The 249,523-nt window shown below is 40.0% G+C and overlaps 2 protein-coding genes, 4 long non-coding RNA genes and 1 pseudogene across 9 annotated transcripts; 3 read left to right on the plus strand and 4 right to left on the minus strand.

Moving 5' to 3' along the window:
* Positions 1 to 86,833: 86,833 nt before the first annotated feature.
* GCFC2 (GC-rich sequence DNA-binding factor 2) lies at positions 86,834 to 142,768 on the plus strand. Of its 2 annotated transcripts, XM_086700745.1 has the most exons (18): positions 86,834 to 87,187; positions 90,294 to 90,419; positions 94,689 to 94,913; positions 96,296 to 96,393; positions 99,435 to 99,550; positions 106,914 to 106,955; positions 112,078 to 112,264; positions 114,186 to 114,309; positions 115,271 to 115,352; positions 115,865 to 115,977; positions 117,238 to 117,437; positions 120,150 to 120,300; positions 125,506 to 125,627; positions 132,270 to 132,346; positions 134,122 to 134,188; positions 136,641 to 136,787; positions 139,622 to 139,746; positions 141,102 to 142,768. In XM_086700745.1, the coding sequence occupies exons 1-18, from the start codon at positions 86,917 to 86,919 to the stop codon at positions 141,217 to 141,219; spliced, it is 2,391 nt and encodes a 796-aa protein (XP_086556871.1). In that variant the 5' UTR covers positions 86,834 to 86,916; the 3' UTR covers positions 141,220 to 142,768. The 2 variants fall into 2 exon arrangements, with proteins under 2 accessions (XP_086556871.1, XP_025787827.1); XM_025932042.2 differs by lacking the exon at positions 106,914 to 106,955 and having other exon boundaries at positions 86,835 to 87,187.
* LOC147582424 (ragulator complex protein LAMTOR1 pseudogene) lies at positions 103,430 to 106,906 on the plus strand (annotated as a pseudogene).
* LOC147582425 (uncharacterized) lies at positions 125,737 to 136,709 on the minus strand. Its single transcript, XR_015249089.1, has 2 exons — positions 136,624 to 136,709; positions 125,737 to 126,008 (listed from the first exon to the last, which is right to left on the minus strand). It is a non-coding gene; the product is annotated as an uncharacterized LOC147582425 (long non-coding RNA).
* Positions 140,755 to 158,060, minus strand: LOC147582426 (uncharacterized). Its single transcript, XR_015249088.1, has 2 exons — positions 152,345 to 158,060; positions 140,755 to 141,532 (listed from the first exon to the last, which is right to left on the minus strand). It is a non-coding gene; the product is annotated as an uncharacterized LOC147582426 (long non-coding RNA).
* Positions 158,061 to 162,554: 4,494 nt separating this feature from the next.
* Positions 162,555 to 173,483, minus strand: MRPL19 (mitochondrial ribosomal protein L19). The gene is made up of 6 exons (XM_025932491.2): positions 173,331 to 173,483; positions 173,040 to 173,157; positions 167,897 to 168,015; positions 167,548 to 167,682; positions 163,100 to 163,281; positions 162,555 to 162,943 (listed from the first exon to the last, which is right to left on the minus strand). Exons 1-6 carry the CDS (start codon positions 173,431 to 173,433, stop codon positions 162,722 to 162,724), a joined length of 879 nt encoding a protein of 292 aa, XP_025788276.1. The 5' UTR covers positions 173,434 to 173,483; the 3' UTR covers positions 162,555 to 162,721.
* Positions 173,484 to 180,448: 6,965 nt separating this feature from the next.
* Positions 180,449 to 214,760, minus strand: LOC147582427 (uncharacterized). Of its 3 annotated transcripts, none has more exons than XR_015249090.1 (6): positions 214,087 to 214,760; positions 211,840 to 212,303; positions 210,794 to 210,935; positions 208,619 to 208,843; positions 206,292 to 206,414; positions 180,449 to 182,905 (listed from the first exon to the last, which is right to left on the minus strand). It is a non-coding gene; the product is annotated as an uncharacterized LOC147582427 (long non-coding RNA). The 3 variants fall into 3 exon arrangements; XR_015249091.1 differs by having other exon boundaries at positions 180,450 to 182,905; positions 212,092 to 212,303; positions 214,087 to 214,746; XR_015249092.1 differs by lacking the exon at positions 211,840 to 212,303 and having other exon boundaries at positions 214,087 to 214,745.
* A 24,870-nt stretch (positions 214,761 to 239,630) lies between these two features.
* LOC147582428 (uncharacterized) lies at positions 239,631 to 246,641 on the plus strand. The gene is made up of 3 exons (XR_015249095.1): positions 239,631 to 240,012; positions 246,279 to 246,381; positions 246,552 to 246,641. It is a non-coding gene; the product is annotated as an uncharacterized LOC147582428 (long non-coding RNA).
* Positions 246,642 to 249,523: the final 2,882 nt, after the last annotated feature.

A 249,523-nucleotide genomic window follows, 5' to 3' on the forward strand; every position in this document is an offset into this window, starting at 1 on the left:
TCTGGGCACCTCTGGGGAACCACCACTCAGGGTGACTTGAGGCCCTTTTGCAAATATTTCACTGATCAAAAAATTTCTGCTGCATTCTGCCTCAGCCGGCCTCTGCCTCTAGCCCCAGCTCTTGCTTCTCTAAGCTAGAGCCTACTGGAGAGCTTGGATAAGACAGTAGATCCCCATCCTGACTGTACCTCACAATCACCTGAGGAGCACTGAACATTGCAAACTCCAATGGCTGGGCCTCCCCCAGACCAACTGCAATCAGCCAACTGGGGAGCGAGGCTCAGAAATCTAGGCTTACATTGCTCTCCAGGCAATTCTAATGTGCAGGGCAACTCACAGGCTATTCCATTTTTTGCTCAATTCAGTCTCATCTTGCAGAAATTCCTCATAGCCTTTGGCATGTGGGTGACAATGTTTCCTATTTTTCAGTGCTGACACGGGTTTTTCTCATATTATTATATTGAGATCAATTCAGATTTGTCTGCAATACAAGGGAAACTCTCCTAACTGTCAGAGTTAGGAAATAACTGTGTAACATAAGGAAAATATGAAATCTTCCTCCACAGAGCTTGTAAAAACAAGCCAGAGTCATCTTGTTTTCTGCAGCTCTTTGGGTGAACAGTTACCAGGCTCGGGTCCTTTCTTGTGCTGTGGATTTACACTGTAATCTTAATCAATCATAGTAAGAGTCCCTCCATCATGAAAAATTCTTCATGGGCAATCCTTTCTTAGTGAAGGGGCATAAATGAAGGGTTGTCCCTGTGCACAATACGCAAACAAATCTGGACACCTCTGCAGTACAAATTCCTCATCTCTCCATAATTGCAATATTTTATTGATGCTTGATTTTGAAAAACACATTGTTTACTCTAAAGGTAAATGCAAGACTGCCAGAAAATGTAGACCTTCCCTCCGAGGGATAAAATTGATCATTATGTCTATTCCATGCAAATTTAAATATTAAAATGTAACGATCACAAAATGCATTGGATTATATTCAGCCTCTAACTTGTCTTTGTCCATTACCCTGAGCATCCGCAATTATTGTCACTCGTGCCTTAATAAGCTCTCACTTTTGTCCACTCTTTGGGCAACAGAGCATGCATTTCCTCTAAGACTTTGCTCATTTACCTGCAGAGCATGCAATGGAAACTGCACTGTTTCAGATATCTGGCTTCTTCATGTAGGCCTTCTCTACCCCAAGTATAGCAAGCAGATTGCTCTGCTCCTTTACTATCCTGAGCACTATCCAGGTGCTGAACACAAGAGGCCGTGAATAAATGATGAAACCAAGTTTTAGCTTAGAGCTTGCTGTGCTTCATTTGCATAACTATAATGTCAGATTCATTATTCATGAGCATATGCTACAATGGCCCTCCCCTTATAGCTCAATCCTCCACTGCTTCTGAGTCTCAGATGTGTAAGATGAACCATCTCTCTTGCAGCTTGGAGCAATTTCTCCTTTCTGAGTGCACAGTGGAGTGATGGCCCTATTTTTTATGCAAGTGTGGATCCTTGGATGCATAACATTTACAACCTAACATAAAATAAAACTGAAGGTTTTGATACTGAAAGTCGTAAGCATATTGGGTCAACAAAAAAAATAAAACTCAGGGACTCCCTGTAGAATTCTGGTGAAGGGAAGCGTTGGTCTATTTGTCAACAGAAGTAAATTATGATGGTGTATTGTAGGAGGCATGCTGGGAAGGCTTTCCTAACCAAAAATCTCTCCCCCGCATGGGTGTCTCTCCTGCCTGAGATTCTACCATTTAAAAATTTCAGGAAACAGTGTCTCTTGGAAGGAAAATATCCTTGGGAAGAATAGCATCCTGGGCACTATGATTTACTTAAGCAGATCTTTATCCTTTCTGTGAATAAGACCAGCCCACTCTTACATGGTGCTTCCTATGTGTCGAGCACTCTTCTAAGTACCTTCCACATACTAATTCATGTGATCCTTAAGATAGCTCTGGGATTGTAGACCATATCATTATCATCATCACCATTATCACCATCATCATGATCTCCATTTTTCAGATGAGAAAAGTGAAACATGGAAAGGTTGGATAACTTGCCTAATTCACATGCAAGAGTCGAGATTTGAACCCTCAGAGCTTAATTACAGAATCTGAAGGGAAGCACAGCACTACATGGCCTCTGGAGGATGACACATGTGTGAGGGATCTCTCTGGATGTGTGGAAATAACAGAAACAGTGGGAAATATTCTGAAAATAAGAAATGTGGAGGTGTGCTGGGTGTGGCAGGGGACAAAGCCCTACTGTTGCCTAGGATCTGTCCACCAACCCTATGACATTCATTCTCGTCTCCTTGCTGCCTTTCCTTTCTCTCCTGTACTCTCAGGCCTCCCTGCAGCGACTTGATACACCATGAATGCTCCTTCAAAGCCTTCACACTCACTGTTCTCTCTTCCTGGAATACTCAGAGATCCACATGATTCTCTGATTTACCTCTTTCAACTCTCACCTCATCAGAGAAGTCTTGTCTTGCCATCCAGTGTAACACAGCGCGACATCATCTATCCCTCCAACCTCTCCAATTATCTGTCTCCTTTCCCTGCTTCATTTCTTTCCACAGCACTTACCACCAGACACGTTATACAATTCCGCATTTATTTAGTAGCTGCCCCTACTACTTACCTGCCACTGGGATGTGAGTTCCATGAGAGAAAGAGCTTTGCCTTTTGGTTCACTGCTATATTATCAACACCTAGAACCGTACCTTCCACATTAAAAGCTCAATAGGCATTTGTTAAATGAATGGATGGGTGACCATGAACTACTTACTTTACAGTTCTTCCCAAGACAACCTCCAACTAGAAGATAAAACTTGAGACATCTTATAGGTCTGTCGTTTTATAGTTTGTTATATGTGTCTAGGGCTATAATTTAATAAGGCTCATTAAATCACTGATCTTCTTAGCCTTGACAAGTTTAGACCAGGTGTATTTTTAGATGGAGACCAATATAAATATAGTGACTGCATAACTGCATAAGTTTTTTGGTAGAGATGCTGATGTGTTGTTCCTAGCACAGATCCTGGAAGCATTAGGCATACAACCTAGGGGAGACAAAGTGAAAGACAGATTTGGTGTTGCAAAAATGACCAAAGTCTTGAGGTTTGATCTGGGTTCAAGTCCTGGATCTGCTGTTGCTTGTTATATGACCTTGGGCAAATTAATGAACCTCATTTTTCTTATCTACAAAATAGGAAGATGTAGCAATATGGCAGCACTAACCTTACAGGGCTATTGGGAAGATCAAGTCAGACAATATAGGTGAAACTGTTTAGCACATGATAGGTTTCTTTTTTTATCCTGAATCTTCATGCAAAGATGGCATGATTTAGTGAGAAGTAGGAAGTACAGCATAATCAACACGACTCTTTGTTTAAATAGGAAAAAAGGGGAAAGAAAACATAAAATTCACAAGCTCTCCAACCAAGTCTAACTGATCCTCTTTTTTGTTTCCAACTGTTCCCATAGTTCTACTCTATTGCTTTATTTAACAGATCATTAATGAAATTAATTTATTTACTGGGCTCTCACTAAATGCCAGGTGTCACCACTTAGTGATTGTGTCCATTAGCTCTCTTTTATGGTTAATACTTCACTGGTGAAGGATACCTTTGCAGTTCTTTCCTCATCCAGGGAATACAAACGTAGAATGAGAAAGCATTGGTAGTATGCAACCAGAGATGCTCTGGGTTGTATAAGGAGAACAAGGATACTTTATGTTATTCCTGATATAAACAACCAAAAATATCTTCAGAAGTACTTTGTGTTTTCCGTATTAGAATAAATCTACGGGTAGCAAAGGGTGGATGATGCATCTGCAGCAGAGAGTAGAAATGAAATGATTGGTTTGGGCCCAGAGTCATTTGTTCTTTTAGTTTATGTATAATCACTGTCTACTTCCCTCATGGGACCATTAACTTCTACATGCATGGCCTCAAGTCTAAGAAAAGAAGAAACATTGCATGAAGTAAAGTCTTATTTTATTATTAATTAGTTCTCTCCAGGCTCAGGGGATGCTCTATGTCTTTCTGTTTCTGTCGTGGAACAGACTGTCTCAGGACTGTTATCTGACAGCCCTTCTTTTGGGCAGAACTGCATGCACAAAGAACTCCCATTCAATTCAAGGAGAGAGCTGCTTCTGCCAACACCAGGAAGAGATCACTGAAAATCACTGCAGAGGGAATAGGGGATGTGACACCTGCATTACACAGCACTCATTCACCTCCTAACGTCTGTGGATAATATCTCACCCGGGGTGGGCAAATCAGAGTTCCCTCTTCCTTCTGACCAACTCTAAGTTCAGGAGGTATTCTGGATGGTGTATAAAGTCAAATCCTTGTCTCAGGGCTTCTAAGTAGTGACAGAATTGCAACTAGATCTGAACCTTTTAAATCCTTGTCAATTTCTCTTTTTCACACTATCTTCCCTTTCACCCACACTCTGTGGTCCACATGTTGAGCTTTTGTGATTGTTTTTTTTCTGTGAAATGCAGCCCATAATTTGATAGGCCACCTTTCTTTGAGTGATACTTCTTTGAGGATGGTATAACTGTGAAGAGCACATAGCAAAATTGTTCTTAAGAAAAGTCCTGACGTAGATAGGATTTGTTCATTCTCATAATTCTTACAGTCCCCACATGTATAATGGGAAAAGTGGAACAGTCTTAAGGAACTGGTGAAATGTGTTTCATAAACTAAGTGGAGAGTCAATTGATTATCGCAAAAGATTATCCATTTGTTCTAGCCAAAAAGCAATATTACTCCTTGATTGTAAACATTTATTTCATAAAAATTTTGGAACTTATATTGTTAATAGAATAGCAAGAACCCAGAGAATAGTTGCTTTGATGGTAATAAATCTCATGAAAACCAAAAGAAGAAAGGGAAAAAAAATAATGCCCTAAGATTCCTTGGGGATTTTAATTTTATTGAATGAGCATTTTAGTGGCTCTTTTCAGAAAATGTAGACAACACATCTGCATTCCCATCAAGTTTATAACCTTTATCCCTGTCCAAACGGAATGTGAACTATCTCAGAGACGTGGCTGTGATTTATAATTACAAAAAGAAAAAAAAATCATTTAGGGGAAATGGGTCTGAATTATCAAGATATCTAAATACAAAATAGTTTTAACCATGATATTATTTCAAATACATTACAAATAGGACTACCATCCATATCTATCTACATGGTTGGTTTAATGAATGAATTAACTTACAATGAGCAGCACTCCTTGGCATTAAAAACAATTTTGTTTAAAATTTTAAAGTTTATTTTCTTAGTAAATAGACCCCATGAGCACCATCCCTCGTATCACTATGAAAAACGAAAACATGTTACTGTTGGTCCGCAGAGCTGGGAGATATAAAGGTATGAATATAGAAAGGATATGGGTGAGAAAAAACATGTTGATACTTTATATTTTCTTAGCAGTCCTTTGTTTCACAAGTACTTCAGTATCAATTTTCTTCCATCCCCTATAGAATTATCTCTGAATCTTATTGTTGGTGCTTATGTCAAGGAGATTTAATAGTATACAAATTTAATTTGTATATTTGTATATTTGTTAATTTAACACTTAAATAAATGTTTATTTAAGTTCTCAGAAAGTAAAATTCCTAAGAAAGCATCAATTTTCATTCACAAGGGCCCAAACCCGCTCTAGTCTCTTGGAATACTTGCTCTTGGGATGCTTCCTCTGAGACTTAGCTACCATACTGAGGGAAGTCATGGAGAGGTACTCCAGTCTACAGCTACTCCAGACTCCAGGCTACAGCTGGGTGCTCAGCGACAGTCAGCATCAACTGCCAGCCATGTAAGTGAGCCATGTCGGATGTCCAGCACAGACAAGCCGCCGGAAGACCACGGTCTCAGACAATATCCGACAGCACCTGTGTGAGAGACCCTATGCAAGAACTGTCCAGATGAAACTTGTCAAGCCACAGAACTGTGATAGATAATAAGAAATCATTGACTGAAGCCACTACATTTTGGAGTGTTTTTTTGTGCAGAAATAAGTCACTAGAAGAATCCCTATGATTAGGATTTGGTCCTGATTTATCCCTTTTAGTTCTTTGCTGCTGGATCTAGAGTAAGTCTCTGAAACTGCTTGTTTAATGTCTAGAAATTTTCTGATTTGTAACTAGTCCCATCTACTTCCCTGTCCCACACTCTTCCTCCCCCCACAGCTGAAACCACTGGACATACACTATAGCTCAACCTACTGTATGTTCTGAAACCAAATCATCTTTCTGGACCTCTTAAATCTGAACTCCTAGTCTTGTTGGCTCTCTATCAACAAAGCTTCCCCCAGTGGTTCTCAACCCTGACTGCACATTGGGATACTTTGGGAAGTATTAAAAAATACATGGTTTCTGGCTCCCACCCCCAGAGACCCTCATCTAGTTGGTCTAGCACATGGCTTCTCTACACTGGTACTCTTGACATTTGGGGCCAGATAATTCTTTGTTTTGAGGGGCTGTCGCCATATTGCAGGATGCTTAGCAGTATCCTGGCCTCTACCCATTGGATATCAGGAGCATTCTTACAGTACTGATGACCAGAAACATCTCCAAATGTTGCTAAATGTTTTCTGGGGGGCAGAGTCAGCCCTGGTTGAGAATCGCACCCCTGGATGTATACTGTTAAATCTCCTTGACATTCCCCTGGTTGAGAATCGCTAGTATGGGGTTCAGCCTGGGCATCAGGACATTACCAAATTCCACAGATGATTCTAACCCACAAAGTTGAGCAGTACTGATCTAGAATAGTGCTGCTTTTCACACTTAAATATGTATATGAATCACCTGGGGATCTTGTTAAAATGCAGAACCTGATCCAGTAGGTCTAGGGTGGGTCCAGGAGTCTGCATCTAACAAGCTCCTACTTGATTGAGATGTGGCTCTCAACCCATTCATTGCATAACAGAAAGTAGATTTGCCTGAGGGCTCTACTTACACTTAGCACCTTCACCTGAATACCCCAGGGCCCTTATCCTAACTGCTCCCAGAGAAAACTGGTTGATTGTAAACAAGGCACCTGTACACTCCACAGTAGGCAAAGATGCCTGAAAACATGGTAGCAGAGAAATTACTCCAAGTGAATTATTCACTTCTTAAGGATCAGTGTGCAGACTACATATTGCATTTCACCAGGGTAGAAGGTGCCAGTAGATGAGGGGAAAACTTCCCTACAGTTTGCTGCTTGCTGTTGCCAAGGAAGAAAGCCAAACAATGCCTTGAGCTGCCAGCCTTTTTCAATAATACACTTCACATTGCCAGCAGGGAGAAAGGCTGTGTGTGGGATGGAGATTCCCCCCGCTGCCCGAGCCCACCCTCAGCTCTCCTTTGGCAAGTCTGCCGCTTTAATGTTATATCACAGGGGTTAAACAAATGAGGCAAGAGGGCAGATTTTTAGTTTGAAAAGGGATTTCAAGAAGTCAATTCTAGTCCCTACAGGACAGAGGTCAAGCTACAATCGAGTCAAGACAGACTGGCCTTCTGGAATTTACACAGAACTGTGGAAAGGTTACGTCTCCCTCCACTCAGGATACAGGTACGCAGGCGTTTGTACGACTCTGTTCTGCTTTGGCTTTTGTCCAAGAGAAATGCTCTCATTTCATCTTGGTGGTATTTATTTGCACTAAAATTACTTCAGAAGTATATACACTCTCACCTGTAAATTTAGCTAGGAGCCTGACAATACTAGCGGGTAAAGAGTCTTCTGGGCATATTATTTAAATCCTACTGGCTCCAAAGGCGGAAAAAGCATCACTCTGTTTGGGAACCTACAGTGAAGTGCCAGCCTACCTATAGACTCTCTCTCAGTGTCTAATGTGTAAAACCACTGTACTTGGCACCTAGGAAAGCTGGGGGGAAGGGGGGTGAGTTGACTGCTCAAGGAAACAATTCTAATTTTAGAGCATGCTTTGAGTGTAGAAACTGTAAGAGAGAGTTCTTCTCTTCTACTTTTCTTCATGTCCCTAAGAGGCAATTCTAAACAAACTTCAAGTACACGAACACTACTTAATTCTGAATAGATCATGGCCTCTATAACCCATATTTGCTTCCAGGGGGTTGACAGTGAAAGCAAGCTCAAGGTCCTGTTTACCTCTGTTTCTGGAAACCTTATACCCAATCAGGCTCATTGGCTCATGGCTGCATCTCCCCTTGACTGTATCCTAGTTCCTCTTAGATTAGGGAATAATAAGCTGTAGACAGAGGGATTAAAGTCTTCAGGGACATCTGGCAATGTGTGGAGACATTATTGGTTATCACAGTCATGACTAACGGTTGTTCCTGGAAGCTCATGGATAGAGGCCCCAGATACTGCTACATGTGTGACATACACAGGACAATCCCCCACAACAAAGAAGGATTGGAACCTCAAATATCAATTTGCTGCTGTTCAAAAACCCTGTCTTAGATATTTGGAAGCTCAAAAGACTCCCAGGTAAAGTCTGCTGGAGACCGCAGACCTCATCTCACCACCTAAGGAAGTGGAGAAGTTGAGAAAGGACTCCTATAAGGAATTCCTGTCCTTCCCCACAAGGATGGAGACCTTCCCACCCTGCTCCTCTCTCTGCTACCCCCAGAAGGGAACAGTGCCTGACACGTGGTAGGTGCTTAAAATAAAGATTTGCCAAAGAAAGAAATCACTCCCACCCCTAAGTTTAAGGATGTCCTCATAACGGAGAGGAAGAAAAGAAGTCATAGTGGGGACTTTTTCAGGCAGTGCATAGAGGACTGGGGTGCTCCTTAAGCTTTAATGTGTAGGTGAATCACCTGGAGATCTTGTTAAAAATGCTGCCGCTGATTCACCAGGTCCAGGATGCAGCCTGAGAATCTGCATTGTCTGCTGGATTCCAAGTGGAGCTGGTACTCCTCAGGTCACACTTCCAGCAACAAGGGTAGACTTTCTCAGCCCCATGTCCTGTTGCAGAAAACATTGAGGATAATAAAATCTCTGCAGTGCCCACTTGGAACACTTGTTGTGATGACTAAGTTAAAAGAATATATCTGTCCTGACATGATCTAGAAACTTGAGAGGCTCTTCGGAAATTCCAGAAACTAAACTCTCCCACTTTTCAGTGAGGAAACAGAGGCCCCAATTCACCTTAACTTGCGCAAGGTCACAGCGGTGATTGGCTGCAAAGTCTGAGCCAATCCCCCACTGGGACTACCCAGGCAGCCATCTTTCCCCTCTCTGTGAGCCGGGCTGTACACACTGCCTGGGGCCTAGCACTGGCCGTTGTTTACTTGTCTCTGCTTTTCCCCTCACGGTGCTGTACAACGCCTTGGCTGAAAATGAACCCAGGGCCACTCCTCCAAGTCCACCTGCCACTCCCTCTGTATCCGATTGCCACAAGCAGTGAGATTGGCCGGCTGTTGCCACATCCCCAAAATCAATGGTTCTACTCCCCTGCTCCTTTTCGTGCATCACAATGTCCTTATACTGGGTGCTCCTCCCCTGATGTATGAGGAAAGCACAAACCAAATTAACCACAGGCAAAGAGAGCAGTTAGCCTGGTGCCAAACAACAGAGCAGGCACTGAGCTGGGACTAAAATCGCATTTCAATTCCCCGTGCGTTCTCCACACCTCCTTCAGGAGGAGCACGGAGCTCACTGTTTACACCAAGCCCTCATTAGTCCAACAGCCTGTTGTCTTAATACTAAAAACCTACTCATCAATAGCAATTTAGGTGAGGGGAAATTATATTTAAAGAGAAACATTCTATCATTTATATGTTCGCTTTAAGAATCTTACCCTCCAATTGTCTCGAAATAATCTTGACTCTGCTTTTCTTCTCCTGCAAAAGTAGATAATGCTGTCCTGAGAAACCGAAGTTGTATTCCTGTCCTGTCTTTTCTTGCCACCCAGTGGAAGCATCACTCTGAGTCTCATGGATTTTAAGTGCCATCTAGTGGTAAGTCTTCAGATGTTAAAAATAATGCAATGAACTGTAATGTGGCAAGCATAGTCAGGTCTCAAGATGATGGTGGCATCATCTCTTTACCTGAGAATCATAAGATCTGCCATATATGAATTACCAATATTCAACAATTTTGAATATTTTTTTCAAATAATTCTGCATATCAGTTTGAGCATCACTTTTTAAGAACTCTAACTTCTCAGTGAAAAAGCTTTCAAAAGATCCTTATAATTTGTTTTTCTATTGTATGTTAGGCACAAATTGGAGGATTCTGCATACATTTTTAATTTGGAAGGCAGGGGTTTTTTTTTTAACCAAAAAATAAAAATAGCAGCTTAGCCCTTCTGAGTACCTTTCACTGGTATTTTCTATTTGCTTTGACAATTCTATCCACTTTTTCCATCTTAGAGAAGAGCAACACAAGTCAGGATTTCATTCTACAGAGAGACAAAAAAAAGTCTCTAGTCCCTCTTCTTTGGAGAAGAGGGAAACTGGAAAGACCGAATGTCCCTTCTCTTCATCCACCCACATGAGCCCTCAGTATCTGCTCCTCCCTAGCTTTCTGAGCCTGCTGACCACCATCTGCACTTAGGTGAATCTGGCTTAGTGCTATGTGATTTTGGCTCCTTTGTCCATTTTCTGTACAATGGCAGACAAACCCATGGGGATCAGACTTTAAGGAATGTGTCTACAGCTTACCACTAGATCATAAAAGGGTTAAAGTTATGACTTAGATTTCCAGCTCCTGGTCTAATGCTTCCTCTTCAAGATCAAAAGAAGTTGTGGCAGACATGCACTTACAAGAGTAAACCCCAGGTCCTCAGAGTAAATATGTACAGATGAAATACAGCCAGAGAGATATGAAAACAGATGGCCCTCCAATAGCACAAATGGCAAGTTCAAAAGGAGTTTTTATTAAAAATTAGTAGATATCTTTGAACAGCAACTACTATTAAATGCTAGCTCACTACAATTTACTTCACTTTGTTTCTGATAACATTTGTTTTTCTGAATCAAAATGTTAACTATAGAAGATAAAAAGCATAAAGTAAAATATAAGCTATCCTTTGTACATCCTGTAGATGTGGCCCCATTAAATTCCCTTGTGTTGTTTTCCTGTAGATGTCTAGGTATAGAGATTGGGAATATGTGTATGTATATAGATAGATAGATAGATAGATAGATAGATAGATAGATAGATAGATAGATTCTCAGGCCACACCCTAGACCTGGTGAATCAGAGACAGCATTTTTAACAAGATCTCTAGGTGATTCACCTATGCATTAAAGCTTGAGGAGCACCCTGGTGCTCTATGCACTACCTGAAAAAAATCCCCACTATGACTTCTTTTCTTTCTTTCCATTATGAGGTCACCCTTGAACTTAGGGGTAAGGTTGATTTCTTTCTTTGGTAAATCTTTATACATATAAAGAGAGAGAGAGAGATTAGGATCATATATATATATATATATATATATATATATATATATATAGGTTTTGTCAGGTGGATTGTTTTCATTTAATGATATATTATGAGCATCTTCCCATGTCATTAAATATATTCACAACATCAAAATATATTTTATGAATGCATGATATTTACTTTAACCAATACCTATTGATAGACATTAGATTGTTTCTAAATTCTTGCTCAAATAGCTAAATAATTCTGAGATGAACCACCCTGTATACAAATAAGACAACTGGAAATATTTATTAGAAATTGACTTCTAGAGGGGCATCTGGGTGGCTCAGTTGGATAAGCATCTGAGTTCGGCTCAGGTCATGATCTCATGGTTCGTGGGTCCAAGCCCCATGTGGAGCTCTGTGCTGACAGCTCAGAGCCTGGAGCCTGCTTCAGATTCTGTGTCTCCCTCTCTCTCTGCCCCTCTCCCACTTGCAAAAAGTAAATAAACATTAAAATAAAATTAAAAAAGAAATTAGCTTCTAGAGCTTGAATCACTGGGTCAAAGGATGTGAATGTGTTTAAGTCTTGTGATACACAACAACTATTCTCTACAAATGCCACCATCAATTAATACTCTAACTAGGACCTTGTAAGTGTACATCAATGACATTTTCTTGGAGGAGGAAATCCCTTACCTCATCAGGGTGTCTCCTTAAGCATACAATAGGCCTATTAAACATTTCAACCTTTTGGGGCACCTGGGTGGCTCGATTGGTTGAGCATCCGACTTCGGCTCAAGTCACGATCTCAGGGTTCATGAGTTTGGGCCCAGTATTGAGCTAGCTGCTGTCAGTGTGGAAGCTGTCAGCCCAGAGCTTGCTTGAGATCCTCTGTCCCCCTCTGTCTCTGCCCCTCCACTGCTCACACTCTCTCAAAAAAAAAGAAAAGTTTCAACCTTTTAACATCAAGGTGTATGTTTTCAGGTCTTCTGATCTTGAAACTGTAAGCACCTCCATAATTCAGGTCTCTCACAAAGTATATGTAAGATAATCACAAGTGCATCCCCAGTCTCTCAAAGAAATAAGAGAAATTTTTGTGGTTCTCTCTTCTATTTATCTACGTAAATCTGTGTAAAATTCTGTCCAGACTTTGTAGTCACTTCTTTTCATGTAATGCTACCTTACATGCATGTAAGTCTGATAAGTATTAAACGTATGTTCTCTCTCTCTCTCTGTCTTGTCCATATTGGTACAAAGGGGTCTTTAGTTCATGAGATTGTTCTGTTTTCCTAACAACCTTGTGAGAAGATCTATGTCCCACAAATCAGAGATTCTGTGGACGTGGCTTCCTGGTAACAATAGTAATGGCAGAAACAGACAATGTCAGACAGGAATATTCCATCTGAATTTACTTAGTAGAATGTTTTACCAAAAAAGAGAATAGTTAACAATTGACAAATTCTAAAAACTGTGATCAGGTTTCCCTGACTTCTTATACATTATTATTTTCTAGATAACTGGTGGCATTCCTTGATTCTTTTTCATGAAGAAAACCTAGAAATATTTTTAAAATATGTACCAAAGCCATTATTCATATTGGTAAATTCTACTGCAAATTTAAAAAAAAAACTCTCTAAAAAGCAGGAAACAAACCAAAACAAAACCTATCACTGCAAGTTTGCCTTCTCATTCCTGTTTAAGTTTCCTTCAGTAATCAGGGGAAGCTCATCAGTTTTGGCTGAATATTAAATTAGGGCAGTAGTCAGGACTTCGGCTCAAAACTTCCATTTTCTCTCTTCTCCAAAACTGTCAGGGAGGGTTTTCAATTCTGAATGCAAACAAAATAATAAAATGTATTATTCTGATTGAAAATGACTAAATTCACATTGTAATTAGGCTTAACATTATAAAAGTGGCAATATTTGACTATTTGATTTAGGAAGAGATGGCAATTTCATATGGCACAAACTAATAGAACAATTTATAATTACCAAATCATAAGTAGTAGATCACTAGAACCAAATATTCAGAGGTATCACTACAGCGGGTTCTGGTGGTTGCTGCCAGACCCTCATTGAAGATACGTTGCTGACCGTGAACCAAGAATGGCTGGAGGAATGGTGTCTCCAAGACCATGGACTCAGCCTTCTTTATCTGGCATCATCTTCCAATCTGATCCTGTGTCTGTTAGCAAATGACTAGGCTAGGATCAAAAAAAAATCATCAGAGTTGGGAGCAGAAACTTCAGATTTTCCTCTTGGTCCCACTGAATGGAAGAGGAAGATTTCCCCAGTTCCAAGGTAACAAAGGAGGCACCAGAGACTCATTCACTGAGATGCAGGAGCCTGCAGGAAGGGAGACACACCCCTTCATGAAGTTGGATTTTGAAACAGACTTTTGCTGATACACTCCCTGTGCCAATTTCAGCTAGAAATGAGAATCAGTGAGGGGGTAGCAGGACAAGGTGGGGGCCATAGGAGGAAAACCTATCAGTCTCATCTTCTGTCATGGCAAAGATAGGTCAGTTCCACTGGGTCAGGTGGACACATAGGCAAGTTGGCTTGACCTGAACTTCCTTATTCTTTAAGTAGAATCCTGGAACAAGAGACCCAGGGGTGGGAAGGGAGACAACTGGGAGGCAGGAACAGAGAAGTGGGATAGAAAAGCAGAAGCCAAAGTCACATCTCCTACAGAGGCAGCTGTGCGGTTTGCAGGCCTTCCTCCCAGGGCCTCAGAAGAACCTATATATATAGGTCCCAAGAGAGAACAGCACCTCCGTCCTTACACAGAGAGGCCTTACACCCTCCATCATTGTTTACTGGAGAAGCTGCAGTGTGCAAAAAGGGATTACAATTGCAAGCCAGTAAGTGTAAGGGCCTCTGCCTTTTACCCTCTTCCCTCCCCATTGTCCCAACCCAGAGAAGCTGGGAGAACTACAGGAACTGCCACACACCTTCCCACTACAAATCCAGCCAGCCATAGATCAGGCATCCGCTGAGAATTAGATGAGATTGGAGTTGGACTGGTTTGGGTTTTAATATCTACAAGTACCTGAGAGGTAGTTAAGAGGCAAAAAGGGGAAATGCAACAGAGCATGATTAAAAGTAATGAGTGGAGAAACATCTTTTCGTGCTTGTATGTCACCAAGTTCAGATTATCCAATAGCCAGTTATTCAACAGTATCTGGACTGATGAATTAATTGAAATTTCTGGGTCTCTGTGGATTCATTTGATAGAAGTTCAGCTTTTACAGGATAATTAAGTTCAAAGACAAGGAATCACTGGTATCAAATATGAAAGAGATGAAAATGAACTTTCATTTAGAAGGAAACTCCATCAAATTAAGCTAAATATAATTTGTAGTTTTATGTTATCTCACTCCTGTCACATGCAATGCCTAAGAAGCAGAAATAATCAAATCCAACAGTATTACCAATGACTCAAAAATAATAATAAATGAATTTGATTTATTTAATTGGTGGGGTAGTAAGAGAATAAAGCTAGTTGGTTCTTGTATTCAAAAAATATGTTAAATGAACTTTTCACTTTTCAGTTCTCTCAAAAATTCTGATTTACAATCCATAGATTATAGGGATACATTTATTCTAACATGGCTGCCTTTTAGAATTTGAGTCCATGAAGTTTAAGAAATTGAAGCCAGATATAATGAGGCTACTTCCCACAGTGCTTTTCCAAGGTTATAAAATGTGTTAACTACTTTACTTTTCACCATAGGCCAGCCCACCACAAGGTAAAAATCAAATGGACATTATTTACTCATTATTAGAGACATGTCTTTTGTGAGAATCATTAAACCCAAATATTATTCTCTCTAGGTCATTAATTTGGAAATTTTCTTATGAATGATAATAATCTACTTAGCTTCCTATGAGACCTTGTAACTGTATTAGTTATTTTACTTTCTTTGCCTTGGGCATTTAGGATCTTAGAGTTTAATATCTCTGGAAATTTACGAAGCTTGTCTAAAGATATGGCCACAGTGGTTTAACTTATATGTTAAATAGCAACTAGATTATGGTTAATTCCTCATCTGTCCAGAACTTCTTGAACTTCAAATTGTCGCATTTCTACCAATTTTCTTAAGACAAATCTCTGTTCTTCAGACACTTGAGACAAGTGTGTTTCTTCAAAGCACTTTTAAAGTTCAAATATAGCACATTTATAACCATCTGCTTCTAGAAAACTTCAATGGATATTTCAAACATGAGCAAGTTTTCTGTCTCGTGTAGCTAGAAGCAATGTCTACGTGTCCTTTCAATAAGAAACAGGTAAAGCTTCTATTTATTCAGCAACATATAATTAATGGATAGGTGAGACAGGCATGGAATTGACAAACTATACTGTTTATGGGATTACATTTGTAATTCTTTTCTTCACTTCCTCAAGGTTATCATTGTATTTTATAATTTTCTAACACTCTATTTTACTTTCAAGGAGCAGAAAACATTGACGTAACTATCCTTTGGATATGACCAGCTCTCCAATGCTGTTCCTGAACAGTAAAAGCCCAACATTTTGAGTTCTTTACAGCATTCTGCCTAAAAATGGCACAGACTGTGTACTGATTTTGCCATTCATTATGCAAGCCTCAAATTAATAAGATGATGTTTTCTATAAATTGTCTATAATTATAGTCTTTCACTAATCTAATTCAAATTGGGTTTATCCTATAGAAAGTATAAAATAGCTGCATTTTACTTTTCATGACAAACAAAGCAAGGTCCGATCTCTTTCCCAGATAAGCTAGAGCCCAGGTTGTTTAAGACTAAACTGAGTGTTTAAGAGTGTTTAAGAGTGTACTTCAATGGCCTCAGGTCTCAGGGCAAGAAACTTAGGGCTATATTCAGGGCAAATTTAAAAGCCAAGCAGGGAGTCTTTTTGAGAGATCGATGCAAAAAAATTAGTGGGCAAAGAACTAAAATCCAGCAACAAGGCGAGAGGGACACCAAACAAAAATAAGGAAGTACCCAGGGGGTTGTTGAAGGAGGAGCCTAGATAAATCTCCAGGTACTGCACAGATCTACGGGCACTTTTATACAGCATCTACAGCCTTAATAAAAAATTGAGAGGCCTCACCAAAATATATCAGCATTCTTTTTTAAAGACAAGGCTCAAAAGTTCAAGGTAAATCTCAGCCTGGATTCTCTGGAGATGGCTCTACCCTAAAATCTTTGGAGTTAACTTTTCTCACGTGGAGTTTCTCTGCTCTTATGCACTGAATTATTGTCTCCCCAAATTCGTAGATTAACCCCCAATGTGACTGCATTTGTAGAAAGAGCCTTTGAAAAGATAAGTAAGGTTAAGTAAAGTCATAAAGGTAGGGCCCTACTTCAATATGTCTGGTGTCCTTATCAGAAGAGGAAGCGATGGCAGGGATGCATGCCCACAGACAAAAGGCTATGTGAGGACCCAGTGAGAAGGTAGCCACTACAAGCCAAAAAGAGAGGACTCAGGAGAAACCAAATCTACCAACACCTTGATCTTGAATTTCCATCCTTCAGAACTCTGAGAAAATAAATTTCTGTTTTTAAGCCACCCAGTCTGTGATATTTCTGAAACATCTGAGATTACCATATAGATATTAAATCTGTTTTCATATATTCTAAGAGAGACACTCCTCAAAATATGAGAGTATTTTTATTGACGATGGTGACATTTATTTTTTTTCATTTATTATTGAAGTATAGTTGACATACAATGTTATATTAGTATCAGGTATACAACATAGTGATTCAACATTTCTGTACGTTATCAGTCCATTTACAAGGGACTAGCATTCTTATAAATTCTTTTTAAAAAAGTAAAAAAAACCAAAACTATACAAGCAAAGAGTACCATGATTAGTTAGTTGTTTCCACATCCTGTACAACAACTGATACTGATACAAGATTTAGTGATTCTGGCTGTTAACATAATTTTTAGTCATATGCAAACTAAGAAGTAGGACGTCTTCACCTCCAGAGCTTATACCTAACTACTCAAGCTTCTACTCTTGACTCTGATGGGTGATAGCTATTGTCTTTGTATGGTTATTTGTTTGTTTGTTTGTTTGTTTGTTTGTTAATGAATTATAATTGACATAGAATGCTATATTAGTTTCAGGTGTACAACATATTGACTTGACAATTCTATACATTAATCAGTGCTCACCATAAGTGTAGTCACCACCTGTCACCAAATAATGTTATTAAATATTATTGACTATATTCCTGATGCTATACTTTTCATCTCTATAACTTATTTATTTTATTACTGGAAGTTTGTATCTCCTAGTCCCCTTCATCTATTCCACCCATCCCCCACCCACTTCCTTTCTAGCAACCACCGGTTTGTTCTCTGCATTTAAGAATCTGGGCTTTGGGGAGCAGGGGTGGGGGTGGGGGCACCGGGGTGGCTTAGTTAAGCCTCCAACTTCAGCTCAGGTCACGATCTCATGGTTCATGGGTTTAAGCCCCGTGTTGGACTCTGTGCTGACAGCTCAGAGACTGGAGCCTGTTTCAGATTCTGTGTCTCCCTCTCTCTCTCTTCCCCTCTCCCATTCTTTTCTGTCTCTCTCTCTTTCTCTCTCAAAAATGAATAAAATTAAATAAGAAACAATCTGGGTTTTTTTATTTGTTTGATTCTTTAGATTCCACATATAAGTGAAATCATATGGTATTTCTCTTACTCTGATTTATTTCACTTAGGTCCACCCATGTTGTCACAAATGGCAAGATTTCACTCTTTCTATGGCTATGTATCATTCAATTATATATATACATATTATATATATAAATTATATATAATATATATAAATAAATTATATATAAATAAATATATATTATATGGAATTATATATATGTATAAATGGAATTATACACATTATATAATTCCATTTATACATATATATAATTCCATATAATATATATTTATTTACATATATATTTATATGTAATTCCATATAATATAATTCCATTATATATATTTATTTATATATATATTTATATGTAATTCCATATAATATAATTCCATTATATATGTTTAATTATATTCCATTCCATTATATATATATATGTATATATATATATATATATGTATATATATATATATATATATATGTGTGTGTGTGTGTGTATATATATCACACACATGTACATACCACCTCTTCTTCATCCATTCACCTGTCAATGGATACTTGGGTTGCTTCCATATCTTGGTTATTATAAATAATGCTGCAATGAACATGGGGGTGCATATATATTTTCAACTTAGTGTTTTCATTTTCTTTGGATAAATATCTAGTAGTAGAATTACTATATCATATGGGATTTCTACTTTTAATTTTGTGAAGAATCTCCATACTGTTCTCCGTGGTTGCACCAATTTTCAGTCCCACCAATAGTGTATGAGGGTTCCCTTTTATCCACATCTTCATCATCACTTGTTATTTTTTGGTTTTTTGATTCTAGCCATTCTGACTGTTAGGTAATGTCTCATTGTGGCTTTGATTTGAATTTCCCTGATGATTAGTGATGCTGAACATCTTTCCATGTATCTGCAGGTCATGTGTATGTCTTCTTTGGAAAAATGTCTATTCAGGTCATCTGCCCATTTTTTGAATCAGATTATTTGATTTTTTTGGTGTTGAGTTGTAGAATTTCTTTTTAATTATTATTTAAGAGAGAGAGCATGTGTGCAAGCAGGGGAGAGGGCCAGAGGAAGAAAGAGATAAACTTAAGCAGGCTCCATACTCAGCACAGAGCCTGATGCGAGGCTCAATCCCATGACTGTGGGATGATGACCTGAGTCAAAATCAAGAATCAGATGCTCAACTGACTGAGCCACCTAGGTGTCCCAAAGTTGTATAAGTGCTTTATATATTTTGAGTATTAACCTTTTATTGGAAATATCATTTGCAAAAATCTTCTCCCACCACTAGGTTGCATTATTGTTTTGTTGATGGTTTCCTCTACTGTGCAAAAAGCTTTTTATTTTGGCATAGGCCCAATAGTTTATTTTTGTTTTTTTTTCCTTATCTGAGGAGGCATATTCATAAATGTGTTGCTAAGGCCAATGTCTAAGAGATTACTGCCTGTGTTTTCTTTTAGGAGTTTTATGGTTTCAGGACTCACATTTAGGTCTTTAATCCATTTTGAGTTTATTTTTATGTATGGTAAAGAAAGTTGTCCAGTTTCATTTTTTTGCATGTAGCTGTCCAGTTTTCCCAATACCATTTATTGAAAAAAAGCTGTCTTTTCCCCGTTGTATATTCTTGCCTCCTTTGTCATAGATTAATTGATGATATAAATGTGGGTTTAATTCTGGGCTCTTTATCCTGTTTCATTGATCTATGTGTCTCCTTTTGTGCCAGTACTATACTGTTTTGATTACTATTGCTTTGTAGTATATACTTAAATCTAGGATTGTGATATTTCCAACTTTGTTCTTCTTTCTGAAGATTTCTTTGGTGGTTCAAGGTCTTTTGTGGTTCCACACAAATTTTAAGATTATTTGTTCTACTTCTATGACAAATGCTGTTGGTGTGTTGATAGGGATTATATTAAATCTGTAGATTGCTTTGAGTAGTATGAACCTTTTAACAATATCAATTCTTCCTATCCATGAGCATAATATATCTTTCCATTTTTTGTGTCTTCTTCAATTTCTTCATCAATATCTTATAGGTTTCAACTTGGCAATGAGAAAGAATGAAATATGGCCTTTTGTAGCAACATGGATAGAACTGGAGAGTGTTATGCTAAGTGAAATAAGTCACACAGAGAGAGACAGATACCATATGTTTTCACTCTTATGTGGATCCTGAGAAACTTGACAGAAGACCATGGGGGAGGGGAAGGAAAAAAAAAAGTTAGAGAGGGAGGGAGCCAAACCATAAGAGACTCTTAAAAACTGAGAATAAACTGAGGGTTGATGGGGGGTAGGAGGGAGGGGAAAGTCAGTGATGGGCATTGAGGAGGGTACCTGTTGGGATGAGCACTTGGTGTTGCATGGAAACCAAATTGACAATAAATTTCATATTAAAAAACTAATAATAAGGACAAAAAAGGAAATTCTTCACAAAACTTTTCCAACTTCACAAAACTTTTAAGTAAGCAGATGAAGAGTATAAGATAGACAAATCATTTGAAAAATCTCTGGGATCATTAATTAAAGGAGAAGTTAAGTTACACACACACACAAAAATACCTTATAGGTTTCAGAGTATAGATCTTTTACCTCTTTGGTTAAATTTATTCCTAGGTATTTTATTCTTTTTGGTGCTTTTGTAAATGGGATTTTCTTAATTTCTCTTTCTGCGACTTCATTATTACTGTATAGAAACATAAGTTTCTGTATATTAATTTTGTACTCTGAAACTTTAATGAATTCATTTACCAGTTCTAACAGTTTTTTGGTGGAGCCTTTAGAGTTTTCTATACATGGTATCATATCATATGCACATAGTGAGAGTTTTACTTCTTCCTTACCAATTTTGATGGGTATTATTTCTTTTTCTTATCTGATTGCTGCAACTAAGGACTTCCAAGTACTATGCTGAATAAAAGTGGTAAAAGTGGACATCTTTGTTTTGTTCTTGATCTTAGAGGAAGAACTTTCCCCTTTTTTACCTTTTTATTTGGAAGTTTTCCTTCCTCTTCTTTTTTTTGGGGGGGGGGGGCGGATAATTTGAGAAGAATAGGTATTAACTCTTCTTTAAGTATTTGGTCAAATGTACCTATAAAGCCTACTGGTCCTGGACTTTTGTTTGTTGGAAGCTTTTTGATTGCCAGTTCAATTTTGTTATGATATTCAGTCTGTTTAAGTTTTCTATTTCTTCCTGATTCAGTTTTGGAAGATTGTATGTTTCTGGGAATTTATCCATTATTCTAGGTTGTCTGATTTGCTAGCATAAAATTTTTAATAATATTCTCTTATAATTCTTTGTATTTCTGTGGTATTGTTATTTCTCCTTCATTTATAATTTTATTTGAGCGCTCTCTCTCTCTTTTTTTTTATTGGTTAAAGGTTTATCAATTTTGTTTAATTTTGTTTATCTTTTTGAAGAACCAGCTCTTGGTTTCACTGAATTTTTTTTTTTTTTAGCCTTTCATTTATTTACATTCTAATCTCTGTTATTTCTTTACTTTTACTAGCTTTGGGCTTTGTATGTTCATTTACTAGCTTCTTTAGGTTGTTTGAGATTTTTCTCATTTCTTAAGATAAACCTATATTTCTATAAACTTCCCTCTTTAAAACAACTTTTGCTTCATCCCAAAGATTTTGGACTATTGTGTTTTTGTTTTCATTTGTCTCCATGTAGTTTTGATAATAACTTTGATTTCCTGGTTGATCCATTCATTATTTAGGAGCATATTATTTAACCTCCATGTGTTTGTGTTCTTTCCAGATTTTGTACTTGTGGTTGATTTCTAGTTTCATGGTGTTGTGGTTGGAAAGATGCATGGTATGACTTCAATCTTTTTGAATTTGTTGAAACTTGTTTTGTGGTCTCACATACAATCTATTCTGGAGAATGCTGCATGTGCACTTGAAAGAATTGTATTCTGCTGTTTTAGGGTGGTATGTTCTGAATATAGATGTTAGATCCATCTCATCCAATGTGTCATTCAAAGCCACTATTTCCTTGTTGATTTTCTGTTTAGATGATCTATCCATTGATGTAAGTTGTGTGTTAAAGTCCCCTTCTATTATTGTATTACTATCAATTTTTCCTTTTATATCTGTTAATATTTGCTTTATATTTAGGTGCTCCTGTGTTGGGTGAATAGATATTTTAAATGGTTTCATCCTCTTGTTGGATTCGTCCCTTTATCATTGTATAATGCCCTTCTTTGTCTCTTGCTACATTCTGTTTTAAAGTATATTTTGTCTGATATAAGTACTGCTACCCCAGCTTTTTTTCACTTCCATTTGTGTGAAATATCTTTTTTCTATCCCTTCACCTTTAGTCTGTGTCTTCAGGTCTGAAGTGAGTCTCTTATAGGCAATAGGTAACTTTGTCTTGTTTTTTTCCATTCAGTCACCCTACATCTTTTGACTGGAGCATTTAATCTATTTACATTTAAAGTAATTATTGATATGTATGTACTTATTACCATTGTCTTAGTTGTTTCCTGGTTGTTTTTGTAGTTCTTCTTTGTTCCTTTCTTCTTTTCTTGCTTTCTTCCCTTGTGGTTTGATGGCTTCTTTAGTGTTTTGCTTTAATTCCTTTCTCTTTATTTTTTGTACATCATCTACAGGTTTTTATCTGTGGTTACCACTGGATTCATATATAACATCCTATATTTATAACAGTCTGTATTAAGTTAATGTGTTAAGTTAATTAAGTTGATGGTTGCTTAAGTTTGAACACATTCTAAAAGCACAAAGTTTTTACTCCCTCCTCCATGTTTTATGTATATGATATCATATTTTACATCTTTTTATTTTGTGTATCCCTTGACTATTTTTGTACATATAATTGATTTTACTACTTTCGTGTTTTAACCTCCACACTGACTTTATAAGTAATTAATCTACTTTTAATATATATTTGCTTTTACTTATGTAATTTTTTCCTTTCATGATTTTCTTACCTCTAATTATGGACTTTTCTTTCCACGTAAGGAATTCCCTTTAACATTTCTTATAAGGCTGATTTAATAGTAAGAGCTCCTTTATATTTTGTTTGTCTAGGAAATTCTTTATCTTTCCTTTCATTCTAGATAATAACCTTGCTGGGTAGATGCAGGGTTTTCTTTTTTCCTTTTACCGCTTTGAATATTTCATGCCACTCTCTTCTAGCCTGCAAAGTTTCTGCTGAAAAATAATCTGATAGACTCATGGGATTTCTCTTGTATGTCATTGTTTTCTCTCACTGCTTTAAAAATTCTCTATCATTTTTTTTTAATTTTTTTTTCAACGTTTATTTATTTTTGGGACAGAGAGAGACAGAGCATGAACGGGGGAGGGGCAGAGAGAGAGGGAGACACAGAATCGGAAACAGGCTCCAGGCTCTGAGCCATCAGCCCAGAGCCTGACGCGGGGCTCGAACTCACGGACCGCGAGATCGTGACCTGGCTGAAGTCGGACGCTTAACCGACTGCGCCACCCTGGCGCCCCTCTATCATTTTTTTTGTAATTTTAATTATTATGTGTCTTGGTATGCACCTCCTTGGGTTCATTTTGGTAGCAGATCTCTGTGATTCCTAGACATGGATGTCTGTTTTCTTCTACAGATTAGAAAAGTTTTTAGTTATTATTTCTTTATGTAAGTTTTCTGCCCTTTTCTTTCTCTTCTCCTTCGGGGATCCCTATAATATGAATGCTATTATGCTTGATGATGTCTCAGAGTTCCCTTAACTATTCATTCATTCATTCATTCATTCATTCATTTATCGCTGTTTGCTTGGGTGCTTTCCATTACCCTATCTTCCAGATCACTGATCCATTCTTCTGCATCCTCTAATCTGCTGTTGATTCCCTCTAGTGTATCTTTCATTTCAGTTATTGAATTGTTCAGCTCTGACTGCTTCTTTTTTTAATAGGTTCTGTCTCTGTTGAATTTATCACTGAGTTCATCCATTTTTTTTCCTCAAGTCCAGTGAGTGTCTTCATGACCATTGCTTTGAACTCTTTATGAGGCATATTGCTATCTCCATTTCATTTAGCTCTTTCACTGTGATTTTGTCTTTTCTTTCATTTGGGACACCTCTCTCTGTCTCTTCATTTTGTCTACCTCTCTGTGTTTGTTTATATGTATTAGATAGGCTGGCTACATCTCCTGGCCTTGAAAGTAGTGACCTTGTATAGGAGAGGTTTGTGGTGCAATCCCCTCTTGGTCACTAGAACCAGGCATTACCAGGGTTTCCCCTGTATAGGTTGAGTGCACCCTCCTGTTGTGACTGAGCCATGACTGCTTTCAGCCCAGGTGGCTGCTTTGAGCTTGGCCTGCTATGAGCACACTGGGAGCATTTGTTCCCTGTGCTGTTGAGAGGCCTGGCTGCTGGCTACTGTAGTCTGTTGGGCAGAATTGGCAGTCAGCCTAACTGCCTGTAAGTAGCCTCTCTGCCACTGCTGCAGGTGTACCAAAGGGCTTACTCCCTCGACAGCCAGCTAAGAGGTCCAGCGACAGGAACTGTAGACACATTGGTATGTGGCAGTTATCTGCCTCACTCTCCAAGGCAGGAGTCACTTTGGAGGAATGCCTGCTAAGGAGGGAATGTTAATAGAGCAGTCTGCCAGGGGAATTCCGGGGGGTGGGGGGGGGCATGTGATGCACAAAGCAGACAGACAGGGTTAGCCCTGGCCCCTGCAAGCATTGGCTATCTAGGCTGGAGTAGGGGAAGAAAAGTGGCACCCATCCCCACTTTTGTTCCCTGTGAAATCTCCTGCAGTTCCATGCCCCTCCAGCAAATATTCTAAGATTGATTAGTCAATAGATCTCGTTCACGTGTGCTCCAGGTGCTTTTCAAACTGCTTCTTCTGTGTCATGTCTCAGGCTGGGTTATTTAGTATGCTATCTCATTAATGGCAGGGACTCCATTTCCTATTACCTTCTGGCTCTCCTAGAGTTATGCCCACTGATTTTTAATGCTCCAGATTAAACTCCACTGATTTTCAAAGCCAGATGTCATGGGGACTCATCATCCTACTGTGAGTCCCCAGTTCTGGGGGTGCTGTGCTCAGTGTGGGATCTGATTCTCTTGCTTCTGCATGCTTGTGATGTCCCTGCTGTTTGTAGTTAGTTGTGTAGTTGCCAGCCACATCCCTGCCCCTTTTACCATTCATTTTCAATGTGGCCTTCTCTCTATGACTAGCTGTAGAAGGTCTGTTCTGCTAGCCTTCAGACTGTTTGCAGAGTTGTGTAGATGTAGTTGTTCCATCAGTGTGGCCATGAGGCCAAGTGAGCTCAGGATCCTCCTTTCCACCATCTTCCCTAGAGGAGCACCTCTTTGTACCTTTTTTAAAGCTTTACCACTTTACCACTACTTTCACCTTTTCTTCTGTCATGTATCAATTCATTCCACTGACACTTATTGAGTGCCTATTAATGTTCCAAGTACTATGTTAGACACTGGATATACATACTTTTCCTGCCTACATGAAATATATAACCTTGTGGGGAAACAGAAGAGAAGAATTAACATAAACAAATATATAAGTACAATTTGTCATATGTGTTGTAAAGAAAATGTGTAAAATGCAGTGATCAAAAATAACAAAAACCTCTTTGGGAAAGCCTCTGGTCTGGTTTACGGTAATACTAGCAACTGCTTTTAACAGATAAACTACAAAATTTCAATGACTTAACACAATAGATTTTTTTAAGTTTATTTATTTATTTTGAGGGAGAGAGAGAGCATGGCAGGGGCAGAGAGAGAGAAAGAATCCAAAGCATGCTGTCAGCGTGAAGCTGGACATGGGGCTCAAACTCACAAACCATGAGATCATGACCTGAGCTGAAATCAAGACTTGGATGCTTAACCAACTGAGCCATCCAGGCACCCTTAACACAATAGATTTTTATTTCTCACTCACATATAATCCAATCAGTTGTTCACTAGGTAGCCTTCCATATAGTAATTCAGAGACCCAGGCTCCTTTCATCCCCTGTCTCTGTCGTCTCCTCGAACCTCAGAATCCTTTTTTTTTTTTTAATCCAATGGATGGAAACAGAGAGGATAGAAAAGCCAAGGGTACTTTTTAAGCCCTTGAGCACAAAAATGGCCACATCACTTCTGTATACAACCCATCAATGAAAAGTGTTCACATGACCCCATCCCAATGCAAGGGAAACTTGGAAATGTAGTTCATAACTGATCAGTCTACTTCCCTGAGACAACTACACACTTTGTAAAGGAACACAGATGTTGGCATCTCTGCCCTCACTGCCCTCTGAGGAAAACATACTAGAGAAAAGATCTAAGGGATAGCAAGAAGTCAGACTTGTGAAAAGCTGTGGGAGGGTGGGTCCAGCCAGAAGGAACTGAATATGGGAGATCCAACCTCCAGACAGAAAGAGCATTTTGTATTCAAAGGTCAGAAAGAAGAGACTGAAGTGAGGTGGGTAAGGAAAACAGAGGAATTTACTGATGTTAAGGCAGAAAAGGAGACAGATTTTGTGGGGTAGTATAGACCACACTAAGAACTTTGGATATTTTTATCATCAAGATATGAAAATATTTTTAGCAACCTGATAATCTTATCCAAGATATTTTCTAAAATTATTTATCTATAAGTCATGAGAAGATTGGCAAGGGGTGAGAGGTGAGGTTGAGACACTAGAAATGAGACTCTTTTATTGTCTAAGCCAAAAGCTGTTGTGGATTGAGCAAGTGTAGTGATCATGAAGATGGAAAGAACCGAATCTGGCAACCCCAAGAAGTAGTATTATCTGCTTGACCAAAAGTGCACATCTCACTCATCTCATATGAGGCATAGGACATACGGGTAGCTGCCAGACCTTGCATTTTGGCGATAGTCAGACATGCCTTAGTGGTCCTGGGACTCAGATGCCTAGAAAGTGAGGCCCCAGGAAGATACACATACATGATGAAAGAGACATCAGCATCCTAGTACTCACGTTCAGAAAGAAATTCTAGATGATACTGAGTTTAGCACATAAATATTGACAAACTAGAGTGACAAAATAGATTTGACTCCTCTTGTGACCACGGACATGAACAAAAGCAAATAATAATTTGTGTTTCCAGAGCAGTCATGTTTATTTGGTATTCATCAGGCTTAGGCAGTAGAATGCTTTCCCTTCATCTAGACTTTCAGTATATTGCTGTAGCTGAGAATTTAAAATGTTAAGGGATGTGCAGCCTTTATTTGATCTAAGACTTTGGTTTTGAAAAGTGAAAATGTTAGGGTTCCTTTCACACATCAAAATACCACGTTAGACAAATCTGAGTATCAAAGGATCTGGGAAAAGAAGGTGAACGTAATTCCAAGTTTGAGGGATCAGTAGAGGATGCTCGTTTCACAGAATTCCGTGTGTAGTTCTCCCACTTACCTGGAGGATTATCTACAAGCTTAGCTGCCTCTGATGAATTTTCTAAAAGAAATCAACCCCTAGCCTGTTTCAGAAACCCATGATTAAGGGGTTGGTTTGTGCTCCAATATATTTCTGGTGTGTTTTAAATAACTCAAGATTCTACATGCTGTGTACATGGTGTTTTGCAAGAACACAGAAGATTCATTTCTGCCTTAAAGGGCGAAGATACAGGTGATTTGTCAAAAGAGCTGCTTACTTGAGACAGGGTTAGTATAAATGGTATGAATGAAAATAAGGAGATTGGAGGGCTTTACACAAGGCAGGCGGCCCATTGTCTGACATAGAAGCAATTCCATTCACAGAATTGGGTATAATGACAGAAAAAGGGGCCCAAGATGAAATAATACTGATACGGAAAGAAAAATCATTGTAATTTCTGAAAACCAGCTTGCTGCGAAGGAGGATTGGTAAGCCCTTTTGTGGAAATTCCGGATGATTCTACCCGGCTTCCTCACTTAAATAGTATTAATGATATGAATACTTAAAGGAATACTTTGACAATTTTCATTAAAACTCTCGAAGAGGATCAAAGCCACCAGTGGGTGGACATGGGCAGATTCTGATTAAAAGGAATGTTTAATCAGTTTTTATCCAGCTTCTTGGCTACACGGACCTCAGTCGTTTTGCAAGAACCTTTGTTGAGCTGTTTTGGGAACAGACTGACTTGCCAAGTACAATTAACAACTGCGAAGGGTTGTAAAACATAGGCATTCCTCTCTGCAGGTTCCAAACTGCAAGCACAAAGAAAAGGTGTTTTTAAAAATAAAGGAAAGGACAACCTCGTTGCTTTCATTTGCCAAGCAGTTTTGTGTACTAGTACTTTTCCCAGGAACTAGATGATCTCGATTGTCACACCAGCACTGCCACTTCCCGGTGGGATGACTCCGGCAGGGTGTTTGACCCCCTCCGAGCCACACCTTCCATTTCTACAAAATGAAGGAGTTGGAGTAAATGACCTCTAAATTGGCTCTCTTCTGTTCTAACGTGGAGCCTCTCAGACACAGTAATGGATTGGAAGCTTCCCGTTGAGTGGGCAAAGACAACAGAAAGCACCATGGAGGAAGGTCATTGAAGACACTGACAGATTTGGAGGCTTTGCCTGTGTCTCTCTGGATGGGGGAGCCACGTGCCAAGGGTCAGTGTAGCTGTGCTGACCTTCCACCTACAGATCTAAGCTTGTTCCACACTCGGAGCTCCAACCAACATTAATGGGACCTGTGTGCACACATTAATGCTGGGAGCAGTGGCTGTGCTGCAGAAATCCCCAGAATGGAGCCAAAAGGAAAACTATGGCTGTAATTTAAAGCTTGTCTTTTGAGCAGACTGAATTTGATTTTCAAAGGAATACAATGTCTCGATTTTATGGCCTCCCTGAGAACACTCAACGCTTCACCGTATGGGGGGAAAACAGAATTAGAAACCTTGGTTTTAGTGAAATTACTCTTTCAAAATGATGGTCTCAAACAACAAAAGAATCTCCCATGCTCTCCCAGTGTTTCTGTTTTCACTTTTCGGCTTGTCTCATCACATGATAATAATCTGGGATGCACAGCAGAAGAGAATGCAGAACCATTTTAAATAATCAGTTTTGTTTGTTTTCAGTAAGTAGCATTTACAGAACTAGTAGCACCCTGGCACAGAGCTTTGCAAATCTGTCAAGAAATCACTTCATTTGCCTTTACATTTTTTGATAAAAATTAATTTGATTATCAGCCGGAATCATCAGCACACAAGATGCTCAGTATATAGAATATGATACAAGAAGTTGAGGCAGAACATTAACAGCATTTCAGAGCGTGCTGGGGTGGAATATAGTTTTTAAATGGATAATGGGGAAGAGAGAATACATATCCTGTAGAATAAAGTTATGTTAAAAGGTGTTCCTGGGGTGCCTGGGTGGCTCAGTCAGTTAAGCATCGAACTTTGGCTCGGTCAAAGTTTGTGGGTTCAAGCCCCATGTTGGGCTCTGTGCTGACAGCTTGGAACCTGGAGCCTGCTTCAGATTCTGTGTTTCCCTCTCTCTCTTGGCCCCGCCCTACACCTGCTTGCACTCTGTCTCTCTCTCTCTCAAAAATAAATAAACGTTAAAAAAAAATGTTCCTGATGAGGGATCAGAAGGCAAGCTAAGGGCCAAGCACAGGCTAGCACACACACCATCTCCCCTTCAAGCTGGGATATGTGTAATTTTTCTCAGGAGCTCCTGGCTGCCCCAGAACAAAGGAAAGGACAGAAAACAGATGGTTAAACTGTTAAGAGTCTCCATCAGTTTACAAATATCTTAGTACAATTATGAAAAAAGGGCCATTTATCAGTAGCTTAAAGTCCAGGGACTCCCTACTGTCTTAGTGCTTTGCTAGAGGGAAAAACAACCTTAGCTTGACAATAGCTAGGCCTCCAGTAATCTGTGAGTCCTTAGCATATGGAAAATCCCTTTAAGAAACTTCCTTCGGCAATCCCCATCAAAACAACACCAGCATTCTTCACAGAGCTAGAACTAACAATCCTAAAATTTACACGGAACCAGAAAATACCCCCAAATAACCAAAGCAATCTTGAAAAAAAAAAAAAAAAAAAAAAAACAACAACAAAGCTTGAAGCATCACAATCCCGGACTTCAAGCTGTATTACAAAGCTGTAATCATCAGTATGGTACTGGTACAAAAACATACACTCAGATCAGTGGAACAGAATACAGAACCCAGAAATGGACCCACAAATGTATGGCCAACTAATCTTTGACAAAGCAGGAAAGAATATCCCATGGAATAAAGACAGTCTCTTCAGCAAATGGTGCTGGGAAAACTGGACAGCGACATGCAGAAAAATGAATCTGAACCATTTTCTCATACCACACACAAAAATAAACTCAAAATGGATGAAAGACCTAAATGTAAGATCAGAAGCCATCAAAATCCCAGAGGAGAAAACAGGCAAAAACCTCTTTGACCTCGGCCACAGAAACTTCTTACTCAACACATTTCCAGAGGCAAGGGAAACAAAAGCAAAAATGAACTACTGGGACCTCATCAAAATACAAAACTTCTGCACAGCGAAGGAAACAATCAGGAAAACTAAAAGGCAACTGATGAAATGGGAGGAGATATTTGCAAATGACATCCCAGATAAAGGGTTAGTATCCAAAACCTATTTGAACTTATCAAAATCAACACCCAAAAAACAAATAATCTAGTGAAAAAATGGGTAAAAGACATGAATAGACACTTCTCCAAAGAAGACATCCAGATGGCCAACTGACACATGAAAAAAATGCTCAACCTCACTCATCATCAGGGAAATACAAATCAAAACCACAATGAGATACCACCTCACACTTGTCAGAATGGCTAACATTAACAACTCAGGCAACAACAGATGCTGGCGAGGATGCAGAGAAGAGGATCTCTTTTGCACTGCTGGTAGGAATGCAAACTGGTGCAGCCATTCTGGAAAACAGTATGGAGGTTCCTCAAAAAAACTAAAAATAGAATTACCCTACAACCGAACAATTGCACTACTAGACATTTATCCAAGGGATACATGTGTGCTGTTTTGAAGGGGTACATGAACCCCTATGTTTATAGCAGTGCTATCAACAATAGCCGAAGTATGGAGAAAGCCCAAATGTCCATCGATGGGTGAATGGATAAAGAAGATGTGGTATATATATATACAATGGAGTATTACTCAGCAATCAAAAAGAATGAAATCTTGTCATTTGCAGCTATGTGGATGGAACTAGAAGGTATTATGCTAAGCGAAATTAGAGAAAGACAAAAGCAAATGACTTCACTGGTATGAGGAATTTAAGATACAAAACAGATGAACATAAAGGAAGGGAAGCAAAGATAATATAAAAACAGGGAGGGGTATAAAACATAAGAGACTCTTAAATATACAGAGCAAAGAGGGTTACTGGAGGAGTTATGGGACGGGGGATGGGCTAAATGGGTAAGGGGCATTAAGGAATCTACTCCCGAAATCATTGTTGCACTATATTCTAACTAAATTGGATATAAATTTAAAAAAAGAAAAGAAACTTCCTCTTGACTTACCTCCCTCAATTTCATAGTATATAACCAGTCACTCTTCACAACCCCAGTACAGCTCTTTCTGCCCATGGGTCCTGTCCCTATGCTTTAATAAAATCACCTTTTTGCACCAAAGACGTCTTCAAGAATTCTTTCCTGGCCATCAGCTCTGAACCCCACCAGCACCCCCCAAAAACCCATCATTCCTAGTTTACTTGAATATCCAAAATAGACCATTTTCAATCTATTGCTTTTTAAATGCCCTGAATTTCTTTCTTTGAATGCAGCAACAATGCCAACTAGCATTATTTATTAAGTGCTTCTGTTTAGGGGTACTGTTTTAAATATTTCATTTGTTCATTCAACAAATGGTCACTGAACACTGACTCATCACCTGGCACAGTATGAGGTGCTAGGCATAGAGTGGTAGAATCCTACCCCACCTACACCCTCACAGACCATACACCCTATCAGGGGAGGCAGAAATTGAATAAACACACTCATCCATACATGATTACAAACCGTGAACAATGTGATTAAAAAAAAAAAAATTAAGATGCTCAAGGAGAATATAATTGAAAGAGAGAGAAGGGAAACCCTCACTGAGAAAATGTCCTTTGAGTCCTCACCTGAAAGGCATCCATCTGGCAGCTGGTGGGAGGACAAGCACTGTAGAGAGATCGAGATCTTGGGCAGAAGCTTTGGGAGTAAATACTATCCCTATCCCCATTTAACAAAGGGGTCAACTAATGCACAGAGAGATTAACCAACTTTGCCTAAGGCAATGCAGCTAGTAAGCTGCAAGCTAGGAGTCAAATACAAGTGTAATACCAGAACTCCAAAAATGAAGGTGCCCATAGAAATTAACAACAATTCAATCTCAATTATTACAAGGGTGAATTCATCACACTTCATGCTTCAGATCAAATGCCTCTTCTCTTAAAGTATTGGAAACAAAACTTCTTACTTCCTGTACAGCATCTTACAATGCCTGGGCAAATCATTATTGTCATTATTATTATTTGGTTCCCTCAGAAACTCCCGGCATTGGAGCACTGCCAATGACAGGAGATAAGAGGCTCACTGAACCAGAAGAATCATACCATAAATCCTGATGCCATTTTGAGAACAGTAAAAAGCAAACAACCCATAACATTATAGAGCAAGAAGATGAACAAATATCACCTTCCCCCTGAATATAAGAATAAAGTACATTAGATAAATAAAAGGCTGACCATCCAATACAAAGGACACAGGGAACTACTGATGGAAAACAGATGAACAAAATGAATCCCACTCCCTTGACTGAATAAACCAGGTTACACAGTGGTTATCTGTGGTTCTGTCAGAGGTATCTGGCCAGGTTCTACTCCCAATCAGTGTCCATTTCTACTATTTTTTCCTAAGTAGCATCTAAAAAGTAAGTCATAAACTCAAGGGTTTCTCCAAAGTCATACAGCCAAGGTTAGAGCAGAGAATGGAACTCAGGAAGGCTGATATGACTGGATCTGTGCCAGGTACCCTTTAGGGTACTTTTCAAAAACAGTAAACTCCTGACTTTCATACAGATATAAAACAAACATATACTAAACATTCTATTTAACTTATTACTCATTGCAGGAACCTAGCCAGATGGAAAACTGTTCAAATAAGAAGTGGTATCTATAGATCAGAAATATTAAAATTAGGGGCACCTGGGTAGCTCAATCAGTTAAGCATCCGAATCTTCTTTTCAGCTCAGATCATGATCTCTCGGTTCGTGAGTTGGAGCCCTGCATTGGGCTTTGTGCTGACAGTGTGGAGCCTGCTTGGGATTCTCTCTCTCCCTCTTTCTCTTCCCCTCCCCTGCTTGCTTTCTCTCTCTCTCTCTCAAAATAAATAAAAAACTTTAAAAAATATTACAAAATAAATATTAAAATTAATGTGCAAATGGAGGCAAAACTGTTCCTTGCCACAGTAGAGAACGGTCAGTTGAACTTCTACTGGATAGAACAGAATTTGCATGTCTCTATGTTGCCGGGTGAACTAGGGAGACCTCCGCCCTGGAGACCTCCTTCCAGCCTATCCTCTGGATGTCACCAGAGGGTCTTAGTCTTGTTGTGAGAAGAGAATAACAGGCCAGACCAGACAGCGGTTGAGAGGTGCAAGAGAGAGCTCACTCTTGAGATGTGAGAACACGTGAGATCAAGGGGTAGCTGCAGGCTCCAGGGTTTGGGTCTCTATATTTATTGACAGTTGTTAACTAGAGGGAGGAATATTTATTATACGGGGAGGGGATGTTTTGGGGAGCTGGGTTTTTTGCCTTGTCTCCCTTACTTGGTCAGTGTCTCCAGCCTTCTGGGTCTTAGGCCTATCTGGTTTGATCTGGCTCTCTTGTGGCTTGGTTGTGGAGTGCTACCAGGATAGGTATCTGACTTTCCCACTAGCTGACCCTAACTCCCCCTTTGTTGGCCTCCAGGCATCTTGTTAAAACCTAACTAGCTGCTTACTCTAACATACACACAGGAATTATTTTGCATTGCCGTCCATTATCTATTTAGAGTGGCAAAATAGCACAAAGATATCAGAAGTGGAACTGAATAACCCTGAAGTCTTGCTCTAGAAAGTGCATGGCTTTCCATTGAAGCACAGAGTCTTCCCCATACAGATGAAATAACCATCATGGCAGAACTGGTCCTTTCAGTTGGATCCCTGCATAACATAAGGAAAACTTTAAAATAAGATACTCCTCTCCCTGTGGAAACTAAAAGAGAGTCCCCTCTCCTTTTCTTAGGGCATTGCATTGACTTTCGAAAACTTAAAACTGTAAGTACTTTCTTCTCTCTTTGAGATCTATATAAATCTTTTTGAAAACTAGATAGAGCTTTTGCCAGCTTTATGACCCAGGAATGTCTTTCTTAAGGACCTAGGAACCATCTTTTTGAACTGGAGACATCAAGAGAGACAGCACTGCTATTTCTGTGAGAGGCTAGGAACTCAGCTGTGGTGGGTGCCTTGCTCCAAGTTGCAAAAACTACCTCTTGTCATAAAGATATTCATTTTTCCTCTGGATAAAGCCAGTTTAGCTAACACGAGTGATTACCCCAATTACAAAATAAAGTTAAGATGAACTGTGTGTGATCAAGGGAACTGTGTGTGATCAAGTCCTTTTACTTGAGGACTAGTTATTATTTACCTCGAGAACATGTGTGGAATAGGTTGTGCCTGCTTGGCTATATTAGGGAGTGAGCTTCCTTTCTGTCTTTGCAATCTCTTAGCAGATTGCCTGGGATGCACATCACATTCTGGTTTAATACTTACTCAATAAGTCCATTTTCTTTCTCTACTGCTTTTGTGGAGAGGTTTTCTAGGTTGGAAAAAGACTCTGTTTTTAGTTATATTTCCCCAGCAGTACTCAACCTATCCAGGTGTACCATGAAGTCCAGAAGCATCTGGCCAGATAAGAATCCTATGAACCAAATCACTTGCTTCTGCTGGTCATTGCCTCCTTGCCTCTAGACACAACATGAATCTTTTGCAATCAACAAAGGAATACTGAACAAATTGCACCCATGCCAAGCATCCAGTAGGCCATCCGTAATGTGTGTGGGTTAATGTATGCAATCAGGATGCCTGAGGACACAAGGAGGCCCAGGAAAAGGGGAAATTTTGGGAACAAGACAGCATCCCTTAATTGTTACTGTCATCTCCGAGCATGGAAAGTTGGCTCCCCAAATATCACCAACACAACCTGTTAATAGACAAAGCTGAGTTCACTGCTTATCAAAACTAAGGAAGAAAACCATCTAGCAGTGCTTTGGCAGCAGCCAAGAAAGGATGAGGTAAGGTCAGAATGTATTAAGAATTGGAAGTTTGATTTTTTTCAAGGGGGGATTGAGGAGAAAACTTGGTGGTTGGATTACGATTGTGCAAGATTACAATTCAATAGTCTAGGACTGGTGGAAACAGTAAAGTGAGGATTTCAGGGAGAGGGATTTTAAAAACTCAAGGCTTAAACTGTCTGTTGATGTTTTCCATTGAAGAGTTGATGGGTCTTTGGGGAAGTTCCTATAATGAACAATCAAACCATTTGCCCAAATAGTAAAGTTCTGGTAATGAAGACAGAGGAATAGCATAAAGTCATATTAATGTAGACAATAAGGCATGGCTTTAATTCTCAATGTCCAGGCTGAATGTGGGGGTAGATGCTTTTAATTATTAGGATCTCAGGCCAAAATTCAGATGTGCAGGAAATATTCTTTTTATTTTTCTCTAATTCAGCCTGTTTTCTATTTGGGATCCTGTTAAGTTTTTAATATCCGTATTCATTAATATTATCCTGAATACACATGTGAGGTTTCTGGAGCAGAGCAGATTATCCATGAACAATGAAAAATACAGGAAGATTTATTTTCCCACAGGTCCTGATTATACTAGAAATTAATCTCAGCCTATTAGGGTCCATCATGCCTCTTATTTCAGGACTGTATCTAGGTTTCAGGGGCTCTCGAAGTACAAGGCAAGGGGAGGGAGTCCTTTCTGGTTCTCTATGCCATCTGTTCTCCAAGGAGCCCTCCCATCTGGCTATTGGTCATCAATTCATCATTTATCCCTGAGATATCCCTTCCCCCGCCCCCATCACCTGGTATGATCACGTTGCAGCAACTCTCTCTCTCACCTCCATGCTTTGGGCTAAGGGACAACTGTAGCTTTGGATGGTCATCTCTGAAGCTGTCCAGCAGTCCCTCTTGATCTGGATTCAACTCGCAGCCCTCCCTGCTATGTCTTTTGTCTCCCTATCCAGGGAACATTGGTACAAGGCCCCTGTATATGGGGAGATAGCCCACATATGGCTCTGCTCTCATCTCTCTTCCTCTGTCCAGCTCCTGCAATCCAGGAAACCTTAAAAGATGGGGGAAGCCCTTGCTGCTCTCAAACACTCCATCTATGACTCTCTACTCTTCCATATTAGGGTTTCTCATCCTTCCCCCGACATTAACATGATACTTCTTTGTATCCTCTAGATTGTAGTATGTTTAGCAGCATCCTACACATACCCACTAGATAACCCCTAGCTGTGACAACCAGAAAGGCAAAATATTTCCTGCAAGGAGAAAAAGAGCCCCATGTCAAAAATCACTACCTTGAAACCTTTAACTTTTGTGAAACAAAAACCAGAAGGAAAGTCCCTGAGTATTTCCTTCCTGCCTGCCTCTTTTCTCCCCTGAGAACCTGAACTCAGAACAGCCTCCCCGTGTAATGGGGCAAGGCACAAGGAAAGGAAATTTGGTGGAAGGAGAACATAGATTAATATTTCATAAAAGTATCACTTCACCTAAACATTCCATCTCAGTGCTACTCAAAGTCATCTGGTGGCTCATTAAAAATGCAGAAAGAGGGGCGCCTGGGTGGCTCAGTCGGTTAAGCCTCCGACTTCAGCTCAGGTCACGATCTCGCGGTCCGTGGGTTCGAGCCCCGCGTCGGGCTCTGGGCTGATGGCTCAGAGCCTGGAGCCTGCTTCCAATTCTGTGTCTCCCTCTCTCTCTGCCCCTCCCCCGTTCATGCTCTGTCTCTCTCTGTCTCAAAAATAAATAAACGTTAAAAAAAAAAATAAAAAAAAATGCAGAAAGAATCTCAGGCCCCACCATACTTACTAAATTAGGGTCTTGGTTGTATTTTAACAACTTCTTCAGATGATTCTTTTTTGAGAGAGAGAGGGAGAGTGTGTGTGTGTGTGTGTGTGTGTGTGTGTGTGTGTGTGTGTGAGTGGGGGAGTGAGGGGTGAAAGAGAGAGAGAGAGAGAGAGAGAGAGAATATGAAGCCAGCAGCATGCTCAGCACAGTGGCCAATATGGGGCTGCATATCACAACCCTCGGATCATGACCCGAGCCAAAATCAACAGTTGGAGAGTCAACTGACAGAGCTACCCAGGTGTCCCTCTCTGGGTGATTCTTGTGCCACGTAGAAGATCATCCAAATGAGCACAAGCAGAGACTTACTTTTCAGAGCTTGCTATAGCAAAAGAACCAGCCACCAATTGGCAGAAACTCAAAGGTAGGCAGAGGTGTGGGAAAGCCTTATAGTGGAAGAAAGGAAAGATTTCAGGTGTGCCCTGATTGGAGGCTCTTGATGTAAGAAAGCTGAAGGAGGCTAACTAGAAGTGGGACATCCTATGGGATTGGTTTGGAAACATATTTCACATTCTCTGGTTGGTCCTGAGTTGAAAGTGGGAACAAAAATTAGCAAAGCTGGCAGTTGTCAACCAAGATCTAACCGCTCTGGGAAAATGGCTATAAAGGTTGTGGTTTGGCTTCCCAGGCTGCTTGTGATGCTGGTTGTAGGTCAGGTTCTATTGTCATAGATAGTCTGACAATTGTCTGTTTGTATATTCCACCTTTCAGCCACTAAAGCTTGAGAATCATTGCTCCCTCCAGAATACCTGGCTGAGTCCAGTGCTAAAGATTTGAAAAAGGTGCCTTTAGTAGCTGACAGTGCAGCAGAAGAGAATAACATGAAAACTACCTCCCATGCAAACTGCACTGAGGCAGAGGGCTATTAGGGTGATCAAAACAAGGTGCCCTAAGAACAGAGAGAAGGGAGTATTTCTGTCTGACAGAGAGCTCAGGGAAGGCTCCCAGATGGTGCAGCATGTGTAGTAAACCTTGAAGGATCAGTGGGATTTCAAAACAAAAAGGCAAACTAAGATGAACCTACTACTTCTGAAAAAAATTAAAAAATTTTAGTCAAGGGAAAGAGTCTACGGGGCTCAAAAATAAAACCTGGTCTCTTTAGGCTAGAGGGAAGGGATTGTTCATATAATTCTCCTAACAGCCCACCTATTATACTTTGCTGTATCTGTTTCTTTGTACCAGAAAAGACATAAAGACCAGGGCCAGCTACATAATGATATGTGTCCAGAAGCAAATGGTCTTGTCTTCTGGCAGGGAGCATCTCTGCCCCTGGTCAGCCCTTAAAGGCTGAAGATACTCAAATAGCAGCACAGGTATAGCAGGAGGAAGCCTGAAAAGTGCCAGATCCTAGAAGAGGAGAGAAGGTAGGCTGTCATATAAATAACTTGTGCAGAGAGTGGAGAAGGGACAAAGAGAAGGGGTCAGAATGAAAAATTGAGCCAACACAGGAACAAAAAGAAGATGCAAAATGTTTAAGAAGATGTAAAATGTGTTGAATGAGGAAGGAAGGGCCAGAGAGGAGGAGCCTTTCTGGGGAGTCCATTGTGAGCCCAGAAGGGAGAGAAGGGGGCAAAGTCTCCATGGGGAAATGAAGGGGCAATGGACTACTTTGTACTTTGGGATTACAGAAAAAGTGGAAGAGCAATCAGAAGAGCCAAGTGATCATGTCTCCAGTGTTATATTTGCTCATGTGTAGAAAGTCCGAATGCCCAGAACCTGTTAACCACCCATCCCCACCCATACAGCCCAGAGAGGGGGACCTACTAACTGGAGCTACCCAGTGAGTCCCACAGCAGGAGAGGAGAGGGAGGAGCACAGGGCCATCAGCCCAGGGATGTGCTCAGGCCTTCCTTCCCAGGGAGCAAAGAGAATACAGCAGCCTGTCTCTGCTCATCTCCCCTCCAGAGCTGATATTTCCTCTACCTTTCCCCTTTTCATTCCTGGTGCTCAACTCTTCTCTTTATGATATGAGGGAAGCAAGTGGGGATACAGCTAATCCTGTCCTCCTGTCCTCCAAGACATAGGTTAAAGACACAACCTTCTGGATTTTTTTTTGAAACGTTTATTTGTTTATTTTGAGAGAGAGAGAGAGAGAGAGAGCAGGGGAGGGGCAGAGAGAGAATCCCAAGCAGGATCAGCTCAGTCAGCACAGAGCCCAATGCGGGGCTCAGTCTCATGACCGTGAGATCATGATCTGAGCTGAAATCAAGAGTCCAACACCTAACCAACTGAGTTTCCCAGGTGCCCCAAATCCTCCTAGATTTGAATCAAAGTCCTAATATGGAAATTCCCTCCAAACCACAACATTTCCCCTAATTCTTTTCTCAACAGAAAGTTTCTATTTCCAGTTAATTTTCCCAATAACTATCCTAAAGCAAAGAGCCATTGCACATTGGTCAGGCAGGCACACTTTGTCACTGAGAAAACCAGCCCTCAGCTAAAGGGTAAATAAGTGCAGTTAGTTCTTCTATGAGGGAAAACTAAGAAAGGAAATTAATATTTGATGGCAGCTGTTATGTGCCAGACACTGGAATAAGTACCTTTATGTAAATTCATACTTAATTTGAATCATAACCCTGGGAAGCCTGCACTGTGATCCATGATTGACGGCTAAAATGCTAAGGCTAAGGGGTTAGCAAACCAAGCCACTCCTTCAGAAAGCAGAGAAACTGAGGCCTGAACTCTATGCTGAACCTCCTTTGCCTTTATGACAACTTATCTCTGCCCAACTAGGGGCTTTACCTTCACAGTGTCTTTTCAATTCCCATAGAACCTTGTTTTGGGGGAAGAATTTGTTGTCAATCATTTAAAACTGGTCTATTTTCCCAAATGTGTTCTAGAGAACATCGGTACTATGAATTATGGGTTCCATAGGCAAATAAATTTGGAAAGCACTGGACTAAACACATGTAAACATGTATGTTTACTGCAGAACTTCTCAGAGGCTTGGTTGTGGTTATGCACACCGAAACAAGAAGCGGATATGGCAATAGGGTGGAGTGGGGTATTGAGAAGGTGCATTGTGATTCTCCAAAAGGGGATATTGTGAGACAATATGATGCAGTGGTTAAGCTCACCGTGTCTGGGGCCAGAGTGGTTAGGCTCCAATTCCAGATCTGTCAGTAGGGTCTTGGGAAAGCTACCAGCCTTCCTATGCCTTATGAAATGGAGACAATAATAGAATTTATCTTTTTCATGAGTTTGTTATAAAGCTCAAGTGAAATGATACATATCAAGTACTTTTAGAATAAAACCTGTGTGACAGCCATGAAAATATGCCTCTCAGACCTCCTGCCGCAGAAAGAAAAGTTGACTGATGGCTCCAGCTGCCAGCCCTCTGGATCCACCACTGCATTTGTGCAGATGCCATGTTTTCCCTCTGGGAGGGCACAGTGTGGGTTCCAGTGCAAGCCCATTCCTGTGGGACATGGGACTCCTCCAACAGGTAATTTCCATTCTAGAGCTCCATCCTCACTGAAGCTTTCCTAGCACTGCACTGTAACCTGAGATTCTTCCTACCTGTCCTCCTCCTTTCCCCCCTCTCCTTTTCTGCTGGTGCCTGCTTCTTTTTATATTCTTCAGGCACTGTCCAAATACATCTCTTATGTCTAATCCCATTTTGGCACCTGCTTCCTGGAAGACCTGAACTGACACAGGCTGGTATGGTCAGGCATAGTCCCCAAAGTTAGTTCATCCATGGAGTCCCTTACACAAGAAACTACTTATGGGACACGTTCCATGTAACGCATTTTGGAAAATGCATTGAATATATCTATCTATCTGTTACATTTGCCTGTAAATAGACATTTTAGGCATTTGTTACCAGAGAAGGGAGACAAGGGCAGAAGGATCTTCAAACTAATCTGAAATCAAATCGCATACCAACTAACTACCCAACTCAGCCCTGTCATTCAGCGGTTTTCTCTCTCATGTTTTTAAATGTTTGTTTATTTTTGAGAGAGAGAGAGAGAGAGACAAAGTATGAGCAGGGGAAGGGCAGAGAAAGGCAGACAGAGAATCCTAAGCAGGCTCCAGGCTCTGAGCTGTCAGCACAGAGCCCAACATGGGGCTTGAACTCACAGACCACAAGATCATGACCTGAGCTGAAGCTGGCCGCTTAACCAACTGAGCCACCCAGCAGCCCCTGTTTTTTTTGTTTTTTTTTTTGTTTGTTTGTTTGTTTGTTTTTACTCATTTAACAAAGACATACCGGGTTCCCAGTATGTACTGCTTCCATTCCCAGATGCCAAGGATAAAGTGACACAAAAGTCAGATGTGGAAACAACTTCAGCAAATGTGATAAAGGCTGTAAGGGAGTGTTAAATGCCGCAAGAAGAGAGGAGAAAGAACTTGACTTTGCCTAATGCTGAGAAGGAGTCTTTCTGGATGACAAGGAGTAAAGGGCATTCCAGGCGGGGAGCACCTCCTTTCTTGTGAAAGAAAGAGCTCAGTTTGCCCAGAAAGTGGACTCTAATCTTAGCATCTAGAATTAGAGTCTGGGTGGGAGGAGACTGTAAAGACGGGCAGACATCAGACCCCAGTGGGCATCCCCCAGCACACTAAGGAATGCAATCTCCTGGGGTCCCAGCGAGCTAGCTTGGCAGAGAGAAACGTATCAAGGAATCTGAGATGATGTCAGTGAGGATGTGAATATACCCCCATTGCAGGAATTCGTTGGGAAAAAATTGTAAAAAACGGTTGCCAGTATTTCTTAAATCTGTACCTATGCATGGCCTGTAACACAACAGCAATGCATTCCTCTGGGTATCAAAATAAAAGTAAAGCTTTCTCATACAAAAACAAACCAAAGATTGTGCTCTTGCCCATGTAGAAGAGACAAAGAGCCATGTAGCCTGGCTTGGAATACAGCTGCAGACACTCAATATAGGAGCACTGGAAACCTCCCTTGAAGAAATTGGGTCCAAACAGGTACTTTTAAGGCCCTATCAGTTCACAATATGGGTGTGATAAAGCAGGAATAGAGCATGTGAGAATTTGCACGGGAACACACGTGCACTATTGCTTTGTCCCCAGAAGAAAGTAAGCCCATTCTGTTGAAAATCATCAATATAGAATTGACTTGAAGCACTTACAAGTAATAGAAATGCCCATGTTTTCTATCATAACAACAAAATAAATACCAATAAAATATGACTTGGGAAGAATTGAGATTTCAGAAAAGCCTGTGCATTTTTCCAACAGCAGCAGGGTAAACTGTAGTTAACCAAAAGAACAGAAAAGTTCTAAATTTGAAAAAATAAGAGTTCCAGGGTCTTGGTATCATGTGACTGTTCTTTGTTTCCTCATCTTATTCTGTGCTCCCAATTTTTTTAATCCCCATTTTAAAAACCCATGCATATTTTATGAACTGAGCTTACATGTCCCATCATCACAAATTTCCTAGGACTCTTTCCGTTCAAGAACTGATCATTAGCAAATTCATTTTGTATTCTAGTGGTTGTCAAAGGCAGTTCTGAAGGTGTTACATTGAGTTTTGACATTAATTGATGAACACTTAAACTCATCATAACTCTGCTGGGATTCAGAACAGCAGAAATTAGAAAGATGAATTTCAGGAGATGAATCCATTGAAAAGAAATGTGACTTCGGAATCATTACTGTTGAACGCTCAGAGTTCTGTGACATCCACACAGAATGCAATAAGGGCTCTGGCTGCAGTCAAGCCCTGGGCTCTGGTGGGAAAAAGGGATTGTCTGCGTCTGTCAAGCAAAGCTGGACCCAATCGCAGTTCTCTGTTTAGAGCACACATGAGAACTAGGCTTGCCTTAATCTGTTAACTAGTTAAAGATGAGCATCTCCACAAGGTGAGGAAGAAACTCTTGCTGTAGAAATCGTAAAGAGTTCTTATTTCTATTACTACCAAAAGATTTGGAGAAATAGAAAATGACAGTCTTGGGTGAACATACAGGAATCAGGGCCATGGAACCCCATCAGCTTTGACAAGCAAGTATTAAATAAAGTCATGAAGCTGAGAGGGAAATAGAGCAGCTTTCCTTGGCAACATTGGGCACCTGCCTAGTAATGCTATTTGAATGGCTTGTTGGGAGCTCAGTATGTTGCTTGATATTACAAAGCTTTCTGAAAACAGGAAACGATGAGATGATTATTATATAGGATAAAAATCAGAAAATATTCAAAATCCATGAATGGTCTAATCCATTTAGACCAGAGAGTCTAAACACTCTGGGGTCACATTCTAGGAATCCAAAATCCTATCAGTACAAATGACTTTCTTTCTATTTGCTTTACTCCAAAACTCCACAAGGGAGTTTGTTTTGTTTTGTTTTGTTTACTTGTACTCTAACCTACAGGCTTTCAACTAGTCATGAGAAAAACCATGTGCCAAAAGGTATGGAGGAATATGGAGGAATGCAGAAGGCTATATGAAGACCCTATCTCAGCGAAGGCAGGAAAGTAATTAGCTAAGCTTTTAGGAAATAGTGAATTCATTCAGATAATTAATAACTGCACCTCCATTGGCCCTGGCATAGTGACAGCCTCCATGTACTTTTAGTTCTCATGCATGAGGAAACGGATACAACCATACGTAATTTACCAATGAATAAGCTCAGGCATGAAAAGGGCCACTGAATTTTCAGAGTCATACAGCTGGTAAATTTTGTACCTAGATTTCATTCCCAGGCACCTTAACCTCAGAATCCAATATACCATTTTATCTCCCAACTCCTGGCTGAGTTGACTTATTCTTCATGGATGTAGAGTGAGCCATGCCAGCTGAAGGCAGTAAGAACTGTTCTCACTAGGACCAGTGTTCCATGCAGCCAACCAACTAACTGAGGACCTGCATTTGATTACACATAGATTTCAATGGTGTTACTAGTGAGCATAGTAATGTAGATCATAGAATTGTCAAAGAGCCTCCTTGTGAGTATTTCATTTAATCTTGTGCTTCCAAACTGTTTATAGTTTTGGAAGCCAAGTAATAAGTAATCCCAGTGATTCTATTTTCTTGAATCTAGCATGTACCTTATGTTCCTGTGAGTTTGTTACTTGTTTTATGTTCTTTAAGCATTTTTTTCTGGTAGTGAATATCCTATGAGCTAACACAAAGGATTCATATTATCAAATTAGATTCACAAGAACCAGAGATTTTATTCAGTTTTGCATCTTAATAATAACTTTAAAATTCACATACTTATGGGACACCTGGGTGGCTCAGTCATTTAAGCATCTGACCCTTGATCTCAGCTCAGGTCATGATCTCACAGTTTCTTGAGATTGAGCCCTGCATCAGACTCTGAGCTGATCGTGCTGAGCCTGCTTGGGATTCTTCCTCTCTCTCTGCCCCTATCCTGCTCATGCTCTCTCTGTCGCTCTCAAAATAAATAAACTTAAAAAAAAAAACAGGAATTCACATAATCACAAATCATGGAAACGTCCAAAACTACCAACACCTTGGCCAAAGTTCTTTCTTGTTCTGGCCCAGATTTAACATACAGAGTCTTTATGTGATGGGTACAGGTACCATTTATACTTAATGATGTAGTCAGGAAACATCTCTATTTTATACTTTGGTAAGTACATAGCTTTTGTGACATCTTCCAGTGACTCACGCTCCAGAAACCCATAGATTCCAGGTTTATTTAGTATAAACAATTCTAGACAGACCAGGTACCTCTTGCTAAAAGTGTGTCAGAGATGCCCCTGTGTTAAATACTAATGATATGTTTGCTAGTAGGGCTGTCATTAGCACATTCACAAAGGGACTTAACCAAGCCCTCTTTTTCTTTTTCCCAAGTCTTCCCTCCATAAAGTAAAAGAGTAAATGTAGGGCCCCTGCTAATCCTTTCCTTCTCAAGTAATTGGTGACATCTTTAAAAATATAGAAAAATTCCAGATTAAAGTACAAATCAGCTGCAATTACTAAACATCACTAATTGGGAAATATTTACTATTAAAAACACTTTGTTGTGCAGTGCCTGGGTGGCTCAGTCAGTTGAGTGTCCGACTCTTGATTTCAGCTCAGGTAATGATCCTAGGGTTGTGGGATCAAGACCTGTGTTGGACTCCACGTTGAGCATTGAGCCTGTTTAATATTCTCTCTCCCTCTGCCCCTCTCTCCCACTCTTGCTCTCTGTCTCTAAAAATAAAGATAAATAAATAATAAAAATAATAAAATAAAAATACTTTGTTGTGTTTCACTCTAATCATTTTTCTATACAGATTGTATTTCTATGCAAATTGATTACTGAGAATCATATACTCTGTATCTGATACGTTACAAACCACTTATTACTCTAGAGAATACATTGAGTCCTCATTTCCATGTTTCTACATACTCTTCTGAAATATTATTTTTAGTGATTGTATATTATTATGGAATTTGGATTCATTATTCATATTTAATAAATAACCATTATTGTGTATTTATATTGTTGTGTGCGGTGGAGTTCCCCCCCCATAAAATTTGCAATTTAATACTACACTCCCAATGAGGCATTCAGATAGCAGAACTAAGCTATTTCCCAATGCTAGATTTTAATATATGTTTTTAAATTGTATTAGTTACATAATAAACTACACCAGCCTGGATCTCTGAGTGGCTAAACCTGGTAGAACCCTCGAATTGCTCCACACTGGCGTATTACATGAACAAAAAGTAAACTGTTGTGTTAGGTTCTTGATACTTGGGGGCTGCTTGTTTCTTCAGCATAACCTAGTCTATTCCTACTGATACATTTATAAACCTTTTTCCAATACTTTTCCTCTAATTTAAATTTAGTTTGGAATTTTTTGACTTTATAAACATTTTTATAATGGAGATATCTCCAGTTTTGAAAATTGTAGGTTCTTTCTTTGCTTTTCCTCACTGAAAGCTCTTTGCTAATGATGAAATAAATATTCATCTATATCTCTTTCTGGTTCTCTTTTGATTTGGTTTTCACATTTAGTTTTTCTTTTCTAAATAGCATTCATTATATATTTTTCTAACTATGGGATTAACACATACTTAAAGCAAAAAAATCCTTAAAAATGTAACAACAAATGACATAAAGACAAAAATCTTGTATCACCACCCAAAGATAAGCAGTGCTAAATATTAAATTATATATGTTGTCAATAAGTGTTTTTCCTATGCAGAGACATACATTTAGGTGAATAAATGGAATAATACTTTGTGTAAGATTTTGAAACCCATTTTTCAATTCCAGAAAACAGCATAAATATTTTCTTAAATGCTTTTAAAAATCCTACTTAGTATTTTGCCATGTGCAGATACCAAATGTAATCTTTTGAATTCATTCATTTGGGGGCTTAAAATGGTTTCCAATTGTTCACTTTTATAAATAATAGCATGAAGACTATCCTTGTACCATGCAACAGACAGCAATAAGAAAAAAACAACTGGGTACCCACTTGATCCTGGTGTTAGCAAAGAATGATTGCTCCTTTGAAGGCTCACTGAAATCCCCAGATCTTATGGTCTCTTGTCTCTGTATCCCTCCCCATTTCCTTTTCCCTACCTGTGGCGTCTTTTCCCTACTACGCATGTAGGAAAAGTAGGATTTCTGTCTACCTGATTGATTTCATTCTCTCTTTGGTCTTGTTTTCGCTTTATTCCAGAAACATTATTATGACTTGTGTTCATCATTTCAGAAGGCCTCATTTGTGTAAATTTTCAGTCTCCCAATCTTGTTCCAGTAACATATCTCATGTCTAATTAGTTCCATATATTTCAATAGCAGCTGATAGTCTGGCTCAGACTAATTACAGCTATTAATGCAAGATAATGATATAGTGGTAATAAAAAGACCACATCTCTTTTCATATTTTGGAATTTACTATAAGCTCCTCTGTAGCTCAAAGAGGATCATGTTTTCATCACTCAGCTCTGAGACTAAAAGAGATGTCAGAAATCACATTTCAGTACATCATTAATATTTCTTTGCCCAGCTGGCTGTGTGGGCTTTCAGATTGCAATCTAATCTGTTTTGCAAGCTTTGTACCTAATTCTTGGCTTTATCTCCAGATTAGATATTGAACACTGTTTTAGTTGCTAATTTCCTTGGACAGGCCATCAGTACTACAAAATAGAGGCAACATTTGCAGTCATTTCTCAAGTCACAGAGATAACCGGTATAGTTTGCTGTAGAGCAGCTAGGGAAATGTATCAATTAATATCCCACCATTCATAGATCTCTGAAAGGTCCAGGGACAGGTAAAATGAATAATAAAGAGGTTGACAACTGCCTTATAAGAAGACTGGGAATTCTTTTATGTTTGTTTTTAACTTAACGCAAAGTCAGACAAGATAATGTAATTAAAATCTCTAGCATCATAAACTCCATGAATACAAATGACAAGGAATTGTTCTAGAAATTCCAAAATTCAGTAACATCTGTATCAAAAAAAAAAAAAGGTGAATGAAGAGGAATAGAGGTCACTGATAATCCCAGATTAAAACTCGTCAAAGCACAGTACAAAATGGACTTGACATGCACTTAATCATTCTATAGATGATATGCAAATGTGTTTTTTTAAGATACAAAAGATTAAAATAGTCTGTTGTTATGGTTTCTTATGAGAATGAAAGACTGAGAAATGAGATCTGAACTTAGAACACTAAACATAGAAATTTACCAAGATGATTTTAAAAAGCAATGCCTACCCCCATTGCCACATACTTCTCTGGAAGAAAAAAAGCTAAAACTCTAAAAGTTCTAGTGACCAACCTACTTGAAAACCCCATTCTATGCCCCTGAAACAATTGAAAGTGACTGCAACCAGCCTATGTCACCTAATCCCAAATTGTTAAATTATATCCTCAAGTCACCCAAGCTTTAAACCCAATTCCAATCCTAGGCTGATAAAAACCATTCTGTAAATTCTCTTTTTTTTTAATTTATTTTTTAATGTTTGTTTATTTTTGAGAGAGAGATAGAGCACAAATTGGGAGGGGCAGAGAGAGACACACACACAGAATCCAAAGCAGGCTCCAGGCTCTAAGCTGTCAGCATAGAGCCTGACACGGGCCTGAACCCATGAACTGTGAGATCATGACTTGAGCTGAAGTCAGATGCTTAACTGACTAAGCCACCCAGGCCCTGTAAATTCTCTTTCAAAACAGCATTGAGCCTTTGTTCTCAGAACATGAGTAAACTAGCATGTATGGTTGACATGGGTTTCCCCAATAATGTTGGAGAGGTCTATAACACATGTTAGCCGAGGTTTCTTTTTCTTTTTTGATGAGAGACAGGGAGAATGGGTTTGTTTACCCTCCTCTATTTGCTTGTTGGGATTTTTATTTTTTTTTATTTTGATAACAACACAACCTGAGATTTATCCCCTTAACAAATTTTAAGTGCAAAATACCATATTGTTAAGCCTGGGTGCAAAGTTGTACAGATCTCTAGAATTTTTTCATCTTGCAGAATTGAAACCCTGTACCAACTGATCAACTCCCCAGTTTCCCCCTATCTCCAGCCCCTGGCCATCACTACTCTACTCTCTGTTTTATGAGTTTGACTACTTTAGACATCTCATACAAATGGAAGCATGCAGTATTTGTCTTTCTGTGACTGGCTTATTTCACTTAGCATGATGTCTTCAAGGTTCATCTGCATTATCATATGTGGATATCACGTAGGATTTCCTTTTCTCTTAAGGCTGCATAATATTTATTGTATGTGTATACCTTGTATTCTTTATCCATTCATTGGTGGATAAATGTTTAGATTGTTTCCACATCCTGGCTATTGTGAATAGTGTTTCAATGAACATGGGAGTGTATGTATGTCCTTGAGATCCTGACTTTAATACCTTTGGATAAATATCCAGAAGTAGGATTACTGCATCATATGACAGTTCTACTTTGAATATTGTAAGGAAACACTGTACTGTCTTCCATAATGGCTACACCTCTTTACATTCCCATCAACAGTGTGCAAGGGTTAAAATATCTCTAGATTCTCACCAACACTTGTCTTTTTTTTATATACACGTAACAGTGATTCTGAGAGGTACGAGATGATTTATCCTTATATGCATTTATTTGCATTTCTCTGACAATTAGTGACATTGAGCATCTTCTCATATACCTGGTGACCATTTGTATGCCTTCTTCAGAGAAATGTGTGTTTAAGTCCTTTGTTCACTTTTTTAAAAATTTTTTTAAGTTTATTTATTTTTGAGAGAGAGAGGCAGAGGGAAGGAACATAAGCATGAGCAGGCGAGGAGCAGAGAAAGAAAGGGGGAGAGAGAGAATCCCAAGCAGACTCTGCAATGTCAGCATAGAGCCGGATGCAGGGCTCGAACTTATAAACCATGAATTCATGACCTGAGCTGAAATCAAGAGTCAGATGCTAAACCAACTGAGCCACCCAGGTGCTCCTCCTTTGCTCATTTTTAATCAGGATTTTTTTTTTTTTTTTTTTTTGCTCTTGAGTTGTAAGAGTTCCTTACATATTTCGCATATTAACCCCTTATCAGTGAATTTACAAATATTTTCCCCCATTTTATAGGTTGCCATTTGACTCTCAATTATTTCCTTTGCTGTGCAGAAGCTTCTTAATTTGATGTTGTCCCACTAATCAATTTTTGCTTTTGTTGCTTGTGCTTCTCTTGTCATAGCCAAAAAATGATTGCTAAACCAATATCATGAAGCTTTTCCCCTGTTTTCTTCTAGGATTTAACAGTTTCAAATCTTATGTTTAAGAGTTTAATACATTTTGAGTTGATTTTAGTGTATGGTATGATGATCCAATTTTATTCTTTTTTGTGTAAATATCGAGTTTTTCAACACCATTTGCTGAAGCGACTATCCTTTCCCCCACTGCCATTCAAGGTACTCATAAAATAAATTTACACATATACGATCCACTGATCCTTCACAGGGGTGCCAAGATCATACAGTGAAGTTTTTTAATTGAGGATTTAAATAAAATCAATGCACCATTAGCTTTCCATTGTGCAAAATGTTCTCCTCACCTCCTAAACACTGCAACTACTGTCTTAGTAAGCAACTGAATGTTCACACAGCGTATCTTGCTCACCCTTCACGCTGCGCCCCCTGAAGCATCTGCCTCGTGCTGTGAAACCATGGTTCATCTGCAACATGCTTAAGACACTCATTCAAAAGTTCCATCACCCCCCTCCTCAATGTCAGAGCCTTGCAGTTTTTCTTTTCTTCCTCACATTGTCTTCCGAGCCTAGAAATATTGTGTAAGTGTGGTGAAAAAATATTGGATCAAAGTTTAAAAGACAAGTTCTAGCCTACATTCTTCTTCTTTCTTAAAATATGTACTTATTCTGGGGAGAGCACAAGCAGGAGAGGAGCAAAGAAGGAGGGGGACAGAGGATCACAAGCGGGCTGACAGGCTGGCAGCAGCAAGCCCGATGTGGGTCTCAAACTCACAAACCATAAGATCAGGACCTGAGCCAAAGTTGGACGCTCAACCAACTGAGCCACCCAGGTGCTCCTGGCCTCTATTCTAACTGCTGTCCAGACCTTGTTACTCAATACCACCATTTTCCCATTTGGGCAGTTTTACTTGTGGAGTAGAGAATGAACAGATATATGCCTATAGATCTCATAAATTCAGTCACATGTACTCAGAAAAGTGCTACTAAACACACACACACTCACACACAACAACAACAACTACAACAACAACAACCACAATTTCAGAATGGCTCAAATCTTTACTTGGGTGTCTTGAAAACCAGAAAGAGATCTTAGTACCTAATGCACAGAAATTCTAAATTAAATCTTTACCTCCTTCATATACCACAGCTGCTCCTGGGCCTCTCTCTGAAGCTCCTTTTCCACCGCCGGCCCACTGGATTTATCTGTCTTCTCTCTCTTTTCCTATCTCACTAGTTTGTTATATAATGTGTTTAATGTGCATCAGGATCCCTTGGAGAGCTTGTTAAAACACAGATTACTCAGGGGCGCCTGGGTGGCGCAGTCGGTTAAGCGTCCGACTTCAGCCAGGTCACGATCTCGCGGTCCGTGAGTTCGAGCCCCGCGTCAGGCTCTGGGCTGATGGCTCGGAGCCTGGAGCCTGTTTCTGATTCTGTGTCTCCCTCTCTCTCTGCCCCTCCCCCGTTCATGCTCTGTCTCTCTCTGTCCCAAAAATAAATAAAAAACGTTGAAAAAAAAAATTTAAAAAAAAAAAAAAAAAAAAAAAAACACAGATTACTCAACTCAGAGTTTCTGATTCAAGAGGTCTAGGATGGAACCCAAGAGTCTGCATTCTTAGCAAGTTCCCTAGTGATGCTGGGTGTTCCAGAGATCCCTCTTTGAGAATCTCTGATGTACATCATTCTAGTTTCTCTGGCTGTGTCCTCTTTTCCTCCACCTCTATAATCTCATCTCCCACGTTCCATTCTCCCAATTCTCTGCCACAAAAATACCAAAAACACAAGCTTGAGAGATACTTCACTCTTTTGAGATGACAGGGCTGAATTCTTCTGGGCGGGCAGATTAATAGGAGAAAATGAAGTGGTCTCATTAATAAAGATTGTGCCATGATTTACATAAAATAAGCCATACCATGGATGAATCTCAAAAACATCACGCTAAGAGAAAGACACCAAACACCCATTACATGCTGTATGATTCTCTGCACAGAAAATCCTAGAAATAACAAAAGTACAGTGACAGAAAACAGATTAATGGTTGCCTCAGCCTGGGGACGTGGGGAAAGGATTGACTCTAAAGGGGCACAAGGGGGGCGCCTGGGTGGCGCAGTCGGTTAAGCGTCCGACTTCAGCCAGGTCACGATCTCACGGTCAGTGAGTTCGAGCCCCGTGTCGGGCTCTGGGCTGATGGCTCGGAGCCTGGAGCCTGTTTCCGATTCTGTGTCTCCCTCTCTCTCTGCCCCTCCCCCGTTCATGCTCTGTCTCTCTCTGTCCCAAAAAAAAATAAATAAACGTTGAAAAAAAAAAAATTTAAAGGGGCACAAGGGAACTTTTCGGAATAATGGAAATGTTCTAAATATTGATTGTGCCGGTGGTTTCATAGATGTATACAACTGTCAAAACTCACTAAACTGTGCACTTGAAAATGAGTGCATTTACCACATATAAATTATGAATCATTAAATCAGGGGAAATATATGTGTATATATAAAATGAAATGTCTCCAAAAATAAGAAGATTCCATTTAATTCAACCTGTGGCTTCTGCCCACTTTTCCTCTGACTTTAAAAGAGTTTTCTTATTTTTATTTGTTTCTCTTCTGCCACATCAGGTGGAAGGACACCTACGCAAGCCCCATTACACAAAATCCATGTCTGAATTCATGAAAGTGGGTGAGACTCCTCCCCCTCTCCCCGGCTTGGGTTCAAAGGGGACTATGGAACTGCATTTGTGAATCAGGAAATACTGACTACAGTAGCCTCAGATCGAACATGGTTTACCCTATGGAGAAAATGTAAACAAAATTCAACAAAAGAAACCGTGTGGTTTAGGGCAGATCTTCCCAAATCTTTCTCTGTGGCAATGCTTGATGTGGTTCCTTCTCTTCCATCTCCCAGAGGAATAATTACACAAGTTCTGCTTTCTGCTCACCTGCCTCCTCATGTCAGATTTGGCATCTCTATTGCAAGATAATTGCTGCCTAGAATATTCAATTAGCTTTTAATTAAATATTGCTCATTAATATAACTGCAAGACAATAAAACATATGTCATTTGATTAGCCAAAAATTCAAATATAAATTACACTCATTTTTATGCCAACATGCACTTTACCTAATGAGACATTTGTCACCCTGCTATGAAAAGATTGTATGTGATCTTATTTTCTGTTAGAGATTTTTTAAGTGCCTGCAAGCAAGGTTTTTAAATTGCACACAACTCCTATTCTTTTCCTTATCTTTACATTAACTATCTAGAACAGAAAGTTATACACAGTTACATACAATGAAATTTCATTAACAGCAGGTGTTTGGGTATTAGCTTAACCTCCAATTTTTGACTCTGCTACTTTATATATCAAAATGTATCATCTGTTAAGGGACAGATGTCTTTTAATTTAACCATGTATTTTTATGATTGTAAAAGTAATATATATTTATATAAGAAATTTTTGAAAATATAGAAGAGAAACGTATTAATACATTGAATATTTTCTCCCAGTTCTTTTTTTCTAAGAATGTTTTCTACATTTCTTATTCTGCTTTTAAAATTTTAAATTATAGTACATATTGTAACATTTAACTATGCTTTTTTCCATTTAGTATTATACTGTGACCATGTGCCATGCCACTAACTATCCTGAGAATAAAAGTTATATGATGTTCTATCATATAAATGAACTGTAAGTTTTGGACATTAAGGGTTTTCTCCTTAATTTTTTTACTATTATAGGTAAAAGTTAAGGCAAACATTTATGCATAAATCTTGACCACATCTCTGATTATTTCCTTAGGATTGATTTCCAGAAATAGAATTATTGGATTAGAAGTGTTAAGAGAATACTCTATTTTCAGCTCCCCATGTCTTTACAGTGCATGGATAGGCCAGGTACAAACACTTCCAGACCCTGCATAGACCCTGAACTTGGCCCCTCCATAGGAAGGAAGAGTACTAATATGGTTGGAGAATTAGAGAAAGTGAGCCTCTGGTATAGGTTTGGAGGTTTGGTTACTGTGAAGTACATCCCATCCCTTGACATCTTCTCACTTAGCTCCTGAAATAAGATCACCAGGCTGGGACCCCACCACAACCACCACCGCAGGAAGGAGTGACTACGTTTTTTGTTTTGGGTTTTTTTTTTTTTTTAAGTTTATTTATTTTGAGAGAGAGACAGAGAGAGCAGAGGGGCAGGGGCAGAGAGAGAGGGAGAGAGAATCCCAAGCAGGCTCACACTGTCAACACAGAGCCCAATGTGGGGCTCGAACTCACAAACCATGAGATCATGATTTAAGCCAGTTAAGTCTGATGCTTAACTGACTGAGTCACCCAGGCGCGCCGGAGTGACTGCATTTTTAAGCCTCACGACCTATAAGTGAGATGGGTGGGGGTGGGCAGTAGGAAGTCAGAATTAGCAGATCCCAAGGTCTAGGATTGGAAGGAGAGGTGCCACCAGTTCTTCAATCCACTTTACTCAACAGGCTTATACTTCAGGGGCGCTTGCAAGGCTCAGTTGGTTAAGTGTCTGACTCTTACTTTCAACTCAGGTTATGATCTCACAGTTCATGAAATTGAGCCCTGCATCAGGCTCTGCACTGACAGCCTGCAGCCTGCTTGGATCTCCTTTCTTCCTCCCTCTCTGCCCATCTCCCACTAGCGCTCTCTCTCTCTCTCTCTCTCTCTCTCAAAATTAATTAATTAATTAAAAAAAAAAAACAGGCCTATACTTTAGAATGCTTTGAACTCCTTGACTCAGTTTGGGACTCTACTTCATCTACAAAAACCTAAATAGGGAATAGGGGCAATTAGCAGGATTCGAACAATAAACTTCACTAAACCTCTAACAAAAAGATATAAAGCAAGAGCTCAGGGAAGGGAGAGCAGTAAATTCACACTTTGAAACATTCTTTCTGCTGCAAATACATAGCAGTAATAATTAAAAAAATGAAAATGACAAAACAAGCAAAAAGTGTTCAAAAACAAAAGATAAATACCTTCATAGGCCATACATGGAAAAGAAATGCAAAATGGGAGCTGAGCTCTGGATCAAGAAGCAGAACAGGAGCTATTAGAAAGTCAGTTCCAGGGTGCCTGGGTGGCTCAGTGGGTTAAACGTCCGACTTTGGCTCAGGTCATGATATCACAGTTTGTGAGTTCAAGCCCCGCATGGGGCTCTGTGCTGACAGCTCCAAGCCTGGAGCCTGCTTTGGATTCTGTGTCTCCCCTTCTCTCTGCCCCTCCCCTACTCATGCTCTGTCTCTCTGTCTCTCAATAATAAAAAAATAAACATTTAAAAAAAAAAGAAAGAAATTCAGTTCCTAGGAAGTAATGGGGAATAAAAATGATTCACTAAACCAGGCAGTGAATCAGAGCACACCCACTGCCTAAGACAAGGTTCAGTAAAGGATCTGCACTTCACGAAAGCAGGCTAAAGAAAACTATCAGCTCTGGCTGGACTGCAGATAAAAGCCATGGGGAGGCCAAAGACACAGATAAAACAGAATTCCAAATAACAAGATGATACCTAACGCTAAGAAAGACATTTAACAAACTGAATATGAGCTTGAATTCATTCCAAGTGAGATTAATTTTATAGAACAGTCTGAATAAGTCTTAAATAAACATTTTAGGCCTTTCAATTATGTAAATAAAGGATATACAGCCTTAAAAAAGAAAAGGAAACTATAGAATAAAAGCAAGCAGAAGTTTTTTAAAGTATAGGTGGATATAGAAAAGATACTTGGAAAAATTAAAATATGAAAATATCAAAAAACTTTAAATCAATGAATGAGACAAACTGTAGAAAGGATATAGCTGAAGAGAGAATTGATTAAGCAGAAAATAGCCTGAGATTCACCACAAGTACAACAGTGAGGACAGGAAAAAATTATACATACATACATTTATACATGTGCATATATGCACATACATACACACACACATGCATGCATAGAGAGAGACAGCAGTAAGAGATCTTGAGGAAAAATTGAGAGCTGTCAACGTATGTCTCATCGGAATCCCACAGACTAGAGGGAGGAGTGGAAGAACAATTTTTGAGAAATTAGTGGCTGAAATTTTTCCAGCATCAAAAGCATACGTCCTCACATTAAACACTTACTCCAACTACTGAGTAAGATACATAAAAATAAACCCAGACTTAACTAGAGAGAGGAATTATAGAACATTTAAAAAAAAAGAAAAAAATCTTAAAAGCTACCAGAAAGAAAAGATATTATTTAAAAAAACACTGAGATTGGGGTGCCTGAGTGGCTCAGCTGAGCGTCCGACTTCGGCTCAGGTCATGATCTCACTGTTAGTGGATTCGAGCTCTACATCAGGCTCTATGCTAATAGCTCAGAGCCTGGAGCCTGCTTTGGATTCTGTGTCTCCCTCTCTCTCAGCCCCTCCTGCATTCACACTGTGTCTCTCTCTGTCTCTCAGAAATGGATAAATGTTAAAAAAAATTTTTTTAAGGGGTGCCTGGGTGTCTCAGTCAGTTGAGCATCTGACTTCAGCTCAGGTCATGATCTCGTGGTTCCTGAGTTCCAACCCCGTATCCGGCTCTGTGCTGACAGCTCAGAACCTGAAGCCTGCTTCAGATTCTGTGTCTCCGGCTCTCTCTCCGCCCCAATCCTGCTTGTGCTCTCTCTCTCTGTCTTTCAAAAATGAATAAACATAAAATTTTTTTTAATTTTTTTAAATAATAATAATAGAATAAAAAATACTGAGATTGACAGCAGATTTATCTCTTCCAGAAAGGCATTTCAGAAGACAACAGAATAAAATCTTAAAAGCATTGAGAGATACTGTCTGTCTTGCATTTATACATGTAGGTATGTATGTATGTATGTTCTTCATGATCTGTCCAACATGTAAATGGTGGAACAGTCCAGGGTTCAATCTTTGGATCTCTTCCTTCCTTTATCTCTTCTTCCTTATGAGCTCCTCTGGCCTCATAGCCTTATGCCATCTATCTAAGAATTCTGTTTCAGTTATCTACTGTTGCACAACAAACTTCTCTAAAACTTAATGGCTTAAAATAGCAATTTACTATTATCTCTCACTGTTCTGGGGTTGACAGACTCAGCTGGGCAGTCTGAAGGAGGAGGCACATAAAGTTTATTTATTTACCAATTTGGTGCCTAGGTTAGGATAACTCTACAGTTGAAGGCCAGTTAGGCATCTCTATCACCATGAAGTGTTCTAACTTCCTCACAGCATGGTAGTCTCAGAGTAATAGATCTTTCTTACATGGTGCCTGATGCCCAAAGTAAATATTTAAGAGACCCAGGCAGAAGTGCAAGGGTTCTTATCACTCAGCCTTGAAAGTCCTAGAAAAGCACTTTTACCACATACCATTGGTTAAGAAACATCACTAAGGTTTAGAGTGTGTTTCCAACACAGTTACTAGAGTGGTTCTTTTTTTTTTCTTTTAAAATTTTTATTTAAATTCTAGTTGGTTAACATACAGTGCAATATTTGTTTCAGGAGTAGAATTCAGTGATTCACCAACACTTACATACAACAGCCAGTGCTCATCACAACAAGTGCTCTCCTCAATGCCCATCACCCATCTAGCCCATTCCCCACCCACTCCCCATCAACCCTTAGTTTGTAGAGTGGTTGTTTCTTTTTTTTTTAATTTTTTTTAACATTTATTTATTTTTGAGAGACAGAGAGAGACAGAGCATGAGCAGGGGAGAAGGAGAGAGAGAGAAGGAGACACAGAATCCAGAGGCTCCAGGCTCTGAGCTGTTTGTTAGCACAGAGCCTGACATGGGGCCCAAACCCATGAACTGCGAGACCATGACCTGAGCCGAAGTCGGACACTCAACCGACTGAGCCACACAGGCACCCCAGAGTAGTTATTTTCAATCTATGATCATGTTACTTCTTTGACCAAAACCCCTCAATGGCTTCCCATTATCATTCAGAATGAAAAGCAAAGCCCTCATACTGAATGACATTACCTTATCTAATCTGATTTTTTGTTCTACTTAGACTTCATCTCAAAGTGTTCTTGTTCCACCACCTCCCAGCCTTTATCTCACTCAGAAGCTCAATAGACAACTTGATGTTCTTTGAACACAGCAGACGTCACGCCTTCCCGCATCAGGGCTTTGCAGTTGTTTTCTCTACTCAGACCACTCATCCATCAGATACCTGCAGTCCTCACTCCCTCACCTCCTCTGAGCTTTGCAAGAGTGAATCTTCCCTTGCAAATCCACCCACTTACCCAACACTCCTTATCCCCTCCCCCACTTTATATTTTCACCACGGCAGTTATGATCATTAGAAATACTATTTATGTATCAATTTATTTAATCAATTCTTGCTATCTCTGTCCACTAGAGTGTTAAGTTCCCCAAGGTCAGGATGTTTATCCATTTTGATTCCTGATGGATCATACAACTAAAACAGGGCCTGGCATACTATAGGTGCTCCATATATAGTACTGTGCTGATAAATGTTTAGTGACCAGCTCTCAGAAACAAAAAACAAAAACAAAACTCAGATTTGTAGCATTTGCCAATTTCAACGGGGAATATACTCCCACCATCCAATTTCAAGCTACGTGACACTAAATATGGTATTAAGGAACAATAGGGACAATTGGTTCTCATGAGCCAACATAAGTTGGCTTCAGCACACCACTGTTATTTGTTAAAAGAATAGAAAAGAAAAAAAAAGGAAGGAAGGAAGAAAAAATATATCTATACTATAATTCCAAGATGGAAGGAAATAAAGACGTTTTCAGATAAACAAACATTATGGAAGTTTGTCAAGAACAAACCCTCACTGAAGGAACTACTAAAAAATCCTTTATTAGAAGAAGGGCAAAACCAGAGAGATTTCAGGGAACACAAAAAAATAATGGCGGTGCAGCAAGTGCTTAAATGTGCTGATAAATGTAATTAGCTATCAACTGTAAAAATGTTTTGAATAGGAACTAATTTTGTATGTTTAAAAATATGCCCACTCTGGGCGCCTGGGTGGCTCAGTCAGTTAAGCTTCGACTTCGGCTCAGGTCATGATCTCGTAGTTTGTGAATTCGAGCCCCGCGTTGGGCTCTGTGCTGACAGCTCAGAGCCTGGAGCCTGCTTCAGGTTCTGTGTCTCCCTCTCTCTCTGCCCCTCCGCCATTCGCGCTCTCTCTTTTTGCCTTTCAAAAATGAATAAATGTTAAAAAAAAAATTTAATAAATAAATAAAAACATTTAAAAAATTTAAAAAAAAACCAATATGCCCACTAAAACTCTAGACAAAAAAGGAGGGTTCAATGATAAACAGATGATTGATATGGCCCTTGTCCTGTTTAGGAGTTGATTAGAGATATTGAACAACTTTATATTAAATATGTAAGGAAAACCAACAAAAGTCTAAAAAATACAGTCTATAGTTTCCAAACCTCCTTGGGAAAAAAATAGGGAGAAAATATGGAAACCTTCACCTTCCAGTATATGGGGGGAAATAAAGCAAAGGAAAAGGATAATAAAGAGAAAACATAAAATAAAATGGTAGAAATAATTCACGATACATATAAACAGATTAAATGCCTCTCTTAACTGACAGAAGTATTTTTTGATTCTAATTTTATATCTAAGACATGCACCTAAATGAAAACAATACGGGAAGGTTGAGAATGAATGGATAAAAAGCTATACCAGACTTGCAGGTAAAAAAAAATGACAGATGAAACACATGAATTTATTTGTGATCCAGTCTGAAATTCCACTAAAAATAACAGTAAATGCTTTTAAGGCCTACACCTACAAAAACAAAGACGAAGACAAAAGAGACATTAGCCATAAAATTTTGGAAGCTGTAAAGCAAGTGGGTTCTTGGTAACTGACTTAGCTGGTAGTGAAAAAAAACAAGAAAGCAACGTGATTTACACTGCAGACACAAATGCTTAGGATTCGGTAGCACCAGGGATCTCTGGAATGGGGAGAAATAATGAAAGTTATACTGCAAATAGAACACTGGCTGAGAGTGTTTAAGAAGCAGTTCCCCAGATCCCCTCATAGGGCTATTGAGGGTTATATGAGTCATGTATGTAAAACACGTAAGAGTAGTGTCTGCCACAAAGCAAGTCTTCTATATATGTTTGCTGTTATTACTCCATAGTGAGAAGCCAACAGATATATTTACAAAAAAAAAAAGTGGAGAAGGAGCAATATTAGCATACTACGGAGGGAGAGATAAATACTAAGAGACTCATCTAAAAGAACTTAAAGGTATTTCATCTAGAAGGAGAGAAATAGGGTGTGCTAGTTTTTTTACAACAAGCCTCACAGGATATTTGACTCTATAATTGTGTTTACCAAAAGAAGAAGAAGAAGAAGAAGAAGAAGAAGAAGAAGAAGAAAATGAGGAATAAAAAGTCAGGGAAGCTGGCAAGCACACTGACAAATACTAACCAGAAGAAAGCTGGTGTAACAATATTCATACCAGATAAAATGGAATTGAATTATTTAAAAGGGATAAAGAGGGGCATTACATAATTACAAAAGAGTAATACTTTTGAACTTGCGTGTAGTAGCAGCAAAGTTTTACAGTAGATAAAGCAAAACTTGACAGGATTAGATGAAGAAATGTTTTTAAAAACAAAACAATTATGTTACCACAGTCAGAAGTTAGTATATTAAGCAAAGGAAAAAAATAGTATATGGATTATTTGAGCAAAAAAACTTATAAACTAAAAAGTCGCAACCAATAAAGTAAAATTTGGGGTGCCTTGGTGTCTCGGTTAAGCATCTGACTCTTGGTTTTGGCTCAGGTCACAATCTCATGGTTCATGAGATCAAGCCCCATGTCAAGCTCTGTACTGACAACACTGAGCCTGCTTGGGATTCTCTCTCTCCCTCTTTCTGCACCCCCCCCCACTCATGTGAGCATTTATACACACACACACACTCTCTCTCTCTCTCAGAATAAATAAACATTTTTAAAAATAAAGTAAAATTTAAAAATCCATATCATACAGACCTCTTTCTATGACCACAATGAAGTTGAATTACATATCAATAGTAAAAAGAACATTTTTTCAAAGATAGCCATATGTTTGAAAACCTAGATAAAATGGTTTCTTAACTCATAGGTTAAAACAAAATAATAATATGGGGCGCCTGGGTGGCTCAGTCGGTTAAGCCGCCGACTTCGGCTCAGGTCATGATCTCGCGGTCCGTGAGTTCAAGCCCCGCGTCGGGCTCTGTGCTGACAGCTCAGAGCCTGGAGCCTGTTTCAGATTCTGTGTCTCCCTCTCTCTGACCCTCCCCCATTCATGCTCTGTCTCTCTCTGTCTCAAAAATAAATAAATGTTAAAAAAAAAAATTTTTAAAACAAAATAATAATAGAAATTCCTAAATAAATAAAAGGATAATGATGAAAGTTCTATGTATTGAAACAAGTGAATGTTGACAAGGCACCTGACTGGCTCAGTCGATGGAGCATGAGACTCTTATCTCAGTGTTGTAAGTTCAAACCCCACGTTGGGTGTAGAGATTCCTTTAAAAGAAAAAAAACAACTAGGGGCGCCTGGGTGGCTCACTCAGTTAAGCATCAGACTTTGGCTCAGGTCATGATCTCATGGTTCATGAATTCAAGCCCTGCATCGGGGCTCTGTGCTGACAGCTTAGAGCCTGGAGCCTGCTTCAGATTCTGTGTCTCCCTCTCTCTCTCTCTGCCCCTCCTCTCTCTCTCTGTCTCTCAAAAATAAATACATGTTAAAAAAAAACAACTAATGGATATAACTAAAGCAGTGTTTAGTGTTACAGTTATGTCTTTAAATGCATATATAAAAAACCAAAGAGATAAAAATTAAATGAGTTAACTATACATCTCAAAAATCAAAAAAGTTGACAGAAAATAAAAACTAAGGAAGACTCAGAATTAATTCATTAATTAGAAAAAAAAAGCAATAGAGACTATCAACAAAATAAAAAGCAGTTTATTTGAAAATATGAATAAGATTTAAAATCTCTGGCAAAAATGACCAAGAAAAAAAAGTAAGTATTAGGAACAAAAAAAATACACATAGAATTGAGATTTTTATATAATAGAATAGTATTAAAAAATACCTTGTCACCCCAAGTTTACTCATAAGCTTGAGTAAAATGGAAAATTTCCTAGAGAAATATAAATTAGCAAAATTGACTCAACATGAAATAAAAACCAAAGTGAACCAATAACTATTAAATAAATGGGATGGGCTAACCCAAAGCAATCTACACATTCAATACAATCCCAATCGAAATTGCATAGGCATTCTTCTCAAAGCTAGAACAAACAATCCTGAAATTTGTATGGAACCACAAAAGACCCCGAATAGCCAAACTTATGTTGAAAAAGAAAACCAAAGCGGGAGGCATCACAATCCCAGACTTTAGCCTCTACTGCAAAGCTGTAATCATCAAGACAGCATGGTATTGACACAAAAACAGACACATAGACCAATGGAATAGAATAGATACTCCAGAATTGGACCCACAAATGTATGGCCAACTAATCTTTGACAAGCAGGAAGGGATATCCAATGGAAAAAAGACAGTCTCTTTAACAAATGGTGCTGGGAGAGCTGGACAGCAACATGCAGAAGAATGAAACTGGACCACTTTCTTACACCATACACAAAAATAAATTCAAAATATATGAGAGATCTAAATGTGAGATAGGAAGCCATCAAAACCCTAGAGGAGAAAACAGCCAACAACCTCTTTGACTTCAGCCACAGCAATTTCTTACTCAACACGTCTCCAAAGGCAAGGGAAATAAAAGCAAAATTGAACTGGGACCTCATCAAGATAAAAAGCTTCTGCACAGCAAAGGAAACAATCAACAAAACTAAAAGGCAACCGATGGAATGAAGAAAGATACTTGCAAAAGACATATCAGATAAAGGGTTAGTATCCAAAATCTATAAAGAACTTACCAAACTCAACACTGGAAAAGCAAATAATCCACTGAAGAAATGGGCAGAAGACATGAATAGACACTTTTCCGAAGAAAACATCCAGATGGCCAACAGACACACAAAAAGATGCTCAATGCTGGAAATACAAATCAAAACCACTTTGAGATATTACCTCACACCAATCAGAGTGGCTAAAATTAACAAACCAGGAAACAACAGATGCTGGCCAGGATGTGGAGAGACGGGAACCCTCTTGCACTGATGGTGGGAATGCAAACTGGTGCAGCCGCTCTGGAAAACATGAGGAGGTTCCTCAAAAAATTAAAAATAGAAATACCCTATGACACAGCAATAGCACTACTAGGAATTTACCTAAAGGATACAGGAGTGCTGATGCATGGGGGCACTTGTACCCCAATGTTTATAACAGTGCTTTCAACAATAGCCAAATTATGGAAAGAAACTAAATGTCCATCAACTGACAAATGGATAAAAAAGATATGGTATATATATACAATGGAATGCTACTTGGCAATGAGAAAGAATGAAATCCTGCCATTTGCAGCAATATGGATGGAACTGGAGGGTATGATGCTAAGTGAAATAAGTCAGTGAGAGACAGACAGATATCAAACGTTTTCACTCATATGTGGAACTGAACAGAAGACCATGGGGGAAGGGAAGGGGAAAAAATAGTTACAGAGAGGGAGGGAGGCAAATGATAAGAGACTCTTCAATACAGAGAACAAACTGAGGGTTGATTGGGGGGAGGGGGGAGGAGGAGAGGGGAAAATGGGTGATGGGCATTGAGGAGGGCACTTGTTGGGATGAGCACTGGGTGTTGTATGTAAGTGATGAATCACAGGAACCTACCCCCCAAAACCAGGAGCACACTGTATACACAGTAGATTAGCCAAGTTGACAGTAAATCATATAAATAAATAAATAAATAAGTAAATAAATAAATAAATGGGATGGGCTAAATGGGTGATGGGCATTAACGAGGGCACCTGTTAGGATGAGACTGGGTGTTACATGCAAGTGATGGATTACTAAATTCTACTCCTGAAACTAATATTACTCTATATGCTAACTAAATGGAATTTAAATAAAAACTTGAAACTAAATAAATGAATAAACAATCAAAAATATCCTCTCTCTCCCAACAAGTGACAACAGGCCTAGATAGTTTCATAAATGAGTTTTACTAAACCTTAAAGGAACATCTAATCTAGTGTTTTTCCATAGAAATATTATGTGAACGCCTGTGTGATTTTATTTTTTCTGGTGGCCACACTATAAAGGTGACATTCATTTTAATAATATTTTTATTTACAATAATGAAAATATTTCATTTTGATAATGATTGTAGAAAGTTTATTTTCAAAGCATTAGTGAGAGGAGTGCCTGGGTGGCTCGTCAGTTGAGCATCTGACTCTTGACTTGGACTCAGGTCATGATCCCCAGGTCGTGGGATCAAACAATGCATCGATCTCCGTGCTGAGCACGGAGCCTGCTTGAAATTCTCTCTCTCTCCCTCTGCCTTCTCCCCAGTTTGTGCACTCTCTCTTTCACACATAAAAAAAAAAGTATTAGTGAGACAATTTACATACTTTTTTTCCACACTAAGCCTTTGAAATCCACTGAGAATTTATATTCAGTTCCTAGTAGCCACATTTCAAGTGCTCACGAGCCACATATAGCCACTGATTACTATAATATATGGCATAAGTGTAATTCCTATATTAGATACACCATTTCATATAATAGAAGAGGAAGAGCTGTCCAACTTATTTTTTAATTTTTTTAATGTTTATTTAATTTTGAGAGAGACAGACAGACAGAGCACAAGCCGGGGAGGAGCAAAGAGAAAGGGAGACACAGAATCCGAAGCAGGCTCCAGGCTCTGAGCTGTCAGCACAGACCTGACGCAGGGCTTGAACTCACGAACTGCAAGATCATAACCTGAGCTGAAGCCAGATGCTTAACTGACTGAGCCACCCAGGTGCTCCTGTCTGATATTTAATGAGGCATAGAAAACCCTGATGCCAAAACCAGACAGGAACAGTATAAGAAAAAATACGTAGCCCAATCTCACTTAAAACATAGTAAATAAATTCTTTAAATATATACATATAATTCATACGAAAAAATTAAGGCCAAGAATATTCAAGATGATTTGGAAACAAACAACAGAGTACAATTTGCCCCACCAGATATTAAACTCATTTTAAACTCATGGTAATAAGATTGCATGATACTGGTACAGGACCAGACAAATAGTCCAAAGGAACAATATAGAGAACATGGTATGTGACAGAAATAACATTGAAAAGCAGAATGTCCTGTTCAGTCAATGACATTAGGACAGTTTATCCACAATTAAAAGAGAAGGGAAGGGAAGGGAAGGGAAGGGAAGGGAAGGGAAGGGAAGGGAAGGGAAGGGAAGGGAAGGGAAGGGAAGGGAAAGAAAACAAAAGAAAACAAAAGAAAAGAAAATAAAGGAAAGGAAAAAAAAGAAAACAAAAGAAAAGAAAAAGAAAACTGAATTACATTCCTACTTTCCATCCTATACAAAAATATGTGCTAAGTGATTTAAAGACCTAAACATAAGAAAGAAAACTTTAGGGGCACCTGGGTGGCTCAGTTGGTTAAGTGCCTGACTCTGGATTTTGGCTTAGGTCATGATCTCATGGTTTGGGAGATGGGGATCCCCGCTGACAGTGTGGAGCCTGCTTGTGATTCTCTCTCTCTCCCTTCTCTCTCTCTCTCTCTCTCTCTCTCTCTCAAAGTAAGTAAATAAACTTTAAAAAAAAACTGAAATTTTGGGGCGCCTGGGTGGCGCAGTCGGTTAAGCGTCCGACTTCAGCCAGGTCACGATCTCGCGGTCCGCGAGTTCGAGCCCCGCGTCAGGCTCTGGGCTGATGGCTCGGAGCCTGGAGCCTGTTTCCGATTCTGTGTCTCCCTCTCTCTCTGCCCCTCCCCCGTTCATGCTCTGTCTCTGTCTGTCCCATAAATAAATAAAAAAAAAAAAAGTTGGAAAAAAAAAAACAAAAAAAAACAAAAAAAACCCTGAAATTTTAAAAGAAAATGCAACTTTGTACTCGGGTATCTTAAACAAGATTTCTTAAACAACATCCCCCAAAGCGCAACTTATTTAGGTAAATATTGATAAATTTTACTACCCTAAATTTTAAAAATTCTGTTTCTGTTTCACAGAAAGAATGTTTAAAAACTATGTCCAGTCCAGGCTGGGAGAATATATTTATAATGATAAAACTAACAAAGGAATAGATCTGGAATGCATAAGGTATACTTAAATATTAGTGAGCAAAAGATGAAAAATCCAAAAGAAAAATGGACAAAGATTATGAAAAGAAGAATGTTCACACCAAAAAATGAAAAACAAATGGCCATTAAGCATATGAGGAAATGTTCAACCTCAGCAGTGACCGGGTCAATGCAAATTAAAACAATAATGAGAAAACATGCACACTCATGAGATTGGTAAAGTTTAGTTTGACAATTCCAGAGATCAGTGAGAATACGGAGCAACAGGAACTCTTCTGTAACTGCAGATGCAAGTATGAATTTGAACAAGCACTATGGAAGGTAATTTAATAATACCTAGTAGAGAATGTGAGACTGCATAACCCAGCTAATTACACTTCTAAATAAACACCCTTGAGAAAACTTTCTTATCTATTATGCAAAACAATTTAATTTTCTTTTTTTATCCTACCTTTACCCCCTCCAGACTAGGTCAGAGGAGGCTCCAATCCCTCAACCCCAAAACACATCAAGCTATATTACGATGGTCTCTTTTAATAATTTCTTTTAGTACATTTGACATACAGTGTTACATTAGTGTCAGGTGTACTGCATAGTGATTCAACTTCTCTATATGTTATGCTACTCTAACCACAAGTATAGCGACCATCTATCATCATGCAACACTATTGCAATATCATTAACTATATTCCTCATGCTGTGCCTTTCATTCCTGTGACTTGTTAATTCTTTAACTGGAAGCCTGTGCCTTCCACTCCTGTTCACCCATTTTGCCCATCTCTCCAACTTCCTCCCCTCTGTCAACCATCAGTTTGTTCTTTGAATTTATAGGTCTGATTCCACTTTTTATTTATTCATTTGTCACGGGGCGGGGGGGAGCTGATTCCACATGTGAGTGAAATTATATGGCATTTGTTTTTCTTAGTCTGACTTATTTCACTTATCATTATACCCTGCAGATCCTTTCATGTTGTCCCAAATGGCACAATCTCATCCTTTTTTATGACTGTGTAATATTCCAGTGACTGAGAGAGAGAGAGAGAGAGAGAGAGAGAGAGAGAGTGTATGTGTGTGTGTGTCCATTCATCTATCAGTGGACATTTGGGTTTCTTCCACATATTGGCTATTTTAAACAATGCTGCAATAAATATAGGGGTGACTGTATCTTTTCAAATTAGTGTTTTCATTTTCATTGGGTATATGCCCGGTAGTAGAATTATTAGATCATATAGTATTTATATTTTTAATTTTTTGAGGAATATCCATGCTATTGCCACAGTGGTTGTACCAATTTACATTCTCATGAACAGTGCAAGAGACTTCCTTTTTTTCTACATCCTCATCAAAAGGCTCTTGTTATTTCTTGTCTTTTTTATTTTAGCCATTCTAACAGGTATAAGGTGATATCTCATTGTGATTTTATTTGCATTTCCCTAATGATTAAGGATGTTGAGCATCTTTTCATTTGACTGTTGGCTAGCTATGTCTTCTTTGGAAAAAAATGTCTATTTGAGCCCTCTGCCCAGTTTTTAACCAATTATTTTTTGATAATTGTGTAACTTCTTTATATTTTTTGGATACTAACCTTTTATTAGATATATTATTTATAAAATCTTCTCCCATTCACAAAGTTGTCTTTTTGTTTTCTTGATAGTTTCCTTCACTGTGCAAAAGCTTTTTATTTAGATATAGTACCAATAGTTTATTTTTACTTTTGTTTTTCTTGCCTTAAGAGTCCTATCTAGAAAAAATGTTGCTCTGGCCAATGTCAGACAAATTACTGCCTTTGCTCTCTTCTAGGATTTTTATGTTTTCAGGTCTCACATTTAGGTCTTTAATCCATTTTGAGTTTATTTTTGTGGATGGTGTAAGAAAGCGGTCCAGTTTCATTGTTTTTCATGTAGCTGTCCAGTTTTCCCAACACCATATTAAAGAGACTGTCATTGGGGCGCCTGGGTGGCGCAGTCGGTTAAGCGTCCGACTTCAGCCAGGTCACGATCTTGCGGTCCGTGAGTTCGAGCCCCGCGTCAGGCTCTGGGCTGATGGCTCAGAGCCTGGAGCCTGTTTCCGATTCTGTGTCTCCCTCTCTCTCTGCCCCTCCCCCGTTCATGCTCTGTCTCTCTCTGTCCCAAAAATAAATAAACGTTGAAAAAAAAATTTAAAAAAAAAAAGAGACTGTCATTTCCCCACTGTGTATTCTTGCCTCCTGTGTCATAGATAATTTGACCGTATAAGTGTGGGTTTATTTCTGGGCTCTCTATTCTGTTCTGTTCACCTATGTGTCTATTTTTGTGCCAGTGTCATAATGTTTTAATTATTACAGCTTTGTAGTATATCTTGAAATCTGGGATTGTAATACCTCTAGCTTTGTTTTTTTTTTTTTTCTCAAGATTGCTTTGGCTATCTTTGTGTTTCCATGCAAATTTTAGTATTATTTGTTCTAGTTCTGTGAAAAATATGGTTGGTATTTTGATAGGGATTTCATTGAATCTGTAGATTGTTTGGGGGAGTGTGGACATTTTAACAATTTCAATTCTTCCAATCCATGAGCATGGAATATTTTTCCATTTGTTTGTGCCATCCTTTTTTAAAAATTTTTTTAATGTTTATCTTCAAGAGAGAGAGAGAGTGAGGCAGAGCACAAGCAGGGGAAAGGCAGAGAGAGAGAGAGAGAGAGAGAGAGAGAGAGAGAGAGAGTCCTAAGCAGGCTCCAGGCTCTGAGATGTCTGCACAGAGACCGACGCAGGGCCCGAACCCACAAACCATGAAATCATGACCTGAGCCAAAGTCAGGTGTCTAGATGACTGAGCCCCCCAGGCACCCCCGTTTGTGTCATCTTTAATTTCTTTTGTCAGTGTTTTATGTTTGCAGAGTATAGGTCTTTCGCTTCCTTAGTTAAGTTTATTCCTAGGTATTTTATTCTTTTTGGTACGATTATAAATGGAATTGCTCTCTTAATTTCTCTTTCTGCTACTTTGTCATTAGTATATAGAAACACTATCAATTTCTGCATATTAATTTTGTATCCTTCAACTTTACTGAATTCATTTATCACTACAAGTAGTTGTTTGATAGAGTCTTCAGGGTTTTCTATGTATAGTGTCATGTCATCTGTAAATAGTGACAGTTTTCTTCTTGACAAATATGGATATCTCTTGTTTCTTTTTCTTGTCTGATTTCTGAGACTTAGACTTCCAGTGTAAAGTGGATGGACACTTTGAATAAAAGTGTAAAGATAGACATCTTTGTCTTCTTCCTGATCTTAGAGTTAAAGCTCTGTTTTTCACCATGGAGTATGGGGTTACCTGTGGGATTTTCATCGATGAGCTTTATTATGTTGAGGTGTGTTTATTATGGTGTTTTCTTACAACAAATCCAAAAAAACACAAAAAACCAAAACCAGCTTCCCTGAGATTATACCACTGCCCGATAACATAAAAGTTGCTACAGTCAATTTTGCTTAAAATAGTAGTTTTCCTTCTCATCACAGATATAAATCCCATTATAGTTAGAAAGCATTGCCAGAAGGAGAAATAAAAATGCAAGTTATCTTTGAGTCGTGCTGCATTTAGAATAAAGCCCCAAATGCTTAGCAGGGTCAGTAAAATTATGGATGTCTTTCACTGGCCTGCCTTTCCAGCACCATGTAGCCCCACTCCCTAGCTCTTCCCCACTCCAACACAATGAGCATCACCTTGCTCCTTGAACTCACCATGCCTCTCCCATCAAAAGGCTCTTGTTTTCCCTTCTGCCTGAAAGCTGCCTTCTCTACCTCTTTGTCTTACTAATACTCAATTTACAGGTAGCACTTCTTGGCAAACAATAAACGCTCACTCAGTAAATATTTTGATAGCCAACATGGATTGGCTAAGCACTCAAATTATTTGTCCTGTTTGACCATGTGTCTTCAGGAATTGAGTCTGATATAACACCCTTCAAATCAGGCTACAAACTAAGAGTTGTGTCCAATCCCAAGGGGATTAGCAGCCTGAAAAGGCAGACAGCAGGATGATATCAAGACGCCAGTGGGACGAGATGCATGCAGGATCATGCCTGGTATGGCATCTTAGAGAAAACGTCCGTCACTCCCAAAGCATGACATGAATGGAAACATGAAAAGGAATGTCCTGTAAAGCAAGACCATCTCAAGGGGACACAGCAGCTCTTTTAGGTACAGGGGTCTTTTCATGGTCCTGTCAAAACTATCAGAAGTGATGATGTTGTGCCTTTGATCCAACAAAAGCCCATTTGGATCATCTTTTGTGATTCAGCTAGCCAGATGGTATCATGGCATAGTCAAAGTGCCTGGGTAAGGTATCCAGAAGGGATACACAGTCTCCCACATTCGAGACTAGCTCCCCTACCTATTTGGCCCCGGCCAGTCTGGCAGCTGTGAGCAACTGGTTCTCAGAGCAGCACTCTTGTGTGTAGTTATCTGCCTGCTGCTCTTGCCAAGCTGCAAAAGCTCAGGTGACAGGGTTGCTGAGGGTGCAAGTGTCTGCTCGAACCCATAGCACCCTAGATTCCAGGATAGAACATGCCTTGGCTGTTCGGGCTGACAGTTACAGGATGATAAGAGATTCAGATAATACACCTCTGGAGCACTGTGAATGCCCAGTCTCCCTCAGCTGCCCCGACCTTAGGTCGTCTGCGTGTCTTGTTCTGGCATGCCGTGCCCTCTTGGGGCGGACTTCATGCAGCCTAGTGTCAGTGGCAGCTGTCTCCTCATGAGATAACTGGCCTTAGATGTGCCCAGCTTCCTGGGCCTTGGGTCAAAACACTGGGTCCATCATTATTTAAATGCAAAGGCAAGAACAAATCACCCAGAATTCCATGAAGCATCAGTTCCTGTAGCCAGAACCTAGGATGTGGTACAAAGTTCGGGAGCGTTCAGTCTTGTATTCGAATGAACGTCCACCCATAGACCCAGCACCCTTGGAGGAGTGTGTGCTTGCCAGTGGGATTTGTAGTAATTAGGAGAATAGATGGGCCAGCACTCCCGGGACAATAGCCAGTAAGTTGTAGACATGGTACCAAATGTACTCCACTATTTGCAGTGAATATATCTATTCAGAAATCCTCAGGGCCTCAGAAACCTTATCGAATACCTCACCCAGCAAGCCTTGAAGCTGACCCATAGATATTGCCAGTCACCCAAGTTCTGCCAGGGTCTGTGGATGGCATTGGTGACCATCTATGTCGGGCCAGGCCACCAAACAGATTGCTTGGCTCAGGCTGGAGGACCACATTGTTTTCAAACAACAGACAAGAGCTTTTGGAGAAGTACTACCCACTTTTCCTTTCCTATAAGGCAAGGACCCGCCATGCTCAACTCCCACGTAAAACTGCAGCCTGACCGTTATAGATGCGGTAGAGTTAAGCAGATCTAGAAGGGGTGCTACGACAGCAATGGGCAAAATGGGAAATGTGTCCTCAGAGAACTGCCAAAGCCAAAGTAGACAGTGCCCTCATGTGGAAAAAATATATATATAATTTTTAAAGAAAAACACTCCTGTGGGTGACCTATTGCTATTGAGTATTTTTCAGAAATATGCAGGAAGCTAATTATACTCTACAAACCAAGAGTAGCCAGCTAACAGTCCTCCACAGATCAAGATGGCTAAAATCCTGAAGCCAAATACTACACGACAAAATACTATGTGCAAAGAACAAATGATTAATGTTATCCTATAAAATTTAAGAAGTTGTATGGGGCTCAACAAAACCAGGTAAATTATTTTTACTATAAAGAAGTAAATATAGCATCTAGTTAATAGAAAATCCACTTTTCCTGTCCCCAGTAAATAAAGGTGAATTTTTATTTATTTATTTTTACTTTTTTGATATCATATTTTCTTTTTTAAATATTTTTATTTATTTCTGAGAGAGAGAGAGAGAGAGAAACAGGGCATGAGCAAGGGAGGGGCAGAGAGAGAAAAAGAGAGACACAGAATCCAAAGCAGGCTTCAGGCTCTGAGCTGTCAGCACAGAGCCCGACCTGGGACTTGAACTCATGAACCGTGAGATCATGACCTGAGCCGAAGTCCAAGGCTCAACAGCCTGAGCCACCCAGGTGCCCCTATATCATATTTTCTATTGCAGAGAAGTACACACCATATGAATTTTTATTTATATATTTATTTATTTATTTAATTTTTTTTAACATTTATTCATTTTTGAGAGACAGAGAAAGACAGAGCATGAGTGGGGGAGGGGCAGAGAGAGAGGGAGACACAGAATCCAAAACAGGCTCCAGGCTCTGAGCTGTCAGCACAAAGCCCCACGTGGGGCTCAAACTCCAGGACTGGAAGATCATGACCTCAGCTGAAGCAGACACTTAACCGACTCAGCCACCCAGGTGCCCCTAAAGGTGAATTATTTTTTAAAGGCAGGTTGAATGGGTATCCAATTATTTATCTTTTCTAGGGACACACTTATTGGTACTGGACCATAAGGCATGGTCACTGGCAAGGGAAGAGCAGCAGAGTTTCACAAGTGATTTTCTTTCTGGGAGAGGCAGGAGCAGTGTTTGAGTGCAGTCCAGTGTTTGAGTGCACTGGACACAGAGACGGATCTTTGCTCACTGAACACAGAGCACCTGCAACAGAGGGAAGAGGTGCTCTCTGGAAGGGGAGTCAGAGTTAGAAGAAGAGAGAGGAGGATCTGAACTTTCAGGGAACTGAAGTCTTGCATGCGTCTTCAGCAGCAGCTGAAGGGGCCAGCTAGGTAAGTGTGACAGTATCTAAACCAGTACCGTGGAAAGCAGCAAAACCCTACAAATTAGGGCTTTTCTCCTGAAGAGCTGGCTGTTTACCAAAACACCACTATTCTTATTACTTAGTCTTCCATTCCTTAAGCTCTCTTACACTTTGATTCCTGCTGCCTTAACTCTTCATTGGCTATAGACTTTTATCCCTTTCACCTGTCCTGTCTGCTTTGTCCAGGTACCTTCCCTGGGCCTCTCTTCCTTCTGTAATCAGTCTGGACTCAATCAATGCCCCATCAGACTTCTCTGTTGTTTGCCCTTAACTACGTAGCCCTACCCTGTCTCAATGTCCCCAATTATGAATTCATGGAATCTATGACTTTCCCCCACTCCATTTCATGGCATCCAATGGCACCCGAGCATTGCTGGAGAAAACGCCATAGTCCTGAGCGTTGGTGTCATTTAAATCTGTGGTATACAGCCTCACAGTCTCCTCAGTGTGTCTGGGAATTCTACTTGTACTTGACCAGCTTAGGTGTTCTGCAACTTACAGCTAATAAGGTTTCAGTTCATCCCTTTTCCCTTCTGACATAGGATGAGTTGTTGAGTCATCTCACAGGACAATGGTCATGCTGTAACATTTAAGATTCTGGATGACATACATTGGCCAACTGCAAAAATAGAGAGAAGAAAGAAAGAAAGAAAGAAAGAAAGAAAGAAAGAAAGAAAGAAAGAAAGAAAGAAAGAAAGAAAGAAAGGAAGGAAGGAAGGAAGGAAGGAAGGAAGGAAGGAAGGAAGGAAGGAAGGAAGGAAGGAAAGGGCAATTACCTGAAACAAAATGATTATTTATTCACCTTTGTAATAAGTCTCAGAGCCAGGGGCCTACAATATAAATCCTAGGCAATGAAAATATGTCCCAGAATCTACCTGAGTCTATTTTAGAAAGCCAGGTAGCTTTTTCCTTAGCTTAGTCATGCACTGTTTTACTTGCTTTCTAGTACATAAACACAAAAAAATAATTGCTATAGCGTATGTTTTTCCTTCACTAGTTAAAAATAATTCTAAGGCTATGTGACTTTCTACAATAACTCTAGCTAATGAACTTAAATTTAAACTGGTTTATCGGTTTATAAGAGGCAAAGGTGTATAATTTGTGAGTTTTACTAATTTTTTACATTGTTTTTCAGTAGTGCTTTTTTTTTTTTAACTGTGGGAATTGTAGCCTATGTATAGAGGGAGTTAGTTTTCCTTTATGCTTTCCAAGCATAAAGAGGGAATTCGTTTTCCTTACCCGAAATTTTTCCAAATAGCCTGTGCTTGCTTCTTTTTATATATTCTGGACATTGTTTTCAGGGAAACATGATTTCCCAATACTTTTAATTTTCTGGAAATCTTTAACCATTATTCTGAATGCACAGATTACATTAGTGCGTGGAAAGCAGGTATATTTCATGTAAGTAGTACTCTAACAGAGACAGTATATGAAGAGTGTAAGTATACATTAATACAATAGGAACAGGCAAAATTTTTGTTCCTCAAATTGGGCAGATTCCCTGAGTGGAGTTAAAGGAGGTGCAAAGTAGGTGTATCTCTGAAGAGAACAAACTCATTGCTATAGGAAGAATGTCCTTAATATTAGTTCTTATTTTTGAAAGGCTAGGTTTTGCTGATATACTTGTAATGATTTTAGCAAAAGCATTTTTCTAACATGAAATCAAGGTTTCACTTCTGCAAGACTAAATAAAGTTTGAGATTAATGTTGTGAGGAAAATTTAAGTTATGAAAGGTCCTATAAAAGATAATCTACCTTTTGAAGGGTTTGAGGGAACAGTTATTAAATTTGTCAGCAGACAGTTAAATTCACAGCCTAGCTGTGATCTGAGAAAAACACATCAGGAAGTTTCATTTTTTTCTTAAGTGGCAAACACCATACAGAGTCCAAAATAATAGAATAAAGATAAGGGATATTGCATTGAGAAGTCTTTTACTTAGTTCAGAGAGGGTATCAAAAATACAATAATAAATAAGATTGACGGTACAGTAAAGGAAAAGCAAACGAGTGATAAAAAAATAGAAAATAAATCTTTTCTTGGGTGGAAGCTACTTTTTCTGGAATTAGCAATGTGTTCTGTCATCTTGGGTAAAAGATTTCTGTAGTCAGAGCCTTCTGGACAATTCCTAAAAATTATAAATTTAAGGTCTCTGAATGGAATGGACATCAAATAGTCAGAGGAAAGTAATATATGTCTTTTAAGTTGAGATCAAAATCTTGGAGTGTTACCAAGATGTCAGTTGTTAGCATCACCAGGTAATGTCTATTCCATTGAGGCTTCAGGAAATTTTTTTCTCTAATGTTTCCTTTACAAGACTAAATATCCAGATTTCAGATCATGCAGAGTCTACCTAGGTGGGTAGGTTTTAGAAATGCAGCTTGTTGATAATTAAGTTGGAAGCTCCGTATTAGTCTCCAGTAGCATTCAGTCTTAATCGGCTTATAACAGGCTAGAATTTAGGATTGAGAACAATGCCTAAATTCTCGAAGCAGCCTCTTTTTTAACTCACAAGGAGATAACTTTGGGTTCCGAGAAGGAGAATCATTATTGCTATCATAGCTAATGGCAAGAATTCAGCCTTGAAAATGTGAAGTTTCTTGAGACTTTAATAGTTATAGTTTTATTTTATTTTTTTTAACGTTTTATTTATTTTTGAGACAGAGAGAGACAGAGCATGAACGGGGGAGGGGCAGAGAGAGAGGTAGGCACAGAATCAGAAGCAGGCTCCAGGCTCTGAGCCATCAGCCCAGAGGCTGACGCGGGGCTCGAACTCACGGACCGTGAGATCGTGACCTGAGCTGAAGTCGGACGCTTAACCGACTGAGCCACCCAGGCGCCCCGATAGTTATAGTTTTAGAGTTCCCTATGTTCTCTTCATTTTTCCCTGAGGCTTCTCAATGATAAGAATAGTGGAGGTTCTGAGTAAAAGATAAAGCTAGAATGGAGTAAAACTCAGAAGGATTTCTACCCACTATGAAAATTAAGAAGTTGAGAGAATGTGTTGATTCATTCCTCATGAGAGATAAGGAAGCAGACATGCCAACAAAAGATATGGAAAGAGTCCAATTTCTACTTTCCAGGTCTGTACAAGAACTACCTATATTGCCATTCATAAAACACCCTGTATTTTGATAATATTTTCCCTTCCTCCTCCTCCTCCTCCTCCTCCTCCTCTTCCTCTTCCTTCTTCCTCTTTGCCTAAGTAACATTGGTATACGTTTTTTGTTTCCCTTGGCTAAAGTGGCGATAATTTGACTATCAATTAGAAGAACAACTAGTGATCTGAAACACATCCTCTGTGTTCAAACTGTGAGCACATATAAAACCTGAAAAATACTAATTGGTCATTATAGGGGGATGTTATGAAGCAACTTTTTTTTTGAAAATGTTTAAATAAAGAGAAAGGAATAAGCATTTAGACTTTTTTTTTTGCATGAATGATACTATTCAATACCCAATATTAGATGAGAAGTTTCTCTTTTTTATTTTTATTTTTTTATTTTTTAGTGTTTATTTATTTTTGAGACAGAGAGAGACAGAGCATGAGCGGGGAAGGGGCAGAGAGAGAGACACACACACACAGAATCCGAAGCAGGCTCCAGGCTCTGAGCTGTCAGCACAGAGCCCGACGTGGGGCTTCAATTCACAAACCTGTGAGATCAAGACCTGAGCTGAAGTCAGACACTTAACCGACTAAGCCAACGAGGCACCCTTATTTTTTTTAAAAAATTTGGAAGTGTATTTATTTATTTTTGAGAGAGAGAGAGAGAGAGAGAACACACACACAAGCAGGGGAGGGACAAAGAGAAGGAAAGAGAGAATCCCAAGCAGACTCCGCACTGTCAGTGCAGAACCTGAAGCACGGCTCAAACTCATGAACCATGAGATCATGACCTGAGCTGAAATCAAGAGTCAGACATTTAACTGATTGAGCTACCCAGGTGTCCCAAAGTTTCTTTTTTAAAAAACCTTCCAGCTAATAAGTTTTTTTTTTAATGAATGATAGAATATCACCATTTTCAAACCCTCTTGAATTATCAGACCTAGATATTAAGCTTTGATGGCAGTTGTTATCACACACACACACACACACACACACACACACACACACACACAGACAACTAAACACTATATGCCTTTTGATGGCAGAAAATAACCCTATCTATGAGATATCCTTGCTATAAAAGTTGAACCTGAATCTGAGTAAACCTCTACTTATAGGAAATACAACAGACAAAGAAGCATGTTAAACATGACAACATGTACATAGCAATCAGCAAAAAAACAACCAGACTCTGGAAAACAAATCTGCAGTGTTTTAAACAGATGAATTATAAGAATGCAAGGGAGGGAAGCAAGACCAAGAGTGAGAGAAAGAGAGGTTATCACAGATTAAAATAAACTTAAAAGATATAAATTAATCACTATCTTGACCCTCATTTAGATCCTGATTCAAATTTAAAGTAAATATATACATATATATGTGTGTATATATATATATATGTTTATGAATATTTGTCATTTGAATATTAATTGACATTTTATGATGTTAAAAAGTATTAGTTATTTTTAATTGAGATAATTGTATTATAATTATGGTTTTTAATAGTATAGTCCTTACATTTTAGAGATACCTGAAATATTATGGATGAAAAATCACATATGAGGAGAAAAGTGAACTGGAGTAGAGATGAAACAAGTTACCAATAAGTTGAAAATTATCAAAGCTGAGAGATAAGAGTATATTAAATTGTTCTGTGTACTTACTATATATGTTTGGAAGTTTTCCATGATTTTTAATTAATTGGATCAATTGGATAGTCATAGAAAAACATTTAAAAAAACTAAAATTTATATGGAACCATAAAGCAGGCCAAATAGCTAAACAACCTTAAGAAAGAAGAACAAAGTTGGAGACTTCATATTTCCTGATTTCAAAACATATTACAAAGCCACCATAATTAAAAGCAGTATGGTGCTGCCATAAGGACAGACAAATAGAACAATACAGAATAGGGGGCCCAGGGGTTGCCTGGGTGGCTCAGTCAGTTGACTGTCTGAGTTGGTTTCTGCTCAGGTCATGATCCTAGGATCATGGGATCAAGCCCTACATCAAGCTCCATGCTGAGTGTGGAGCCTGCTTGGGATTTTCTCTCTCTCCCTCTGTCCCTCTCCCCCACCCACACTTGCACTGTCTCTCTCTCTCAAAAAAAAAAAAAAAAAAAAAAAAAAAGATGGAACTTAATTCTACACCACACACACAAACTAATCAATTCAAAATATATTAATGCAATCAGTTCTAACCTTAAACTACAAAGCCTTAAACTATAAAACTCATAAAAGAAAATGTTAGGGATCTTCATGACATTGGTCTTGGCAATGATTTTTTTTTCAATAAAACACCAAAAGCACAGGCAACAAAATAAAAAATAGATAAGTGGAATGACATCAAACTAAAAAGTTTCTGTACAGCAAAGGAAATATGCAACATAGAGAAAAGATCACCTATGAAAAGGAAGAAAAATATTTGCGAATTGTACATATGATAAGAGACTAATACCCAAAATATATGAGGTACTCCTATGACTCATTTGCAAACAAATAAACAAATAATCCCATTTTAAAATGGGCAAAGTTTTGAATAGTTTCTCCAAAGTGGTCAATAGGTATGTAAAAGATACTCACCATCACTAATCATCAGGGAAATCCAAATCAAAACTACAATGAGATATCACTACTCACCTGTTAGGACAACTAGTATTTAAAACAAAAAACAGTAAGTGTTGACAAAGTTGTGGAGGAATTGGAACTCTTGCACACTATTGGTGGGAATGTAGAATGGCAGAGTCAATGTGGACAACAGTATGGAGGTTCCTCAAAAATTTCAAATAGGGGCACCTGGGTGGCTCAGTCAGTTAAGCATCCAACTGCTGACTTCGACTCAGGTCATGATCTCTTGGTTCATGAGTTTGAGCCCCGCATTGGGTTCTGTCCTGACAGTGAGGAGCCGGCTTGGGATTCTCTCTCCCTCCCTCTCTCTGCCCCTCCCCTACACACACACACACACACACACTCTTTCTCTCTCTCTCTCTCTCTCTCTCTCAAAATATATCAATAAACATTTTTTTTTAATTAAAAATAAAACTACCATGTGATCCAGCAATCCCACTTCTGGGTATTTATCCACAAGAATTGAAATCAAGATCTCAAATAAATATATGCACTCCTATGTTCATTGCAGCACTATTCACAATAGTTAAGATTTGGAAACCACCTAAATGTCCTTCATCCAATAACTGGATAAAAATGTGGTATACATGTATAATGAAATGTTCAGCATTAAAGAAGAAAATCCTGCCATGTGCAACAATATGGATGAACTTTGAGGATGTTATGCTACGTCACAGAAAGACAAATACTATATAATTCCACTTATATAAGGTATCTAAAATAGCCAAACTCTTAGAAGCAGAAAGGAGAAGGGTGGTTGCCAGAATCTTGGAGGAGAAAGAATGGGTAGTTGATGTTCAACAGGTATAAAGTTTCAGTTACACAAAATGAAAAGGTTCTAGAGATCTGCTGTACAATATTGTACAGTACACTTATAGTCTCGTTAAAAGGTGTGTGCTTGGCTAGCTCAGTTGGTAGAGCATGTGACGCTTGGTCTCAGGGATTATGAGTTCAGGCCCCATGTTGGAATTACTTAAAAATATAAAATCTTTAGGGGCGCCTGGGTGGCGCAGTCGGTTAAGCGTCCGACTTCAGCCAGGTCACGATCTTGCGGTCCGTGAGTTCGAGCCCCGCGTCAGGCTCTGGGCTGATGGCTCAGAGCCTGGAGCCTGTTTCCGATTCTGTGTCTCCCTCTCTCTCTGCCCCTCCCCCGTTCATGCTCTGTCTCTCTCTGTCCCAAAAATAAATAAACGTTGAAAAAAAATTAAAAAAAAAATATATAAAATCTTTAAACAAATTTTAGTGGGGCACCTGGCTGGCTCAGTTGGTCAAACATCTGACTTTTGAAAACGGCTCAGGTCATGATCTTAGTTTAGTTCATGAGATCAAGCCCCACATTGAGCTCTGAGCTAACGGCCACAGAGCCTGCTTGGGATTTTCACTCTCCCTCTCTCTCTTTCCCCACACTCTCTCTCTAAAAATAAATAAATAAACTTTACATAAATAAATTTTTGTTAAAAGGGTAGAACTCATTTTAAGTGTTCTTACCACAATTTTTTATTATTGAAATATAATTGAATATAGTATTATATTAGTTTCAGGTATATAACATATTGATTCAACAATTCTATAAATTACTAATACTCGCCACAAAAAGTGTAGTCACCATTTCTCACCATACAATGTTCTTAAAATATTATTGACTATGTTCTCTATGCTGTAGTTTTCATATCCATGACTTGTGTATTTTATAACTGGAAGTTTATACCCAAAATTGTTTTAACCCCCTTCATCTATTTTACCCATCCCCTTACCCACCTCCTCTCTGGCAACCACCAATTTGTCTTCTGTATTTGCATCTGTTCATTTTTTGTTTGTTCATTTGCTTGTTTTTTAGATTATAAGTATAAGTGAAATCACATGGTATTTGTCTTTCTCTGTCTGACTTATTTCACTTAGCATAAGGCCCTTTAGCTCCAGCCATCTTGTCACAAATGGCAAGATTTCATTCATTTCTATGGTTGTGTAATAATCCATTGTATATATATACACCACATTGTCTTTATCCATTTATCTATCTATAGACACTTGGGTTGTTTCCATATCTTGGCTATTGTAAATAACACTGCAGTGAATATGGAGGTGCACATATCTTTTCAAATTACTATTTTCATTGGTTTTGAGAGTAAATATCCAACAGTGAACTTACTGGATAATATGGCATAACTATTTTTAATTTTTTGAACAACCTTCATACTATTTTCTAGACTGGTTGTACCAATTTACATTCCTACCAACAGTACATGAAGATTTCTTTTTCTCCACATCCTTGCCAACACGTGTTATTTCTTATCTTTTGATACTAGTCATTTTTACTGGTGTGAGGTAATATCTCACTGTGACTTTGATTTTCATTTCCCTGATGGTTAGTGATATTGAGCATCTTTTCATATGTCTCTTGACCATCTGAAAAATGTCTATTCAGGTCCTCTGGCCATATTTTTTTATTGGATTCTTTAGAGTTTTTTAGTGTTGAGTTGTATACGTCCTCTACATATTTTGGATATTAACACCTTATCAAACATATCACTGGCAAAAATCTCCCATTCACTAGGTTGCCTTTTTGTTTTGTTGATGGTTTCCTTTACTGTGTAAAAGCTTTTTATTTCAATGTAATCCCAATAGTTTATTTTTGCTTTTGTTTCCCTTGCCTGAGGAGACACATCCATAAATATGTTGTTAAGGCCAATGTCCAAGAGATTACTGCCTATGTTTGCTTTTAGGAGTTTTATGGTTTTGAGTCTCACATTTAGGTCTTTAATCCATTTTGAGTTTATTTTTATGTATGGTATAAGAAAGTGGTCCAGTTTGATTGTTTTGCAAGTAGCTATCCAGTTTTCCCTACATGATTTATTGAAAAGACTGTCTTTTCCCCATTCTTGCTTCCTTTGCCCTTTAAAAAAAAAAAAAAAAGCATTTCCAGTAAAGTCAACCTCTAGGGCTAATTTGGCTAATAGCACTTGACCATCAGAAGCAGGATCTCACCTATGTTGTGACTCTCTCGTCCCAGCACAAGTTTTCTATCATAGTAAGTGCTCAAAAATTAGATACCGAAAAGTGAAAGTACAATTAGGTCCATATTTTATGGATGCATTTCCACAATAACTTCTTTTTTTTCAATTTTCAGGGGAGAGAGTGATACTTTACTCATAAACATGACTGTGCAAAATTTTGTCATGTGAGAAATTTTGACATAGTTTGGCTTAAAAAGTGAATATATACCCATTACTTGTAACAAGAGTGAAAAAATAGCTCTATAATAAAAAGGAAGCAATTTCCAAATGATTATTTGACACAATTCTTCTGTAAGTAGCCTGTGTCTCACTAGAGGGAGCTCAGAACCCACAGATCAAGGGCAAGAGAAGCCAAACAAAATGTCATTTCATTTCAGGGGAAAAAGTCTGAGTAAATATGACACTGATTTCCAGAAGCTGATATTTTTCATATGCCAATTACTAACTTGGAGTTTTTAATTATATAACAGGTAAATAATACAAAGCCTCCTAATAATCAGTGGATTAATTTAACAACCTATTATTGTAAATAGAGTGTAGGGCGAAAAAGAGATCGGCATTATCCTTGCCCTCTTTGGAGAAAAACTCCTAGGGGCACCTGGGTGGCGCAGTCGGTTAAGCGTCCGACTTCAGCCAGGTCACGATCTCGCGGTCCGTGAGTTCGAGCCCCGCGTCAGGCTCTGGGCTGATGGCTCAGAGCCTGGAGCCTGTTTCCGATTCTGTGTCTCCCTCTCTCTCTGCCCCTCCCCCGTTCAAGCTCTGTCTCTCTCTGTCCCCAAAAAAATAAATAAACGTTAAAACTCCTAGCATTCATGAAAAAGAGCAGTTCTTGCTCTCTGGCTACTCCTTTCCTATCTCCATGTATAAACACGTGGGGCATCTTCCCCTTTAAAGTTGCAACTTCTTGGGTACACTTGGGGAAGGGGTCTTTCTCACAGCTGCACCAAAGTTAGTATGCTCAGCAACCTGTTTCTCCCCTGTCACCCACTACATCTCCTCTGACACTCTCACCTGAGAAACTAAAGAGCCACCAACCTTCCTCATGTCAAATGTGTTGCCACTACCCTGGCCTCAGCTGTCAAGTTCTTCATTCCCAGCAGCAGTGTTAACTCAAGACTGTGTGGAGACAATAAATTGTGGTTCATTCTCAAAGCTAATATCCTAGTGAAAGATTCTGATTTGGGAAAGGGGGTGGATTTCTAGAGAATTGGCTTACTGATAGGATATACCCTTAAAATGCACTGCAATGTCTATTTTAACCATAGCTCTACCCTCCAATCAATTTTAAAAATACAATCCTTATTATGACACTTTCCAGGCAAGAAGTGTTCTTTCTGTCTTTTGAGCAACTGGGGTTTCCATAGTCAGTAGAAAGAAGCTAGAGGTGCTATAGTCATCTGTGATGGTGAACTCCACACTTTTTTTTCCTTTAATACTCGTTCAGAAGTTTTAAAATTCCATTATCTCAGGGGCGCCTGGGTGGCTCAGTCAGTTAAGCGTCTGACTCTTGATTTCAGCTCAGACCATGATCTCACCATTGTGGGACCAAGCCCTGCATTGGGACTCTGCAATGACAGCACGGAGCCTGCTTGGGATTCAATCTCTCTCTCTCTCTCTCTCTCTCTCTCTCTCTCTCTTTCTCTCTCTCTCTCTCTCCCCCTTTCTCTCTGTCCCTCCCCACCCTCTGTCAATAAATAAATAATAAATCCATTATCTCATCACATTTTCAGGTATACATTTATAAGTTCTCATCACGAATTTTGACAGTTGCCAAGGATGTAATTTCTGGTGTATTGTACATTTTGGCACTTTTATTTTAAATGGATGCGTTCTATCATTCATTTAAATGTACCTAATGTAATCTAGGGGCGCCTGGATGGCTCAGTCAGTTAAGCATCTGACTTCGGCCCAGGTCATGATTCCCACAGCTAATGAGTTCGAGCCCCGAGTGGGGCTCTGTGCTGACAGCTCAGAGCCTGGAGCCTGCTTAGGATTCTGTCTCCCTCTCTTTATGCCCCTCCCCGACTGGTGCTCAATCTCTCTCTGTCTCTCAAAAATAAATAAATGTTAAAAAAATAAAATAAAATAAAAAATGCAAGCCCTTTACACCATTGTTTTTCTCCTCCTATTCATATTCTTATGCCCTACAAAATTTTATCTAATAAAATATCATTTATGCTTAATTTTTTTAATTTTTAATTTTTTACTGTTTTCTTTAATGTTTATCCATCTTAGAGAGAAAGCCCACGCGTAATAGAGAGCAAGGGGCAGGGGCAGAGAGAGAGGGAAACAAAATCTGAAGCAGGGTCCAGGCTCAGAGCTGTAGCACAGAGCCGGATGCAGGGCTCAAACTCACCAACTGCAAGATCATGACCTGAGCCGATGTCAGATGTTTAACCAACTGAGTCACCCCAGGTGCCCCATATTTTTTAAATTTTATTTATTTTGTGTATGTATGTATGTGTGTGTGTATGTGAGAGAGAGAGAGAGAGAGAGAGAGAGAGAGAAGCAGAGAGAGGAGAGAGGGAGTCCCAACCAGGCTTCGTGCTATCAGTGCAGAGCCCAATGCAGTGCTCAGTCTCAGGAACCGTGAGATCATGACCTGGGCCGAAATCAAGAGTTGGATGTTTAACTGACCAAGCCACCCAGGTGCCCTTTGAAAGTCTCTTATTTATCAATGTATATTTCCCTATAAAAGTGTGTGTGGTGTGTATGTATACATTTTATATATGTATCTGTGTGGTGTGTATATTTTACATATATATATATAATTTTTTGTAATGCAAAGCTCTAATTTTTTATCCTGGATTGAGTCATCATTCTAATTTTAATAATAAGAAAGTGAAAATCAACTCAACTGGAAGTCAAGACCATACTGTAACTGCAAATTTTCTTCTGAGTGACTGCCGCTTTCTTGCTAATGACACTCCAACCCCAGATTCTTGTTCTGTTCCTCCCATTTCTTGAAAAAAGTTACTAAAGCACCCAGGTGCTGAACTCTCCCAGCTTTTTGACATTATGCAATCAAAATCTGACCCTGCTTCCCCGAGCTCTCAAAAATCTCCTAGCAGAAAGTCAGGCTCTGTGCTGACAGCTCAGAGCCTGGAGCTTGCTTCAGATTCTGTGTCTCCCTCTCTCTCTGCTCCTCCCTCACTCTCTCTCTCTCTCAAAAATAAATAAGACATTAAAAAAAAAAACTCCCAGCAGAAAGGGAAATAATTCAGACAGAGAAAGACAAATGTATAATTTCACTCATAAGTGGAATTTAAGAAACAAAATAAAGGAACATGGGGGCAAAAAGGGAGGAAACCCAGGAAACAGCCTCTTCACTATAGAGAACAAATTGATGGTTGCCAGAGGGGAGAGGGTAGGGGAATGGGTTAAATAGGGGGATGGGGATTAAAGATGGTGCTTTTGATGAGCACTGGGTGTAAGTGATGAATCACTAAATTCTACACCTAAAACAAATAATACATTGTATGCTAAATAATTAGAATTTAAAAACTTGAAAAAAGAAGTTCCTACCACAAACTTAAATCTTTTAATAAGCCACACTCTACTCCCTCTTACAAAGAAATGCATGGTTTCTTTGGTCTGTATGTTCTTTTTCTGAGACAAGGTAAATAAACTTTATTTGACTTAGTGTCCTCCTGGTAGCTTTTGGCCAGTGGACTTCAACACGCTTGAAAAACACTATAAATACATCAAAACACATTACATTTTTTTGACAAAAGAACATTCTTGTTGGGAATGCATCCCATAATGACAAAGATGGTCTGCCCACACACATTAGTGCATGCATCCACAGACTTCTGTAACTTATTGCTACAATGGTGTAGGGTTAATTGTTACATTATTATATTTTGATTTTATATTATACAGGCACTGAGAAAACCCTCCACATATGAAAGGGTACGTTTTCTCAATGCCTATCTATTCTTAGAACTCTGTCTGAACTCCACGCAAAAATCAGTGATTCATAATTAAACATTATTTTGAGTAGTTGACAGCTCAAGTTGGCCCTCCACTTTTTAAAAAGTTTGTTTGTTTGTTTTGTTTTGTTTTGTTTTTGAGAGCCAGAGTACGTGTGCATGCACTCAAGCAGGGAAGGGGCAGAGAGAGGGAGACTGAATCCCAGACGGGCTCCATGCTATCAAGGCAGAGGCTGACACAGGGATTGATTCCACAAACCCTGAGATCATGACCTGAGCCAAAATCAAGAGTCTTCAGGCTACTTAACCAACTCAGCAATGCTGACGCTACTGGTCCTCCATTTTTGTTGAAAGTAAGCCATTGGAAACCTCTGGCTTCCAGAATTGTTATGATGACTTCAGAGGTATTTTTTTTCTTGTCCTACAATAAAATTTTACATGCTGCAAAGGCTTTTACATGTGGGGGTATGTACTGTAGTACATTTGGAATGGACAAAGAATCGTGTCTCTTCATAAGAAGGGGAGGAAAGGCTACATTGGCAGAAGCTGCATGAATGTAGGGGTTCTCAGGCAGCTACGTATGGAGGGAGGTGAGCACCTGGAAATTTATCTCTTAAAACAATCTTTTCCACGAGCCTCTTGGAAAGACTTCCTGAACTCTAAAGCATGGACTGAAAAGCCCAGCAAGAGAATTTAAATGAACTGAATGGTTATTTGCTTCAGATGGCATGATCAGAGGCATCCAATAAGAATGGGCTTTACCAAGGAGACCAACAACGCAGAGTCCCTGGTAAAGGCTTCCTCTCTCTCTGAAGAGCTAATGAATACAGTCCAAGTTTCCCACGGTTTTTGCCATCCTTCTTACAGCTGTGCATCTTTGTCAACATCACTCTCTGTTCTCAGATATTCTTTTTTCTTAAGGACCAAGGCATTTAACCAGGTTCTGTTGAAACCTTGCCACCTGAGAGCATTTGTTTGATATTTGCTCATTCGTGCACCTATCATTTATGTGTAGATTTTACTGTTTAGCTTTCAGAAGCAATCTCCCCACCACCCTCCCCACCCCACCCCCACCCCCACACACTTCAGGTGTTTTGTTTAATTCTTGGTTGGAGAGAGAAGAGCAGATGCAGTTCCAGTCTAGGATGTGGGTATAGTGCCTGATTCCTAGATAGGGTTTGCACAAGGAGAGCCTGTGAGTGCTGCCCATCGTGGCGCTCACCGCGAGGAGGCTACGGGACTCTTTCAACCACATAACACTACAGCACAGCCAAGCCTTGCAAAGAGAGCGTTTTGCAAGGCCAGCCCAGGGAACCAGGGCGGCCCTGGGAACCGAACTCGATAGAAAGAGCAAAAGAGGCAGAACACGCATGCGCAGGGCGAAGGCGGCGCGGACGGCGCGCGAAACGGGCGCGCGCACGCGGCGGCCAGGCCTTATAACCGGGAGCGCGCACCAGCGTGGACGCCAGAGATCCCGCAGGCGGGTACCGGAAGAGACCGCGCGCTTGGCGCCCGGGCCTCAGCTATGGCTCACAGGCCGAAGAGGACTTTCCGGCAGCGCCGAGCCCACTCCAGTGATAGCGATGACGCCGAGGAGCGGTCTGCTGAACCCGAGGCTCCGGGGGAGCAGGCGGCCCCGGGCCCTACAGAGGAAGGGCCGCCCAGTGGCGGGGGCCGCGCGGAGGTGACGGACTGGCGTGCTCGGGCCCGGGGCCCTCGCGGTCGTGGCCGAGTGTGGGCAAGTTCCCGGCGCGCCGCGGGGGCGGCTCAGCGAGCTGAAGGCTCCGACGTCCCAGGTGAGGCTGGGCTGCTGGGGAGCCGACGTGACACGGGGCGAGGGGCGGGGCTGCGGGAAGAGGCCTTCGGGCTTCTCCGGTGGTTCCCGTGACCGCTCTAACTTCCAGCAGTGCTGAATTCCGGAGACCTGGAGCCAGACTGCACGCTTCCCAGCACTCACTCGCCCGCCGCCCGCATCTCCACGTCGGGCTCCTTGGGGCGACCACAAAGAGTCCTTTGGGGTTTGTGGCTCTTGTGTGTTCGCACCGTCGGGTGAACTCTCCCCAGTTATAGGTTTAGTGCGGTACTTGCTGTTTACGAAGAACCTAATCGTCATAGAATTAAAAAAAAAAAAGCTTTCTGGTACTGTTAGGGGGAAGTTTCATGTACTTTTGGAAACGTCCCCAGTTAGCTTTCTAGAAAACACTTAACCAGAATAGTACATCAGAAGAATCTAGGTGACAGACTTGGCACGTTTCCTTTGCTTGTTGTGTTTTTCAGCAGTTATTTGCAGGAACGCAGATTACAACGACGGTGGATGTCACCAGGTAGCACAATGAATTGAAGACGCCGTAGACTGTACCAATAATGGCGGGAACTACAGTGCAGTCGTTTTGAAGTACCTTTGCGTTTTTAAATCTAGAATTTAAGCAGCATGAAGATGTTTACATAAAATGTGTTCCAGTTAGAATTGGAGCTTAATAAGAATGCAGTTTTCAGTTAGTTTTGAGGTTAAAAAAAAATTCTCTCCCACGTAACTATTTTACAAAAAACTAGTGAGTGACATTGTTTTCCATTTCCAAATCTTGATACTTCTGCATTCAGTCTTGTGATAGGTTGTTTCATTTGAAATATGAAAAGAAAACCGCAGGTACAGGGTGTAATAGGAATACTTAATAGCCTTTTAGATGATTGAGGGTGTTCTGCTTTGGTGTTACAACAAAGGTCAACAAACAGTACTTTCTTAAAGGTCAGTTTGCAACAAGCAGCTGAAACAGTTATCTGTCAGGTTTTTTTGCCCAGTCTGTTACATTAAAATCCACTGGTCGGTTTTGCACTTGAATGGAACTTTTGCCCATGCATGATTGGTTACATCATGCACGGACTATGGAAAGCATTGGTTCACAGAGTTTGCAAACGTTGGTACATTTTATGATAACAGTATCTCCCCCCAAATCTGTTACTGTTAGTGTGTTACTGCTAATCATCAGTCTTTAAGTATTGCAAAGATGCTCACGGTGCAGGATATGTTTTCCAAAATTCCAGTTTTCACTTGAAATCTCTAATTCTGGAAGTGATAGGCACAGCTTTACTCATTTCTGAGACAATTTGTCAGGTGTACATGTAGAAATAACTAGAATTTGTCATTCTTTCAAGTAAAATAGTGTTGCTCCTTGAAGACCGTGGCTAGTTCACCTTGCATCTGCTCACAGAAGTGCTTTTCAGTGAGGCAACCATTGTGTTTCAGTGTGACCCGGAAGTGCTTTATACACACTTCCATTTTGTTCCACAGAATATTTAAAAGATGTGGACTCAAAGGTCACGATTTAATAAAGTTAGTGACTTTTAACTGCTGCACTGAGGATGGTAAGTGCAACTGGATTTTTTTTTTTTTCTGGCAATGCATGGTGGTGAAGAATACAATGGCTGCTACTACACATTGTTGTCACTGTCTTGATATATACTAAGAAGCCAAGAGTTTTACCCGCCTCTGCTATTGCTTCATTATATAAATAGCATCAGATTAAAATGGGCAAATAACATGCTAATATTGTGATGAGAGTAGTTTTGAACTCGCAGACCCTCTGAAAGGGTCCTAGGGACTTCCAGAGGTTGATGGACCATGCTCCAAGAACCACTGCTCTGGTGTTCATCCACTTTGGGAACAGGTCGGGGTTGTCATAAATAGTAGCAAAGAAAGAGGGAATCTGTACTTGTATTCCTTTGTCTTCTAAGTTTTGATCTTACTCCAGATTTTTTTTTTTTTTTTTTTTTAACTCTACATAGATCTGTTAATTGTGGGACATTTTTAAGATAAAGAGTACTGGGGCGCCTGGGTGGCTCAGTTGGTTGAGCGTCCGACTTGGGCTCGGGTCATGATCTCACAGTTCGTGGGTTCGAGCCCCGCATCCTGCTCTGTACTGACAGCTCAGAGCCCAGAGCCTGCTTCCGATTCTGTGTCTCCCTCTCTCTCTGCCCCTCCCCCACTCACATTCTGTCTCTCTCTCTCCTTCAAAAATAAACATTAAAAAAAATTTTTTTTTAAAAAGATAAAGAGTACTATGTATGTAGTCTTTAAGTTTTAAAATCATAAAAAAATGCAAAATAATTGTAAACTGACAAGCCCTTTCTTGTCAATAATACCATGAATTCCTTCACATTTTGTTCATTCAGTTCTCACAACACCCTTATGGGTGTTATCTCTTAATGTTATCTTTGTTTAATAGACTGTTTGGCAGACTGTCCTTCCCAAAATCACAGAGTAGAAGCAAAGAGATTCGTGATTTGAGACCACAGTGCTCATTACAGGACTGGTTGCCACCAGCCATTGAAGTATGGTATAAAGAGAGTCTAAATTCCAGAGTTGAGTGAAATTAGATTGAAAGCCCTCTTCTCCACTTAGTAACTTTGTGACACTGGACATGTTACTTAGCCTCTCTAGTCCCCAATGTCCTCATCAATAATAGCAGGCATTTACTTTATGGAATTGTGAAATTCTACAATTGTGTGAAATAGACCTTGTAAAGCAGATTTCAGTGCCTACCATATAGTAAGTGTACATTAGGTTTTTTTCAACTTCACCACCATTATTTTTCTTTCTTGTTTTAAATGTGCCTTCACTTTTTGTTGTCTTTTTTTTCCTGTATGGTTTCCTTTTCTCACTGCATCTTTTAAGAGAATATTTTATTAGATAAGTACATTGTATAAATAGGGTAAGTCTGTACATGTATTAGATCATCCATTGGTTTCAGAAACAATGGAAATGGAGAAAGATCTGTACATTGCTTCAAATACATGGAGGAAAATTAAAACACTGTACTGTATATATGCTATATGTTGTGTAGAATTTAGGTTATTGATTACACTATCTTGACTCTTTGTTATATTCAAAAAATGTCCTTTTAGAATCCAGAATGGTTGATCTTTCAACGGATGAAGAGAGTGAAACACATCATTCCCCAGAAAGTAAAGATGATCACAGTTCATCATCCAACAGCTCTAGCTCTCTGGAAGAGGAATTTTCGTCAATAGGTTGGTAAATATTGTGATTTTGGTTAACTTTATTTCTAATAGTATTTTCTATATCAGTGGTTCTTATTATTGGTAACACAACTAACTCTAGTGAAGTATGAGGCAAGTACATCATTACTAATGATTGTCTAAGTGCCAGATTTGACTGCTCTTTTCCATTACATGACACGCCCAAGGTCAGACTGCTTGTAAGAGGCAGAGCCAGGATTCAGACCCAGGCAATCTGCCCCAGAACCTGTGTTCTTAACCAGTGTGCTACACTTGGTGATTAATGCCAATATCTGAAGGGTGGTAAGAATTTGTTAGGATGTTTGGGGTACTGGACATAGCAAATGTAAAACTCTAGGGAAGACAACATAGCATATGCAGAGAACTAAAAATAGTTGTTGGAATGAAAATATTTGGTTGGAGCGTAAGATAGAGGAACAACAAAAAATGCAGAGAGACAAATTGGAGTCAGATAATACAGGATTTGGAGAACTACTGAAAATTTTATGCAAATAAATGGCATGACCATCTTTGTCTTTTAGAAAGGTCAGTCCAGTTCAGGGCTTGGTAAATTACCACTTGTGAACCAAATATGATCCATCACCTGCTTTTGCAAATAAGTGTCTGTGGCTGCTTTTGCTCTACAGCAACAGAGTTTAGAAGCTGTACCAGAGAATTGATGGCTCACAGAGCTGAAAATATTTTTCTGGCTTATTACTCAAGCTTAAGGATTTGTAACTTGTTTTGTGCTGTGGACTCTTGTCAGTCTCATAAAGTCTGGGACCCCTTCTGAGAAAATAAAATTATGTAGTTTTATAAAAGAAATAAATTAAAATTGTTTAAATACATTTTTTTTATTTTACACATTTTTTTTAACATTTATTTATTTTTGAGAGACAGAGACAGAGCATGAGCTGGGGAGGGGCAGAGAGAGAGGGAGACACAGAATGCAAAACAGGCTCCAGGCTCTGAGCCATCAGATCGTGACCTGAGCCGAAGTCGGACGCTCAAACGGACTGAGCCACCCAGGCGCCCCTAAATGCGTTTTTAAACACTTGCAACGTAGTAATAACTGCTTTATCAACATTAAATAACAAACAGTGGCTCTTGTAATTTTTTTTTTCTTATACAAGTTCACAAGGTACAAAAGTGCTTAATGATGAAACCAGTATTAAGAATTGAAACCTAGGAGATAGGTGAGGCCTTGTCTAGATTCTAGATAGAGGGCTGTCCAATAAAACTTTCTTTGATGATGAAAACGGTCTGTATCTTCATTGTCCAGTACATTAGCTGCTAGCCACATAGAGCTGTGGAGCTCTTGAAATGTGGCTGATGCAACTAAGGAACTGGATTTTGAATTTGGATAAATTTAAATGGTCACAGTACTGCTATAGAAGATGGCACATTAGGCCTTTTAAGCCAGTAGTTATAAAGTGTTGGTAGCAATGTCCACCTAAGGACAGAAGACAGTGTTTGCAAATGTGTGGGATAGTTTTTAATCATCATTGTGACTGAGGTATTGTTGGCCTGTAGTGCCCTAGAGACAAGAAATGATAAGTGTCTCTCAGAGTACAGGACAGTACAGCACAGAGAAGAATTTTCCATTCTGAAATGTGCGTTTCCGAAGCACTGAGAGTTGAAAACTTGTTCTGTGAGGGATACATTTTTTTTTCTTCTGGAGAAAATATGAAGGCATGGGAGAAGTTTGGAGATTGGTACATGGACCAAGGAGTGCATTTATTTTTTTGTTCAGACAGTGGAATTATTAGAATGATCCAGTAGTGAAATTCTGCCTTGATATTGTTGCAGATACAGTGTGTTACTCATGGAGCATGATCTCAATCTCTACTCCTTAGATAAGATGATATATGTGAAAATTATTTAACTTATAAATCTGCATGTTGTTATTATACAGCATAATGCTAACTTTGTTAATTCATTCCATGTCTGGGCAGCATCTGCTCTGTGGGAACCTTTGAGCTAGATGTTGGTGCCTAGACAAGAGAGGATAATACTCTTGAAATTTTACTTCTTTATTGTAGCTTGAGAGAGGATTAGCTTTATGTACAACTAGTATCTCACTGCTGAGTCCATTCTTGTGACTTATTAAACCCCGCCAAGTCATTTGCAAACATCATTTCCACTTCAAGTATTTCTGTTTTTGTATTCATACACTTGAGTATTTGAACCTGAGTATATCATCTTAACCCTGATTTTACAATAAGTTTCCCAGAGGGCTGTAAAAATACACTGTTGCTCAGCTCCACCTCAGATCAACTGAATCTGAATCTCTGGGATGGGGAGCTTCGGTGCCAGTAAATTATCAAGATCCCCAGGTGATACTAATGTGTAACCAGCATCAAGAAATGCTATATAGCCTGTTGTGAAGGTTTTGAGTCTTAATTCTGTTTTAGGTTATATTAGCTGTCCCTCCAAGCTTTAAAGACATGTCTTTTTATCTTCATATCACATTAAGATCATTAAAACAGGGGCAGTGCAGACAAGACAAAATACAGAGGCCCTGTAGCTGATGACTACAGTGCTTCATGATCAACTTTTTTTTTTTTTTTTTTTAGTAATTATTCAGCCACTTAAGAATCCAGTGCAATATGTAATTTTCCCCACGTATTTTAACATTATCCACAAGGAAACTATTAAATGCTTTGGGAGGATGGAGAAACATCTGACCTGCATCATTTCCCTGATCTTAATCTATAAATTAGTACTAGTCTATAAAAAGTAAATCACTTGATTTGATATTCCTTGTTCTTAATGAACATACTGATTTTTAGTGATCACCACTTATCATTTCATAATTCAAGTACTTTTTGTTTTCCTTAGGACCGGTGTCAAGCATTTTGGTCAGTAATTTCTGAATTGTCTCTTTTTTTCTGTTTCAAAAGTTGGAACATTTTCACGTCTCCAGGCACATGACCTTTTCTGTTTCTCAAAGAATTTGGATCATGGGTGCCTCGGTGGCTCAGTCAATTAAACATCTGACTTCAGCTCAGGTCATGCATGAACTTGCAGTTCGTGGGTTCAAGCCCTACATCAGGCTCTGTGCTGACAGCTCAAAGCCTGGAGCCTGCTTTGGACTCTGTGTCTCGCTCGCTCTCTGCCCCTTCCCCGCTCATGCTCTGGGTCTCTTTCCCTTTCTCTCAAAAGTAAACATTAAGAAAAAAAAACTTAAAAAAAAAAAAGAATCTGGATCAGTTTGTGGTAAAGTTTAGAACATTTTACTTGAGCCTTGGTGGCTTGAAATCCCTAATTAACATTTTGAAGTGCTTCAAGTAGTGAAAATTTCTTTTCCCATTTTGTTTACCTTAGTATTTTGCTTAAGAAACTGTTCTTTTTCCAGAAAGTTAAGATAAATTTCAGCTTAGATCATGCATGAAGAAACTTGTTTTGAGTTGGAAGAGTCCACATTAATGTGGTTTATACTCTATAAAATAACTAAAACTAGGGGCGCGTGGGTGGCTCAGTTGGTTGAGCATCGGACTTCGGCTCAGGTCATGATCTCACAGTTCGTGAGTTTGAGTCCCACATCTGTGCTGTCAACACAGAGCTTGCTTTGGATCCTCTGTCTCGCTCTCTCTACTCCACCCATGCTCTCATTCTCTCAAAAGTAAACATGAAAACAAAAAACTAATGAACTAAAGCAAGGCTCTATTAAAAGTTGTCACTTAAATATTCTTCAATGAACCTGATTATTTTCTTTACACTTTTTCACTTATTCATGTGGAAATCACCACAGGACCTTAGAGACCGAGTTGGCTGTGTGGTTTTAGTCTCTTTCTCACTCCCTATATGCTTGGATGGTCTGGGGTAGGGCAGGGCATAATACAGCGTCCGTCTTTGTGAGTCTTAACTGGCCTCTCCCCCATCATTCTCACGTCTACAGTTCTCATTGACTCAGCAACTCCATGTTCAGCTCTCCACATCCCTACTCCCCTCACAATCTCAGAGCTTCTGGAAGTGAGAAATACCCCTCAACAAAAAGTCAGCAACAACATCCGATGAATAAGAGAGCTCAAAGATAAAATGAAGTGGTATCAGTATATTTTCTGAAACTTCTAGACTTGGTTAATTTTCTGATTTACATTTAATCTCTATAAAAATAATTTTCTTTCATAATGGATGTAAGTTTTGAGCTGTGTAGTTACATTCTATCAGAATAGTGAAAAAATTAGAAAAATGTGCCTTCTTATTTTATTTAAATACAGGGAATATGTATTTCTGTTGGTGCTTGGTTTTCAGTGTCTCCTTCTTTGTTTCTTTCAGTAAATATCCCTGATGCAGCTTTTATTCAGGCAGCCCGCAGGAAACGTGAATTGGCCAGGACCCAAGATGACTATATTTCTTTGGATGTAAAACATACCTCTGTCATCACTGGGATGAAGAAAAGCAGTGATGAAGATCCTGAGAGTGAGCCTGATGACCATGAAAAGAGAATACCGTTTACCCCAAAGCCTCAAACACTTAGACAAAGGATGGCTGATGAAACAAGTACATACTTAACTTATTTACAATATGTGAACATTAAGGGATTTTTTGCTGGAATATACTATCATGATCAAATCTCCATAAAAACTTAATGTAATGTCTCATATTTTATTTATTTATTTTTTTTTTAAATTTTTTTTTTTTTTTTTCAACGTTTATTTATTTTTGGGACAGAGAGAGACAGAGCATGAACGGGGGAGGGGCAGAGAGAGAGGGAGACACAGAATCGGAAACAGACTCCAGGCTCTGAGCCATCAGCCCAGAGCCCGACGCGGGGCTCGAACTCACGGACCGCGAGATCGTGACCTGGCTGAAGTCGGACGCTTAACCGACTGCGCCACCCAGGCGCCCCTAATGTCTCATATTTTAAAAGGTGTTAGAAGTTGGTTTTTATTTAATACCAATTTGGTCAATGACATCCTAGTCTGTAAAAGATAAATCTATTAAAATACTATTACCAAACATAACGTGTAATAATATTTAATATTGTCTGACCTCCACTTGATCTTTTTTGACAGATTAAAAAATTGTGCAGTCTTATTTTTGACATTGAAAACTTTCATTATAACCTTTGTAAAGATTTTTTTTTTTTTAACATGGAAGCATATACAGAGATTTTAGGCTTCATTTATTAAAATCTCCCCTGCTCTAATAAAAAATTTCCTAACCCAATAGTCTTTGGGTCTCAAAGGACTATTCTCACATTTCTCATTTATAAACAATAATATGTTTTACCAAAATTTTTGTCACTTCAAATAATATTTTTTCGGAATGAGACTTTTGGTTCTTTATAACCCAGAAATTATTTTTCAATATTTAGATTCTCAGGTAGAATTTATAATCTCTGGGAGCACCTGGGTGGCTCAGTAGGTTAAGCATCTGATTCTTGATTTCCGCTCAGGTCATGATCTCATGGTTCATGAGATCGAGCGCAGAGCCTGCTTGGGATTCTCTGCTTCTCTTTCTGCCCCTCCCCTGCTCGTCTGTGGGCTCTTGCTGTTTCTCAAGATAAATAAGCATTTTAAAAAAAAGAATTTATAATCTCTGTTAAGGAATACCAAATGTTTCATTTTTTTTCAAGTTTTTTTCTCCATATGTGAAACTATGGAAGTGTTTTTAGTGGGACAGTTTGGTGATGAGTACAGATTCCCAGATTCAGGTCTCCTCTTCAGCACATTTCTCAGACAAGTTATTATTAAATTCCTGATAGGAGTGTCCTCATTATAAAATAAGGATGATAATAGTGCTTTCTTCCCTGAATTGTGAAGGATAAGTTAACATATGTAAAGCTGCTAAGCCAGCAGCACATTATAAGCCCCCCAAAAATGTTAGCTGATGCTATTAGAAGGGATAAATACCATTCATGATTTTTTTTTTCCCCCTAGCACCTAGAAATGAAGAAACAAGTGAAGAAAGTCAGGAAGATGAAACTCAAGATATTTGGGAACGGCAGCAGATGAGGAAAGCAGTTAAAATCACAAAGGTAATAATTTTTTTATACCATGTGTATTTTCTGTGGCTGCTATAACAAATTATCACAAATTTGATGGCTTAAAATAGACATTGATTTTTCTCACAGTTGTGGAGGCTAGAAATCTGAAAGCAAGGTGTTAGTGGGACTGTGCACCCTTTGAATACCTAGGGGCAAGAATCTTCTCTTGTCTTTCAAATTCTGGTCGCTCTAGGTGTTCCTTGCTTTGTGACTGCATAACCCCTTGCTGTCTCCTTCACATGGCCTTCTTCTCTGTGCTTCTATGTGTCTTTTACAAGAACACTTAACATTGGATTTAGGGCCCACTTAGATAATGCAGGATGTTCCCATCTTGAGATACTTTGCTTAATTACAAACACAGAGACTCTTTTTCCAAGTACGTCATATTCACATGTTCTAGGGGTTAGGACATAGACGTATCTTTTGGTCACTGTTCAACTCACTACAACTTACATACCATGTTCTTTTCCCACTAGATTATAAACACCTTCCACATATTATTAGGCCACTTAAGGGGACCATGTTTTTTTTATCTTTAGTTTTATGGTGACTGCAACGTACGGTAGGTGTGTAAATGTAAAGTTTAAACAAATATGTTTAGAGCAAAACTAATAAAAAAAAATAATTGTTCTTGAGCTCAAAAGTCCTGGATTTGGGTTCTGGCTACACCACTGAAATATATGCTCCGTGAGGTCGACAATTATGAACTATTCAGTGTTTTATCCTTCTGTGCCTAATGTTGTGAGTGGTCAATAAATATTTGTGAAACTTTGAGCAAATTATTTAATTTTCTTTTCTTTTCTTTTCTTTTCTTTTCTTTGTGTGTGTGTGTGTGTGTGTGTGTGTGTGTGTGTGTGTGTGTGTGTGTGTTTATTTTTGAGAAAGAGACAGAGTGTGAGCGGGGAAGAGCAGAGAGAAAGGGAGACACAGAATCTGAAGCAGGCTCCAGGCTCTGAGCTATAAGCACAGAGCTCGATGCAGGGCTTGAACCCAGGAGCCATGAGATCATGACCTGAGCCGAAGTCAGATGCCTAATGGACTGAGCTACCGAGGCTCCCCAAAGTTTCTAAATCTGTTTTTTCATCAATAAAATGGGAAGATAATGTTACCTACATGAGTAGGTGGCTATAAGTCTCAAAATCATAATGATTTAAAATAAAGTGCTGATACATTACATAAAGTTATTATTTTTTAATCTGTTTAACAGTAATGCTTTGAGGGGCACCCGAGTGGCTCAGTTGGTTAAGTGTCCGACTTTTGATTTCAGCCCCAGTCATGGTCTCATAGTCATGAGATCTCATGTTGGGTTTCACACTGGACATGGAGCCTGCTTAAGAATTTCTCCCTCTGCCCCTCCCCTGCTTGCACACACACAAGAAACAAAGCAAAAAACAGTGCTTTGAAAGATTATTTGCTCTTCTAAATAAAGTATTGTTAAGATCTCCGTGTTATTAAAACTAAGAAGCTAAGTAAAGGTAAGTCTTTGGTTGTAACAATATTTAGAAATCTCTGACCAGAGAAATGATTTAGAGGGCTATTTTTATAACTATAATAGATTTAGGTTCCCCCGCCCCTTTTTAGTAAAATCAGTGTAGCAACAGCATGAAAAAAAAATACTTGGAGAAAAAAACATGTCACAGTCCTTACTCTGCTCAGGTTTGCATAATTCCTTTTTAAGTATTTGTTTAATTATAGGCATAGTGTATATCAGAAATTCCCAGACTTCCCATTCATGGAACCCACAGTGTCTTTAACTTTATTCTGATGCCCTTAGGCCAAAAGAAGTACTAAAGCAATTCCATTTATTGAGTACTTAGGGCAATAGAATTTAATACTATTTATGTCCTAATAACTCAGTAGTCTTTGGAAAAAATAACACTGATAAATTGAAGAAAAAAAATCTTTTAATTTCATTTTTAAATAACCACATTTACTAATGAAATGTGTGCACCTCTTGGGCACTGCATGACACCTCAAGATTAGACACTGCCATTCTCCTTTCTAAATTGATTTTCAGTAGGTACTTGCTTTTTATTACATCCACCAAAAACCCACCTTCACTAATAAAACTTCATCAAAGGACTGTAGCACAATCTAATGTTGGAGCTATGAACTAGTTAAAACTAGTAGTTCAATAAATGATGAATATGTATTCCCTGAAAATATTTAAAACGTTCATATTTAAAATGTATATTTAAGGGCACCTGGGTAGCTCAGTTGGTTAAGCGTCCGACTTCAGCTCAGGTCATGATCTCACAGTTCGTGGGTTCAAGCCCCGTGTCAGGCTCTGTGCTGACAGCTCAGAGCCTGGAGCCTGCTTTGGATTCTGTGTCTCCTCTCTCTGTTCCTCCCCTGCTCATGCTCTGTCTCTCTCTCCCTCTCTTTCTCAAAAATAAAGATTAAAACAATTTTTTTTCAAATAAATAAAATGTATATTTAAAATATTTCATAGCATCCCTTTGAGTTCACGTGGATGCCTTGGCATGTAGTTTGGGAACCACAATAGCATACAATTTCAAATTCTGGTTTGTTTGCTTGACATGTTATAAATGTTTTCCCCTGTTTCTATTACATAGTTATAACTAATTTTAAAATTGCATAATATGGGGGGCATCCAGGTGGCTCATTTGGTCGAGGGTCTAACTTTTGATTTCGGCTCAGGTCGTGATCCCGGGGTCATGGCATTGAGCCCCACGTCAGGCTCCTCACTGAGCATGGAACCTGCTTAAGATTCCCTCTGTCTCTCCCTCTGCCCTTCTCCCCACTTGTGCACTCTCTCTAAAATAAATAATAACCAAAAAGCAAGCTTTTGTGAAAAGTAAGATTTTGTAATTTGCCTCTTGCATGCATATTTAAAGTTCCATATTTTAAAACTGTGAGAATTATAAAAACGTTTTATTGTAACTATGAAAAATGTCAAAGGCATGGAATTTTGAGCTGGTGAGACATTGGATACCCAGTCTTCTCTCATGCTGTTGATATTTGTAAGATTAACGAGTTTTTTAAAACAATACAAATTTTCATATTTTTAGGGACGAGACCTAGATCTTTCCTACAACAGTGAATCTCAGACAGTGAAGAAGTTTGATACTTCCACTTCATTTCCACCAGTAAATTTAGAAATTATAAAGAAGCAATTAAATACTAGGTAAGTAGTATTGATTTTAAAATAATTTGTCCCAGACATTTAATAGTGAAAAAAGCACTATGTTCTTTTTAATTATTAAGTACAAACACTAATATTAAACATATTTGTAGGAAAAAATAGCATCACCTGTGTTACCCCACTAGTACAATTGATTTCCTTTCTATATAGGTCATTTTAATCTTTATAATAGGTACCACATGGTTAAAATTCATAAGTATTAAATTCTTATTTTAATATTTTTGTAAGCTTGTATCTGCATTGTTAAATAACCTTTAATTTTTAAAAATAATAAGTTGGGAGTGATGGCAAGATGCCATAGTAGGAAACTCCATACCTCATTTCTTCCTAGAATACCAACTTAGCAATATACAGTCCAAAAAGCCTTTATGAGAACTCCAGAAACCAGTTAGAAAGTTGCACTACCCCAAACAAGCTCAAAGCCAAGAGCCACATGGTAATGGGTAAGAAAAGCCATTTCATTTCAGTGGCATCAGCCACTCTTGCAAGCCCACACTGCTTGTGAGAGAACAAAAAAGCCCAGCTCACAGCCTCTCCATTGAGAGGGAAAAAAGAAGAGTGAAACATACATCTAATGTTTGGGCTTTTGGAGGAACTGCCTAAGGGACTGTTTCCTGCCTTGGCTATGTCAGCATCCTGAATGTCATACCTTGGATATCTGGGGGCCACAGAGAACAAAAGAGAGCTCAGTTGCTGCACACCCAGAAAGCCTAGAGGACTTCAGACAAACACCAAAGGGAGCAAGAGACTACAAACACCTAAAAAACCCACAAATTCATATAGGGAAGTTTCATATAGAAACCCAGAGGAGATGTATTCCTTGTAAAAAATTTGAGAAGACCTCTCCCTGCCCTCCAAATCTCTAGCCAGGCTGATTGGTGATGTTCTTCCACTATATGAAGCTATTTCCCTTAAGTGCATTTTCAAATGTACAAGACAACAACAAAAAATAACAAGAGACGGAGAAATCGGGAAACCTGGCACAACCAAAGGAGCAAAATAAATCTCTAGAACCAATTCTAAAGAAACAGAGATCTATGAATTACTTGACAAACAATTCAGAATAATCTACTTCTAGAAGCTGAATGTGCTATAAGAGAACACACACAACAATATCAGGGAAACAATACATGAACAAGGTGAGAATATCAACAAAACAAAACTATTAAAAAAAAAAATTCTGTAGGCAAACAATACAGTAAGCGAATTGAAAAATTCACTAGAGGGGGTCAACAACCTACTTGATCCAGCAGAAGAAAGAAGCAGTAACATCAAAGGCCATTGGTTTGAAATTACAAGTCAGAGGAACAGAAAGAAAAAAGAATGAAGAAGAGTGAAGAAAACATAAGGTACTTACAGGACACATCAAGCAGAACAATGTACACATTATGGAAGTCCACATAGGAGAAGAGAGTGGAGCAGGAACTTGTCTGAAGATCTAATGGCCAAAAACTTACCAATCTGAGAAAGGAAGTAGACATCCAGGTTCAAGCTCAAAAGATTAGAAGGATAAACCAGAGAAGCTCACACTGAGACAATCAAATTTTCAAAGGCAGAAAAAAATTTGAAAGCAGCAAGACAAAAGCACCTTTTCACGTAATAGGGATCCCCCTAAGATTATCAGTAGATTTCTCAACAGAAGCTTTATAAGCTGGAAGGACTGGGATGATGTGTACAAAGTGCTGAAAGAAACTCCCAGCCGAGATAATTATAACCAGTAAAAATGTCCTTCAACAATGAAGGAAAAATAAAGACCTCAGATAAGTAAAAACCAAGGGAGTCCATCACCATTAGAATTGCCTTACAAAAAATTGTTATTACAAGTCCTTCAAGGACCGCCTGGGTGGCTCATTCAGTTAAACACTGACTTCAGCTCAGGTCATGAACTTGCAGTTCATGGGTTCAAGCCCCACGTCAGGCTCTGTGCTGACAACTCAGAGCCTGGACCCTGCTTCGGATTCTGTATCTCCCTCTCTCTTTGCCCCTCCCCTGCTTGCTCGCTCTCTCATTCTCTCTCATTCTCTCTCTTTCTCAAAAATAAATAAACATTGGCACAAAAACAGACACTCAGATCAACAGAACAGAGAACCCAGAAATAGACCCACAAGTATATGGCCAACTAATCTTTGACAAAGCAGGAAAGAATATCCAATGGAATAAAGACAGTCTCTTCAGCAAATGGTGCTGGGAAAACTGGACAGCGACATGCAGAAAAAAGAACCTGGGCCACTTTCTTACACCACACACAAAAAATAAACTCAAAATGGATGAAAGACCTCAACGTAAGACAGAAAGCCCAAAATCCTTGAGGAGAAAGCAGGCAAAAACCTCTTTGACCTTGGCCACAGCAACTTCTTACACAACACGTCTCCAGAGGTAAGGGAAACAAAAGCAAAAATGAACTGTTGGGACCTCATCAAAATAAAAAGCTTCTGCACTGTGAAGGAAACACTCAGCAGAACTAAAAGGCAACTGATGGAGTGGGAGAAGATATTTGTAAACGACATATCAGATAAAGGGTTAGTATCCAAAATCTATAAAGAACTCAAACTCGACACCAAAAACAAATAATCCGGTGAAGAAATGGGCAAAAGACATGAATAGACACTTCTCCAAAGAAGACATCCAGGTGGCCAACCAACACATGAAAAAATGCTCAACATCACTCATCATCAGGGAAATACAAATCAAAACCACAATGACATACCACCTCACACCTGTCAGAATGGCTAACATTAACGATTCAGACAACAACAGATGTTGGCAAGGATGCGGAGAGAGAGGATCTCTTTTGCACTGCTGGTGAGAATGCAAACTGGTGCAGCCACTCTGGAAAACAGTATGGAGCATCCTCAAAAAATTAAAAATATAACTACCCTACAACCCAGCAATTGCACTACTAGGTTTTTATCCAAGAGATACAGGTATGCAGTTTTGAAGGGGCACATGCATCCCAGTGTTTATAGCAGCAGTATCAACAATAACCAAGAATGGAAAGAGCCCTAATGTCCATCGATGGATGAATGGATAAAGAAGATGTGGTGTATGTATATACAATGGAGAATTACTCAGCAATCAAAAAGAATGAAATCTTGCCATTTGCAACTACATGGATGGAACTGGAGGATATTATGCTAAGTGAAATTAGAGGAAGACGAATATCATGACTTCACTCATATGAGGACTTTAAGAGATAAAACAGATGAACATAAGGGAAGGGAAACAAAAATAATATAAAAACATGGAGGGGGGCAAAACCTAAGAGACTGTTAAATATGAACAAACAGAGGGTTACTGGCGGGGTTGTGGGAGGGGGGATGGGCTAAGTGAGTAAGGGGCACTAAGGAACCTACTCCTGAAATCATTGTTGCACTATATGCTAACTACCTTGGATGTAAATTAAAAAAAAAAAAAAGTTGAACAAGAATTAAATAACAGAAAGCTTATATTTGAGTTCTATGTCTTTGACTCAATAAGTAACCTTAACCAGATAATTTTTCCTTTTTATGTTTTAGTTTCTGTTAAAAGAAGGATATAATCTGTATATGACTTAGGTCATAGATGGGATCATGATGTGAAATCGTTTATTACAACCATAAGAGACTCTTAAATATAGAGAACAAACTGAGGGTTTATAGGGGGGAGGCAGAAAGGTTGATGGGAGGGGAGAGGGGAAAATGGGTGATGAGCATTGAGGAGGGCACTGCGATGAGCACTGGGTGTTGTATGTAAGCAATGAGTCATGGGCATCTACCCCCGAAACCAAGAGCACACTGTATACAGTGTATATTAGCCAACTTGACAATAAATTACATTAAAAATATAATAAAATAATAATAAAAAACAGACAAATATTAGAATTTTTTTTAAAAAGAGAGTCCTTCAAGATGTGACTAAAAGGGCTGCCATTGGACATGTCCCTCCTCGGCGCAACTTGAACACTTGAACCCAGCCATGGGTCACTGCTAGAGCAGTGAGAATAAGGACTGAGATAAAGATCAAGAGGAGCAGTTGCTACTGCTTGACCCTAGAAGCCCGCCTACCAAAGCCTTCAATGGAGCTGAGCCCAACTACCAGCCTGCCTTCCACTCACATAGATGAGCAGGCCCTGCTCTCCCCATGCTTGCTAAGGGAGCCAGCAATATCATTGACGTGTCTGCTACAGACTCCCAGGGCATGAAGCAGCACAAGTACACGGGCCAGGCAAGGGAGTACGGCACCCACTTGGCTGTGCTGAGCAGCCTAACCCACTGGAAGAAGCTGCTGCCGCTGCCATGTCTTACCAGCCAGTCCCAAGTGCTGGCCAGCAAGCCCATCTCCTTTTCTGACTTGCAGTGGGTCTCCAGGATAGCTGCTTATGCCTACAGTGCACTTGCTCAAATCCAAGCAGACGCGAAAGAGGAGCTGATTGTATAGTTTGGGATCCCATGAAGAGGGAGATTCTTGGACTGCTCTTTTTTTCACCTGTCTCTACCCTGCTTCACTGTAGTTCAAGTAGTACCTAACTTCTCTACCCTAGTTTCACTGTAGTTCATATAGTACCCTAATCTGGTACTAATCACAGAGAAGAGTATGGAGAAGGAGAAGAGTGAGGCTGGAAGTCTGAGCAAGTGAGGATGGGGCAAAAGAGGGTAAAACCATTTGGGACTGGCATTCAAAGCCCTGGCTAGGGATGGGTGGGGGTTAAAAGGTTAGGACTTAGCGTTCACTGTCACTGGGAAGGTAGAGGTGCCACTGTGAAGTGATCCCTAGGGGGACTATGGAAGCCCCTTTCTACCCTTTCTCTTGGCCTCACTCCTGTCCCCCTCTCCATGACTTAGTATTCACATGCACCTCACTAGGGTTTGTGGCCAGGGTCTGGACAAGCTTGAATGTGAATTAATTTTGTATTTCTAGCACCTTGGGTTTTTACATGTTTGGGATTCTGGTTTGGTTTATCACCCTGAATAAAGGAAGTGTACTTAAAAAAAAAAAAAAAAAAAAAAAGTCCTTCGAGTTCAAATGGAAGGAGGCCAGCCAGTAGCATGAAGCATATGAAAATCTAAGGCTGTCTGGGGTGCCTCACTAGCTTAGTCAGTAGGCGAGCATGCAACTCTTGATTTCAGGGTTGTGAGTTCAAGTCCCATGTCTGGTGTAGAGTTTACTTAAAGAAAATAATAATTTGACACAGCTTTGGTTTAAAATACATATATATAAAGCTGGTAAAGATTAAGTATGTAGACAAATAGAGAATCATGTAGTATTCTAAGGGTGATGTAAAAATCAGTTCAGGTATAAAATTTAAAAGATAAACACAAAAAACTATAACATTGTTAATGAATAAAAATTGTTTAAATATGATTTGGGACATCAGTAACAAGTGGAGGAAATAAGGAATAAGAATTTTTGTATGTGATTGAAGTTGTTATCAGCTTAAAATAGATTATTAGAACTATAAGATGTTTTTTGTAATCCCCATGGTGTGTGCACACACACAAATGTATAGAAGCACAAAAGAAAATGAGAAAAGACTGAGGGCATGTCACTACAAATTCAAAACACTAAGGTAGCAAGAGAGGAAAAGGCACAAAATAACTACAAGCTAGAGAACAATTTACAGGGGTACCTGGGTGCCTCATTGAGCATCCGAATCTTGATTTTGGCTCAGGTCATAATCTTACAGGTTCATGAGATTGAGCCTCACATTAGGCTCAGCATCAACAGCAGGGAGCTTGCTTGGGATTCTCTCTCTCCCTCTCTCTGCCCCTCCCCCAGTAGTGTGCATGGGTGCTTTCGCTCTCAAAATAAACTTTAAAAAAAAAAAAGCAGTTTATAAAATGGCAATAGCAGGTCCTTCTGTATTAATATTACTTTACAGTCAAAAAGCAGAATGGCTGACTGGATTAAAAAAATCAAAATCCAATTATATCCTGTCTGTAAGAGACTGACGTAGATTTAAGAATACATAGAGAGTGAGATTGAAAGGATTGAGAAATATATCACATGCAAATTGTACACTAAAGAACAGTAGTGACATAAAAACGATTTGAGAGACAGAGTGCAGGATGGGGAGGGGCAGAGAGAGGGAGACACAGAATTTGAAGCAGGCTCCAGGCTCTGAGCTGTCAGCACAGAGCCCAACGTGGGGCTTGAACTCACGAACCGTGAGATCGTGACCTGAGCCAAAGTTGGATGCTCAACTGTCTGAGCTACCCAGGCTCCCCGTTAAAAACTATTTTAAAAGACAGAATGATATAGGATATAAAGGGATCAGTTTATCAGGAATTATAGTAAACAGTTATATATGCCTCTAACATTACAGCACCTGTGTAAAGCAAATACAGAGCTGAAGAGAGAAATAGTAATACAGTAATAATATTAGATTTCAATATCCCACTTTCTATAATGGATAGAAAATCCAGGCAGAAAATCAATGAGGAAACTGCGATCTTGAACAAAATGGACCTAACCAGACATACAGAACATTTCTACCCAACAGCAGCAGAATATACATTCTTTTCAAGCACACATGGAATACTCTTCAAGGTAGATATAATGTGAGGTAACAGACAAGTCTTAACAAGTTTAATATTGAAGTCTTTCCAAGTATCTTTTCCAAACACAATGGAATGAAACTGTAAGTCAGGAAGAAAAGCAAAAATTCATAAATATGTAGAAATTAAACCACATTTGAACAGCTAGTGGATCAAAGAAGAAATCAAATTAGAAATTTTAAAATCTCTTGAGAAAAATGAAAGCAAATGCTCAATATACCAAAACAGGGAACACAGCTAAAGCATTACTGAGAGGGAAATTTATAGCAATAAACACTTATATTAGAAAGAAAGAAAGATCTCAAATCAACAACGTACCTTTACACCTTAGTGAACTAGAAAAAGAACTAAGTGCAAAATTAACAGAAGGAAGGAAATGATAAAGATAAAAGCAGAGGTAACAGAAAATACACAACAAAAGAATCAACAAAGTTGGGTTTGTTTTTTTGTGTGAAAGATTAGTAAAATTGACAAAAATTGACCTTTAGCTCTATTCTAAGTAAAAAACGGAGTGGGCTCAAATCAAAAAATTAAAACGTCACAGAAATTAAAAGGATCATGAGAGAGAGACTAATATGGACAATTATATACCAACAAATTTGATAACCAAGAAGAAATTGTTAAATTTCTAGAGATGTACAACCTACCAAGACTGATTCATGAGGAAATTAAAAATCTAATCAAACCTATTACTGGTAAGGTGATTGAATCAAAACCTTACTAGCAAAAGCCCAGGATAACATGGTCTCACTGGAGAATTCTACCAAGCATTTAAAGATGAATTAACACTATTCCTTCTCAAACCCTTCCAGAAAACTGAAGAAGAGAGAACACTTCCAAACCCATTTTATGAGGTCAGTGTTACCTTAATCCCAAAGCCCAGACAAAAATATTAACAAGAAAATTATAGGCCACTAACCCTGATTAATACTGATACAAAAGTCCTCAACAAAACACTAGCAAACCTAATTCAACAACATATTAAAGGGATTCTACATCATGACCAAGTGAGATCTACTTAATACAAGGATGATTGGTAGCAAAAATCAGTTCGTGTGATACACTACATTAACAGGATGAAGGACAGAAACCACATGATCATCTCAGTTGATGGCAGAAAAAGCACCTGACAAAATTCAATACCCTTTCATGATAAAAACAACCAACTAGGGATAGAAGGAAATTTATGAACATAATAAAGTCCATATAGGAAGAGCCCACAGCTAACATAATCCATGGTGAAAAACCAAAAGCTTTTCCTGTAAGATTAGGAACAAGGCATGGACCCCTATTCTTGCCACTTCTGTGCAAGAAAGAATTAGAAGTCCTAGCCAGAGAATTCAGGCAAGTAAAAGAAATAAAGGGCAGCCAAATAAGAAAGGAAGAAGTAAAATTAACTCTATATAGATATGATCTTATATGTCATAAACTCTAAATAGACTCCACACACACACAACTCTGTTAGAACTAATTCAGCAAATTTGCAGGATACAAAATCAACACAAAAAGTTATGGTTCTATGGACTAACCATAAAAAATCCAAAGAGTGTGTTTAAAAAAAGTCATTTACAATAGCTTCAGAAAGAATAAAATTCAGGAATAAACTTAATGAAGGAGGTAAAAGATTTGTACAATGAAAACTATAAAACATTGCTGGAAGAAATTGAAGAAGACATAAATAGACATTTCATGTTCATGGATTAGAAGACTTAATATTGTTAAAATACCCAGTTTTACCCAAAGCAGTCAACAGATACAGTACATTCCCTATCAAATTTTCAGTGGCAATTTTTGCAGAAATAGGAAAAAAATTCTAAAATTCATATGGAATCTGGAAGGACCCAAGACTGTTTTGATTATTCAAACCAATAATCAAAACAGTCTTGAGAAAGAAAAGCATAGGCAATACAAGCAAAAATAAACTAGTGGGACTACATCAAACTAAAACTAAAGAGCCTCTGCTCAGCAAAGGAAATAATGAACAGTGAAAAGGCACACTGTGGAGTAAGAAGAGTTGCAAACTATCTGATCCAAAGTATCGGAACTCATAAAACTCAGCAACAACAAAAATCCAACTGAAAAATAGACATTTCTTAAAGTAGACATACTAGTGGCCAAAAAACATATGAAAAAAATGGTCATCACTAAACATCAGGAAATTATAAATCAAAGCCACAATGATTAGGATGGCCACTGTGAAAACAATAAGCGTTCTCATGGATGCAAAGGAAAGGGAGCCCTTATACGCTATTGATGAGACTGTAAAATGGTGCCACAGCTGTGAAAAGCAGTATGGAGATTCCTCAAGAGATTAAAAATAGAAATACCATATGATCCAGCAATTCCACTTTTGTGTGTGTGTGTGTGCACAAAATAACACAAGACAGAAAACAATTTACAGGGGCGCCTGGGTGCCTCATCAGTTGAGCATCCAACTCTTAGTTTCAGCTCAGGTCATAATCTTACGGGTTCATGGGATTGAGCCCCGCGTAGGGCTCAGCGCTAACAACGTGGAGCCTGCTTGGGATTCTCCCTCTCCTCTCTACCCCTCCCCTGTGCACAAGCATGTGCTTATCTCTCTGAGAATAAATAAACCTTTAAAAAAAAAAAAAAAAGAAAATATCTTTGCATACAGTGGAGTATTATCAATCTTAAAAAAGGAAATCTCTTGGGGCGCCTGGGTGGCACAGTCGGTTAAGCGTCCGAGTTCAGCCAGGTCGCGATCTCGCGGTCCGTGAGTTCGAGCCCCGCGTCAGGCTCTGGGCTGATGGCTCAGAGCCTGGAGCCTGTTTCCGATTCTGTGTCTCCCTCTCTCTCTGCCCCTCCCCCGTTCATGCTCTGTCTCTCTCTGTCCCAAAAATAAATAAACGTTAAAAAAAAAAAAGTTAAAAAAAAAAAAAAGGAAATCTCAGTATATGCTACAACAAGAACCTTGAGGACTAAATGAAATAAGACATTCACAAAAGGTAAATACTACATTGACTCTATTTACATGATCTTTCTAAAGTGTCAAACTTTTAGAAACTGAAAATAGAATGGTGGTTGCCATGGTTAGGAGGAGGAGAGGAAGGAGGAATTGTTGATCAGTGGGTATAAAGTTTCAGTTTTACAAGATGAAAAGTTCTAGAGTTCTGTTCACAACAGTGTGCATAAAGTTAATACTGTACTGCACACTTAAAAATAAGATTATAAATTTTGTTACATGTTTTTTGACTGCAGTAAAATAAGCATATTTTGTTAATATACTTGATTTATAATAATTTACTTAAATATTTCTCTGTTGGACATTCTGACTTCTAAGTTTTCTCTCATAAATAATGCTAAAGATAATGAATGTTCTTGTAAGTTATTTAATCTGTTACATTATTTCTTAAATGTCTGAGGAAAGGTGACCTGCGTAAAATTATGCATATTTTTATGGCTCTTGAAATAGATTGCCAGTCTGGACACATCTTTTATTCTCCTACTATTAAAACTTATCTCTTAAGTGGAGAGTATTAATATAAATAGTATGTTTTGCTAAAGATAAGGCAAACCCATCATGATAGGTTGTTTTGTCTTAAATATTTTTCTGTTTTACTACTCAGAATCTACTGTGCTTCTTTAGATATTTGAAAGAATGAGTATGATAGGAAAAGTTTCAATAGTTCTATGTAACATGTGATACAAAGAGAGAACTTGGTTCTCCTGCCCAAGTTAGTATTCATAAAGAACGTTTTCTTTGCCTTTTTTTTTTTTTTTTAATACTTAGGAACTTTTCTTCTAATACTTGGTAATAGGTTCAGAATTCTTACCCTGTGTCTTTTATATAAATCAGCTTTAAAGTAGCTTCACTTCTTAATTATATTGCAGCTAAAATATATTGGTCATAGTTGTTCATTTATATGGTTTGACAAAGAAAAGGACATTCAATAGCATTGTATAGTGAAATAAACATAAAAGTCTTTAGATGATACCAGTTTTTAGATATTAGGCTACCTCTGTATTACAGTGAGTTGGCAAACTCCCCACCCACTCCCTGTTTTGTAAGTAAAGTTTTATTGGGACACAGCCATACTTGTGCATTTACATATTGTCTGTGGCTGCTTTAGCTACATCACAGAATTGAGTAGTTGCAACAGCAACCATATTTCCTACCTGGACCTTTACAGAAAAAGTTTGCCAACCTCTATTCTAGATGATTGGTTTTCAGTAGTGATGTTAAATGATGAAAATTGCCTTGATTCAGTATAATTTTTGTAATAACTTCCCTAATTACTGTCCTTCTGATAGTCCTTCGTTAACTGAAAGAAAAGAGCTAGAATTACAGCTGTTGCATCTAGAATTGCATATAATTCGGGACTTAGCGGTTTTTGGTTTTTTTGCCTTTTTTGGAATTGTGTTTGAGAGAGTTGTCTTGCGTGCATTATAGGGAAAAAAAGGTAGCAGATCACTGATAGTAGCATTTCATTTTATCTGGATAGGTTTTAATTTTAAATTTAGTGTATTTTATTTTTTCATTAACTGAGTTTATTTGAAAAAGAAAATACATTTTTATTGTCTAGACAAAATCAAATGGTACAAAAGGATATACAGAGAAAAGGAAGTCACCTTCCCCAAAGAACCACTCCTCCCGGTTTCCTGTTTCATTCCAGAAGTAGTCTGTATGTATGTCTATACAAGTACATATATACTTATATATTGCCCCATTTTTTATACAAAATTAAAGCACATCATATCCCCTGTTCTCTACCTTGCTTTTTTCATTTAATATGTATTTATGATCTTACTGCTATAACCAATAATATTCCACTTAATTAAAGCAGTTTTTTAATGCTTTCTGTACATTATTGTCTTATTTCTTAACTGTCTCTATTCTTTACATAATGCAAGGAAAAACTTGGAAAGACAAATGCATTAGTCATCGTTCCAGGGAAACTTAGAAGACATTTTTGGTCTTTAAGAAAAAAAAAGATGACATTTGGTCTAAGCAAGTGTTTACTAATGATTTTTCATTATACACAGCAAGTTAGCTGAAGGAGTTGAATTTTTTTAAGAAAGTTCAAGTCTACATACTATGAATTTGTTACTTCATTTGTAGTTAATTCTCAAATTGTAATGTACTCACAGTGTCGAATATTAGTGGAAAACACATTCCAGATATTTTTAAAGAAATAGTGTTTCTTATTCCTCTGCTGGCAAATATACAGAGAGATAACTGACTTCTAAAAAATAAGCAGACATTGAATTATATTTGACATTTGTTTCTTGCTACGTTAGTTGATAAATGTGATACTAATAAGAGTTAAAAAAAAAAAAAAAAGTAGGCTGTTGGGTAAGGGGCACTAAGGAATCTACTCCTGAAATCATTGTTGCACTATATGCTAACTAATTTGGATGTAAATTTTTAAAAATAAAAAAATAAAAGTAGGCTGTGTTATCAATAAAGCAGTGTATGGGGGACTACAGCAAAAACAGGAAATATGCCTGAAAGAACATCAAATTCTAATGACAGATAAAACCATCGAGTCATAAAACATTAAATTATACCAAATCATAACATGTTCAAATGGTTTTAATACCAGCTTATTCAGTAATACCCATATTCGAAGAAAGACCACAAACTGATTTAACAGTAACTCCACATGGATTCCCGTATTCAAATATAAGACCTTGGATTGTCTAGCAACTCACCTAGTTTACAAATTCTGATCAATCCACACTTACTAACTTTCACTGTAAAATTATCCTCTGATTAGCTCAAGCACCTGAAACCTGTAAGTGTCCTTTCCTCCCTTTTCCTTTGAGACCTTTTTCATTGTGGTGTCCTTTGCTCAGCAAGTCTCATAAACACAGGTTTATAGGCTTGTCCGTTTCCTTGGTGGGCTCTGTAAGATAGCTTGAAAAAAAAATTTCATTAGATTGATAGTTATCGTGGTAGAAATCAAAGTTGGAGAAACAAGGCAGTTTTCATTTATTTTTATTTTGTTTATTTAGGTTAACACTGCTACAGGATACTCACCGCTCACACCTGAGGGAATATGAAAAATACATACAAGATGTCAAGAGTTCGAAGAGTACCATCCAGAAACTAGAGAATTCATCAAATCAAGCTCTAAATTTTAAATTCTATAAAAGCATGAAAATTTATGTGGAAAATTTAATTGACTGTCTTAATGAAAAGGTACATGGTCATAAATACAATATTTCCTTTTTATAAAAAAATCCCCTTACCATGAGATTTTTTTTTTTAAGTCTAATATCCCACAACTAATTTCCTTCAGGGTTTTCCTACACATTTTTGACATGCTGTGATATTAAGTATCCCCTTAATATTGGACAGTTGGGATTTTTTTGCAATTATTTTGGTATTATAAATAACAAAGTTTTGTATATAAATTTTTGTGTTAAAATTCCATGTGTTTAAAAAAATTCCTAGAAAGTGAATTATTAAGTCAAAGTTTCTAAATATCTTTTAAAGCTTATGAAACATTGCTAAATTATTTGAATACCAGAAAGATTGCATCAGTTTTACTTTTAGCTTACTTCATTTAAAAAATGATTTTTGCAGGGGTACCTGGGTGGCTCAGTCAGTTAAGTATCCGACTTTGGCTCAGGTAATGGTTTCATGGTTCATGAGTTGGAACCCCACATTGGGCTCTCTGCTGTCAGCACAGAGCCTGCTTAGGATCTTCTGTCTGTCTGTCTCTCTCTCTCTCTCTCTCCCCTCCACTTACACTCTCTCTCAAAAATAACATTAAAAATTTTTTTTAATAAATAATGTTTTTTGCTTGTACGTACTTATTTTGATCTCAAACAAAACCTTTTTTTTATTAACACATGCAGTCTCTTTTTGTGAGTTGTCTTTGCCTTGTTATCTTTTTTCATATTGGCAATTTTTCTTTTTTTTTCCTTTTTTTTCCTTATATGGTGAAAATTGTTTACTGCTTAAAATTTTTAATGCCACTTGATATAGGTAAACTTTCCAGTTTGTCTTTTGATTTCGTTTGCAGTGTTTTTTTTGACATCCTGATCATTTGACATTTTTGTGTTAATCAGATTTATGAATCATTCTCTCCCTTTATAAGTCTGCTTTTGTTTTATACATACTAAGTCCTTACATTTGGGTCTTGAGTTGACTTTTTTTTTTAAGTAGACAAACCATTTAAAAAATACACTCTACTTTATTCATTGCTTTTTATTTACATTTAACATATTACCAAATAATTGGATTTTTTTCTCTCCAGTTGTTTCAAGTTGACTACCTTTTACCGTCACTTGGTAGTTACTTTCTGAAGTATTTATTGCAATACAACTTAATTCATTGATCCTTGAAGAATTAAAGTTTCATTGGCCTACACATTGATGTACCCAGGGCAGCTGCTATGGGAACATCATTGGAGTGGGGAGAATTGTTGCTCAAGAAATGTAAGAAACTAATCATTCATTTTTGCTTCACAGCTTTCTTACCTGTCTGGTTAGGTCTCTTCCATTCTCCCCTTTTTTCAGATTTAACAGTTTCCTCAAGTGCTCTCCTACAGTCTGCCCCCTCAGCTTATGAAAAATATCTGCACCTTTATTTTCTCCTCCTAATATCTCAAATAAAAAAGAATCCTATTTGGGGGTGCCTGGGTGGCTCAGTTGAGCGTCCGACTCTTGATTTCAGCTCAGTCATGATCTCACAGTTCGTGAGTTAAGGCCCCACATCAGGCTCCACACTGACAGTGCAGAGCCTACTTTGGATTCTCTCCCCACCCCACCCCCCACCCACCCCTCTCTCACGCACGTGTGCTTTCTCTCTCAAAATTAAAAAAAAAAAAATCCTGTTTCTTATCTATTCACTCCTATCCATGTTCCAGACTTGAACCCATTTGCTTTCATTTTTTATGATATTTATAGCTGTTTCAGTGCAGTAAGTTGATTATCAATATTAAAGTATTGGCAGCCAGGTCTCTATCTCACAATCTTTTTTTAATTAAAATGTGGTAGTATTGGAAATGTTTCTTTTATATGAGTATTGAGCACATATATATGCTTATCTGAGTATTACTTTTTATAATTGATTATTGATGACCTACAAAATGTTACTTATATGTGTATTTCAGATTATCAGCATCCAAGAAATAGAGTCATCCATGCATGCACTCCTTTTAAAACAAGCCATGACCTTTATGAAACGCAGGCAAGATGAATTAAAACATGAATCAACGTACTTACAACAGTTATCACGTTAGTGTTTTTCATATTCAATATCATTTATGATTTATCAGCTAGAGAATAAAAATATTTTTATTTCTGTATAAAAAAAGTGCCTTTTTGTGTATTTTCCCACTAACCTTTCACCTATTTCTTTGCAAAAACCCCAAAATATTTAGAACTAGGGCTTCAAAATATCTTGAATTAAGCCTAAGACAAAAAAAAATAAAAATTACAACTTCTAATCATTTGGTATTTGAGACAGTATATGGCTATATAATGACTTTGTTGAGATGAGTTGACCTAAGTCCGTAGGCTGTGTCAGAAATCTAACTTAAAGATTTCATGGCTGATCCACGGATTAGGTGTGGAGGTTAAAGACATTTTGGTGGGTTTTAGTAGAGAATCATCTGTAAGATCTCAAATAAGATTTGGATGCTGCCTTTTAGTTCTCACACTGGTTTTGTATTTTCAGAGATGCCTTCCTTTGATTAGGTTCTGTTGGGGAATAGTGAAGGAGATGAGATCGTAACCAAGTAGCTGATTAAAGCAAAATGACTTTCAAACACATGACTTGTAGTTAGTTATAAATTATGGTACATACCAAAGTAACAAATAATATGAATAACTTACTGGTAATGCAAATATTTCTAGTAATTCAGGGATGAGAAAAAAAAAAAGAACTGGTGAAAACACCTGAAAAATAATACAAGAAAAAGAAACACGGTAGAATTTTATTACTGTTCTCAAGTGCTGAACTATATTCACCAGCCAGGGTATCTTAGGCTAGCAGGCTCAATGCCTATCAATATTGTGATAGGGAGTTAACATTATAATTTCGTTATATGATGAAGTATGCGATTTAAGCAAAGTAAGTGTGTTTATATATATACCTACATGTATATACACCCAAAATACAACTTTTGTTTTCAGAATGTTTTGTTTTATTTCTCTTAAGAATTTGCAGCATGAAATTAATTTTATTTGTTAACAGGCAAAGCTGAGACATCAACAAATGGAAGTTTGGCTGTAGGTGAAAAAACTCCATGGATTTTGGAAGAGATTGAATCTCGAAGGTAGCTATATATAAAGTGAAGACTTGAGCAAGTATTTTTAACCACTTAACCATAGTTATCCCCATAACCGTAACTGAACATTAATTTGTGAGAATGACATAAAACCAAAATTTAGTTAAACAGTCCTTAGCCCCAGGGTTTAAAGACACATTGGTATATTGGATCAGTCAAAAGGAATGGGTAAGATGGCATTTATCGGTCTGGGACTTGCTTATAACTAGAAGCTGGTTATTATATTGTTACCCCCTCTTTAAAATCTGGGTAGCCCATGGGAATGTACTTTAAGAAAGAGGGAGAACCACCAATTCAGATTAACGAAGCTAAAATGCCAAAAATAATAACAAAATTGTGTGCTAATAATAATAATATGGTATATATTCTAGACATTGTAAATAAATGATGACTCCTAGTTTTTGTTTTAAAGTATTTCTTTTCAGCAGGAACTGTTTTTTGTTTTGTTTTTGTTTTTAGGAACTGTTTTAAATTTGTTTTCGGTTTATTGCAAAACATAGGTCACAAAGAAGACAAGCAAGGGCACTTTCTGGGAATTGTGATCATCAGGAAGGGACATCTAGTGATGATGAACTGTCTTCAGCAGACATGATTGACTTCCAAAAAACCCAAGGTCAGTTACCAGGTTTCTAATATGTCTTAATTTGAAGTATCGAAATGGTAGGAAATGCTTGGAAATGCTTTGCTGTGATTGCTCTTAAATATCGTTGGGGAAATTCAAGGAAAAAGGAACACATTTTTTTCCCCTTTAAGACTTCCTGGGGTGCCTGGCTGGCTCAGTCCATAGAGCATATGACTTGTGATCTTGGGGTCATGAGTTCGAGTTGCACACGGGGGGTAGAGTTTACTTAAAAAAAAAAAAAAAAAAAAAAAAAAAGATTTTTCCTACCTTTGAAAAAATGGCATAAAATGGAGGAACATTGTGAGTTTTCTGCATCCTTATAGTTTTTTCCCTCAGCTTTTCTCATTTTTTATAAAGGAGCCATGAACAATTTGGTTTCATTTCTCTATTGTATACCTTCTATATTATCATTTTTAATTGAAAACAATTAAATTTAGGGGTGTCTGGTTGGCTCAGTTGGTAGAGCATGCGACTCTTGATCTCAGGGTTAGGAGTTAGAGCCCATGTTTAGGGTAAAGATTACTTAAAAAGAAAATCTTTTGAAAATAAATAAAACATTTAAATTTAATAACTATTTTAGTGATTCATAGATAAATGTCGCATATTTGAAAGAATGTGGGCTTTACAGGGCCACCTGGGTGGTGTAGTCGGTTAAGTGTCCAACTTTGGCTCAGATTGGTCATGATCTCACAGCTCATGGTCTCGAGCCCTGCGTCAGGCTCTGTGCTGACAGCTCAGAGCCTGGAGCCTGTTTCAGATTCATTCATTCTGTCTCTCTCTCTCTCTCTCTCTCTCTCTTTCTCTCTTTCTCTTTCTCTCTGCCCCTTCCAATCCCCCACTCTGTCTCTCAAATAATAAATAAAAGTTAAAAAAAATTTTTTTTAATGTGGGTCTTACAGTCAAAACAGATGGTTTCAAACCCATCTGTCTCTATTTTGTGTGATCTTAGATCCATTGACCTCCCTGAGTCTCATGTTGTTTGCTCATTTGTCTATAAATAGTCACACCTACCTTGTAGAGAAGATAGTTATGATGCTGAAATAGCAGGGAATCAATAAGTGGTGGATTTTGTTAGTGTCAGTATTGCTATTAAAGTGATTTTTTAAAAATAAAAGGTAATTTATCTGTTAATATCAAAGGAAAGTTTTCAGCTCTGTTGAGTACATACGTCATTACACGTGATGATGTTTATAGGAAGCAAAGCTCACAAACTTAAAATGCAAAATATACAGAGACTCCTTTTGTTTACAGGTGAAATTTTACGGGATCACAAGAAGATTTTTGAAGATGTACATGATGATTTTTGTAATATCCAAAATATTTTGTTGAAATTTCAACAATGGCGAGAAAAGTTTCCTGATTCTTATTATGAAGCTTTCATTAGTTTATGCATACCGAAGCTTTTAAATCCCCTAATCCGACTTCAGTTGATTGATTGGAATCCTCTTAAGGTATTTAAGCTTAACATGTGAAAGAAATAATTCTGTCCTGTTCATTACTGAAGTGCCCTTGTTATTAGGTTAGCTTTAAAATACACAGAGTTGGAATTGATAATTAGTGCTTTGGGGTAGTAGTCTGCATTCATGTTTTCTTGGTTCTTCTCTTATATTTAAGGCTGAATAGCACTAAACATCTGTCAAGGAAACACTTTTTTGTTGTCTTTCAGCTTCTTCTATGGTAAGTTAAGGTCATTTTTAAATCATTGAAAAATGTGAAGGTAGTATTAGCTTTTAAGAATTTTAGTCTGTGTGATATAGGTACCAAGAGTTTTGAAGTTGGAGATGCTATATTGGGACTATTTGGTTTGGAAAGCTACACTGAGGAGGAGGGATTTAAATGAGGATTTGAAGGTTATATAAGATTTAAAACAGGAGAAAAAAAGGAAAACTTTTTTTGTAAAGGTACGTAAGGAGAAATCCTAGTTCAGGAGCTAGAGGTTGCATAGAGGTTCAGATCCTAAATTAAGAGATAGGAACTTATTTTGATAAATAATGGGAAGAGTAGAATTATGAAAGTAGTGTTTTAGGAAGTCCTAGCAGCTGGCTAACTTGGAGGGAAGAAACAGGTGAGATAATACTGGAAGGCTATTGCTGTAGCCCAAGTCCAAGGTAGTGAATCCCTTACATACAGTGATAGTGATAAAGGGAAGAGAAATAAAGGGTTGATTATAGGAGGTTTTGTGAATTAAGAATCAGTAAAAAGCTTCTGCACAGTGAAGGAAACAACAAAACTAAAAGGCAGCCTATTGAACAGGAGAAGATATTTGCAAATGACATATCTAATAAATTAGGGTTAGCATCTAAAATGTATGAAGAACTTATACAGTTCAACACCCTCAAAAATCCAAACAATGCAATTAACAATTGGGCAGAAGACACGAATAGACATTTCTCCAAAGAAGACATCCACACAGCCAACAGACACATGAAAAGATGCTCAACATAATTGATCATTAGGGAAATACAAATCAAAACCACAGTGAGACATCACTTTAAACCTGTCAGAATGGCTAAAATAAAAAACACAAGAAACAAGTGATGGCGAGGATGTGCAGAAAAAAGGAATCTTCATGCACTGTTGGTGGGAATGCAGACTGGTGCAGCCACTATGGAAAATGGTATGGAAGTTCCTCAAAAAGTTAAAAAATATAACTACCCTCTGATCCAGTAATCACACTACTGGGTATTTACCCCCAAAATACAAAAACATTAATTCATACACGCACCCCTATGTTTGTAGTAGCGTTATTTACAGTAGCCACAGTATGGAAGCAGCCTAAGTGTCCATCGACTGATGAAAGGATAAAGAAGATGTGGGGTATGTGTGTGTGTCTCTATATACACAATGGAATATTAGCCATAAAAAAGAATGAAAGCTTGCCATATGCAACAACATGGATGGAGCTAGAGAGTATAATGCCAAGTGAAATAAGTCAGAGGAAGACAAATACTATATGACTTCACTCAAATGTGGAATTTAAGAAACAAATGAGCAAAGGAAAGAGACAAATCAAGAAATACACTCATAACTGTGGAGAACAAACTGATGGTTACCAGAAGGGAGAGGGTTAAGGGAATGGGTGAAGTAGGCAATGAGGATTAAGGAGTGCACTTGTGATGGGCATTGAGTGATGTATGGAATTATGGAATCACTATATTGTATACCTGAAACTAATATAACTATTTTAACTATATTGGAATTAAAATTAAAGAATTAGTAAAATACCAAGAATAACCTTAACACACAACATTGAAAGGTGACCCCAGTGTTTTGATTCTGGGTTATTAGAACAGCGGTAGTTCCATTAATAGAAACGGGAACTTTCCAGAGGGAAAAAGATTTTGAAGGAAGTTTTACTTTGTACATGGATGCTGAAATGATAGTGGAACATCCATGTGGATGTGCCTAGTAAGAAAATGGAAATGAGAAAACAAAGTTGTAAGAATAGAGGAAAACTGAAGATAAAAATTTAACGAAGTGAAGGCGACAGAACCATGTCCTTTTATCTTTCTCTGCCCCAGTCATGCATGTCTGTTGCTCACTGTGTTGGGTTCAGGGCCAGGCAGTCTTCATAATATAGAAACTAAGCTTATCCCTAAGAAAATGGTAAGCAGTTTGTTGCACAGGAGCCTCGTTGTTAAGCACTCAGGCCAAATTGAGTACTCTGTTACACCTAGTGGAGATCTGTTCATTCATTCATTCATTCAACAGATCATAATTGGCCATCTGCTACTTGCCTCATAAGCTAAACCACCTATAAAATACACACTTGTGCCTATGAGAATTGAGGGAACCAAAAGTGAATTTTGTATGATGTAAATTGAATTTTTGTAAACAAAATCTGTATTTATTTTAAGTGATATTCTTACAAATGTATATATTTTTTTCAGTAGTAAAGTGTGGTAGGTTCTGAATATGGCATTTTTGGCATATTTGTCATATGAGTGATGCATGGAATGTAGTTTTCTGTCATATTTTTGAGACATCTTGTCCTAGTCATGCCATCCTGCCTACCCTTGGTCTAGTGTTTTATACAGGGGGTTAAAATATGGAATTACTCCTTTTTTTCCTCAGAAAAGCTCTAGTGATTACTGAAAAAACTAACTTTTTAAAAATAAACTGTGTAAGAATTTATTGATAACTTTAATAATTTTATTTATAAGTTTGATGCTGTAGGCTTAAAACAGATGCCATGGTTCACATCTATAGAAGAATATATGGCTAGCAGTATGGAAGATTCAAAGAAGGAAGATGGTTCTGATAAGAAAATCTTGTCTGCTATCATCAATAAAACAGTTATTCCTCGACTTACAGGTACTGCTTTGTAAACTTGATAAAATTAAATTGTTCTCTGGCAGATCGAAGATCACTAATTTCTGTTACAGTCACAGATTCTTTTATCAGAAGTTTTCAAATACAAGTAATATGCGTTAAAAATCAAGAGATGTCATAATTGAAGGTGGTTAAAAGAGCTTGTTTGCACAAGGGATTGGCTACCAGACTAGCTAGTATTCTTCAGCCTTTAGCATTTGTGACATTAGTGTTGCTTTTATAACCCCTAAGTCATTTATTTGATTCCTACTGCATGTATTTCTTCCTTTCCCTTGACTTCTTCCCCTTTCTTGTTATTTTCTTTTTTAACATTTGTTTATTTTTGAGAGAGCAAGACAGAGCATGAGCAGGGGAGGGGCAGAGAGAGAGGGAGACACAGAATCCAAAGCAGGCTCCAGACTCTGAGCTGTCAGCACAGAGCATGACGAGGGACTTGAACTCAACCAACTGCAAGATTGTGACCCCAGCCAAAGCCAGACACTTAACTGACTGAGCCGCCCAGGCATCCCTTGTTATTTTTTCTTTAAAAAAACATTACTACATCTTCATATCTGCATTTAGCATTGATGCTTGTGCTTCAGTCTGAAGGCTTATTTAAACTGAAATTGTACTTGATAAAGATCTGTTTCACCATGGCCCTGAGAATGGATTTTGATAGCAAAGTCTATAGAACTGTCTTAAATGATGAAGCAACTACTTTCTATTGCTTCTTAGCCAATTTGGCTAAAACTTTAAGATTTTTCTCAGCATATCTTGCAGTGCAGTCATGGTTGTATTAAGTTACTACTTTTACCTAGTTGTCTTAATGATAGCACAGGATATATATGACTGATTTAAATACTCTTCTGAAAACTCCAAATACTTCACTTAAAATTAAACCTCAAGTAAGTAGAATTATGAGAAATTAATACTGTGTATTTATTCTTAAGTTCTTTCCTGGATGCCCTTGTACTCTTCATGAACCCCTAGGCTATTTCATACTCTGTTTTAGTGTTATCTATATTTTTGTTCATTGTGGTAACCAGTAACTAAATGTGGTTATTAAAATACACATTTCAAGGAAATAAAAATTAAAATTCAGTCCCTCAGTCACACTAATGACACTAAATTCTTAGTAGTCATATGTAGGTCGTGTCCATCAAATAGTGCAGATATAATGTGTTTTTTCCATCATTTAGAAAGTTACTTTGGATGGTACTCCTCTACACAATTTTAAGTCCAAAGGAACCGGAAAAAATCCGGATCTTTCTTATCAAAGTACCTTCCGAATACATCCACTTGGATGTTCAACAGGCACCTCACAGTCCACATGTCAGATCATACTTAAATCCTTTGCTGTAGATCTGTTCTTCTTATATTCCTTGTCTAGAAAGTGACATCTCCATCTATCTACCCGTGTATTCAAACCAGGACTTTCAAGTCATTCGCTCCTCCATCTTCCTTCCTTCTTTCCTTCCTTCCTTCCTTCCATAAGCAATTGCCACATCTGGTTTTTTTCCATTTTCTAACCTATTTTCTATACAACAACCAAAGTAATCTGTCTAAAATGTGAATCTGCTTCTGTCATACCTCACTTAAAACACTTTATTATTCTTAACTGCCCTTGGGATGAAGTCTAAACTCTTTAACATGACTTTCTTAGTCTTTCAGAATCACCTCTCTGCTTAGTAATTCTCCAACCCCATTTCTTGCTGAGCTCCACTCCTCTTTTCCCTCATCCCCACTTGTGTATTTCAGCTGTATTCTTCTTGTATCTTCTATGTTTCATCGTTTTGACAAACCTCCCAGCCCACTTCTTCTATCTTGCTAACTCCTCTTTATCTGTCAGGACTCAGTATGGACATCACTTCTAGGAACTGGTTTAGGCACACCTTTCTGGGTTCCTGTAGCACTCTGAACTTGTAGTGATACTTACACATTGAATTGTAATTGCTGATATAAATGTATTTGCCATTAGAGTTCTTCAAAGGCAGCTACCTACCTAATAATCTTGTTTATGCTGTCTCTTGTACTGAACATTAGGTACATAGTAGGCTCTCAGTATTAGTTGACCAGTTATCTCTAAAGTTATTAGAAGCCTAACTTTCCAGATGCTTGAGAAATCACTGTTTTGTTTTTTGCTTTTTTTTTTTTTAACCTATTTCATTTTTTCTGTTATTTAACTTGTGTTTTACAAGGGTCTGTCCTATGTCAGACCCTGTTGTTGCTTCAGCATATATAGTGAATAATAATCCCTTCCCTCCAGGAGCTTATATTCTGTAAAAAAAAAATAATAAACAAGATAAAATCTAGAACATATTAGTTATGAGGGCTAAGATGAAAAGGTAAGGGAAAGGGATACAAATTATTGAAGAGGAGTGCAATGTAAAATAGATTGGCTGGGGTGCCTCGGTGGCTCAGTCAGTTGAGCGTCCAACTCTTGATTTCAGCTCGGGTCATGATCCCAGGGACATGGCATAGAGTACCACGTTGGGCTCTGCCCTAGACTAGAGCCAGCTTAAGATTTCCCTTAAGATTCTTTCTCCCTCTCCCTCTCTTCCCCACTCATGTATGCTTTCCCTCTAAAATAAAAAATAAATAAATAAAATAGATTGGCCAATTCCGAAAGGAAGAAGTGGGCCATATGAATATCTGAGGAAACAGAATCCAAGGCAGTGGAAACAGCAAACACAAAGGCCCTGAGGCAGGAGCTGGCCTAATTTGATTGAAAAACAGCACATAGGCCAGCCAGTGTAGCTATACTAGAGTGAGGAAGGGTGGAAAGCAGGTAGAAGTTAACAAAATGACATGAGCTACATTATGTGAGTCCTTATAATCATTTGTAAGGACTTCATTTTTTTTAGTGTAAGTGAAAAAGTGAGAAGTAATTGAAGAGTTATTTTTTTTTAAGTATACTTACTTTAGGAGAACAAGTAGGAGAGGGGCAGAGAGAGAGGTGGACAAAGAATCCTAAGTGGGCTCTGTGCTGACAGCCGAGAGCTTGATGCAGGGCTTGAACTCATAAACCACGAGATCATGACTTGAGCTGAAGTTGGTTGCTTAACTGACTGAGCCACCCAGGTGCCCAGAGAGTTTTGAACAGAGGAATGATACTATCTGCCTAACATTTTAACAGAATCGCTGTAGTTACTGTGTTGAGAATGAACAGTGGGCAGACTACTTAAGCTTTTGCAGTAATTAAGCAACAGGTGATACTGGCTTGGACTAGAGTGTTAAAAGTGGAGGTGCTGAAAAGTGGTCGAATTAAGCATACATTGCAAAGACAGCACTAACAGTTTGAGAATGGATTGGTTGTGTGAGTAAGAGAGGAATCAAGAGTGACCGCATGGGATTGGGCCTGAGCATTTGGAAGGACAGATTCGCCATTTCCTGAAATGGAAAAGACTGAGAGGAGCTTTAGGGTAAGGAGGTGTTATCAGGAGCTCAGTTTGACAAATGTTGAGTTTCTGATGCCTACCATCCAGGTAGAAATATCAGCTAGGTTGTTGAATATATCAGCATAAAGGAGAGGTCCAAGTAGCAGACATAAATTTGGAATTTATCAGCACGTGGATGACATTTAAAGCTGCAAAACTGACCTTAAATACTAAGGGATAAACATGAATAGGAAAGAGAAGGTAAGTGAGCTGAGTCCTGAGGTACTCCAGAGTTTTTAAAGTCAAAAGAGATGAAAAGCAGCCAGCAGAGGAGACCAGAGAGGTAGGTGCAAAACTCGGAGTGGTTTCCCAGACGCCAAGAAAAAAAATGTTTGATGATGCCTGGGTGGCTCAGGTCATGATCTCGTGGCTCGTGGATTCGAGCCCTATATGGGGCTCTGCACTGATAGGGCAGAGCCTTTTTGGGATTCTCTCTCTCTACCCCTCCTGCATTTGTTCTCTCTCTCCCTCTCTCTTTCTCTCTCAAAAATAAATAAAAATTTTTAAAAATGTTTGTGAAGGAAATGATCAACTGTTGCAGATAAATCAGATGGGGACTAGAATCAACCATTAGGTTTTGCAATGTGAAGGTCACCTGTGATGGTAAAAGTAGTTGTTTAGGTAGAATGGTTGGAGATCAGGCCTCATTGAAGTGTATTCAAGAGTTAATAGGAGGAGATAAATTGGAAATAGACAGTTCAGAGAGTTTTTTGAAGAATTATTATAAAATGAAGGAAAGAAATAAGGCCGTACTAGAGGGGAAAGAAGGGTCAAGGGAGGCATTATTTTTAATATAAGAGAATAACTGGAGACTGATGGGGAAGATCCAGTAGAAGCAATGGCAATACCGGAGTTAAGAGGGCAGGATTCTGGGGGTGCCTGAGTGGCTCAGTCAGTTAAACACCTGACTTCAGCTCAGGTTGTGATCTCACAGTTTGTGAATTCAAGCCCCACATTGAGCTCTATGCTGGCAGCACAGAGCCTGCAGCCTGCTTCGAGTTCTGTGTCTCCCTCTCTGCCTGCTCCCCCCCTGCCACTGTCTCTCAAAAATAAATAAATATTTTAAAAATATTTAAATGAAGAGGGTAGAATTCTGGGAACAGAATCTTCCAGTAAGCCAAAGGTGTTGATACCTTTTGCACAAATGAAAGATTGGCCTTAGCGAGGAGTGTGGTGCTTTATCAATGAGAATGGAAGACAAGAATATGTGGGTATAGATGCAGGTAGGTGTGTAGATTCTGTGGTAGTCCTTTGTAGAACATCTCTTCTGATCTATTTTCTCATCGTTGAGGAAGTAATCAGCTGAAGATGAGAGCAAGGGAAGAGAAGAAAAAAATAAATAGTCATCTAGAAGAGTCAAGTCCATTAACAGAGTGAAGAGGAAGGAAAGCACAGGAAATAATCATCTGCATGGGAGGGAGGGGGAATGGGCCAGGGAAACAATGATTACTAGACAGCTTGAAGAGTTCACTGGGGTTTCACAGTGATAAATTTAAAGTGTATTTTTTTCTAGCCATGTTTTAGCCACATAGTTGGAGCCACAGACTCAATGACCAGTGGATTTAACTAGGGCTGTGATTGAGTGAGACAAGTTCAGCAGAGCCCAAAAAGGACAAGGAAATTGAAGATGTATGCAAATACATAATGGTAATGAATGGCATGGATTTTAATACGAAGGAGGGAAGTCTTTTCTGAAGACCTGACTTATTTACACGTGACAGGCAAAGCAATCTAGGAAATAAATTGTACACTACTGAAACTTTTGTTTCAGACTTTGTAGAATTCATTTGGGATCCCTTGTCGACCTCACAGACAACAAGTTTAATAACACACTGCACAGTGATTCTTGAAGAACTTTCCACTTGTGGAAATGAAGTTAGTAAAGGCAAACAGGTAATAATTTCTAGAGTTACAAACTTCTTGATTTATTTATAACTTAATGTAATTTTGTTATAAATGTTTGTTTATAGAAGATGCAGAAGAAATAATTACCAGAACGCAATTTGGTGAAAGATAGATTTACTTTTGATTTATAAAAACTAGGATTGACCATTTCTTGCTCTTTGTAATAATTAGATGAAAGACTATACCTTGATATTTATGAACACTGTAACAGGGATGGCAATCGTTATTAATTATAAAATACACATACATGTAATAAGACCCATATTATTGCTTTTATTCTAATTAGTTTATTCTTCTCTGTTCAGTGGTCTGATTTTTGTTCTCATGGTCCAGCCAGCCATCTTTTAGGTTTGTGAATATACATTGGCACTGCAGAGATGAGCAGGCATAAATGAATTAGTGCAAATTTGTTCCTTCTAAAAGAAAAAAATTCTTTACCTTTGTTCTTTTGGCAAAAATCTAGTAGTATTTTGGCTTTGCTTTAATGGTTATTTTAAAATTGGGTTAACATTCATGATATTAACTGTATATTTGTAGTCTGCCAAAGTTAAGAACAGTAATCCCTTTAAGATTCAAAGTTCAATAGGATATGGGGCACCTGGTAGGCTCCAGTTGGTAGAGCATGTTAGTCTTGTTGATCTTAGGATTGTGAATTCAAGCCCCACATTGGGGTGTAGTTGTACTTAAAATTTAAAAAAAAATCCTTAAAAAAAGTTCAGAGTATAGGTTTTCATCTTACCATGATTTAGAATTGAGTTTTACTTAACATATAAGGAGGGACCTTATAGAGGCCTTGATGAGAATCCAGTAAATCTTATACTTTTATTGTGGTACTCTGTTTTTTAATCATTCTGTTGATGAGAATGTCATATATTCATGCAGTTAATTCAATAAACCAATTATATGTTGAACTTTAAAGAAATTGAGAGAGATTGACTATCTAGAGAGTATCTGGAGTAGAATAACCAAGGTGGTTGAGAAGCAAGGAGACATGTCACATTCATATTCTGAACACCATTAAATTTTAGCACTTGGAGTTATTATGAAGGAGGGAAGCTGTAAGAAGTAGGGAGAAGAGGGAAGTTGGCATGATTCTGCCTTCAAGAAGCATGTAATCTTAAAGGAAATAAGATTTACATAAATTGTTACTTAAAATAGGAAGTGAGGAGCGTCCAGATGGCTCCTGGTTAAGCAACCAACTCTTGATTTTAGCTCAGGTCATGATCTCATGGTTTGTGAGTTCAAGTCCCACATTGGGCTCTACTCTGACAGTGTGGAGCCTGCTGGGGATTCTCTCTCTCCCTCTCTCTCTACCCTTCCCATCTACTTTCTCTCTCTCTCTCCCTCAAAATAAATGAACTTTAAAAATAAATAGGAAGTGAGAGGTGGAGGAGGACAAGGAACACCTATTTAATTCCCACTGTGTTCTTGGCACTCTGTTAGGTCTTATACCTGTGACATCTCACTTGGTTTTAGCAGCTCTATTAAAAATTGGATGATAGCTTCATTTTACAGATGAAGAAACTGAATGTCAGAAATTTGTTCATAGTAATATCTTGAGTCAGGAGCCAGGATTTGAACCTTAATTAATCTTATTTTAAAGCCTAAGCCCATGTCACTGACCACGTGGCCTTCCCTGAGCAGCCCAGATAAAATGCTATGAAACTTCAAAAGAGAAACAGGAGAAAGAAGTTATGTTTCACAGTGGAAGACTTTATGTTCATGGTGCATTTGAACTGGGACCTAATGGAAAGTAAAGGATTTAAACATAGCAACTGATGGGAAAGAGGGCATTTTTCACCTTTCTCCAAAAGGATAAAGACAGATAACGTATGAAAATCATTGCAGAAAGTAGAGATATTTAACTTAGAAGAAGATATGCGTGAAGATTCTGTATTTGAAGAAGGAATAGACTTATTCTGTGTTGTTACAGAGCATGGAACCAGGATTAGTAGAGAAGATCTATAAGGAAGTAGATATGGAATCCTATGTTTGCTCCTTGTATGAGACTATGTAATTATAACCTAAATATAAATAGTGCTTTACCATTTTTTTTTTAATGTTTATTTATTTTTGAGTGAGAGAGCACAAGCAGGGCAGGGACAGAGAGCAGGGGCGAACAGAGGATCCGAAGCGAGCTCTGTGCTGACACCAGGGAGCCCTATGTGGGGCTTGAACTGACAAACTGTGAGATCACAACCTGAGCTAAAGTCAGACACTAACCGACTGAGCCACCAGGTAACCCCAGTGCTTTACCATTTATTAAACACTTTCACATTATCTCACTTGATGTTCACAACCTTGTAAAATGTGTTGACTTTAACTGCATTTTACAGATGGAAGAAGGTGGGGCCCAGAGGGCCATGTCACTTGTAAAAGGTTACTTGGGTATTAAGCAATAGGTCTGACACTTTGCAACTTATAATAACTAGAGTCTTTCAAAAGTGTTACAGATAGACTCATGAAGTTTTTAGACCAGTAATTTTTTATTCTGGAAGCCCTCCTACTATGAATATTGAAAATGGGTTCCTTGTGTGATTAGTAAGACACTTAACTATATCAGGATTTTTCAGTTTCAGCAGCCTTGGCACTTGGAGCAGACAATTATTTGTTGTGGGAAGTTGTCCTGTGCATTGTAACATGCTAGCAGCTTTCCTGGCCTCTACCCACTAGATGACAGTAGTGCTCCCCAGTCTTGACAACCAAAAATATCTCCAGACATCGTAAGATATTCCCTGGGCATGGCACAGTCACTCCTAGTTAAGAATCACTGAACTACATAATGTTTCTGGCTACTAAGACGGTTGGCCTTGCCAGTGAGATCACTGTATTTTTTTCAGTGATGTGTAAGAAATTGAAGAGATGAAAAAGGTTCCAGAAGAGTGGAATCATACAGCATAGTTCCTGTTTTCGAAGTAAGAACCAGATGATTCTGTAAGCTAATCCCTGGTGAGAATAGTTTTGATTCTTGTTAAGTTCTAAAATAGATTACAGAGGTGGATTATGAAGACTTTTTTAAAAAAAAGTAGTGATTACTGTAATCTGTCATTGATAGAGTGCCTAAATACAGGTGATTGCTTATAAACTCAAATTCTCTCATACTGTCTCAGTTACTTTCATGGTAAATAAGGTACTGTGCAGTTAGAACAGGTAATATATTTAAGTATGCTATGATCGTTCTTATGGATCAAATGGAGAATGATAAGCTTAACAGTGGTATGGTGAGATACAAGAAACTGGTAGTGTATACCTAAAGAATACTGACCAAGAGGGATGTGGCTACCTATGGAGGTAGTCTTTTAGTATGAGATATCTTCTCAGTATTTGTCCTGTTCAATATTTTTTTTTGAACTAGATGAAGATGTAAAATTCATGGTAATAAAGTTTGTCAATGGCACAAAGCTAGGAATTCTATCACAGACTTCTGGATAGTAGAATAGTATCCAAAAAGATTTCAAATACTGAGAAAATGGACTCTCAAAATATGCGATGTGAAAGGAATATACATTATGTACTACCCTTGCATTCAAAAATTCAGCTGCATAAATAAAAGGAAAGAAATAGCTTTGAAACAATATAGGTAAACCAGAGAGAGATCTGTAATCAACAGTAAACCCAATATGAGTCAGCAGTGTCACTTGAGTAACAGAAAGATTAAGGGGAATTCTTTTTACTGGGTGTATGCTGTTTTGAGTAAAAATGTTATATGTGCTATACTCATGGATAAGATTTTCCTGGGTGTGTTGCATTTAATTCTGGGTATAAGTATATTAATGGAGAGTATCTAAGATGGTATGGGAAAGAGAAAATGTAGAAAAGTGAGGTATTAATCTTAGAATCTAAAGAGTTGTCATGTGGAAGGGAAATTAGATTTGTTTGTTCTGTATAATCCTAAGAAGTAAATCAGGACCAGCGAGTGGAAGAACAGGAGAGAAGTTTGTTTCTCATTGTTAACTGAAATCTAATAGTTAATAGCTGCCCAAAGATATGGGTGGCCTCACGAGATAGTGATTACCTATCATTAAATGTTTTTAGGCATAGGTTAGTTGACTAGTTAGTTTAAATGTGAAAATAATATCAGTTATGTATTTAGATTGCTAACTTTCAAAATTTTTTTTTCATCAACAGACCTTTTATCAAATTAGTTCTTACATACCCCTATACACAAACACACAAAAGCACAGCTGCTCGTGCTGTAGTGAGTGCCTGCCCACACTCTCCCTTGAGGACCTCAACATCTGCCCAAGCCACCCAGGATTATCTGTGAATATAAAGAGCAGTGTAAAATCCAGCTAGCTAAAGCTTATGAGTCTTTTCAAAGCTAGTTTAAAGCATATATAGAGGTGTGTGTGTGTGGTTGTGTGGTTACTGTTTGGAGAACTTTTTTTTCCCCACAAAATAATGTATTTTGAATACTCAAAGTTAATAAGCTCAGAATTTTAAAATATACTAATTTGTTTTAAACAGTCTTTTTAGAAAAAATGTCAAACTTAGAGAAAATTCTCATGAGTAAAAATAGCATGCTCATGGGCCCTTTACCCAGATTCACTTAATATTTTGCCCCATTTGCTTTACTATTTGCTGTCCCATTGCATATATACACATGATGATTTGTTTCTCCTGAACAAATTTGAGAGTAAATTGCCTAATTGCTAAGAATGAAGATAGTCTGTTACATAACCATGGGATACTTAATCATTTTCAGTAAACTTCACTATATTTAATCTACCATCCATGTTCCACTTCCATTGTTTGACTCAATAATGTCCTTTATAGCATTGTTTGAGAGAACTATTTTTAAGAAACAGAAGTTCAAACAATATGGAGGGGTGCATGGGTGGCTCAGCCGGTTAAGCATCCAACTCTCAATCTCAGCTCAAGTCTTGATCTCAGAGTTGTGAGTTTCAAGCCCAGATAGAGCCTGCTTAAAAAAGAAAAAAACTGTTTGTCCAGGCCAGCATTCAAAAACATTTAAATTAAATGGAAGAAAAAAAAAGAGCATAACTTTTCTAGTACAAACACTAACTCAGTAATTTATATATATATATATAAGTCCAAATACTACTCCATGGAGACAATGCCTAGAAAAATGATCTTTATTCTTTTAAAATATCAGAATGTTTAAGAACTGGAGCATAAAAAATTGAATTTTTGTTTTTAATATTAATTAAACATTGATATGTGGCCATGGAGGAATATGTCATAGATATCTGGAAAAAGAAACAGGACTTCAGTTAGAAATACTTTTTGTGAAAAAAAATATATTTGGTTGAATTCTACATTTATGAGTAATTTGGTCAGTATAGAGTTTTTTGACAGCTTAATTTGTACTAACACACATTGTCACTGACTTGAAAAATAGCCTGTTGTGTGGAATTTTTATTTTTCAAATATGGATTTCTTTTTAAGAAGGAAGGTAATATAGAAATTTTGGTAATACATGAAGAAAAATGCAAACTCCCTTTATATTTTCATCCTAGTACATGGACTAGACACCATTGTAGGATGTTTTCATCCAGCCTTTTACTTCAAAGTTATAATCTTAGTGACTGTGTACATTTGTATCCTACTTCTTTCCCTTATCTCATTAAATATTTAATTTTGTATGTTACTACAGTAGTCTTTATAAACTTTAATATTTTCTTGCAATGGATGGATATATCATGATGACTAAAAAGTCTCTATGATTGAATATTTTGGTTGTTCCCAATTTTTAATACACAAACAATAAAATGCATGTGCCAAAGTGAATTTACTACATCAAAGTGCATTGATAAACCAACAGAGGACCCATAGCTAGAATATATAAAAGGCTTCTACAAATCAGTAAGAAAGAATCTAATTTTTAAAAAAGAAGACAAGCAGCTTTTAATCAGGTACTTAGCAAAATGGCATGTCCAAATGCCAAATAAGAATGAGTGGACGCTCATCATGACATTACTCAGAAGGAAAATAAAAATTAAACCATAACAGAGGCACCTGAGTGGCTCAGTCAGTTGAGGGACTGACTCTTGATTTCAATTCACGTTGTGATCCCCAGGTTGTGGAATCGAGCCCCATACTGGGTCCAGGCTGAGTATGGACCCTGCTTGGGATTCTCTCTCCCCGCTCTTGACCCTTTCCCCCCAACCTCTCTCTTTCTCTCTCAAAGTAAAAAAAATATTTAAAAAACATAATAAAGTATGACTGCATATCCCAGGAATTGCAAACATTAAAAAACAAAAGGATACCACCTATTAGTAAAGATGTAGGGAGGCAGGATTTCTTGTACGTAGCTGGTGGAAATGTAAATGGAATATCACTGCTTCAGAAAACATTTTGGCATTGTGTACAAAGTTGAATGTAGAGACATAAACTAAATTCCATTAGAAATTTATACCTATGTAAAAAGACACGTACAAGAACTTTTATGCAGTATTGTGTATAATAGCCCCCAAACTCACAACCACCTAAATGTCCCATTATTAGTATTCATGCAACAGAATATACTATACAGCAATGAAAATGCACCAACATGGTGAATAAAGTTCTCTTGTACCTAATTGATATTTGTACCATACTGTTAAAATTACTTCTTTTGGTAAATAGACCTATGACTATCACTGATGCTTTTAAATTTTTATATAATAGGACTTACTTAAATCCATTGTTTTGAGAGTGAAGAAGGCAATAGAAGATGATGTTTTTATTCCTCTATATCCAAAGAGGTAAGAGCTGTTAATATCTAGATTATATGAAATAGCTAATCATGTAATACAGATTTAAGAAAGTAATGCAAAAGGAACTATATTAAGTGTTCTCAAATATAAATACACATATTAAGATGCAAGTTGAGATTTCAAAAAAATATTAGTCACATTTTGTATGCCATGTATGATGCCTGACACCTGGACATAGGTTTTTTTATGTTAAGAACATGACAGGTAGCATCACAGCGTAGCTAAGTCCACAGATTCTGGGAGCCCAGAGTTAGCATTACTAGATATTTGACTTTGGGCCTTTGTGTGCATCAGTATCTTTGTATGTAAATTCATGCCTACTTTACAGGACTTGTGAAGATAAAGAGAGCGCTCAGAACAGTGCCTGGCACAGAAAGCCAGAAAGTACCTGTGAATTGTGGATTTACTTTATGAAACAAGTAGGGTATTTTTGGTTTTTAGTTTTCCTTGCCTGAGAAGACGGATCTAGAAAAATGTTGCTAAGGTCGATGTCAAAAAATTATTGCCTATGCTCTCTTCTAGGATTTTTGTGGTTTTAGGTCTCACATTTAGGTCTTTTATCCATTTTTGTGTATGTGTGGTGTAAGTTTATTTTTGTGTGTGTTGTAAGAAAGTGGTCCAGTTTCATTGTTTTGCATGTTGCTGTCCAGTTTCCCAGCAGCATTTGTTGAAGAGACTGTCTTTTTCACTTTGTATATCTTGCCCTTTTGATTGTACATCAATTGACCATATGAGCTTGGGTTTAATTCTGGCTCTGTATTTTGTTCCATTGATCTATGTATCTGTTTTTGTGCCAGTACCATACTGTTGACTACTACAGCTTTGTAATATATCTTGAAATCTGGAATTGTGATACCTCCAGCTTTGTTCTTCTTCCTCACGGTTGCTTTGACTTTTTGTGGAGTTTCTGTGGTTGCATACAAATTTTAGTATTATTTGTTCTAGTTCTGTGAAAAATGCCATTGGTATTTTGATGGAGATTGTATTAAATCTATATAGATTGTTTTGGGTAATACAGACATTTTAACAGTATTGGATCTTCCAGTCCCTGAGCATGGAATTAACTTTCCGTGTGTTTTTGTCGTCTTCAGTTTCTTTCTTTAATCCATAGTTTATAATTTGCAGAGTATAGGTCTTTGACCTCCTCGGTTAAGTTTATTCGTAGCTATTTTATTCTTTTTGGTACAGTTATAAATGGGACTGTTTTCTTAATTTCTCTTTCTGCTACTTCATCATTAGTGTACAGAAATGCAACAAATTTCTCTATATTAATTTTGTATCTTGTGACTACAGAATGCATTTATCAGTTCTAGTAGTTTTGGTGGAGTCTTTATTTCCCCCCCTTTTCTATAGGAAAGGAGTACAGTTGTAACCATTGTCTTGTACCTTACTTTTTTTTGACTTAGTACATCTTTGACGTCATTTCACGTCATCACAAGAGTAGTTTCTTAATTCTTTAAGCTGCATAATATACCTTCATATAACGTACTGTAACTGGTGGGCATGTGAGTGATAAACCATTAGAAACAATGCTAGGAATAATTTTATAGACCTACCATTCTGTATACGTATAGAAGGCATTCTCAGAAATAGGGTTGTTGGATCAAAGTGTACTTGTAATTTCGATGTCATCAGAGCATTCCATGTACATTCTGTTAATGTGTTAAGGCTTAGTTTGGTTAAAAAAAAAAACTGAGTTTTTTTAAACTCTGGTTCTGGAAGGTTAACAGTTTGCATTTTGTTCTTTCTCTGTTTCAAATTAGCACTATAGAAAACAAAACTTCACCACATTCAAAGTTCCAAGAAAGACAGTTCTGGTCGAGTGTAAAGGTAAGCAAAAACTACAAAAATAAATTTTTAAAATTTTTAAATCCAGAGTACTATAGAGCAGAGATCATCAAACTTCTGTAAAGGACCAGATAGTAAATATTTTAGGCTTTGAATGCTATACATTCTCTGTTGAACCATTTAGCTCTGCCTTTGTAGTGCAAAAACAGTTATAAACAATTTGTAAACAAATGAGCATGGCTGTATTTCAGTAAAACTTCACTTCTGGGCACTGAAATCTCAACATCATAATCTTCACGTTACCCTTTTACTTTTTTTTTTAATCATTTCAAAATATGAAAACCATTTTTAGTTTATCGGCTCTACAAAACCAGGCAGTCAGCTAGATTTAACCCATAATCCCTCATTGTCCTATCCTGGTCTAAAAGATAAAGGAAGGCGAGCACCTGGTTGGCTCAGTCAGTTAAGCATCTGACTTTTGATTTCGGCTCACATCATGATCTCACAGTTTGTGAGTTCGAGCCCCACGTCAGGCTCTGCAATGACAGCACAGAGCCTGCTTGGGATTCTGTCTCTGCTCCGCCCCTGCTCAGGCGCATTCTTGCTTTCTCTCTCTCAACATAAATAAACATTTAGAAAAATAAGATAAAGGATGAAGCCATGGCTAAGTTAGTGGTAATAGGGAGGGATGGTAAGAAGTTGGGTTCAGAAGATACTTAGGATGAAGCACTGAAAGTATTTAATGACTAATTAATTACATATGAAGACTAGGGTGCCAGCCAAGTTTCTGACTTTGGCAACTTGGTAACTTATAATGACATTCTTTGAGGGCATTGGAGGGGATACAGTAGGAATAGGTTTGGAGAAAGATAAAGGTCTGTTTCAGATATAGTGAATTGAAGATACCCATGAGACAAATACAGGAATAGATACAGGTGTCTGAATTGCAGGGGACAGATCTGAGCTGGAAATTTGGGAGTCAGCCACATCTAGGCAGTGTTTGGAGCCATGGTCAGAAATGACAGCCTCTGAGGAGAGGTTCATGAGGTGAAGTACGAGAAGAAGGCTCAGAACATTGGGAAACACTGACGTAAGAGGCAGGCAGAGAAATGAAGTCTTAAAAGAAACCTTAGAATTTATTGTGAAGCTTAGAGTGGTCACAAGAGGGTGGCATCATGAGAACTAATCAAGGGGTTTTTAAGAATGAAGGCAGGGTATTAAATGCCACCGAGGAGAATTGGGAGAAAGACTGAAAATGTTTACTGGGTTTGACAATTGGAAGGTTGTAAGTGACCTCAGCAAGTCTAGATTTTAATAGGGTGAATCCATTATTTACCACATGGTTGAGTCAGGGAAAAGACTTCCCAGGAAGAGGGAGCAGCATCAACAATGACACAAAGTGTGGAAAGACACTGCAGTAAATATAGCACAAAGTGTGGAAAGAAAATGGAAAACACCATAAAATGTACTGAAAGAGATGGATTTGGAGGAAAAAAGGCAACCAGTGTTAATTTTGTTAGAATTTCTTATGAGTGTTTTACCCAATTTATCTCCAGACTCACAGATTATTAATCTTATATATCAGAGCAATAAGATTGTCAGCTTTGATGGTATATCAGGATCATCCATTGGTAACAGTGGCACTGTCTTTGTTTTTTTGAGGAGTTGTCTTTTTCATTCTTTTTCTTTTTTTAAGTGTTTATGTTTGAGAGAGTGAGTGGGGGAGGGGTAAGACAGAGGGAGACAGAGGACCCAAAGCGGGCTGTGTGCTGACAGCAGAGAGCCCAGTGCCAAAGAACCTGATGCAAGGCTTGAACTCACCAAGTGTGAGATCATGACCTGAGCCAAAACCAAGAGTTACAAGCTTAGCTGACTGAACCACTCAAGTGCCCCAGTACCACTGGCTTAACAGTAGTCCTTTATGAATCCTTCCTGGAGTCCTGTGGTCTTCCCCATGGCCCCAGGTTCTGGGCATGTAAATTGAGGAGGAAAATTTTTGATCTGGAAAGGAAGGCTCCAGTGAACTTATCTGAGATGGATTTGGGGTGATAGTCCTAAAAATTGAGATAGGATGAGCAAATATATAGAGTTTGGAAAGAATTAGGCAATTGATAAAAAATCTTTTCTGCTGTTTCTAAAATTGACACGTCTCGGGTGCCTGGGTGGCTCAGTCAGGCATCTGACTCTTGATTTTGGCTTAGGTCACCATCGCACAGTTCCTGAGATCAAGCCCCATGTTGGGCTCTGCACTGACAACATGGGAGTCTGCTTGGGATTCTCTCTCTGCCTCTCCCCTGCTTGCTTGTTCATGATCACTCACTCTCACTCTCTCTCAAAATAAATAAACTTTAAAAAATAAATAAAACTGACACTTCTACCAGTACTAATAAGGAGAGTTTAAAAGAATTTGACCAGTGTTTTATGTTTGCTGGAAACTATTACGGTTTTTCTTTAGAGAAACAGCTACACATACTCACCTGATACTGTACTTTAGCTTTTCCGCAATATTCTTCTTTGGAATGGACTCCTCCCAGATGACACGTTGCAAGAACTAGGACTCGGGAAGCTGCTGAATCGCTACCTTATGACAGCTCTTCTTACTGCCAGTCCTGGGCCAGATGTTGTTAAAAAGTGCAGCCAGGTAAGTATGTAGGAATGGACTCTTAAAATCTGTTTTGTGAGGTACCTGGCCAGCTCAGTCAGTAGAACATGTGACTCTCGATCTCAGGGTCATGAGGTCAAGTCCCATTTTAGGTGTAGAGATTACTTTTTTCCTTTAAAGTTTAAAATCTATTTTGTAACAGAATAATTAAAATTGTGGTACTCACATAATAACAAATCAATTTAAATAGACTAGAAACCCAAAAGCAACCAACACCTCAGTAAGAATTAGTATACTGGTTTGAATTATCACCAGCAGGGAGAAGAAAAAGTAGTACGTAGTGGTAAACCAACTAAAATAGTATTAAATCCTCACTTCTCAGTAAATACCAATATAAATTTCAGATGAAATAAAGTATAAAAATGAAACTATAAAATATTGTACCAAGAAGATAAATATAGCTGATGGTAAGGGAATCCTTTTGAACTTAAAAGAAGAAATGAGCGAAAAAATGTAAGTGATTTGATGATGAATGTGTAAAACTTCAGTGAATCAAAAAGCATTAAATATCAGGATTATTTATTTGATTATTGTTAAAACTGGAGGATAGGTTCGTTGGGGTTACCATACCTATTCCTTCTCCTGTTTGAAATTTTCTACAATGAAAAGTTTAAAAGAAAGGGAGCTGAAAAACTGATAAAAGTTGTAAACCATAACAAGGATTAATATCTACATTTTTAAAAAGATCTTTAAAATTAGGAATAATTCAGGTATTCCAATTAAAAATGTCCAAAAGACATGTAACAGGAAATTCACCCAAAAAAGAATATATAAAAATAATTTCTAATAATTCCTAAACACATAGAAAAGATTAAGAATACTAATAATCAGAGAAATGCAAAATAATACAGTGAGGATATTATTTTACCTGTTATGCTGGCTGGGTTTTGTTTTGCTTTGTTTTTTTTGCTGTTATTTCCTAATTGCTTGTATTGTCAAAAGCATGAGGAAACCACAGTCACATCATGTCAGGGGCACCTCCAACGTGTGGTGCAGAGGTTCTGAGAAACAGTCCGCTGCTGCAATAGGGGATAGAACTCTGGAGACTTCTGGCATGATGGCTACAAAATCTTTAAAGTTCTTACCTTTGACTTAGTAATTTTACCTCAAGGAATTTATCCTAAGTTAAAAATCCAAGATGCACATAAAAATTTGTTAAAACAGAAAATTCAGCGGAGTAAATTTGAGATCTAATGAATTGGGCAGCATTCCACATAGCAAGCAGAGACATCTCTCAGGAGTTGTACAAAATGGAAGATTTCATAAGAAAGGAAGATTTTCATAAGAAAGAGGGTGGAGCAAAAAAGCTATTAGCAAAAGAAAAGGATTGTTTCAGGCCAGGAGTTTGTCTTGTACTGGGGAGGAGAAGGCCACCTTTTTAATCATGATGACAACCTCATTAGTGCCTCTCCAGAAATTTCAGGATTGAAGGTTAAGAAGTGGCATTCCTGGGCTGACTTGAAACTACAGTGAAGTCTTGGGCTTGCTGTTGTAAAGAGCTGTTTCTACTGGAATTTAAGTACAAAGAATATTATTGTAGTATTACTTATAATAGTCAGAAACAACTTAGATATCCAAAAACATTGTTCATCAGATAAGTCATTTTTAAGAATTTCAGAATATGGAAAAATGTTTATAATACAAACTTTAAAACAACATAAAACATTGGATAGCAATTCCTACCCCACTCTGATTTCTTGGGCTATGGTTTTTATATCACATAGTTTTAAACTACATTATCTCCCCAAAATTGAATTCAATGCCCATGCTCTGTATTTCACGTTCAGTTTAGTCCTCTTTGACCAGAAGAGTCTACTATCAGAAGTAGAGAAGACGACACAGGACATTCTCTCCACAGCTTGTGGCTAGATAACCATGCTAAGACAGTGTGGCTTTAAGTCCTGGGATCATTTATGGAAAAGTGAAGGAGTTCTGTGGAAATCTTATTGAGATTGGTGATACAAACAAGTGAAAAGCGTGTGCAAATAACTTTAAATTTCAGTCCAGTAAGGGCTAGTATTTAAACCTTGGAAAAGACCTAAATATTTCTACCCCTCGGCAGTCCATGTTTCCCCATTTTTCTGGATAATTGAAAAAGGTGATTAAAGAATAGGCTAAATCTTTGCCTCAACTGTGTTTTGAAAAGCATACATTCCAGAACTTCCACTTAACATTTTGTAATGTGTACAGGGTATATATTCCCCCCCCAACTTTACATTTGTAAGTACTGATCTTGATATTACCAACTATAGCATAACCTGTTTGTCAAAGAGTTTCTTTGTATATGATCTCAGGTTTTTTCTTTCTCTCATTCTCTCTTTCCTTCTAGTCTTCTGCTCTGAGGAAATTTTCCTTTTTTACTTAAACATTTTTCTGTTTTTACCAAACTTTCCCCCAATCATGCATTACCTATAGCATAATGGTAAAGTGGTATTTTCCCCAAAAAAGAAAAATTGAATGTAATTGACTCTTTATGCTGCCATGAACTTTTAAAGCAGTGTATTAAATTAGAAGATCAGAGCCATAATTCTTTTATTCTGTACCACTAAATTTATTCTGTACCACAAATACCACTAATGATTAGTCATAAAGAATAGCCTATTTAAAGCTCTTAGCATTAAAATATAGGATTTTTTTGAAAGTATAACCCTTGACCGAGAAAACTTCTCAAAATATAATCAACCATAAGCCATAAAATGGGAAAATCTACAACCTGCATGATCACTATAAGGATTAAATGAGATGATTGATGTTAGCAAAAGGCCTTAGATAACTGTTGTTACTAAAAAATGACTGTGTATTTTGATTAACAGATAGCAGCATATTTACCAGCAAAATGGTTCCAAAGCTCTGCCATGAGAACGTCTATTCCCCAGCTAGAAAACTTCATTCAGTTCTTGTTGCAGTCTGCACAGAAATTATCCAGAAGTGAATTCAGGTAATTGTGCACATTTGTATGTCCATAAGCATAGTTCAAGGTTTCTTTTTTACACTCAGCAATTTTTAGGAAAATTTGTACTTTCACTCTACATCTGGAAAAACTCTGTGGAGGGGCCCCTGGCTGGCTCGGCTGGAGATGCAACTCTTGATCTTGGGGTTGCAAGTTCAAACCCCACATAGAAATAACTTAAAAACAAAATCTTTAAATCAATAAATAATAAGTCCTTAGAGACTATCACTGTAGAATTAGTAGATATTTTCATGTGCAATCTTAGGAATCACTATTTTATACTCACACCTCACGCATAATAGTTCATGTCTTTTTTAACATTTACATATTTATTTTGAGCAGAGAAGGGCAGAGAAAGAGGAAAAGGAGAGAATCCCAAGCAGCCTCTGCACTGTCAGTGCAACACAGCCTGACACGGGGCTCGATCTCACAGTTCCTGGGATCATGACCTGAGCCAAAATCAAGAGTCAGACGCCTAACTGACTGAGCCACCCAGGCGCCCCAGTAGTTCGTATTTTTAAATGTAAATCTTTTCCAAAGTAAGCATTTCCAGAAAACTATTGCACAGGGGATTTGGGAAACTATAAATCAAAAACCTCTTATAGCATGTTTTCAAAGTATTTTTCATTTTCCTAGCCATTTTAAAACCTCAGTAATTGTTAAGTGCAGGTCTGCAGCCTGATGTTTACCCAGGAGTAGCTAGATCTGTTTTGGGTGTCTCATTCACCTCACTAGATGTTTAGGGGTTTAAGTACAGTTGCGTTCTGATTAAGCACTTCTCCAAAATCAAACTAAAGCATTTTTGAAAATAAAAAACCAAGGGGCGTCTGGGCGGCTCAGTCAGTTAAGCAACTGCGGTTCGGGTCATGATCTCGCGGTTTGTGGGTTCGAGCCCCGCTTCAGGCTCTGTGCTGACCGCTCAGAGCCTGGAGCCTGCTTTGGATTCTGTGTCTCCTTCACTCTCTGTTCCTCCCCTGCTCGTTCTCAGTCTCTGTCTCTCAAAAAATAAATAAACGTTTTAAAAAAAATTCTTTTTAATAAAAAAAACCTAGATTTGTAGCATTTCTGTGGGTAAACATTCCCACTGAGACTCCCACCATAATAGCCCATACAAGCTGATAGCCCCCATGCTGCAACTCAGCTTTCTGATGATAGCTTTAACTTTTTTACAGCCATTCACATTAAAATTTGCCAGCATACACATCTAATAAGAGTCTCTAGTGGAATGCTTATTTGGAAAAGGTAAAGTCTGGAATATGAGATACTGGCTTAAACTTTTTTTCAGATTAACAATTAATGGTTCCCTGTCTCATGCACTTCATTTTCCTTTTTTTGTTTCCCAGGGATGAAGTCAAAGAAATAATTCTTATTCTGGTGAAAATAAAAGCTTTGAATCAAGCAGAATCCTTCATAGAAGAATGTCACCTAGACCATCTTAAATCAGTAATTAAAGAAGTTTGAGCAAACTGTGGGAAGTACTAACGTGAGATTTTAATATAATCACTCATGGCTCATTTGCTCGGGGCAGCGGTGCCCGCAGGATTCCCTCCATTCCTTCGCCTTATTTTACCTTCTGGTATCGCGAAAGGCTGCCCCTCTGTGGTGTTCGCAGGAAGTAAGCCCACAGGAGCAGTAAGAGTTAACATACTTCCCTTTGATTCTTTGGACCTCTTTTCCACTGTAAGAGAAGAGTTGGGGAAACCTTGCTGCTTTGGCTTTGGTGAGTCTTCTGAACTGACCATAGCAACATCTGTTACTTCTCTTCATCCCGTCTCTATTCACAAAAAATTAAAATGGAAATCTTAATTGGAATGAATCATTTGCTAAGGGTTAACTGATTAAGATATTTTAAGGCTTTTGATAACTATTGATTGTCAGATTGTCCTTCAGAAATCTGTACCAATGTATTGGGCCAAAACAAGTGTAATAAGCCAGCAAACCACCCCCCGCCATAGGTTTTTTGTTGTTTTTTTTTAACTCAGTACAAATTCAGTAGATATAAAAAATTTTAATTATTCTTTTGGCTGTTAGTACTTTTTTGGCCATTTGTAATTCTTTTTGAAATCCACTCATGTTAATGGCTTTGTAAGAACTTTGTTTTAAAGATACCAATGTTTTGTCTATCCTATGTTACTGTTTTCCATATTGTCATTTTTTCTCTTAATGTATGATGTTTTTAGTGTGCTAACATTACTTGTTAGGTACTTAGATTTCTCTTCTGTTAGGGTTTTTGTCATTGGTGATAGGCTTAGGATACACGTATTTTGAATATTCAGAACATGTAATAAACTTTCCGATAAAATATTTGTGTAATTGAAAAGAGACTGAAAATTTCTCAAAATGAGTTTACTAATAATTTTTTCTTAAATCTGTTCATTAAATAACTCCAGGGTGACCCTGAATATATATTTTGTAAATTATTGCCCCAAAGAATATCAGGAAAAAAATACTATATTATAGGACTTCAGCATGTGGCTTCTGACATTTTCACCTCTAGTTTTGAAGCCGTGTATTTTTTTTTTTAACATTTATTTATTTTGAGAGAGACAGAGCATGAGCAGGAGAGGGGCAGAGAGAGAGGGAGATAGAATGCTAGCAGGCTTTGCATGGTCAGCATACACAGCCCGACGTGGGGCTCGAACTCACGAAACCATGAGATCATGACCTGAGCCAAAATCAAGTTCAGATGCTTAACCGACCGAGCCACCCAGGTGTCCCTGAAGCTGTGTATATTTTAACAGATTGATGTGTTATTTCTATTTGTGATTCACTAGTATGAACAGTTTGAATGCTCTTTTAGTTACACAAATTATATAAGAATAGGGTCTCTTCTAGAAAGCATTTAGCATTCCTGCACCAATTACTGTCCCAGAGGTAACTGTTTTCATTTTAATGTTACCATTTCAGACTTTTTCTCTTACACAAACGTACATGTGTGTGTTAACACAAAAGGCAGATCTTTATTGCATATGAAATTTTAGTTTTAATAAAGTGTACATTTGGAAATTTCCCTGACTTTTGTATTTTTTTTAATTTTTTAAGTTTATTTGAGAAAGAGAGCACAAGCAGGGGAGGGGCAGAGAAGAGAGACAATCCCACAAGGCTCCCCACCATCAGCACAGAACCCAACGTGGGGCTCAAATTCATGAGCTGAGATCAAGAATCGGACATTTAACCAACTGTGCCACCCAGGTGCCCCTGCATTTTTAATTAAAGCTGTGTTGGACATGTTTACATTTTTAATTTGGTTAGAGAGATTTTTCTTTTTGTGGAATGGGAAATATTAGAACTTCTTTCAAAACTACAAATTGCTTTAAATTCCCAATTTAACTAAATTTCATTATAGTAGGCTTCATTATACTTGGAGTTTGAACCTCAAGATTTTTATCCGTCATATATTATAATGGAGGATAATCAAAAACATTTGTGAAACTTCCTTAATCCCCAGTGCAGATTTTTTCTCTTCTTCCTGTTAACAATTCATCTCACATCTCAATTCTCTCCCTGGATTTTTTTCAGCTTTTCGTTCATATAAAGAATATGAAATTTTAAAAAGTCATCTTTCTTATTCTGTAAGAAAAACTTATATTGACTCTTAGGAACCCAAAAATGGACACTAAAAACACCTCAAAACAATTGATTTTTGCATTTCTTAGGCCTGTGACAAAATATTTAACAGACCAATATCCCTCATGAACACAAGAATAAAAGTCCTTCAAACATTAGCAGATTGAACCTAGCAATGTATTAAAAGGATAATACATCTTGACCAAATAGGTTTTATTCCAGGAGAGCAAGGTCTATTTAACATTAGAAAGTCAATCAATATGATTTACCTGTGAACAGAGGAAAATATCCTATCAATGATTATAGAAAATGCACTGGACAAAATTCAACATCCTCTCACAATACAAACCCTAGGAGTTAAATTCCTCAGTCTTACAAAGAGCATCTGCAAAAGAACATCTACACTTAACATCATACTTCATGGTGAAATACTAAGCAAACCAAGGATGTCTGCTCTCACCATTTCTGTTCAACACTGTTCTGTAAGTCAGAGCCATACAATCAGTCAAGAAAAAGTCATAAAGATTGGAACACAAGAGCTTAGAATAGTCATTCACAAATGATATGGCTGTTTACACAGAAAATCTTACTCTGCAAGAAAAAGAACCAGCCAGAACTGATAAGTGAATTTAGCAAGATCTTAGAAAAATCAAGGCCTGGGGCATGCTGGTGATCTGATTAGAAACTTAAAGTTTAAAAACAGTAACATTCTAGTAGAAAAAAACATCAAATACCTAGGAACAAATGTATAGATCTATGAGACCTCTGCAGTAAAGAGCAAAACTTTGCTGAGAAGATGAAAACTTGGACTTGAGAGACATCATGTTCGTGAATTGGAAAACAGTTTTCGGTTAAGGGGTCTATTCTCCATAAATTGATTTATACTTCGCAATCCCTATCAAAATTCCATTAGACTTAAAAAAAAAAAAGACCGGTTTAATATATTAAAAATTACGTAGAAGTGCGAAGACCTTACAAGAGCCAAACAACCTTAAGTTGGAAGACATGTTTATCTGCTATCAAAATTTAAAGGAGGCATCTGGCTGGCTCAGTTGAAAGAGCTATGACTCCTGAACTTGCAGGTGTGAGTTCAAGCCCCACACTGGGTGTAGAGATTACTAAACTAACAAAAAACTTACATGAAGTTTAAGTAATCAAGACTGTGGTATTAGAATCAGTCAAGAGTCCAGAAACAGACGTACACAAATTTTAACCAAGATGGCAAGTTAATTCAGTGGGAAAAGGAAAGTATAACAATATTGGTGAAACAATTGAATGTACGAAATAAAAAGCCTTGACTCTTATTCTCTACTCAGACACACACATACACACACAAAATCATGGATTTAAATGTAGAACCCAAAAACAAAAGTATGTAGGAAAAAAATTTTTGAGATTTCTTGGACACAAAGTACTAAACGAAAAAAAAAGGACAAGTTGGATTTAAAATTCAAAATTTACGCAACATCTTAGGTCCTCTGGGAAGTACAAATTAAAACCACCATGATACACCATTTCACATACACTAGAATGGGGAAAAAAAAAAAAACATCCACAAATGCCAAGAATGTGAAGCCACCAGAACACTCCTGTGTTGCTGCTGGAAGTATAAAATGAACAACCTCTTTGGAGAACTATTCATCAGTTTCCTAGTAAAGTTAAACATTCACTTGCCATACAATTCAGCAAAACCATTCCTGAGCATTTATGCAAGAAAAAATATGCCGGGGCGCCCAGGTAGCTTGGTTCAGCATCCGACTTTGGCTCAGGTCGTGATCACACAGTTTGTGGGTTTGAGCCCTGTGTCAGGCACTGTGCTGACCTCTCGGCCTGGAGCCTACTTCGAATTCTGTGTCTCCCTCCCTCTCTGCCTCTACCCTGCTCCCCCTCTGTCTCTCTCTCCCTCTCTCTCAAAAATAAACATTAAAAAAATATATATGTTCACAAAAACATGAGTATACATAACTGTTGATAAGAGCCTTAATAGCCCAAAACAGAAGGTATAACTGGTGTATTCATAAAATGGAAAACTACTCAGCATTAGAAATGGGCTAATGCATATAACTTAATCTCAAAAACATCATTAAATGAAAGAAGTTAGAAAAGAATACATACTTTATGATTCAACGTAAGAACAGACCTAAAACGATGGAGGAATGAAAATAGACGAGGAATCTGGTAGTGATGGAAATGCTCTGTAACATGATTTGCATGATGGGTACAGGAGTGTATTCAAAGTTAATTCACTGAATGGAAAACCTAAGATCTGTGTGTTTTATTGAATGTTATAGTGGTGCATCAATTTTTTAAAATACTTTATAGATCAGACAAGTGTCTGGAATAGTGAACTATCTCACTGTTACCCATGGGCTGAGTACCGTTGAATACCATACTAATTGTTCTTCGTGATACTTTCTAAAGTCATTAGATGTTAACCGAGGAAAACTGGTAGGGATATCCAGAGATACTTTTGTTTTTAACATACCTAGTCCATTAGACCAGTGTTGGATTTGTTTATTATTATAATTGAGAGAGACAGACGGAGTTAGAGTGAGTGGGGGAGGGGCAGAGAGAGGGGAGAGAGAGAGTCCCAATCTGCACTGTCAGCGCAAAGCCCAAACTCACAAACCAGGAGATTATGACCTGAGTCAAAATCAAGAGTCAGATGTTTAACCGACTGAGCCACCCAGGTGCCACTAGACCAGTGGTTTTCAACCCCTTTTCCACCCAAACGAACCTAAACCTAACACATTTCCGTCAAGAATAGTACCTTAGAATCACTGCCCTGAAGGATTTCACATAAGGGATTCAGTGTGATCTGCTAACCAGAAATGCCCCCAGGAAAATTCTGTAAGAGAATCAAGGACTAATTTATGTTGACAATATTCTCTTAGTCAAGTCACATGGAGTTAGTCCAGAGAAATGTGAATTAATGTCAATAAAGATTTGACATTTAATAAAAAGCCTGTAAAAAGAAGATTCAGGTTGACGATTCAATTGAGTATTTTCATGTAGATGGTTTCAAGACAGAAGTATCTATAGACCCAACAGTTCCCAAACTGAGCTGAGATGCCCTGGGCACTGTCGTAACCCACAGGACATTGTGGGACATTTTAAATTCTAAAGGGAGACAGCAGTACTCAACACCACTCACAAACCACTGGAGCTTCTAGCTCAAGGCTGTTCAGTGTCAGCGTTAGATCATGTTACAGTACTTTAGAAGACAACACTTATTTGTGAAGCTGGGTTTCCAGAGGCCGCTGTTAAAAGCAAATGGAGACCAGCCTTGAAAATTCCCTAAGCAGGCAAAACCAGTTTAGTCCTACAAGCAAAGCTTAATTTAGCTTATTTTGCCAGACTGACGACCTGGGTCATTTCTTGTTTACACCTCTAAAAATCATAAATAAAACTTAAACTGTTTCCCAAGGTTGGTATGAGGTAACCACTGACCAATTCACTATCATTTAAGAAAATTCTAATATAACCAATGAATTTAGAATAAACTGTCACTGCTTTCTCACTATATAAACTGCTCACACCAACATACAACTGAGGGGCATCCACCTGCTCAGTCAGAAGAACGTGAGACTCTTGATTTCGGGGTCATGAGTTCGAGCCCCACATTGAGTAAGGAGATTACTGAAATAAATAAAACTTAAAGACACACACACACACACACACCCCTGAGCTTTATTCCATGTTTTGGTTTAAGTGCTCCCAGTTTACAAACTATTTTTAATTACTACTTTGGTGATTCACTGGTTTTATTTGTTATTTCTGAACTTCTGACACTGTGATAAAAGCAAGTACCTCATGAAATTCCATGTGGAACAGAAAATGAGTAGTAATGTCCAATTTGATTCCAAGGTTTGATAAGTTGCTTAGGGGCAGATACACAAAACCCAATTAGTAATTATAATTTAAGGATGCAATATTTTAAATGTGTATTATTTTTAAATATTTCGACCTAACTGGTTAATAAATGGTGCTAAGCATGGGGCACCTGGGTGGCTCAGTCGGTTAAAGCATCAGACTTCAACTCAGGTCATGATCTCACGGTTTGTGAGTTCGAGCCCCGCATTGGGCTCTGTGCTGACAGCTCAGAGCCTGGAGCTTGCTTCAGATTCTGGGTCTTCCTCTCTCTCTGCCCATCCCCTGCTCACACTCTGTCTTTAATAATGATTAAAATTTTTTTAATAAAGTAATAAATGGTGCTAAGCATTTCTTGTGGTCTAGGGGGCCCCATTAAAAATTCCTTAAAAAACAGGGGCATCTGCAGGGTATAAAATCAATGCACAGAATTCAGTTGCATTTATATACACCAATAATTAATCAGCAGAAAGAGAAATGAAGAAATTGATCCCATTTACAACTGCACCAAAAACCATAAAATACCTTGGAATAAGCCTAACCAAAGAGGTGAAATATCTACACGCTGAAAACTATAGAAAGCTTATGAAAAAAATTGAAGACACAAAAAAATGGAAAAATACTCCATGCTCATGGATTGGAAGAACAAATATTGTTAAAAATGCAATAGCATTTCTACCGAAAGCAATCTATGTATTCAATGCAATACCTATCAAAATAACACCAACACTCTTCACAGAGCTAGAACAAACAACCCTAAAATTTGCATGGAACCAGAAAAGACCCCCGTAGCCAAAGCAATCTTGAAAAGGAAAACCAAAGCAGGAGGCATCACAATCCCAGACTTAAAGCTGTACTGCAAAGCTGTAATCATCAAGACAGTATGATACTGGCACAAGAACAGACATTCAGATCAATGGAACAGAATAGAGAGCCCAGAAATGGACCCACAAACATATGGCCAACTAACCTTTGACAAAGCAGGAAAGAATATCCAATGGAATAAAGACAGTCTTTCAGCAAGTGGTGCTGGGAAAACTGGACAGTGACATGCAGAAGAATAAACCTGGACCACTTTCTTACACCATACACAAAAATAAACTCAAAATGGATGAAAGACCTAAATGTAAGACAGGAAGCCATCAAAACCCTCGAGGAGAAAGCAGGCAAAAACCTCTTTGAGGGGCGGCTGGGTGGCTCAGTCAGTTAAGCGTCCGACTTCAGCTCAGGTCACGATCTCGTAGTCCATGAGTTCGAGCCCCGCGTCGGGCTCTGGGCTGATGGCTCAGAGCCTGCCTGGAGCCTGCTCCCGATTCTGTGTCTCCCTCTCTCTCTGCCCCTCCCCCGCTCATGCTCTGTCTCAAAAATAAATAAACGTTAAAAAAAAAAATTTTTTTTTAAAAACCTCTTTGATGTTGGCCACAGAAACTTCTTACTAAACACATCTCTGGAGGCAAGGGAAACAAAAGCAAAAATGAACTACTGGGACCTCATCAAAATAAAAAGCTTCTGCACAACAAAGGAAACAATCAGCAAACCTAAAAGACAAGTAACGGAATGGGAGAAGATATTTGCAAATGACATATCAGATAGAGGGTTAGTATCCAAAATCTGTAAATAACTTATCATACTCAACACACAAAAAAATAATCCAGAGAACAAGGGCAAAAGGCATGAATAGACACTTTCCCAAAGAAGATATCCAGGTGGCTAACAGACACATGAAAAAATGCTCAACATCACTCATCATCAAGGAAATACAAATCAAAACCACAATGAGATGCCCCCTCACCCCTGTCAGAATGGCTAGCATTAACAACTCAGGCAACAACATGTTGGAGAGGATACGGAGAGAGAGGATCTCTTTTGCACTGCTGGTGGGAATGCAAACTGGTGCAGCCACTCTGGAAAACAGTATGGAGGTTCCTCAAAAAACTAAAAATAGAACTACCCTACAACCCAGCAATTGCACTACTAGGTATTTACCCAAGGGATACAGGTGTGCTGTTTCAGAAGGGCACGTGCACCCCAAAGTTTATAGCAGTGCTATCGACAATAGCCAAAGTATGGAAAGAGCCCAAATGTCCGTCGACAGATGAATGGATAAAGATGTGGTATATACATACAATGGAGTATTACTCAGCAATCAAAAAGAATGAAATCTTGCCATTTGCAACTACGTGGATGGAACTAGAGGATATTATGCTAAGCGAAATTAGAGAAAGATAAATATGACTTCACCCATATGTGGAATTTAAGATACAAAACAGATGAGCATAAGGGAAAGGAAGCAAAAATAATATAAAAATAGCGAGGGTCGGGGCGCCTGGGTGGCGCAGTCGGTTAAGCGTCCGACTTCAACCAGGTCACGATCTCACAGTCCGTGAGTTCGAGCCCCGCGTCGGGCTCTGGGCTGATGGCTCAGAGCCTGGAGCCTGTTTCCGATTCTGTGTCTCCCTCTCTCTCTGCCCCTCGCCCGTTCATGCTCTGTCTCTCTCTGTCCCAAAAATAAATAAACTTTGAAAAAAAAAAATTTTAATAAAAATAGCGAGGGGACAAAACATAAAAGACTCTTAAATATAGAGAACAAACTGAGGGTAGCTGGAGTTGTGGGTGGGGGGCATGGGCTAAATGGGCAAGGGGCCCATCCCACTTGTTGGGATGATCACTGGGTGCTATATGTAGGGGATGAATCACTGGATTCTACTCCTGAAATCATTGTTGCACTATATGCTCACTTGCATGTAAATTAAAAAAAAAACAACAAAAACAAACGAACAAAACAGGAGCACCTGGGTGGTTCAGTTGGTTAAGCATCTGACTCTCAGTTTTGGCTCAGGTCATGATCTCACAGGTTCATGACTTCAAGTCTCAAGTCAGGTTCCATGCTGTCAGTGAGGAGCATGCTTGGGATTCTCTCTCTTTTCCCCCAACCCCTTCTCTCTCTCTCAAAATAAGTAAACTTTAAAAAAAAAAAGATTAAAAATGTCTTAAAAACTAAATGTTCTATAAAGTGAGAAAGCACCACTGATAGCTTTTTCACTGAAAAACACAGAATGTTCCTAGACACATTTGGACTTATTTTTGTATAAGATTTTATTTTTAAGTAATCTCTACACCCAATGTGGGGCACAAACTTACAACGCCAAGGACAAGAGTTGCACGCTCTATCCACTTAGTCAGCCAGGTGCCCCATTTGGATTTCTTAAAGCTAGAGAGGGAAAAACATAGGGAAACGACTTCCCTATTGTGCTCAAATTTTTAGGAACACCTCTAGGATTTTTAAATCATAAACGACTATTATAGACCATTAAATTTCATAAATATCTGCCTGGTAGGGTGGCCAGCCTTCCCAGTCTGCCAGGACTAAGGTGTTTTTAAGATGCAGGGCTTCTGGTGCTAAAATCGGAGAAGTCCCCTGCAAACCAGGACAATTTGGTCACTCTACTGCCTTCACTGAAAACGCCCCAAGCATTTTAGTTAGAGGCCTAATTTAAAGCAAAATGACCTGCCTTGAATTTCACCTCCATTCTGCTGTTTCTATAGGAGGCAAAATGTTAAATGCAGTGATTCTCAGAACTAGTTGTACATTAGAATCACATCAGGAGCTTTTTAAAACACTAAAATCCATCACTGTCCTTGGTATTTTGATAAAGTCTGGAGACTTTTTACATTTTTTTTAAAAAGCTTTTATTTTCAAGTAATCTCTACACCCAACATGGGGCTCAAACTCACAACCCCAATATCAAGGGTTGCAGGGACCACTGATTAAGCAGCCCAGGCGCCCCTGGAGACTTTTTTAAAAACCGATTTTAAAAGAATTCTCAGGGGGCGCCTGGATGGCTCAGTCAGTTAAGCATCCGACTCTTGGTTTCAGCTCAGGTCCTAATATTGCAGTTTGTGGGTTCCCGCCCCACATCAGGCTCTGTGCTGACTGTACAGAGCCTGCTTGGGATTCTGTCTCCCTCTCTCTCTGCCCCTCTCCTGCTCACGTGCTCTAAAATAAACATTTATAGATAGATAGATAGATAGATAGATAGATAGATAGATAGATAGTTAGTTCTGGGGTGGGGCTCTGTCAGTTGAGCGTCTGACTCTTGATTTTGGCTCAGGTCATGATCTCACTGTTCATGGGTTCGAGCCCCATGTCAGGCTCTGCCCTGACAGCACAAAGCCTGCTTGGGATTTCTCTCTCTCTCCCTCTGTTTGCTCCTCCCCACCCCCTCTTTCTCAAAATGAATAAATAAACTTTAAAAAGAAAACCAAAGAGATCTGACTCAGGCATTTGTGAGGTTCAACATTAGCCCCACCAGCCACCATCTGTGCCACTTCAGAACAGCTGCTTACCTCTCTAAAGCGATCTCATTTGTAAAATGGAGTAGAAGCACCTGTCTCATAAGGTTTGATGAACAATAAGAGACATGAGATGCCTTGCACAGTGTCTGGAACAGAGGAGCCCTTCTAATGGGTTAAAGACTAGCTTATCCCTGAAAACTGAAAAGTTAAGTACATCATTCTTTTTCTAATAGGAAAAACCTAACAGTTTGAATGCTGTGCATTATACAAAAGACTCAGGGAGTTATTTCTTTTAAACCATTAATTGCCCTACTGCAACGCTAAATGGAGGTTTAAACACAACACACTCTTGAGCAACATGATGGAATATGCAGATTCAAGGTCTTGTCCTCCCACAGAAACATTGAAAGACAAGCAGGAATGGTCACAACCAACTTTTGCAGAACTGTGGGAAGCAGTCATGTTTATATTAACCAAGCGAACACAGGATCAAATAAAAGGCAACTTATAAAAAGGCAGGAAGTCACCAAGATACCAACATAGGTTGTTCCAGACTTCGCGCCTCCTCACGAGAATTGACAAGTATGCATGGACACCACTGAAAAAACCTGGAACACAGAAGTGAGGCTGAAGCACCCTACACACACACACCACAGGGACCAAGACAGACTGCATTAAAAAAGAGAAGCATCTACATGCTCACCACATTGCCCCTCTTTAGGCTGAGGCAGCACCACAACAAGAGGCCTTCCCTGAGCCTGTGGTTCCCCCAGGGGGAAAAGAGAACACAGGATGGACGTCCGGCATGCCCCCGCACATCTGGTCACTTACTGGGACTCCCACCCAGTCTTACCTCCAGGAAAAGCCTGGTCAGGACACTGGACACTGTGCTCGAGCAGAGAGAGCAGCAGGGCAGAGTTGACCATCCTCCGAGCAAAGCCAGTGGCACCATTCAGCGGGAGAACCTGGGGGGCAAGTCAGCTTTGGTCAAGACCACAAACAGCCTACTTATCCAGATTTCAAGCTAGGCCCCCTGCTCCACCCAGGGTGGAGAAGAAAAATTTGTAACACTGCCGAGTGTAGCTCCTGGTCCCTCCTAACCGGGAAGCCTGACTACGAACACCTAAGAGGATGCTGAGAGCAGGCTTTCCTGCTTTTTCTGGGCGGGAAGCTACATCATAGGCCCAATCACTGCTGAGTAGCTCTTGGCCCCATCTGAGTGGGAAAACTAACCAGGAACATCTGAGAGGCTGCTTGGAGCTCACTCTCCTGCTCTATTTAGGTAGGGAAGCTAGTTGACAGCCCTTCCCACTGCTGAGGGTGGCTCCTGAATCCCGCTGGCTCAGAAAGCTTGGCTGGAACACCAGGAAAGCTCCATAAGCCTAGCAACACTTAAGTGGAGACTCTAGCAGGGTCAGCTGGCTCCATCGGGCCGGAGACTTCAGTGCACAGTCTTGTCCCATGTACGTCCCCAAACAAGTTGCGGTGCAGGACCTGGGACCTGTTCTGCTGCCCTGCTAGCACAGGGGGGCTAATTCATAATCCTACCTGCTGCTGAATATAGCACCTCATCCTGCCTAGTAAGCCTGACCAGAGAACCCAGGCAACCACAGAGCCCAATCTACAGCCTTGCTAGATCAGGGAAATAAGCCAGCAGTCCTATCCAATGTTCTCAGCCAGCAGCATCCCACGCCCACCTCAGAGCTCCAGCAGTGGCCTCACCCCAAAATAGACCCTGATAGCAAGTCCTGCCTGCCCAAGGATGCTACCAGCTGACAAGTCTAAACATTCAAACTGAGAAGATGGTGAAGAGCTTTCCCTGCCAAAGCAATCCTAAAAAGTCTAGAAGAGAGACAGCTTACTCAAATGTGTAGATACCAACATAAGGAGTCAAGGGTTGCAAAAAAAACAGATAAACATGACACCATAAGGAAACTAGTAAAACGCTAACAACTGACCCTAAAGAAATGGAGATCTGTGCACTGTCAGAAAAAGAATAATCCTCTTAAAGAAATTTAGTGAACTGCAAGAACACACACACGACTAAAGGAAGTTAGGAAAACATTGCATAAACACAATAAGAAGTCCAACAAAGAAAGAAAAGCCAAACAAACAGGAATCCTAGGGTTGAAAAATACAATGACTGAAGAATTCAATAGACAGCTTCAAAAGCAGACTCAACCACGCAAAAGAAAGAATCAGTGACCTTGAAGATGGGACATTTGAAATTATCCAGAGGGGAAAAAGAAAAAAAGAATGAAAAAGAGTGAAGAAAGTCTATGGAGCTTATGGAACACCATCAAAAGAAACAATATCATTATGGGAATTCCAGAAAGAAAACGGGATAGAAAGTACAGTTGACCCTTCAAAAATGCAGGGGTTAGGGGTGCCAACCCCTACACACTTGCAAATCTACATAAAACTTTTGACTCCCCCAAAACTTAACTAATAGCCTATGACTTAACTAATAGCCTATGAGTGTTGGAAGCATTACTGATAACACAATTAACACATATTCTGCATATGGATTTAACATATAATACATATACTGTAATCTTACAGTTAAGCTAGAGAAGATAAGATATTAAGAGTATCACAAGGAAGAGAAAATATATTTACAGTACCACAGTGTCGAAAAAAAACCCCACGCACAAATGAACCCACACAGTTCAAACCTGTGTTGTTCAAGATCAATTGTATATTTAAAGCAATAATCCTTAAAAATTTCCAAAACCTTGAGAGAAAAATGAACATCCAGATCAATGAAGACCAAAAGACCCCAAATAGGTTGAATTTGAATAGACCTACACTGAGACACATTAGAAATTGTCAAAAGACCATTTATGGCAAGTCAACAGCTAACATATTCAATGGTTAAAGGTTCAAAGCTTTCCCTCTACTAAGATCAGGAACAAGACAAATGCACCCCCTCTCAACAGCTCCTATTCAACGTAGTACTGGAAATCCTAGCCAGAGCAATCAGGCAAGAGGAAGAAACAAAGGCATCAGATTGGAAAGGAGGTAAAATTGACTTTACTCGCACATGACATGATATTATATGTACAAACTCCTAACAATTCTACCAAAAAACGTTTAGATCTAACCAAAGAATTCTGTGAAGTTCCAGGAAACAAAATTAACATACAAAAATCAGTAGTGTTTCTATAAACTAACAATGATTCTTGGAAAATCAGTGAAGTAAACAATCCCACTTACAATAGCATCAAAAATAATATAAATACTTAATAAATTTAAACAGGAAGTGAAAACTCTATACACTGAAAACTATACAATGCTGATGAAAGGAATCAAAGAAGACACAAATAAAGGGAACTGTATCTCATGTTCATGTATTGGAGGGATTAATATTGTTAAAATGCCCATACTACCCCAAACCATCTATAGATTACATGGAATTCCCATTAAGATTCCAATGGCATTTTTTACAGAAAAGAAAAAAAAAATCCTGAATTTACACGGAAAACAAATAGCCCAAGCAATCCTGAGAAAGGAGAACAAAGTAGAGGCATCAAACTTGCTGATTTCAAGCTATATTTTAAAGCTATAGCAATCAAAACAGTGTGGTCCTGGCTTAAAAACAGACATATAGACCAGTGGAATAGAATTGAGAACCCAGAAATAAACCCATGCCTACACAAGCAACTAATACATGACAAAACAGACAGTACTCAATATAGTCTTTCAATAGATGGTGGTGGAAAATTTGCATATTCACATCCAAAAGAATGAAACTAGACCCCTGTCTTTCACCATTCACAAAAATTAACTCAAAATGAATTAAAGACTTAAATGAAAGACTGGAAACCATAAAACTCCTAGAAGAAAACATAGGAAAAGAGATTCTTCACATAGGTCTTGGCAATGATTTTTTGGATATGCCACCTACATAAAGCTCAAGGAACAAAGTAAAAATGATTGGGACTACATGAAATTAAAAAAGCTTTTTGCACAGCAAAAGAGAAGACAACCTGCAGAATGGGAAAACACACACAGGAATCTTATTCAGCCATAAAAAAGGAATTCCTGCCATTTGTGACGATACGGATGGAACTTTTCCCATGTTTTTTTTGTTGTTGTTGTTTTGTTATATGTATGATTATTAATAAACTTTTTGTGGTAATTATTTCACCATACATGAAAGTCATATCATTATGCTGTATACCTTAAACTTACACAGTGCTATAGGTCAACTATATTTCAATAAAACTGGAAAAAATAATAAACATAATGATAGGAAATCTTTGTGACATTTTTATTTGCCCTTTTGATGTGGCAGCAGTCTTGAAAATGGCAGTGGTAGTTTCTGTGTTGGACCTTGGTCCCCATTGCTGGAAGGAACAGAACAGACCACTGACAAATTATGGTTTATATCTACACTAGCCTATCCATGGGTGGAAGGACTGAAGCGGAGCACTCATCTCTGCTCTCACCTTAAACTCAGTCCAGAAAGCAACAGGTATTGCTCAAATATGGGTGTAAGGCAAACCAACAATCCACAAAGGCCTGGGTGAAAAGATATCATTGAGATACACAACAGATCACCTAAAGACTGGGAGAAAAAGCTTGGGGGGGGGAGGGGGAACGGGGGGGGAGTTCCTTTGGGAAATTAAGATACTCAAAAGCATATATTCAAAAGAAATTTAGAAAGCCACACGTACGCCAAGGGCAAGAAGCATGGTAAGAAAAGATCCGAGAGGATCCTATGTTTTCCACTCGGGCTGTCAGGCTTAGTGCGAGCCTGGGTCAGTGTTGAGGGAATAACCCAGAAGGGACAATTGGCAAAGACTGGGAGAGGTATTTGTTTTAGCTCCTGGCTTTCAAGGAAATACTATCTAAGTACAAGTTAAGAAACAGACTCAGTGATCACACACAATAAGGAATCAAATCTCTGCAAAAATAGCTTGGAAACATCAGTAAACAAATGGACTGCAGTCCCATAATCGTAATAAAGGAAACTCTGGGGAAGGAGGGGAAATCTGATATCCAGAATCATACCATAATATTTAAATGTCCAGTTTTCAACAAAAAAGTCAAAAGACATTCAAAGACACTGGAAAGTATGGCCACTCAAAGGAACAAAATAGTAGAAAACATCCCTGGAGAACCACAGACATCGGAATTAATAGACAAAGCCTTCAAAGCAACTGTCTTAAATATACTCAAAGAACTAAAGGGAACCAGGGACAAGGAATTAAAGAAAATCAGAAAAGGGATAGGTGAACAAAATGAGAATATCCATAAATACACAGAAATTATCAAAAGGAACCAAACAAATTCTGAAGCTAGAAAGTAAAATAATTGAAATTAAAAGTTCACTAGTAGAGTTTAACAGCTAATTGTACCAAAATAGAAAATAGAATCAGCAAACTTGAAAACAGGACAATTACAGTGACCAAGTCTGAGGACTAGAAAGAAAATAGAAAGAAGAAAAGTGAATAGAGACTGAGGAACTGGAGGGACACCAGCAAACAGACCAGCATATGTATTATCAATGTCCCAGAAGAAAGAAGCAGAAAGAATATTTGAAGAAATAATGGCCAAATACATCCAAAATTTGAGCAAAGACATGAATTTGCAAATCCTGAATCTCTGTGAACTCCAAGTGGGATAAATGTAGAGGCCTACACCAAGACAGTAGAATGAAACTGTCGAAAAACAAAGGCAGGGAGAATCTTGAGAGCAGCAAAAAAGAAAGGCTCTTCCTCAAGATCAAAAGATCCTCAATAAAAGTAACAGCCAATTCTCAGCAGAAACCATAGAGGCCAGAATGCTATGGGGTGACTATTTAAAGTGCTCAAATAATAATACCGCCAACCAATAATTCTGTATCTGACAAAACCATCCTTCAAAAATAAGGGAGAAATGAAGATGTTCCCAGATAAACAAAACCCGAGGGAGTTCCTTGCAATCAGAGCTGCTCTACAGGAAATGCTAAAGGGAGTACTGTGGGCAGAAAAAAAAGAACATCAGACAGTAACCTGAATCTGTATGATGAAATAAAGATCTCCAGTAAAGGTAAGTACAGACAAATGCATACAAAACAATTATAAATCCGTTATGGAGCACACACTCTATAAGATAAAATCTGTGACATCAATAATATAAAGGCAGAACAGAACTTTGTAGTAGAGATTTTGTATGCTATGGAAGTTATGTTAGTATCAGTTCAAACTAGATTATTATAAATTTCGGATGTTAAATGTAATCTTCATGGTAACCACAAAGGAAACATTTAACAAATATACCTGTAAAGGAATGGAGAAGACAATCAGTTCACTACAAAAAAATCAACAACACAGAAGAAAGCAGTAATGGAGAAAACGAGAAACAAAAGGGGTATAAAATATAAAGAAAACAAATAACAAAATAGTAAGTCCATTCTTTTTACTGACTTAAATGCAAATGTATTAAACTCTCCAAACAAAAGACAGAGATTGTCAAACAGATAAAAAAAACAAAACACAAGATCTAGCTCTAAGCTGTCTATAAGAAACTCACTTTAGTGCCAGACACAAAAGATATGTGTGTGTGTGTGTGTGTATATGTGTGTGTGTGTGTGTGTGTGTGTGTGTGTGTGTGTGTGTGTGTATATATATATATATATATATATATATATTTTTTTTTTTTTTTTTTTTTAAAGTAAAGTCTACCCCCAACATGGGGCTTGAACTCACACCTTGAGATTAATAGTCCCATGCTTTACTGGGGAGCCAGCCAAGCTCCCTGAAAAAGATACTCTCTGTAAACAGTAACCAAGAGAGCAGAGGTGGCTGTAGCAATATCGGGCAAAATAGACTATAAGCAAAAAACTGTTACAAGAAACAAAGTATATTACATATTGATAAGTCAATTCATCAAAAAGATAGAATAATTTATGTAGTGAACAATATGCCCCCAAAATACATGAAGCATACACTGACAGAATTAAAGGGAAAACTAGAGAGTTCTATAATAATTGTTGGAAAATTCAACATTCTCCTGTCAAAATGGATAAAACACTTACAAGGTCAATAAGAAAACAGAAGACTTGGACATTATAAATTAACTAGACCTAACAGATGTTTACAAAACACTCCACCCAGCAACACAATCTAGTTTTCTCAAGTGCACGTGTAACACTCTGCAGGACAGACCACATGTTAAGCTACAAAACAACTTTCCATAAAGTTTAAAATGATACTTTGAAATCATACAAAGTATCCTCTCTGACAAAAGGGAAAGTGGAAAATTCATAAATAGGTGGGAATTAAACAGCCCCAATGCAAATCCAGAAAAGGGGTTAAAGAAATGGAAAGGAATATTTAAATATATATGTACCAGCAATTACATTCCAGGGTATAAACCTGGAATATGTTTAAAAAGAATATAAAAATAGCAACTCAAAGAGATACCTGCATGTCAGTCTTCATTGCAGCATTATTCACAATAACCAAAAGGTGAAAATAACCCAAGTGTGCATCAAGAAATGAATAAACAAAATATAGTAATTATACAGTAGAATATTTTTTGGCCATAAAAAGAAATGAAATTCTGATAACATGGATGAATCTTGAAAACATATTCGTGAAATAAGCCAAATGCAAAGTACAAATATTTTGTGATTCCACTTAAAAGAAGTATCTAGAATAGGTAAATTAATAAAGAGTAAAAAATAAATAAGGAGTAGAATGGGATTTACCAGGAGCTTGGAAGAGAGGGGATAGGAATAGAGAGTTACTTAATGAGTTTGTTTGTGGTAAGGAAAAAGTTCTAGTGGTGATGGCCACACAGCATTGTGAATGTAATTAATGCCACCCGAATCATACACTTAAAAATGGTTAAAGGGCAAATTTTGCTATATATCTTACAATACAAATTTTTATCCTATACACATTAATATATTAAGATTTACTTTGTTTCTGGAGGAAAACTCACAAGAATTTTAAAGATAATTTTAGAGTGAAAACAGTATTCATTGTGTTACGAACACATGTACTTATGAGCTGATCATATTTACCCAGCTTTAGATCTTGAAATGTATCATTCATCTGCTCCTCTGCCAAGGTTGAATGAAGTATGTTTACCAAGGTAAAAAATGAACAGGCTTTAATGATTATCTTTTGACAAGTTAAAGGGAAAAAAAGTATCGGGCACCTCGGTGTGGCTGTCGGTCAAGCATGCCTCTTGATTTCAGCTTCAGGTCACAATCTCATGGTGATGAGATTGAGCCCAGCATCGTGGAGCCTGCTTGAGATTCTTGATTCTCTTTCTCTCTCTCTCCTTCTGCCCCTCCCCCACTCATTCTCTCTCTCTCTCTCTCTCTCTCTCTCTCTCTCTCTCTCAAAAAAAAAAAAAAACAAAAGAGGAGAAAAATATCACTCTTGTTAAAATTTTTGAGCTTTCTCAGCAAGTAATACATATAAGTGGTAAATTCCACTGCTTCCTAAGTGTAATCAGAATGTTGTGTAACAACTATTAGTAAAAAAGATCAAGGATGCACTGAATGTTGAGAACCCCAAGGTTAATATATAAAAATTTATTTTGAAGAAATCTATTATTGAAGAAATGGCTACATAGGCTAATTTGTCAGATGAATTATTCAAATTATCATTAAAATACACCATAGGGAAAAAACAAATCCACAAGGACAGAGAAAACAGGACAAGAGGCAAGCAGTACAAACCACGGAAAGCCTATGAATGAGACACAAAACCAGAGGAGAGAACAGGACAAGAAACAATCAGAACACAATTCTGACAAAGCAAACGGATGGATTAGCAGACTCAAGAAAGGCAAATCAAGCCAGCAGTGGAGAAAGGTGAGAATCAACCTAATTCGCCCTCATAATTGTCCAGTCAGCAGATTCAATACCCCGGCAGCTGGGGGTTAAGGACAGTGGCTAATAGAAGAACCTAATGAGAAGTATTTGGAGGTTATATGCCTAATATCCCTTCCTCTTTTCCTCACCATTGCTTGTCTAGCCCTTCCCCACGCCAGGAAAAGGCCAGAAGTTTATTCTCTAGACATCTGAAAGACGGTTTTTCTGGACTTCCGGTACTGAGGGTAGCAAGCCAGTAGCGTGTCGGTGGGGAGGGGAAAGTTGGACAAGCTAGCACATACACATATAGTGACTGAAACCCCATGCTTCTTCCCCCATCAGGTTCTCACAACACCGGCAGACAGATCCTTGCCATCCAGGAGGGAGACTGGAAGCCTCTACTCTGGAGAATGTGACCAATCCAAGACATTCACATACATGGAGGACAGAACTCCCAAAACAAGTCCACCCCAATAACCCTAAAAACAACCCTTCTCACAAGTCCAAGGCTCCTAATCAGCTTTTTAGTCCACTATTTGACCAGAAATAGACAGCCAAGGATTGTCAGATGTCCTGGAAAAGCCTAAAACAGGAAAAGAAAAAAAAAAAAAAAATGTGTGTACACACACACACACACACACACACACAAAGAAGAAATTTGAAGAAAACAGATCCTACAGAAAAACAACTTTATAAAAAAACCCCAACAAAACAACAACACACAAACACTATCATGAATGTACTGAATGGTAACAGAAGACATCCATAGGCAAAAATATAAAATAAGAACAAAGTACCATGTAAGAAAAGGAGCATCCAGAAATCAAAAAGGGATCTTCAGATTTAAAATTATGAGAGCAAAGAAGAGTTAGAAGACTGAATTAAAGACAGATGAGGTTGGGGAAGGGGGGAAAGAGATCCAGTCCTGGAGAACCAACATCAAATTAACTTCTCCCAAAAGAGAAAAGCAGAGGGGAGGAAATCATCAATGAACAAGAAGTTTCCCAGAAACAAAAGACACAAGTTAGCATACTGAGAGGGTTCATCAAATACCGGACATAATGGATACAGACCCACACCAAAGCACATCACTGTGAAATTTCATTACCTTGAGGAGCAAGATAGTCTACAAGCTTTCAGGTCACAAAGAACTGAAATCGAAATAGTTTTGGATTTCTCAACACAACTGGAAACAAGACGGTGTAGCAGTATCTTCAAGATTTGGAAGGAAAACTACTTCACACCTAGAATTCTATAAAATTACCAATCAAATAGGACAGACATGCAAGGACTCCAAAGATTTACCTCCATACATACTTCCTCTGAAAGCTACCAAAAGATGTGCTCCACCAAAATAAATTAGTAACCAATAAAATAAAAAACAAAACATCCAGAAAAAAATCAGCACAGGAGAGAAGTCAATGCAAATCCCAAATTAGCCAGGCACCAGAGGGTAGATCTGAGCAGCATAATTCAAAACAGGTTGAGGGTTGCCCTCAATACCATATGCCATTATATGCCAGATTTCCATTCCACTCTCAGCTACATGGATCAGCAAGGATACACACATTGTCCTACTGAAGCATAGTTCTGACCTATCCTGTGAGCTGGAGCTTGATTCTTCATGAGCTGAAAACCAGAAAATATAGAAGTCTACTCCCTCCAACCCCATTTCTGCCAGACATCAATTATCAGATGCCCTGTGGTAAGCCTTCTTGTTAAGCAGGACTCACTCATGACCTTGGCCACGAACTACCTCAAAGTGACTTTTGCAAACAATCAGAGAAAATGCAGCCAGACTATGAGCAAAAGACTGTTACCTTCTCCATGAAGCCTTCATGTAATAATGATAATTTTGTCCTTTTTTATCTGCCAACAGGTTTTCCAAAACTAGCTATGTTGTTTTAGAATGTATATGTATACAATAAAATCAAACGAGACACAAGGGAATGATTAACACAAAGTCAGGATAGTGCTTGTATCTGGGAGGGGAGAAGGATGCAATTGCAGACACATAAGAAGTTTCTCAACCCCTAGTAAATGTTCTATTTCTTAACCTTCCTGGATCTTACTACATGTTTCACCTCTTAACCCTGAGGTGGCTACATCAATACTCACTCTATTATTACTCTTTATATCATACACTTTTTATAATTTATTCCACAAACTGAAAGAAATCCCATCACTTCCGTGTTCAGATTCCAGGCTCAATGAAAAGAATTTTGGTAATGATTTGACTCTGAAGTAATAAACTGACATGCTAATTTTATTTTTTTGCAACAGTACTCATAAACTAATGAATGTTTAATTGATTTGATGACTATGTCCTTATATATAAAATTAAATTGGTCTTTAAGTAAATCCTCTGGGAGTCAGCACATCCTCTGCAAATAACCAAACTGAGTCTCAGAATCAGGATTTTCTCGATGCTTCAATTTCATGCCATATTGCAGCTTCAATTTTTGAAGTGTCATATTCCCTCATCATATCAAACTCAAGCCACGGCTGACTCCACTTCTGAGCTTCTTTCATTTGCTCTTCAGTCAAACAAAGATCAAATCTGATTCCTTTAATATTAAATTTTGGACGTTCCCAGCGTTTGGACCAGGGCTTAGGCTTCATTTTTACTTTCAGCTGCAGATGATATTAAAAAAAAAAAAAAAAAAGAAAAGAAAGAGAAAGAAAGAAAGAATTTGTTTAGTAGCAAGCAAAATTCTTCTAAAAGTTTTCATTAAGGTGACTCTTTCTTACTCTATATAGAACTTTCAGTTCTACAAATACAACTCATACCTGATTAACAGGAACATCGTGGCTAGTTTCTTGTACGACTGGCTTCATATTCATATCAAAAGTGCTATATTCAGGAAGGGCATCTCGTAAGTATAGCAAACTATCGTCCAGCCGTTTCTCTAATTTGACCACTTGGATCTCTTGGATTCGAGGATTATAAAGTTCAAAGCAAATCTCAACACCTAAACAGAGAAAACATATTCTTACAATCTGAACCCAGACGCCTGTATACGCCTTATACAACAGTAAAAACTATTTTATAATGGAACTAGCACAGGGTTTTGCACATAGGACATGTGACATAAATTTGTAATTTTTAAGATAAAGATTACCGAAAGAAAAAGAAATAAATTAAAGTCCATGTAGATTAAAAAGTGAAAAAAATCTGAGTTAGAATGATAGTCTAAAGAAAAATGTCTTCTATAAATACAGTCACACATCTCTTCACTTCTGGTACTATTTTTTTTTTTTTCAAATCCTTTTTTATTTATTGGTCTGGCCCAAAAAGATCTTAAGAGACCACGATAACAGTGTTAAAATTGTTTAGGGTCTAGTATCAGAAGAGGGATTAGATCCTGAGAATGTTTTCTTCATCTCCTTTTCTTTTTAGTTTTTAAATATACATCCAAGTTAGTTAGCATATAGTGCAATAATGATTTCAGAAGTAGATTCCAGTGACTCATCCCCTATGTGTAACACCCAGTGCTCACCCCAACAAGTGTCTTCCTTAATGCCTCTTACCCATTTAGCCCATCCCCACACTCTTCACTTCTGATACTATTAACCTGGAGAAAATTTGAGTAAATTCTTCACTGTCACATTTTTGTTTGTTTCCCAACTACTTATAAAACTTGATCTCCTACATTAAGGGCAACAGGAGTAATGACGCAAAGAGTTAATACGTTTTTAAGTTCTAACTTTGGTTTAGAATTCCCTCCTAAGGATGGCCTAAGTTTTATTTATTTATTTTTTAATCCAGATCAGTTCCTTTTAAAATTTTTTTTTTTATATTAGAGAGAGAGAAAGTGCACAAGTGAGGGAGAGAGGCAGAGGGAGAATCTTAAGCAGGCTCCACACTCAGTGCAAAGCCCAATGCAGGGCTCAGTCCCATGACCCTGGGATCATGACCTGAGCCAAAATCAAGAGTCGGACACTCAAACGACTGAGCCACCCAGGCATCCCAGGATGGCCTAGGTTTTAAAACACGCTGGGGCTCAGGGCACCTGGGTGGCTTAGTTGGTTAAGCGTCCGACTTCAGCTCAGGTCATCATCTCACAGTTCATGGGTTTGAGCCCTGTGTCGGGCCCTGTGCTGACAGCTCAGAGCCTAGAGCCTGCTTCAGATTCTGTGTCTCCCTCTCTCTCTGCCTCCCCTCCACTCACACTCTCTCTCTCAAAAATAAATAATAAAACACTAAAAAAAAAAAACATACTGGGGCTCTCCATATGAAGCAAGCTAGGAACAGCATTGTTGTTTCAAGATGCTACAAGTAATAGTTTAAGATACATCCTCCGTTAGCACCAAACACTTAAGGGAAAGAGTATATTCTGAGGTTTCCTGAAATAATCCCAAGAGAAATACAAATATGTATGAACAACATTAACATCCACTATTTAATACCAGGATTTAATCCATTATTTCCTATATACCTATTGTGTTCCAAGTACTGATCTAGGGACTGTGCCTATAGTGAACTCAAAATAGATCAAATCCTTCTCCTCTCATAGAGCTTATATTCTAGTGGATGACAATAAATAGACACACCAAAATTTCATTTACAATTCATAATTTAAGGTAATTTCGTATAGTCAATATAAACAGAGTAATAATACTGTGGCTGGGGAATAAATAGTATATGAATAGTATAGCAAGGGAAAGCCTCTCTAAAAACACAATTTTTTTTTTTTTCACGTTTATTCATTTTTGGGATAGAGAGAGACAGAGCATGAACAGGGGAGGGGCAGAGAGAGAGGGAGACACAGAATCGGAAACAGGCTCCAGGCTCTGAGCCGTCAGCCCAGAGCCTGACGCGGGGCTCGAACTCACGGACCGCGAGATCGTGACCTGGCTGAAGTCGGACGCTTAACCGACTACGCCACCCAGGCGCCCCTCTAAAAACACAATTTAGACTGACACTACAAATAGCCAAGAGTGCTCAAGGCAGAAAGAACAGCAAATGCAAAGTCCCTGGGGTCTTAACAAACTTGCTATATTGGGGGGAAAAACAAAACAAAACAGAAAAAGGTCTTTTTGGCTGGAGCACAGTAAGTCAGTGGGCCAGGAAAGTTAACCAGGGATACAGCATAGCTGCAGGCAGGAAGGAGGCAGGGCGGCATGGACGCGAGTGGTGGCCATGGAGACGGAGAACCAAACAGAACTGGAATATATTTTTTGGAGATTAAGCCAAGAAAACTTGACTGACTGGATATATGAAGAGAATAATTAAAAATAGCTCCTGAATTTTTGATTAAGTAAGTACGTACGCAGTGGTGCCACTTATGGACATAGAAAAAACCAAGAGGAACACACTGTGAGGAAAACAATCCTATTCTGAGCTTGTCGTATGCTTAAAAGATATCCACCCGGGGGCGCCTGGGTGGCGCAGTGGGTTGAGCGTCCGACTTCAGCCAGGTCACGATCTCGCGGTCCGTGAGTTCGAGCCCCGCGTCGGGCTCTGGGCTGATGGCTCAGAGCCTGGAGCCTGTTTCCGATTCTGTGTCTCCCTCTCTCTCTGCCCCTCCCCCGTTCATGCTCTGTCTCTCTCTGTCCCAAAAATAAATAAACATTGAAAAAAAAAATTAAAAAAAAAAAAAAAAAAAAGATATCCACCCGGAAATGTCAAAGAGGTAGTTGTATGTACAAATCCGGAACCTGGACAGGGTCAGTCCTTGAGATCTAAATTTGGGAGTTCTCGGGGTGCCTGGGTGGCTCAGTCGGTTAAGCGTCTGACTTCAGCTCAGGTCATGATCTCACGCTTGTGGGTTCAAGCCCCACGTCGAGCTCTGTGCTGACAGTGCAGAGCCTGGAGCCTGCTTCAGATCTGTGTCTCCCTCTCTCTGCCCCTCCCCTGCTCATGCTCTGTCTCTCTCTCTCAAAAATAAACATTAAAAAAAAAAATTCTTTTTTTTAATTTGGAAATTCTCATCATATGGATGGTATTTAAAGCCACTGGACTAGAAAAAACACCAAAGAAAGGAGTATCGATGGGGAAGGTTGAAACAGGTTGTAACAGTCAAAAGTACCTTAGAGGAGGGCAACAGGGAGTGAACATTTTTGGAGTATTCAGTGTTCAGTACTTCATGTAGAATATCACCCACAACGGACCACAACACTAAGGCAGAAACTATTATATCTCAGTTTTAAGAAAGAATATCAGGGGCGCCTGGGTGGCTCGGTTGTTTAAGCGGCCGACTTCAGCTCAGGTCATGATCTCGCGGTCTGTGAGTTCGAGCCCCGGGTCGGGCTCTGTGCTGACCGCTCAGAGCCTGGAGCCTGTTTCAGATTCTGTGTCTCCCTCTCTCTGACCCTCCCCTGTTCATGCTCTGTCTCTCTCTGTCTCAAAAATAAATAAACGTTAAAAAAAAAAAAATTTTTTAAAAGAAAGAATATCAAACCAAGGTCCATCTCACACACCTATGATCATGGTTTTCTACTGCAAGGCTTCTCCAAACACATGATCTGATCGAAGGCACACATTTCTGCAACTTGTAAGCCCTGCTAAGCTCCGACATGCACGGCACCACAGGTCATTACAAGATGAGTCCCGCATCGGGCTCTCTGCTATCAGTGCACAGCCCACTTCAGATCCTCTGTCCCCCGATCTCTCTGCCTCTCCCCTGTTCAGGTACTTGCTCTCTCTCTCTCAAAAATAAATACACATTTTTAAAAAAAAAGAAAAAAAGAAAATTTTACTGTTCTGCCATGTCGATTCATAATGTTTCTAGAATTTTGCCGCTTGGGCCTCTGTCTTATTTATTAGGCATAACAAACAAGTTTTGCCTTTTTAAAAATTCCTCTAATTCTTATCAAACAACGATTATTGTGGTGACTATCATAATATAAAGCAAAATGGGGGCATTCATTTTAGGGAAAAGTGACTCATACAGACATCATTATGTTTGTCTTAATGTTCTCATGGGTTATTGCCCCCTACACTGAATGTTCCCCACACTGTTAATAGTCACTTGTCTCCTCCTGTGATGCTGGCAGAGGTCGGAAAATCTGACAGTGGTCGTCCTGTGGTGAAAGAAGCCCTCAAGGGAAAGCACAGCACTGACTGCTTACTCCGCAGCCTCCAGTCTCATCCCATTCTTAGGCCACGGGCCCAGGTCAGGCCTCGGAATCCCTTTCACTTTCAAGTTCCAGACGTTTTCTCCCAGCATGCAGAACACAAAATAGAACCTGAGATACCATTTTCCAGAAAATTAAACTAATGAAATGGAAGCTACCTTGTCCTTCGATAGTATTCCTAAGGATAAAAGTAGCTCCAAGGCCTGCTCCTGATCTCTGGATACAGATCCCTAGAAACCGGCTGGTTTTTCCGCTGGCATATGGGTCAGCTGTAGTAACACGAAGTATGCTTCCTACAAATTCAAAAGAGAAGTGAACTTTTACAAGACTTGCAGAAACACACAAACAGCATTTCTAGGTAACCTCCTAACTTCCTAAATATTTTAATATATTAGGAATAAGTATCTCATCTGGGCAAAACCCAGATCTGTGAAAAACACTCTTCCCTATGTGAAAAAAACTAAGCCTGCCCACCACCAATAATGAAAGCGTGCAGCTCTTACTGACCAACGTAGAACTCTGGAATGTGGAGTATTTTTCTCCTCTCTAACATATCTTTTCTTTCCATCTGAAATTTCAGAGGATTTGTTCTTCCCCTTGGAGGAATAAATTCAGGACTCAAGAACCTGTGAAGAATATAAATAAAAAAAAAATTAAAGGCAAACTTAAAAATTAAAGATTATGATGTTGACGTGTTTTATTCTTTCTTCCTAAGAAAAGTTGATTATTTATTTCTAAAACTGTTGTCGACGCTCAAGAAAATAGCTAACAATTCCTGAGTACTCACCTCGCATCCTGTTAAAGATTTACAACACACCGAGAGCATAAATTAGTCCTCACGACAATTAGGCGAGCAGGCTGTCATCATCTCCTTTCACAGATGAAAATGAAGCTTGCAGAAGGTAAACTGACGTACTGTTATATTAGCTATGAACTAATCAAGTCAAGATTTAAACACAGGCATGTCTGTCAGATAACAAAGCCTATGGCCATAAACCACAAGCCTCACATCGAGTTGTGCGTGTTAAAATAAATTACACTGGATGGGCACTTGGGTGGCTCAGTCGGTTGAGTGTCCAACTTCGGCTCAGGTCGTGATCTCACGGTTTGTGAGTTGGAGCCCCGCGTCGGGCTCTGTGCTGACAGCTCAGAGCCTGGAGCCTGCTTCTGATTCTGTGTTTCCCTCTCTCTCTGCTCCTCCCCCGTTCATGCTCTATCTTTCTCTCCTTCAAAAATAAATAAACACTAAAACAAAAATTTTTTTTGAATAAATTTAGTCTGGAAAAATACAAATATAAATCATTAACTATGACCTTAAAAATAATCTCCCTCTTCTCCTCTTTAACTTCTCTAACTTCTTCCTTCCTCTCTCCTTCCTTTCCTTCTTTTCTCTCTTTTTAAATAGGCTTCACAACAATCACACAGCCCAAGGCAGGGTTTGAACTCACGACCCTGAGATCGAGACCTGAGCTGAGATCAAGAGTCAGACATTTAACTGACTGAGCCACCCAGGTACCCCTAAGCTAACCTCTTTAAAAGCATAAATGACATTACAGTGAAAAATCATGTCCCTATCACCCATCCTAAGAAATAAATGATCAATACAGTTGAAGCCCCAGTGCACCCTTCCCTCCCCCACAGTTAATTACTATGTGGTAATTCATTAAATTTGGTGATGATTCTTCCCATGAAGTTTCTTCCTTTTTCTGGTTCACCCCTTTCTCAGGAGCTTCCCAGGTATACTCTGAAACTGGGCCCCATACTCTAAGGACAAGGAGATACTGAAGAAAGAGGCAGGCCACTCAGAGTGGGTAGGTTACAGTTTTAGTAACAGCAAAGGGAATTCACATACAGGCTTGTCCTGGGTGGCAGCAAGACACCAAATCTTAAAAATTTACAAAGAGTGGCACAAAAACAGACACTCAGATCAATGGAACAGAATAGAGAACCCAGAAATGGACCACAAACGTATGGCCACCTAATCTTTGACAAACCAGGAAAGAATATCCAACAGAATAAAGACAGTCTCTTCAGCAAATGGTGCTGGGAAAACTGGACAGCGACATGCAGAAGAATGAACCTGGACCACTTTCTTACATCATACACAAAAATAAACTCAAAATGGATGAAAGACCTAAATGTAAGACAGGAAGCCATCAAAATCCTAGAGGAGAAAGCAGGCAAAAACTCTTTGACCTCTGCTGCAGCAACTTCTTACTCAACATGTCTCTGGAGGCAAGGGAAACAAAAGCAAAAATGAACTATTGGGACCTCATCAAAATAAAAAGCTTCTGCACAGTGAAGGAAACAATCAACAAAACTAAAAGGCAACCGACAGAATGGGAGAAGATATTTGCAAACGACATATAAGATAAAGGGTTAGTATCCAAAATCTGTAAAGAACTTACCAAACTCAACACCCAAAAAACAAATAATCCAGTGAAGAAATGGGCAAAAGACATGAAGAGACAGTTCTCCAAAGAAGACATCCAGATGGCCAAGAAACACATGAAAAAATGCTCAACATCACTCATCATCAGGGAAATACAAATCAAAACCACAATGAGATACCACCTCACACTTGTTAGAATGGCTAACATTAACAACTCAGGCAACAACAGATGTTGATGAGGATGCGGAGAAAGAGGATCTCTTTTGCACTGCTGGTGGGAATGCAAACTGGTGCAACTACTCTGGAAAACAGTATGGAGGTTCCTTCAAATAGTTAAAAATAGAACCACCCTACGACCCAGCAATTGCACTACTAGGCATTTATTCACGGGATACAGGTGTGCTGTTTCGAAGGGACACATGCACCCCCATGTTTATAGCAGCACTATCAATAATAGCCCAAATGTCCATCGATTGATGAATGGATAAAGAAGATGTGGTATATATATATGGAGTATTACCCTGCATCAAAAAGAATGAAATCTTACCATCTGCAACTATGTGGATGGAACTAGAGAGTATTATGCTAAGCAAAATCAGTCAGAGAAAGACAAATATCATGACTTCACTCATATGAGGACTTTAAGATAGAAAACACATGAACATAAGGGAAGGGAAGCAAAAATAATATAAAAACAGGGAGGGGGACAAAACTAAGAGACTCTTAAATATGGAGAACAAACAGAGGGTTACTGGAGGGGTTGTGGGAGGGGGGATGGGCTAAATGGGTAAGGGGAACTAAGGAATCTACTCCTGAAATCATTGTTGCACTATATGCTAATTTGGATGTAAATTTAAAAAAATAAAATGAGATAATTAAAAAAAAATTTACAAAGAGGCCCTAAGTGGTCTCAGTCACATACACTATGTAGGTATTTTCAATACCACATCATCATCTCGAGGCTATGTCTTTGGAGCAGCCTCTAGGAGCAGAAAAGGCAAGCAGAACCCACATTCCAAAGACAAGGGAAGGGGTGAGGAGCCGGGGTTCAGCCCATGGGTCAATCAGCAGTCATGTCTTTTTGATGATGACCCCCAACACTCATTTCCTACTTTGAAACTTTTTAAGCCCACCAAAAAGTTGAAATAGTAATACAATGAATACCCATATACACACCATCTCGTTTCATCAACTGCCAACATTTTGACATATTTGCTTTATATATACATATAATTTTTTTCCTGAACTATTTGAAATGTCAAATAGCAAGGTATTTCATCTCAGAATACTTTAGAAAGCTTCTAAGAATAGGGATTTTCTGCTACATTTATCACAATACTTTTATGACACCTAAGAACTTCTGCAATAATTCAACAACAAAATCTAACATGTAGTTTGTATTTAAACATATCTGAACTAACAGTATCTAATTGTCCTGGAAAAGGCCTTTTGTTGCCCAATCCAAGCCACCATCAAGCTTCACACATTGTATCTGGGTATTACTCGCTTTAGTTTCTTAAACTGCTACTATTCCCCATCTTTGTATTTTTAGAACACTGACTTTTCTGAAGAGTCCAAAAACCTACTGTCTTATACACCATCCCTGGATTCTGGAAATGTTTATTGTTTCCACATGCCTAGACCAAGGTTAAATATTTTGGGTAAAAATATTATAGAGGTGATCATCTTATCCTATCACATCACGAGGTATGTAATGTCAGCTTGTATGGCTATTGGGAAAGCCATAGGTCTGATTTCTCTGTGAAGAATTTCCCTTGTACATTTTATACTTTACATATGCATGTATGCATGTAAAATGTACATACGCATTTTATACTTTACATTTGCATGTCTGAGCAATATAAAAATGCTATCATACTTTATCAATTCTTCTGCAGGTTGTTTTTTCTCCACACATATTTATGAAGTTTATCCATGTCAGCTCCAGTTCATTTATTTTTCACTGCCGTATAATACTCCATTGTATAAATGCATTTGCCTATTCACCTACTGATGGCTATCGAGGCTACTTCTACATTTTTGTTTGTTATAAATACCTTTTGTGTTCATTTCTGTACATATTTCCTTGTACATATTACTTTAAGTTGTGTACCGACTGGGTGGAAAGGTATACACAACCTCAAAATTACTAAATTTTGTTCAACTGTTTCCCAAAGTAATTATACAATTTACATTCCCATTTAACTGAATTATAATAACTGTTGCCATTTACGAGAGATATTCCTTTCTCAACTTAAAAAAAAAAAGTTGTGTAAGGAAATGTTTTCTGAATCTCTACCTTCCATAAATTCAATGTTCAACTTAGAACAGGATATTTGCAATGTTAAACACACACACATAGGCATGCAGAGATAATCCAACCAACAAGGAATAGCCAAATCACACCAACTTTTTCCTGCTAAAATTGTCTTTTTAATAAGGTTGTTATACAACTAGGTTACCTAAACTTACAGATACCTCCAAAGTTGCCACCATTCATTTAAGTGAACCAGGCTTTTAAACACACTGGGTTTTATTTATTTATTTATTTTTAAGTTTATTTATTTTTGAGAGAGAGAGGGAGAGAGAATACGAATGAATATGCCCGCAAGCAGGGGAGAGGCAGAGACAGGGAGAGAGTGAATCCCAAGCAGGCTCTGAGCTATCAGCTCAGAACCCAATGCTAGGCTGGATCTCACCAACCTTTAGATCATAACCTGGGTGGAACTCAAGAGTCCGCCGCTCAACGGACTGAGCCACCCAGAAGTCACTTAAGCACACTGTTTTTAAAAGCAAATTTAAGACACCAATTACCGGAAAATTTTATCACTGTATAGCATTTTCAGGAAACTAAAACACGTGTGTAGAGAAAGGAAAACAGGGTGAGCTCTGGCCAATCCATTTCTACCGAGGCAAGGAATGATCAGTTTCTCAAACAAGTAAAATACTATGTACTTGAGAGGAAAATTCTTGATACAATCTGAATGCTGAAGCAAAGAGCTTCAAATAGGGAGAATCCTTGCTTTTAGTTCTGATTTAATAAGGCTGCAGAGAAAGTTCAACGCTAGAAAAGGGGAAAAGGGGGGGGAAGACAAACCTGAGGTGGTTGAGCTTTGCACACGAGCTCATGAATCCTGCACACAAGCTCGTGCAGTGGGGGTTCCACCTCTGCTTTAAAGGCTAGATCTCCAAAGTAAAGGCAGGTTCGCAAGCGCACAGACCCAAAAAGCGGGAACCGAGCGCCGGCCTGGGCCTCACCTCCTTTCCTGAAGAGGGGGACCGCGCTTGTCCACAATGACCGGTTTCGGCGGCGGCTTGAACGCGCCCGGCTCCGAAGGTCCGGTGCTCTGCTGTCGGCCCGGCCCCACGCGGGCCCCTGCAGTAGCGGACGACAGAGGTCAACAGAACTCGCCCTGAACTCCCGCGGAGCCCTGCAATCTCCCCCAACTCGCGTCCCACGAGGGTTGCTCCAGACTTCTAGGCTTGCCTCCTTCGAGCCTCGCCCCGAGCTCCCTCTTCCCTCCGGTGTGCAAGCCCCGCTCCACTTACGCCAGGTGACGGAGGCTAGCGCAGGAAGCAGCCCCCTGGCGGCTCGAAAACTTCGAGACAGGTCCCTTGCGGCCCCGCAAGCCCCTGCAACGGAGGCCGCCATGTCTGCTCGCTAAGGTCAAGACTACAACTCCCAATAACCAGTGCGACGAGGTCGGGACTACTTGAGATAGGACGGCGGCTGCTATGGGACAAAGCAGCCAAAGGCTTTTTTGTTTTGGTTTGGTTTTTCCTCTGTTCCTTTTCCTCTCCACTCCCCCCAATAACCCCCAACCCTGGCCTAAGTATTTTAGAGAAAGTATATATTTCTCTAGTTCCCCCACAGTGTGCCAAGTTTTACCCCTCCATAGGAACACTTTCCTCCCTCTGTGAATCAATTCTATCTTCACTTTCTCAGGCTTCGCTACATCAAAACCCCGGTATAGGCTCTTATCCTTACTAGGTACTTTCCATTAGCACCTCTGATACTATTTGCAATTCTATTTTTAATTTAATTTAATTTAGTTTAATTTAATTTAATTTAATTTAATTTAGAATTACTTGTGTAATTATTGGATAATTGTCTAGCGCGGAAAGTGCATGGACGAGGTCATGTTTGCTCACCATTTTATCCCAGCACCTACCAGTTATCTGGCCCTCACTCTTCGTTGAATGCAAGAAAAAGAAAAGAAAATAGTTCCTGATGCAGTTGGCACAGGGTCCCTGAGACTCCAGAGAGCATGCTAAAATTGACTTTGGGCTGGGCAATGTGGCTGGGATAGGTGGCAGAAATGAAACTCAAAAGGGTAGGTTATAAGTCTTGCTGAGAAATTTGGAATTTGTACCCTTGACAATGGTGAGCCACTGGAAGGATTTCACACTCAGAGTAATGTGATTATTAATTACTTATTGGTCATTCCAGTTGCATTAATGTCCCAAAGCATCTCAGACTCACCATGTTCATGTTGAATGCATTACGTTTACTTCCAAACCATCTCCCCAGTGTTGGCTATCTCAAGTGATGGCTTCAACATACAATCTGTTGCTTAACGCCAAATATCTTAGTGCCATCCTTGGTGTCTCCCTGTCTCTCAGGTGAAGTTCCTTAAACTACATGTAGTACCATAAATTATCTCAAGAATCCTTATACTTTCTCATCCTGTCACCCGTATCACTAATCCAGATCACCATCCTGCCTCCTCAGGATCACTGCAAACCACTGTACCTGCCTTCTCATTGGTCTTCCTGCCTCCAGGTCCCTCCAGTTCTTCTCCACATAGCAACCCAAAAGGTGGCTCAGACATACATACCTCATCCATTGCCTTGCCCCAGTTTAAAGTCTTCCATAGTTTTTTGTTGACCCTGGGATGAAAATCAAATGCCCAAAAAGAAAACAACCTCCTCCAAAAAAATTTTAATTTAATTTAATTTAAAAATTAAAAAAAAACAAAACAAAACACTACAGCCTGCCCCCATGACTCTATTTTGCCATCTTAAAGATACATGAACTATTACATCAGCCTGAGAAAGAAGGCCATGTTTTGAGGACAGAATTAAAAATGCCATGAGGAGAGACAGGGTTTTCTAATTTAATTCCAACGTCCTTGATTAGAATGGAATTTATTCTATAATAACAAGGAATTACACAACCAAAATTTCAGATTAGCTAAATTTTAGACTTTTTCTACCCACCCAAAAAGGAGACTTCAAACGTTTAAGAGAAGAGGAAGAAGGGAGGAGAGACAAACATAATTGTGACTGGTACTGGTGACAAATTTTCTGGGCCAACTAAGCCCCAAACAGCTTGATCATCACTCTTGCTGGGACAGGGCCTCTGGATAGGGGCAGAGAAATGACAGACAGACTTTCACAGGAAGAGGGCAGGACTTTGTGAACATTTCTCAGTCATTCCTGATGTCCCACCCTTCTGAGGATGAAAAAAATTATTTTGTAGAGCCTTACAAAACGAGAAGAATGAGCTTGAAGAATCTTATCTTTTCCCATATTCCTGCTTACCTCAAATCCATCAGTTCACTCTGACATTATCGTAAAGAACAAGCTGTAGTTTTAATTTTTCCACCAAACAACTGCAAAGAGCAAAATCGAAGAGCACAGAGATACTTTAACTATTTTGTGGGCTGCTTATAGAACTTTAGATATATTACTTCTATATTTTACACTCACAGAAAGGAGAGCATGAACAACATTACATGGTGTGCAGCCAAGGAAAGAAAGTGCTCCAGGAAAATGCCCCACTTCAAGTTATTGCTCCTTATTTCATCCTCTGTGCCTAGCACAGTGCCTGATACTCAATAAATATTTCCAAATAAAATTAGAAAGATCAGTGTAGGTGCACCTTAGAAATGAATAGGAGGCAGGAAACTACTCCAAAAGAGAGATCTTGCTAACCTAACCAAAGCAAACACAAAACAAGTTTTCAACGTGTGGTCCTTGGATCAGCAGCAGCAGCAGCACCTGGGAACAGGTTAAAAATGCAGACTCTCAAGCCCCACCCTAAACCTACTGAGTCGTAAACTCTGGGGGTGGAGCCCAGCAATCTGTGCTTTAAGGAATCTTCCACGTGAGCCTGATGATTCTTCAAGTATGAGAACCATCAGTGTAGAGGCAGGGGAGATAGGAAAAGGTGGTTAGGAAAGCAAATTCAGGCCAAACAAGGTTCCGACGTGTATTAGCTGTGAGACTTTAAGCATCTTCTCTCTGCCCTCATTTCCTTCTTGGTACTAGGATATAAGTATACCTACCTCACCTGGTTGCTATATGGAGTTAATTCAGATAATCCATAAATAAAGTTCTTAGGTAGATGTCTGGATCACAATACGTTCTTAATTAGCGTTAAACTTACTTTAAAGATGCAAAACAGCTCCTAGACCAACAAGAAGAGACTATAAGCTAATCCATGTATTAATCCATGTATTAACTCACCCAAAGAAAAAAATCTTTTCATCCAAAGAGGGGTTGGTCATCATGGTTGCCTAGAAAACCAGAGTCATAACGCAAGATGTTGGCCAGTCACTGCCCACAAAAGGAAGGAGCTTTCGCCAAGTGATTTGGGGAAATTCCAGGTCCATTGATGAGTTCATCTGGGAGTAAAGATAGACTCATGGGGCTGTAACCAACATTTGTGGAGTTGTTTGGCTCCACTGATGAAATTATTCCTAGTATGAGGTGATCCCTTAGACTATTGCCATGAAACATTGCAAACCTATGCTTAACTACCTTTGCTCTGATTCTATGTTTATCAAGCAAGTCTCTCATTCTTATCTGATATGAAACTATGCCTTCAGAGAGAGAAAGTGCTTGTCATAGAGATGTAAGTATTCTGGTATGCTGGCCAGCATAATTTTTTGTCTCATTATAATTTAATAACTAGCATTCGGTGTTGTCATAGAAGTCTCATAGATCTAGTTCATGTGAGTCTGACTAAAGATGAATCTGTTATGCTGAGCTGACGAATCTATTTCTGGTCTTCCAAGGCAGAGGGCAGACCCAGGGCCATGACAAATTCTCCAAAGCAAGCATATTACATATAAAGTCTTGTGGCATTTTTCTGCCTGGATAAAATACCTTGATATTACCTCAAAATCACACACACACACACACACACACAGACACACACACACAGACACAGACACACACACACACACACACACACACACACACACACACACACACCTTTATTAGCTATCTATTTCTGGGTGAGAAATTACTCAAAAATTAGCAGCTTGCAACAACAAACATTTATTGTCTCACAGTTCTGTGGGTCAGGAATCCAGGGGTGGCTGAGCTGGGTGATTCTGACTCAGGGTCTCTCTTCAGGCTGTGATCAAGTTGTGGGCTGGGGCCACAGTCATCTCAAAGCTCACCTAAGACGAGATCCACTTTCAAGCTCTCTCACGTGTCTGGTGGCAGGTCTTGGTGGCTGTTGGCTGGAGACATCAGTTGCCTACCACAAGGGCCTTTCCACAGGGCATAATCTGATGGCAGCTTCCCCGAGAGTGAGCTAGCAAGAGACAGAAAGCGAGTGGGGCAGAAGTCACAGTCCTTTTGTTATCTAATTTAGAAGTGACATCCCTTCATTATTGCCGTGTTCTACTCATTAGAAACAAGTCATTAGGTCCAGCTCACACTCAGGGAGAGAGGACCACAAGATCATAAATACTAGGAAGCAGGGATTATTGGAGGCCACCTTAGAAGTTACCCGCCAGAGAGCCATTTTTGTATTCAAACGTGCATAAGTTTAATATTTGTCTTCTATAAGCAGCTCAGTATTGCCTCTCAACAGAGCCTGCTCCACTGGGTCATGGAATAGTAAATGTGGAGAAAGAATACCACCTTGTCTTCTGTACATGTCCCGCAATTGTCCTTCCTTGTTGCCTCCTCTAACGTCTTCCCTTCATAGATATAATCACGCGTGGTAGTCAAATATTTAACAGTCTTACGGCAGGGGCATCACCCAGTCAGAATGGACCTGCCAATTCTTTCACATACCTGCTGCCCCTCTCAGCCTATTAGCAATCACTCTATAACAAAAGCTATGTAAACATATGACCTTGAAAAAATGTTTGGAAAAAGGATATACTCAGGCAGAGTGTCTTCTGCTTTCCAAATCTGAATTAGCTTTTCAGATTGTGCTGGGGCCAGGGGTAGCATGGGCAGCAGATTCTGGGCTATCTCAGCTCAACCAAAGAAAGCAATTCCATGGTTTATCTGTTCTGTGAACTAGACTTCCACAGTAAGATTATGTTTCCAAAAAAGGTAGCAAGGCTAAGCATGTTTGAATCCACTGAGTTGTACACATTAATTGATGCTGAGAGCTGAGACCTCCTGCATCAACAGAAACTGAACAGAAGAAAAGACTGCAAACTAACAACTTTACTGTGTGCTTCAGAAAACTGTTGTTCATGGAGTTACCTGGGTGGTTTGCTCTCTGGTCAAACAGCTGTCTTATCAAGAAGGCAGTTTGTTCACTGACCCAGTAAGTCACTTCTCAGGAGGATATTTTGCTCATAAAAGCGTGCCTTCAGACCCTCACCTTGCCATGTCCACTAATCCTAAACTACTATGCCAGCTAGTTTCCTGCCCTGGAAAACCCACCTTAAATCATGAGAGCTTAGACTCCAAAATTCTGTAAGTACCTTCGACCTACTTTCCCCTTTGACTCTATCAGGGTGGTTTTTCCCCTTGCTGCAATAAGTAATAATCAGCTTTGCTTGGTCAAGAGGTTTTTATGTTGGTCTCTGTGCAGAGTCAACAGTTGACCATCCATTCGTTCAGCAAATATTTAGTAAGCCCTACTAGGTGCCAGGCACTATTCTAGGTACTTATCACATATCAATTAGCCAAACAGGTAAGAAACTCCCTACCTCGTGGAACTTACACTCTAATGGGAATAAAGACAATAAACCAAACCTAAGTGTGGAAATATAACTCTATTATGCACTAGATTCTGATCAGTTCTCTGAAAGGAAACAAAGCAGGAAGGAACAGACACAGTGGCACCTGCAGTGGTTCAATTAAAAAAAAAAAAAAAACCTTTCTTTACGTTTCTTTATTTTTGAGAGACAGAGTGTGAGTGGGGAGGGGCAGAGAGAGAGGGAGGCAGAGAATCCGAAGCAGGCTCCAGGCTCTGAGCTGTCAGCACAGAGCTTGATGTGGGGCTCAAACCCACGAACCGTGAGATCATGACCTGAGCTGAAGTCGGATGCTTAACCAGCTGAGACACCCAGGTGCCCCTGCAGTGGTTCACCAAGAAGGTAAACATTGAACAAAGACCTGAAGGAGTTGAGGGAATGAGCCATGTGGCTATGTGGGTGTCTAGAAGAGGAGTTTCCCAGTGTTAGAAAACAGCAAACACAAGGGCCCTGAGTTGAGAGGGTCCCTGCTCTGGACAGTGCAGAGGGGAACAGCAAAGAGGCCAGCGTGCCTGAGTGGATAGAGTTCAGGAGACGAGGTCCGAGAGAGAATGGGAAACCAAATTCTGTCAGACCCTATAAACTTCTGTGAGGACTTTGGTTTTACTCTGCATGAAAAGGGCAGCTGCAGAGGCATCTGAGCAGAGGGACCTGTGTCTCACATTAGCAGGATCGGTCTGGCTGCAGCATAGAGAGACGGAGGCAGAGACAGACAGAGGATGGATGCAGGAAGGATGCAGGGTGGACGCAAGGGGACCAGTTAGGAAGCTACTGAAATAACTCAGATTCTGTGTCTCCCTCTCTCTGCTCCTGACCCACTCTCCCTCTGTCTCTTTCTCAAACTTAATCTATGCGAACATGGGGAGGGAAGTATGTTCTGAGGAGGAGGGGTTGCCTCCCCAGCAGATGAAAGCTGCTCCCCAGGTCTGCTGTCTTGTTTCCCAGGCAGGCAGAGAAGAGCGAGAGGTGCTCTGGAGAGAGTTCTGCAGAGAGGAAACAACCAAAGGAAGGTGTGGTGGCTTGGTGGCCCTGGGCCTCCTTGTCTCGTTGTCCCTAAGTCCCCCGATTTCAGCGTATGGAGTCCATTTTAAACTGTGGGTAAAGTAAATCAATAGAAATTAAATACAGACATTTGGAAGCTAGTGGAATCAGGTTTTGGGCCAAAAAGACAACATAGCTACCCATTCCCACACTAGACATCTAATTTGTTATCATTTGCTATCACTATTTCTCTGGACTGTGGTGCTTACTGGTACACAGGAGTTAACATCTGAACATCCTTTCCCTCCTGGTTCAAAACATTGTCTTTGATATTTACTTACTCGCAAAACTATGCGAGTCATGCCTGGACTCTTGTTTTAATTTTTTTTCAGCTTTATTGTTTTCAGTAACATACCAATTTGTTTCTTCTCTCTTTCTCTGTGTGTGTGTATGTGTGTGTTTAATTGTGGTAAAACATACAAAACACACATTTTACCATTTTTTTTAAGTTTTTATTTTGAGACAGAGAGAGTGAGAGAGAGAGTGTGAGCGGGGAAGGGACAGAGAGTGAGGGAGAGAGAGAGAGAATCCCAAACAGGATCCACACTGTCAGGGCAGAGTCTGATGTGGGGTTCAATCCCACAAACTATGAGATCATGACCTGAATCAAAATCAAGAGTCTTATGCTTAACCGGCTGAGCCACCCACATGCCCCAAATTTTGCTATTTTAATTATTTTTATTTAGGGGTGCCTGGGTGGCTCAGCCGGTTAAGCATCCAACTCCAGTTCAGGTCGTGGTCTCACGGTTCATGGGTTTGAGTCCCACGACGGGCTCTGTGCTGACAGCTCAGAGCCTGGAACCTGCTTCGGATTCTGTGTCTCCCTCTCTCTGCTCCTCCCCCGCTCGCACTCTGTCTCTTTCTCAGAAATAATAAACTTTAAAAAATACGTTTATTTATTTAATTCTAATAAGCTTTACACCCAATGTGGGTCTTGATCTCATGATCCTGAGGCCAAGAATCACATGTTCTACCAACGGAGCCAGCCACACGCCCCTAATTATTTTTAAGTGTACATTTAGTGACAATTCAATTGCAGTGTTGCACAGCCATTACTACTATCCATCTCCAGAATATCATCCCCGACGGAAACTTTGTGCCTATTAAACACTCAATCCCTGTCACTCTCTCCCAAGCCTCTGGCAACTTCTACTTTTTTCCATCTATTAATTTGTCTATCCTAGGCACCTTGTTTGCATGGAATCATACAATGTGTAGCCTTTGATGTCTGGCTTTTTTCCCTTAGCAAGATGTTTTCAAGGTTCATCCATGTTGTGGTATGATCAGAATTTCATTCTTTTTAAGGGCTGAATAATATTCCCTCACGTGTATGCTACATTTTGTATATCCATTCATCTGTTAATGGACATTTGGGTGATTTCCTCTGTTGGGTTATGGTGAATAGTGCTGCTACAAACATTGATGTAAAAGTATCTGAGTTCCTGCTCTCCATTCTTTCGGGGAGTGGAATTGTTACATCATATGGTAATACTATGTTTCAGTTTTTGAGGAACCTCCTTTTCACAAAGGTCACAACATTCTACATTCCCACCAACAATGTAGGAGGGTTTCTCTATATCCTCACTAACACTTGTTATTTTCTCTTTCTTTCATTTTTTTTCTTTTTCTGAAAATATTCATCCTAATAGGTGGAAGTGATAGCTCATTGAGGTTTTGATTTGTATTTCCCTAATGATTATGAGGTTGGGGCTCTTTTCGTGTGCTCATTGGTCATTCGTATGTCTTCTTTAGAGAAATGTCTACTCAAGTTATTTGCTCATTTAAAAATTGGATTGGTTGTTTTGCTGTTGAGTTGTAGGAGTTCTTCATATATGCTGGATATTAATCTTCTATCAGATATATATGTCTTGCAAATAGTTTCTCCCATTCTATAGGTTGGCTTTTTGCCATCTTGATAGTTCCTTTTGCTGCACCAAAGTTTTTAATTTTGAAGAAGTCCAATTGATTTTGTCTTTTGTTGACTACGCTTTTGGTGTCACATCCCACAAATCATTGTCAAATCCAGTATCATAATGGGTTTCTCCTATGTTTTCTTCTAAGAGTCTTATAGTTCTAGCTCTTAAGTGTAGGTCTTTAATCTATTTTGAGTTAAATTTCCTATGGAGTGTAAGGTAAGGGCCCAATTTCATTCTCTTGCATGTGGATATCCAGTTTTCCCAGCACCATTTGTTGAAAAGACTGTCCCTTTCCCCTTGAAAACAAAGGCTCTGTTTGCTATGGGTCTTGTCACAGTTCTTACCAGCAAGTTCACATTCTTCTCCTAACTCTTGTCACACACACAGCCACCGCATACAAACTATCGTGGGGATGTTCTGCAGAATAGCATTACCAGCATAGAGAGGCAAGCTTGTGAGTGGCTGTTGGGCAGTAACATGTTTGTGAGAAATGTCCAATCTTTAAGCACCAAAAAGTAATTCTCAACAGGATTCAGGGTACCTTGTTGATCTTTGCTATCCGAAGAGGGTAGAGGCCCCCACTCCATCCTCTTAAGTCAGAGGAATGAAAAAAATTCCCTTCACCAGGAAAATGCAAATGAATTTGCTTCCACTGAAAAGATGCATTGCATATAAGATGATGGTTGTGGTGATATTTTTCCAATATGCTACTAATGTTAAGTGATTATTCTTTTAAAAATGTAAAATCGGACTCTCATGCAAATATAAAACAAACGCTCGTGAAATGTTCTATGCAGCTCATTAACTAATGAGGAAAACAAGAGGATGTTATATGACCCATCCAGAGGGGACTCAACACTGTCCACGCTTATATTCAGATAAGCAGTGCTGAAGTGAATTCGCAGATAGATGCCACAGGATGATCTCACATTCCTCCCAACCCTTTTTGTTTTCCATGGACAAGAATTACTTGTATTACTATCCATTTTCTATAACTTTCAGAGTTGTAGAATACCACAAAGCCAGGAAAGCTGGAGGTAACACTGATGGGCGAGCTCATTTCAGTCTTTCCAATTTCCCTACAGAAGAAAAGTGTACTTGAACCCGTAGTTCATGAGTTTGCATGGTGGGAGATTTCGCTTTTCCCGGAGCATGAAGCTTCCTATTTGACAGCTGCTACTTGTCGTGGATGATTTTCTTCTCTTTCCTTGGAATAAATAAGAGGAAGAGAGTGGGAGCCGAATGGGTACAACTGGGTTTCCTTCTTTTCTTATTTCATTTGTCAGTTTTCCGATAAAATATTGGATGTTCCAGTAAATGCCCTAACATGCTATAGCAACCTTACTCCATTGTTTGCTTTAAAAAGTATGCATATACATATGTTTTTCTTAAAACATCTCTTTATTTTTTTTTTTAATTTTTTTTTCAACGTTTATTTATTTTTGGGACAGAGAGAGACAGAGCATGAACGGGGGAGGGGCAGAGAGAGAGGGAGACACAGAATCTGAAGCAGGCTCCAGGCTCCGAGCCATCAGCCCAGAGCCTGACGCGGGGCTCCAACTCCCGGACCGCGAGATCGTGACCTGGCTGAAGTCGGACGCTTAACCGACTGCGCCACCCAGGCGCCCCCCCCCTTTGAATTTTTTTAAAGTGTAGCATAATTTATAAACAATAAAATGCATAGATTTTAAGTATACAGTTGGCTAAGCTTTGACAAATTTATTTTTTTTTTAAGATTTTTTTTTTCAACGTTTATTTATTTTTGGGATAGAGAGAGACAGAGCTGAACGGGGGAGGGGCAGAGAGAGAGGGAGACGCAGAATCGGAAACAGGCTCCAGGCTCTGAGCCATCAGCCCAGAGCCCGACGTGGGGCTCGAACTCACGGACCGCGAGATCGTGACCCGGCTGAAGTCGGACGCTTAACCGACTGCGCCACCCAGGCGCCCCTTAAAACACCTCTTTAATGTTTATTTATTTTTGAGAGAGAGACAGAGTGCCAGCTGGGGAGGAGCAAAGAGGGAGACCCAGAAGCCGAAGCAGGCTCCAGGCTCCGAGCTGTCAGCACAGAGCCTGATGCGGGGCTTAAACCCATGAACCTTGAGATTATGACCTGAGCCACCCAGGCGCCCCGTGTATGCATTTTCAATTACAAAGTAAAAGCAAAGTTGATGACTCTCATACTCGTTCCTTTTACGTTTTCAGAAGATATTTATCAAGCATCTCCTGTGTTTTAAGAACTATTACAGGCACTAGAGACCCACCAGTGAGCCAAATAAGGCCCCTGCCCTCCCTGAGCTTACATTCTTGTGGGGGCACACAGACAATAGGTGTAATATGACATCAGACAATAGTGAGTGCTCTGAAGGGTAAGAGAATGAAGTGGATAATGTGAGCAGAAAACGGAATGAAGTGAAGGAGGAGGCCACGTGAATACCTGAGAGAGGCTAGTAGCACAGGGACAAAAACTTCTAGGGACATCAGTAGCCCAGCAAAATCATAGAGGCTCGTATTCGTATACTAACAAACTTTACCTGCGCCCCCACCGTGTATCGGGCACTCTGCTGCGTGCTTACAGTACAAACCCTTGGGGAGGCCAGAATATTACTATCACTAAGGATTCCTCAAGAGGAAGGTGTATTTCTGTCAGCTGATTTCTTGTTTCCTCTACCTGCCCCCCCATCATACATGGTTTTCCAAAATCCAACTTCATTGATTGGCCCTTCTTCTAAAAAGCATTTCCTCTCACTTAGCCTCCACTGTATGCTCTCAGAGAACTTGGTGCATATTTGCATTAAAGCCCGCATTATGCTTGATTGTAATAATCTCTCTGTTGTCCGTCAGCCTTCCCCACTGGACAGCACACTCCCTAAAAGCAAGCTCATCACTGTATTTACCTCTGCACTTTTGAGGCCCACCACAAAACCTGGAATATTCTGGCTCTTGATAAGTACAGGCAGAGGGGACAAAAGTAGTGAGAGTTTGTGGTCGGGGGTGGGGGAGGGTTTCACTACTTTTTCATTTCTTCCTTCTAAATCTTCTGGAATAAGTCTATTTTGGCTTTACAAAGGAAAAGCAATCCACTTTATTTCTAAAACATGAATGCACAGACTATGGCTAGCTCTTACTTCCTTTAGACAGTTTTTCTGCATGATGGCAGAAAAGCAGCAATGGCCTCGAATGAAGCTAATCCAATGACAGAAAATGGTGACAGTAACTCACAGGAAACAATGATAACAATATTCTTATAATGGCTAGAAGATCATGTAATACATTTTATAAAGATTTTCATCCAAATGGCTGGGAGGGGTGGGGGGAGGGAAGTTTGCTTGCGAGCTATCTGAAAAACACTGCATTCTGAGGGCTCTGAAAAGCAAAGCTCCACAACATTGATGTTACACTGCCCTCTGGTGGATATGGCACCACACAGCAAGGCTGGAAGTTCAGGTCCACTCCAGTGTTTCTAGAGCTTCCCTTCAGAAGTCTTGTCTTTTTTACAATTGAGTGGTACTCTCTGCAAATACCCCAGGACATAAGTTGGAGAAGAAACCCTCAAGCAAATATACCAGGTTCTGAAATTCCAGATAATCCTTTGCTTAATAATCCTATTCTTATTACTAATATGCATAAAACAGTTGATTAAGCCTTCTCACAATATTGTAGGCTGTGTAAATTCTGAAATGATGAGACACCTGAGGCTTGCAGGAAAGCAATGACTGGTCAAAGGCCACACAACACATGTGTTGGATGTTTTACATAGTCACAAGTAAATACTGTGCACCTGCTGTGAGCCAGTCATAAAGATGGGCCTAGAGAAATAGTTTACTCTGAAAAAAGCATGACAGTACAGAATGGAGATTGCTGGGGTGGAGGCGTGCATCTCAGTTGTCATGGCAATCAGAAATGTGTTTTGTCCAGACTGGGGCAGTTGGGAAAGTTTCCCAGCAGAAAGAATTGCGCTGAGCCCTGAAGATACAATGTATATAACTGAGGACCTCAAAAGACAAGTCAGAAGACAAGAGAAGGATATCCTTCCCTCCCTGACACATGCACAAATAGGAGACTCCAGCTGGGAGATGGATGGATGTAGAATGCTCTGTACTACAGCCAGTGCTGGAGTCTTCACTATATTGGACAAGTTTTCTGGAAAGTTGAGTAACTGCTTTGGGCAATATAAATATATTTTAAAACCAGTAGCCAGTACTTTGAAAATGTGTTACAGATATCCTTATTACCAACATCAGATCTTTATAATATTCCCTCAGATTGTTCCTCCTCTTGGTCCTTCATCTTAGGAAATAGCAAACCAAACCTGACCCCTCTCCCGATGGAGTCCCTAATTATTCCTGTTTCCTATTTTAATAACACTTGGATTAAATGACAGATATTCTTTCAGGACTTCGTTTCTTTTTTCATTTGCCTCCCTCACCAAACTGAGATGTATGACATCAGGGAATAGGCCTGAGCTCTTGGGAAAACACTGCATACTCAGACTCGGAGCGGCAGAGCTCCACAGCACTGCTGGTTAAGCTGCCCTCTGGTGGACACGGCACCACACAGCAAGGCTAGAAGTTCTCGTTCGGAGAGGAGGATGGGGAGGTGGTGCAGGGCATGAAGGGATTTGGAAGTCATAATGACTTCCTCTTTGGGAGGAAACTGAGGGGTGTTCAGAGATTTAAAGAAAAAGAATGACAAGGGTTTCATATCCCAGATGAGCACCGTCTCCCCCGGCAACAAAAAAACAAGAAAGAAAGACAAGATCAGGTTTGCACTTGAGAAAGGTCTTTGTCACTGCGGAGTCGAGAATGGGTTGCAGCTGCAGTTTAGGGAGATGATTTGATTGAGGTAGAGGCAGTGATCTCAGCAAGACATGCCAGTGCCCTGGGCTCAGGTGGCATCGGAGGGTAAATGAGAAGTGACAGTAGAAATGAGGACAAAGAATCAACAAGCCGCGCTGACAGGCAATGGGAGAAGCTCTGACTCCTTCCTGGGCAATTGGGTGGATGGTGGCATCATGTGCTGATAGGGGTTTGAGGTGGGGGGTGGGAAGCTGATTTGGGGGAACAGGCTCAGTATATGTTTTTGAACCATTGCCTTTGGGGTGCCTGTGTCACACGCAAGCAGAAAAGTCCTCTAGAAAGCTGGAGGTGGGGGGTGGGGGGGGTGGGGCCTGGAGCTCAGGAAAGAGGAGGAGGGGAGTGGGGCGGGGGAGGGACGGGGCTGCAAGAGCCACTGGAACCACGGAGACGAGACCCCTCAGGAGGGGCTGGGATGTGAGACGGGAAGAGGGCCTAGGGCAGAGGCCTGGAGAACAGCAACTTCTAAGATTTATGTCGGTAAATGAGCCATCAAGGATCCAGAGAAGGAGCTGCCAGAGACAAAGAAACTTGGACGATGGGCAAGCTGATGGGAGAGAGGAAGTGGTAGGTAGGTCGAGTGCCAAAGGTCCTGAGATGTCTCCTGAGATGGAGCTGACAACTGGCTCTTGATGTAGTTCCAGAGAGTTGAGTGGTAACCTTAGTGAGCACTGTTTAGTAACAAGCCCCACCGCGGTTTTAAATACTTTTTAGAAAGGGTATGAGAGTCAAGGGATTGAAATCACTGAGGAGAGATGTTACAGAGTAACTTGCTGAGATACAGCTAATTAATCTTAGTGCTTCCTTTTCCCACCCCCACTGGAAGGCAAGCCTCCTTCCTGTGTCTAAAGCTGGGAGATGGCCTCCCCTCCTTCCAACCCTAGGGAAATCCAGAGCTTATGGTTTTAGGACCCTGAGGAGATCATGCTTCTTTCTCCCCGGGGAGACAAGGGTAGAGACAACTTTGGAGGAGAGGTTGAAGCCTCTGGATCTAGAGAGATTAGCACATTTAGCTGCTAATCTAAAGAAGGGGGGCCGGCGTTTGGAGGAATGCACGGTGCATGGGCAGAATCCCTTGCCCACTCTTAGGCATATAGGAAGCTAGATGGGGAAATCACTGCAAGACGCCAGCTATGGGGGCACCTGGGTGGTTCAGTCCATTAAGTGTCAGTCCTTCCGACTTCATCTCAGATCATGATCTTGTGGTTCATCAGTTCGAGCCCTGAGTCGGCTCTGTGCTGACAGCTCAGAGCCTAGAGCCTACTTCAGATTCTGTGTCTCCCTCTCTCTCAGCCCCAACCCAGCATGTTCTTTCTCTCTCTCTCTCTAAAAAATAAATAAATATTAAACAAAAACAACCCCCCCCCCCAAAAAAAAGGTGCCAACTATTGAAAGGAGTGGCTGCAGGGATCGGCTCCAGACTATCCAGAATTAGTTTTACTAGAAAACTGAATTTTGCTGAGATGCTTGAGAAATATGTTTTCTAATCTGAAAGGCAATAGTCATAAAATGTAATGACTTAGGCTCCCATTTTCTGTCCTAGGTATTTGGGTATTTGTTTATAGAAACATACCAATGCATTTCAGTCAATTTTATTTATGATTTTTTTAACATTTATTTATTTTTTTTTTAATTTTTTTTCAACGTTTTTTTATTTATTTTTGGGACAGAGAGAGACAGAGCATGAACGGGGGAGGGGCAGAGAGAGAGGGAGACACAGAATCGGAAACAGGCTCTAGGCTCCGAGCCATCAGCCCAGAGCCCGACGTGGGGCTCGAACTCACGGACCGCAAGATCGTGACCTGGCTGAAGTCGGACGCTTAACCGACTGCGCCACCCAGGCGCCCCATTAACATTTATTTTTGAGAGAGAGAGAGAGACTGGCAGAGAATAAGGGAAACATAGAATTCATATCAGGCTCTAGGCTCTGAGCTGTCAGCACTGAGCCCAGTGTTCGGCTTGAACTCACCAATGGTGAGATCATGTCCTGAGCCGAAGTAGAATGCTTAATTGACTGAGCCACCCAGGTGCCCCTCAATCAGTGTTAACTAGAGAATCAAGGAAGGAAAGTAACAATTTGCTAGAGAAGGATCATTTCTAATTTTATAATAATGTCAATTGGTTTGCTATCACAAAAGTAATACATACTTGAAGGAAGTAGCATTTGATTTTACCCTACTTATAAGCAAATAAGTTAGCCTATTGCTGTTTCTTGGGTACTAGTAGAAAACACAAGACCACTGGCCAGGTGGCAAGGACTTTATTGCTCATGACAGGAAGCAGCATGAGCATGTTTGCAAAAATCTCTTTGCCCCAAGGTCCCACATGAGTGACACCATGGGACAAACGGGTGGTGCACATGCAGTGGGTTTGCTTTGTATCTGGGGAGCAGTGAACTTGGTAAGGGCTCTGCTTTTATAGCAAGCAGTAAACAAGCCTGTTCTTTTTCCTGGTGAGACACGACCTTATCCCTTAAAGCTGCTGACTGCAAACTCAACCTTGAATAAGAATCTGGGCAAAGAGCAGTCAGAGCTCTGCATTCCTGGCAGACCCAGTAAGACATGTAGGAGCTCCAGAGACCTGTGGAGGATTATCTCTCTCAATAGTACTTGTTATGGGAAAGGTGAAAAAATAAATAACAAATAAAATCTACCCCCACTTATGTTTCCCACCAACTTCATTGTGAATTTAGTTCTACATAATGGATCCAAAGTTGAGCAAGGTTCATGGGCAACCATTGGAGTCACACATCAAGTTTTGGCGATAATATTTTTGAAACTGTGATATAAATACTCTTGTTAGGGATAACTAAAACTCCTCATCATTCTTGTCCTTACGACTTGGGACTGGGATTACTCAGGAAGGGCCACTGAGGGGTCTCCACTTTCCCAAATCTCAACGATGGTACTTCAGGTGCCCCAAAGATGGTGCTAATGTCCTCTGTCTCAAAACATGCTGGAAGTTTCCCCACAGAGCCTACGACTGTTCACTTCTAAGCCCTTGTCTTTCACCAGCAGGCTGCCAAACCTCAGCAAGTACCCCCAAAATGGCTTAGAATAAGGACTGATCTCCACAGCAGAACACCCACATTCACTTCTGGGCTCAGAAGACCCCTGCTCCTTGAGCCGTGTCACATTTCAGAACTCTTTCTGTTGCTCCACTTACATTCATTATTTACCCTTCATTCAGTTTATTAAATATATATTGAGATGCTACCAGGCTGGGAACTCTGCTAGGCACTGAGAGCTCACACTTCTGCCCTCAGGAAACCAAACCTGAGGAAATCTCAGGCAAGTATTTTTAAGCCACATATTCACTACTATGGAAGTCAACTATGCCATGTGACCTTTTCATCATAGATAAATAAGGTGCTGTATTGCCATTTAAAATTAAAGGTGCAACAAGCCTGGCAGTGTGCAAGTAGCCCAGACAGGGGCCACGCCACTCCACAGTGAGTCCTGCCCCTGAGAGGGGAAGATAAGGTACACACCATTCTGACTGTGGCCCCAGCGGTGGGCTGGGGGCAGACATCGGGTGACTGTAGCCCCGCCCACCAACACAAGTTACTCCAGACAGCACAGGCGGCAGTGCCCTGCAGTTCAGCGCCACCCCAGGGACTACCCAAAATGACGAAACGGAAGAATTCTCCTCAAAAGAAACTCCAGGAAGTAGCAACAGCTAACGAATTGATCAAAAACGATTTAAGCAATATAATGGAACAAGAATTTCGAATAATAGTTATAAAATTAATCGCTGGGCTTGAAAAAGGCAGAGAGGACAGCAGAGAATCTATTACTACAGAGATTAAGGGACTAAGAAATAGTCATGAGGAGTAAAAAAAATGCTATAAATAGGTGCAAAATAAAATGGAGGCGGCCATAGCATGGATTGAAGAGGCAGAGGAGAGAATAGGTGAATTAGAAGATAAAATTATGGAAAAGGAGGAAGCTGAGAAAAAGAGAGAGAAAAAAAATCCAGGAGTATGAGGGGAGGAATGAGAGAACTAAGAGATGCAGTCAAATGGAACAATATCCGTATTATAGGAATTCCAGAAGAAGAAGACAGAGAGGAAGGGGCTGAAGGTGTACTTGAACAAATCATAGCTGAGAACTTCCCTGATCTGGGGAAGGAAACAAGCATTGAAATCCAAGAGGCACAGAGAACCCCCTTCAGACACAACTTGAATAGATCTTCTGCATGACATATCATAGTGAAACTGGCAAAATACAGGGATAACAAGAAAATTCTGAAAGCAGCTAGGGATAAACAGCCTCTAACTTACAAATGGAGACCCATAAGACTAGTGGCAGACCTACCTACTGAAACTTGGCAAGCCAGAAAGGAATGGCAGGAAATTTCCAATGTGATGAACAGAAAAAATATACAGCCGAGAATCCTTTATCCAGTAAGTCTGTCATTCAGAATAGGAGAGATAAAGGTCTTCCCGAACAAACAAAAACTGAAGGAATTCATCACCACTAAACCAGCCCTACAAGAGATCCTAAAGGGGATTCTGTGAGTGAAATGTTGCAAGGACCACAAAGTACCAGAGACATCACTACAAGCATGAAACCTACAGACATCACAATGACTCTAAACCCATATCTTTCTATAATAACACTGAATGTAAATGGACTAAATGCTCCAACCAAAAGACAGGGTATCCGAATGGATAAAAAAACAAGACCCATCTATTTACTGCCTACAAGAGACTCATTTTAGACCTGAGGACACCTTCAGATTGAAAGCGAGGGGATGGAGAACTATCTATCATGCTACTGGAAGTCAAAAGAAAGCTGGAGTAGCCATACTTATATCAGATGAACTAGACTTTAAATTAAAGGTTGTAACAAGAGATGAAGAAGGGCATTATATAATAATTACAGGGTCTATCCATCAGGAAGAGCTAACAATTATAAATGTCTATGTGCCGAAATATATAAAACAATTAATCACAAACATAAGCAACCTTATTGATAAGAATGTGGTAATTGCAGGGGACTTTAATACCCCACTTACAACAATGGATGGATCATCCAGACACAGAATCAATAAAGAAACAAGGGCCCTGAATGATACATTGGATCAGATGGACTTGACAGATATATTTAGAACTCTGCATCCCAAAGCAACAGAGTGCTTTCTTCTTGAGTGCACATGGAACCTTCTCCAAGATAGATCACATACTGGGTCACAAAACAGCCCTTCATAAGTATAAAAGAATTGAGATCATACCATGCACACTTTCAGACCACAATGCTATGAAACTTGAAATCAACCACAGGGAAAAGTCTGGAAAACCTCTAAAAGCATGGAGGTTAAAGAACACTCTACTAAAGAATGAATGGGTCAACCAGGCAATTACAGAAGAAACTTAAAATATATGGAAATTGGGGCACGTGGGTGGCTCAGTCGGTTAAGCAGCCGACTTCGGCTCAGGTCATGATCTCGCGGTCCATGAGTTCGAGCCCCACATCAGGCTCTGAGCAGGCTCTGTGCTGACAGATCAGAGCCTGGAGCCTGTTTCAGATTCTGTGTGTGTCTCTCTCTGGCCCTCCTCTGTTCATGTTCTGTTTCTCCCTGTCTCAAAAATAAATAAAACGTTAAAAAATATATATATATGGAAACAAATGAAGATGAAAATACAACAATCCAAATGCTTTGGGATGCAGCGAAAGCAGTCCTGAGAGGAAAATACATTGCAATCCAGGCCTATCTCAAGAAACAAGAAAAATCCCAAACACAAAATCTAACAGCACACCTAAAAGAAATAGAAGCAGAACAGCAAAGACACCCCAAATCCAGCAGAAGAAGAGAAATAATAAATATCAGAGCAGAAATAGACAATATAGAATCTAAAAAAAACTGTAGAGCAGATCAATGAAACCAAGAGTTGGCTTTTTGAAAAAATAAAGGAAATTGATAAACCTCTAGCCAAGGTTCTCAAAAAGAAAAGGGAGATGACCCAAATGGATAAAATCATGAATGAAAATGGAATTATTACAACCAATCCCTCAGAAATACAAGCAATTATCAGGGAATACTATGAAAAATTATATGCCAACAAACTGGACAACCTGGAAGAAATGGACAAATTCCTAAGCACCCACACACTTCCAAAACTCAAACAGGAAGAAATAGAAAACTTGAGCAGACCCATAACCAGTGAAGAAATTGAATCAGTTGTCAAAAATCTCCCAACAAATAAGAGTCCAGGACCAGATGGCTTCCCTGGGGAATTCTACCAGACATTTAAAGCATAGATAACACCTATCCTTCTCAAGCTGTTCCAAAAAACAGAAAGGGAAGGAAAACTTCCAGACTCATTCTATGAAGCCAGCATTACTTTGATTCCTAAACCAGACTGAGACCCAACAAAAAAAAGAGAACTACAGGTCAATATCCCTGATGAATATGGATGAAAAAATTCTCAGTAAGATACTAGCAAATCGAATTCAACAGCATATAAAAAGAATTATTCACCATGATCAAGTGGGATTCATTCCTGGGATGCAGGGCTGGTTCAAGATTCGCAAATCAATCAATGTGATACATCACATTAATAAAAGAAAAGAAAAGAACCATATGATCCTGTCAATCGATGCAGAAAAAGCATTTGACAAAATTCAGCATTCTTTCTTAATAAAAACCCTTGAGAAAGTCAGGATAGAAGATACATACTTAAACATCATAAAAACCATTTATGTAAAGCCCACAGCTAGTATCATCCTCAATGGGGAAAAACTAGAGCTTTCCCCCTGAGATCAAGAACACGACAGGGATGTCCACTCTCACCGCTATTGTTTAACACAGCATTGGAAGTTCTAGCATCAGCAATAAGACAACAAAAGGAAATCAAAGGATTCAGAATTGGCAAAGATGAAGTCAATCTTTCACTTTTTGCAGATGACATGATATTATACATGGAAAACCCAACAGACTCCACCAAAAGTCTGCTAGAACTGATACATCAATTCAGCAAAGTTGCAGGATACAAAATTAATGTTCAGAAATCAGTTGCACTCTTATACACTAATAATGAAGCAAGTGAAAGACAAATAAAGAAACTGATCCCATTCACAATTGCACCAGCAATCATAAAATACCTAGGAATAAACCTAACCAAAGATGTAAAAGATCTGTATGCTGAAAACTATAGAAAGCTTATGAAGGAAATTGAAGAAGATATAAAGAAATGGAAAAATATTCCGTGCTCATGGATTGGAAGAATAAATATTGTTAAAATGTCAATACTACCCAAAGCTATCTACATATTCAATGCAATCCCAATCAAAATTGCACCAGCATTCTTCTCGAAGCTAGAACAAGCAATCCTAAAATTTGTATGGAGCCACAAAAGACCCCGAATAGCCAAAGTAATATTGAAAAGAAGACCACAGAAGGAGGCATCACACTCCCAGACTTTAGCCTCTATTACAAAGCTGTAATCATCAAGACAGCATGGTTTATTGGCACAAAAACAAACACATAGACCAATGGAATAGAATAGAGACTCCAGAATTGGCCCCACAAATGTATGGCCAACTAATCTTTGACAAGCAGGAAAGGATATCCAATGGAAAAAAGACAGTCTCTTTAACAAATGGTGCTGGGAGAACTGGACAGCAACATACAGAAGAATGAAACTAGACCACTTTCTTACACCATTCACAAAAACAAACTCAAAATGGACAAAGGACCTGAATGTGAGACAGGAAACCATCAAAACCCTACAGCAGAAAGCAGGAAAAAACCTCTCTGACCTCAGCCACAGCAATTTCTTACTTGACACATCCCCAAAGGCAAGGGGATTAAAAGCAAACATGAACTATTGGGACCTCATGAAGATAAAAAGCTTCCGTACTGCAAAGGAAACAATCAACAAAACTAAAAGGCAACCAATGGAATGGGAAAAGATATTTGCAAATGACATCTCAGACAAAGGGCTCGTATCCAAAATCTATAAAGAACTCACCTGAAACACAAGTAATCCAGTGAAGAAATGGGAAGAAGACATGAATAGACACTTCTCTAAAGAAGACATCCATGGGGCGTCTGGGTGGCTCAGTCAGCTAAACATCGGACTTCAGCTCAGGTCACGATCTCGCAGTTCGTGGGTTTGAGCCCCGCATCAGGCTCTGTGCTGACAGCTCAGAGCCTGGAGTCTGTTTCAGATTCTGTGTCTCCCTCTCTCTCTGACCCACCCCGTTTATGCTCTATCTCTCTCTGTCTCAAAAATAAATAAACGTTAAAAAAAAAAAAAAAAGAAGACATCCAGATTGCCAACAGGCACATGAAAAGATGCTCAACATCGCTCCTCATCAGGGAAATACAAATCAAAACCACACTCAGATACCACCTCACACCAGTCAGAGTGGCTAAAATGAACAAATCAGGAGACTATAGATGCTGGCGAGGATGTGGAGAAACGGGAACCCTCCTGCACTGTTGGTGGGAATGCAAACTGGTGCAGCCACTCTGGAAAGCAGTGTGGAGGTTCCTCAAGAAATTAAAAATAGATCTACCCTATGACCCAGCAATAGCACTGCTAGGAATTTACCCAAGGGATACAGGAGTGCTGATGCATAGGGGCACTTGTGCCCCAATGTTTATAGCAGCACTTTCAACAACAGCCAATTATGGAAAGACCCTAAATGTCCATCAACTGATGAATGGATAAAGAAATTGTAGTTTATATACACAATGGAATACTACTTGGCAATGAGAAAGAATGAAATATGGCCTTTTGTAGCAACGTGGATGGAACTGGAGAGTGTGATGCTAAGTGAAATAAGTCACACAGAGAAAGACAGATACCATATGTTTTCACTCTTATGTGGATCCTGAGAAACTTGACAGAAGACCATGAGGGAGGAGAAGGAAAAAAAAAAGTTAGAGAGGGAGAGAGCCAAAGCATAAGAGACTCTTAAAAACTGAGAAAAAACTGAGGGTTGATGGGGGGGGGGGGGGGCGGTGAAAGGGTGGGGAGGGTGGGTGATGGGCATTGAGTAGGGCACCTGTTGGGATGAGCACTGGGTGTTGTATGGAAACCAATTTAACAATAAATTGCATATTAAAAAAATAAATAAAATTAAAGGTGCAGGAAAAATGGTTGCTTGATCTGTGTAGAATCCTTAAGAAGAAGCTACTGTATTTATATGCCTTGATATTATCAGCAAAGATGCATTTGTGATGTTAAAAATACCCCAGAAAATGAATTGAGCAGAAAGTATACAAGAAAACATCAACATCTCTGTCGACAATGTTTACGAAGGAAGAAAGTCATCCAGAATGAACAACTAAGTAAATGAACCAAGACAAGATCTGCAAAGACCTTGACTTAGGTTGTGCTATCTCCCTCTCACTTTCCCAAGGTAAGAAGAGACTGGCCACTCAATGACAACACAGGCCAGCCCAGCTGTGCACTCTCAGTGCAACAGCTCATTGTCCTGGTACCCAGGGAGGTGAGGGCCGACAAACACCTCTCCAGTAGCACCCATCAGAAATAATCCCTCATGGGGTGGTCATGTCACTGTCCCCCACCTTTGCAACATGCTTTCCTAGCAAACACTAACACTGAAACAAGTTGGGTTTTTTGTGTGTTTTTTTAAAACTTTTAAAAAGTTTTATTTATTTATTTTTGAGAGAGCAAGGGCACAATCAGAAGAGGGGCACAGAGAGAGGGAGAGAGAGAATCCCAAGCAGGCTCTGCACTGTCCATGCAGAGCCTGATGTGGGGCTTGAACCCACAAAACATGAGGTCATGACCTGAACTGAAATCAAGAATTGGATGCTTAACCTACTGAGCCACCCAAGCTCCCCTGTTCTTTTTTTTTTTTTTTCAAGAAAAAACTTCTTGGATTCTATTGATTAGTTTTGTCTTTCCTTTTCTTTTCTTTTTTTTTCTGAGAGAGAGATGAGGGAGAGAGTGAGAGGGAGAGAGAGAAGCAGGGCTCATGCAAGGCATGGCTAGAGCTCACCTAAAGTGGGGCTAGTGCTCACCCCATGTGGGACTCGAACTCACGAACCATGAGATCATGACCTGAGCTGAAGTCAGATGCTTAACCAACTAAGCCATCCAGGCACCCCTCTTAAAGAAATTTTAATCTCTTAGCTCCACATTAGCAAAATACCGCTTTGTAGTCATTTACAAGTCACTAGATTTAGCCTCTAGCACTAATATTCCTTTGATCAATTTATCAAAGAAGATGTGAGGGGTTGCTGATTGTGGAATGGTATTTTGTAGTGAGTACATCTTCAAAGTGGCAGAAATCTAACTAAATAGTAATCAATTAATCCTATTCCCAGGCCTTTCCTCTGAGGGGCGTTGGCATCAGCCAACCAAGGGGGTGTCTTCAGGTCAAGACCACGCTTGCAGAAACTGTGTGCTAGGTATTATTGATCCTGGTATATGCAAACAACACTGAGCTTAATAACATGTTCAAAGCTACTTTCACTCAGCTAAATGACTGATTCAAGCCAGGTCTATCAAATCCCTAAATCGGTGCTTTTCAGAGCAGGGAAGAGAGAAAATTTGGTGAACATGGAGTCTGAGGGTAGAACACCAATCCTTACCTCTTCCCAACTGCAACCAGTGACCTGGTCCACTGCATGTCTTAAGCATCTGGCTGAGATTATATTCAAAGAAATGCATTTGTTGGTTAAAAAGAAAGAAAATAAAAGAAAAACCCTACTCAGATAATTTGAGGCTGTGTTAAATAAGCATGGATGGTTATTATCAAAATTCTCAGCCTATAATAGTGATTCTCAAGTCTTGTATTCTTAAGAAGCAGCTTGGATATTTGGTTAACCTGGAGATTTATTTCTAAGCCCCACCCTCAGAGGTCTGATTGAATGGTCTGGGGAGTTTAACAGGTATCCCAGGAGAATTTGCTGCAGGTGCGGAGAGAGCTGCATTTTAAAAAACTAAGCAAAGATATTTTGAAATAAATACAAGCTGTGAGTGCAAGAAGTGGTCCAATGTTTTCCAGTGCAAGTGCCATCCCTTTGGAGAGCCCTCCTTAAATGGCCCAGCAAAGCAGTGTCTTACATCCCCGATCTCCAGCCTGATTTGAGGTCTGAGAGAGAAGAGTTACTGCAATGGGAGAAAGAAGATGAGTCTTGGGATCCAGTATAAACTCCCCCACGTAAGACAGAGGCTAATGAACAAGGGACACGTAGAGAGAAAAGTTAGGGTGTTCCAAAACCAGCAGAAAGGAGACCCTCAATAAGAAGAACAAGTGAAAGAAACAAAAGAAATGAGCAAAGAAATTATCCTCCTGAAGAATATCGAGAGTATTGTTGCAGAACTCAGAGGCAGGCATAATTCTAATCTACGAATCATGGCCTGACAGCCAGCTCCAGTCCAGTCCTTTTCCACTGTGAGCCATGTTCTGAGAATCCTTCCTCCTTGGACTGAACATTGCTGACACATCCCAGAAAGGATTAAGGATAAGAATGTGAGGTCCATGAAGCAGCAGTGATGGGATTAGTGGTAGTCCCAGGTTTTTGGTTTTTTGTTTTTGCAGGAGGAGTTATATGCAGCAATCTGTAGGTAGGGGGAGTTTGAAGCTGTGTTTGCTAAGGACGTTATGAGACATTGACAAAAATTATAATCTGCATCAGATTTATCTCCCAGATAGAGATAAGTGAGAAGGGTTTGTGGTTTAAATGCCTCTCCCCAGCCACCGTGTTCTAACACATGAGATAGAACTTGATGATTGATTGGTTTTATTATCTTTCTCTGCCTTGCTGTTTCTCCCAGGAGAGAGAGAAGCTACGAAAATTCCAGTGTTGTTAAGTTTGCACTTGCCAAGGTTTGGTCCAGCTCATATCAGGGAGAGTGTGCTGTTTCTGGTGGAGCCAGGACTACCAGCCACAGACTATCTGTGCAGGTGGATCATCAAGGCCACAGACAGGCTTCAATGGGGAAGCATGGCCGACCTAGAATGACCAGTGGTCTGTGTGTGTGTTAGTAGATTGTTTCCCACAGATGCTACCAGTCCATGTAGGCCATGAGTGGTTCCCAAACGTGGCTGTTCCCTCTTAGTCCCTTGTGTGGAATTCTTCTCATATGTTTCTTATATGTCCAGAGACCGCTGGCTTGCTGGTCATCTCCACACAATCTCCCAGGGGGATCTCAAATTTGCCATGTTCCAAATTAAATTAATCATTTCCTACCTATCCAGATACGCTCCTGTATTTCTATCTTGATGGATGAAATACTCAGCCATTCAGCTGCCCAAACCACAATGTTAGGATCCTCACTCACTCCTCCCTCTGGCCTACCCTGGATCTACCAACCAAGACCTGTCTTATTAGTTTTACTTCATAAATGTTCCTCACACCCATCCCCTCCTCTGGATCCTTTAGCCACTGCTCTGGCTTAGGTTTACATCATTTCTTCAATAAATCTGCAATCACTTCCTTACTGATCTCTCTTCCAAAGTTTTTCAAAGGAGAAAGGGCTATTGGCATTTTGAGAAGGACAGGTGTGCATTTGTGTACAATTTCCCAGTACTCTATGACTTTTAGCATCCATAGATGCATGCATGACATGTGGGCCCCTCTGATCGTAAGGACAATCTCTCCTCCCACAGATGGTGCTGGAAAGGTGTTTTAGTGCTGATCAAAGACCCAGGGATATCGAGGGAGCAAAGTGGAACCATAGGAACTATCAGGGGGGAACTGAGACAAATCTGGAAGCAAGACCTGTCTCCTGAGGGGACTTTTATAACCTCCTGGTGTAGGAATATGCTCCTCCAAGGGCCTTAGATACAGCAGGCATCACATTTATGCTCTACCACGCCCTGTCCTCCTTCAGCTGTGTCTTTGGTCTCTTTCTTTTCCTCTTCTCATTCTACATATTACCCCAAGAGACTGATTTTACTTGCAAGCCCCCCGCCTCCAAGCTAGAAGCTGAATTCCCTTCAGTTTGGGTGGAAGGAAACCCCCCCGAGTCTGGCAAAAAAACACCCCCCGATATTAATTGACCTAAAGCCTGGATCCCAACCTGTCAAAATATGCCAACATATGGTCCCATGGGAGGCACACCTAGGGATCCAGACACACTTGGACAGGCTACTCAAATGGGGACTTCTAAAATGATGCCAGTCCCCATGGAATACTCCCTCTGCTGCCCATGAAAAAGCCTGGGACAAATGGTCACCGTGCTGTACAGGACCTAAGAACCATTCATGAAACAGTCATCACACTGCATTCAGCATTGTCTAACCCATACACTCTACTAGAACTCATACCCTTGGAAGCAAGGTGGTTCACATGCCTAGATTTAAAAGACGCCTTCTTCTGTCTCGAGCTAGCACCTAATAGCCAACTCCTATTTGCTTTTGAATGGGAAAACCCTACCACAGGGCAAAGGAACAGTTCATTGGGACTAGACTGCCACAAGGATTCAAAAATTCACCAACCTTACTCAGTGGGGTGCTGGCATCTGATTTAGCCAGGTTTCTGGGACGGGACCTAGGATGTGTCCTCCTTCAGTATGTGGACGATCTTCTGCTAGCCAGTCCCACACAGACCCAGTGCTGGGAGTGAACCAGGGCCATATTCAGGCTACTAGCAAGGCAAGATACTGGGTATCAAAGAAAAAGGCACAGGTTTGCCAGCAGGAAGTTAAATATTTGAGCTTTAAAATTTACCCAAGGCAAACGGTTGCTGGGAATTGAAAGGAAACAGGCAGTCTGTGCCATTCCAGCTCCCACTATCTGCCAGCAGGTCTGAGAGTTCCTGGGAGCAGCAGGATTCTGTTCAATATGGATCCCAGGGTTCTTGGAGTTGGCCAGACCTCTATATGAGGCACTAAGGGGGAGGAGAGAGCACCCCTTTTTGGGGGGGAGGAGAGAGCACTCCTTTTATGGGGCCCTAATCAAGAAAAGGCATTCGAAACTATAAAAACAAAACTCTCAGAGACACCAGCCTTGGGACTCCCAGATGTATCACGAGATTTCAATCTGTTTGTATGTGAGAAGAATGGGGTGACTCTGGGGGTTCTCACCCAGGAATTTGGAGCTTGGTGAAGACTAGTGGTATACCTTTCAAAGCAGACTGACTCAGTTGTAGCGGGATTGTCACCCTATCCGAGGGTCACTGGCAGCCACCACACTTTTAATCAAGGAAGCAGACAAATTCACGTTGGGGCAAAACCTAAATGTTAAGGTTCCCCATTTCTGTTATTACCTTGATGGATGCCAGAGGGCGACACTGGCTAATGCATGCTCCGGTGATACATTATCAGGGACAGCTATGTGAGAACCGACGACTAAGATTAGAAGCTCTAAAAACTCTAAACTCTGCCACTTTCTAGTCTGCAGTGGCGGGGACCCCCAGAACATGATTGTCTACCAGTACTTGATGAAGTCTATTCTAGCCGATCCAACCTATCAGACAGGCCCTTACAAAATCCTGACCTCATCCTGTACACCCACAGCAGCAGCTTCATGAACAAAGGCAAAAGATACGCTGGTTATGCAGAAGTCTCTGATTTTGAGGTCATGAAAGCAGCCCTTCAACAAGGATGGTCAGCCCAAAGAGCAGAACTGTGGGCCCTAATAAGAGCACTAGAACTCAGTAAAGACAAACGGGCCAACATGTACACTGACTCGCACTATGCCTTGGCCACTGTACATGTACATGGGGCTCTATACAAGGAGAGAGGACTTTTGACTGCAGGAGGAAGAGAGATCAAAAATTGGGAAGAAATCCTAAATGCCCTATTAAGGGCAGCCTGGGAACCGAGGGAGGTGGCAGCCATCCACTGCAAGGGACACCAAGGAGGAAAGGACTCAGTGTCAGAAGGTAACCGATGAGCCGACACCACAGCTAAACAAGCAGTGGGAAAAGAAACAACAACCTCAACAATCATGCTGGCCTCAGAACTGCCAACTTCCCCAAGGTACACAATCCACGAAACAAAATGGGCACAATAGGAAAAAGGAGGCCAGACAAAAGACAGATGGTGAGTACTTCCAGACCAGAGAGTCTATACATACCGGAGCAGCTAGCCCATCAGGTGGTTCTCCAACAGCAGGAGCTCACCCACTTAGGAAAAACTGCCCTTGAAACCTTTTTGAGTTGTTACTATGTAATTGCTCAACTCCTGTCCCTCTGTGCCTCAGTCTTTCAATGCTGCCTCCTCTGTGCTCAAAATAATGCCAAACAAGTCCCCACTGGGCCCATGGAAATCCAATGCTGTGGTCAGGCACACTGCGAAGATTTAGAGGTAGGCTTTACCAAAATAAGACCCAGTAAAGGATACAAATATCTTTTGGTATTCATCTGCATGTTTTGGGGCTGGGTTGAAGCCTATCCCACATACACAGAAAAGGCAAGAGAAATAACCAAGGCCCTGCCAAGGGATATCATTCCCAGACATGGTATGCCGTTAACCATAGGCTCAGACAACGGCCCAGATTTCGTGGCCAAGGTGGTGCAGCAAGTAGCCAAGCCCTAGGTATCCAATGGAACTTACATGCAGCTACCAGCCCCAGAGTTCAGGGAAAGTGGAATGTATGAACCGGACCCTTAAATCAGCCATGGCAAAACTATGTCAGGGAACTAACTTGCCCTGGCCAGATATACTAACTCTTCTCTGAATATGCTCTACACGCTGGGCAAAAATGGGATTCTCCCCATTTGAGATCCTATATGGAAGACCCTTCCACTAGCCAAATTCAAGGGGGACCTGACAGAGCTATGGAATTTAGAAATACAAAAACAACTACAAGGACTAGAGAAAACTGTATTTGAGACACATAGATGAGTGACAGAATACCTATTTCCCTAGGAATAACTGTACACCTCCACAAACCTGGGGATCAGGTTTGGATAAAAGATTGGAAGAAGGAACCCACTTACACCTACCTTGAAGGGTCCTTATTTAATTGTGCTAACCACGCCCACAGTTCTCAAGGTTGCAGGACTAACCACCTGGATCCACCATTCCCGAGTAAAGGCAGACCACCTGTCACCTGACAACCACTCGAAATGGAAAGTAACTGCTAACCAGGATAATCCTCTCCAGACCCCCCTTAAGAAGATAGCAGACGATAAGTGGCCTGCAGACAACACCTGAGAACTCTCTGTAACCAGAAGCTTGAGGAAAATCAAGCAACTTAAATGAACTACAACAAATCGTTCTTTCTCAGATTTCCTTGTCATCCCCTACCTACTTCTCTTTCCATACTTGTTGCTATACTCTTTGCTGTAGGGCTGGACCTGCTAACTGCCGAAAGGGGAGGACTATGTCTTTTCCTACATGAAGAATGTTGCTTCTATGTCAACCAATTGGGGATAGTCCGAAAATGGTCCAGCAGTTAAGGGAGTGAATCAACAAAGACAGGAATTAGCAGAGTCATGGAACTCTTGGAGCAACTTATGGAATTGGGCGTCTTGGCTCCTCCCTTTAGCTGTCCTCCCCTAATGCTTTTCAGAGCCCTCCTGTGTGGTCCTTATATTCTTAATATGCTAACCAGGCTTGTTTCCTCTCATCTAGAAGTTATAAAACTCCAGATGATGCTCCAGTTGGACCATCCTAGCTGTTGCTACTCTCCTTTGGATGATGAAGAACCTTAGCTGCCTCACCCCTCCCTTCAGCGTCCCTGTCCAGCAGGAAGAATCCAGAATGGTCTTTGCCCCTCCTCCCATGGCAGCAAAGGGTTCCCTGGCCCCCACAAACTGATTTTCTGTAAGTCTGCCACAGCAGCTTGAGAATTAAGAGGGGGAAATGAGAAGAAAATCTAGTAAAAACAAGATAAAAGGGGCCAGCCAGATGTCCAAGGCTGGATACTCCCCCTGCATACTTTTGGCTTCTGTAATCTTGTTTGCCTCCTATGTCCACCAACTGCCCAAGTACCATTGATAAGTGTCCCCTCCCCCCTTTCTTTTGTCTCTCAACCCCCTACCATCCCAGCCATAAAAGGAGGCCGATGTCAAGTTTCAGGGCTCAGACTTTGGAGGTGACTCTGCTGGGCCGGCACAAGTGCACAATAAACAGTCTTCTCTGATTCCCTGAGTGCATGTCGCTTGTCTTTTCCTAGGTGCCGAGTATTTGCTGTAACACAGGGTGGGCTCAGAGAAAGAAAGTGTGGGGCAGGCAGTACCCTCTGGCCTCTTTAGGTCTTAAGCTTATAGTATTGGGGCTCTGCTGAGGCTGTTTAAAATGGTAGGCTAGACAAAGGGGTTCCAGGTGGAAAGACAGACATCCAGTATGGATTTGACAAATTTCTTTTTTTTTTTAGTAGTATTTTTTAAGTTCGGCAGCGGGGGGTGGGGGGTGGGGTGGGCAGAGAGAGAGAAGGAGAGAATCCCAGCCAGGCTCTGCACTGTTATCACAGAGCTGGACGTGGGACTTGAACTCACAAAACATGAGATCATGACCTGAGATGAAATCAAGAGTCAAACCCTTAACAGACTGAGCCACCCAGGTACCCCTTGACAAACTTCTTAAGAACTAAACCTGGCAGACAGAGTAGTAGAAACCAACTTGGGATCTTTATTTCAAACATTACTCACAGTATGCCCTCAACAAAAGTTAGTTCAAGAATTTAGAGGCACCTGGGTGGCTCAGTCAGTTAAGCGACCAACTATGGCTCAGGTCATGACCTCACAGTTCATGGGTTTAAGCCCTGCATCAGACTCTGTACTGACAGCTTGGAGCCTGGAACCTACTTCAGATCCTGTATCTCTCTTTCTCCCTGCCCCTCCTCCACACATGCTCTGTCTCTCAAAAATAAATAAACATTAAATAAAAAAAAATTTTTTAAATGAACATGATAGAAATGTGGTAAAAAAAAAGAAAAAAAATAGGACATAAAAACTCAAGTTTACAAAATTTATTTCTTTTTTTTAATGTTTATATATTTTTGAGAGAGAGAGACAGAGAGACAGTGCAAGTAGGGAAGGGGCAGAGAGAGAGGGAGACACAGAATCCAGAAACAGTCTCCAAGCTCTGAACTGTTCAGCAGAGAACCAAATGTGGGGCTCAAACTCATAAATCAGGAGATCATGACCTGAGCTGAAGTTGGACACTTAACCAACTAAGCCACCCAGGCGTCCCATACAAAATTTCTTTCTTTTTTTTTTTTAAGTTTGTTTATTTATTTTGAGAGAGGCAGAGACAGTGTGAGTGGAGGATAGAGAGCGAGAATCCCAAGCAGGTTCCAATTTGCCAGTGTAGAGCCTGCTGCAGGACTCCAACTCATGGAACCGTGAGATCGTGACCTGAGCCAAAACCAAAAGTCGGATGCTTAACTGACTGAGTCACCTGGGTGTCCCTCAAATTTACAGAATTTAAAAGCAGATACTATGGGGACTGAGTAGGTCCTAGGGGAATTACTATGTGGACCCACAACAAACATTTAGTGAGCACTTACTGGGTGTCAAACATGCTAGGAACTGGAAATGAACGGTGGAATAAGACATCCTTGGCCTCCTGGAGGTGCTGTTATAGAGCATTCCTTTCTCGTAGGGCATGAATCCTCCCTTTCTCTTTCTTCTCTACTAGGGATTTTCTGACCATCCTTCCAGACTAAATTCAAATCTTACTTGCTCTATGAAACCCTGTCCAACAGCTCTACGAAAAAAGAAAATTATCTCTTTCTTCTCTTTGCTTCTAGAGCATTCTTTTAAACTTGTTTTATGTTTTTTGTGCTTTATTGCTATTATTTGTTTCTATTTTTGTCTCCTCCACAGAGTGTGTGTAAGAGAAACACTTTGTGCTGTTTGGATTTGACTCTGTTAGATTCATGATGTTAATTAAAATTTGACTCACAAGTGGGTTTTGAAAGCAGTAGATTGTGAGCAGTATATTTTAAAAATGGAGAACAGAAACCATCAAAGTGATCCAGACATTATGAGGATGAATAACGTCTCATGAAATTTGTTTCTGTTACCTATTTGGTTGTCCTGAGTCACAATAAAATGTTCTTATTGAGGATAAGTAAAATACCAAACAAACAAACAAACAAATAAATGGAGGCTCAGAGAGTTGGCGTAGACCCTAGGAAGAAAACTATATCCGGAGATTCTGAATCTTTCAAACTATGATGGGATCTGCACCATACAGAGAGCAATGGGCCAACTGATACAAGTTCATAGCTTAAATGAGCAAATAAAAGAACCAAGGGTTTTGATGGAGGCAACAAACTATGTCTGTGAAGATGGTAAATATTTTAGATTTTGTGGGCTATAAGGTGTCTGTCATAACTACTCAACTCTGCCATGGTAAGGCCAAAGGAGTCACAGACAATATGTAAATGAACGAATGTAACTGGATTCCAATAAAATTTGAATTTCGTATATATTCAGGTGTCATGAAATATTATTCTTCTTTTGATTTTTTCAATTATTTAAGAATGTGAAAGCCATTCTTAGCTAATCATGTTTTAAAATATACCATTTCTTTTTTTTTTTATACCATTTCTTTTAAGTAAAATGTTTATTTATTTATTTTTGAGTGAGAGAGAGTGTGAGTGGGGAAGGGGAAGAGAGAGAGGGAGACAGAGAATCCTGACCAGGCTCCTCACTGTCAGCACAGAGCCCAATGCGGGGCTCGAACTCATGAACCATGAGATCATGACCTGAACCGAAACTAACAGTCAGATGATTTACCCACTAAGTCACCCAGGCGCTCCTAAAATATACCAGTTAATAGAAAATATGAGGTCTAGTAAGGTCTACACATCAGATGACTGCCACTAAAAAGACAGTTTGTTACTCACAGTTCCCAAGAGGAAAGGGTCCATCATGTCAAGGGATGGGGGGAGGGGAGAGCACACAGGAAACACTAGGGTCACTCCAGAGAACAGGGAGAAATTGCAGGCAAAATCCCTTTTTTCTGGTTTCTGTGGGAAGGAATGAGTGAGTCAGGGTAAGCATGCTTAGGATTGGCTAGTTTGAATAATTTCAGCAGGCTCTGGGGCATAGGGTCTGTCCCTGGTTATCTAGTACCTGGCCCTGGGGGGATTAGGGCAGGTGGATAGTGGCCTGGAGTGTGAGAGCCCAATAAAGGGGATGGTTGGGTGTGTGGGCTCTAGACTGGTTGGTTTGTATTTGAACAGTGTGCTCATACATCTTTAAGAATTGACTAATTCAGGGAAGGCCAGGGTCCAGGTGTCAGAGCATCAGAATACAGAAAATAAAAGACATGGTTAACACACATGGACCGTGTGAAAACAGGGGCAGGAGGGGCACATGGGTGGCTCAGTCATTTAAGTGTCTGACTCTTGATTTCAGCTCAGGTCATGATGGTTTGTGGGATCCAGTCCTGTGTGGGCTCTGACAGTGTGGAGCCTGCTTGGGATTATCTGTCTCCCTCTCTTTCTCTGCCCCTCACCTGCTCAAGCAATTGATCTCTCTCTCTCAAAATAAATAAATATACATTAAAAAAATTAAAAACAAAATAGAAGGCAGGCCAGATTTGGCCCATGGGCTATAGATTGCCATCCCATGGGTTAAGAGCCCAAAGATAACGCTGGTATTTTATAGCAAATTAATAAATGTGCCAAATCATGAAGCCTCTTGATTCTTGCACATAAACATTAAAGAGAGAAATCATAATTTAGGATAGTAAGAAACACCTGCATCCATTCAAACTTAAGGAAGACCTCATCTTATTTGGCCTATGTATTCTGTTCATTCTGCCCCTCTAGTCCTCAGAACATGATATTCCCTAACCTGCACTATCTGTCTTTACTGAGAAGGGCAATAGCTAGAACAGAACTAGGAATTCTCAAAGTAGTTGTCAACATGGTTATATCTGCGCAAGCCCTCTAGTAGAATATTAGTGAAATCTCTGTCATCTCATCTAAATTAAAGTTTTTAGAGTTCATAATCTAATTATACCATTGTGAATCCCTGAAGGCAAGGATACTATTTTCCTTCCCATTACTTCCTCCTCCTCCTCCTCCTCCTCCTCCTCCTCCTCCTCCTCCTCCTTTAGAGTAGAATTTAGTGATTTATCACTTACATACCACACCGAGTGCTCGTCCCAACAAGTGCCCTCCTTAATGCCCACCACGCATTTAGCCCATCCCCCCCACCCAACACCCTTCCAGCAACCCTCAGTTTGTTCTCCGTATTTAAGAGTCCCTTATGGTTTGCCTCCCTCTCTGTTTTTATCTTATTTTTCCTTCCCTTCACCCATGTTCATCTGTTTTCTTTCTTAAATTCCAAATATAAGTGAAATCATGTGATTTTTATCTTTCTCTGAGTTATTTTGCTTAGCATGATACATTCTAGTGCCATCCATGTTGTTGCAAATGGCAAGATTTCATTCTTTTTGATTGCCAAGCAATATTCCATTGTATATATATTACATCTTCTTTATCTGTTCATCAGTCAATGGACATTTCGGCTCTTTCCATAATTCGGCTATTGTTGATAGTGCTGCTATAAACATTGGGGTGTATGTGCCCCTTCGAATCAGCATTTTTGTTTCCTTTGGATAAATACCTAGTAGTACAATTGCTGATTTGTGGGGTAGCTCTATTTTTAATTTTGTGGGGAACCTCTATACTATTCTCCAGAGTGGCTGCACCAGTTTGCACTCTCACCAGCAGTGCAGAAGTGCTTCCCTTTCTCCACATTCCCGCCAACATCTGTTGTCTCCTGATTGTTCATTTTAGCCATTCTGACAGCTATGATGTGGCATCTCATTGTGGCTTTGATTTGTATTTCCCTGATGATGAGCGATGTTGAGCATCTTTTCATATGTCTGTTAGCCATCTGGATGTCTTCTTTGGAAAAGTGTCTATTCATGTCTTCTGCCCATTTCTTCACTGGATTATTTGTTCACTGGGTGTTGAGTTTGATAAGTTCTTTATAGATTTTGGATACTAACCCTTTAACTGATACGTCATTTGCAAACGTCTTTTCCCATTCTGTGTCTCCCTCTCTCTCTCTGCTCCTCCCCCATTCACATTCTGTCTCTCTCTCTCTCTCAAAAATAAACATTACAAATTAAAACTTAAAAAATGAGTTTTTAAAAAAACTACGTATGTGTTCATTTCATAATGGAATAAGAAATGGATGCACAGTCCACACCCACCTCTTCTCTCCATCCTGTGCCTTTTGTGGAGTGTTGCTGGACAGCTGTAGTATAGTGCCCAGCATGTGGGCTCCAGAGCCACAGTACTAGGGTTCATATGCTGTGCCTTGTGACTTTGGGTCTCAGTTTCCTCATATGGAAAATGGGGATAGTAATAGCACCCATCTCCTATAACTGCTCTGAAGACATGATGAGCAAATACATGCACAATATGCAGAATGGTGTCTGCAACACAGTAAGGCCCAAATCAGTGTTAACTATCATTACTATTTGTACATGATGTTTTTTTTTTTTTTTTTTTTTCAATGTTTTTATTTATTTTTTTTGGGACAGAGAGAGACAGAGCATGAACGGGGGAGGGGCAGAGAGAGAGGGAGACACAGAATCGGAAACAGGCTCCAGGCTCCGAGCCATCAGCCCAGAGCCTGACGCGGGGCTCAAACTCACGGACCGCGAGATCGTGACCTGGCTGAAGCCGGACGCTTAACCGGCTGCACCACCCAGGCGCCCCTGTACATGATGTTAATACCTAAAAGAAAACATAGCAAGCATAATGACATGAAATGGTTATAAAAGTCTGCTTGTAGTGTTGTGTTGAGTTGTGACACAGGTTAGAAGACTTTCCATTCAAAATAACAAAAAGAAAATAGTTGTGTTGCTCAAAACCATACTCTAGCTATGGGAAGATCATGGTTCTGCAAACCATGTCCTTCCAGGCTCTGGAAGGCCTACGTTTTGGCTCTGTTTAGACTGCCCTCTGGTGGAGAGCTTGCAAGAGGGCTGGAGGCTACAGGACCACCATATTCTCACTTAACACAACAAAACAAAAACACATAGACAAACTCCCCTTCACTGCTTGCAGAAAGTGATTTTTTAATGGAATTGTCTCACTAGCCAACAGCCCGCAGCATGGGTTGTGGTGTGGACTCCGGGTTCTGATTGTCAAATATGCCCTCCTTTGTGAGGCCCACTGAGCTCTGCCATGCTTTTCAGTGCACAAAGCATTGCTTTAATCCTTACCAATGTGCGATGGGCACATTGATCCCCATTTTAATGATGAGGACACTGAGATTTATAGAAAATCAATGACATGCTCAACATCACACATCAATAATGTATTGGGTTGTCTGTTATTCTTTTTTTTTTTTTTTCTGAGAGAGAGAAGGTGGGGTGGGGAGAGAATCTCAACCAGGCCCCATGCTCAGCACAGAGTCTGACACAGGGCTCAGTCCCACAACCCTGGGATCATGACCTGAGCCAAAATCAAGAGTTGGGTGCTTAACTGACTGAGCCACCCAAGTACCCCTGGGTCATCCATTATTCACTGTGCCAAGTAGACCCAGGGATAAGGAGCTGAATAATCCCCTCACAAGGGCTCAGGGAGTGCTATGAGAAGGCCATTACATGTAATGGTTGCTGGGGTAAGAGCTGGCCCAGTGGCCTGGGGGAATGGTCAGAAATGGCACTTATACAGACCTGGAAGAGTCTTATACAGTCCCCAGGAAGAGTCCCCAGAAGTGGAGCAACTGAACTCAGTCTTGAAATAGGAGTGGCACCTTGCCAGATGACAACATCTGGGGAATATAGGCCTCCTGAAAGGCCTGGGGAGTAAAACCTCCCTTGTAATATAATACCTTGTAAGACACATGGGACCCAGCATAAACTATAATATACATTTAATCTTTTTACTTTGATCATTAAGTTTAAATTTTTAAAATTATTACTTTTCACAATTTGAGTTCATTATTAAAATTCTGAAAATTACAGAAACACAAATAATATTTTGGTTTACATATTTCAGATCCTTTTTGTCTGCATAAAGAACAGTGTATATATCAACCCAACGAGAAGTCAGGAACATTCTCCTGTGTCAACACACATGCACATTCAACACATTCTTAATGTTTGCCGAGTGTTAAATCTCATAGTTGCACCACAATTCATTTGGCTGCTACCCTGCTGGTGGACATTAGGGCCATTTACTGAACAACTCAGAAGCTATGCCAAGCTGAGCTGGAGAATGGGGCCGAGATACAAGCAAGCTGGGGACAAATCAAGTAATAATTACTCAGTGACCCACCCTTGCCTTTCTTATAAGTTATTTGCCTTAGATTTAACTGAGATTCTGAAAACTAGTCTGGGTATTTTGCAAGAAGAACAAATAAGCAGAAGTACCCTTTGAAACCTTAAATGTAGACGTGGGTTGTATGCAGTGAAATCTCAGAGCCGGGCTGAAGTGGCCCCTGGGAACAGGTGGGTGTGTGAAGGCACCAGACTGGTGATCTTCCTGAGGATGAGTTCGTTATGGGAGTAGAACCTGAAATGGAATATAACCCTGTTTTAAAAAAAGAAACAAACAAATATAAAATATTCCGACGTCACTTTATCTTGTTTTGACAATGAAATTTGTGGCCACAAAAGTGTGGTGTGCTTATATCCTAATGAAGCCTTACAAGATTCTCTGAGCTCCAACATAGACATGAGTACTTTAAAGACTCCCAATGGTGTGACCTTGAAATCAACACACCTTGGCTACTTCTTCCCCCTCTTCCCCTTTTCTTCACCCTCTCCCAGTTGCTTGATTACCAACTTTGTGCCAGATGTATTGCAGGCACTGGGGATACATATGGAAACACGCAGACCTTACCTGTGAAGACCTTTTGCACAGTCGCTGGGCCAACGGCAAATCTACAAATGCACATGTGAGGGCCGTGTGTGTAGGTCTGAGGGAAGCAAGTACAACTGTGTCGATGGAGGTCAAAAAGCTCTACAGAGCAGCTGACGTTTGAGCTGAATCTTGCCAGGAAGCAAGGGGGAGATGCTTGTGCAAAGGCACCAAGGGTGAAATCATGAGAAGTACACAGAGAGAAGTACATGGCACCCGGAGTGCTGGGAGTCTGCTGGAGGTGCAGCCAAGGCTGGAGAGCGAACAGGGCTTTCTACAGAGACAGACTCAGCCTTTCTGCCACACCCAGTGAGGAGGCATCAAAGGACTTAGTGAAGAAATTACAGTATGTGATCACTCATGATCTTTCTTGGTTCCTTGCCTGCAAGCATACTCCACCCTGAAATGGCCTTCCCAATCCCATCTTCCTCTTCATCTGGCTAACTCTGATTCATTCTTTAAGTTTCAGCTCAAAGGTCACTTCCCCCAAGAGTCTCTACCAGAGACATCCCTTCTAGTTCTGACACCGCTACTCAGTACCCACGTCATGGCCTACCGTGATGGGCCTCCGTCACCTGTAAAACGAGGATCACAACATTGTCCCACTTCTAGGCAGGGACAGGATGTGAGGAGGAAGGGAAAGGGATTGCAGACGATGGTTACTGTTGATTGGTCTGTCCCTGGAAACACGACAGCAACAGGGAGATGACTGTGGAGGCAGGTTGCAGTCCTGAGAAGACTGGATGTTGGGTGGGGGGCTGCTCAGGGGCAGAGGTGGGATGTGAGTCATTGGGGGAAGAGTTGGTACCTCACAGATGGTTTGGGGATGGCGATGGGGCAGAGAGAGAGAGAGCTGAGAACCGCTGTGACAGGGAGAATCAGGGAAGTTCAGGCCCAGAACTGCCTCTTCAGCCTCCTCCCCAGGCCCTGAAGAGCATCACCAGGTTTGGGGCAGCCCCTGGAGTGGTGTCCTCTAAGAGCTGGGCAGAGCCTCATGGGGCAGGCCGTCACCATGGAGTCCTCAATGAAGAGAGGAAGAGAGAGAGGGGGAGCACCTCAGATCTCTGAACTCAAGAGCACCCAGTCTGCCGTGATCCCCAGCGTGTGGGCTACTTCCTGTTCCCACTAAGGGTCACAGTGGAGACACTAAACTTTCTCTAGCAGGCTCTGGAGGGTAGAAGATTTAGCTCCTCAGCAGGGAGTGATGCAGACGGAGTGCCCGGCAATGATTTGTTGCATATATTGCAACTTCTATGTTGAACAAACCCAAGTGGGACATAATCAAAATATATGTTTATTTTTGCTCTACCACCTTTTAAAATTTGCCTGGGACCCTTGACTTTTCCACTCTCACTCGGACCATAACAGTCTTGCAATCACTTCAGTTGCGAACAGTCTCACTCAAATAATTAGAAAGGCTGATCTGTGTAATAATAATAAAAAAAATCAAGATAGAAATTAGCATTTAATCTTGCTCCCTCCTCCTAGCTATAGCAGCAGGTTGGTGAAAACCTGCTGTCTAAGAGGCAGGTGGTCAGCTTCTAACTTTCTCGGTTTCTGTCCCCACGACTTGCTAATGAAGGTTGGCAATCGGGGGTGGAGGGGGGTTGGTGGTGGTGGTGAGGTAATTAGGGTCTCTGGTGGTGGGACTGTGTCTGAGGGATCCTCCTCAGGAGGCAGGTACCTGAAGCGGAATCTTCCCCCTTGTGCCACCTGCAGGGACTCTTCAGAGACCCTCTGCATCTCCCTCGGACCACAGCCCCCGTGATGTGGGCAGTGTGTTCCATCCCTTTTGATGTTCTCCTGCGCCCCTGGCTGGTGGGTGGCCCACCGCGCATGGAATCTCACTGCTGGGGTCCCCTCGGCCTCCCAGACTCTGCTCGCTGGCAGAGTTTAAAAACCTCCCTGGCCGGGTTCTTCCAAGTCTGGGAAGCCCTCGCAGATCCTCACTGATGAGTCCCGGGACAGCAGCTGTCACTTGCAGCCTCTTCTGTCCTGTGCTGCTGCCCTGGACGCCTCAGCAATCAGAGCACCTCTTGCACGGCCCCGGCCCCCACCCCTGCAGCCCCCACCCCTGCAGCCCCCACCCCTGCCCCTGTGGGAACACAGCGCACTGGGATGTCCTGCTGCAGTCCGGGAAGGCCCCTCCTCAGGCTGGAGGGGAGGAAGCCTCCCCCCAACACTCCTCGAAGACGGAAATGCGCCCTTGGCTACAGTGCCCTCCAGAGAAATCTTTTCACAGCTCCTCCCCTCCTCTCCAGGCACTGCACAGACCCTTCTGTGTTCCCAGTTAGGGGACAGGGCTCGGGGATCACAGAACCTGCTCCAGGAGATGTCCTCTGAATTGTAGATACGGGGAGCTGGCTCACACCCAACTCTGCGGCGCCCGGTGAGACTACGACAGGAAAAGTCCCATCTGCCAGCTCTGTTACAGTGTAGCTGAAAACGCTGGCAGGTGGAGTGTCAAGTTCAGACACTCTCAGTTCACTGCTCCTCTGCTCTCGCCCCCCTCGCTCACAAAATGTCTGTTCTGAGAATCAGGAACCCGGAACCACCCGGGGACGGGACAGCCTAACTAACATCTAAGCAGTCCTTATTCATTCACTTTAATGGCCTTTGAGTCATCAATTTTCAGGTGAGGCTATCGGCTGGGACTAAATTCAACTGAGTATGGAAGTGGGTAGGACTGCCCACAAACTTGCTGTGCAAAAGCGGGCACATCTCTTTCGTTTTCCAACACATGGCAAGTAACCTCCACCTACTGAGCAGAAAACGGGCATCTCCTTGAGGTCAGCCCCCTCACCTGTCAGAGAAGGTGGGAGAAGGTCAGGGCGTGCGAGAGACGGCCTCAGAATCCGCGGCGCCCGCCGCCGCCGCCGCTGCCGCTTCCCGGCGCTGCCACACGGTGGCGCCGTTGAAGGACTCGCCGCCTCCACAAAGCGGCTTTTGTCCGCGTCCCCGCGCAGCCGCTCAGGTTCTCCCGGGGCGGATGACCCCATTCCCTCAGCGGTAACCTCAGCTAGGGGTGACCCCCACTTGAGCTCACGAGGTTGCAACTCAGCTGAGTTCTGCCTCCAGTGTTTTTTCACAGCCGCCGTCCAGGTGCCAGCTGGTCCCTGGAGCCCCAGGGCAGCACAGGCTGCCGCGAATCCTAACGAGCCTTTGTTTTCAACTGGAAACACAAAGCGAGCTCTATCACCTCCCCTGTCTGGACAGAGGGCTTACTGGCATCCATCTAGACTTCTGAGAAAATTACCCTCGGTGACTCGTGAGGGGAGTCCAGGATGCCCTATCTCTTCCCTGCTGCTCTCCTCCACCTCTGCTCAACAGCCCATGAAGGCCACCACGCTGGTTTTGTCTGAGTCTACAGGCCAAAAGAGAAGTTGGTACTTTTCCCACGAAAGCAGGGGACGACAAGTGTAATCTTTTAATCTCTCGCAGGCACCCCTCTTGTAAGTCACTCTGCCTCAAAGTAAAACTGTGTCTAACATGCTTTAAAATCTAGAACACTGTGGCCCTGACCTTCAGAGCAGACCTCTGGGAGCACATTTGAAAAGGGTGCAGAGGTACAACCTCTCCGACTTAAGTGACTTTAGATTCCAAGGGCTTGCTCATGCATGGCAATTAGTTTTTTAAGCTTGCAAGAGCAAAGGGTAGACTCCATTCAGATGCAGAGTGGGGAACCCAGTGGTTTCTGTTGTTGTTGTTGTTGTTGTTTTCAGAGATGGAAGTCACAGAGTGCTGGATATCACACCAGTGACTAAACCACCCCTTACCTTTACTCAATAGGAGCCAGGCACCCGAGGGAGCAGAGGCCTCCCAGGGTGGGATGATACATCCCAGTATCCAGGATAACACTGGCTGCCATCTTTGAACATGGGCTATACTCAAAGCATCTGGGGTGGGTGGGGGTGACATACTTTGCATATGTTATTTCTAATCCTCCTGACCAGGCTATTTGGTAGGTATTTATTACCCCCCTTTTACAGATGAGGGAAGTGGCTCAGAGAAGTTAAGTAACCAGTCCAGTGTCACACAGCTCGTTATTAGTGGAGTTGGGATTCAAACCCAGATCTTAGGACCCTACAACTCATCCTTGTCCCATAATGCTATGCTGCCTCTTGGGAATGGTGTCTACTTTGGAAGAGGATGGCAAGGAGAATATAATTGGGTGTGGATCTTGCCATATTTCAGGGTTCCTTATGAAATTTCAGTTTTAGACAAATGATAGCTTTGCCTATGAGTCAGCCATGAAAATCATTCTGACTTACAGTCCCTGGCAGAAAGAGTGGGTGGGAGCAAAGGACACAGAATGAACATGACCACTTCTTTTTCTTGGTGGCATATGGGTTCTTGTTAATCTGGCATCCTCTTTCACACCTCTGAGTCCTTGCTCCCACTGCTCCTCTCCTTGGAGTTACTTTCACCCTCTACGCTGCTCCACTTGGGGAAGGTTTGTCTCCTCCGCAGAAGGCTTTCTTTCCCCAGGGCTCCCCTAACACACAGGTGGAGCTAGGCACTCTCTCATCTGTGTTCCCATTGTTCTTGTCGAGGCCCCAGTGCAACAGACATTATTCAAGGCATTATTCATTGTTTGTTTAGGCCCAGAGGCTGGTAGGAGGGGAATTCTCTTTTACTCAAGACCAAAGCAGATGCCAGGAATGATCAGAGCCCCAACCACTCAAGAACAAGGAGATCGGAAGGCATCTCCCTCAAAAGGGGGCCATGGTCAGGGGGTGAAGCTGGGGCCAGGAGCAAGGAACCTAGAGAGCAGAGTGGGAGCAAGCGCAAGGCAGGTATGAAGGTGCATGTGATGCAGTGTCTGCATGTAGATGGTCAGTCCTCGGTAAGCGGGTGATGAACGGGGAGGAAAGGATGAAGTGATGAACAGCCTTCGTAAGCCAAACCTGAGGCTGTATTTGTCATAGACAGTTACCGCAGGATGGGTTGAACTCGTCATGCTCCTGGAACTTCCCCCTGTGTTTCCCAACTGACTTCCCCACCAGTTGGGCCAGACCTGGACCACTTGAATTGGTAAACCACAGGGACCATCCCAGCCAGCCACACTCTGAGCACTGCTTGCTTCCCCCTTCAGGCGCCTGTTTCCAGCCCTACAGGGTAGTACAGAATGACTCACCCCCCTCATTTGGGGGCCAGCCCCTATTCCTGGCTTTGAATCTAATTGTGCCCAACACCCCTTTGTTTTTCTAACTGGGTGTTGGGAATTTCCTTGGTTAAGCCTCCAGGTCTTCCTTCCTTCTGGATTTAATGAGCTCATTTATTTTTCTTTTTCACTTAGCAGGTTTTAGGGCTGGCTAATGAGTGGTGGGGTTCTCTTTAAGAGCCAAGTCGGGCCAAGCTCAGGGCACTGTTCTGGCCCTTTCCAGTTCTCAAGTCCCCAGAGTCTCTTGCAGTCTCTCCCTGGCTCTCTGGCAGCCACCCTCCTCAGTGCCGTTCCCATCTGTGGAAGTTTCTGGAATACAATGACACATAGGCCTCAGGGTTTTATTTTGTTTTGCTTCTTCACATCTTCCCTGGGACAGTTGTTTCAAAATGATCTTGTGCCTTCTAAAAAGAAGCTGTTCAGGTGCCAGGGAAAGAGATCCATTTTTAAATGCAGTTTCCTCTTAGGTTTTGTCTGAAGCTTTTGGTAGATTTTTGGGTTGGGGGGCTGGCTGTGAATTCCAGGGAGATTGCCAGAGGCTATTTAAACCTCCTTTGTGTGAAGTATTGTAAAGAGCTGCCAGGAGGGAGCACTAATAGAAGGGAACTTGGAAGCCTTGCTGTGGTGGTTAGCACTTGGGAAATTTTCAGTCCATAGAGAATGAGAAAGAATGCAGGGTCCATGTGGCAAGAATAGGGATCCACAGGGACTCAATGGCTTACTCAGTTCCCAGAAGCTCCTTGAGGTAATGACTTCACAGCTGCTTTGTTGAATCATGTACCACAGAAAGTTTAGCTCAAAGAATCCCCTTGAATGTTTGTCCATCCATTTGTCAGTCTGTCCGTCCATCCATCCATCCATCCATGCAACCATCCACTTGAGGCAGGCCATGGGCTAGGCCCTGGGGTGGCGGGAGGAATGACTGGACACAGTCCTAATGACCACAGATTATCTGCACACATTTCAGAGTGAGGATCCTGTGCAAGAGAGTCAGAGAGACAGTGGGAAGACACCAGAGGATAAGTCACAGAAACCTCAGCATGCCATGCTTGGGTAGTTTTCGGAGCTGTGGTTAACTCCTTGTTTCCTGCTGAACTCCTGAAGCTTAGGCAAAACACTCCCCTCTTGAACTCCACTCCCTACTGTGAAGTCACAGCCTTCAGCCTGCCTCTGGAGGGGTCCAGGAGGAGGGTAGCAATGGACAGCCTGAGGGGCTTCCACCCCGGGTGAGAGCCAAGACTCTACGGGCCAGAATCACTGTGGCCCCAAATGCATTTTGGAGCTTGCTGTGATCCGACCCCAGCAAAGACCAGAGAGGGGAGGCAGCCTGCCTTCGGCTGTGTCAGCTGTGCGTTCTTCGTTTTCTAGGGCTGCTGTCACAAAGCCCCACAGAATAGGTGGCTCGAGGAACAGAAGTTTATTGCCTAACAGTTCTGGAGGCTAGAAGTCCCTGGTCACGCTGTCAGCAGGGCTGATTCCTTCGAGGGCTGGGAGGGACAATCCGTTCCAAGCCTCTCTCTTAGCCTCTGGAGGTTTGCTGGCAGTCTCTGGCATTCCTTGGCTTTTAGCAGGACCACCCCAATCTCTGTCCTCATCTTCACATGGCGTTCTCCCCGTGTGTGTGCCTCTGTGTCTAAAATTTCCCCTTTTATAAGGATACCAGTCCTATTGGATGAGGGTCCACGCTTATGACAGTTACAGCTGCCATCACCCCAATTCCAAATAAAGTTACATTCTCAGGTACTGGGGGTTAGACTTTAAGGTGGGAATTTTTAGGGGACATGGTTCAACCCGTAATACCATGTTTCTGATTTTATTACCCTCCTGCTACCATCAGCAATGCCTATGAGGAGGCGGCCGGAATGATGGTGCCTGGGAGGGCCGGGCGGGGGGTCAGGGGTGGTGCCCCAGGAAGAAATCAAAGGGTGGTCTGCAAAACAGGGAAACATCTGCTGGGAGGAGAGCATTTGTGCTGGAAAGTAGCATGTCCTGGGCAGCTACAGCAGCAGGGAGTTAGCCGTGCAGGAGTTTGGTCCCCTATGCCTTTGTGCCTAGAGCTGGCAGGAACCTGAAGGGAAGGAAAAAGCCCCAAGCAGGCAGCCCCACTTGCATGGGACGAAGCTGCCAGGGGAGAGCAGGGTCAGGCTGCCCCTACAAGCTGGGTGAAGTGATCCCTGGAACCTGAGGGACAGGAGAGAAAAGCAGCCAAGGTCCAGAGTTCTGAGGTACATCCAAGTAGTCTGGTGGGCAGGAACTGGCATGTGGGGCTGCTTGCAAGGGTGCCTGCGGGGACTGAAGCCGTGTGAGTGACTTGGCGCTCCTTCGTGCAACCATCCAGGATTTGCTGCCACTCTCTTAACCACAACCTCTTTGAAACACAGATGAATTTAATGGAAAAGCGTAATTATAGTGGGGCATCATAACAGAGCACTTGTAGGCTGTGACAATTTTGAAAAAGAAAATTGGGGACATTTACCTCACCAAATATTAAAATTTAAGATAAAGTGATTGTCATCGAGAAAATGTATTTTGGCACCTGAATAAATAACTCAGTGGAATAGGCTTGATGTCGGGAATGAACGTAGTGTGTTGCCATACTTAAAATTGGATAAAGGTGACATTTCAATTCAGTGGGAAAATTATGATTGATTCAAGAAATGATGTTGACCTAATTGGCTCTCATTCTGGGAGAAAAAAAGCAAGGTAGCTACTACCTCATACCGTATGCAGCAATAAATCTCAGATGGGTTTGGGTTAAAGATATAACTCTAAGTAAACAAATAAGCACATAAAGTATTTGAAAAAAATTTAGTGGAAAATTCACTTTCCAAATTTACAAATTTGTATAACTTTGGAGTAGAAGGGATATTTTTAACAATTGTAGAAATCCCCAAAACTGAAGGGAGAGAAAAAAGGACACATGCCTACATATTTTTTTTTCAAATTTTAAGGAAAAAAAAAAAAAACACCATTAGGAAAGTCAAATGACAAACTATAGATTCAGATAAACCTGGGCTGCACATATGAGAAGACGTTATCCTTAATTTACCCAAAGCTCATATAAACTGGTAATAAAATGGCAAAAGGCAATAAGAATGTAGGGGAAAACATGAACAGGCAATTCACAGAGAATTATAGAGATTTAATTATAATCACAGAGAATTATAGAGAAAATAAAGATTAAAGTGGAGCTGAAAAGGATTGGTCAAAAGGAAGTTCAAATTTAATGATTTTATTTTATCAAATTTAATGATTTATTTGTCAGATTGGCAAAAATTAACACCACCAGTAACATCTTGTGCTTGAGAGAATGTAGGAGGATGAATGCCTTCATACCTTGCTGGCAGAAGTACAAACCACTGAAACCTCCAGGAAAAATAATCTGGCGATGCTTTTTAAAGTTTAAAGTGCCACCATTGACTCAGCAAACCCATTGGGGGCAGTTATTCCAGTAGATGTAAAAACACCCCTACCCAAGAATATACGCACATGAATGTTTACAGAAGCACTCTTTGCTGTTGCAAAATATTGGGCAATGCATAGTTATCTATCAACAATAAAATAACTGAATAAACATGGTGTCTCCATGCTATGGGATATTATGTAGCTATCACAAAGAGTTAGATTTATCAACATACTCATGTAGAGAGATGCTAATATATTAAGTGCAAGAGCAAGTTGCGGAAAGTGTGTACGCTATGATCCCTTTTCATAAAAAATTCAAATAAGCAGATGCAACTGAATGTACATGCCCATATTGTGTTTGCGTGTGTTTGTCCCAGTGTCGAGAAGCATGTCTTAACAGCATGTGCTACCTCAAGGCGGAGGCATGAGATGGAAAGATTTTTAACTTCTTGTTTCTGTATTTTTGGCCTTTATGCTTATTACAAGAATCACGTTTTTGCTTTTTAAATTAAAAGCAATTGGATAAAGGCAATTTTAAAGGGAAAAAAGGACAAAGTGTTTAAAACACTTCTATGACTCATCGGGCCCTCAGGATAAAGTCCACTCTCTTTAACAGACTTACAAGGCCCCTGGGATCTGGTGTCCATATACAGTACCAGCCTCTTTTCCTTTTGTTTTGCTTTTTTCCCCTCTGTTTTCCAGCTGTGCATTCCCAGAAGCATTCTTGACCACATTCTGTTCTCACCATAGACCTCCTTCCCATGGGCTGGGCAAAGTATCCACCTACCTATTCCAATAGCTCCTTGTACCTATATCCCTGTGGGCTATAGGGATTGTGGGCCTCCCCCCTCAATCACCTTCTAGCTTAGTGTTCTCCCCCAATGGATGGTAATTACCAAGAGGGCAGGAGTAGCATTTGTCATGGTGTCCCTAGTGCCTTGTGTAGCTCATTGTAGGTGCTAAATACAATAAATGTTTGTCAAACGAATAAAGGAAAGAAGGATGAAATGAATGAAGGAACATGAAGCATTAGAAATACCAAGAAGAAAACATAGTCTGTGCCCTCAAAATTGCATGGTAGAGAGACAGGCCTGTAAATAGCCCAGTTATAATACAAGAAGATAATTATCGTTATAGGACCAAGGGAACACAGACTACCCCAAATTGCCTGGGGGAAGTCTGGAAGGTTTCACAAGTGAGGAAATATCTAATCAAAGATGTGAAGAATGAACAGACGTTTACCAGGAAATAAGAGGATGGTGTGATGTTTCTGGCACTAGGACCAGCCCCTGCAAGGACATGAAGGCATATTCTGAAAGCTTTAAGTGATTTAATATTGCTTGAGCATCAAGTTCAAGGTTGGGTAAAAGGATCATATGAAAGAAGACAAATGGAGGCAGTTATACTGGAACCAACTCATTCATGAAGGTCCCTGCAGGCCATGCCTGTGAGTTTAGAGTTTAGAGGGGGAAGAACTGTGGAAGATTTAAGCAGGGGTGTGACATGAGGGGTTTTAGATCACACTAGCGGAATGAGAAGGGTAAGTGGGGGGGGGGGGTCTCAGATGATGTCAGATGAAGGGAGATTGGTCCAGTGTGCAAAACAGGAAGGAGGTCACTACAATATTCTCCTGGTGAAGGCACCAGGCTGAACCAGGGCAGAGACTCATGCAGTAAAAGGAGGTCAAGTTGATGTGACTTGGCACTTGATGATGGGCTGGCATGAGGACGGGGGTGGGGGGCAGTCAAAGTGGACTCTCAAATTTCTGACTCGGCAGCTTGTTTCCTTTATCACAACACAGATTAGCAGAAGAGAAGCAAGTCTGAGAAAGGCAGAAAATGGAGAACTCAGTTTGGGCCATGTTGACATTACTCCTTTCCTAGGGCTGCTAAGTTCTATAAACTGCATGGCTTCAAACAACAGAACTGGAATTGTCTCACAGTTCTAGAGGATGGAAGTCCTCATGAAGGCGTGGGCAGGGCTTGCTCCCAGACTCTGGGTGGGATCCTCCCTTCCCTCTCCCCAGCTTCTGCTGGTGGCCTCCAACCTTTAGTGTCCTTGGTTTGTAGCCACGTCGGTCCATCTCAGCCTGTGTCCTCGTGTGGTGTTCTCCCTGTGTGTGTCTTCCTATTGCACTTCTCTCTTCATAGAAGGACACCAGTCATACTGGATTAGGGCCCACCCCAGTGACCTCATCTTAACTTGATTACATCTGCAAAGACCCTATTTCCCTTTAAAGTCACATTCATAGGTACTGGGAGTTAGGATGTCAGTCCTTTGTCCGTGGGGCGGCGGGACATAATTCAACCTATAACACTGAGTTTGAAGGGCCATGGGACCTTGGGTGGAGAGGTCCAGGAGGCCTCTGGATAGATGGGAGTGAGGGCTCAGGGGAGATGTCTGGGATGCATCTTTATTTAGAATCTATCAGCAAAAGACACCAGCATGAGGTGATCATAGCAAACAGGTGAGCGGCCCGAGAAGAGAAACCTTGGGGAAGGTCCTGTTTAAGGAGGTGCAGGGGGCAGAGGATCCCATGTAGGAGGTGACTGAGAAGAAGGGTCAGAGCATGGTGTGCGTGTGAGGGACTCTGTGGGCATGGCTGGCACTGAGCTGGCCTGTGCCCTTCCTTTACCAGGAGCTGACCATCACCCCCTGCAGTGCCAGACTGTGTTTTCTGTTGCCTGGTTCCTTCATGTCTGAATCTCTCCCCCACATTTGACATGGCCTTTTTTCCCTTATTTAGGAAGCCGTGGAGTCCTGGAGCCATCTCCTGAAGGAGTCAGCATGGGCATTACAAGATGTTGTTGGGGCAGCCGCCTCCCTAAACCCAGCACTACAGTACAGCATTGATAAAGCAAACAAAGCTGGCTTGTTTGTGTTTTGCATTTCTTCAGAAATGAGCTGGCAGTTTTGTAATAACACTGAGGAATTACACTTTACAGCATCACCAAAATATTCCCATATGGCCATAAAAGTGTTGTCTAGAGTGTACACAGTCTTTCCCCTCCCATCGCACACACCCACTCACCCGTAAGAGAGTCTGCAAAGCCAGCTTTTGGGTATCAGAGAAAGCTGCAGATTCTTCAATGTGAGACTGAGAGTCAGGGCGGTCTCCAGTGACTGAGCCGAGGACTTCTGAAAGGTGTGCCTTTAAAATATAGTAAACAATAGAACGTGCTCTTCCAGGAGGGCTGGGTCCTCCTTGGCTGGGTTGTTCCCTGTTGGAGGCTCTGCCATCTGGTAGACACTCAACAAATATCTCCAGGCTCTGGGTGGCCTAGGATGTGAGATGAGTGTCCACACTGGGATCTGGAGTCAGTGGGTCAGCAATGCTCAGCCAATGTGGACTCTCCACCCACAGATGCTGGGTGAGCAGGAGAGAGATGTTTGCATGGTCACCTTTTCTTTTCCCCCATGGGGCTCTGGTGACCAGTGGCCAGGCCAACTGTAGACCGGCAGTGCTGGGCTAACATTGCTCATTCTAGTAAGACCCATCTTCTCCGGCTCTGGAAAATGTATGGCAAACCATGACTAGAGTGTCTATTTGCATTATGACTTAATAAAAACAATGGCTAATATTTCTCAAGTGTTTGCTATGGATCAGGCTCTGTGCTAAGTGTTTAATATGTATTATTTCAAGTAAGTCTTGCAACAACTCTTTGAGATAGGTGCTATCTATATCACCATTTTAAAACATAAACCAAACTTAAAATGATGAAATCACATTATCCAAGTGCTCGCAGCTAGAATGTGGTCCCGGAGGTGTTTGAACCCAGATTGTCTGGGACTAGGGCCCACCTACCGAGCCCTTTGTTGTGTTTGTGAGTTTTGCCGATCTCCCGTCGAGATTTCTTGTTCATTTACTGCATGCTTAACTTAGGAATTATTGCCCAAGAGATGGGGCAAGAATGACGTGGATGGTTAGGAAGCCCTCAGGACAGCTGCTGTCAGGTTCCAGGAATTAGGATACAATTTTGGCTTTGGGAAGAAAAACAGCAGAGTCTAGTGGGAAATGCAGAGGGGCCTCGGCGCCCAGGGTCATTGCTGCCCTGTGAGCTCTGCATGTCTGTCAGGCTCTGTTAAACTGTCACCGCATGCATGCTGGTTTACAAAGGGCATGGCCCTGCAGACTGGGCTTCTTCGTCAGTCAGCAAATTATGCAGCAGATCCAGTGACTCATCGCCTTTGGGGGTTGGCAAGGCCCTCAAAGATAATCCAGTTTGACTCTTTGATTTCACAGGTGAGAAGCCTGAGGCCCAAAAGGCATATCGAGGACTGTGGCAGATTAAAGATGGCTGCAAATTCTTTGACACTGCTCCCACTGAGAGCAGAACTGTATCCCTCCCCTGGAATCTGGGCAGGTTCTGTGACCACTTAGCTAACAGAAAGCTGTCTAAGTGACATGGTACCAGTTTCTGGACTCAGGCCTTACTTAAGAGACCGGTTGCTTCTACTTCCTACTCTGTAAACATGGACTTTTGGAATCCAGATGCCATGCTGGGAGGAAGTCCAAGTAGCACCCTAGAGACACACAGAGAGAGGAATTGGGGTCCCTGGTCAACAGCCCCTGCTGACACTCCATATTTTGTGGCCAACTTGGTAGTGGATCCTATAGCTCCAGGCAAGCACTCCTTCCTGGAAACACATGGAACAGAAACAGCCATCTCTGCAGACCCCTGCCCCAAATGCGGATCTTGAGCAAATGAAATGCTTGTTGGTATTTTAAGCCACTAGGTTTTGGGCTGGTTTGCTGTGCAGCAACAGATAATCAGAACAAGAACCAAGTAGTAGGTGTTATGACCCTCAGTCAGTGTTTCTTTCACTCTATTTTATTGGCGCTCGTGACTTCCTTTGGGTCGCCTGATGGCTCACCAGTCTCAGTGGTCTGTGACATTGGAAAGGCTGGTGCATTACCTTGCATGAGGACTGCTGGACTTGAATGTCTTCAGCGAAAGTTACCAAACCTAATGATCATAAGAATCCCTGGAGTCCAGGGGTTAGGTACATAGATTCTTAGGGCACATTCCAGCATATATTGAATAAGAATTCTTAGGGGAGACACCCAGACATTTCCATCTTTGTTTGTTTCCCAGGTGATTCTGAAGATCAGCCAGCTTTGGGAGCCACACTGATCATGAGTCATTTGCAATTGAGAGAAATGTCCCAGTATCACCTATGTGCGCAGATTATCCTAAACTAGATATTACTGAAATGTTTCCATTTATGTTAAAATTCCTGGGTGCAATGAGTTATTTCTATTCTCCAGTTAAGCCAGCCTGGGGATTCCATGTTCTTAAAATACTTACTCTTCACTTAATGCGATGATGGCCTGGATATCTCTGATGCCCCTGGACCAAGCCAATGTGTGTAAATAAAAGGAAAGAACCCATTAGTCGTTAGTGTTGTTTGCTAAATATTTATGGCTTTCTCCTCTTCTCATATACTAAGATTGCATTTCCTGGATCCCTGTGATGGAGTGGGACCATATACATAACTCTAGTTAATGAGCCGAAGTGATACGTGTCACTCCTGGGTCAGAGCATTTTGTTACAAGTGCAAAACCCTCCAGAATTCTCTCTCTCAAACTGCATTGTGACTGGCAATGTTCTGGGTGGTACTTGTTTTCTCAGCATGATCCCCTGACTGAGAATGATGTATAGGGCCTCCTTGCTGACCCACAATGGACACATGATATTAGCAAGAACAGAATTTTTATTGTTTGAAGCCACTGAAATTTGGGGCACACTTGTATTATAACATCATTGAGCTAGCCAAATGATATAGCCAGAGATGTTAGGCTTATCACTCTGAAGCCTCCTATCTCTGTGCCTAGTGGGAAGGATATGCCCCATAGCCAATTTGAATTTTTTTGTGTTTCCTCTTTATAGACTTATTAATCACAAAGTTCTATTCCCTTTCTTGCATGAATGAACACTTTTCCCCCCAGTAAACTTGTCAGGGAACTGTCAGTATTCTCAGAACAGCCAGTAAGCGTTGAGAACACGATGTTATCAGTTGAAAGGTAATAGCTTTTGTTTGCCTATCACAGGGGACTCTAATAACGATGGATCCTGGGGCATAAACTAATTCAGTGAAAATTCTACTTAAATGTATAAAACACATTGTGTAATAGTATCTTTTCAAAGGGCTGTCTTATAAAAAAATTTTAAAAATAAAGGGCTAGGTCTTACAAGGCACGTTTCTTGACTTTTTTGAAAAGCTGACGGTGTGAGATGATCTTTTTGTCAGTGAAATGAATGTGGGTTTCCTACATTCAGCAAAATTGTGCTCTACATATTCAGATTTTATTGTTACAGATAGTTTTTCTCTCATTTTGTAGTAGAGATGCTGAGAATCCTGGTATCAGAGAGAGGAAGGGCCGTGTTGTCTCCGAAGCCAGCCGTGGTGCTACACCTTAGGCAGCTGCAGCTTGCCATTGATCCTGTTCCTTTCCTTGGGATGAGAACACGCACTGAATAGGTGCTTTATTTCATCTTGTTTGCAAAGATAGCCACCAATGCTTCCTGGTATCCTAGGTGGTGTGTTTATTTTACCAGTTAACAAATAATTAAGTATCTCCCTATTTGATCTATATTTGAGTTTGGTTTCTGAATTTAGAAGCTTTAGTGTTTTATTCAAGTAATATGTGTATATATTCTGCTAACAGATAATTCAATTATTGCAAATAATGCTGAAACCCCTCTTTGCTAACTCCCATTTCCCATTCTCTTTTCCAAGGGTGGATTGTTGTCATCAATTATATGTGGATCCCTTCAAATTTTTATACACGTGCTTACACACAAAAATGTACCTGTAAAATTAGGTGGTATTCATGCATTTTAATTTTTATTTCTTTACATACATGGAATCCAGTGTACCTACTGTTTGCAGATTTCTTTCTTCACTTACTAACATACCTTAGAAAGTTTTCCATGTTGGAACGCCTGGGTGACAGTCATTTAAGCGTCCAACTTCAGCTCAGGTCATGGTCTTGAGGTGTGTGAGTTTGAGCCCCACATTGGCCTCTGCAGTGGTAGTATGGAACCTGCTTGGGATTCTCTCTCTTTCTCTCTCTCTCTGCCCCTTCCCCACTTTCTCTTTCTCTTTCAAAATAAATAAATAAACTTTAAAAAAAGTTTTCCATGTCAGTATAGAGAAATCTGATTGTTTTCTATTTAACTGTTTCCCATAACATGACTGTGCCATAGTATATTTAATAATTTCTTTATTTAAAAGCATTAAGGTTATTTCCAAGATTTTGTATTACAAATAGTGTGGCCACAAACATCGTTAATATGTGATTTGTGCAAATATGCGAACGTTTCTTTAGAGTTCATACAGAAATATGGAATGGTTTTGTCAAAAAGTCTCAGACTTTCATTTTAATAGATAACTCTCCAATCTCCCTCCAGGTGGCTGGATCATCACATAAGAACTGCCATTTCCCACTCTTTTTTCCATCATTTATATTAAGAAACTTTTATCTCAAAGGTGAAAATGATATTTGCATTCTCCAATTAATAGTGCGGTTAAACTGTTTCTATATTTTTATTTCTATAAATTACTTCTTTAGAATCTTGTCTCATTTTCCTATTGGACCGCTTGTCTTTTTCTTACTGATTTATTGGCATTCCTTTTATTTTCTGCATATTCTTCCTTTATCTGTTGTATTCACCGCAATTATTTTCTGAGGATTTCTTTTAACTTTTTTGTGTTTGTTTTTTCCTGGATGCCCCATTACCTCTGTTTTCCATCAGTCAGGTTCTTGTGTTCCTTGAGTCTGGTGTCTCTTTTTAAAGGTGTTAGCTTTCCGGGGCACCTGGGTGGCTCAGTTAAGCAGCAGACTTCAGCTCGGGTCATGATCTCAAGGTTTGTGAGTTCGAGCCCCGTGTCAGGCTCTGTGCTGACAGCTTAAGAGCCTGGAGACTGCCTCAGCTTCTGTGTCTCCCTCTCTCTCTCTGTCCCTCCCCCAGCTCACGCTCTGTCTCTCTCTCTCAAAACTAAATAAATGTTAAAAATTTTAATGAAAAGAATCCCTCAAAAATAAAGGTGTTAGCTTTCCTTCAATGTTTGAGGATTTGTGATTATAAGCAATTCTCTGTATATGGTCTTGTCTGTTAGCTGTGATGCATGTGTTACCTGCTTACTAGCCTGCATAGCACAGGGTGAGAGGTAGGGGAGAGAGGCATTGCACGCTGCTGTACTTATACTCTAGTGCACCCAAAGTGTGGCTAATGAGGAGCAAATTGCTGCTAGGTGTGTTACCTTGTTAGTTAGACTCGGGCAGAAGAGCTCCTCCCACTTGCTGGGGGTTGTGGGCTGCCCAAGGGAAGAGTCGGCTTCTCTGTCCAAGCACATGTGCTTATTGCTCATCCGTAAGTGCGGATATAGCCCAGTTGTTTGCTGCCTGATCCAAGTGATCAGTCCAAGTGGGAGGCATGGGAGGAAGAAGGGAAGATGGAAAGAGAGGAAGGAGGAAGGATGCTACACACTTGGTGGCTCTTACAGTTGAAGCTTAGAGAAGAACCCAGTTAGTGATTACAGGACCCTCCTTTTCTGACCTCCTGGTAGGCTGTGCCGTTTTTGCTTTGCCTTTCATAGGTGCCCACTTCTGTGTGCATTTTGGTTGTGGTTTTCTCCTTCAATCCAATCCTATCTGTATTCCATGTTTTAGTCACTTTTCCCTGATTTCTGGTCCACTGATGGTACATCTTATTTTTCATTAAAATTTCTAAAAAATATTTATTTAATTTTGAGAGAGAGAGGGAGACAGAGAGAGAGAGAGCACGCATCAGTGGGAGAGGGGCAAAGAGAGAGGGGACAGAAGACCCGAAGCTGGCTCTGTACTGACAGCAGCAAGCTCGATGTAGGACTCCAACTCACAAACGGCAAGATCATAACCTAAGCCAAAGTCTGAGCTTGACCGACTGAGCCACCCAGGTGCCCCACATCTTATTTTTCAGAGTGGATTATCCTTTCTTTTTCTTTTTAAATTTTTTTTAATGCTTATTTATTTTTGAGAGAAAGAGACAGAGCATGAGCAGTGGAGGGGCAATGAGAGAGGGAGACACAGAATCAGAAGCAGGCTCCAGGCTCTGAGCGGTCAGCACAGAGCCCAGTGTGGGGCTCAAACCCATGGACTGCAAGATCCTGACCTGAGCTGAAGTCGGACACTTAACCGTCGGAGTCACCTAGGCACCCCAATACTGGATTATCCTTTCTAAGAATTTGGAGTGAAAGCAGAAGTTACCATGTGAAATCTGTCAGCCATCTTGAATTAGAAGATCAGAATTCATCCGACCTGATTTATATTGCTCTATTCAGTCAGAGAATTCTGAAATATTAAATGCTTCTCTTGAGCAAGAGAACAGAGGAAGATTGGGTGGTTTGTCTCATTAATGTAAATATTCTCATCTATCCTTAGTTGTGCTAGACTATTTACGTAAGCTAAACAGGATAGATAGAAGGGAGAAATCCTGACAGTGTAAAAAAAAAAAAAAAAAATCTATTTTCAGATTTATCTCTGACCGTATTGTCTACTGGCATTTCCCCAAAGGCCCAATCCTGACTTATGAGCCGCATGTGTCCATTGTTTTTGAATACTATTTACATATTCATATCCTAGTCAGTTTTCAAGTTGCAGCACGTCTACAGCCCTCACTAATAAGTCTCCTGGGAACAAAACTGTCCTCCAACAAACCTGGAGCAAATGAGATGGAAACAAACAAACCGTAAATCTCACAGAGCAGCCTTGGCTTGTGGCTTGTGGCTTGGGGCAATATTTTTGTAAGTTGCTCATGCCCATGACAAATATGTGCCCTTGCAACTTCTCCTTGACTGGGCTTTGCCTCCAGTGAACAGGGAAAACTCTGCTCATGGACGGTGGGCCTTGGCAAACAGCTCTTAATTTTTCCTTTCCATCTTGTTCCCTTTCAGTAGCCCAGGCTCTGTATGACCTCCTCCCACCTATGAGCACAGGACAAGAGAAAAAAGGACCAACTCTTGATCTCAGTGAGTTTCAGTCAATGTGTTATTTGATCCTGGGGTGATGCGGGGGTTTTGCACCCCCCCCCCCCACCGATATACACAGTACCTTGGGAAAATTCAGTTCTTGTGTCACAGATGGGCCACCACAATGAAGAGTAGGACTGGAATCTACATTTATGTTAACAGAGAAGATAGGTGACCGCAAGATAGTTTCCATGAATCTATCAGGAAATTTTCTCCTGTGAATGTTTGTATAGGTTTTCTTACACGATAAGAAAGAGAAAGTAAACACGGCTGAATTTTCTTCAAAACTGTATCTTGAGAAATATTTGAATAAGATGAAGCAGAAAATAAAAGTTGATTTTATTTAACATAGTCAGAAGAGGTTAACTGGGCTTTGTTCTCAGATCACCAGTTTGAGGAAATTGACTGTATCCTGAGAGATCCCATTTATCTGGTTCTCAATGGCTCAGAGAAATTTACATCCTTGAAGAAATGACAAGACATGAACACACTGACCTTGAAACTGCAGGGGGAAAATGTCAAGAGGACCTCTCATTTATGGAAGGTAAAGTAAAGATATTCAGATTCAAATTGGACATATCTTCCCTTATCAAACTGCCCTGAATTCAGAGGGAATACAGATTTGTGGGAATTGTAGATACTTGATGGAAATGAATTCACAGTATTAAAAGAAAGTCTCAAATTTTTAAAATGCATATGAATCATTATTTATGTTTCTGTAGCTGCTCTTGGAATGGAAACCTCAAGATATTCAGAACTGCTGAACATTAGCTCCCAGCAGTCTATTTGGGTTAAAAGTGTGTTGTATCCACTGGGAAGAAGTCATAATCCTGAAGTTCTGGAGATAGGGATATACATACTAGACTAAACTACAAATATATTCCATAGGCTTGATAACAATGTTGCCTGTTGATACCATATCCATAATTAACAGGAACAAAATTGAACTCAGACTAGTAACAGGCCTTTAAATGTTTTATGGAAACAAAATTTATTAAAATATGTTTTGATTTGCTTTGGCATTCAAGCTAAAAAGGCCCATATTTCTGGCTAGCAAATGGAATATCTGTAAAACCTACATACAATTCATACACATCTGCAGCCCATCACTGGAAAAACAAAATGCCCAGCTGGATGGGGTATCTTTGGAGGGGTTCTGACTCTTGGCTGGTCTCCACAACAGTTTCAGGATTCCTAAATGCCCGAGGATGATTGTGCAAGATGGGTGCAGGTGCTGGTATCATTTGGCCAGATTTTTCCCCATGTAAATGGGATGATGTTCTCTTTCATCTTTGTGCTTAAGGTTCTGTTTTCATCAGCTTTCTGTAAGGAGCCCTCATCAGGGGGAATGACAGACTCATTCAAGCAAAGGCTGTCCATGATACAATGCAATTCCTGCATGCTTTATGCTCTGTTTTTTTGCCTGTGGCGTTTCAGCTCCCTGACTTGGATTTTCCTTGGTCTTTTTTTGCATGATGATTGTTGCATGATGCATTTTTGGTAATAACACTTAAATCTTTGTTCTGGATAAATGCCATCCTTAAATATATGTTTTTCAGCTTGGACTATTGCCACACTTATTTTACAAACATTTGTCCGCACTAAAATGTAATTTTAGATTTTTGTCCAAGATCTGTGACAGATTCTAATCCCCCTCACTTCCCCCACCCCGGCTTTGTTTTCCATCTTTATATACAGGACACTCATCTCCAGTGGAGATATCTTTGGCATACTTTTCTATCTTGCTGGCCCTCTTTCCTCTAAGCCATTTGTGACTTAGAAGCATGCAGACAGTTTTTTTTTCTTCAGTTCTAATGGATTACGCCATAGTTCATGTTCTTAAAAAAAATCCTTATAAGTGGTTTTATGCTGTGCAATCTTCAGACATTAATTTGCAGCCCTTCAACATTCTATAGTCAGGCAAAGCCTGGGGGAGAGAGGAGAGTGGTTGGCCTCTAAACCCTTGACACAATGAAACTAGCTCAAATCTTTGTATGGATTTTTTTATTATGAAAGTAATATAATACCTACTGGAGAAAACAGAAAAAGAACCCAGTATCCAGAGGAAACGTGTATTCATTTTGAGTGTCTTCTTTTCTATTCACTTAAGTTGCATAGTAGTTGGGCCTCCAACTTAGATTTGTATCCAGCTTTTAAATTTCATATGACATCATAAATATTTCCTTATGTTAATATTAACTTCATATGGCTTCAAGACATGTAGTCATAGAGATGTACCATAATTTAACAGCTCCTATATTGTTGTTTCCCAATTTTCACAGGTGTATATAATGATGTAATGAACATCTTTGTGCATATGGCTTTTAAAAATTATTTTCTTAGGCTGGTAGTCTGCTGCCTAGGACTAGACTCAAAACTCCAGAGAAAGTCTCTCCAGCATGAAGTTCAAATATAACAGGGAAATCTGAAAAACCTCTTATGTACCCATGGTACATAACAAAAGAAACTAACATAGGTGCCATGCATTGACTAAAGTATAGACTTCTTCTAGATGTCCCTAGTTTTTTTCCTGATGTCTTTTTTTCTGTTCTAGGAGGCAACCCAAGACACCCTATAGCTTTTAGGATTCAACTTATAAAACATGGTAATAGGGGGCGCCTGGGTGGCTCAGCCGGTGTCTGACTCTTGATTTCCGCTCACATCATGATCTCATGGTTCCAAAGTTTGAGCCCCGAGTTGGGCTCTGTGCTGACAGTGCAGAGCCTGCCTGGGATTCTCTCCCTCCCTCCCTCTCTGCCTCTCTCCTACTCTCTCTCTCTCAAAATAAGTAAATAAACTTAAAAACAAACAAACAAACAAACATGGTGATAGTAGTTCATTCAGGAAAAGGAGATGAGATGTGTGTTTTCTGGGTCCTTGCATAGCTAATAATATCTTCCTGACTCCAGCCTTATGGGTGGGATTCTTGAGTCACAGTTTCCTGCCTGTTTTCCCTCTTTAAGTATTTGAATATAATTATCATGTTCCTTCCGTCTGATCACTCTGAGCCCCTTGAGTTTTCCTCCTGTGAACTGGTTCCTCATATGATCTGGCTTCCTGTATAATAATTGGCAAAGCTTCACAACTCAGATTGCTTGCAGCTTGTCAGAACCTCACTGGTGGTTTGCTGTCTGGCACTGGATCCAAACTCAAGCGGTCTCATCAACATGAAGTATAGTAGAATTTCTACCACTTCCATCTTCAACACGAAAGTAATGGTTTTTTGACACAGCCCATGATTATGATACCTCCTTTAGCAGCTGTATCTCTTTGTTGACTCATACCGAATGTCTCTTCAAATAAAATGTGAATACCAAATCAAAAGTTGGTGATAACATGAGGAAATGCTTATGATATCATATGAATTTGAATATTGCCTGTTCAAATAAAATAAAATGCATGAGTTATTTCTCTATCTTAATCCATGCTTTCTCAGTGGGAGTGACTAGTGGAAATATCTCTACATTTCAATGGTTTGTGGCTCTCCAAAGCTGAGCCCTACCCAACAAAATCTTTTTCCTTAGTATTTAATTTCTTTTATGGAGAGGTTAAATCACATTAAAATGTTTTCCTTAGGAGAGGTGATAATGAAAGTTATACAGTTGTTATCTTCAACAAAATACAGATTGTCCCAATCTGATAAGTTAATTTCATATCTAGGGAGGTCTAAATGTAAATCTTTATTATGAATTGACCCAAGCCATCAATAAATAATAAACTACTAAAAGGCAGCATCTTGGTTATAAGCAAAATCAGTACCTTGGTATGATTATCAACAGACCAAATATTCCTCCTCATAGATAACATGATATCATTTTGAACACATAATGAAAGACTCTGCTGTAATAAAATGAAGACAGAATAGGGTTAATGGTATTTCCTTCATTTATCAGATTAACAACCCAAGTTAAATAGTAAGTGAAATCAGTCTGGAACAACTATTAATATATCTTTCCCAGTCTTTAATGATCATTGCACTCTCTCTCAATGCTTATAAATCATCACTACCTTCATCACCATCAGCATCATCACTATTTTTATTGAGCAACTGGTATGTGTAGGTTCAATGATAAATGTCTTACCTTCATCACCACTTATAATCTTCACAAAAACTCCTGTGGAGGTAAGTATTAATAATTTATTTTACAGAAAAGGAAACAGAGGCTCAGGGAAGATAAGCATATTTTCAACTTTCTATTTCTCATAAAGGGGTGAAGCTGGCTTTCAAGGCCTGCCTGATTCCAAAACCCATGTGAACTTGCCTTGCATTCATATTGTCATATTTTTATTTTCATAGTCACTAATATGTTCCAGACTCCATCTAATTGGCATAATTCCTGGGATTCGCTTTTCTCCCTGTTTGAAAATTTGAATATTACTTTATTAATCTTCACTTTGATTTCTTGGAAACTATTAACTGCTTCCTTGATCATATTCTACGTGTTCCTTCAGCAAATTGGCATGGTATAGATTTGGGCCTGGAGAATTAACTTCACTTAATTAGAACCAGCTTACCACCGCCAGCACAATTAGGGTTTGAATTTAGTATAGAAAGAGTTTGGGAACCATCTGGTTTAGGTAATGAAGTCCCTTGGGTCTGAGAATTTGCTAAACAAAAAAAGCCCTCCCTACTAATCCTAGCTCTGAGGGAATTCTGCCAGGAGAATGCATGTTCTAGCTTCAGAGTTAGTATGGCTAAGAATTTTATGAATCATTTGACTCTCTCCATATTAAGCCCTGGTCAGGTTTTCCTGTTTTGCCCAGGGGTTGACCTGGCCATGGTCAACATGTGAGGTAGATAGGCTGTGGGGACAAGAAGACTGCTGTAAGGCAGCTGAAGTTGACAAGTTGGTGGCACTCAGCATGTCTCTTGCAGGATATGGAACCCTCTGACCAATTCTGGGTCACCAATTCCATTATGGCTGTCTTCTCTTAGAAATCCTGGGGCTTCTAGGTTAGCCCAATGTTTGGTGCTATCCTGCTTGACTCTTAGTGCATCTTAAGCATAGGAAAGTATTAAAACATTTTGATGGATTCACAGGTTATGATAGAAAGGGCAACCGGTCTTTGATTTTTGAATTGGGGGAAAAATACAAAAGAACTACAGAGAATGAACATTAATGTGCTGAACTCCAAAAACCAATAAATGGTTGTCAAATTTGCTTTTGTTTCTTTTTCTTTTTAAAGAGGTAAAACATTACAATAAAGTTGAACTTCCTTTTGCTCATCTCCCTAGTTCCATTCACCTTCTTCCTTCTCCAGAAGCAAGGACCACCACGAATTTGTCATGTATAAATGTACATGCATATACATCCACAAACAATATATCATCGTTTTTCACAAAATGTACAGAAATGGTCTCATATGGTACATATATGCAACTTTCCCCACCCAACATTATATTACTGAGATTTATTTATGCTGATATATAAAAAGTACATATAAAATAAATAAAATATAGAATAAGTATATAAAAATATATAATAAAAATTCAGCCACTAATTGTATTATATTTTATTACTTATATCAGTACTTACCCATTTTCCTTTTTTTAAAAAAATTTTTTCTTAATGTTTATTTTTTGAGAAAGAGAGTGTAAGTGGGGGAGGGGCAGAAAGGGAGAGGAACAGAGGATCTGAAGCAGGCTCTGTACTGACAGTAGAGACCCCGATGAGGGGTTGGAACCCATGAACCATGAGATCATGACTTGAGCCAAAGTCCGATAATTAACTGACTGAGCCACCCAAATGCCCCTATCTCTTTTCCTTCTGATGGACATTTGGGATGTTTTCAATATTTTATGATTGCAAACAGAGCTCTCTTCTAGAGCATAGGGTTAGGACTTCACCTCAGGTATTAAGTTGAAGTTGGAATGAGTGGGTTGTCACCTTCCATGTTCCAATTTTTATGGAATGATTCTCCAAAGTGGTTGAATCAAATAGAACTTGCATTTGCAGTTTTGACAATTCCTGTTTTTCTTTACCTTAGCCAAAAGCAATATGTCAGACTTTAAGCTTTTGTCCCATTGAGAAATGTTAAATGGAAGCTCAGTGCTATTTTGTTTCATTTTCCTTGTACTAGTATTTCATATGCTAATCATCCATTTATGTTATTCTGCGAATATTAGGAAGGAACACTTATCCCTCTCAATAAAGTGACCTTTATTGTACTGAAGCTATAGTTTTGATTTAATCAAATTAATCAGGCCTTTATGAGTTATGATTTTTTTATGATTTTTGTATTTTGTTTAGGAGTTCCTTTCCTTTCCAAGGTCATATAGATACTGTTATTTTCTCATTCAGTCTGGAATTTATTTTTTGAATGGTGTAAAATGGAGGTTCAATGGCATTTTCTAGCTGTGAAAATTTCTATATGGAAATCAAGTTTTCTCGGTTCCATTTATTAAATAATCTTTTCCCCAGTGATTTATAATGCCTCAATCTACTCTATACCAAAGACTTTAATATATCTACTTTATACTGGGTCTATTTCTATGCTCTTTATTCTATTCCACTGATCTGTTTGTCCATCTCTGGGCTGTTATTCTTGCTGTCCTACTTTATAGTAAGCTTATGTAGCTTATAAGGTAAGTTCTTTGTTGCAGAATTATTTTGGCTGCATCTTGGCTTTTTGTTTGTCCATATGCAGTTTAGAAGAAATATGTCCATTTCAATGAAAGCGCCTATTGAGATTTTGATTAGAATTGCATAGAATTTATATGTTAATTTGATAAGAATATTGTACCAGATATCTTCTACTTCTTCCTTCAAATTCACCCTTTCATTATTTTTTTTTTTAGTTTTATTTATTCATTTTGAGAGAGAGAAAGCAGGGGAGGGGCATAGAAAGAGGGAGACAGGGAATCCCAAGCAGGCTCCACACTGTCAGTGCAGAGTCCGACATGGGGCTCGAACTCATGAACTGTGAGATCATGACCCAAGCTGAAACCATAAGTGGTATGCTTAACCGAATGAGCCACCCAGGTGCCCCACAAATTCACCCTTTTAAGATAAGTAAAACATTACAACAAATTTGAATTCCTTTCTCTCTTACTGTCTTACTCTGGAAGGCTTTTACTCAACTACTTTTCCAGATGTTAGTTTCCCCATATATAATATGGGATTAACAAGAGTAGTTGTGATAAGAATCGTTACAAGGAATTCATATGTCTAGACATATATGTATAATATATTTTAATGATATATTATAACATTGTAATGATATATACTAGCCCTATATGTAGGTTAGTAAATAGATGAATACAATATCCTAAGAGTTAAGGAACAGAATAATATCCATATGAAGAACAAGGATTTGTGAAACAAAAACAATTTCGATATGAATCCTGAACATAGGAGAATCTTGACATAGCAAAAAAAAAAAAGAATCAGAAATCCTGGAAATGTCAGTATATTCTCTGAAATTTAAAATACAAATCAATACATAAAATAAGCTCTAGATTGGGAACTCTTTAGAGATAATTGATGAATTGGCATATGGTATGGTAGAAATCACACAGAAGCTATAGAGCTAGAGATTTAAAAAAAAATGAATGTGATGATATGGAAGGCAGGCAAAAAGTTTCCAACACAAATTAAAGAGGATATAAAGAAGTAAAAAATAAAGGAAATGGGATATGGCAGAAAATCAATATTAGAAGCAATAATAGCAGAATGTCAGAACAACAGAAAAATATGAGTTTTAAGATTGTAAGAATATACAGGGTGCTGAGTAGGATGAAATAAACTCACAAGTGGACATATTAATGGGAACTCCAGAACATGAAGGATAAAGAGAAATTGTTACCAATTAATAGAGATAAAAGAAAAAACCAGTTAAACTGACAAAAGACATTACATTAGTAACAACAGATGCCAGAAGACAGTAACACCTTTAAAGTTATGAAGGAATATCTCTGCCAACCTAGAATTCTGTACCCAATCAAACTGTACACGAGGAGAGAAAAAGATACATAAACTGTACCCAAACTATACCCAATCAAACTGTACACTCCTGTACATGAGGAGAGAAAATAAAGATATTCTCAGAAATATAAAAAGCATGAGTACTGACCTTTCATAGACCCTTGGAGAAAGAGTTACTTAAAGGATGTACTTCAGCAAGAAGATATGTACATTCATGCTGATGACATGGGATGGAAGAAATGAGGCAAAGAGAGTAGAATTTATTGGTAAATCTAATGAAATAATTTGGGGAAGTTAAAAAGATGAAACTAATGTAAGAAAGTTGTGAATTTCAATAAGGAGATAATACATGTAAGGCCTTTCTCTTCAAGATGTGGATGGGTGACAATCACTTGATGTAAAGCCAAACTGTTAACAAACCACAGTCCTAAGTGTGGTCTCAGCTTTCAGTGGTCATTGCTGATGAGGTGAGCCTAGCTCTGGTGTCTTGGCAGGCACAGGGTGCTTTTAAGTCTCATCATGCTTCAGGAGTTGAAATTCCTCATCTTAGCTCAGACTGCTATGCTAAAACACCACAAGCTAGGTGGCTTAACCAACAGACATTTATTTCTCAGAGTTCTGGAGTCCAAGATCAAGATGCCGGCAGTTTCAGTTCCTGGGGAGGGCTGGCTTTCTGGCTTCAGATGACTGCCATCTCACTATATGCTCACATAACCTCTTTGTGTGCTTCTGGAGATACTGAGCAACTCTGGTTTTTCTTCTTCTTCTCGTAAGGACACTAATCCTATTATGGGGACTCTACCCTCCTGGCCTGAGCTAAACTTAATCACCTCTCAAAGTTTCCACGCCTAATACTATCACAAGGGGATTAGGGTTTTAACATGAATTTTAAGGGGAAACACTCAGTCCATCACATCCCTAAAGGGCTAGGATTCTAACCCTCTCTGTCCATTTCTGGATTCATAGATTTATGGCTTCAGCCCCTGTTGGTTGCTATCTCATTCTTGTTTGTGAGCATGCCTTATCTTACTTAAAAACATTTAGGGGCACCTGGGTGGCTCAGTTGGTTAAGTATCTCATTTCGGCTAAGGTCATGATCTCGTGGTTTGTGAGTTCGAGCCCCACGTCAGGATCTGTGCTGACAGCTCAGAGCCTGGAACCTGCTTTGGATTCTGTGTCTCCCTCTCTTTGTTGCCCCTCCCTCCCTTGTGCTCTGTCTGTCCCTCTCTCAAAAAATAAATGAATATTAAAAACATTTTTTAAAAACTGTTTTTACTGTCTTTGGAGAAGGGAGAATTTCAAGCCAAACTTGCATAGTATTATGCATGTTTCACTGACTGAAAACCCCCCAAAGTTTCAGCTGGATTATCTGTAGTCAGCTCAGTATCACCACCACCCACTTCCACCCACAGATTCCCTGTATCACCCAAGGAGAGGCCAGGAATGACATTTCCCAGAGTTCCCTTCTCTTTATGATCCCAGGGTCATGTTGGTCACTGAGAGACATTTGCATGAAATTGGAAGGCAGAGGAGTGGGAATGTCCATGCTCATCGAAGGCAGGTGTGAAGTTCTCAGCAGCTGCAGGGTCCTCTCCTATGAAAGAACCTCTCAGGTACAGTAGTCAGCTAAGATTGCCAACGGTAGCTTCTAGAGAATCTCTTGCTTCAGAGTTGCCAGCTAAGATGGATGGAAGGAATTTCTCAAAGTTTTCTGATATCTAAAGCAGCTTCCAAGTAAGCTCTTCAGACCCTCTTATGATGGTAACGCAGGCTGAGATCATCACAAATAGACTCCTTGACTTTTGCTCCCTTGTCCTGCAAACACATGTGAAAGCCTCAAATGCCCTGCTTTAAAGTCTTTATTACTTAGAGTACATCAAGGGATGTGGTAGCCACATTGATATAGCCCCACGATTGCTTTCTCTTGGTATTCACGACTTCACGGAGTCCTTTCCAGTGTCAATCAGGGATGGCTCTGTACATAGAGTCAGGTAGGAGGAATGGTGTATGACTTTTGAGACCAGGTCATAAAAGATGTTACAGCTTCTGCGTTGGCCTTTTGGAAGTCTTGCTCTGGGGAAAGCCAGTTTTCGAGTCACCAGGACGCTCAGGCCTCTGGAAGGCCTACCTGATGGGGAACTGAGACACCCGCCAATAATCAGCATCAGTCTGCCAGCTGTGTGAGTGGAGTGAAGACTTGGAGTGGACCCTCCAGTTCCAGGTAAGTCCACAGATGACTTAAACCCCAGTCAACCTCCTGAGAGACCCCAAGCTAGTATTTCCCAATTGGGCCACTTCCAAACTCCTGGCCCCTAGAAACCATGAAAAATAATAAATGATTATTGTTATTATAAGCCAGTAAGGTTTTTTTTTTTGGGGGGGGGGCGTGTGATTATGCAGAAAGAGATAACTAATACAAGTAGTTTCTAATTTCCTGACCTATCCCTTATTTAAAAACTTTTCATTCTTATCTTTCCTATATTGTCTTACGTACCTATACAGTCACTAAATAATGGAGTTAGACTCATTGCCATTTTTTTGCTTGGATTTGACAAGCCCAGGCAGTTTTCTGGGTGTGAGTGTGTGTGTGTGTGTGTGTGTGTGTGTGTGTGTGTGTTAAGTAGGCTCCATACCCAATGTGGGAGCTTGAACTCATGACTCTGAGGTCAAGAGCTACATGCTCTACTGACTGAGTCAGCCAGGCACCTCAGCTTGTGTTTTTCAAACTGGCTGCCAATTTCCAGCTGGAAGTGTTGTTTGTATCTCCAAAAATTATCAGCATGCCAACTGCTTATTCTTTTTGCAGGGAGAAGATGGCAGGTTTGAGATTGGTCAGGTGTGACTGGTTGAATCCCGTCTTTACTATTTTTGGTGGCTGTATAATCTTAAGCACATTTCTAAAACTTTCTGAATATTAGTTTTCTTAACTATTAAGTATGAATAATAGTACCTACCACACAAGTTTAAAAGCAGGTTAAATCTTAAGAGCATATTAAAAATTTATAACATAGTGTCTGGCACATAGTGATAATTTACTAACAGTTTCGATAATGATGATGGCATTGATGATCAAGTATACACTTTGGTGTTTGGCGTTCAAGACCTCCCATAAGTACTTTCCTGTTTCAATTGTCTACTGCCATATAACATACCACTCCCGCATTCGTATCTAGCAGCATGGAACATTTTATTATTTCTCACTCTTGTGTGGGTTGGCTGGAATCACTTGAGTGGATCTTCTGCTCCATGTGGCATCAACCGCAGTCATCTGGGGCTAGACTGGGTTGGGATATGCAAGATGGCTCACTCACATGGCTAGTCTTAATAATGTCTGTTGGCCAGGAGCTCAGTTGGGGATTTGATCAAAGAGCCTACACATGGCTTCTACATATGGCTTGAGCTTCTCACAGCATGGTGTCTGGGTTCTAAGAGACAGTGTCTCAAGAGCAAAAGTTCCAAGAAGCAGGAAGGACAAGCTGCTGATTCTCTTAAAGGCTAAGTCCCAAACTGGCACGGCGTGTTTCTGCTACCAGCCCAGATTCAAGAATAGGAGAAGTAAAGGCTACCTCTCCATAGGAATAGTGACAAAGAATACGCCATCATCTTTAATCAACTGTATTTCCCAATTTCCTTTCCAAAAATGTCCCAAAATTCCCTTAAGGGGATCCTAAGGAGTGTAAGTCTATTAGCATTTTCAAAATATGTCTTGCTCTTTGCCTCTTTGTTCAGAGCAAGTCCACACCTCTCCATAAAGCTTTCCCTTGGATACCTCTACCCTCTGGGGGACCCTTAGAATTGACTGTCAGGATCAGCCTTTGATTAGTGCCTCCTGCATAGTATTATGACAACGCATGTACCTGTTACTTCCAGACTTGAAGACTGATGCTATATGTAGCTGCCCACTGAGTGGGTTTTTCTACTTCTTGGCTTTCCCTGTAAGCCTGGTATAGGTCTTGCCATTAATTAGTATTTTCTGACTTGAATGATAGGTCGTGGGAAGACAGTGGTGATAAGGAACTGGCATGTATTGACCGCTTAGAGTCAAGCATGATGCTAAGTTTACACACTTTTTACCTTTTCCACGACTGTCCTATAAGGTAAGCATTATCATTCCCATCCAACAGCTGAGGAAACCGAGTACTAACCTTGCTTCACACCGAGTAAGTGGAAGAACTAGAACTGGGTGTAGGTCTGTTTGATGCCAAGGCCGTTATCTTTCACTGGTATTGTCCTGCCTACAACTCCCTGAAATGAAGCTATCTGGGAAAAGAGGGGAAAACTATGCAACTACAGACTGTGGTTTTTAGAACATTTGAACCATAAACTCCCCATGGCCAGGGCATGTTCTTGTCAGACTCTCTGCGTGCAGGCATTTACCACTGCCTGGGACCAAAGCTAAACATTAACCCACACCAGCTCTGCTTTTTCTTTCCGTTTGCAAACTGTCATGGCTCCCAGTGGCTCCCAGAGGGCCATAGACCCTCTCTTTTATTATTCCCTTCTAAACAGCTTCTGGGCATCGTGATGACATGTTTGGAAACACCGTGGCATATTTGTGGTGACTAAACCTCGCTAAAATGCCTGGGTCCTCAGCTTCTACAGGCTCCCTGGCTCCAGCATCACCTGGGAGCCTCTACTTTATGCCTCTGTTTGAGGAATCTCAAGGGGGTGCTTGTGGCTCCTTCTCCCCAGGCTCGGAGGGGAGAAAAAAAATGCTGGCCAGGCATTTCCAGAGGGTTTCACGGGGATCAAAGAGAGAAAAGCAAACACTGAGGGAAAATGTGCTATTTATTCTTGGAACAAAGTTACATTGGCAGCTTTCTCCTCCCCAGTAATGCTTGTTTTCCTGAAAGGATTACACACGCGTTTGCTTCCTCCCACAGGATTTAACCACCACTCAGCTCCTGACCTGCACCGTCTACCTCCCGCCCCCTCCCAGCCATGCTCTCTCCCAGTTTCTCACAGGCTGGGCAAAAATTAAAGAGATTAAAATCATCCATGAGAGAAAGTGGGTTAGTGCAGCTGCTGTAAATGCCCATGTCAGCAATCCAAGTCAGCAGCTCAAATAAACTTGGCCATGTGAGTGGCGTCCTGGGCCACAGACGGGAGGATCCCAGAGATTTTTAGACCTCCCTCCCTGGGGCAGGAATAAGGAGGCTTAGTCTGAGTGAGGAGGGCTGCCAGGTGGAGGTGTCTTTCTTTGGGAGAGCAAATCCATTCTTGTTTTTCATGGGCATTTCTGCTTTTAATTACATGATTAATTAAATTCATTGAAGGTTATGTGGCACAATAATGTACTGAGATATTCTTTTGTATCGTGTTCTTTTTGCTGTATTCTTCTTTCCTCTGCCTCAAGAAGGTAGGAAGACCCTGGTGTGTGCTTGTTTTGGGGGGGGCCTTGTCTTGGAAAACAGACTTTCTAGTAGGAGAAGTCATCCTTATTCCTGTTTTTCGTTTTTTTGTTTTTTTGTTTTTAGCTGCCTACATTCATTGAGGGGAATTGGGAATTGTATTGTTCTGTGCGGGGGTGGGTGGGGTGGAGAAGAGTTGGGGGGAAGGATATGGGGGTGCGGTAAGGGGAGAGGGGTGGCTTTGAGTTTCTGAGGGTGTGCGTCCTGACTGAGGCTAAGGGAGTCCCTGAATAGGAAAGACAGAACAGGATCACTGGGGTGTTCATGAAGTGTGAACACCTGGACCCAGCACCCACACTGGGGGCTGCTGGAGGGGGAGGGGGGATGTAGAAATAACTAAACATTAAGGGCTGTGGCCTTACGAACATCTATGCAAAAAAATTCCAAGACCCTGGGGCGCCTGGGTGGCGCAGTCGGTTAAGCGTCCGACTTCAGCCAGGTCACGATCTCGCGGTCCGTGAGTTCGAGCCCCGCGTCAGGCTCTGGGCTGATGGCTCGGAGCCTGGAGCCTGTTTCCGATTCTGTGTCTCCCTCTCTCTCTGCCCCTCCCCCGTTCATGCTCTGTCTCTCTCTGTCCCAAAAATAAATAAACTTTGAAAAAAAAAAAAATTAAAAAAAAAAAAAAATTCCAAGACCCAGGCCTCAGCAGAAACTGCCCCCTGGTTCCAAGCAGGATTTGGACAATAAGCCTAGATGTGGTAACAAGTGCGGACAGAGTCCAGAGGGCCCTCTCTGCATGCTCTTTATGGATTACGTCACCAGGGACCTTCCCCTGACCCTGGGGAGATGGCATGCCCCAATAATGACTGAGATTACATTTCCTTATGGAGACAGTCAGAAGCTCAGAGCAAATCCAATTCAATTCAATTCAAAGAAATAAGTGCGTGATGTCCCCTGCACCCTAATCATGTAGTAGCACCTACTAAGTGCCAGGCACTGCGCCAAACTCCGCAGAACCAGCTCCCACTGCCCTGGCAGCACGGGGCCTCAGATGAGGCGACACGGTGCAGAGCTCACAGTGTAGACGTGTCACTGATGCTGCAGACTCAGGAGGCTCTGCCTCAATTTGGGGGCAGGGAAGCCTTGTCAGAATTGCTCACCTTTGTTCTGAGTCTTAGAAGATGAACTGGAATTCCTCAGGGGAGGATGGGGGTGGCGTCGAGAACATTTTGTACAAAAGGTACGGAAGCGTGAAACAGCATTGACATGTTTGGGAGACTGTAAAGAGGCTGATGGGATGAAGGCTCCACAGGTTGTTACTGGATGAGTGGGAGAGGCAGGCAGGGGCCGACCTGAGGGGCTTGGCTAAGGAATCTAGACTGGATCCTGTGAGAGGCGGGAGACCCCTGAAGGATTTTAGTGACAAGAACAGATGTGTTTGTTATGAAGCAAAGCCAGCTCAGGAAGGTCACAAAGGAGGAGGGATCACAAAGGTAGGAGGGGATCTAGGAGATGGGGAAGTGCACACGTGAAGGGAAAAGTGTGCTGAGGGAAGCGACCAATCGTGGCCAACACTGCAGGGAGGTCACCAGCACAAGTTCAGGAGCAGTAACTGGGTGTTGAAATTTGGGGGCTCTTGGTGACTTTAATTAATGAGGGCAGTTTCAGGGGAGTGCTGGGAACAGACCAGACCACAGTGAGTTGAGTACTGAATGGAGGTTACCAAAGTAATGATGGTAAACACACCCATTTGTTTGAGACTTTTGCTTATGAAAATAAATACAGTAAAACCTTGGTTTGTGAGCATAATTCCTTCTGGAAACATGCTTGTAATCCAAAGCACTTGTACATCAAAGCGAATTTCCCCATAAGAAATAATGGAAACTCAGATGATTTGTTCCACAACCCCAAAATATTCATATAAAAATAATTACAATAAGGACGACTTCCACTATCACTAATGGAATCACTGCTATCTCTTGGCTGCATGGAATCTTTTTCTGCATGGGGACCATTGTATACGCTCGCACAGTATAGTATTAATGAACTCTTGTCATATACTATATTTAATGCAGCCGAGGAAAGGGTCTATACCTGCAGGTGGCCTGACCTAGAATGAAGCAAAGCATTCCTAAGCTTACTCTTGGATGGAAAATCAAAGAGTGGTTCATAGGTGCTTTGACAAAAAATACACTAGTGCCAATTGTGGGCACCTCCCAATGTTCCGAAAAATCACTGATTTCTGCCAAACATTGCGGCCTGAGACCAAGCCTCTGAGCATGGGTGAGAGATGGTCACCCACAATCCTGCAGAAAGAGAGAGAGAGAACAACCATTGGCTCAGCTGTGATCATGTGACATTGTGTCAAGTACTACTTGTATTGCAAGACATCACTCGTTTATCAAGTTAAAATTTATTAGAAATGTTTGTTTGTCTTGCAGAACACTGGTAGAACAAGTTACTTGCAATCCAAGGTTTTACTGTATTTAGAGAAGCATCAATAAATGGGTACATAATGTAGAAGGTTTATTTAACAATAATGTGGGTTTTTTTTTTTTTTTAATTTTGGAGAAAGAGAGAGAGTGAGAGAGAAACTATTTAGCAGGATCCACACTCAGCACAGAGCCCAACGTAGGGCTCAATCCCACAACCCTGGGATCACGACCAGAGCAGAAATCAAGAGTCAGATGCTCAACCAACTGAGCTACCTAGGTGCCCCTATTAATGTGTTTTAAACGATGGAGCAGGTTCCGGCATGTTCAAGGTTGCAGGGAAGGATACAGCTAATAGTTGTATAGTGGGAAGATCAAAGACAAGGGAAGAGGAAGTAGAGTAAGGAAGAAAGTTCCGGCAAGCAGGGGTTTGAAGGGCAGAGAAGACCCCATAACCTGACCAAATTTCCTGTATGCCCAGGGGCTTTAGTTCACACATCTGCGTGGATGCTCTGTCACCCTGTACATCTCATTACAAATAAACCCTGTGCTTCTGAGAAGTGCATTCAACCATTAGAAATAAAGCAAATGGGCCATATGGTAAATACATTAATCAAACTCACTAATTTAAAGAATTCCAAGTGTGGACTTTTAGGTGAAGCAAATGAATCAAGCCTTTCATTTATCATCTCTTCTTCTGTTAGGACCATGGTCTTAGACTCCTTGTTCACACTCAAAGTAGATCCCAAACTCCATCAGCTGTGCCCAGACACAGAAGGCTGACTGGTTGCTGGTTGCACAGACCAGGTGAGTAATAGAAATTACTCTAGTTTTAGCACTGGGTTAGTGCACTCTTTTCAAGGAAATGGATAGTTTGGTACGTTTTGTCATCTGTCCTGCTTGCCCATTTACTTTTCAGACCAACACGCTCTAATTTGTCTATGGTTTTCTCAAGCTCACACCGTTCACATTTATAGGAAATGAGTCTTGGAGGAATTTGGAACCACTGCAGGCAGTCTTGTAAGGAAACACTGAAAGAGGGCACAATGTCCAGTTCAGTTACCCTGGTAGGTTGAGCTAATTTAAATTTTATAGTCTGTTTTAAGCTCTACTATTTCTTATTCCTCTAAAAATGTGACTTTTAATTTGCCACATATGAAGTGTAATTTTTTTTAATGTATATTTATTTTTGAGAGAGAGAGAGAGAGGCAGAGTGTGAGTGGGGGAGGGGCAGAGAGCGAGGGAGACACAGAATCCAAAGCAGGGTCCAAGCTCTGAGCTGTCAGCACAGAGCCCGATATGGGGCTCAAACTCATGGACCATGAGATTATGACCTGAGCCGAAGTCAGATACTTAACCAACAGAGCCACCCAGGTGCTCCTGAAGTGTAATTTTTAAAAAAATGTTTATTTATTTTGAGTAGGAGGGGCAGAGAGAAAGAGGGAGAGAGAGGATCCCAGGCAGGCTCCTGGCTGTCAGCATAGAGCCCGATGTGGGGCTCCAACTCACAAACTGGTAAATCATGACCTCAGCAGAAATCAAGAGTCGGACGCTTAACCAACTGAGCCACCCAGGCACCCCAAAACATAATTTTTAAATAGGTCATGAGACTAAAATTATAGTAAGATATTTCAGTTTTATAATGAGTCCATGGTATTTTCAATATAAAAGTAGAAAGAGATATTTATATTTTGGGTAACTTTTTAGGGTCATATATATTGTGGCTAAAAGATCTAACTTGCATTTTCTTAAAGGACAACTATTAGCAGTTTCACTAGGCATGCTTCACAGTTCAGTCTTCTCATATATATATTTTTTAATAACTGCAAACTCTCGCTTTTACAGTGGCTTGCTGTTGGTTAGAGTGGCTTGCTGTTGCTTGTATGATTTGTTAAAGTTCCGTTTATGTGTATTTACCCTTGTTGGCTGAGATGAAGAAAGTAAAGGAGGTGTCAGCCTGGGCATGAGAATCTCCCTATGGAAAATGGAGGGGGGAAAAAAGATGCAAAGTTTATACTAGGCTATGTTTATGCTTTAACTGGTGGATATGTTTCGACGGCCACGAGCCATCATTAATCAGAGGTAATGTATTGGGTAGCAGCAGCTGGCTAGAGAAATATTTTGATTTCTACTCTAGTACTCCAAGTAAGACACGGTGGTTGAGCCAAGAGTATTTAGATTTCAATTCTTCTGACTGGGGCCTGTGACAGAAATAATTCCATGAGAGATAAGCCTCCCTTTTGAAACAGAATAGAGACGATGCTTAATTGCTGTTTTCTCCTCATTATCTCGTCCCCTTTGGGCACACCACATTTTAAGAAAGGTGGGGGGGGGGGTGATTAGCACATAGCGGGAGAGGAGGGACTCATCTGTACAGCTTATATTCCCTGGACTTTTTCAGTCTATTAAAATTTCTTTGAAACAACTGACTGGTGTGCCCAGCAACCCCTCATACAGGTAAAACTTCACTTGCAGAAAAGGAAGAGAAAGCTTGGGCACATGGATATTATAATTTGGTTGTCTACATCTGGAAAATAGAACTTCAGAGAGGACATAGCCATCAACATTGATTTATTTGGTGATTAAAGGCATCCATTAGCACTTGTAAAAAGTTGGTAAAAGTTGGCCTATTTAAGAGTGTGTTCCATTCTCTGACCTTTGCTGTCTGGGAGGTGTTAGTAGCTAAGACTATCAGATGAGCAGTTTCATTTGAGCAGGCTGTTGTGAGACAGTGAGTTAAAGGTGAGACAGTGGGTAAAAAAAAAAAAGAAAGAAAGAAAAAGAAATTGTCCTGCTGCCCCAAACTAATATTTTAAACAAGTACACATTTTCTTTCCAAGCTCACTTTTGTAAGACGAATAAGATGAATAAATGTGAAATGACCACAGGGCAGAACATTTAAAAAAAAAAAAAAATCCGGCCTCTTGATTTTCCCGAAGTGACATCATTAATGGTGACACATTGGTGTCTCTGTCTGCACATCCATTAGCCTCTCATTGGGCCATGAGGCAATTTCCTTTGTCTTTCATTATTCGGTTTACATGACTGCTCTGTCGCTCCTGGAGATCATTTACTACTTCTGGAATTCATAAGCGCTGGACTTTTGAAGGCTTCTTGTAAATAGCAGTGCCATAGGAGAAGGGGCAAGGATTCTGGTTTCAATCATTTGTACCTTCTTGGGCCAGAACCAGATTTCCTACGTTTGACCATGTGGGGATGACCTCACCCGCTCAAGGTTGAGATAAATCTAGGGATTTTTGTCAGTTTGGCATTGTCTTCACATGCTTTGGACAAGGGAGTGATTTCAGTATTTTCCTTTTCCTGATGACTTTTGGAAACCATCCACTCCTAGACTGAGCTTACTGTTTTATAAACTTCTCATCTGTTGGGACCTAGATTTTGTTTCTGCATTGCCTACAGAAATGGTTCTCAATCCTGACTGCATGTTTTGATTACCTGTATAGGTTTAAAAAAAAAAAAAAAAAGTCCCACCCATAGAGATTCTGATTGAACTGGTCTGGTCTGATGTCCAGCCTGTTCTTACAAAACACTCCCCAGGTGAGGACTGAGTGTCACGTGTCGGTTCCCTATGGTATCTGGACAATTCCCTGTGAAGGACAAGTGGTCTGCAGGAAATGACAGTTAACTGAACTGCACCGATAGGTACATGGGCTGCACAGGGCTGGGTGGTTTGGACTGAGGACACACTGGACAAACCTCACTGCTGCAGCTCATCATTTCGGGGTAGAATCTTAGGACCTGCAAGTCTCACCCTAGTTCAGCTGGTAGCTTGGCTTTAATTTGTTGTCTGCCTTTGGGTGTTGTGCCTTGGTTTCCTTATCAATAAAATGGGGCTAATCAAAGCCTGAGGTCATATTTTTGTTTGAGGCAAAAACCAGTAGTAAAATTTGCCACCACAAGCTTTTTGTAAAATGGTCACATTGCTGTC

This window comes from Puma concolor, chromosome A3, assembly GCF_028749965.1.
Source record: "Puma concolor isolate L17-30 chromosome A3, mPumCon1.1.hap2, whole genome shotgun sequence".
NCBI classification, from domain to species: domain Eukaryota; kingdom Metazoa; phylum Chordata; class Mammalia; order Carnivora; family Felidae; genus Puma; species Puma concolor.

Excerpts from the sequence above, each read along its gene's own strand:
- GCFC2 (XM_086700745.1), top strand. The coding sequence starts at position 86,917 with ATGGCTCACAGGCCGAAGAGGACTTTCCGGCAGCGCCGAGCCCACTCC. Across the intron at positions 117,438-120,149 it reads TTGATTGGAATCCTCTTAAG|TTTGATGCTGTAGGCTTAAA; the intron begins GTATTTAAGCTT and ends TTTATTTATAAG. Across the intron at positions 120,301-125,505 it reads AGTTATTCCTCGACTTACAG|ACTTTGTAGAATTCATTTGG; the intron begins GTACTGCTTTGT and ends CTTTTGTTTCAG.
- MRPL19 (XM_025932491.2), bottom strand. The coding sequence starts at position 173,433 with ATGGCGGCCTCCGTTGCAGGGGCTTGCGGGGCCGCAAGGGACCTGTCT. Across the intron at positions 168,016-173,039 it reads CCCCCTCTTCAGGAAAGGAG|GTTCTTGAGTCCTGAATTTA; the intron begins GTGAGGCCCAGG and ends TATTCTTCACAG. Across the intron at positions 162,944-163,099 it reads ACGATGTTCCTGTTAATCAG|CTGAAAGTAAAAATGAAGCC; the intron begins GTATGAGTTGTA and ends TATCATCTGCAG.